The sequence below is a fragment of the Ochotona curzoniae genome, unplaced genomic scaffold (assembly GCF_017591425.1).
Source record: "Ochotona curzoniae isolate NIBS_2020 unplaced genomic scaffold, NIBS_Ocur_1.0 contig_1274, whole genome shotgun sequence".
Classification (NCBI taxonomy): Eukaryota; Metazoa; Chordata; class Mammalia; order Lagomorpha; family Ochotonidae; genus Ochotona; species Ochotona curzoniae.
In genome coordinates this window covers 11,208,612-11,496,969 of record NW_024465023.1, presented here as the reverse complement: position 1 = coordinate 11,496,969, position 288,358 = coordinate 11,208,612, and the positions used below count along the sequence as shown (strand labels likewise).

General features: G+C 40.8%; 1 protein-coding gene across 1 annotated transcript; it reads right to left on the bottom strand.

Annotated features, from left to right (window-relative positions):
* Positions 1 to 52,478: 52,478 nt before the first annotated feature.
* EFHC2 (EF-hand domain containing 2) lies at positions 52,479 to 208,003 on the bottom strand. Its single transcript, XM_041002940.1, has 18 exons — positions 207,934 to 208,003; positions 206,960 to 207,238; positions 206,052 to 206,120; positions 205,091 to 205,158; positions 191,146 to 191,334; positions 157,072 to 157,222; positions 144,921 to 145,144; positions 141,665 to 141,916; positions 140,197 to 140,328; positions 139,672 to 139,810; positions 133,337 to 133,502; positions 125,885 to 126,027; positions 122,333 to 122,529; positions 119,305 to 119,435; positions 84,335 to 84,532; positions 81,966 to 82,058; positions 69,363 to 69,468; positions 52,479 to 52,970 (listed from the first exon to the last, which is right to left on the bottom strand). The coding sequence occupies exons 1-18, from the start codon at positions 208,001 to 208,003 to the stop codon at positions 52,872 to 52,874; spliced, it is 2,706 nt and encodes a 901-aa protein (XP_040858874.1). The 3' UTR covers positions 52,479 to 52,871.
* Positions 208,004 to 288,358: the final 80,355 nt, after the last annotated feature.

Here is a 288,358-nt window from a genome sequence, read left to right as displayed (position 1 = left end):
GTTGAGAAGTCCATGACAAGGGTATTGGAGTATTTGGTTCAAGATGAGCGCTCTCTTTCCACTATGTACTTACATAACCCTTCCTTGATGCACTTGCAGAACAGTTCTTACAGAGGCTCAAATCCCATCATGAAAGTCCTACCCACATGACCTCATTTAAACCAGAGGCTCTATCTTCAGGTACCATCACATTTGAGGATAGGACTTCAATACAGGAATTTTGGGGATACAGTCTGTGACAGTACCCAAATGGATTGCAGTAACTACCACAGCTTGATGGCTTAAACAACAGAAGTTAACTCCCCCATAGCTTCAGAGGCTAGAAGTTCAAGGTCACAGTATTGCCAGAATAGGTTTCTTTGAAATCTCTCTCTCTGGCTTGTAAATCACCTGCTTCTCACTGCGTCTTTGAATAGTTGTCCCTCGATTTGTGTATGTCCTGTCTTGTATTAGTCTTATAAGGATAGCACTGAGACTGGAATAGGGCCTACCCTAATGACCTCATTTTTAACTTAATTATCTCTTGAAAGTCTCTGCCTCCAAATACAGAGGTGCTGTGAATTGGGAATTCAACATGAATTTTGGAGGATATGTAGTTCAGCCTATAACTCAACCACCCTGGTTCTCCAGTGTTGAAGAGATTCTTCGGATGTGAAACTTAAGGTGCTAAACCAGGAAAAAACTTAGGTACACCGGACAAAGTGATCACCCTAAGAGCAGCATTTATCTCGTTCACACATCTCAGCATGGACAAGGCTCAGAGGAAACAACTTGTATCTGCTCTACCTAACATCAGCTCAAAGACCAGGTGCTGAATTCACCCCAGGATCACTTACTCAAATACTTGGAGTTTGGAGCTGGAAAGACTGCAATGGCCAGAAGCTGAGACAACTGGATCTCCTTGGGTCTCTTTCATTATGTGGCCTCTCCATGTGTTGTCTTTGGCATACTGGCTTCTGGTATTCAAACTTATTATAGGATGGCTCTAAGATCCCAAGACAGGTGTCCCAAGAACAAGGTCTTAACAGAGGTTATACTGCCTTTCATGATTCCATGGTAGACAGGCACATAGCATCCCTTCTTTCACATTCCATGCATCCAGACTTGCCTATGTTCCAAATAGACCGCATCACTTGATGGGAAAAGGACAGAAACACGGGCCCAGAACTATTGTTACAGTTATTTCTAAAGAAGTTCTGTTCTTGGTAAGATACACATACATAAAATTTACCATCTTTGCCATTTTTAAGTATATAGTTCAGTAGGACTAAATACATTTGCCTTGTTATACAACTGATGTCCAAAATGGTTCATCTTACAAAACTGAAATTCTAACCTCGTTAAATATTAATTACCCATTTCCCCTCACCCATTTCGCCCAGCTGCCCAGCCTCTGGAAACTAGCATTCCACTTTCCATCTTTATTAGTCTGGCCACTTTAGCCACCCTTGTAGGTGGAGTCATTCCATATTTGTCCTTCTGTGACCGGTTAATTTGACTGAGCCTAATGTCATCAAAGTTCACCTACGTGGCAGCCTGTCTGTCACAATCTCCTTCTTTCTGAAATTTGAGTAAGATTTCATCATATGAAATAGTAATTTTCAACATAATCAACCACACTAAAGAAGAACAGAGACCAATCAATATATCACAATCGGAGGTTACCATGGCCAGAATGCAACAGGATGCTGTATAGGGGCACAAAGAACAGCGAAAAGCTTCCTAGAAGAGCTGATCAGCTTTATTTTTATGCTTATTTATCTTTTTTCCTACTTGAAAGGATATGAGAGAGAGAACGAGGTCTTCCATTTACTAAGTTCATTTACCTACAGCCAGGAGAGTTGGTCAGGCCAAAGCTAAGGGCAAATAACTCAATTCAGGTTTCCTATGTGGGTGGCAAGGACGCAAGAACTTGAGCCATCTTCTGCTGCCTCCCAGGGCTTACATTATGAGGAAATTGGATTAGAAGCAGAATAGCTGGGACTAGAACAGACACTCTGACATGGCATGTGGGCAACCCAAGTAGTGGCATACTATGCTGCATCCAACACCTGCCCCAAGTTGATAAGTTTTAGATAGACAGGCTTTATGAACAACAATTTCCAGACAGAGTAAACAGAAGGCACCGGGCCCTGTGGGACAAGAATGAGCAAGGTGTTAGAACTGCTGTTCCAGTTGTACGTTGTTAAGCTCAAAGAAGTAAGTGTTACCAAAATGTCAGTGGTGCCCTAAAGCAGCTCAAATACCACAATCTCTGCCATACACACAGGAAACCCTGATGAGGCTCCTAAATTTGATCTGGCCTAGCACTGTCTGTTCAGACTATTCGAGAAGTGAACCAGCAACTATGAGATTCCCACCCCTTGCCTTTCAAATAAATACACAAATTCTTAAAAAGTTCATGAAAAGACAGAATTAGGGCATAAGTTGGGGGCAGATGTTTGGCACAGTGTGCAAGATATCGCTTGGGGTCACTGCATCCCAAACTGAGGTGCCTAGGTTCAAGTTCTAACTCTACTCCCTGATCCCAGCTTCCTGTTCATGCACACCGTGGGAGACAGAATGTAACAGACCAAGTCTTTGGCTCCCCATCACCTGCGTTGAACACCTGGATTGAGTTTCAAGCTCTTGGCTCCAGCCTGGTCCAGCCCTGGCTGTTGTGAGCATTTAGGGAGTCAGTCCATTAGTGGGCAATCTCTTTCCTTTGTCTCTACATTTCAAGTTAAAAAAAGGAGGTGGGGGCTTTAAAGAGCTAATTTTATTTGCATCCAGCTTTTGAAATCCATACATTGTTTTTCCATAATATACATTGTCCATGGACTTTTTGAGAACCCCCAGTGACATGATTTCAAAATGTTTTTGCACCAAAATAAATGTATGTTCCAATTCTATTTTCTATGAACTTCTTGAAGTGTTCCTCAGACAATACTGAAGGCTGCAAAATTTATCCTGAAAACAGGGGTAACTGCAAAAAGGATAGCAAATTGGGAGAAAGGAAACAAACAAACAAAAAACAGAGGTCACTGTTACGCATGGAAAGAAATGTGCCAATGTGGCTTGTGGGAGGCAAAGGGGTGTTGAATGGCTTTTGGTTCTTTTGTTTTAACTTCAGAGGGTCTCTTTGATTCAATAATTATCATCTGGAAGTCTCGAAATCTCAAGAGGCCTGGTCCTAAAGTGAGATAAGAACAGCCTCACCTTCCTCCTGAATCTTCCAGTCTTCAGAATCTCCTACCTGCCAGCTCTAAACCTACCTGGCACTTGCAGTCTGATCACAGGAGGGAGATGATGAACGTGTAAGCAAAGGGATGGATGGGGTAATTAAAGATGGAGATGATGCTCGGGGGAGGTGGTGTGAGGAATAAACCAGATGACTGGGGCCAATGTTGTGGCATAGCACTTTAAGCTCTGCCTCCTAGGCTGACATCTCATATTGGCACTGATTCAAGACCTGACTGCCCAACTTCCAATCTAGTTCCCTAGTAACATGCTTGGGAAAGCAGTGGAAGATGACCCAAGTGCTTGGGCATCTGTAGCCACTGGGAGACCTGGGTGGAATTCCAAGGCCCTGTCTTTGGCCTAGGCCAGCCCTGACCATCACAACCATTAGGGTAATGAATTAAGATATCTCTCTCTCTCTCCCATCTGTCTATCTCCCTCTGTCTCTGTAACTCTGTCTCTCAAATCAATCATGAATTATTAGAAAAAATCCAGGTGACATGGTAGAGAGAGCCTAGGGTGGGAAGTTGAGGGTGATGGGGACAGGCTCTCTAAGCAGGGCACTTTTGGAGTGAGGTGTCCATGACAAGTAGGTAGCAGCTAGGTGAATCTGAGAGCAGGCTGTGGCAGGAGGCGTGCACTAAATGTGAAGCCCTTATGGTGGCAACAAGGTTGTACCATCCAGTGTTAGCAAGTGTGGCTGAGGTGAATGTGAGAAGGGGGAAGAGGAGATGAGTTGGGGAGCAGCCAGGAGTCTTGCAGTCCAGCAACTGAGATGAAATGGAGAGGAAGTCATAGGAGGGCTTTAGGAGGAGCAGTGATACCCTCTACATACACCATTGCTTAAAGTCTTCCCCAGACTGACTTGTTGCCTGGATTCCTGGGCTAGTGACTCTGCCCTAGCTGCCAGGGTGGCCGGTGCCTGAGGAGCTCTGTGATATACTTCACAGAAACACACAGCAGCCTCATCTGCCCTTATGCTTCAGCCAGCTGCTGCTTGCCTGTCCTCAGGACTTTCCCAATTAACAATGAGGCAGGGGCTGCTGAGCTCACATGTGTGTAACTCCTAAGTGCGAAGAGTCAGTGTCTCGGGCTTCTCTGGCACCAGCCCATGAACTAGAACAGTGACTTCCACTTGACACTGACTAGTGGCTTTCTCAATAACAAGCCTCTTATTGGCTCATCGGTCCTCCATGTCTCTCTTCCTCCATCCTCATTCTATGCACCCTCCCCCAATATGACCATGAGATTTACTTCAGATTATATTTTCTGGGGGACTACGAGGGAAAGGCAAGCATGTTCAGATTTACTTGTAAGGACAATGATTCCGAGATCTGAGTGAGAGGATGATTATGTACAGACAGCTGGGGAAGTTGGGAGAGACACATTCAGAGGCTTCTGCACATGCCCAACTAGGAGACACCTGAAATGAAGGGATGGCAGAGGTGGAGAAGCAAATAGACACAGCTAACCAGAATGGCTAATGGACTGGATGGAGGCCAAGAGGGAAATCAAGGCTGAATCCTGGGTTTAGGTTTTGGGCAGATAACCACTGACAGTGCTTTTCTTCAAGAGGAAGAATACTGAAAATAGAAAAGATTTGGAATATTTGTCTTTTAAATTTTTTTACAGTGCTATTTTAATTCTTTGAAAAGGGGAGAAAGACAGAGATTCCCCCATTTGCTGATTCATCCCCCCCAAAATGCCTGTAATACCCAAGAATATCTGTTCACCAAATTTTTTTGGAACATCTATGATATGCTAGTGGAAGGGTCTGAAATACTCTACAAGGGAATGCAGATTATTTTGAACTCAAGACATCTGAAAATCAGCAGCTGCAGGAAGAGATTTTTTTCTGCACTTCCCTTATCTTTCTGAAAGCAGAACCTCCCAGAAGAATCTAATTGTCATAGATCCTCCTCCCCCAGAGTTTCACAACCCAGGAAGATGGACTCCCATCACCAAAGAGCAGAAATCAGCACAGGTCAGAAGAAGAAATGACCTTGTTGCAAAACGATCACATCTCCCATCTATCCTAGTAAGAGTCCATTTATTTTTTTCCAAATTGCTTGTTCTCCCAAAAGCGTTCCCTCTGTGCCTCCTCACTCCTTATTAAGAGGGTTAAGATGGTATGTAAGTGCAAACTCTAACACTTCTTTGAGTCATATTTCAGAACTCATGTGTGTGTATGTGTGTATATAATTAAATCTTGTTTTCTTTCTTGCTCATCTGTTGTCAGTTTAATTTGCAAGCCCCCACAAACCAAAGTAAGAAAGCACAGAAAAAGGTTTTCCTCCTCCGGCCTTACTTGCTACATGCTTTGGATTCAGAGCTGAGAGGCCTAGCTCCTTTCAAAAGGTGTGCAGCAATGACAATACTGTGTATCTGAGTGCAAAGGACCATGCACACAATCACAAGGGAAATGTGACATCTAGGGAGGGGATGAGGAGCCAGGGAGACAATCCAGAAGGATGAGATAAAGTTACTCAATAAAAGGAAAAGGGAAAAGATGACTCTGCTAGCAGATGCACATCTGTAAGAATACAAGAAGCCTGGATGCAACTCCACCTTAGTCCCAGGTTGTCAATCACTGCCTCACCATGGTTACTCAGCAATAAGTGCCATCAGCTAGGTATGGTCTGGCCCTTCCTTTCCTCTACCCTGTCTCCTCCCCTCCCCTCATCTCATTCACCTGCAAGTTTCTTAAGACCTAGATTTCCTCTTTCAGATTAGTGACCAAGCCAAAGCCTGGAGGATGTAGAATATGCTCAGTAATTAGCTGAATTAAATGCCTTTGCAATGTGAGAGAGGATTGAAATCTCAGAGAACAGACACAGATGGAAGAAACTTAATTTTTGCAGTCAGATGGGAGGAGGTAGCGAAGACTCAAATTTGTTTCATTGATTGGGTGCAAGCCGGAGCTTGATAGGTCAGGAAGGGGAAGCGGGAAGCCTTGATTAGAGAGGTTTAAAAATCTCCCTCATCTGCGCATGCTCAGGCCTAGATCCGGGTTTATCTGCACACACACACCACCATATTAAAGCCCACAATGTGGAGACATTCAGGAAAAGAAAGGGGAGCAGAATTAGAGGTGTTTGGACAGGTCAAGGTCATCATCAGAGGCTATGCTTCCTGTGAACCTGAGTCAGGGACATGGACCATGGTCTCTGAGTTCAATCACTCCTGTAGCATTTGAGCCCAGGAGTGCAGCATGCACAGCTGAGCTAGGGCTAGTGAAGCAGGCAGTTGAGCACACAGAGCCACTGGACCAAGACCACGGCCTTCTTTCCACAGCATAAGAAATGGCACTCATTGAAAGGCTGGTATGGTTTGCCAATGCAGACTTGGGCTGGCCCCCACCAAAGACCGCAGGGGGAAGGTGAAAGTTTCCGTGTCTTCTTTTCCACTATTGTTCCCTCTTACAGGTATGGGATTTATTCTTTACAGGTTTAAATGCTACATTGAAAAGAAACTAAAATGACCAAAATGTTTCATCGAACAATTCATAACAAAGATAAAAGCCACCTGCACTGGGGAGGCAGCCACAGCCAACTCTAAATTGCTCTAGTGTTTGCAACTTCCTGAATGGAATTCTCAAGCGCTTTCCCAACAATTTGAAGAGCTCATCTGTCCAGGATTGATTAGAACTGTCCAAAACTGGGGTCACTATTTTTCAATCAAACAAAATAGTGGAGGGAAACAAAATTTCCTGGGAAGCCAGAAATAAAACTAAAACAAAACGAAATCACAGTTGTACTCAAATGGATTCAAAGAACATGAAGTTCCCTTATGCTTGTACAGAAACCAGTATATATACAAGGTTACTTCAAATAGTTAATGGGATAATGCAACTAAATGTAAATTCATCCTGGTGCAAAAATTTTGAAATTCATGTGCATATTTTTACAATACACATCTCCACATGCGTGTATATATATATGCATGTGTGTTTCTATGTATAGCACACACACATATATATTTCCATTTATTCCACTATAGAATCTCAATCTATGATCATGATTCCTCAAAAAAAAAAAAAGTAGCAGCAATGTAATGGAGGGACTTTTATGGTCATCTCTGCAGCTAGATTGACCTCATAAAATAATGCAAGTTATATACGTGCATGTACACATAGGTCAGATTCTCAACTTACATAATTCTATGGGAATTCACACAGAGTTCTATTGGTTATGAATTTGGCTTAAGTTTCTCCTATTATAGAAATCCCATCAAGTAGCAAGAGATGAGCTCCCCACACATCGCCACAAAGCTTCCCAGGCTGAGCATCTGGCCCATACAAAGCAGAATAATGTCCATCCAAACATCAGCTTGCATTTTATCTGGCCTTGCTTTTCAGAACATGATGGAAAGAGCAAATGTCTTTGGCTGTTGAAGCTCTCTGATTCAGTGCGACACAGTCTGGGGAGCCCCGGACCCTCTGTCCAGCCTGAGGGCTACTGTCCCGTCCTGTCTTAGTCTCTTTACTCATGAGTCAGGTGGGAGAATCACCTGCTTCTTCCCTGTCACACTGAGCATTCCCTGCTGTTTGTTTATAAAAGTACAGTTTGTGACTAAGATGCCCAGGAAATAGGCATTAAACGCTGGAGCCAGGCTTGTGTTGCCAGGGAACATGCATTTATTTGCTAGGTTATCAAGTGCCAATACAGCTCATTGAATTTGTGCCAAAACATGCATTTTAAAACATGCTGTTCCCTTATTCATTATTTATAGAACATCACCTAGGGGCAGTACATGCTACAAGCTAAAAATCTCATCTTGTATTTTACAGTTTATCAGAAACCCATTTCAGGGCAGAGGAGAAGGCAGAGGAAGGGAGGCAATAAAATGAGATTTCTGGAAAAAGCTAAAGGAACTTGTCTGGCGTGTTTTGTCTGGCCCAGCCATGCCCACAGGGTGACTAGGTGATATTAATCTCCAAACACAAGGAGATTGGAGAGCAGCTGCTCTCTCTGGACACTCAGGACCCAAGAAGCAAAACCCGGCACTGCAGCAGGCAAGATTTAAGCTAATTTGAGGGGAGAACTCCATTCACAAGGAATGGAATCAAGTGAAATGGAGAGCAGAGGAAAATATTTAGATGAGAAAAGGGTCTCGTGAGTCCCAAATCCAAGAGTAAAACGTCCATTCGCCATTTCTTCAACCTTGAAGCCATAGGTTATCCCCGAAGGCAGGAACATGCCAGGATACTGTCCTGGCTCGATAAAGGTGTGTTGTCCAGGAAGAATGACATGTTACATCTGCAGCAGCATGAAATTTAATGGTAGACAACTTGCTTCGAACATCACACTTGGGCAAATTCTTATGCTCTCCATATCTGCTTAGGCACCCATGAAATGGGGCTTATCTCATATTCAGCATGCATTAAGCAGTGTCGTAGGGATGAGGATACATCCATGCATACCAGACACACACAAACACACACATACACAAGTCCTTCTCACTATAATGGAAGAAGCATTCTTATTGTAATAAAGAATAAATAAATATACAATATGTCAGATGTTATAAATGCTGTGGGGATACATTAAGCAGGGAGGAAAGATAGGGTAAGAAAGTTTCCATTTTATTATTAATATTTTTATAATTCAAGACTCGGGCCCGGCGCAGTGGCGCAGTGGTTAAGGTCTTTGCCTTGCACGCCCGGGGTCCCATATGGGTGCCGGTTCTATTCCGGCAGCCCTGCTTCCCTTCCAGCTCCCTGCCTGTGGCCCGGGAAAGCAGTTGAGGACGCCCAAGGCTTTGGGACCCTGCACCCGCGTGGGAGACCCGGAAGAGGCTCCTGGCTTCGGATCGGCATAGTATCGGCCCATTGCGCTCACTTGGGGAGTGAATCATCGGACGGAAGATCTTCCTCTCTGTCTCTCCTCTCTGTACATCCGCCTTTCCAATAAAAAATAATAAAAATAAATCTTTAAAAAAAATAAATAATTCAAGACTCAGAGAAAAAGACAGACTGACAGAGAACTCTCGCTAACTAGTTCATTACCCAGACACCCATAATGGTTAGGACTGAGCCAGAGATGGAGCCAGCAGCTAGAAACTCAGTCTGGGTCTCCCATGTGGCTGGCAAAAACCCAGTTACTTGGGCCATTATTTTGACTCCCCAGGACCTGCACTGGCAGGAAGCTAGGTCAACAGTCAGTGCCAGGAACTGAATGCAGCCACTCCAATGTGGAACATGGACCTCTTAATCACTAGGCTGTTCACATGCTCAGAAGCTTGCCCCTGAAGGCGGAAGGGTAGTGAGTCATACAGTCAGATGACATCACTACAGAGAGATTTGTAGGGAATGAAAACATCAGCTAAGAGTTTGTCATGGGTTGAGTAGTGCCTCCAAAAGGAAGTGTCCACATCCTAATCCCCTGGATGCAGCAAATGAGAATTCAGTTGATTAGATTAAGGCTCTCTACATGATCGTCCTCAATTATCTAGGAGGGCCCTAAATCCAACGGCAAGATGGTCTTGTAACACACAGAAGAGAAGGGCCTGGCACGATGGCTCAACTGGCTAATGTTCCACTTCCAAGCGTGCCATCCCTTATGGGTACTCGTTCATATATATCTCAGCCACTCTGCTTCCCTTTCAGTTCCCTACCTGTGGCCTGGGAAAGCAGTAGAGGACAGCCCAAAGCCTCGGGACCCTGCACCCACATGGGAGACCCGGAAGAGGCTCTCAGCTCCTGGCTCTTGGTTTCAGATCGACTCAGCTCTGGCCAACCCGACCATTTGAGGAGTGAACCAGCAGACGGAAGATCTTTCTCTGTGTATGTCCTCTCTGTAAATCTGCCATTCCAATGTAATTAAATAAACTCTTTTTAAAAAGAGAGAGAGAGAAGAGAGACAGTTTCAGAAGAGAAGACCACATGACAGTAGAGATATGGGAGTGATGTGGTCACAAGCCAAGGCATACCAGGAATCACCTGAAGCTGCAAGAGGCGAAGAGAGTGCCTCCTAGAGCCATCAGAGGAAGCCCCTGGCCCTGAAATACTTTGATTTCAGATTTTTAACCTTCAGGAACCCAAGAAGGACAATTTATCTTGCTTTAAGTTACCAACCTCATGATAATTTGCTGTGGCAGTCCTTTGAGACTATTTCAGAGGGTATCTAAGGGAAGAGTTACATGGAGAGAACATAGATTGCAAAGGCTCTGAGGCACACCCCTTCCCTGCCTGCGTGGGAAGGAGCAAGGAGGCCTGTGCATGTGAGATGCAGGGAGTGATGGGCTTTCTGGGACAGGCAGCTGGAGTGGCAGCCTCACACCTCATGTAAGCCATGTGCCTAAATGAATATGCTATTGCAAAATGGTGATGGCTTCAGTCAGGCTGATATAAATAGAAGTAGCAAGATTCTGAATACACTTCTGTATCATAGAGGCAACTGGATTTACAATGGAAAGGACATGGAATTTAAAATAAACGGGGCAGAGGTCAAGGAGAACTCCAAACATTACGGCCTAGATAACCAGAAAAATGGAGCTGCTGTGAACTGAGATGGGAAAGATCATTGATTGATGGGACAGGTTTGGGGAGAAAGATGCAGAGCCCAGTTTCCTACAGGTTAAATTAAAGATGCTTATTAAGCATTCAGGTACAGATATCAGATGGTCAGAAATCCAACCAAAAGGGAGATGTCTAATTTGAAAATACAAATCTGGAAGAATTTTTAAGTTTAGTTTTAAGGTTACAACCATTAACTCTTTTCATTTTATAGTATGAGTTTTGAAAAATGCACAGAATCATGTAACAATCACCACAATCACGATACAGATTTGTTGCATTATCTGAAAAAATTTCCTCTTGTAATCCATCCCTCCCCACTTCCCAAGCCTTCGGTAATTACTGATCTGTTCTCTGTCCATATAGTTTTGCCTTTTCCAAGATGTCAAAAAAATGAAATCATACAGCAAGTAGCATTTTGAATCTGGCTTCTCTCACTCAGCATAAAATATTTGACATGAATTGTCTTTTTGCTCTTATCAATAGTTGAATAGTTTTTGGCTGAGTTATATTCCACAATAGGGCTGTACCAGACTCTGCTCAGCCATCTACTCAATGAAAGACATCTGGGTTGTCTCCATTGGTTAGCAATCATGATAAAGCTGGTATAAAACATCCATGTGCGGGTTCCTATGTGAACAAAAGTCTTCCATTTTCTTGGGTATCTATCTAGGAATGGGAAGGTTGGATCAGATGGTAAGTGTGTGCCCTGCTCTTCCAAAGTTACTATGCTGCTTTGTGTTTCCAACAGCAATATCAAGTATTTACATATTTCTTTTCTACTCTAATATGGAGGGCCTTCAAAAAGTTCATGGAAATGCTTATGATGAGAAACTAAACATGAGGTTAAAAATTACTTGAAAACAAGCTTTGTTTTTCATTTAATTTGAATGCACACACTTACTGAATTCTCTGTAGGATTGTAGGAGTATCTGATTGTAGTTTTCATTTGTCTTTTCCTAATGAGTAATAATGTTGAGCATCTTTTCAGATGCTTATTTTCCATCCAAATAGCTTCTTTGGTGAAGTACCCATTCAAATCTTTATCCATTTTAAATTGGGTTATTTGCTTTTATTGTGTTGTTGATGATAGAAAGTTCTTTATAGAGTCTGCCTAAATGTCTTTTGTCAGACATGTGATTTGTAAATACACATTCTCCAGGCCTGTAGCTTTTTATTCTTTTAAAAGTCTTAGGCAGAGTTGGTGTTTTAAATTTTGATGAATCCCAGTTTATCTGTTTTTTTGTTGTTTTGTTTTCCTGTTACAGATCATGTTTTGGCAATGTAGCCAAAAACTCATTGCTTAATTCAAGCAAAATATGTTCTCCTTTATCTTCCTGTAAAAGTATTATAGATTTAGATTTTTACAATTAATCACCTTCAGTTTATCTTTGTGGGAGATGAGATACCATCTAGGCACTTTTTTTTGGCACATGGGTATTGTCTTTGTTCAGGTCACTATGACAAAATATCATAAGCTGAGTGACTTAAACACCAGTGAAATTTATTTCTCACAGTCCAGGAGGCTGGAAAGTCCAAGACCAAGGTGCTAGCATATTGAGTGTCTGCTGACATTTTGTTCCTCAAAGGCAGCACTTTCTCATTATGTTTCTATCGAACGGATGCCAAGTAGCATTACGAGAACTCTCTCTTTTTAAAAGCTTTTTATTTGAAATGGAAAGAGAAGGCCTGGTGATGACTCAATGGCTAAATCCTCGCCTTGCATGTGACAGAATCCCATAAGGGCACTGGTTCCTGTCCTAGCTGCTCCACTTCCCATTGAGCTCCATGCTTGTGGCCTTGGTAAGCAGTAGAGGACAGCCTATACCCACGTGGGAGACCCAGAAGAAGCTCTTGGCTCCCGGCTTTAGATTGGCTCAGCTCTGGCCACTTTAGACACCTGGGGTGTGAACCAGTGGATGGAAATGTTTCTTTGTGTCTGTCTTTCTTTCTGTAAATAGAATGAAATTAAATGAAACCAAATGAAATGAAATGAAATAAATAAAATGGGGGAGAGAGAAAGAGAGTTCTCAAGTAGGTGACAGAGGTCCAGGTTCATAAGCCACGTTCATAAGCCATCTTCCACTGCCTTTCCAGTAGGGAAATGGGTCAGAAGGATTCTGACTAGCATGCCAATATGGGATGCTGGCGTCTTTTACAAGGACACTAAACCTGTTCATGAGGTCTTATGACCTAGCCCCCACCTCCCCTTCTGATATTGTCACCTTCAGGTTTCTATTTCAGCACAGGAATTTCGGGGCACCACAAGCATTCAGATCATAGCCAGTAGCCAATTATTCCAGGACCACTTGTTAAAGCTCACATATCTTTTTCAATTTCTGCCTTCTCTTTTTAAAAAGTTCTCTTTTCTCTTAGCTCTGCAAATTGGAAAATGTATATTTATCTATTTTTCTTTGTTTTTTTTGAAGATTTATTTTTATTGCAAAGTCAAATATATATAGAGGAGGAGAGACAAAGAGGAAGATTTTCCTTCCACTGATTCAATCCCCAAGTGACCACAATGGCCGGAGCTAAGCCGATCTGAAGCCAGAAGCCAGGAAGTCCTCTTGGTCTCCCACACGGGTGCAAGGTCCCAAGTCTTCGGGCTATTCTCGACTGCTTTCCCAGGCCACAAGCATGGAGCTGGATGTGAAGTAGGGCTGCCGGGATTAGAACCGGTGACCATATTGGATCCCAGCACGTTCAAGGCGAGGACTTTAGCTGCTAGGCTACGCCGCCGGGCCCTATCTATTTTTTCAAGTGCTTTTGCTTCTGCCATCTCAATTCTGTTGCTGAACCCATTTAGTATTACTTTTACTTTTTAATTTCTGTTTTTTAGTCCTGAATATTTCATTTGGCTCTTTTCTCATAGGTTCTGTTACTATCATGACAGCTTTTATTTTTTCTATATGAACACTCATTTTTTATAACTTTTAGCTATATTGATATTACCCACTCAAAATGTGGAGAGTTAGTTATCTTCTCGTTCCTACTTTGAACTGTTTTTTTTTTTTTGTTTTGATTTTTTTTTTTCATTTTGTGACACAGTTTCATAGGCTCTGGGATTCCCCCAACCCGCAATCCCAACCCATCCCCCATGTTGGATGCTGAGTTTTTATCTTTTGATTCATTTCAAAAATGTTTACCCTGGCACCATCATTGAAGCACAGTAGTTTGAGGCGGGGTGTGGATACTGGCATCCCATATCAGGAAGCTGGTTCAAGTCCTGGCTACTGTGATTCCAAAATCCAGCTACCTGCAAATGTGCTTGGAAAGCAGCAGGTGACAGCCCAGGCACTTGAGTCCCTACAACCCATATGGGAGACCCAGATAGAGTTCTTGTTCCTGGCTTTTGGCTACAGCCCTGGATGGTGTAGGTTTTTGGGGTGGTGAGTTAGAGGATGAACGATATTTCTCTCTGTGTCATTCTGTATTTCAAGTAAATTATATATGTAATTATATATATAAAACCTCAAGAATTCATTGAGGCAGACATTGTAGTATAGTAGGTTAAGTTAGTGCCCGAGATGTCAGCAGCTCATATAGGTGCCAGTTCAAGACTCAGCTGCTCCACTTCTGGTCCACCCCCCCTGCTAATGCACCTGGGAAAGCATCAGACAGTAGCTTAACACCATGGGTTCCTTTGCTCACGTGGGAGACCTGAAAATAGTTCCTGGCTCCTGACTTCTGGCAAAGCCTTGGCCACACCATCCATTTAAGGTATGAACCAGTAGATGGAGGATTTCTTTCTGTGTGTCTCTCCCTTCCTCTCTGCATCTCTTTCAAATAAATAAATATGTCTTTAAAAATCTTCAACAGACACATAAAAATTACACATACTTATAGGATACTATGTGATGTTTTTTTATTTTTATTTTTTTTTATTTGAAGGCAAGAGTTATAGAAAGAAACAAAGACAGAAAAACAAAGTCTTCCATCCACTGGCTCACTCCCCAAATGGCTACAACAGCTGGAGCTGAGCCGATCTGAAGCCAGGAGCCAGGAGCCAGGAGCTTCTTTTGTGTCTCCTACATGGGTGCAGGGTCCCAAGGCTTTGGGCTATCCATCCTCTACTGCTTTCCCAGGTCATAAACAGGAAGTTGGAATGGTGGTGGAGCAGCTGAGACATGAATCAGTGCCCATATGGGATGTCATTGTCATAAGTGGAAGCTTAGCCTACTATATCACAGCACCGGCCCCATGATGATTATTTACTTAAGGATTTGTTTATTCATTTGAAAGGCAGTTACAGAGAGTGTGTGAGAGAGGCGGAGAATGTTTCCATCCAGTAGTTCATTCCCCAAATGGCTTCAATAGCCTGCACTGGAGAAAACCAAAGCCAGAAGCCAGGAACTCCATCTGGATAGCTCACTTGAGCAGCAATGGCCCAAGTATATAGGCCATCTTCTGCTGCTTTCCCAGGTGCATCAACAGGGAGCTGGATTGGGAGTGCAGCAACAAGGAGTCAAACTCCTATGTGGTGGTGTCATTGTGGCAGTGCAATGCTGGCTCCAGGTAATGTTTCAGTACATGGAATCATTGTGTAACGCCCAATCAGGGCTACAATAATCTATCTACTGATACTTAGATATAACCATCTCCACATTTAACATTTCTGCATGGTGAAAACATTCAAAATGTAGTCTTCTTGCTCGTTTTTTTTTTTTGTAGGTAAACATGCAGTGCATTTCCATGATAGTCACGTTACTGTGCAACAGAACCTCAGAATTTCTTACTCCTATTTAAGTGCAACTTAGCATCCACTAATTACTCTTCCCCCTCTTTCTCTCCCTCCTTCACTTTCCAACATCTGACAGCCACCACTATATTTTTAATTTCTTTGAGTTCACCTTTTTGTCAGACTGCACATATGAGTGGGATCATGTAGTACTGGGCTTTCTCTGCTTGGATTCTTTCACATAACATAATGTTCTTCAGGCCCATCTAAGTTGTTATGAATGTCAAACTTTCACCCATTTTTATGCTTGAATTGTATTCCATTGTATATATGTAACACACTGCATTCACCAATGGATCATTTGGTTATTTCCACTCCCTGCCTAATATGAGTAAAGCCATGATAAATATAGGAATGTAGATGTTTCTTTGACAGACTGATTTCATTTTCCTTAAATATCCAATAGTGGGATTTCTGAATCACTAACTGGGTAAATATAGTTTTTTTTTTCCTAACATCCTTACCAAAATTTATTCTTTTGTCTTTTCCATAACAGCCAATCTAACTGAGGTGAGGTGATATCTCAGTATAATTTTGATTTCTGATTCTATGATTAGTGATATTGAGCATTTTGTATGCACCTGTATGTATTCTTTTAAGAAATGTTTCTTTAGGTCTATTGCCCATTTTAATTGGATTGTATGTGTGTGTCTGCTGTTAAGCTGTCTGAGTCATTCTTATATTCTTCATATTCACCTACTTGCCAGATATATGACTTGCAATATTTTCTCCCTCTCTGTAGGTTGTCTCTTCACACTGATGATTGTTTTCTTTGCCATGCCACTCACTCATTTTAGATTGCATTCTGGAGGTATTGACTATTATGTGGTGAGACTGGGGCCTGCAGAATCCTCTTGGGAATGTCAGAAGATTTATCTGTGTTAGCAGGAAGTCAGTATGGTTACGTTAAGACCACAAATTGTATCTCAGTTTCTGCGGGCAGCGGTTCACATGTCATTTCAGGATTGAATGCCATTTTTTGTATTGTCCAAGTCTGTATGGCACTTAGAAGTTTGTTTGGAACTTGGGGTAAACCACTCCTGTTATAACTCAGTACTCTAAGACTTTACTGTGCATCTCCTGGTCCACACGGCTGGCTTGTGGGGAGCTTGTGTCAGTGCATATACAGAATCAAGATAATTCCTTTTCCAATTCCTTCTTTTCAGAATTTTCTCCTTACTCTCTGGCTCCCAAGGTCTCCCTTTTCCCAATTTCTTTCAGTTCTAATCCAGGAAACTGGATTTTACTGGCAGGTTTAATTCCCCCTTTGACTGCCCTATCAGGCAGTTATGCATCACAGGAACTGTCCTTGGGATGAAGCAGGGATAGAAAAGCTAGGAAAAAGTGACGGGGCTTTCCTCTAAACTTAAAATACACAGACTAGTCATGGAGACAAATATTTTGTCCTTGAACAGCCAGCGACACAGCACAGCAGTGTAGGTCTCCAACTGAGAATGATAGGATAGGACCAAAAAAAAAAAAAAAAAAGTGTGTCAGGGTATTCCTGAACCATGTCCTTTCTGTCTCCTGCCCAAACAAACAAGTGGAGATTTCTATTGGAGTTTTGAATGTCCATTTCTGTGTCAAAATTCTGCAATTCAAGCCACCAGGCCATATTCACATGAAGTCAGGAAATACAAGAGGAATAAAAGAAACAGTAATCCCACTGGTACTGGTCCTGAAAATGCTGGGAAGTGTGTGTGTGTGTGTGTGTGTGTGTGTATTTGAATAAGATCTCCACCAAAGAAATGGGTCTAGATAGAAAAGAGAAGAGAAGGGTCGGCATTCTGGGTTAAGCCACCACCTATAATCCCAACATAGAGCACCAGTTGGAATTCTGGCTGCTCTGCTTCTGATCCAGTTCCTTACCAATGCATTGGGAAGGTGGCAGAAGACAGCTCAAATACTTGAGCCTCTGCCACCCACATGGGAGACCCAGAGGTACTTTCAGTCTTCTGTCCTTGTTGTGGCCACTTGGCAAATAATTCAGTCAATGAAATGTCTCTCCCTCTTTCTCTGTGCCTTAAAAATATATTTTTGAAAAAGAAAAGAAGAGGTCCTAGAACTGAGGCCTGGAGTACTCCAACAATTGGAAGTCATGGAACTGATAAGGAGGAAACAGAAGGAAAGATGGGATGAAAAAGCACATTTATTTTGATGCAGAAATATTTTGAAGTACATGCATGTGAGGGGTCCTTAGAAAACTTCTAGAAAATAAGCTTTATGAACAAACTGCAAGTGGAAGTCAAAGTTGTTTCCTTTTTTTTTTAAATTAAAATAAAGTTGGGTTTTTATTCTATTTTTCCCCACACTTTGTGAAGTTCCCTCTGATTTGTGAAAACATTGGGTTCAGCTGACTGCTTCTTTCTTCTTTCTTGCTGACCAACTTAGCATTGTTGCATAGCTGCTACTCTGGTCTTAACTAATAAACCTCCTGAGGTTAGGGCTTGGGCCTGAGGGTTCCTTTTTGTTCCCAGTTACACTGATTTCATTGGTTTCATAAACAATTGCTTGGCTTCAGAAGTGTCTTCTAGCGCAATGCATGACTTATTATGTTCTAAGGAAACACACAGCTTGGCTCCTTGCTTTACAGGTAGCAAGTCATCGGCAAAGCTTTGCATGTTTGCTTCACAGTATGTCCGAAAAGATAATCTGTTCTAGGTTACGTCCAAGGAATATTCCTATTTTGGTTCGATGACAAGAGTGAGCTGTTGAATTTCAGACAGCAAGGGAATGGAAAATATAAAATGCACAAAATAACAGAAAATTAACTAATTCGGTTGCTAGAACTTGGTGGCTGAGGCATTATGAGGTGGTGGAAAGGGTACTGAGTAGCACTGCCTGGGGCTTCATTCCTGGCCCTCAGCATTTGGGTAGTTTGGATTGAGGTGATAAGTCACTTCCTTTCCCCCACCCCTTTAGTTTCTTCCCCCAAATTAGAAAGTAGAAGCTGACATAGATGGTCTCTGAGCCCCTTTCCAACTCAGGGACTCATTCATTCAAAGATGCTGTGAATATAGAAAAGAAAGCTATCAAACTTGATGGTCATGGTTTTGGAGGTAGGCAATCAATTTACTAAATTTCATGCTTTACATCCTCTCAATCCACAATCAGTTGAAGCTGGTTCCTATTTAATCCATTTTTCCTGCAATGTCCAATTTCTAGCCTGACCAAAGACAGGCAGTGCAATGATGATTTTAAAGGAATGGGCTCCTTTCCACCTCTCTCCCGTCCCATCAAGACATAATCACACTCCATATAGAATCACCACCCTGAGAAATACCAGGTCTATGGCCCGAAAGATGACTTGTCAGCTTCTTCATATATCCTGATCCCACTTTCTGAAAGCTGTGGCAGAATGGTCCTGGTAAAAGGGAGATTCCTTCTGGGAGATGTTGTTCTTTTCAGAGGGAAAAACAAATGAAATTTATGGTAAATCCATTTTTTGCTTTCTTTCCAGTCTTTATCAGCCTCACCTCTGGAGTGAAATGAGCTTGGGCACACTGAGCCATTACTGCAACTTATGAGCCGATTATGTGGTTCACTGCTCCTTTACTGAAGTCAAGTGAGAAAAATCCAAATGACCCTGCATTCGGTCGAAGATACTCCGAATGGCAGTTCCTCAATACTCACAGGAACACCCTGGGCAACCCAGTGAGGCCCCTGCGTGATGCAGTGGCCACAGCTGCCTGCCCAGCACAATGCTGTCCTCCGAGGACCCATCACACTTCCAGTCATTTTTCGGTTCCTCTGCAGCCATTGGGGGTGCAATCATGTTTGGGAGCCCTGGGCTGCTGCGATCAATCACATTCCCCTAATGCCGGATGCATGTTCATCCTTCAGCATTAATTTACTTCAGGCACTGATTATTATCATTCACACACACGGAGAGACTGTGTTTATATTCCTAGGTGAGGAAAGGCAGAATCAAACATTTAAGTCTCCGGAACAAATGTCCTAAGGGCAGGGGGGCTTACAAGAAGAATGGGGAAGGCATGGAGGTGAGAGGAGGGCTTGGGAGCTGGCAGCTCACACACGTATGGATTGGCTAGAGACACAGGTAAGCAGCACACACCTTCAGTTCTCAGACATACTGCCTTGCTTTTCTGATTTCACAAACTCATTGCCAGTCTGAGACTTGGATTGTCAAAATGGCTGTGTTTCTAACCAGAAATCTATAGGGGCATATGGTTTGTCTTTTATCCAAGGCCTCCTCCAGTGAATTACTAAGCTCTAAACTCCCCGAAGCCTTACTTGGCAACCTCAGATGACTAGGATTGGTGGGTGTGGGTAGGGGCAGGCTTCTGTCTGATTTCATCAAATGCCTGCATTCCCTAAAATTCCCTAGATTTGTCTTTGTCACACTGAGACTTAGAAAGATTCTGAGACATTCATTTGTTTTTAAGATGTATTTTATATTTTATTGGAAAGTCAGATATACAGAGAGGAGGAGAGACAAAGAAGAAGATCTGTCCCACTGATTCACTCCTCAAGTGGTCACAACAGCTGGAGCTGCGCTGACCTGAAGCCAGGAGCCAGGAACCTGTTCCGGATCTCCCACATGGGTGTAGGGTCCCAAGGTTTTGGGCCGTCCTCGACTGATTTCCAAGGCCACAAGCAGGGAACTGAATGGGAAGCGGAGCTGCTGGGATTAGAACCGGCAACCATATGCGCTCCCAGCGCATTCAAGGTAAGGACGTTAGCCGCTAGGCTGCTGTGCCAGAACCCTCAGACATTCTTATACTGAAGGGGACACTCATACACATGCTAATAATGGCTTCCCAGTCTGAAAATATGTTTGTTTGTGTTCTCAATACAGAATCTTGACTGTGTACTTGAAGTATTTCTAAGAGGGAAGGACCAAGTGTCAGTATAGGGAATTGCCTTAAGAAGGGTCTATCGCAACTCCTTGACAGCCATTCCCAAACTCCTCTGGATAAAACATCCTGGGAAACATGCTTATTGAGAAAAGAAATGGCCTGGTTAATATATTAGAAATGAATATACCTCTTAGGGGACCAATTTTGTGATGAGTATGTTGTTTGTAGAACTGGTTGGGGGTTGGTACACTATGGTGGCCATTCCCTTTCTCAGGTGCTAGTATATTCCCCATGAGAAAGTCTTCATCCACCATTAGCCTCATCCCTAATGGCCTGTATTAATTTATAACTGAGGGGAATTGCAAAAATGCACTATGTTTCACAGAAGCAAAGCAAGTTTCAGCGACCCTTTTTAAAGTCCTAATAAATTAAGCTACAAAGAATGCCCATATTTATCTTGCATAATTTTATAGTTATTGCTGCTATCTTTCTTATGTTAGCTTAATTAAGAAATGTCTTCGGGGAATTAACTTCTGTTGAAAAAAAATCCAGGATATTTTTTTTTTAAATAGCTTTGTTTAATTTCTGTGAATTAAAAGAGTTGAGGATATTAGCTAATTAGATGGTAGAGAGAAGGGACAAACTCCAGCCTGGGAGGCTCATCTGAGTTCCAGTACGTTCCAGCCATGTGACCTGTGCATCACCTTGCTTCTTCTGGGCCTCAGACTGGGAGCAGGGAGTAGGATAGGCACATCTCTAAGACCTTTTCCCTGATTCTTTGATCACCCTCGGGTTGATAACTAAGCAGCCAAGCTAATTGCTGCCAGATTTGTTCACGTCAATCAGGAAACTCATCACAATCACGAAAACCTGTTAGCTTTTAATGCCTGAACTGGCTAGGCTGTTCGCGATCCACATCTATCAGTCCGCAGTTGGTTGCCATGACAACCAGAAACCTAGCTTGGCAAAAACCAAGGACTCAGTAGAGACGAATGGACATGACCAGAGGCTTCTCCGCTATGAGAGCATTAAAGGTACTGAGCAAGCCCCATGGATTTATTCTCTCCAGGCCAGAGCCAACAGCCCTCCCATCAGTCTTTCTATCTGAAATGAGATTTTGCAATTATTTTATGACAGCTCTGTACATAATCTACAAAGCAGCCCTGGTTGACTTGAGAAGTTGCTCGGTGTAGCCAACCATAGCCTGCTTTTCCAAGTAATTATTTTCGTGTGGATGGAAAAAAAAAATTCATATGCTTAGTAAATTCTTGTGCCTGTACATTTTTAAAAACATTTTATTTATTTTTATTGGAAAGTCAGATATACAGAGAAGAGGAAAGACAGAGAAAGATCTTCTGCCCGATGATTCACTCCCCAAGCAATGGCCGGTGCTATGCCAATCCGGAGCCAGGAGCCAGGAATTTTTTACAGGTCTCCCACATGGGTGCAGAGTCCCAAGGCTTTGGGCCATCCTCGACTGCTTTCCCAGGCCACAAGCAGGGAGCTGGATGGGAAGTGGAGCAGCTGGGATTAGAACCGGCACCCATATGGGATCCTGGCACATTGAAAGTGAGGACCCTAACCGCTAGGCCACACAGCCGGGCCCGTACCTGTATTTTTCTGTTAGCCTTAAATGACACGGCAATAACTCAGTCTGACTAGTTCAGAAGGACATTAAGATTTTGCTATCATAAAAGATTTGCTGGGCCCTGCACAATAGCCTAATGGCTAAAGTCCTCGCCTTTCACGCACCCATATGGATGCCAGTTCATATCCCAGCTGTTCTACTTCCCTTCTAGCTTGCTGCTTGTGGCCTGAGAAGGCAGTGAAGGATGGCCTAAAGCCTTGGTACCCTGCACCCATGTGGGAGACCCAGAAGAGGTTCCTGACTCCTGGCTTCAGATTGGCTCAGCTCTGCCCATTGTGGCCACTTGGGGAGTGATCAGTGGACGGAAGATCTTTCTGTCTCTCCTTCTCTTTGTATATCTGCCTTTCCACTTAAAAAAAAAAAAAGAAAAGATTTGCTTTCTTGAGTTCCTCTTGAAAAGGCACACTTTATACTTTTGTTTCCTAGATAAATCATAGTCTTCATTCCAGCCACGCCTCTCCTTCAACAGGCCACATTGCACCAAGCAGGACACTGGCCACTGTCATTTATGGTAAATCACCAGACGATGGAGCCATCTTTGCCAGTCAGAAATATTTCCTCACCACTCTAGCTCTCTGTGATTGTCGTGGGTTTTTTGCAGTTCCTGGCACAGGGAGAGCTTTTTCCACCTCTGCCAGGTTTCTTTCAGACTTGCTACAGCCTAGTTTCAACAAGTCTGGCACAGAAAGCAACCCACAAAACTACCTTTCCAATTGTGCCTTTTGGCCCAGACAAAGTGCTCCAGTTTCCTGTGAAGGCCTCAGTGAAAAGCCTTGTTGTTCCTGGAGTTGATGCCCCAGTGGGATAGACGGCTGCCAACCACGTCTCCCTCAGCCACCCCAGCCCTGGGGACTGTTGGAGGACTTGGAGTTCTCACAGTCCCACAAGCAGGCACTGAGAATCTAGGATGCTATTGGACAAGGTTGAGGGGCATAATTATGGGATTCTGAAAGTCATGATTTAGAAAGACCCTGGTCAAGTGGACTCTAAAAATAAAAGGTTGTCGAACGAATAGCAAATACTAATGATATGGATTAGGTCTCACACTGATTTGGGACTTCAGGCTACTTAAGTGGAGATGTAAGTTTTACCTCTCTTCTCGTATTTTGTCCCATCTGCTGTACACACACACAATGTTCCCTTTCCCAGGAAATAATTTCTGCTAAAAAAAGATTGCCCATTTCATTTTCAGATTTACCGTGTTTCTCAGGCTCTACACATAAGGCATGAGATCCTGATCTTTAAAGAGGAAGTAAGCTATTGGTGGTTCAAAAAAAGACATCAGATTGGGCCAGTGCTCCAATTCTTAGGAGGAGGCTTTGTCTCTATCATACAGAAACACACGATGCACTAAATGTGATAAGTTCAGTGGGGTCTGAACCTCCCACGAAGGATGCCATGTCAGCATGAAGGTTCCTCCTCACTTCACCACTCCCCGGCCATGCTGTTCTAGCTACTGCTTCCAACAGGCTTGATAATGGCATGGGACACCTCAAGCCAAAAATATTTATGAAGCACACTTGGCATGCAGACCATTTATGGTTCAGGGCTAAGAGAAAGAAGAAAAGCTCAGGCTTTTACAGTTTCTCATCACAGCTCTATTATAAGAGGACTTCAGAAAGTTCATGGAAAATGGAATGCAAATGTTAACTTCAGTCAGCTATAAGAAAAAATAGTTTTGAAATACATACAAACTTTTTTATAACACACATTTTTCAATGAACTCTGAAAGTGTGCTTTTAATTATTATTATTAAATGAAAGGGAGAGAAAAAGAAACGGAGAGCAATCTTTCATCTGCTGATTCACTCTCCAAATGGCCACCATGGCCAAAGTTGGACCAGGCTAAAACTAAGACCCCAGAACTAAATTCAGGTCTCTTCAGGGTGGCAGGTCTCTTCAGCGTGACTCAAGAACTTGAACCATCACCCACTGCCTCCCAGAGTGCATATTACCATGAGCTTTTGAAAGACCCCATAGATAACCTGATCTCCAAGCTTTCAGTTCTCCACTCTTGAATCGAGTGGGTCTCAAATTCTACTGGGAGAAGTAACATAATCACCTGGAATGCCTACAGGCCTCCAGATTGTCTGATACAATGGTCTAGAATAAAGATTGAGAATTATCATTACTAAAACATTCTCAGGTCATTCTTATAGTCATGGCCTGAAGGCAACACTTTGAGACCCATTGCGCTAATACAATCTTTTCTCTCTCTCTCTCTCTATACCCCTTCTTTCTCCCCCACCCCTCTCTTTCCAGGATATTCCTCTAGTACAGGATTATTCTCCAATGCTCACCATGCAGTCACCAGGAAATAAAGCCCCACCTCAACATGACATTTTGGGCCTCCAGAACATGGTCTCAGCTGATATGCGTAGCTACAACATTGTTATCTCATGTTCTAGCTTAGATTCGGGTCCCTCAACAACAACGGCTGAGATAAAGATTTGAAGAGAAATGCCAGGAAAGAGTAGTACGGAAGGTAACACGTGATACAGGGAAGATGAGATGATGGCTGTTGATACGACAGGTTTAATCTTGGAAGTCTCTGAAGGCTGTTCAGAGCCTATTTGAGAGGTATCCTGCCTGATACAATAGGAAAGAGATCACAAGGTTTCTCCACTGGTTTCTGCCAGGCATTAGTTTAGGTCTATTTCTAGATCCATTAATTGCCCATCACATCTAGTGTTCCTTAAAGGACAAATCTAGCTTGCTTCCCAAGCCAGAGAAAGCTCGCAGAGTCCCATGCACTCGAAGTAGGGAGCCTTCAGGATAAGATCCATGGAAATGTTAAGAACTGAAGGTATTTTGATAGTACATGCATGGTTCCCACTCCACCCTGCCCAATCTCTTCTCTTCATACTGAGTTCTTTCTCACACCTGTTCTTCCACACAGCTGAAGTTCAAGCTATTTTCTCCTATGCTGGCTCAGTTGGGTTGATTCTTTGGAACTTGGCTGGGGAACAGTTTGGGCTACCCACATGTTCAGGTGACCAGATGAAGTCAAAGAGTCCAGGGGCAGTTGATGAATTGAAACTCCAGCCTCAAAAGGGCCCTTGGCTTTAGGGAAAGAATTCAGGGCAAGATATGAGCCCCTTTGCCTTCTTTGTAACAGTGGTGGTGACTTGCTCTGCCCTGCAGAGAAATGAACAGAATAAGAGCATCCAGGAATGTTGACTGGCAAAGAAGAGCCTGCACATCCTTACAAAGCTGGCTCCTACTCCTAGACGTCTTCCCAGGCTCCTGAAGATGGTCACTGCCACTGTACTCAGGTACTTATGTGCAGTGTGGTCATTTAAAATGCTGGTAGAATGCCCTTCCTTTTGCCTTTCCCTCTGGCCTTGAGTCTAAGGAATTTGTAATTCCCTGAGAAGCCATGACATGGAGCACTAAAACTGGCAAGTTGAGCACATCTCTGCCTTGATTTTCAGAGAGACTTCTTGCTATGCTTTTATGTTTACACAAGTCCAGGTTTAGGACTCTTCAAGTGATTCAGCACAGTGAATGTGTGTGCCGTTGATTGCTTGGGTGGGCAGCAAAGGTAGGAATGACAAGCAACTTCCATTGACTGTTACATGGTAACTTAACATTTCACCATATAAAAATAAAATGTCTTCTCTTAAAAAAAATCCAAAACATTTTCCCAAGGAAGATTCTGATCCAAGCAGTCTTATGCTCATAAAATGTTACTGAGTGGTTGGTTTATATTCTTATTTTTTTTAATCATCTTATCCCTTTTAATCATGGGTGAAGTGATATATGCATGAACTTTGCAAGGCATAAGAAAACATAATTTACTTGACATGATTTGGGGAGAGAAAAACTGAAATATATTAAACAACCCTCAACCACATTATTTAGAAAGAAGAAAATCAGAGACACTAATTGCCCATGATGGCTATTTATACAACGTACCACTGGAGTGAAGGGATGCTGGCTGCTCTTGAAATAGGCAGTTTAAATTCGATCCAGAAGGCAACCATTGGAGCCAGTAAAGACACATAATCTGGGAGGTGAGATGTTTTCTCGGTTAAAGTTCAGCTATTGAGGGTAAAGAAACAACATGGACAGAACCTAAGTCTACTTTAAAAACCTCAAGTCAAATTGTGGAGTAGGAGAAATTTGTCTCCTTTTCTAGCTCATTCTGCTTGATGCCCCTACTTCAGATGCCCACCATCCAGCAGATGGTTGTTAAATATCCATGGCTCAGCTGGCAGTGACTGTTTTTCCAAGATGGTACTTTCTTTTGTCTGCATCAACCACACATACTCACTCTGCGCCTTTAACCTTCAGGAGTTTTCCGTGTGATCAATTACCTACTAGCTGTTATCTAATAAACACATTCCCATGACGGAGTCAGGCCTAATGGTGGCATAAGGAGAATTGATCAATTCTCTTTCTTAATCTGATATTACAAAGGAAGTTGTGATGTACTGTGTTTATGGTATTCAAATTAGAGAATCCCTATTTACACAGAGAAACAGAGAAAGTCTACATTTGTGTTCTTTCAAAATATAAGAAGGGGTGTTCAATGGACTGGGGGCAAAATATGGATTAGAAAGAACAGTATGCATAGATTTTAAAACTTTTTGGACTAAAATATACTTGCCTTTTAAATGTTTTTTCCCACAAATTATTGGAAATATTCTCATTCAGGCTAGCATGAATTTCTTCAAACTAAAAAGCCTGAAGGAGTTGACTCTGGATTTCCAGTTGTAATAAATTAGAAATATATTTTTATCTTTCCTTGGTGGAATGTCAGGTCTAGTTTACATTTCTCAAGTCATTCCTTTAGGCAACATAGCTGGAATGGCATCGATGTCTCTAAGCCTTCAGGTATCTTTGTTTTGACTCATTGCCGGGCAACACGAATTGTCATCAGAGTAAAAGATGGGAAAACACCATCACACAAAAGACAGTATGTGGTGCGTGCCAACAGTATGGAGGACTCACCCCAGGCTCTCCAAAATGGCCCTGTGCCCACTTCAGAGTGATCCTCACACCAAAACATTGCACCCAAATATGTCACAATTAGTGTTGTCAAGTAGAATTACTTTAGAGGAGAGAATGGAAGCTAAGTTAAGCTGTGTAGCACCAGCAATCGTTGCACTAGGCAAGGCCCTAAGGGATTTGCCTAGGTCTTAGTTTCGTTAATTGTCTCAAAAATATTTATGATATCTACTAGGAGAGTACCTCAATGACAAAGCTCATAAAAATGGAATTTCAAAACAAGTTTATTTTGCTGACAAAAATTTCTGAAATCAATGCATAACTTTTTCCCAGTAGGCATTTTCCACGTGTTTTTTGAAGACCTCTCACATGCATGGAGTTCAAAACTGTTTTATATCCAAATAAGCTTATGTTTTCATTCCATTTCCACAACTTTTTAAAGGGACCTCATAAAATAGTTCAGTTCTCAAAGAGAAACCTCAGGAAGAAAAACTTCCTTGCTACCTAAGTGGTGCAAGCAAAATTGGCTCCAAGACCCAGTCCACCTTTCTAAAATCAATGCTTTGTCAAAATGTGGACTAGCAGCATAACCAGGTACTTGTTAGAAACACATTCTCAGGTGCACATCAAACCTTCTGAATGAGAAACTTAGAAAACCTCGGAAACTCAGTGGTTGGCATTTTAACAAAGCATCTCAGAGATGCCGATGCCCCTTGATCTGGCAGAACCAGGTAGGGACTTCAACGGCGCAGGACAGTTGGGCTGGAATATCTGCCAGCTCTGCATTGCTATTCTATCTTCTTGCCTGTCAATCTAGTACACTCACTTTCCCATGATGCACCTGTGTTTAATCTGGAACTGGGAAGGAGGAGATACCCCAATAATGGTGAGGAAGTTAAACTATCTACGTGGAGGTGCCATGGAAATCCCAGAAAGCCTCACTCACACTAAACTCAACCCAGCCTCCACCTTTTAGCTTATAAAAGAGATTGACAATATGAGAGATACCCTTCTTTTGTTCCTGATCATGCTTGGGAATTCTTCTTGTCCCCCACCCTCCTAGGTAGCTGTCTGACCCACTCATGACTGGGGTGGGGCTGCCCACACTCAAGTGTGAATGTGTGCACACTCTCACTTTTAAATAAATATTACTCTCACCTCTGTACTGTCTGCTTTGAGATCTTAGCTCTGTGGGTGCAAGAAGCGAGAGAAAAGTCTAGATGCTTGGGACCATAACACCCCTTACAGTTGAGAACCCTTGTCCCAGACCCTTTTGCCTCTCAGATCTCCCATGACCATACACAGAGATGAACCGGTCACAGTCTAGCTCCTACCTTGAGTATTTCATCCTTACCAACTCAGACACAAGCCCACTCCTCTGAAGCCACCTATTCTCAGATGATCGCTTTTTCCTCTAAGCCTCAATACATGTCATTGTCTATATAATCCGTTTGCCAATTTATCATGAATGTCTTATGACAACTCTTCCACTGAGGCCTGAAACTGCTAGACCTTTGCAGTGATTCAATTTTCATATTTGTCTTCCACTTAACAGTAACTGACAAGAAGATTTCAGAAAGCAACAAACTCCAGAAATATTAGCTTCCACGGTGAATGCATATATTAAAAGCTTAAAGCAATCATTTTGTGTATCACAAGGATATTGGGATATTCTTTAATCTGGAGAGTGCTTATTAAATGCCAACAAATGAAAGCGGATCCTCTTGGAAACCACTAACATGCACATAGACCATCTGAGGACCTTGCTGAAATACAGCTCCACTCTGGATGTCTGAGGCAGAGCTCAAGATTCTAAATTGCTACCAGTTCCTAGGTGACATCCATATTGCCAGTCCACAGATCACACTCTGAGTAGCCTGGCAAGGATGACCATGACCTTAAAGGATCTGAGAACTGGGCCACAGAAAGAATGGCTGCAGAGAGAAGGCATAGGGAGGAGGGAGAAAGCTATGTGGCTATTTTTGTATATTTGTAGGTAAGGAACACAGTCACCCGTAGTTGACCTGACAGCAGTGAGGGAAAGTGCTATTACATTTATCGGACTTCAATTTCAGCTCAATAGGGAAGATGTTCAAATAATTACAATTATCTCTATGGTGCACAGGTTACTTTACAGGATCTCATACACATCCTCCACCTTTACGTCCCCAGCCCTAGAAATATTACCTCAGGGGAGGGACTGTTGAACAGAGATACTGCAGGAGGGAATCCTACCTAAATGGGACAAATTAAATGAGATGAACTTAGGGCCAATTCAGAATCAAGACTTAAGTACAGGTCTTCCCTTCCCAACCGAGGCCACACTCATTCTTTTAAAAACAGTATTGCTGCCTCAACTGCAAGAGATATATTGCAAGACTACAAGTGAAAGCCAGCAGCCGTCACCATACGCGAACCCCACATATACTGTTTTCTTCCTATACACACATATCTATGATACAATTTAACCTACCAATTGGGCAGATTAAGAGATTAACAGCAGACAACAATGTTATAGAAGAATTACAACAGTGGAGCATAGTAACCTATTTAAAATGTGGGTTGCTTATTTCTGGAATGTTCCAGGCAATATCTTCAGACCACACTTGGATACATGGGATTAAAATCACAGCAAGCGAAACTGCAGAGGATGGGGACCTACTACAATGCTTCTGTCAGTATTCCAGCTTACAAGAAATGTTACAGAGCAAAATAGGTTTGATGCCTGGTGCATACTAAGAGCAATCTGTAACATCAATATTTGGGGGGAGAGGGGGAGAAATAGATTTGATTTGAAAGGCTTACCAGCAAAGCACAAAGAAGGTGGAGTTCAAGTGTGTCTCCCTAACTAGGGAGTCTGGGACAGGTTTTTATGAATTAAGTGGGAGCAACTTCTGTGTAAATGCCACCATTAAGGCAAATTGTGATTGGAGGGACTCAGAACCAGGTCATTTATGGTTAAAGTTAGTAAGATGGGTTCGGTCAATGGAGCCCTTCTTCCACAGGGCTTCAAATAGTTCTTCTCTTTCCTCTGCAGGTTAAAGTCTGTTTTTCCTTCCGAGCATGCCCAGCTTGCATGATTTGCAGTTTTCCACTCTGTGTTCTCTCCATGCCTGCACACTAGTCTCAAATAGCTCTCCTAAGAAAACAGGAACTTGGAGAATCGACGATAGACCTCATTATTAATGCATAAGGCGGGGAAATTTCAGTCTGGGAATGGGGAACTCCAACAAGAGGCTTTTGAAATTTAGAGAATCAAAAGGAAAACAGGGAAAAGAAGCAGTTTGATATCAAGTCAGACACTGATTCAGAAGAAAATATCAATTTATGAAGAAGTAAAGGGCAAGTGAATTTAAAATCTTAAAAAAAAAAAAAAACCTCTGTGAGCTTGTCAAACCATTTCCTTTAAGCCCTTTCTAAAAAATGATTCACTTACATATTCATCTGAAAAGTAGAGTGATAGTGGAGCCAGCACCATGGAGCAGTGAGTTAAGCCTCCATCTGTGGTGGTGGCATCCCACCCATACAGGCTCCTGTTAGAGCGGCAGATGCTCTAGTTCTGATCAAGCTCTCTGCTAATACTCCTAGGAAAGTAGTGAAAGATGGCTAAGTCCTTGGGCCCCGGCATCCACGTGGGAGACCTGGAGGAAGCAATATTCTCCTGGTTTGGACAGGTCTTGTTCCACCATTGCTATCATTTGGGGAGTGAGAATTCTCTCTCTTTCTTTTTCTACAACTCTGTCTTCCAAATTAAAAACAAAAATAATCTTTTTAAAAAGAAAGCAAGAAAAAGTAGAGTAAAATAGAAAGAGAAATCTTCCATTTGCTGGCTCATTTCCCAAATGGCTGCAACAGCCAGGCTTGGGCCAGATGAAAAGCAGGAGCCTGAAACTCCATCCAGCTCTCTCACTAGATGGCAAGAACCCAAGTGCTGGGTGATTATCCACCGCTTCTCAGGTGCATTAGCGGGAAGCTGGCCAGACTTGATTGACATGCTGATATGGGTTACAAGCCGCCCAAGCAGTGGATCCATGCCCTTTTTTAAACACATAATTTTAAATAGTTGAAACTTTTTCTGGGTATAGAATTTGAACTCCAATCTTTTTCCTTTACTACTTATATCCTCAGTCTTTAAGAAACGAATTATAATGTATCTTTTAATAGCTGTATTATATTACTTCCTTGTATGTATTGAAATGTATTTAACCAGTCCCTTATTTGAGCACATTTTTGCTATTTCCATATATTCACCCTTTTACATAGTATCATGAAGATTTACTCAGTGCATAAATCTTGGTCAGCCTCTCTAATTATCCCTTAGGTTGCCATACTAGAATATGAATATTTTAACATTCAAAATAGATCTTCCTTAATTGCTACTCATTAAGACTATACTAATTTGCATTCTCACCAGAATAGAAGGTGCAGATTCCTCATTTTTCTCAGCAATCATGGAATTATCCACTTTTTAAAGTTGATGACAATGATTTCATGGCAATAGAATCTTACAACACAGAGGCAATGGTTTCTTCCCCTTGTAGACTTCCCTCCCAACCCGCAGCCTTCCCCACTGTCCCTCTCCTCCCTCTTATCCATAGCCAACATAACATCCATGTAAATAAGTCAGGCATTCTTTCCTGATTTTTTGGCTTTTTAGATCTAGCACATATTTTCCATGTGCTGCTAATAGTTGTAGGAGCCGAACTTGAAAGTCCTTCCCTTTCAACCCCCTGGTTAGCATCTGTAAGAGCTTAATAAACCCTTATTTTCCAGATTCTTTGTTTCATGAGTTTGGGTGTGTGTGCTGTAGTGCTTAAGATGCCACTTTGGATGCCAACATTCACAGCAGAGTGCCTGTGTTCAATTCCCATCTCTGGCTCCTGACTGCAGCTTCCTGCTGATGCAGACCCTGGGAAGCAGGAGGTATTTGAGTTTCTGCCAACCACATGGGAGGAAGGCCTAGACAGAGAGCCACACACCTGGCTTTGGATCCACACACCTGGCTGTTGCAGGCACTTGAGACATAAACCAGCAGATGGAAAATCTAATCGTCTCTTTCTGTGTCTCACTTTTGTGGGCTAAGGAGTTGATTAGTGCTCATTGAGCTGGGCAGGAACAGGAACTGGGCTGGTGGCTAAAAAACACCTAGACTAATTGGACTCATCTATATCCAATATCCTGCTAAATGAAGATGTGGGGGAAGAATATATAAGGAGAGGTGAGGGAGCAATAAAGCTAGACTTTGCAGAGACTTCTACCATCACTGGTCTCCTGTCAGTGCTTCATCTCCAGAGTCTCTCCCTGTCCATAATACTGGCTCTGCTGTTATCTAATAATCAATCTCTGTATAATCAACTTTCCCTATTTTGCTTTCTACAGCTTTGTTTTTCTGAGCTACAATGTAATCAAGGCTTGCACATTGTATTTAGTTATTGTGGCCCTTTAGTCACTTTATCTTTTTTCTTTAATGATACTGACATTTGTTTTTTCATATTTTAGATCAGTTTGGTAGTCCGAGAATTTATTTTAGAATGTTTTGATATACATCTAAAATTTCATCTATTTCACAGGCAGAGAGAACTCCCATCTACTGGTTGACCCCCTAAATGCTCACAATGAAAGGGGCTTGGGAAAGCTGAGAACTGGGAACCTGCTCTATGCCTTCTCTATGGGTTGCAGAGGCTCAACTGCCTGAGACATTTCTACTATTCCCCAGTGTCTATTTTAACAGGAAACTGCAATTGGGAGTAGAACTCTGACTCAGACCTAGGCCCTGATCTGGGATGCAGGTGTGCCAATCAACATATGAATTATTAGTTGCATATATTAATTGGTGGGTACAGTAAATTAATCCTAGGTGCATATATTGCTAAATGCCTGTCACTCATTTTTTCAAGAATCAGCTTAATAGAGGCATAATTTACAGGGTATAATTAAACAAATATGGACAAACATATTGTCATGTAACCACTTTGCCAAATACCTCTCCTGCCTTTCAGTTTTCTTAATCATTTTTGAAGGATAAAAGTATAAAATTTGATTGAGTACAATTTATTCACTTTTTGTGTTTCATGCTCACTAAATTTTTCTTCTGTATTATTTAATGTATTAATTCCATCCAGTGTGGATTTTTGGCCTATGAAATATGTTCTTCATCAAGTTCATGGTTTCTTCTTCCTTCTTAAATATATGGATATGTTGATAGTATTGATATTAATGCTTTTAACATTACTGCTGGTTAATTTCATCATCATTGGTCATTTCTGGTTTCATCTCTAATGGGTGAATTTTGTCCTGATTATGTGACATTTTCTTGTTTTCATGTGTGCTTGAGAAGTGTTGACTGAATGCTGGACAGTTTGCATTTTGCTTTGTTGAGTGATGGATTTTCTTTTTGCTCAGCATTCCTCTAAATAGTATTGGATTTTATTCTGACATATCATTAGGTTCCTTAGAGTCATCTGCAGTTTTTTGAAGCTGTTTTTTTTTTAAAATTTGTTAGGGTCACGTTAGCCTTATCACTAAAATGATAGCCAACTAAGGTCTCTACTGAATGCCCTGTACCTGTCACAAGGTCTGTCCATTCCGGCTGGAGGAATTACAAGCTATTTCCAGTCCTTGAGGATCTCTGGAAACTCTTTGGCCTACTTATTTCTAACGGTTGTTTCACCAGATGTTAATTTTTTTTCATTAATTTTTTTCTCACCCATCAGAACAGCAGTATTCAAGCAAACGCTAGATCAGATTCCTCTGCAGACAACCTATGCTCCCTCTCTGGGCAGCCGCCTTCTCCTCCAGATGCAGTTCCACAATTTCCTGTCTCTTTTTGTTTAATTTTAGTTTATTTGGGATCCTCCCCCACAAACTCCCATCCCCCCCCCCCCCCGACAGCTTTTCCCCACTTGGCTACAATGGTATAGTCCTTCATAAGGAGTCGAGACTGATGGAATTATTATTTCTTATGAATTTCCTGCCTCTTTAGCCTTCCTGAACTTCAAACTTTGTCTTCTTAATTGGGTGAGATCACAAGGCTGTCTGTCTTGGAGATTCCCTCTCCCTCAGGCATGGAAACTGCTGCTAGGCAGTCAGCTGGGACAACTATGAGCATCAGGTCACTTGTCCTTTTTCTCAGGAATCATAATCCTGCTCTGGTTATTGAGATCAGCATCTCAGCATCCGAATGCCATTGCGTCAGGAGTTTGCTCTTTGGTTTTTCAACCATTTAAGGTAAGACGGTAATTCTAGATCTATAATCATCAAAAAAGTTGTAATCCTCCCACTAACTTTTATTGCTGCCATTATAGACACACACACACACACACCCAAATACACATTCAAGTCTGTTTTTTTCTTTCATGGATATGCATTTTCTCTTTCTGTTATTGCCACACTGCTACAATTATTATCACTTTAAAATATGTGGAGGATGAAGCTGCTCATCAACTTTCACCTTATTTTAAAACTAGTTTTATATTTTACTTTTCCAGATGCTTCAAAAATCATTTCTAAGTTCTCACTTCAAATTATATTGGGATTTTTAATTTATATTATGTTAAGCTTACAATTTAATTTAGAAAAAAATGATATCTTAGCCATCTTCAAATCTCCTACTCCCAAACATAGTATTTTTCTCCATATACTCCCATTTTTCTTTCTTACTAATTTTTAAACATTTAAAACAATTATTTCTTTGAAAGGCAGAACAACAGGGAAGGGGTGGAGAGGAAGGGAAAGAGAGAGAGATATCACATCCCCTTGCTCATTCCTAAAATAGTTACAACAGCCAGGGCAGGGGCGGACAGAAGGCATTAGAGAAGCCTGGAACCTTCCACATGAGTAGCAGCAGCCTAAGCATGGGGCATCTTCTGCTGCCTCGCCAGCTGCATTAGCAGGGAGATAGATCAGAGTGGGAAGAGCTCCAGTCAGTGCTCCCAGATGATGTGATAGCATCATAAGCAATAGCTTAACCATTACACCCCAACGCGAGTTCCCTGTGCTATTCTTTTGAGTAGATGCTTCATGTTTCATAATTATGGTCTTCCTACACCTTTCAAAGAGATTTTATTTTATTACTAAAGTGATTTTTTCATTATATTTTCCAAACAGTAATTGCTGATTTACCAGGAAGCTATTACTTTCTATATACTTAAGCTACATATGTAAATTTTTTTGAATTGCAGCATCAATTTGCTTGGATTTTCTAGCTAAAGAAGACTATCTTGGGATTTAAAAAGGAAGAATTGGGCCCAGTGCGGTAGCCTAACAGCTAAAAGTTCTTGCCTTGCATGCGCCAGGATCCCATATGGGTGCCAGTTTATGTCCCGGCTGTCCCACTTCCCATCCAGTTCCCTGCTTGTGGCCTGGGAAACCAGTTGAGGACGGCCCAAAGCCTTGGGACCCTGCACTTGCCTGGATGACCCAGAAAAAGCACCTGGCTTTGTATTGGCGCAGCTCTGGCCATTGTCCCCACTTGGGGAGTGAACCAGCAGATGGAAGATCTTTCTCTTTGTGTCTCCTTCTCTCTGGAAGTCTGACTTTTCAGTAAAAATAAATCTATATATATTTTTAAAAAATTATCTTTATCAAGCAATCTTATCAAATCTGATGGCACTAATTCTTTTTTTTTAAAGATTTAGTTTTATTATTATTATTATTATTTTTTTATTGGAAAGGTGGATATACAGAGAGGAGAGACAGAGAGGAAGATCTTCCGTCTGATGATTCACTCCCCAAGCGGCTGCAACAGCTGGAGCTGAGCCAATCCGAAGCCAGGAGCCTCTTCCGGGTCTCCCACGCGGGTGCAGGTTCCCAAAGCTTTGGGCCGTCCTCGACTGCTTTCCCGGGCCACAGGCAGGGAGCTGGAAGGGAAGCGGGGCTGCCGGGATTAGAACCGGCGCCCATATGGGATCCCGGGGGTGCAAGGCGAGGACCTTAACCACTTGCGCCACTGCGCCGGGCCCGGCACTAATTCTTTTTTTTTTTTCTTTTTTAAAAGATTTATTTATTTGAAAGACATAGTGACAGAAAGGGAGAGAAAGAGTAAGAGAAATCTTTTGTCTGCTAGTTCATTCTCTAAAAGGACACAACAACCACAACCGGGCCAGGCTAAATCCAGGAGCCAGGCACTCCACTGACATCTCGCTTGTGGGTGTCACACTTGAGCCATCATTTGCTGCCTCCTAGATGCATGAACAGGGAACTGAATCAGAAGAAGAGTGGCTAAGAATTGAACTAGTATAACAATACGAAATGGGGGGCATTCTATAGCAGCAGCCTAACCCACTTTGCCGTACTGCAGACACTCTTAGTACTAATTCTTATTTCTGTCACATGTTTCATGATCTCTTCCATTATGGGGTTTGTGATGTCATTTAAGAATCATCGTTTCTTTAAGGGTATAACATGAATACTTGTCATTGCTTCACTGTTAAGAATGACAACTATTAATCAAAATAAATCTTAATGTTACTAAGAAACCATTCAGATATTGCTACCTTTTACATACTTTCATGAGAAACAAGGGGAGTTTATGTAAAAGAGTACTGGTTTTCAAGGTGAAACTCACGTACCTAATATGAGGGTACTTCAAGAAGTTCATGGAAACTGAATTTAAGAGGTCTGTTCATTTTGTCATAACATGTTTAAAATCTATGCATATAAAGGGTTCTTAAAAGTACATAAAGATGCATATCATTAAAAAACTGTACTTCAACTTCAAAGTTTATGTACCGAAATAAACTGATCTTTTAATTCTGTTTCCACAAGCTTGTAAAATTACTTTGGTATCTTAATTGATTCTAAATATTAACTATTTTTATGGCTGTGATGGAATCCATTTGGTTACAGCAAGTTCTCTTTTAATACACTGTGGATTTAAGTTAATTATATTTTAAGATATTGACATGCATATTTATAAGTGATATTGAATATCACTCTACTTTTCACATATTTTTATCAAATCTAAAATGAATGCTATGCAATTTTTAAAAAAACTAAAATAGCTTTCCATTTTTGCTGTGGGGGTTAGAGGGATAGACTGGAACCGGATCGCCTAGTTTTAAACCAATATTCACCACTTCATTCGCTGGATGGTTAAGTAAGATACTTAACCTCCCCAGGCCTTACTTTGCTGAACTGTAACACAGTTCACACCTGAAAAGAATTTAAGAGATTAAATGAATGAATATGTGTCCAAAGTTTAGAATAATGCTTATTTAATGCAAAGTACCTAACAGATGAAATTTTTTCTTAGTATTATTCTAAATCTAACACATTCTGAAACTTTAAAAATGATGGGGGGGGGCGGGCAATGTGGTAGCTCAACAGGCTAATTCTCCACCTTGCAGCACCAGCATCCCATATAGGTGCCAGTTCTTGTCCTGGCTGCTCCACTTCCAACCTAGCTTCTTGCTTATGGCATGGGAAATCAGCAGAGGATGCCTCTCAAGTCCTTGGGACCTTGCACCCACGTGACAGACCCAGAAGAAGCTTCTGGCTCTAGGCTTTGGATTGGAGCTCAGCCTTCTGGGGAGAGAGCCAGCAGATGAAAAATTTCTCTCTGTCTCTCCTTCTCTTTATAAATCTGCCTTTCAAATTAAAAAAAAAAACTATTATCTTGAAAGTTTGATCTGGTTTTATGAATTAGTGGATTGAACTAACCATTTACAATGCTCACACTCCACATTGAAATGCCAGTTTGAGCCCCAGCTGCTCTACTACTGATCCAGCTCCCTGCTAATACACCTGGGGAGGCAGGAGAAGATGGCCCTAGTGCTTATGCCCTGAGTCCTTCGGGTGAGAGGCTACCATGCCAGGCCCATGTATGTTTTTTGGGTGTGAAATTAACATCAAACAAAATCAGTTGTTTCAGGGTCTGACTTTGTGATGTAGCAGGTAAAGCTGCTCTCTATAACACCAGCATCCCAAAGGGACTCCAGTTCATGTCTGGTTATTCCACCTCAAATTCAATGTGCTGTTAATGACTTAGGAAAGGAGCAGCAGATGCTTCAAGTGTTTGGGCCCCTGCACTCATATGGGAGACCTGAATGAAGCTCTAGGCTCCTGGCCTCTGGATAGGCTAGGCTCTGGTCGTTGCGGCCATTCGGGAAGTAAACCAGGAGATGGATGATCCTTTTCTCCTTTTCTCTCTCTCTCATTTCAAGTAAACAAATATATCGTAAAACATAATTTTAAAGAATAAAATTCAGTGGCATTTAGTACACTCATGTTGGATTGTGAACTACTGTTGTTATTTAGTTCCAAAACATTTTCATTACTCTCTGTCCTATTAACTAATCACACTCCATTCTTCCCTCCTTTTGCTTCCGTTCTTGATGAATTACTTATTCTACATATTTCATATACATGTATAATCATACAGTAAGCTATCTTATGCATCTGGCTTATTTCAGTTAATATGTTTTTGGGATTCATACACATTGGTAACATCCACCTTGATGTTTGAATAATATTCCACTGACTATGTATACTATAATTTGTTTATAAATCTGCCTGTTGATGGAAATTTAGATTATTTCTGTTTAACTGCTCTAAGTAATTCTGCTATAAGGATTTGTTTCTAAATATTTCAGTACCTGTTTTCCATTATTCTAGAAAAATATTTGCACTGAATTCTACATTTCAGTTTTTCTTTTTCAATACTTTAAAGATGTTGGTCCATTTGCTCCATTTTTTCTGAGTAAAAATCTGCTGAAATCTTTATTTTTGTTCTTCAGTGCATAAAATATCATTTCTTTCTGTATCTTCTCTGTAGATGTTCACTCAGTATCTAATTTTTAAAATACTTGTTTATTTGTCTTTCCTTGCAATGTGTGTGTGAGGGAGGGAAAGAGAGAGAGAAAGAGCAAGAGCGAGAGCTCCCATCATCCACTGGTTCATTCCTAAAATGCCCACAACAGCCAGGGCTTTGCAAGGCAGAAGCCAGAAAGTCAAAAGCCAGGGACTCCATCCAGGATTTTCATGTGTGTAGCGAGGCCAGAAGCAGCTGGGCCACCATCTGCCACCTCCCAGGATGCATCAGAATGAAGCTGGATTATAAGCAAATACACTATGATATGGGATAATAGCATGCCAAGTGGCAGCTTAACCTATTGTGCAACAATGCCCATGCCTAATCTGAACCATTTCAGATGCTTCTTGGTCTGTTGGAGGTCTGAGTCTTAGTTTGCTGTTTTTCATTTTTATTTTCTCAGACTCATATATTACTATTTTGAATAAAAATTGGACAATTTTAGGGTATCTTTCCTCTGTGTTTCTTTTCCCTCTGTTCCTATAATTCCCCTATTAGAATGCTTTAAGTTATCGTACAGCTCACTGGGCACTCTCCATTTTATTCTCAATATTTCAACTCTCTGTGCTTCACTTTGATTACTTTTGATTTCTATGTCTTCAAGTTTACTGACCTCTCCTTCTTCAAAGCCTAATCTTTCATTAATCTCTTTTGTTGTATTTTTCATCTAACCTCAAACATTGCAGTTTTTAACAATAGATGATTGAAGTGGGTCTTTTCAAATCTTTCATGTCTCTTAATTTTTTGATCATTTGAAGCACTGTTACAATTCCTGTCATAACGGCTAACAACTTGTTGGATTGTCCTTATGTACTAATTATAACACCTGTGTCAGTTCTGGATAAGTTTCTCTTTTTTTCCAATTGTGAGTTGAAGTTTTCTTTCCTTTCTGTGAACCTTATACATTTTTTGCTGGATGCCAACTATTGTGAATTTTTTATTTTAGAGTGATTGATGCATATGTATTTCTATAAGTATCTGGAACACTTAGAAACAGTTTGACCCCTTCACATCTCATTTTCAAAACTTGTTACGTGAGTATAATAATAGCAGTAGTAGCAGTAGTAGTAATAGTAGTAATGTTTCATATAGAGTTAATTATTGCTCAAGCCTGGGACAAAAACCTGTGCACAGGCGTTCTTCTGACCTTTGTGTGGCTATCATGGACAGTTCCTTGTACTACTCAGGTGGTTCTTACCCCAGTCTTGGATAGTGTCCACACATACATGCCTTGCTGAATACTCAGCTATATACTTAAAGGGGTCCTCTCAGATCTTAGGAATTCTACTCTATTCAGTTCTCTCCTCTCAACGGATCTGACCTGGGAACTCCATTTCCCTTCTTAATCTTGCACACTTGACTTCCTATCCTTTAGTTAGGGTATTCTTCATCATTGACCATCACCCCATAAAAGACCAATACGCCTGAGTGACAGACAATGAATGAGGTGTTCCCTGTGATTTCCCCAGTGTACAACCTAGCCAGACTTTCAAAAGTACAGGGAAAAGGATCTTGGGCACAGCCTGCCTGGCAGCCTTTATGAGTTAAATGGATAGAGTGGAAAGTCCAGGTGAGCCAAGAAGGGTGTTGGAGCAGAGATACACAGAGAGAATATCCAAAATCCATACAGATAACTACTTGAGAAATGACCAACATCTGAATGTGAGGGAAACATATGAGACAGAGGAAAGAGACAGAAGGATACTGGAAAACCAGTTTCAGAGTTCATACAAGGCCAAGAAGAGGTCCTTTCATTAGAATCAATGAATTGCTCTGGACTAGATGATCATAGATTAGTGGCTGAAAATAAGACTCATTTATTAGATCATCATTTTTTATATCAGGAGTCTGAATGTGGTGGGCTGTGTCCTCTGCTCAGAGGGACTCACAGTTTGATGTCAGGGTATGTAATAAGCAGGGCTCTTTTCTGTAAACTTAGGGGAAAAATCCACAACCAAGTTCATTCAAGTTGTCAGCAAGTCTTAGAGCCTTACCGTTGTAGGAGTGAGATACCATGTCTACTTGCTGTCAATAGATGTTGCTCTCATCCTACAAGCTGGCCTCAGGTTCTTGCCATATAACCCCCTCTATCTTTAAACACAAAGTCTATTGTCAGAAAGACCCTACTTCTTTTTTTTTTTAAAGATTTATTTTTATTATTTTTCATTAGAAAGGCGGGTATACAGAGAGGAGAGACAGAGAGGAAGATCTTCCGTCCGATGATTCACTCCCCAAGTGAGCACAACGGGTCGATACTATGCCGATCCGAAGCCAGGAGCCTCTTCCGGGTCTCCCACGCGGGTGCAGGTTCCCAAACCTTTGGGCTGTCCTCGACTGCTTTCCCGGGCCACAGGCAGGGAGCTGGAAGGGAAGCGGGGCTGCCGGGATTAGAACCGGCACCCATATGGGATCCCGGGCGTGCAAGGCGAGGACCTTTAACCACTTACGCCACCGCGCCGGGCCCAAGAGCCTACTTCTTTTGAGGGACTCATTTGATTTGGTCAGACCATTCCAGTGTAATCGACCTTCCTCAACTTCAGTTGCACCATATAACTTAATCATTGTTCTTAACCACACTCAACAGAAAAGAAATTAGATAAAGGTAATTGGGGAATATTTCAGAATTCTGCCTTGTTCTCCTTGGTCAGAGTTATACTTCATTAATAGTGAAAAACCGGATAGAGTTAAATATAAGATTTGCTTCAGCACTGGGGAGAAATAAGCCCCAAACTAAAGGCTGCTCTGGTCTTGACTGACAAAGCTCAAAAACATGATCTGAAAGATGGAAACCATTTCCCAGAAACTTAACTACACTGCAGGCAAAAACTTAACACTCTTTGTAAGGAGAGAAATATATTCAATGTCTTATAATGTAGCAGTCCAAATGTGTAGCATGTAATAACAAATTAACAAGCATGCAAAGAAGCAGGAAGATATTCCTCCTTACTGGGAGAAAAAGAAATCAATAACAACAGACTCAGAAATTGCATACTTACTAGGCCAGGACATTAAAATCATTTATTGTAACTTTACTACACAAATAAAAGTTGGGGGGGGGGATGAGCATGCTAAATAGAAGCAGGAAAGAAATAAGAAGATCGAAATCTAACATCGATGACAACAAAAGAGATGAAAAATGCGATAGATGGGATTGATGTTCAAGCAGATACTGCAGCAGAAAAAAAAAAAACTGAATAGTTGACTTCTAGACCTACCAAAAAGCAGGACCCAAAACAGTCACGCAGAATGAAAAACAAAGAGTGCAAACAGGATGAAAAAAAGTGTAAGCAAGTTTTGGGACAACTTTAAGCAGTCAAATACACTTGTGTGTATAATGAGGGTCTCTAGGAGGGAAGATACAAGTGTGGGAAGAAAAAATCATTTGAAGAAAACATGGCCAAATTTCCCCTCAGTTTTGTGAAAACTTTAAAACTAAAGACCCAAGGTCAATGAATCTCAAGCAAAAGAAAACTAGCCCAGGACTCATCATGTTTAAAAAACAGTGGCAAACAGAAAATGGTGAATTTAATGAAACAAAAAGCACACATTACAAATAGATGGGCAGGGCCCGGCAGCGTGGCCTAGTGGCTAAAATCCTCGCCTTGAATGTGCCAGGATCCCATATGGGTTCTAATTCCGGCAGCCCCACTTCCCATCCAGCTCCCTGCTTGTGGCCTGGGAAAGCAGTGGCCTGGGACAGCACAAAGCCTTGGGACCCTGTACCTGAGTGGGAGACCTGGAAGAAGTTCCTGGCTCCTGGCTTTGGATTGGCATAGCACCGGCCGTTGTGCTCACTTGGGGAGTTAATCATCAGATGGCAGATATTTCCCTCTGTCTCTCTTCCTCTCTGTATATCTGACTTTTCAATAAAAATAAAATCAATCTTAAAAAAAAAAAAGTAGATGAGCAAAATAAGGCTGACAGATTTCTTGTGGAAAATAATGAAGCCAGAAGTGAGAAATACAAAACTCTTAAAATACAGAAAGAGAAAAGTCTCAATGTAGGCAAAACTTGAAAATTGTGAAAGTATCTTTCAAAAATGAAAGTGAAATAAAGACATTTCTAGAGACTTAAAAGGAAAGCAAAAGAATTAATCACCAGTGTGATTTCTTAGAGTGTGGGTCAGGGACCAAGATGAAATGTACACATTCCCTCCAAGTTCATTGCAGAAGCATTGTATAACGTGAATAGCCCTTTATCTACAAATAATTTGAGGTTATAACTTAAAAAAAATTTCCTACAAAGCAAACTGCAGGAGCAGATGGCTTCACTGTTAATACCACCAAACAATGAAGGAAGGAATGTTAGCAATCTTACATCAGCATTCCCTAAAATTGAAAAGAAAGATTTCCCAACTTATCCTATGAAGCCAGCATTACTAAGGAGCTATACTAGAGAAAGATAGAACAAGAAAAGAACAAATCAGTATATTTCACAAATACAGGAGAAACAGTTTAAACACAACTTTAGCACACTGAATTTACATAAGGATTATGCCTTATGACCCACTGGGGTTTAGGCCAGTAATGTACACACAGTTGGCTTAACATTGAAGAATCAGTGTTGATACAGTTAAGCCCAGAAATTAATATGCTGGTCAAACAGCGAGGAATTTGACATTTAGAACACTTAGGTTCTAGTCCCTTCCCTGTTCCCAATTTCGTCAGGTTCTGGGAGGTAGTGGTAATGGCTCAAGTACTTGGATGCTTGCCACTCAGCGGGAAACCTGGATTGAGTTCCTGGTCCCTGTCCTTCGTTTGGCACAACCCTGCCATTGTGGGCATCTGCTACGTGGAACAGCAGATAGGATTTGTGCCTGTCTTTCTTCGTCCTTATTCTCACATCATTGTCTTTTGAATAAATAGAAAATAAACAGATGAATTTTTACACTTGATCTTATCCAAAAGGTTAAGAACTGACCAGGTATGATTGGGCTGCAAGACCCAACAGTAAGAACCTGAATGGGTGTAGGCCAGTTGAGTAAGGCCACTGTTACTGCCAGGACAAGATGTGGGCAAAGCCAACCTGGGTCAAGGACCTACTGGTGTGCATGAGATCTGCCACTGGGAGGGGACCTGACAAATGAAATTCCTTCATAGGGACACAGTCCCTGCAGGTAAGCACAAGAACTAAGGCAAGGAGCAGCCCAGACCAGGCCAGGTTACAGTATCCGCCAGTATACGTGTCGGTCAGGTCTGTAGGCAGACCAAATCGGGCCAATTCAAAACATCTAATGGCAGATGTGAGAACCAGGACAAGGTGCAGAAGGTGCCAGATCAGCATGCAACACCAGCTAGTTCACACTGGGTCTAGGACAAGGATCAGGCTGGGCTAGTATGTGCTGTAACACCCATCAGCAGGAGCTGGAAATGGGAGCAGGCTGCACAATTTGATAGCGGATTCTGAGGTGAGGTGAGCCATGCCAGCTTGGACTCAGTGGATACCGGGTTCATGAGCCTCAAGGGTGTAGGATCCAGTGGGGCTCAGGTCACCTGACCCTGATCCTTGGACCTGCCTGTGAGTGAAAAATGTGAAGCAGTGGATGCAGACCCTGACACACATGGAGAATATGGTAGCTCATCTGGTACCATAACAGAGGAAGGATAACAGAGCAAATTGGACAACTGCCCCAGCAAATGATGACAAAAATTTGGGTGAATGGAGACTATGGTTGACTATGTCAGCCAATGAACATTGGGAGGGTTGCCTCATCCTTGAATTAGCAAAATGGATAACATTTCAGAACTATCCAAACCACTTGATTAGAACCCTAGGTTATGTATCAGATCGGGACCCTGGGTTGATATTGGGTAGCAGTTTGCCATCCTGGGTACTGGGACATTTGGAAGGCTGGGTGTGGCATCCCCCTTTATTTTTCCCCTTTCCCCAGAGACAAGAAGAAATAGAGAATTTGGAAACAATGATTTCACCCACTTTCCCCTAACCCTCAATCCTTCCCCATCCTGATCTACCTTGTAATCATCCTCAAAAATAAAAATGAAAAATGAAGGCTGAGAAGTGATAATAACTTTAAGTATTAGCAAAGCATTTGAGTAGATATTTCTCCAGAATGGTCAATAGAAAAAGACACACAACATCAACAACTATTAGGGAAATGCAAACAAAAAATTACAATGAGTTACCAGTTCACACCTAACCAGGTTAGTCATAACCACCAAATGGAAGCTACAGTATTAACTACCCTGTACATCAGAACCGTCACACATCGTTAGAGAAAAGGTGAGATGAAGTGGCTTAGCAATTACGTACAATGGTTTGGCAGGTTCTTTAAAAAGTGATATGTATCATAACCCAGAGGTAGGAAGAGAAAAGGAGATATCCCTTTCCTGCCCATCAGATACATGAAAAGACAGGTTAATAATGGAAATGCATGACCAATTCATTTGATCAGTTTATGTATTCAATGAAATATGGACAGACTGTAGAAATGTGATGTTAAAAGGTGGGCAAGCTAATGGTAAAGGATTGAGCGGGTTAATCTGGCAAAGCCTATCTGTTCAGATTCTTTTCTGTACAGTGTTCCTTTCTTGCCAGCACAGAGCAGGAATCTTTCTGGCATGAGGGTCTTACGTACAAGCAAATAGGGTGAGGTGACTGTCACCTCTACCCATGTGCTGCCATCCTATTTGGGTACCAGTTTTGAGTCTTCCAATCCACTTCAATGCACTTCTAATCCAGCACACTACCTAGGGCCTGAGAAAACAACAAAGGATGGTTCCAGTCCTTGGGCTCCTGCACACATGTGGGAGACCTAGAAGAAGCTCCTGGCTCTTGGATTCAGATCAGCTCAGCTCCAGCCATTGTAGACATTTGGGGAATGAACCAGCAGATGGAAGATTTTTCTCTCTGTCCCTCCTTTTATCTCTATAAATCTGCCTTTACAATAAAAACATCTTTTTTGTCAGAAAAAAAGTAAATCTTTAAAAAACAAGGTAGGTCAGAGAATTTCTTTATGCCAGCTTATACAGAAAGGCTGAAGAAAAGAATTTTTTTAAAAAAAGCTTTATGGCTTGTTTTGGGGGAAAAGGGGGGTTCTAGTTTCTACAACAGAAAGCAGTTCATGGTTGCTTAGTTAGTATGTGGAGTAGAGGATGAGGAAATGTAGAAGGGACGAACTGCAAAGGAGCAGGAGGAATTTGGGGACTGGGCAGGGGAAATGATAAATGTGTTCATTATCTTGGCTGAGGTGATATATTAAGGGTCACACACGCACACACACATCTATATAAACTTCTCAAGTTGCACACTCTCAATGTTTTCAGTCAATATATAAATGTCAATAAAAATATCACTGTTAGTCATTGTCAGTCTTTATGAGCAACATCAATTCAACCCTGCAGTATTAACCCAGCCTGACAATCTCCAACCATACTCTGAAGTATCTCAAGTATGCAGTGCCAGCTCAGACCACTCTGCTGATTCAGAACTGTCAGTCTAGCTCTCTTACCAACACTGCCACACATCTGGGCCACAGGCACCCTAATCCAGCATGCCCAAGGCCGACTCTTGCTTACCCTGATTATTCTCTGATGTATCAGAGTATGACAGATGGTAACACCATCTACTTAGCTATCAAAATGATCTAATCATGATTATTTTTTTCTCCACCCTAACATTCTTGATGTCATGAATGTCTCTATTTCTTCCCAGCCTCACCAACATTCCCTTATTCCAAATCACCCATCATTTCTCTAGCAGCAGTCACTTCATCAGTCTTCTTGTCACCAAAGTCACGCCTATCTCACACACACACACACACACACACACACACACTCTCTCTCTCTCTCTCTCTCTCACACACACACACACACACTGGCCAAAGGTTTTTAAATATAAACGTGATTTTTTTCATTACCCAGGTTCAAAGCTTTTCATAACTTTTCCTTTCCTTAGCATGAAGTTCAAACTCTTTAATGTGAATTATACACCCATGGTGGCCCCAATTCTTACCCTGGTTCCCCTGTGCAATTTGTCACCTCTTGCTACTTCCCTTCCTCCTCTCCCTGCTTTGGTCATGGTTAAAATTGGGGGATATTCACAGTCGTCTTAAATAGCTTTTCAATGTCTGCTCTGCATTCAATGGATGGCGTCATGGCAACAATGGCGAGCAGTGGTAGTGCAGGAGGAAAAAGCAGGCAGAAATAATTTTATTAACGTTCCTATTTCAGTCAGATGGTCTTATATAGGCAGAGTAGGAAGAAGGAAACACAAAGATGACTTTGGAAAGAACTATTTCTAAAGCAGAATGCATTTTTGTGTTTTTGCCAAGCCATCGGCCCCTGTAAATTTGAATATCATAGTGGGGTCACAACAAGCATTTCCTCTATTGTTGGCTTTACACAGATGCAAAACGGTGCTCAGGAAGCTGAGAGATGGATGAATAGCTGGTTTGATGTATTTGAACCATTCACCACTTTGAGTTAAATGTGCATATTCTGTTCAAAATAGACAATGGGGAGGGGTGGTCCCCCTTCCCTCCCTAACTTGCTTAACATCAGGCCTCACTGCTTTAACTAATGAGTATTTAGAAGTAAAGGCTCCCACTGATTCCAGGGAGGCATTCATTCTCTGCTTGCAAAGCCACCGTGGAGATTTTCACTGGCCACATTTTTTAGCTATTACCAGTTGCTTCCGAGCAGCAGTGCTGTCCATTGGATTCCTGTGTATACCACACACCAGCCATACAATGGGTTTGAAAGTCCCCATGCAAAGAATTCAGGAACAGATGCCAAAAAAAAATGCACTAACAAAGTAACAAAGGTATCTCAGAACTCTTTGTCTTAGGGAACTTAATTCACCTTGAATGAAAATGTAGATTGAAACCCAACATATAAGCTGCTAAAAGATGAACAGTGCAGGTGTTATGAAAGTCTCTTAAACTAATTGCACAGCCAGCATTATCTTTCATAGTGATGTTTGTTCCATCATCACACTAAGTTTCTTATTTGCTAAATAGCATCACTGATCTTGCCATAGTGGGCATTCCATTTTCATACATTATAACCTCTGGGGAGCTGAAAGGCACTGTGTTTTTTGAAGATGCTCAGTCAGCTTGAAAAGATTCATTTTTGAAAAGGTCTTAAACCTGCCTACAACTTGAAGCAATTCAGAGTTTGTCCAAGCAAACATCAGAGGTGCTTCGCTAGAATATATATTTTTGACATCCTTTGGAAGCCATTTGTCTGAAAGATCACTGACGTGCCATTTTTGAATAGTGTTCAAAACTCACATATATTCATACGAAGAGAATATTTATACACTTAGAAACAAGATGCTTCATTATTTACTATCATAGTTTGTGGAAAACCTTGTTATTTTTCAAAGATTATTTGGATGGCAAAATGATAGGGGCGGGGGGCGGGTGGGGCAGGGCGGGGATTTCTTTCACTCCCTAAAGGCTCTCATTGACTGGTCAGGACTGTGCCAGGCCAAAGACAAAAACCAGGAACTTCATTCAGGCCTCCAATGTGGGTGACAGGAATTCAAATGTTTGGGTCACCATCTGTTTCCCAGTGTGTGCACAGGAAGCTGGATTGGAAGTGTGGAGTAGACAGAACTTGAATCAGGAACTCCAATACAGGATACGAATATCCCATGCAAGGCTTATCCTGCCAACCATATTGTCTGCCCAATAGCCCTCCTATTGTATCATTAAGACTGAACTACTGGGCCTGTCACAATGGCTAAAAGGCTAAATCCTAATCTTGTAAGTGCTGAGATCTTATATGGGCACCAATTCATGTCCCAGCTGCTCCACTTCCCATTCAGCTCCCTGCTTGTGGTCTGGGAAAGCAGTGGAGGACGGCCCAAAGCCTTGGGACCCTGCACTCACATGGGAGATCAGAAAGAAGCTCCTGGCTTCAGATTAGTTCAGCTCTGGCCATTGAGGCCATTCAAGGAGTGAGCAAGTTGATTAACATCTTTCTCATCTCTCCTCTGTCTTTTCAATACAATAAATAAATCTTTTTAAAAACTATTGCAACTACTACAGTTACATAAAAATCATAGTGTGTGGAGGAAGGAGATGTAGAAAACAGAAAAAAGCTTATGATAAACCTCTACTTAAACATGAATACAAGTCAGTAAGGCAAGAAATTTTTAATTTTATCAGTGCTTCCCAATTTGAAAGGGGAGCTATTCTCTTAATTTTTTTTAAGAGGCAGAAAGAAAGAGATTCTTCTATCTGCTTGTTCAAACTTCAATTGTTCATACCCATGATTGCTATGGCTGGACTGAACCAGGAACTCAATTCAGATTGTCCATGTGAGCAGCAATAACCCAATTACTGCTGCCTGTCAGGTCTGCACCAGCAGGAAGTTGGAGTTGGGAGTTAACATTAATGTGGGCACTGTAACAACCAGACAGCTGCCAAATTAATTGCCTACCCTAGAAGGGCAATTTTAATAAAACTCATCAGTAAGTTATCTGTAAAGACTGGAAACTCTACAACTCAAGTAATCAAACTTGAAATTGGCATAGCAAATTTCACAGATCAATACGAAGAACTGTATATTTGATGTTAAATGAAACAAAAGCTATAACATTTCAACTTTGATGGCCAATGTTGTCCTCAAGTGATTTGTGTAGGGGAATTCCAGTTTTGGGATGAATGTAACTGCCACCTTCTCATAACTCCCAGACAACTGGAGTCCAGCTGGCCATTATAAACTCCCTTAAAGAACACTGCATCACTGACCAATCAATGTAAGGTCACAAGTTCCACGGATCAACGAGGAACTTGGAGATGAATTGACCATGCACCTCTCAGTTCCAGTTTCAATCTTTAAGAACTTTTGCCTTTAACTCCTTGGGGAACTTAGAAATTAAGGTTCCTAGCAGTATAGCCCATTGCTCTTCACTTTATAATAAACACCTCCTTTCTTCCACCACTCCGATGTCAGTGGTCAGCTTTCTGCATGTTGAGCAAGTGGATGCAATTTTAGGAGTTTTACAAGTTTTTCCAACTATTTCGAGGTGGTGTCAACAGAATGGAGACAGAAAGGTCTTCCATCCACTGTTTGACCAACCACATGGGCACAACAGCCAGAGCAGGGCCGCACTGAAGGGACCCAGGCACTCCACCCAGGTCTTCCATGTGGGTGGCAGCAGCCCAAGCATTTGAGCAATCTTCAGCCCAGCTGAAGAGTTTCCACAGGTTTCGCAGGCACATTAGCAGGCAGCTGTATTGGAAGTGATGAAGCAAATTTGAATCAGCTCTCTAATATCAATGTGCACACCTGCTAGATCCGTCAACCCCAAATTTTCTGAAGTGTCTTGATGGCATAAAGTAGTCAAACTGTTAACTAGTGCAACACTTTAAAAAGTTAGTGTTGTGCATTTCCCTTCTGTTGTCTCAGATTTTAACCATTTTTAGTAAGCTCTGAAGTCAACCACCAGACAGATCCACATGGCTCTTCAGTTATACAAAACAAACAAACAAAAAACAAAAAACCAAAAAAAAAAAAACCAGAAAAACAAACCATCACCACCACCAACAAAAAGAACGAAGGGGAAATAAACAGTGGAAATGAGTTTTCTGGTGACAATATCCATAGTTCAAATTGGTGACTCAGCAAACCATTTACTGTGAATTACAACAGCTTCTAATCAGTTTTGTATGACAAGACAAGCTCTGATCTCTTTAATGATTATTTCGATCATTCTCCCACTTATGAGAATTTTGAAAAACAGTTAGCTTAGAGGACAAAAAGTTTGCCTATGTTAACCTTCAGCTTACCCAGACTGCCAAAGGCAAGCACTTGTTTCTCCATCAAAATGAGAAAATTTTAGCAGCTAAAAATATGAGTATGTGCAAAGGTTGTGAAACTTTTCAAAATTATTACCCTGGAACAATGACAATAGTTGGGGATATATATATATATTTTTTTTTTCAGAGGAAAAAGGAGAGGCAGAAATTCTAGCCCTCCTCCCAACCTCCCTCACACATCTGAATCGCAGGGTTTATTTGAGCTGCAAACCAGAGTTATCTACCACTTGAAACCTAAGCAGAATGCATCAACATTTTGGGACCACCTGGGACCAACGGGGGCTGGGAGACTTCCAGATGAATTTGAAGACAACTCATTGATATTTACATAACACGAATAAATGTTTTTCCTAAGATAGCATTTCCCTCCAGTGTCTCGAGACCACCAGCAAAAGAGGGAGGTACAGAAATTCTATTACGGTAATAGTCTTTGTTTTTATGACTTTGGCATTTATTAACTAGTGGGAGCTGTTTACTGGGTCATAAACTTTACTAATGGGGATATTATCTCTATATTATAAATCTCCTGCAGCATATGACTTCATTGCAAAAAGAATAATTATTTAAAGGATCTGTATGGCTGCAATGTAGCACGTTTACCGGCATGATTCCTATAATGGCCATTTCATTGCTAATTGTAGGCTTGAGACAGGAACAGCCAGGGTAGTCATACACATCTACGCAAGAGAATGAGCAGCTGTCACCCCACAAACTTAGGAGTACTTTCATTGGTTTGCTGCTTGTCCTTTCCTCCTCCTACTTCTCAAATGAACTACATTACAAGCCTGTACAAGGGCTAAATTAGCCACATGTTTAAGCTCTTGAGGGAAAGCCGACTGAAGAGCTGAATGGGTAAATGATAAATGTGTCAGCTTGAAAAGTTCCAGGAAAGTGTCATCCTTCTAAAAGCTTGCTCTCAGGAGAATGGAAAATCCAGAAGTGACAAAATGGCTTGGCATTGTCAGTTGTCTTAAAAAAGAAGAAGAAAGGAAAGAAAAGGAAAAAGAAAAAAACTGGGATAGAAAAATCAAGTAGTCAAAACTAGGTTTCATGAGTAGAAGGCTCAAGTATATAGATTAAGCATACTGGTTGGCTGGAAAGCCCTATGGGGTTCATTTTAACAGTGGTATATACATATTAAATTGTCCTAGTTCTATATGTAGAAATAGTTTATTGATTAACTTCAATATATAAAAAAGAACTATTGTGGACCAAATCACTATGCTCGAGTGCCAAGAAGCCAGATCATTTCTAGACAAGACGCTGTTGCCAAGTGTGGAGTGAAAGGATAATAAGACCAAAGGGGCTGTTGAGATGTCAGCAGCTCCATTTTCTTTCCTTAGAGCAGTCCCTGAAAGATAATGGGCTAAGTCCCTAACTGACAGGTTTCCATCGTCTCTGAGAATGCCTGGTGAATGGACTTGGAATATACAGGCCTCCGCATTAAAGAATGGGGAGTTGGGATAGACTTTTTGCAGTGAATGCCCAGAGGTCGGTGGCTATGCACCTTAATCAAATGTATGTGAAACTATGTGAAAAGAGTGCTACTGAGGAAAAATAAAAACAGAATTGGAGATGCAAGGGAGAAAACGCTCCAGCTCTAAGTTTCTCCCTTTAGTGTAATGAGTGTGATATGTACAAAATGGACCAGAAAAAAAAGAAAGAACTCTCAAATTCACCAGCATTCATATATCCCTGAATATCTTAGACATATATATTTTTGGTCATGTTATAATTATATTCATATGAATACATTCCTAAACTAAAAAGCTTACTTTAGACATCAAAAGAGCATTAAAGTCATAAACATCATCTCCGCAGTTTGTGTGCTTATCTGTGTGTGTTTTGGTGGGGGGGGGAGGTTCCTTTTCTTCCTATAAATTTATTAATTTCATAAAGTAAATACATTTACTCTAGAAATGATTTAAGATTACTTTGATGAGGCAAGCTGCTATAAAATTATATAAATAATAAACATACAAAAAAGATTTTAAAGAATATTTAATAGAATCACAATTTACTGCTCTGATGTAATTTGGTTTTATATTGTTGGGTATGGCCATTAAGAGTCAATTTCTTTTTGTATTGTAGTGAATCAAATTATGCTGGATGGAAAATTATCATAACATTTTTTGGTATGAATAAATCATATATAATAAAATATTCAACACTGAATGGCATTGTTAATAGTGCTGGCACATCAGCAATATAATAGGATGTTCTGAAAGACTAAAGTGACAAAAGAAGATTAATTGTGGTTTATGGATTTCCATTCAGCATGAATATGGCTTCTTTGTTTTTAGAATGAAATTATATCCATGAAAATTTACTTGGCAAAATTAGAGCAGTAAATGAAAGAGATGTGGCTAAAATGGCCATGATTATTCATCTAAGCCAAACACGTCCTTCAAAAAGGTTAAGTACTGAATGTATTTTGCAGGAATAGGTGATGGCATCCCGAACCAAATATCTTCACATACCTAAGGGACAAAAGATGGGCACAAATTAGAACCATATTTCAAAGCACAGTTTTAAAAGTTAACATGTTGGTTCTTGTGTTCATATGAGATTCTAGCAAACACTATTTTCTAAGCAGAAATTTCTAATGTACATTTCAGAATCACAATGACTTTGTGGTAGTGTAGAATCTTGCTCGAGTTTTTGCTCATTTCCTGTATTAGAATTATATGCCCATACTCTCGCCATCGACCTTGTAGAATCTCTCAAGGAACAGGACAAATGTAGTTTCCTGTCCTTTTAATCTGGGATAAAGTCACATGATTTGCTTTGGCTTATGCACCCATAGCGCATATATCATAGATGGGAGCCGTGATGTGCTGGTGCAATTTGGCTTCTGTGCCTCTAATGCTATCCCACAGGATGAACGTGCTTCTGAAATGATGGAGATGGAGCAGACCAGGCCCAACTTACAGCCTGGAACCAAACCTAGTTGCATCCAGCCAAACTCAGCAATTTACAGGCCTATGAACAACAAAAGTAAGTGTGTCTTGTTGCAGAACCACTGAACTCTTTAGAGTTGTTGGTTAGGGAGCATTGCTGTAGTGCTAGCACCTCACCGACTTTAACAAAAGTATATTATGGTTTCCTTATTTATTTTTATTTCTGAAGCAGAGGGAGCAGTAAAGAAGAGAATGCTCAAATTGGGTGGCTTGAATCCCAGATGCCATCAATAGCTGGGGTTGAGCCAGGTGGAAGACAGCATCTAGAAACGCAATCTGAGTCTCTCACATGAGGGTGGCACGGCCCCAACTTCTTGAGTTATCACCTGCTGCCTTCCAAGTTACATATTAGCTGGAGGCTGGGATGAGAAGTGGAGCCAGGAGTTGTACCTGGGCACTCTAATAAGGGATGAGGAGACCCCAACTGGCAGCTTAAACACCAGTCCAAAGGACAGCTCCAATAACTCATTTTTTAAAATTCAAACTGGTTGCTATACTGGCTGCTTGGTTACTCTCTTCAATTAACCATTAACATAACAACATCAGGAGACTCACAGCATACTCTTGGAGATAAGCTACTTTACACACACACACACACGCAAACACACAATACTTTAATAAGTTTGTGGATAAACGGAATTAAAACACAATGAGTATTTCATATCTAAGTATCTTCGTGAGTGTATAGGGCATCTTCAAAAAGACTACGGAAAATGTAGATTATGAATATGTATACATGGGTTTCAAAGGTTTTGCCTGCAAATAAACTTCTTTTTATCCTGTTTCTTCACAAACTTCTGAAGTACCCTCATATGTGTGTGCGCACACACACTTTATGTAGTATACTCATATGTATATATTCAGATGGATGCACAAACTTTTGCACATATGATACTAATAGTCAATTACTAAAAAGTCCATTACTGTGGTTTCTTATAGTCCTATTGCCAGGGTTAATTATTTTATGCAAGTGGTTCTGCATTTTTATTTATGCTACATTAGCATCCAGAGTAACACGATCAGAGAAATCCAGGGAAAGGCTCAAGCTGATTACACTATGTTTTAGTTGGAATGAGAGAAGCAGGGTTTTCAGTGGTGAACAGCGTCTCAGGCATAGGGAACAACAGAAGCAAAGGCCTCAATGGGTGTTTGGTCTAGTGTTTTAGATACCTGTCTCATTTTCTGAAGTATCTGGTTTTAATTCCTAGTTCTGGTTCTTGATTCCAGCTCCCTGCTGCTACAGGCCCTAAGAGGCAGTGCTGGTGGCTCAAGCAGGGTTCCTGTCACCCACACAGGAGATATGTACTGTGTTCTGGCTTTGCCCTGACATGACCCACCCCTGGCCATTATGGGCATTTGGGTATTAAATCAGTAGATGGGTGCTATCTCTTACTGTCTCTCAAGCAAATTTTTTAAAATTACATTTTATTAAAGATTTATTTATTTTACTTGAAAGTCAGAGTTACAGAGAGAGAGAGAGAGTGATGTTCCATCCACTAAATGCTTGCAACTGCCAGAGCTGGGCTGATTCAAAGCTTGGAGCCAGGAGCTTCTTCTGGATCTCTTATGAGAGGGCAGGGGCCCAAGGACTTGGGCCAACCTCAGCTTCTTTCCCAGGCCACAAGTAGGGAGCTGGATGGAACACTGGAGCAGTCAGGACTAAAACTGGCTCCCATGTGGGATGCTGGCACTTCAGGTAGAGGATTAGTATGAAATGCCCCTATGTCAGGCCACAAAGTGTATTTTTAAAAAACCTGTCAAAAGAAAAAAAACTATCAAAAGGAAAGAAACCTAGGGTAGTTTAGAGCATATTACACAAGTGGCAGGACAGGTGCTTGGAGGACAAGTTGGTGCTACAATATAGGCCCTTCTGTGCCAGTTCATATTTCAGGCTATGGTTGTGGCAAATCACTTGTCCAGAAAGAAGACAAAAATCTGATTAGAAATCGAGTAGGTTTTATGCTGGCTGTAGGGAGAAGGAAAAAGTCCAAGGAAATCAATTTGGAAGTGAGTGAGTGTAATAATCCTGGGAGGCTGCTGGAAGCAGGCTGGAGAATGAGAACTACATCTAGAAAGCTTCTGCTGCAGAACAGCACAGGATACCTAGAAGGTGACTGAGCTGAAATGATGATAAAAGATGAGGGGCAGAAAGCAACAGGTTGAACTGTGTTTCTGAGGGCTGGTACAATGGCTCAACTAGCTAATCTTACACTTCCAAGCACCAGCATCCCATATGGGTGCCGATTTATGTCCCAGCTGCTCCACTTCCCATCCAGCTCCCTGCTTGTGACCTGTGAAAGCAGTTGAGGAAGGACCAAGTCCTTGGGACCCTGTACCCATGTGAGAGACCTGGAAGAAGCTCCTGTCTCCTGGCTTCAGATTGGCTTAGCTTCAGCCACTGTAGCCATGTGGGGAATGAACCATCAGATGAAAGGTCTTTCTGTTTCTCCTTCTCTCTGTAGGTCCACCTTTCAAATGAAAATAAATAAATATTTAAAACAAGTCTGATCCCCTAGTACTTCAGGATGTAACTGATCTGGAAGTCAGACGGTTGCAGATTTAATTAGGAAAGAAGAGGGATATGGGTGTATGCTGTAGCAGAAGGCTCCCTGATCTGATGTGGCTGGAAACCTTCTAAGGAGACAGCTGCATGAAGACAGACACAGCAAGAATGCTGGCTGACAACAGAGGCAGAGATGGGATGGGTGCAGCTACAAATCAAGGAATAGCAGAAATGACTGGTAAGCCAGCAGAAGCTGGAGGACCAAGGAGGGTTTCCCATACAGGCTTCATGTGGAGTGCAGTTTCAGTTGACACCTCAAGTTCAGAACAGCCTCTGGGAGTATGACTTCATCAACTTCTGCTGTCTATGTCCCCACAGTTTGTGTCACCTCAATAGGACAGCCCTAGAGAACCCCTACAGCAAAAACTCTTCTAATAATTCTAAATGTAGCAATAGTTGAAAGTGTCTGTATTAAGTTTCTTAGGGTTATGACAATTACCACACTCTGGAGATGCTTAAAGCAACAGATATCATTTTTCCCCCCAGCTTAGGAAGCCAAAAGTCCAAAATCAAAGCATAGGTAAAGTTGGTTTCTTCTGGAGGCCCTAGGATAATCAGTTTGACACCTTGCTCCTACCTTCTGGTGCTTGTTGGTAACCTTTCGAGTCCTTGGGTGCCACTCTGCCTCTGTCTTTATATGGTATTCTCTGTCTTTACATGGTCTTCTTCTAAGGAGATCAACTATTGGATTTTAGCAAATTTACTTAGCCAAGTCCTTATCTCTAAATAAGCTTCCATTGTGAGGCATTGGGGTTTTGGAGATACAGGTCTAACCCCGTGTGGTATCATAAGCAAAATACAGAAAACAGGAAAAAGATGAGTATTAACATTGTACATTTGAAATGGAGACATAGGATCAAAAGGAGATGTTAATTTCGAATTCAGACATACAGATTTTATTTCAGCTGCCACTGAAACAGCAAACTGAAGACTCTGGCAAACATCTAGAAATGTTTCTGAATAGTACAGAACTACTGTTCAGAACTCAAGAAAGATGTGGAAATTACTGGAATCTGGGTGATACATGCAGCTATGGCAATTGCTAACCCTGCCATAGAATCAGAAGAGCACCAAGTACCAGCATTTCTAAAGCATAAAAATCCTAATTTAAGAGATAACTCAGGATGATGATGAACTATTTTTAGATTTTTCCAGTATTATGAGGCTCAATGACCTAGTAGTAGCAGCAGTAGTAGTAGTTACAGCAACAAAATTACTGGATGTTTACTATGTGAGAGCTATTATTTCAAACATTTTACATGTATTATTTAAGAGGTATAGCATTATACCTATTACAGAGAATAAAATTAAGGCATAGGAAGGCTACAGTTAAGCACCTTGTCTGAAGTCAGTCCACCACTCAGTGTAGGGGCCTGGATGGCAACTCCGGCAACAGAGCTGTGTCTCTGCCAACCCCTTCCCAACTCGCCCCCATCAAGTAGTTAGGTTGACCCATCATATTTAGCTATATTTAGTCCTTTTGGTTTCAACAAGAAAAAGTAAATAGAAAACAATGTGGCTGTTGAAGTGACACTCCTCTCTCAACAATGCTGCCTGGGGTTGGTTTTGTGGTGCAGAGCATTTAGCTGCCACGAGTAATGCCCAGCATCCCATCTCAGAGTACAGATTCAAGTGCCAATTGCTCTGCTTCTGATCCAACTTCTTGTTAATAAGCCTAGGAAAGCAGCAGATCATCCAAGGGCTTGGGCCCCTGCCACTTACTTGGGAGACCAGGCTGCTTTTCCTGGCCCCTGGCTCTGACCTGGCCCAAATTGGTTGCTGCAGCTACGTGAGGGGTCAAACGGTGGATAGAATTTCTCTTTCCCTGTCTCTCCCTGTCATTATTTTAATCAATAAATCAATTAATTATTTAAATACTTAAAAAAAGAACTCTGTACGTGAAAAGTTAAATCCAACTACCAACTACGAATGTGGATAAGAAAATGACTGTTCAGATGAATGACAGCTAAACTGATTTAAAAATGATGTTTTTGTGCAGCGCATATCATATGAAACTTAGTGAAATATTCTTCTGAACACAAAAATGCAGCAAATCACTATTCATACATTAAATAATACATTTTCATCAGTGAAGGTTAAAATAAAAAGTCATTCAACTCTACTATCCCACACACCCTCAAAAATCCATTATAAAGGGGCAGGTGTTGTGGTACAGTAGGCTAAGTCATAATTTGAGATGCCTGCATCCCATAATGGGGTGCTTGTTCAAATCCTAGCAACTCTAGTTCTCATCCAGGTTACTGCTGTTCTCATTCTAGTTCTCATCCAGGTTATTTATGAAAGCACATTGGAAGGTATCAGGTGATGGTCTAAGTGTTTGATCCAAGTGTTTGGGCCCCTGTCACCTATGTGGGAGACCCAAATGGAGTTCTGGGCTCCTGGCTGCAGCCTAGTCAAGTCCGAGCTGTTACAGACATTTGGAAAGTAAACTACAGATGGAAGAACTCTCCCTGTCTCTCTGTCTCTGTCTCTCTTTTATTATGCCTTTCAAGCAGGTAAGAATAAATTAAAAGAAAATTTTAAAAATCTCATTATAAGACCTAAAGCAATTTTTGCAAGAGGAATAGTACAAATGTATGCATTCAAAATCACTGTTTCCTGATAGGTTGTTTTAAATACAAATTTTCAATACAGAAAGAATAAAACATTGTGCAACTCATACAATTTAGATGGAATTATTTGGGCAGTATGTTCTCTTATGAAATAAGTCAATACTAGAAAATTCTATTTCCTAGCTTATTAGACAGTAAAAGTGGCTTTAGGGTGTGTGTGAGTGAGAGAGAGAGAGAGAGAGAGAGAGAGAGAGAGAGAGAGAGAGACACGGCAGGGAGAGGGAGAGAACACAAGTGAACAAGGAATTGTGATTTGAATGTTAACAAAAGACAAAAAAAGCAGAAGAACTTATACTGGAATAATGACAACTTGAGAATTTGGAGATGAGAATAAAATCCATCAGTAAAAACTTGAGCAAAATGAAACTGAAGCATATACATATATGTGTGTATAGATACACACATAAATCATACATACATACATATATATATATATATATGATTTGAAAAGAAGATTAATTCAAGATGAAAAAGCAACAATGGTCCATTTCTTTAAGTCCTGCCCACTCTACAGCCCAAGGCTCTATATAGCTTTCCTGACTACAATGGCCTCATTTGTGCTCTTTGTTCAGAATCAGTGCCACCTCCCTTGTCACTGTTCTGGAAACTCCAGGTGGAAGTGACTTTTCTGCCCAACCTCTTCATACCACGGATACATTTACAGTGCTGGAGGAATCCAGGATCCATCCATTGCCAGCTCTCAGTCCGAGGGAGATTTCTGCAGGGATGAGTTTAAAACACACTAAGGAACCAAATTAAAGACCCAAAGGAGAGTAGCAAGCACCTTCAGAGGTGCAGGTGACAGGGGTGTAGGAGGTGGCTATCAATAAAGTAGAGGGGAAAGCACCTTCTTCATAATTTTGCCTATAATTGGATCTACCTAAAGGAATTGTATAGCTAGTCTCTTCATAAAATGAAGAAGGTTTTGGTAATTTAAGAAATCTGTGGCACCACTGACTGCTATTATTACTATTACTATTATTATTATTACTATTACTACTACTACTAACTCTGTAAGTGTTCCGTACATTATTGAATTGGTAATGAAAATCTGGAAAGAGTAAAACACTCTGACTTCACTGACCTTTTATTTGTTTTACACTATCAAAGGCAAAAAAAAAAAAACACAACATCAAGATGATGCAGCTTTCTAGTAGTGCATGAGAGTTTGGAGAGTGACTAACTGCACAGCAATTCTGCAGAAGTGCTCAGCCACAGAAGTCAATCTCTCCTATTTCAGAGGAAGACAAGCCTAACTGATATCTTAGTAAAACAGCACCCCCTTGCCATAAATGAAAGTTTAGAGTATTAGCTATTTATGTATCGTGGGCTCTGCCAGCAAACCCCTTTTTTCCTCTCACCCCTTTCACTTTGGCATGCATCAGCCTGACTTCTAGCCACCAGTCCCTGCATTCCTTTGCCCACTAGCTTCTTTTTCGTCACCCTCTGAAACCACTTTGGTTGCCCCTGTGGCAAGCCACAAGCAACAGGGAATTATTTCCTTTCCTGCATGGTAAGAGCAGTCCTCACCTAATGATTGATGGGGGTTGATGGGTGCATACCGAATACTGCAGCTGCCCTGCACCTTGGGTGGGCTAACTCTGGTGGATACCGTGAGCAATGGGTAACAGAGCTTCCCAGCTGCATTTATAACTGGTTTCCACATTTATAACTGGTTTCATACTAATGCCATTCAGTAGCTCCCTTTCCTTTCTCTTCTTCTTTCCTTCTTCACCTCTCTTCCTGCTTAGACTCAAAACTTGTCCCCAACTTTGCTTCTAGAGGAAGTCACCGAAAGTATGAAATTTTGCATTTATAAAAACTAAAAACATTTCTAAGTAAGTCACAGGATAACTTGGAATGAAGCAAACTCCTGGCAAACCATGAATGGATCTAGAATCTCTAATGTGACTTGCAGGTAACTCAAGAGACGTCACCCAAATCTCAGAACAAAATGCAACATAATTGGGAGTACAAACCATCTGTGCCATAGCACTTTCTGTAGGAAGGAAGGATTATAAACTGCAGAGTGAAATTCAATACTACAAAATCATATAAATATAAAAAATGGCTGGAAATCATTGTCTCCAAGAGGGTCTGGCCCCAAGACATCTCCGAGCTGGCTGACACTAGAGGCACTTAAGATGTCAAAGAGGTTGGCAATAATTTATTAGTTCATCAATGGGGGGAAAGAAATGTAGCTGCCGATCTGTAAAATCACACACCCTTGAAATGGGAAGCAAAGATGGCATTGGATAAAACCTCAGTAAACAGCAGCTGCCCAGTGAGAATAGCAAAGCTGCGTGTGAGCTAATGTACCCTGGATTTATTTGCTTTGACATTTTAAAAAGGAAATTTAATTGGATTATGTCTCCTTCTAGTTTAAAAATTTCTACTGTAGTACTGGCCACCAGATGCATAAGGGGGAATGACTGGGAGCCAATTAAACTCCATGCTTCACTGAAACAAGGTTATTTTTATTCCTCCCAAGTGCAAGGCTGATAGAATCATGTTAGTAGTGATTTCACCATGTTACTCTCCTTCGCTTATCCTGAAAAGGATGTTTCTCCGGGAAATCTACTTTTTGTAGAAAAGTTCAGTAGTGCGTACAGAATAGAAATTGTGGTTTTCTTGGATTATCTCCCTTTTAATAAGGGTGACATGACCTTAGAAATAATCAAATTAGGCTGACAAAATCATAAAAGCAATTAAACTTCAGCAAATCAAATTGAATTTATTTTGGAGAAGAGGCTTTTACAAATGCTTTCTGAGATAATAAGGAGCATTCTGATAACATATGGAAACACTCACACATAAAACTGGAGATATGTATATATTCTTATTCTTTCTGCCTTTATGGAAATGTCAATATTACACAACTGCTTTTCTTCGCGCTAGATGATTTTTCAGTACAGTTGTTATCTGTGTGCGAATGTAGCTAAAAGACAGGCACAGCTTAAAAACTTTTGCTTGGAACTGCAGACAGGGCAAGTAAGTTTTCAAGAAGGCATATATGTTTTGATCTTTGATGATAGGTTTATGTGCACAATTCATGCAGATGGCATGCAATGTTTTAGGTCAGAATGGTTTCTGGAAATATCATTTCCTACTAGGCAATTGCTCTGTGTTAGGCAATTGCTATGCTTTGACCAGTTACAGTTTAAATGTAATGAGAACAGTTAATCATATTTTATTTCAACTGTTAAGTTCAATCACAAATATTAAAAGTAACTTTGCTTATCCAAAAATTTGTCATTAGCCTTTGAGTATACAATCCTCATATTTAGCAATGCCTCTCTATCTCAACTGCCTATCTACAAATTGACAATGATGTTCATTCTTGCAAGACTGTTGGGACAATATAATTTCACAAGATGATCCAAACATTAAATACCCAAAGAGAGCCTCAACAAGGGGAGTGTACCAAGATGCATCCCAAGGTGTACCCAACTGCCTGCTCCTTCCCACCATCAAAGCTATATATCATCCTGCTGTGCAGGAGAGTTTCAGTGCCAATTGCTAATGCTTTTGTAGTTATAGCACTCATAAAACAAAGCCACATCCAATTTTTCTCAGAAATGTCAAAAGATAAGACGCCAGTCGCACAGTACAAGTTATAAAGTTTATATGAGAACCCGATTTAGTGTTATTTTTAAAAATGTGACTCATGAGATTAACCAGACAAGCTCTACACAGCGGGCCCCACTCTGCCAGTTTTACAGTTGCCATCTGTGAGCAAACACAACAGCATGGAAATGGGGCCTCTAGGCCATGGCAGTGCCAGGGCAACATGCTGAGATCATAGATAATCATATAATGGAGTGAGAGTTAAGTTACAACCTCAGCGGCATATCAGGGGCTGTCAAAGGGCCAGTGAAGGAGATGACCAAGGGAGCCCAGGAGAATCCAAGCATGATAGGTGACAGTTTACACTCATCCATGTTGAAAAAATATCTCTCACCAAAAAGAAGCAGGATTAATTCAAGCTACATTAGGTATCCCATATTCTCTTTCAACTGTGCTTATTTGTTGTTGAACCTAGCTGCAACCACCTTAAATATCACTAATGGGGAGCCACATCTGAGTCTGGCGGGGATGGATCCTGACATCCAGCAAAAGGTGTCCCAGCAGATCTAGTTTGAATCTACCGTTTTCTAAGATTTAATTATTATTGTTAAACACAGATCCACACAAGCGCACATAGATACAGGGAGGGGGAGAGAAAAAAAGGGAGAGAAACAGATGGAAAGAGGGATTTTTGATTCACTAATTCACACTCCAAATAGTTACAGGAGTTGGAACTGAGCTGCGTCAAAGGCTAGGAGTCTGGAACTCCATCTGAGTAGGGTCACAAACACATGGGCCATTTTCTACTGCTCTCACAGGTGCATTAGCAGGGAGCTGCACTGGAAGTAGAAAGGGTGGGATTCAAACTAGTGCTCAGATGAGATGCAGGTGTCACAGGCGATGGCTCAGTATGCTCTAGTTAAGGGGCTTTTCTTCCTGAACTCACATCTTCATTCTAGTTGTAGGTTAGGCTGGGTCAGTCTCCATTTGCGCCGCAAGATCTATTCTCTCCCCCTTTCACTCTACTCTCTCTACTCTAAAAGGCTGACCTTTTTGGTTGTCATCACTCCCCAAACGTCCTTGCTCTATGACTTTTGGGAAGATTCAACCAATGAAAATAGTGTCAGGAGATGGGAAAATAAGAATAAGAGATGAGAGTGGTTCTTTCACTCCCTGAGCCGGACCATGGTTTGGCAGTGGGGCAAACAAAGCACCCAATAAAGTGCCTCCCTGTTTGTCCAGTCTCTGCACGTCTCCCAACCTTGCTATTCTCTGAGTGCTCCACTCTCCAGTTTGGTTCTTGTGATCCTACTTAGTCCCCTTTCAACAGGCCCTTTTGCAAATCTATCTTTGTGACCCTTTTGAGCATGCTGTGTCCAAGTATACTTCAAAAAGTGTACTTCCAGATTCCACATTACTGTGTCTTAGAGAGGTGACTTTTTAAGAAACTTCCTGATGCGAACCTATGTCCTGTGCTCCAAAAACCCCTCCCACTCACCCTGACTGAAGCCTGCAGTAATGTTCTTGATTTTTGGCCCCTCTCTGACCATCCCATTTACTACAATTAGTCAGGGTACACTGGGAAAGTGGCCCAAATTGCCATTCAAAACATTTATACTATCTATTAACAATGATGTAGATCAAGTTGTAATTGAATCCGGTAATGAGGCCTTCTGATGTTCATCAGCCAAGAGGCGCTTTAGCAAAGAGATCCTGCTGACTCTAACATTCAGCCCAGAAGTAAAGACATGTGGATCCTGAGCAGTGACCAGTGCCAGTAACTAGCAGAGAGCTGTCCATGGCATCTCTGTAACTTTAGCCAGAGCCTGTCTGGCTCACATCCTGGGGAATTGTGTAGCCTCTTAATCCCATGTCTACTTGGTCCTTGCTTCTATATGGGAACTCCATCTGTCATTCTGTTTACAAAGGACTGCAATCTTGCCACTTTACCCTCAGAACCAAGGTGTTTTCACAATCTAGTGGATCTTGCACTGAAGCTCAGCACATGACTTTTGGTTATGGCAGACCCCCCAAATGTTGGATAGCCTCCAAATTGTGAGAGGTCTTCTCTGACCAACTGGGCTCTAAGATCCTACATATCCCATTGGAATCCACCACAGCCTTTGCTGGCATAACCACCCTGATCACTTCCTATTATTATAAGTAGAAGTTCAAACAACAATGGAGGAGCAGGGCTGGGGAGGAAGCTGTGTTACATTGCCAGGCTCCTAGTTGACATCAAGACCACCAACAGAGGATTCCAGAGTTCCTGCTTGCTCAGCTATGAGGTACCATCCACAATTCCCTTGAGGAATTTAGTAATCCATTCATGGATTGCCACAGCTACAGAGATGTCTTCCCTGAAAAGATGTACAATGTCCAAGCCACAAGGATAAAGGCCATGCTAGCTCCAGAGATCCCTAGGGATCAGCTAAGGCTGCCTTTGGGACTGCACTGCACCTCAGCCTCTCGTTTTCCCCACTCTGGTTTCCTCCCCTGACCTTCCATCAGAGCTGATCCCAAGGATATGGAAGAATAAGTGATCGTGCAGGTTGGACCCCAACAGCCTGCTGAAGAACCAAATACATGACAAGTTCGGACGCCAAAGTGGCCCAGGGCATTAGTTAGTAACATTTAAACATGTTTACCTGGTTTGGTAGAGTATAGACTTTTTGCTAGTGATCCTATTATGGGCGGTATGCAACACTATGCTCAACTCATTGACACTCAGTACTTTTCCATGAGCTCACAGGCCTACTAGTAACATTCCCCAGCTAGACTATATCCTCTTTATGCCACAGTGACAAGTTAAGCTTCCCCAGAGTCCTGTAGGCTCTGGAATCTGGTTATATTTTCACTATTGGCTAAATCGATCAGGTACCATATTGCACCAAGTATTTGCAACTGGTTAAAAAAGAGTGACCTCTGACAAATGCTCTCCTGCAGATTGAGACATTTTTACACTTGGCCAGAAGAACTGATAAGATCCTATGACTGAAGTTCTTCTTATCAGAAATCAGTAATAATTGGAAGAGTCTATAATTATTGAAGTACAGGTTCTTTCTGAAGTGATCTTCCTGGCCTAGAGCTGTTCTAGCACTTCCCAATAATGAGAGAATCACCCATCTTTGCCTTAGAAGGGACTACACAGGGTCCAGCCTCCTACGTGAGGGAGGAGAGGCTTCTCCACTTTAGGCAGAACAAGAGTTTAGCTAACATTTAAGCCCTTACAATTGACAGGTAGTGTAATATACATATACAGACCCACTGAATACTTACTCAACCCAAAAGGGATGGGGTACTACTCTTATCTCCATTATCTGAAGTGCAGAAGCTTGAAAGGTTGAGTAGCTCATACAATTAGTCGGACAACAGAGCTGCTGTTAGTTACATAATAAAGCCAGGGATTTAACTTCAGGGCCTACTGCTCTATGCTGCCTCTCTAACACACCACTGCTAAGTAACTGTGCCAGGTGACAAAGCTAGGAAGTGAGGAAATGGGGAGGGGTGGCTACAGGGAAAGTGGATCTCTGCCTTTCCCATGTAATGACTCCCTTTCTATTGTAGGTAATGGTTGCTTTGCAGGTAGTGAAATCAACTCCATAGTTTACAAGCAACATTTTAAAAAGAGAAGGAGGTGGGGCAGGGGAGGGAGAAAACAAAAGGAAGAGAAAGGGAAAGAATCGCTCCTACTGTATCACACGTTTCAAGTGTTATTTTATGAAACTTTATTTTATGAAACATTATATGAGGCAGTTTCAAAACATTCATAAAAATGGAATTAAAAGATAATGTGCTTTTCCACAGATTTTTCCAAACTCTCTCATATGTGCATGCTGGGTTGTCAAGAGCAAAATGTTTTTAACTATACATTATAGAAAAAAGATTTTCACTCAAACTCCACAGTCATCAGGAAAGTAAAAAAGTAGCAAGACAATACAAATTTTCAGAACTAAAAATGTTGCAACAACTTGAGAAATGGCTAAATTACTGCAAACCCACTTTACAGCTATTAAAGAATAGTTTAGGTCAACACATATTAAACTAGAAGAACTTCCCATAATATTGCAGATGAATCTGTTAAGATATTTTTGCACAAAAATATGAAATAGCTGATGTGAAGGTAAATATTTGAGTGGTATATTTGATGGAACAGAATAGGAGAGAGATAAATAGAAAGGAAAATAACATCAGAGTCAGCTGCTAAATAGTCAAAGCAAGTATGAGTATCATTGAAAGTCCCAAAGGAAACAGAACATATGGAAACTATGAGAACATTAAATGAAAGGGTAGACCACCACATCTATCATTTTTATACCTAAAAACCCACAAGGATAAGACTTAGAAGGCTACTGGTTGGGAATCTGATAGTAGTTAAGATGCTACTTGAGGCATTGGATGGGTTTAGACCACAGTTCCTCTCTCAATTCAGTTTTTTGCTAATGTGCACCCTGGGAGGCAGCGGTGACAGCTCAAGTTGCTCGGTCCCTGGCACTCAGGTTTGAGACTCAAATTGAGTTTTGTGATCCTAAATTTGACCTGGTCCCAATTATTATATTATATCTGGAGAGTGAACCAGCAGATGAAAGAAATCTGAATTAAATTGTAGCACAAAAATTGAATCAAAAAGTTACTTAAATTAAAATACAGGATCAAGTGGTTCTTATGATCGCATCCTAGATTTTAGTTAATTGAATTCAATAGCTTCGATAATAATTATCCTAAAAGAAGATGCTTTTCTTTTTATTCTTTTCAATAAAACAGACATGAGTTAAAATGTACTCTCCCATCTCTAAAATAGGAGCAATACAAGTACTGATCTGTGAGGATTAAGTGAGAATATTAAGATTCTGAGATCTCAAAAAGGCAACTGGCACACAGTAAACACGTGGCTTGCTGTTACCAGGGTGGTGATGGGCCACAAAGAGCCTGCCAGTAGGTCACCTGTCTTGAGTCCCTCTCTCCATGCCACTTGCCGTTCAATCAGACAAGCTCCCTGTAGACATCGCTCTCATCCTCCTCCTTTGTCAATGGCCTTCATATTTGAAGCCAGTATTAATATCTTACCCTTAAAGGTATCTCCAGCCTCATCCCTCACCACACTTTCATTTAAACCATATCCATCCATCCTGGTTCTATGTGAGTACCAGGCCTGTCCCATGTCCCAGAGAACTCTGTTGGCAATGCCTATGCCATAGCATGTCACATTTTTTGTCTTGCCAATTTATACTAATCATCATTGCAATGTCAAGGATCACTTCCCCTGACAATATTTCCTGTTCCCCTGGTCTTATTTACAAGCAGCTCCCTCTTTGTCCCATAGTAAGCCATGTAAGCTGTATCATGAGTATACTCCAAATTATCTGTGTATTGATGCCTCCATTAGTATGAAGCTTCTCAAAAGTAACCAGCGTGATTTTCATCTTGGAACCTCATGACAGAGCAGAGAAGTTGATAGTTAATCCTGATTTGTCTGAGGATTAGTTTTTATAAATGAATGAGGTAACTTAATGGACCCAAAGTCACCCAGCTAAATAAGGTGTAGAGTCAGCTCTGTCTGACTGTAAAGGCTACCACTGTTCTCTACTCATCTGGAAATTCTAAGGCTGCCCTTTATACTCCTGAGTAGCTGCAGGCCTGGGGGAACTCTCAGAGTTACTAGATCAGTTTAGGCCAGAATGAACTGGCAAGCAGAGGCTGGGAGGAATAAGTGCTTCTTTTCTGGAACTATCCACCATATGACATTTGCTTTATCAAGGGACTTTCCCAAGAAAATCAATTTCTGGAGCATGTTAAAATACAAACAAACCACCACCCACCCACTCGCTCCTTAAAGACAATTGGTCCAAAGAGATCTTGGAGAATTTAGACAATTCCATAACGTTGAGAGCATCATCTGATCACATGAACTTTGTTTTCCATAATTGAGCATTTTTCTACTGACTTTTTACTTTAATTTAGCTCCACTGTGAAATGCATGTCCCCATATGCTATTGTTTCACCCATGGCAAACCTGTGCGCGAAGCCACAGCTACACTGGGGATTCTAGACGCAGGACCACTTGAGATTTGTTATTGCGGCTTATGATGATATTACCAGAATCCCTTGTTAACAGTGTTTATGTCTATGTATAGCTATAACCTATTATCCTATTTTCCATATAATTGGATGGGACTGAGATTAAAAAAAAATTCAGCTGTATAAGAAAGGTTGTGCTCTTACAGAGCAGATGTCCCCTCAGCATGGAAAGTTGATTAGCCTTTAACACAAACACCACCCCCCCAAAAGTTAGACTTTTTTTTTATTGTAGACTTCTTTCAAAAAGCATTGGTGTGAGTATTTTGCATCAAAGAATACTTTTTGAAAAAGATTTATTTATTTTTATTGGAAAGGCAGGTTTTCAAAGAGAAGGAGAGACAGAGAAAGACTTTCCACCCAGATTCACTTCCCAAATGGTGCAATGGCTGGGACTGAGACAATCTGAAACCAGGAGATTCCTCTGGGTCTCTCATGTAGGTTCAGGGAACCAAAAACTCGGGCCAACCTCTGTTGCTTTCCCTTTCCCAGGGAATAAGCAAAAAGTTGGATGGCAAGTAGAGCAGCCAGGATATGAAACGGTCACCACATGGGATGGCACTTGTAGCTAGAAGACTGGCTTGTTGAGCCACCAGAATTGCACATATTGAAGAACAATTAAAAAAAAAAAGCAGGGGGAAGATGTTCAAAATGCAAGGGAGGAGCTCAGATCATGGCACAACTGGTTAGGTCTCTACCTGTGACACAGAAATTCCATAAGGATGCCAGTTCAAGTCCTAGCTGTTCTACTTCCAATTCAGCTCCAACTAATTGTCTGAGAAAAGTTGCATAAGACACCTGAAGTGCTTGGGCCCTGCCACCCACATGAGAGACTTAGATGAAGCTCCTGGCTTCCATCTGGCCCAGCCCTAGCCATTGAGGCCATCTGGGGAGTGAACCAGCAGATGGAAGTTCTCTCTCTCCCTCTCTCTCCCTCCTCCCCCGTTTCCTCTGTGCATATGTCTGTCTGTCTGTCTCCCCTCTCCCTTCAGCTCTTTCAATAAATAAATCTTTTTAAAGAAATGTTCAAGGAAGATAGCCATAGTTAGTTTGTAAGACTGGCAAAAACTTTACCTCTTTAAGGAATGATTCTGCTGTCAAATTAGGCATTGGAGTCAATCTCCAGTTTAGGATTGTGAAAAATGTCTTGTAATTTACTTGTTTGTCACTATCTTCAAACCTGAAAATAAAATTAAAATATGTGAATTGACTCAATCTATAGAAATCAGGACCAAAATGTCATTTAAATTTGACTGTGAAAATATGTGATTATGGCTGGTTCAATAATGACAGTTTTTGAATTTCTTAATAGTTTATTACTTACTTCTGATTTTCCAGAAGGCAATTTTTTTGAGAGTGGCGATTCTGCTTGTATAATTCACTAAAATATCCCCCAGTAGGTAGATCAATACTGGCACTCAGCAGGTGTTCAATAAATTAGTCGTCCAATTGCCAGAAAAACTATTTGCATACACCTCTCAGTATTTTTGGTTAAGAATGTTTGAAGTTCTTTTAGTCTAATAGGTGATTTGACTTCTTAAATTGTACTTTTTAATCTGCAGGTCTTTCAAATATATAAGGCAAGCCTAAATTCAGTTTGTCTACTAGTGTATTTTAGAAAGAATAAAGACCATCTTTATCATTTACAACTTAGCCATTAAAAATTTAGGGTTGGTGAGATACACATTTGCTGTCATGGCAATATGTTCTTGACATATTATTGAGTGGAAAGAAGGTTATGAAATAGTGTGGAGGGTTAGGATCCCACTTAAGGTTTGTATTTATATAAAAAAGGCACAGAACAAAATCCAGTAACAACACACTTATATATTAAGAACAATTATTTCTGGGGAAAGAGGCTATGACTGTTTCTTTTTATTCAGAATTTTATCTACTGAATTATTGAAACTTATAACCAGAAACAATAATGCTTCATGTTGAAAACAAAAACCAAACGATTATCCTGCACCATAAAGTTATAGGTCAGATATAATGAATCTTTGATCATGACTTCTTAATTATGGACACTGGCTCAAATTCACTCTCAACCATAACAGAGTTTTGGACAATAAGATTCAATACTTTCAACGTGATTGTTATAATCATTAAATACAAAGTATTTCTTTGTGGAATGCCTTAATATCATTCTGCCAATTTTAGTTACTGATCATCAAGGAAATTACAAAGCTAGCTACTAACACATTATTCCCAGCATCATACTCCAGGGGTCTGCCTTTAAAACAATAAAATCATAATGTATCAAAATGTTTCCCCTTTTTTCTTAAAGTATTAAGAAAATAATGGCTCATATTTGTAAACTAATAAAAAAATAGCAATAAATCACATGTTACAAATTGAAGTCACAAAGAGTTATCAGTCTAAACAAAGTAGAATAAACAGAGTGACCAGAAAAGGGGAAGAGGAATTCTATAATTCTTTTGTGTACATTTTCTTTGGCCAAGGACTCCAGGATTCAACTCTGATATGTTGCCCCCTACCACTGTTTACTGCTGGAATTTTGGCTCACTTGTCACTTCAGTTCCTTTAAAGGAATATGCTGTTTATGGAAATACTTGCAGCCAAAATGCAGGGCCATTATTTCTTTTATTTGTGTATGCTTTGGGATGGGGAGGGGGAAGAGTTAAAGCTCAATCAATTAAAGAGGTCTGGTAAGAAACTTTCCTTTAACATGGAGCCTTGAAGAAAGTTATTTTCTTATACTTGAGTAAGACCTGAGGTCAAAAGACTGAGACCATGAGGAACCTTTGACTTTTACTCTCAGGAAAAACAAGGCCCACTGAAATATATTGTACAGAAAAGTTACAGGACTTGCAATGGTTTGAATGGTCATGTGGTCATGCATCTCCAAAATTCTACTCATAGGTTGAAAACTAATTACTGAGCTGATGAGATTTAGGGGACAGGGTGCAACAAGCTATGGGTGATTAGATCCTGAAGGAAGAGATCCCATAGAGCTCCCCTGCTCCTTCTGCTAAGTAAGGATACAGCCAGAAGGTGCCATCTATGAACTAGGAAGCAGAGAGGCCTCATGAGACACTGAATATGTAGGCACCTTGATCTTGTGCTTAGCATTATCTAGAGCTGTGAGAAATTTCAGTTGCTTTTAGAGCTACCACAGTATGGTGTGCCATTGCAGTAGAATGGACTTTACATACTTATCATTCAGACACAGACATGCAGAAGTGGTAAGGGCAATTAGCAGTCCCCTGCAGTAATCCAAATCATGGATAGAGGTGGCTTAGATGAGTGGGGTGGCAGCAGAAAGCAGTGAAAGAGAGGCCAATTTTGAATATACCTGCTTTTAAAGTTTTTATTATTTTTTCTTGAAAGGCAGACAGATCAAGAGAAGACAGTGGGGGAGAGGGAGGAGAGAGATCTCCCACCTATCTGCTGGTTCACTCTTCCAATGCTTACATCAGCTAGGGCTGGCTAGGATGAAGTCAGGAACCCAGAATTCAACCCAGACCTCCATGTGGTGGCAGGAACCCAAGAACCTAAACCACTACTCAGGATGTACGCCAGCAGGAAGCCAAAATAACAAAGGGAGCTGGGAGCTGAATGCAGACACTCTGACATGGCATATGGACGTGCCAAGTTCCATCCCAATCGCTGTGCAAAGTATCTGCCTCAAGTTTGAATATATCTTGAATATAAGATCCTTAAAAGATTGTACATAATGTATTTTGGAAAAAGAGAAGAGAGCAGAGGGCAGGAGAGAATTTACAATTTACAATGACTCCAAGGCTTTGCTTGATTCATCGGTAAGAAGAAGCTCTCCAAAGATGAGAAAGGTTCCAAGAGCCATAAGCAGAAGGTATAATTCCAAATTCAAGTTTGTATGCGCTGCATTTTGATTGGAGATAAGCAATTGAGGCTATGAGTCTGAGATTCCAGCAAGAGGTCCATTTGAGGATATAAATGTGGGAATCATTATCGGTACAGACTATGTTTAAAGACTGGGAGTCTTGATGAGATTACGAATGAAATAAATTACTATGTCTATTTTTACAGTGCAGAAATTTGTTGGAAAATATACACCCTATCAGTTGCAGGAGGTAATTAATCCTAGAGGTTTCAGAAATGGCATATCCTAGTAATGTGAGAGCCAGTCAAAAGCCTACCACATAGATCTAGAGTCACATCAGACTTTGCATCTCAAATACGATCCACTAAGCAGTCTCATGGGTTTAATCATCACACAGATCCATCCACTTCTCTCCATCTCTTTCACTATCCACTAATTCCAAGCCACTATCACCTATCATCTCAATTAGCAATAGCTTCATATCTTGGCCTATGTAATCTTTTTTTAAAGTTTATTTTATGCATTTGAAAGAAAGCCAGATTTTGAGAGGCAGAGAGAGAAAAGCTTTCATCTGCTGGTTCATTTCCCAAATGCTTTCAATGACCAGGGCTGGTCCAGCCTAGAACTTCATCTGGGTCTCCCACATGGGTGGCAGGGCAGTATCTGGGCCATCTTCTGCTGCTTCCCTGGCACATTAGCATAGAGCTGGATCAGAAATGCAATGGGCCCACCACAGTAGCCTAGTGGCTAAAGTCCTTGCCTTGCATGCACCAGGATTCCATATAGGTGCCGCTTCTAAATCTAGTGGCCCCACTTCCCATCCAGCTCCCTGCTTGTGGCCTACGAAAGCAGTTAAGGATGGCCCAAAGCCTTGGGACCCTGCATCCACATGGGAGACAGGAAGAAGCTCCTGGCTTTGGATTGGCTCAGCTCTAGCTGCTGTGGCCATTTGGAGTGTGAACCAGTGGATGGAAAATCTTCCTTGCTGTCTCTCTCTCTCCATAAATCTGACCTGCCTTTCCAATAAAAAGAAATAAATATTTAAAAAAAGTAGTTCAGTGCCCTGGGACTAGAAATAGAGCTAATTGGGAATGCTGGTGTCCCCAGCAGTAGCTTCACCTACTGTAGCACAATGCTGGCCTCTGTCAATTTTTTCTTGCCTTGCTGTAGACCAGTCTTTGCTTAAGTGATCTAAAACATAGGCCAGATTAATGACTTCCTTGTTTGCATTATTTTGGTGGTTTCCTAACCTGCTTAGAACAGAACCTAAATTGTTTATCAGGGTGTACAAAACTCAGCCTGCTAACCTCTTCTGAAAACTAACATCTTGCTTACAATGTTTCAGTTACACTCATATTTTTTTTTTTTGGATTTTTTTTTGACTCCCTGATCACACCAAAAAAATTCCCCCCAAAACAAAGCACTCACATTTTCTGGTCTGCTATGGTTTGGATGTGGCTTGTTCCCCAAGAGTCAAATGGTTGGGAATTTGGTCCTCAGTGTGGTGATGAGGGGACTTTGAAGAGGTAATGGTACAGTGGGAGGTTTCTTAGATCTCTGGGGTGTTACCCTAAGAAGGGATTACAAGAGCTGTCATTGGACCCTCCTTTGGTTCTTACAAGAGTGACTTGTTACCAGAGTAAGCCCAGGAACCAGGGTGTGTTGTTGTGAATGATGCTGCTACATATGATGTTGTCATTTCATACGGGCGCTGGTTTGTGTTCTGGCTACTCCACTTCCAATCCTGCTCCTTGCTAATGCACCTGAGAAAGCAGTGGAAGACAGTCCCTGGATGAACCACGTGGCTCTGCTGGCTCAGTCCTGGATGTTATAGCCAACTGACAGATGAAGGATCTCTCTCTTTCTTTCTTTCTTTCTCTGTAACTCTATCAAATGAATCTATCAATCTCAATTATAATTTAAAAAGAGTGATTTTAGCCTCTGAATCATTTTCTTGGGGTGTGATCTCTTCCTCCCATGTGTGCTCCTGACACACTGTGTGCTCCTGACACACTGTTGTGCCACCTGCCAAAAGGGCCTCTCCAGAGTTGAGTGATGCCAGCCCATGCCCTTGAAGCTCCATAACTACATGCTAAATGAACTTCTTTTCCTTACAACATTACCTGACCTCACATATTTTGTTATGGTAAAGAAAAGAGACTAATGTATACATAGTCCCTTTGTCTGGAAAGTCTCAACTTAAATGTTGTCTCCTTATAAAGATCTTCCTGAAGTTCCTCTTAGCCAAAGCCCTATGCTGAGTTTCAATTTGTCCCAGATGATGACTTTGGAACTTATAGGAAAATCTCTGAATGTCATCACAGGCAAGTTGTATTACTGAGCTTTTTGTTACCACCTGCTCTGATGTCTACTCATGCTTACCTGGTACCTCCTAACTCCAACCTTATTCTCTGGCCATCTCATGACATGACAGCCTTGATACATCTAACCATTTACCTGTGTAAAAGGGTATTTGTGAATGATATTTCTGAATCAATTGATGTCTGGAAGGATCAAAAACTATAAATGAAACTGTACAGGGTTCAGAAGTGATAATTTTCTTTTAAGGAAAAAAAATGGAAGATTCATTTTCCCCAAATTCTAGAGCCAAGTTTAAGACCTGAGGTAATATGGCTTAGTTTTTCTTTTCTGTCTTATCTCAGAGGACGTAAGTATATGTAGGAATTTCTGCCTCCGCACCAACTGGTGTACAAGGAGGAAAAGAACTAAGAATCTTTCAATTAAAAGCTATAAAATTAATTGTTGTTTCTATGAAAAATAATCATGATGGATCAATCATAAATATTTCTCCCCCTTTCTCCTGAAATCCTACCAAAATGATTGCAAAGAAATAAAAAATAGGCTTTAACCTACAATGACAGAGATAGCTAGAAAAAAAGACAATAGCAGAAAAGAGATCTCAAAATTTTCAGTAAGATGAAAAGATGAGGTAGAGCTGTAGAATGGAAGCTGTGCTCTTCCCACATGCTGGGGTTGGGGGGAACACTTAGAGACAACACAATGTGACCCACAAAACTTCAGAGCCTCAACAACTTCAGGGCTTCAATAAAAGCAGTTGCCAACAAAAGCAGAAACAACTTGTGGCACTGAAAACATTGCCTCAAAATGGGAATAAAGAGCAACTGGAGCCCCAAGCATTCCGTCCACACTGTGTTCCTCTCTTGTTCTCCAGAGAAATTCAACTAATGAAGCTCAATCTCAGGCAGATGAAATCCAGTGGAGTGCAGAGAAGTTTCTACACGAATTTTGAATATTCTCAGCCCCTTTCCTTTCCCCTTCCTGTTTATGCTAAAACTCTGCCCCCTTCTCCTATTCCACCTTCCTCCTCCTACCCTAGCAGAATTCAGGATTCTTCTCTGAATGGTTCTAGAGAAATCTCCAGATTTCTAATGAAAAGTAAGGCCTCAGGGGCTGAAAATCATTCTAATCAGTAAGATGTGATCTTCACTCCATCCTAAAGGGTCAAACATTAAAGACAGAAGCAAAAACAATGAAACAAAAAAGAACGAGAGAAACAAAGACCATTCAAGGAACAGAGGGAAAGACATGAAAGGATATATATATATATATTGCCTTGAAAAGAGAACAAGAGAACAGAAGAGAACAAAAAGGACCATCTGGACTAAAACAATCCTCTTAGACAATTTTTTTAAAGATAGTAATAAAAAGATACAGTAAACTCATTGCAATATAAAACTGAAGAAATCTATTTGCAAATATATCAAAGAAAATGAGAAATTTGGAGAGAGAAAATTATGCGCATTTTAGAGATCTATAATCTTGATAGGAATTCTCATAAATCAAAAGTGGAATGGAGGAAATTATTAAGTAATTAATAGAAAGCTCAGAAACAAAGGACAGAGTCTTCAAACTAAAACAGTCCATAAAATGTTTAGGCACAACCCCCCCCCCACCCCTGCAACACACATATAGCCCTATCATGAACTTTTAGAATATCAAGGATAATCACCAGATCTTAACAATATCCAGAATGAACAACTAATAGTGGGAAATAGTACTATGAAAATATTCTCAATCAGCATAATGAAAAGTAAAGAGTATCTTTAAAAAAATCAAGAAAGAGCAGCATGTATGCTATTTAAATGTCTATAGAGGCTACTAGAAGGTTTCAAGTAGCAGCTTCTTGCAAGTGGATCTGAGAAGTCTGGAGGAGGTGGTCCAATGGAATAAGATTTTTTAGAAGGATTTGATCATACTTAATTATCAGTGTGTACAGGTCTAATAATGTGTAAAAAGAAGATGGTCCCTGAAATATGCTTTCCCAGGCTGTAGCAAAGGAGTGCCATTCACAAGCAGCCCATCCATGAGGAGTTAGTCTCCTAGGGTTCTTCCCTGCTCCTACACACATAGACTCTTCCTCTGGGCCTGCTGGGAGTGAGGTTTTTCAATACATTATTTGCTAGTAGATACATTTGGTCTAGTTTTCCCTATGCTCGCTAGTTGAGGTTAAAAAAGAGAACCAGAATACAAAGAAGTGCTCTGGCCCTAACATTAGTACAGGTTGGAGGAGAAGGAGGCAGAGGATGCACTTGAGAGCTGGAGAAAGATTGGGAAATCTAGAGAATGAGAACAAGAAACCAAATCAGCACCTCAATTACCCTGATGGCCATCTCTTCTGTCCTCCAACACCAAGGCCTCCTTCTTGTCTCATGACTAGAGGTATCATTTCCCAAATCCTAGCCATGCTTTCCAAAAATGTTTTTTTCATGGCTCTGGATCACATGGAAAACAGAGCTCCTTATTTCATGGTCATGCTATGCTCTCCATCAAAAATATGATCTTGATTTGCCACCTGAGTCCCCTACTTCACTTCTCTACAAATGACATTTGGCTCTCACTAGAGCTCTGATTCATGGTCAAAGGATGAAAATTTGCCACTCTGGAGGAAATTTATTTAAAAAAAGGGCTTTGAAGGCAATTCCAAAGAAGAACTTTCTATGGCAACATTGTTGGATTCTGTGCACAGCCTTCCAGGGTGACTGCCCTAAAGGGCAACACTAATTCTGGCTTTTAAGCATTTTTATGCTTGTTAAAAAGTCAGTCTCCTTGCTTTCAAGTCCCAGCTCACAGTGTTAAAGTGTTTTCCTAAAGCCTCCATAAATTCTTCTTTCCCTTTGATACTTGGGCAATCCACCATTTCCTTCACTACACAAACTTAAGAGATGTGTTTATGGAAGAAGGGGGAGGGAAAGGTGATTTCTCGGATTCCTCTTGAGATAATAATGACCCCCAAGCAGGCTTTCCAATGCCTTGCTAGGTGGGAGTTCTTAGAAGTGAGTCTGATCTGACATTTGACTGATGTTCGGGCTCCCCCTCCCAAATATGATGAATGGCTTGCAAACTGCAGCAGCCATCCATCTCCTTGCCATGGGGAATAATGGCAAGCTGCTTTATTTCCACCCTCTAAAGAGGGAAAAGGCTCAGTGACAGCTGTATTTTGCTCAAGAGGAACCTGCTTGTCCTCTTGTTGCATAGGCCACCACATCACTCTGGAGAACAGGCTGGAAGGGAGGGAGGATAGCAAAGAGTCACTTTCGACTCATTTAATTGTATGTGGTGTCACTTCATTACCCAGCCAACCTCGGGGTGTACCCCAAAAGACCTAACCAAAGTCTTCAAGGCCAGACACTTGGTAGAAGCAGTAGAGTTCCAGGTTACTATGTAAGTTTGGTCACAAAAACTGGTGCGAATGGTTAGTGAAACAGCACTGTACAAGCTGCCCATGGATAACTGGTTATCTCAAAAGAGCCAGACGTGGTCATGATTTCAGCTCTGATGTCCTTGATGAGGTAGGTCATGGCTGCTGGGCATGGGTCGTACAGGTGATCAATGCTATATCGGGCCACGTGGTTTGGGATTTGCTTAAAAATTAATTCAGCTACAAATTACCTTATACTTAAAAAGGTAGAAAGTATACAGATGGGTGGCTATGTGTACACCACACAGGGAGGAAGAGGCGAGAAGGGAGAGAGAAACCAAGACAGAGAGGCACAGAGAAAAAGAGCATATCTCTGAAAACTTTGCCAATGAGCCTAATTCCCATGGCTCAACAAGTGCCATGAGCTAGGTATTGTTGGGTGAAATCACATGAGTCTAAATCCTAGCCTCAAGGAGAGGGCCAAGGGGCACTGCTGGGTAAAGCATAATGAGATGATTTTAAAACCCTGTTAATGTTTTCCATTTTAACCGATCTTTCTGGATGAGGCACCAGCTCTCTTGGGAGGCCAGTTCTAAGGCATTCCATGGAACCCAAAGCCAGCTATAAAAGACTGGCTTGAGGCAGGGCTGCTGGGGGGAAAGAGTTGTGCTTGAATTTACAGCTATTCTAAGTCTAGATTCAGAAGGCCACACAGTTAAGGAAGAAGGCCACCTCTTTATTCCTCAGATGCCCAAGGGACAATTTAGAATAGAATGATCCTAGAATTCACTCCATCTCTCATGGTTTGAGAATTTTTTTTTTTTTTTTGCTTCTTGTTACTGAGGAACATTTATGTCCAAAGAAAGGCTCAGAGGGGTTGAGTAAATGTGCAAGGTCACATAGCCAGGAAACTGCAGTGAGGTGCCAGAGCTGGGGCACACCAAGCCTATGCTTTTGACCCCAGGCACAAGCCGAGTCTCTGAAGCTGCAGAAGTAAGTAACACACAGCCCTCACCCCTAGGACCTCAAATGGAAGCCAAGGCTTAGCATATCTTAGAGAGTTGTTGCTATAATTCCATCAGAGACTCCCATTGGCCTGGAGCACACTCTTTAAGTGGGACTCTTCATACCATGACGTTTGAGCTTATGAGATGGAGAATAATGTCTACCATCAATTAAAATGTACCTTTTAATATGCTCAAGAATTTACCAAAGGCCCTTAGTGCTATGTCAATACAAAGTGTCACTCCTATTATTAATGGGTAATAGTTATGACACAGAACATGCAAGTTTGGTGCCCTGTGCATTAGTGAAATGAATTTGTTTGGTAAGTAAAATGACCTCATACCGGCTCCCAGCACAGACTGACAGAAGCTAGAGTAACAGGGTTGCAAAAAGATTTTGAAGTCCTGATCCTAGCTTTGCTCATTCTGCTAAGAAAAGGACCTAGCTGAACTTCAAGAACAATGAGAATGGAGGAAGGAAATCACAGGAATAAAAGCATAGTCAGGAGGTGACAATCACTGGGTGAAAACAAAGTATCCAACCCTTTTAGTCATCTTCTTTGTAATCTCCTAAACTGGACTCACACAGCTCCACAGCTGCCCAGATCTATCCCAAGACAGGTAGAACTATCCCTGTGCACAGTGTGTGGTGAACAAAATCAACAAACTCCACGCCTGCCTCCCATGGGAGACTGCTAGACGTCAGAGGGGGCTCTGGCTTGGCATGCCATGCAGAGGGCTGTGCAGAGCACGACTCTGGTCAAGGCGCTGTAAAGCCCTGTGGAGTCTGTAGGGAACAATAAGAATGCAGCATTTAAATGTAAGTTGCAGGCTGATGGGTCCATTAGGAATTAGGGCAGTCTTTGAAAGGAATCTGCAGAGATGATGCAAAACACCAAGCATGTGACCCAAATCGTGGCAGGGCATATTGGAGGGAGAGGGGAATGGGAATGAGACATTTCTAATCTGATTAGTCTGAAGTTTCCCCTGAGTGTGGAGAAGGGTCATTGCACAATTAGAAGCAGAGTTAGACTGAACATAGTCGGCAGAGCAGTGGAGAGGGCTGACCTCCTCCAAGCCGAGCTGGGATTGGAGGCGGATGTGTCCAGAGATTGAGGCAACTTTGAAGCAAGTTGTGGAATGGTCTGTTCACATTTAATATCAAATCGTAAAGGCCAAGACAAAAGAGTCTGCTGAGAGAATGAGAGGCTGGTGACTTGGTGGCCTCAGTGCTGGATGAGAAACATCTAGGTCCTCCAGAGGCCAGGCTCCCACATTACTGGACTTTCCAGGACAACTTGTCCTCAAGCCCATCCAGAGATAATCTAATAAACATCTGCAGCTTCCGGACTCGAAGACAGCTTAATGTGTGAAAGACATGCAGCTCCAACTGTTGAAAAACAAGGCTTCTACTAATCTAGGCAGACACAGTTTTTCTCCAGTTCTTTTCTAAGTCAGAGTATGTGGAGTATGGTCCCTTACTTAACCTGTTCTCCTATACTTAGCAGCCTAAATGTCCACAAAAGATACAATAAAACAAACAAAAAGAGCTACTTGAAAATTAGAAAAATAAACCAAAAGGTTAATGTTGGAATAAAAAAGCAGAGATTTCACTGAGCCAGACTTTACATATGCTCTCTTTGGACCACCAGTAGGTATTCACCATTATCTTATTCCAGAGGTAAGGAGTTCTGGCAAGTCAGACTAATTCACGAGATGACACAGCTAGTATGTGAATCAGAGAATAAAAGAAACCAAGTGAGTATGGTGTGCGCGTGTGTTAAACTGTCAAGAAGTGACAATCCTTTGTTACAGGTGGAAAATCAAGCAGCAGCATCTGTCTTCATCTGAACAGACCACAGGTCAAGGCACAACCTTACAAGCCAAAGCACAAAAGGAGAAACATAAACAATGAATGCTATGAGAGGCCTTAGCAGGAGAGGATCACTCCAACCACCCAGCAGGCAAATGAAAAAGGGCTCCAGCAGATGTGGTACCACTTGAAAATGGGTCTTGAAAGAAGAGCAAGCTAATTGCAGGGAAAGAAAATTGGAAGCCATTACCTGCTGAAGAAATAATGACAATGCAAGAATGTGGGAAGATAGGAGATACTTGTGGGAAATGCGAAAAAAAAAAAAAAACACGAGAAACAGGAAGGGCAGTTTTAGGGATGTGCTAACTCTTTGGAGAGCTCCTACCCCTAGACATGCCTAGTTCACTACAGGTTCTCAATACCAGGATGACCTACTTATCTCTCACACAGCTGCTAGGAAACAAAAGCAAACATAGTTAAAACACCTTTTCCTTTCTTCTTCCCTAAGCCCTATGATAGAGAAGCACTTTCAAAGTCAAAGAGTTCTGTCTTCTCTTAGGGAATAAACTGACACCACTGAAAGAATGACCTGGTGATATTTTTACTTAGAAGGTACTTAGTGGCAGTGTGGAAAAAATATAGACTTAAAATGCAGAGACCAGTGGCAGTAATACCAACACAGAGGCCCTGTAAGGGTCAAGAAGAAATGTGGATCAGAAGAAGATAGTGGGACTGGACTGGGGAGATTCGATGCAAGCATGTGCAAGGAGGGAAAACTGTCAGGGAATTCTGATCCACGGACTATTTGTAGACATAATTCAAAATTGTTAGCAAGAGAGGAATACATGAATGTACCCAATGCCATGGTCACAATGCCTAGCACATGTCTGACACATGTTAGCACGACCAAGATATGTAAGCCATGCAAGTAGCTGGAGTAAAGTCACAGAGAGCAAATAAGGTGATTAAAGTCTCGGTGGCTAGGCGGGTGGTACCAGGAAGCCAAAAGATTAGGTCCAAAACAAGTGATGTTTTACAAGGAACTTCATTGTGTTTACCTTTTATGACACCATAGTCTCTAATAACAACTATTATGTAATAATATTATGTAATTAATATTATATGAAGTATATAGTATTACATTAATAATATTTTATTAATTATTATTAGTAATTATTATTAATAAGCTCAAAAGCATGACTAATTTTTCCTTTGTAAGTTATAAACGGAGGTCAGTCATGATATAATGAAAAGATTAAGTCAAAGACAATGACAGGTCAATGTAAAACCAGTGAGAATTCTCATAACAACAACACGCAAGGCAATTCCCATCAAGGGTGGAGTGCTCACTTACTTGGCCAGTAAGGATTCCAGAAGATCTCCCTTCAACGGTAGCCTGGAGGCTTTGCACAGCCTCCTGATGTCTTTGGTAGGCAATACATGTTTTCTGCATTAAAACAAAATATAAAATTAATGAGCTTTTATATACCTGCACTCTTTAATAACACTTTCATGCCATTGGAAAGAAAATAAACATGGGGCAGGCCCTAAAACTGTGCACATAAAAATAAGGGCTAAAATTGCTATTGGAATTCACAGTAAAGAAAAACAGTCCTATTGCATTTCACCAACTTTTTCCATTTCCGAGATCACCAGATTCTATCCTTACAAAGAGGTCTTTCCATCAAGATTGAAATTCTTGGTTGGTGATAATACAGCCTATTAAGGCTGCAGCCACGAGTGTTGCTCTAAGTAATCGATCCGCATTCTTGACCACTGGTCAAAAACAGTTCTGATATCTGAAAACATCTCTTAATTTGACAGGCTTCTAGAGGCTCCAACACAAGTATGATATGGCTTAAGGGTGTTTTTTCTGGTCTTTTCTTTGGACCCAAACATTGTAACTTCGAAGTCTTAGCTATGGCCTTGAGATTCACTTTAGTTCTGTGAGAAGCAAGTGGCTTTCTCTTAAGCAATCCAGCAATCAATTTTCTCAAGTATGCTGGGCGTGCGGAAGTGAATGTCCTTCCAGGCACCCCGCATATTAGTACTAATTAGAAGGGAAGTGGGCTCTTTTCTTTGCAATGAGAACATCTGTGTTTAGAATCAAAGCTTGTTGGATAGGGAAGAACCCTAGGGTGTCTGATCAAGCTGTTCCATTGCTTCCAGGAAGTATCCCTTTAGTGAAGGAATGTCACTCCCTAAGGAAGAGGCACTACCAGGGTGAAAGGCAGGACCAGGAGTAAAGTTCAGGTCATCTATTTTTTTTAGGAGACTCAAGTAAGCTTAAGGATGGAAGCTGGGGCAGGCACTTAGTAGGTACAATAATTAAGGTATCATGTGGGATGCTTGTAGCCCCTATTAGAGTGCCTGGGTTCCAGTCCTGGCTACTCTGCTTCTGATTTTGGCTTCTTAGCAATGCATTATCCAGGGAGGCAGCAAGTGACTGGTCCCTTCCACCCATATGAGCCTGGATTGAAGTCCAGGTTCCTGCCTTTAGTCTGTCCTAGCCCCAGCTTTTGCAAGTCTTTGAGGAATAAATCATTCTGTGTCTTGGAAAAAAATAAATCTATAAAGAAAAAAAAATACTACATTAATAAAAACTCAATGAGGATGTATAATGAATTAGAAAAAAATCATGTTCATTTTAACATAAACTAAGTGATCCTTCAAGGTATTTAAGGATGCAAGCTTCAAGTATGGGAATGAAAAAAGATTACCAAGAAGAGAGAGCAGTGGTGTTCAGTAACAGGGATAGAAGCAAGACGAGAACTAAGATTTCCTAACTCGCCAGACGAAATCAGTAAATGTATACATCCCTCACCCCATTGTCTCCCATTCCATTGTGTCAGGTCTGTAAGATGAATTCCAAAAGACATTAAAATGGTTGTTATCTGCTGTATGTAACAACGGCTGGATGCAGTTCAACATGCACAGGATCGATGTGTTAGAAACAGATTATGCTAAGCTTCATTATTTCCAAGAATAATCTCAAGGAAATTCTATAGAGAATTTACTTTTTAAAATTCCCTGTTCTGTTAATTATAAAGGCCACATTAATAAATGCCCCAGATAACACTAAAATAACATGAGAAGACATCTCAGCGTTAAACCTTCTATCAACATGATTTACTATGTTTCAAATGCTTCTAGAAACAGGTGGGAAAAAATGCAATGGGGAAGCCTGTTCTTTTAAAGACATTGGGCCTCCTCTAGTCCATCAAGGAAGCTTATCATCATTACAAAATATCTTTACTCAGATACTCTCCAGAATGTTTCAAGGTCACTTCACTAAACAATGGAGTACAATGGAGAGGTGAATTTTTTTTTTTTAAGATTCACTTATTTTTGCTGGAAAGGTAGATTTATAGAAAGAGAAACAGAGAGAAAGGTCTTCCATTTGCTGGTTCACTCCTCAAGTGGCTGCAATGGCCAGAGCTTAACTGATCTGAAGCCAGGATTCAGGAGCTCTTCCGGGTCTCTACACAGGTGCAGGGTCCCATCCTCCACTGCTTTCCCAGGCCATAAGCAGGGACCTGGATGGGAAGTAGAGCAACTAGAATATGAACTGGCACCCATATGGGATGCCCGTGCTATGCCACTGTGCCAGCCACAAGAAGGTCAATTATATTTCTGCCCTTTTTGATAACATTTAAGTTCCTTCATTATTCAAGATCCTAGATACTTAATTTATAAATTAGAATCAATAAAACAAAAGCTTACCGTTCTCGATCTTCACACATACAACGTAAAATGAGTGCGTCGAAATTTTCATAGAGGCTTTTCTTGAGCTGATCATGAGCCTTTGCTATTAAGATACTCAGTTGTGGACATGGTTCATCAGGCGCACGGTAGTGACGTGCAATGGTTATAATATCCTGCTCTGTGAGATTTTTGACATTCATATGTAACAGCAAGTCTCTGTAAAGGAAATGGGAAAACACAATAATATCTAAGACTGTTATACTTCTCTTTAAAAAGGTCCAGATCACATTTTTCAAAACATTTTCTAACTCAGTGGCGGACAAGGGATCACTGTTCTTTAATTTCTCTACTTAATTTAGGAGCAGCAGGACGGTACCAATGCTAGAATGGAAAATCATCAGCATTACAGCTTTGAAATAAAGTGGTATTTCGCCTGGAGTCAAACTTCGACCAGATAACAGCCTGGAATCGCAACATAAAATTTTAAAGTCGCTATATGGTCAAAATAACTACCATTAAGTACATAACTTTACTGAATACCTGTTAATCTTGCTTACATGAAAAAAGTAACAGACTCAGGTGTCTGATTTCCCAAGGTACAAAATTTACAAATCCATACATTAGAAAGGCATTCTGGGGTTGCGAAAAACAATCATATATACTTCCACAGGAAAAAGTAAAACCTGGCATACCCTGGCAATGGGAGAAAAATAAGGAGGTGGGGTAGAACTAAGTTAAAAGAGCTATGTAAAGGAACAGTTGCCTGAGTCCTCAGAAGGCAAATTATGAGATTCTTTGGCAGAGCTAAAACCAAAACAACAACAATGTATTACCAACTGGGTCCCAAAGCCTAACAAATTAGCTGTATTGTTTTCAATATAGCCTCCATATGAAAGCAATAAACTATGCAGCATTCATTAGAAATAATTACATCAAAATGGTTGAACTACAAAATGTTTCAGTGGTTACATGGGTAAGCTTCTATTATCTGGAAAATCTACTTACTGGAAATTATTCGGTTCCCAAGAATCTTGAATAAATAAGGGAACACAAGGTTTTATTTGTCCTTTTATTATAAATTGGTCTATCAGAAAAAAATAGTTTTCAGTTATTTTAGATAATTCTGCTCATTATTATCATTTTAGAATTCTAGGTTGTTCTGTTCCAGCATTTCCTTACATTTTAGATGCTGATCTACCTGAAATAACTGTATTCCCCCTATCTTCATTTCTCAGGTTTCCTGGGTTCTTTGAAGAAAAGGGGATTTGAGCATTTTGTATTTCCCATGGAAAAAAAAATGAAGGGCAAATTCAATTAAAAATAAATAAATAAATAAATAAACAAACAAAAAATCACCAGTTGAACAAGTGAGATTTTCCCAATCAATCAGTAATACTGGCAGAGAGCTGACGGAATTGGAAACACTGTAAAGGCACTATGGCATCTGCATTTTTCAGAGTCCATAATCTATTGGGGCTTCCCACATGCAGAGAAAAACTCTCAAAGCCAGGTGCAGGACTCCCCAAATAGACTGATTAGCAGTCGCTGCCATTTGCTGGGGACTAGTCATGAGTCAAGTCAGGTGCTGCCAGGTACTTCTGGCATGCATCATCTTATCTGAGCTTGGAGTTAGCTGTTGTTATTACCCCTCTCTGCAGATCACAACACTGACATACAGAAATGTTAAATGACCCACCCAGTATTGCAAAAGCCAGAATGCAAACCCATACCATTTGGCTCCAAAGTCCATGCTCCTGCATACTTCTCTCTCAGTCTCTCTCTCTCCCTCCTTCCTTCCTTCCATTCTTTCTCTTGGAATGGAAGGTGGAATGTTCAGATGGAGTGGGGCTCAGTCAGGAGAGCTTCCTAAAGACAGTGGTTTTGGGCACCAGCTATTTGGCACAATGGGCTAAGGCATCACTTATGATGCTGGTTTGAGTCTTGGCTGCTCTGTTTCTGATCCAGCTCTCTGCTAATGTGCCTGGGAAAGTACTGAAAGACATCCAAGTACTTGAACCCTTAACACCCATGTGGGAGATCCTGATGCAGTTCCAGACTCCTGGCTCAGACCTAGCCCAAACCTAGTCATTGCAGCTATTTGGGGAATGAACCAGAAGATAAAAGATCTCTTTCACACTCCTCCTTCTTCTCTGTCATTCTGCTTTTCAAATAAATAGACAAACTTTTTTTAAAATGTAAATAATAATGAAGATGGTGAGTTTTGAGCTGAATTTTTATTTTTACTTATTTTGGAAGAGTCACATAGAGAGAAAAATCTTCCACCCCATGGTTCAACAGCAAGGCTGGGCCTGAATTAAAGCCAGGAGCTTCATTAGGGTCTCTTAGATGTCAGGTGCCCAAACACTTCAGCCATCTTTTGCTGTTTTTCCAGGCTACTAGCAGGAATTTGGATCAGAAGTCAGAACAACTGGGACACAAACAGGCCCCAATATGGAATGCTGGCGATGCAGGCAGCAGCTTGATGTGCTAGGCCACAACACCAATTCCCTTTACTGCCAATGTTATGGTTTGAATGTATTACCCCCAAAAGTTGATGTGCTAGAAATTGAAAGACCACTAGTGATCAAATCTGGAGATGGGTTCTTTGGGAGGTCGTTAGGATTAGATGAGGTTATGAGAGTGAGGGCCTCATTACAACATTAGCGACTTTGTAGGAAGAGGAAGATAGATCTGAAATGATACTCTTTCACTCTCACCATGCAGTAGTCTTTGCCATGTTATGATGCAGCAGAAAAAACCACCAACACGGGTGCCACACACTTGGATTCCCCAGTCCCTAGAACAATGAACCAAATAAATCATTGAGTCACCAGGTATGTCTGTCAGAGGCCTAAGTGACCACGGAGGAGCCACTGTAAGGGATGCCTCCGATTCCTAACAACACTGATCATGGAGCAGTCATAACCACGCATACAACAGAACACTAGTCCACCACAACAAATATGAAGGCAAGGAGTATTTACTGGCATGCAAGATTTCTAGGCTGTGTAGAAACACTGCACAATCCTGGTAAAACTCAAGGCTGGAACAAATAGTACCAAAGCAGCAATTGCATTAATCCTGATTGTTGACATTTCAGCCTTTCATTTTTAACATAGTTTTACTTTTCTGAACTATTGTAATAATCAAATGTTATCTTCATTGTCAGGGAAAAAAAAACATTTAAAAATTTTTTTCCATCAGAGAGTAGACCATGATCTGAAGAGGAGGAACAAGCGGCACACTCCCAAGGACACAGAAAAAGAATTTGTGCAGCTGTAACAAGAATCTTTGCACATACTTCTAAGCTACTATAGCACTACCGGATCATAAAAGTTTATGTTCCTTTTCACTGGATAAACTGCAATTATCTTGGCGTCACTGCAGGGAAAAATCTCTCTCTGCTGGGTAGCTGTATGCTCAAATTTTTAATAGCCCAGGATGCCACAGTTTTTCCTAGTTTGATGTGAAAGCGCCAAACAAGCTGTACCACACCTAAAACTACCACGCATGCTATCGGGTACCAGGGATTCCCAGAGCATGTGTACATCTGTCTGATGTGCCTATATGAGGACAGCTCTCTCCATCAGGGAACTCAGCTGGAGAGTCTAAACATCACTTGGCAGACATCTAACAGCTACCGCCATTTTGTCTTGCCTTTGCTGCATGCACTTCTGCTGGGACTTGCTCTTTCTGTCAAATACTTAATCAAAAATCAAGAATATTTTGAAAAGCAGCACACTGCTTTTTCTTTTTAAAAATGTGGTAAAGTACACACATAGCACAAAAATCACTTCTTGTGACTTTGACTATTCAACAGGATCATGCAGCCACCATCTCTGGTTTCAAAAATTTTCATCACTCCACAGAAACTCCATACTATCATGTAGCTACTTCATTTTCATGCCCCTCTTTCCAGCCCTCTCCTCTGCAATCACTCAATGGCTTCTCGTTTCTATAAATTTGTAAATTTGTCTACTCAAGATATTGCATATAAATAGAATAATTCATGATCTGGTATTTTGTGACTGGTCCATCTCAGAAACATGTTTTTAAGATTAGCCCATGCTATAGCATGCTGTTATATTTCATCCCTTTTTGTGACAGAATAATACTCTGCTATGTGAACACTGCACATTTTGTTATACATCTGTGCACTAACAGACGTCTGGGTTGTTTCCACCTTTTGCCTATTGTGATTAGCACTACTGTGACCATCCATATGCAAGCTTTTGTCTGAGTAAGTTTTTCCATTCTTTTGAATTATATATAAAGAGTCTACAAAAACTTCATAGAAAAATGAGTAGTGGTACTATAGAAACAAAACCATTCATGGAGCTCAATTTTTTTTTTGCATCATAATAAACTTCCAATTCCACTCTGGCATGAACTTTTGAAGGCCTATGTCTGTCTAGAAGTGGAATCACTGGGGTGTACGTTGATTCTGTTTGCTCTACTGGGAAACCACTTCATTGTTTTCTGCACATTGCACAGCAGCCACAAAAGCAGAGGTTCAATCTCCACCATGCACAACCCTTTCTTACCTACATTTGAAATAGGATCTGATACCCAAATTCTGGTGCAATCGTTTCAATGGGAATAAAACCCTAGGATATGGTTGTAAACATGCTGATGTTGTGTTTGGCAATTACCATCACTAACCTTGAGGACTCAAATGACAGGTGAGTTTTCCCTTTACCCATTCTTGCATCACATTCCCAGCACTAATATTTTATATAATAAAATATATTATCATGGTATTAGTTAATCTTATCAGACATGCTGTCATGATTTTCACTGTTTTGTAACTAAACTCGTAAGACTGAAAAAGATGCCAAATTGCTCTAGGGTACTGGGACAACTATACAGAATTCTCAAACATGAAATGCCATAGAGCTTTATTGATAGAACTCCATTAAAGTCATCCAGTCAAATAATGGTCAAAATTTCCCTTCAAAACTCTGACTTTCACAGCATTTTTTTACATGTTGAGTTGTGAAAGTCTAAGCAATGTCTTTCAAACAAACCCCCAAAATCAGTTTCAGCATAAATAAGCGCTCACAGGACTAAAGCTTAGGTTGTAAAGCACACAAGAAAATCGCGTTGAGCTTAAATCAAACTAAGCCGCAATTTTGATGACAATTAGGTGGCATCATTTGTCGTATCTTCAATCTGATATTCATGAAATACAGTGTGTTTTCCTTCCTCTCATTAGAAGACATGCACACCTATTTACATCCCACAGCCGCTCAGGCTCAGGCTTGCTCTTACAATTGTGCGCCCAAGTTACCCATAAAGATGTCACATGCCAGCATACTATATTGCTGGACTAGAGTGTTGCTAGATCGTAGAGAGTGGTAAGAGATGGCTGGCAAAAGACATGTCAGAGGAAGGAAAGATAGGCAGATACATCAAAGTGGGGCCAGCACAAATTCTGACCAACCATGTATTGCTGAAGGCTTAACCAGAGTTCGAAGTCAATTCAATCTCCCTGCAGAACAGTGCAATCACATGTGGCTATTTGAGCTGCCAACTTTGCACTCTCAGAGAAATGAATTTACATATTTATAATATAATCAGTTGCTTCTGGGGTTGTGAAAAACAGTGGCCTTGCCAGGGATGCCAAGGAACACCAGAGAAAAGGGAAAAAAGATGGGTCATTCAAAGTCATCTAACTTCAGCCAAGGTCACAAACTTATCAATTGTGAGGTGGCGTGTTACAGTGGGAAAAGTGTGAGCTTCTGGATTACACAGCATGGATTAAAATTCTAGTCCAACTAGTTGTCTAGTAAATGGGAATGTGGTAAATTACTTAGCTTGTCTGAGCCTTAATTCCTTAGTTTCTCTGAGCCTTAATTCCTTTATCTGTGAAACTAGACAAGACCACTTGCGTCATAGCATTTTATTTTGCTGCAGGGGCCAGGATGATCCTGTTACACCATTAGTCAAACCATGTCATTTCCTTGTCCAAATCCTCTGAGGCCTTGCTATCTTTCTCCAAGTAGAGCTCTGCTATCTCTCAGAACTCATCCTTTAAGATGCTCCCCATCTTTACCTCTGTCCTTGCCTTCAACTGGCTCCACTTTCAAGGTTTTTGCTTTTGCTCTCTGTCCTAATTGGGATGGTCAGCTGTGGGGGTTCAGCCACTCTGTAAAGGTTTCCATGACTATTCTTTGTTAAAAGTATGACTCTTCCCTCTCCAGCTCTGGCTTTCCCCAACTCCTACTTCTTTTCCTCAGTGTTACTCATCACATTCCAACCTAGTCTCTGATTTAGTTACTTATTTTGTATTACCATCTTTCTCTCCCTCCCACCTGCACTAGCATATATGTTACCCAGAGGGTAGGACTATAGGCCTATTTCTTCCCTGATGAATCTGCAGCACCTTAAATGGGTCCAAGCACATAGTCATCCCTCTACAGTGAACAGTTCACTAAATGCACGAGAAGTCAGCATCAAGTTAGCATGATACAAAAAGTGTACATCATAGTGTTAGGAGCTCTGAATGCTCAGTAAGTGGCAGCCATTCAAATTGTTGCCGTCATTTCACAAAGCAGATAATTTCAACTTATAATAAAATGGAAGAGTGATTTCTCTCAAGCATGTTTACCTTGGAGAAATGTGAAATGTTTTTGATGACTCAGAAATCTTTGAAATTATCTGAAGAATGTAAAAGGAAAACTGTATGTTTGTTACAAATAATCATATTCAGGAATATGCTAGAAGTGATAAAGTAATAAACTCCAGGTGTGCCTCCATTTATATATCAGATAAAACTGAAAAGCTCCACAAACATTTTCTAGAAATCAAATTAGATGACCTCTTCCATTATTACCCATAAAAATATGTTCCCTTCATTTTGGTCATTTTTAATTGCCAATGGCATTTAACATCTAAGCTTTAAATTCTTCTCATTTCTGTCAAGTTCATAATGACAAACAAACACACTAAACCCTGAACTAGATCCTTCTGAAACTGCAGACTCTTTTTCAATATAAATAATTACTGTCAAATTGATTTGCTTTGTAAACTGAATTTTTGAAATATTTTTCCCAAGGAGAAGTACATCTGCATTGAGACTCACTGACCCTGGTTTCTTAGTTTCTTATTCCAAACAAATGTAAGCAGCTTCTTGTTTTCTCTTTATTATTGCTCTAATCTTCATTTCACATCAAATACTATGGCTCTTCCTGTTTTTACATGTAGTGGAATGTACATGGTAATTTTAACTTATTTAGTTTGAAATTCAGTATGTCTTGGTGCACTCCACTTTGGGGTTGTTTAAGTAGAGCCAAACAAAATGAGATATTCCCACGCAATTAAGAGTAATTACTGTACATTATATTAACAGTCTATTTTTCACGGAGTTTTAACTTTAGAAATCCTTTTAAAAGTTCATCTATTAATTCTTTCACAATTTGGTACATTATATATTTAAATGAAATAAAACAGTGATTTTAAAAAAAACAGATTTATTTATCTGAAAGACAGAGTTAGAGAAAGATCTTTCATCTGTTGGTTCACTCCCCAAATGGTCACCATGGCCAGGGAAGCCACGAGTCTGAAACCTTATCCAGCTGTCTCATGTGGGTGCTGGGGTCCAAGACTTGGGCACATCTTTTACTGTTTTCCCAGGTATACTAGCAGAGAACTGGATTAGAAGTTGAACAGCTGGATATAAACTGGGGCCCATAGGATGCCAGTATTGTGGGTAGTAGCTTAACCAGCTGTGCCACAATGCTGGCCCTGTGATTTGTGTTTTTTAAACCAGGTGCACATGGAGGATATGGCACCTCATCAGAACTTGCAGAGGACACCTGGTAACACAACAGAGGATGGAAGACAGAACAAATCGATCATCTACCCCCACCATGTGTTGGCAGTGAAAATCTGGGCAAATGGAGTCTCTAAAGTGGACTGTGTCAGCCAGTGGATTCTAGAAAGATTTCACTGTGCTTAGAATGGTGTGACTTGCAGTAACTTAGAACTGTTGAATTATCAAAACCACTTGAGCAGTGTCCTCAGATCATGCCCCATGTCAGAGACCCTGGGATGAGTGGGAGGCTGGATGGAGCTTCTCCCTTTATCTCCCCCCTTATCCCAGATACAAAAAAAAAAAAAAAAAGGATAGAGAGAATGTGAAAACAATGGTCTTACCCACTTTCCTATAGCACTTGACCCTTTGTGCCCTAATCAACTATGTAAAGATTGTCAAAATAATAAAAAATATCAATATTTTTAATAGGAAACAAAAGTCTTAATAATGATGGCTAACTTGTAATATAAACAGAAAAGGACAAATATTCATTTTATTTGCAAGCAAAATTCTTCAAGTTACTTTCCTTCGCATTAGCTCCCACTCTGTTTTCAGGTATCTTCTGCCTCCAAACAACCCTCCCTCCCACTTGTTTCGCTTTTTGTTTTCAATGGGTTCCAAATGGGTTGCCATACACATTAGCAGGAAGTTAGCTCAGAAGCACTTGAACTAGGCACTCCAATATGGGATGTGGGTGTCCAAAGTGGGGACTGGGCCTGCTCTGTGTGCCATAAGTGCCCCAGAAAAGGGCATCTTAAAGGATATTTGCACACGGCGTGGAGCTGCTTTTACCCTCCTGTCAGCAATGAGAGAGAGCTTACACTGGATTTTATTCTTTTTCAAAGCAACCTGGGCAGGTATATAGCTTAGCAGTCAAAATGCCCATAGTCCCCTATCAAATTACCTGGGTTTCGTACTGGGCAACAAGTCCTGATTCTAGCTCCCTGTTAGTGAAGACCGGGGGAGACAGCAATGATGGCTCAAGTAATTGGGTTCCTGTTACCCATGTGAGAAATCTTGACTGAGTACCCAACTCCCAGCATCAGCCAGGTTGTTGTAGGTATTTGGGGAGTGAACCAGTCATTGGGAGTGCTCTCTTTCTCTCTCCTTCTCAGATAATTTTTTTTTTAAAAAGGTGTTTCCCAATTCAACAGTAAAAATGATATCTCATTTTAATCAATAATGATTTGATGGGCAGGCATTGTGGCACACCAGGTTAAACTGCCACTTGCAATGCCCACATTTCATATCAGAGTTTTAGTTTAAGTCTTGGTTATTCTGCTTCCCACCCAGCTTCCTGTTAATGAGAAGGTGAGGGCTTAAGGACTTGAGTTGCTGCCACCCATGTGGGAGATGCAGATGGAGTTCCAGGCTCCTGGCTTTGGTCTGGCCCAGACTGGGCTGTTGCCAACATACCATCCACTGGTTAATTCCCTAAATGATGGCAGTGGCCAGGACTGGACAGGGCTGAATGAAGCCATGAGCTAGGAACTTGATTCAGGTCTCACACATCGGTGTGAGGCCCAAGTACTTGGGCCATATTTTTCTGCTTTCCTAGGTGCGTTAGCGGGGAGCTGTCTCTCCCCTTTATCTGTTAAGAAATTATATTTCTTCTGTTATGTTCTGTCTGTGCATGCCCACTACCCACAAGTTCATTCACTCATTCATTCAATAAATACAGATCACTAATTCCAAGCCAGCTGTTAGAGAATAAGAGAACCAACCGTATTTGACCCCTAGTGTTTGATACAAGCATCATAGAGTTAATTACAGACCAGGAGGAAAGCAAAGTTAACAAAAACAGGAAAAAAATGGCTGCAATAAAGATATATCTAGAGACACATTCAGAGAAAATACTCCTCATCTACTCTGGTGCTGTAGACACATGTGTATGAGGAAGTCTAGGAAGGCTTCACAGTGATGGTGGTAGCTGAGCAAAGATGGAAAACGATTTGGCACCCAGAGAAGGGGGATAAGGGGCTAAGCTGGGAGGAAAGGGAGAAAGAACTACATGCTTTAAAGACTGAAAGTGCAAGAAAACGGTGTATGTGGGGAATTACACAAATATGAATAACAAAATGCAACAGCACATGCTCAGTGTATGCCAGACATTGAACTCAGTGCTCTGTGTTCATGGGCTCATTTAATTCCCACAACAATTCTTTCAGCAGGAACTTCAATTCTCATTCTGATAAAGAATTAAAGTGCAGAGAGATTCAGAAAATTGCTCAATTTGAATTAAGATATTTAGGGTTTTTAGGATGACTTCAACATAATAGAAAGAAAGCAAGAGATAAAGGAGAGCTGGCAGGTGGGGCCCAATCAAGAATGGTACACATATGGGTCATTCTAGGATACCCAGGTTTTCTTCTACTGGTGAAGGAATCCTTGCAAAGAGTGATGGGCCAGAAATCAATGTGAGCAGATAGCAGGTAGCATCATAGCAGATAGCATCATAGCAGGTGGGCTGGCCAGTGAGGGTTTCTGGGATCAAGGGAAGCAAGGCAAGAAATTGGAGTGGAGGAGCATCAATGAGGGTTGAACACTCTTGGTTTAGAATGGACTCTCGGTCTTTTGTTGAGTGTGTAAGACACAGGAGGGCTTTGGTCAGCAGGAGAGATTACTTTTTCCACTGAGACAGACAGGAGGAATGCGAACTAGTGGAAGTGGGGGAACATGAGGGAAGTTTGGGCCTCAGAATTTTTGCATTATCTGTTAACCTAGAGATGCAATATTCTGCTATGAGTGAGGGGAAAATGGTAAGGTTAGAAGCTTAATAATGACAAAAGCCAAAACATCCATTGTGGAGAATGGGAAAGAACATAACTAGGTCTAAATTCTATCCTCAACTGCTTCTTCATACTTCACTATTCACTGACATATCAATGGTCCAGCCTATCATTTATGCCTTAGACCTCCTGGTCCTTTCCTTTCAACATATAGATGTCCACACCTCTCCGAACTTAAAAGCCTAGTGAAACCTAACCCCCCGAACACCTGCCCATCACAGTCATCCCAGCACTTTCCAGCAGCCTGACAGAACCTATCTTTCACAGCAGCCTTGTGGCAACAAGGAGTCCCTGCAATGGTGATTAACAGCTGTCTGACCCTCCCTAGTCAGACAAGTATCTCTGGGATTCCTGGATATCTAAAAAGGAAGGGGAAGAGAAATCAAGAAGAATATATGAAAGATTCCCCCAGAAGAATGCTCAAAGAATTAAATGGGAGAAGTAGAGGAGGAGTGATCATATCCCAAAAGTGAGCCCATGAAATATGTTAGCACAGTTCCAAAAATAGAAAGTTTGCAGTTACAGCCACATCTCCCCTGTGACTTTTTTCCTTCCCTGTCATCTTATTAAGCCTGTTCAGTTGTTCACATATTACTGCTGTTGCACTCATTTGATATTTATCTTTTGCATTAAACACTATACCTGGTTTGATTTTAGATTATGTATTTTAAACCTGTACTTGTCTAAGTATCAAAGATAAATGTAAAACATGTTTTTCCTCTCAGATAGAACATGAGAAATTCAGCCCTTACTTTCCTTATTCTCTCTTGAGAATTCCTAATTTTATCTGTGGTATAATACCATTGGCCTCTAAAATAATGTTTGATTTTTAAATTCATATATATATATATATATATAGTATGCCTGAGACAAAGAAATTTAATGCTTAATGCTGATCTAATTTCTTAAAAAAGATTTTTTTGAATGACACACAGAGAGAGAGAAAGAGAAAGACTAATCAATTTTCCATCTTCTAGTTCACTGCCAAACGGGGTTGTGCCAGGCCAAAGCCAGGAACCAAGAACTCCATAGGGGTCTCCCATGTGGGTAGCAGAGACTAAAAGCACTTGAGCCATCCATCATCTGCTGCTTCCCAGGCACATTAGTGGGGACTTGGATTGGAATCAGAGTAGCTGGGACTTAAACAGGAACTCAAGGAGGAAGGCAGTCCAAGTGATGGCTTAGCCTAAAGTGCTACAATGCCCACTCCAAGTGCTTCAACTTTTTAAGATAAAATGCCCTCTTTATTCTTTTAATTTTAGTCTTTATTTTCCTTCATGTTATGGATTAAGTTTTAAAGAAATATTTCACTTTGAATAATTTACTAAATTATATTAGTAGTTTTCTTAAAATATTTAAAAACATGTCTATTGTCCAATATGTAAAAAGTTTTTCCTCAGTTTGTTTATCATCAAAGCACTGAAGTTATATTTCCTCCCTGTGAAACTTAACACAGTTTTTAAGTCAGTGGTTCTACTGTTTGTTGTTGTTTTTAATGTCATTATTTTGCATGATACGGTTTTATAAGTATAGAGATTCCCCCTCCCACCTTCCCTTTCTTTTTCTTCTCCTACCTCTACTATTTCCCCCAATGTTATTACAATTTTACAGTGCTTCAGCAATTGTCACAAGTCCAACCTTCTGCTACTTAAATATATAGTACATTGTAGGTATAGGTAAAGCTGGAAAGTCTAGTATCATATTCTCAAGGTACATTTAAGTTTCATTGGTAGTGCTTCTTTTACTTGGGAGTAGAGACGCATATTGGTGGTGGTGGTATCCTCAAGCTTTGTTTTGTGTTAAGTTATGCTCTAATACGACTATTTTATATGACAAGTTAAATGTTTACCAAGTTATTATTTAAAGTTCTCTTTTTGCATATTTTGTTCCAACACAGTGAATTATTTCGATTTTTGCATTTTTTACACACTAAAATTGTTTTCTACTAACACATTTTTTAAAAAATATACTTTCAATGGGGAGGTCAGGCAATGCTGTAAGGGGCTAATCTTCCACCTGTGAGGCCAGCACCCCATATGGACACCAGTTCATGTCCCAGCTGCTCCAGTTCAGATCCAGCTCCCAGATAATGGCCTGGGAAAGCAGCAGAGAATGGTTCACATTCTTGGGCCCCAGTACCCACAAAGGAGACCCAGAAGAAGCTCCTGGCTCCTGGCTTTGGGTGTGCACATTCTGACCGTCATGGCCATTTGTGGAGTGAACCAGTGAATGAAAAGATTCCTATCTCTCTCTCTCTCTCCATCTCTCTGTAAATCTGCCTTTCAAACAAAAATAACTCATATTTTAAAATTACCTTTGAGAGCCTGACACGATGGCTCAATAGCTAAAGCCTCACCTTGTAAGTGCTGGGATTCCATATGGACACTGGTTTGTGTCCCGGCTACTCCACTTCCCATCCAGCTCCCTGCTTACAGCCCGTGAAAGCAGTGAAGGGCTCCTGGCTTCAGATTGGCTTAGCTCAGCCATTGCAACCATTTGGGGAGTGAACCAGAGGATGACAGACTTTTCTTTCTAAAAATCTGATTTGTCTTTTCAATAAAAATAAGTAAATCTTTTTAAAAGTTACCTTTACTTAGTCCCACTTATTAGTGCTTTTTCTACCCATTTCCATTCTCCTTTCTCTTTATTTTGTTTAAAATGTGTGTGTGTGTGTGTGTGTACATTTATTTATTTGAAAGGGAAAATACAGGAGAGAAGTGCAGAGCCAGAGGAAGAGAGAGGGATTTCCTAACTACTGGTTCACTTCCAAAATGCCCACAGGTGCTGGGGCTGGGCCAGGCTGAAGCCTGGGGCCAGGAACTCCATCCAGGTCTCCCACACAGGTGGCAAAAATCTAAGCACTTGGCTATCATCTGTTGTTTTTACAGGTGCATTGGCAAGGAGCTGGATCAGAAGCAAAGCAGTGGCATTCAAAGTGGCATTCCAATGTGGCTGTCAGCATCACAAGCGGCAGCTTAGCTTGCTACACCACAACACCTTTTTATTTTGCTTTATTTGGAGATGTTTTTAAGGATAGTCCTATGGTTTACTACTACGTATTCTGCTGTATCCAGTCTGGTTGATGCCTCTGTTTAATTCTTAATTCAGAGAATATGTCTTCTAAGTTTGAACATAAAGCTCTTCCTGTTCTGGTACGTGTACTTCTAAAAATAGCCTGCCACTGCTGAGACTATGGCGTCATTTTTGACCATAACATAATTAGTATCTAATAAAAAGAAACTAATTTTTCATCCAATAAATGCTTTTCAGAGTCTGCACAGGTTCTCCTGTTCTGCATAATTTTGCTACTTCCATGCAAGTTTACAAGGAGGTCTTGAGCTCAGCTTTCCCTTGGTGTGTGCCTATGACTCACAACTTCTACAGGCTCTGTCACTGATGGGGTGTGTTTGTGTGTGTGCACGTGTGCACAGGTAACCACATGTGTATGTGTGTATGGGGAGAGTGTTTAAGGAGAGGAGGGCTACAACCATATCTGCCACAAGTGTTTCAAGGCAATATGAAAAGAAGTCACATTAATTTGGGGTGGAGCACAGAAGACAAGATGTTATTTGGGGTGCAAGAAGCCACATTTGTAGTGAAATTTTGGTAGGGAAAGAAGAGAAGCAGCACAACAAACCCTGGGAGAAGTATCATAATGCACTGACAAGAGGCATGCACAAAGAGACTCCCCATGCATGGTGTTCCAGAGTTGGCTAGGTCATAATCAGACCCCTGTGGCAGCAGCCCTTTTTCAGGGACCACTTTATCACAGAGAAGCATCAGGGAAGACTCTTGGTCTCATGCGCAGATTTATCAACTGTCATTACGGTAACTGGCTCTCCTACATCAAGAAATACATTTTTTTTTTTAAAGGAGGAACAAGAACTTCCTTACTGGAACGTGAAGTAGGAAAACTTCTTACAATTTCCCTGTGGCCTACTTTTGGATTGGTTTGAGGTCTTCTGTGAAGAATTCTGAGCTTGGGAGAAGGCAGCTCTGGGCTGAGGATTAAATTACTGCCCTGAGTCAGAACCTGGGCAGAATACCCAAGTGTATCTGGACAGTAGCTGAAAAAATTTTAAACTTCGCAAAATCAGTAAGAAATCATTTTCAGGCCACATAATATAATGAGAACTCGGTGCTGGTTCCTTGTTTTAAACAGCGTTTTAAAATCCTGCGTGATGAATCCTAGCACGCAACCACAGACCGTCAGTCCAAAAACAGAGGCTTTAAATGTAACAGAAAAAATTCATATGTTGATGGCCTCATCTGTATTCTAGATGGCTCTAAAGTGAAAAGTAAATATGCTCATCTATTAAGCATTCCACCATATTTCTCCTGGTAAAATTTAAAAGAAAAATGAATGTGAATCCAGTAAGATGAAGCAGAATGGGAAAGCTGTCTGTCAGTCACAGCCCTGACTTCCTCCACATTCTAGGGGCCAGCCACATTCCTTACTCAGGCGAGAGTGAGTGACTCAGGGAGACGATGGCCCGAAGTTTCTACTGGATCATAGAGTAAACACTCATGGACTCAATCTTCCCAGAGCTGAGTTGTTACAATGATGACTAGCGTCTACGGCCATACCACCCTGTATGCATCCGATCTCATCTGATCTCAGAAGCTAAGCAGGGTCGGGCCTGGTTAGTGCTTGGATGGGAGAATGATGACTAGCCATGACCACAGTCACAGTCACCTCATGTCTAAGCCTCCATGGTGGTAGCAGACACCTACCAATGTAGTCATCCCTGTGCTCTGGGGACTGTGAGCTTTGGCCAGGATCCTTTCTCCTCCTTCCATAGGCTATCACATTACTGTCCTCAGCACCTCACCCTCCCTGTACCCATGCCCTTTCCTATATGAATCTGTTGTTCAGTGCTCTAGAAGAGCTCAATTTTTTTCATTATTGATTTTTATTTTTTGATGATTTTTACATAGTTGATTAGGGTAACAAGGGTCAAGGGCTACAGGAAAGTGGGTGAGATCACCATTTCCACAGTCTCTTCCTTCCTGTACCTTGGGGAAGATGGGAATAAGGAGAGAAGCCACACCCATACTCCCAAATGCCTCTGCACCCTGGGATGGAGGGCAGCCTCCCAACACCGCCCCAGGGTCCCCGATGTGGGGCATGAAAAGAGCACCATCTTTTTCTTGCTTCTTGACAATGGGGCGAGTCACAGGATCTGACTGGTCAGAGAACAGTATGAAAGTCAGGGCCAGTTATGAGCCTAGACATGAAGAGGTCTTCTACGGGCCTAATATGGTACAGTAAGATGAGCTACTGCTTGTGACTCCACCATCTCACATCAGAGTGCCGGTTCAAATCCAAGCCACTTTGCTTCTGGGTGGAGCTCCCTGTTAATGCATCCACCACCCATGTAAGAGTCCAAACTAGAGTTCCCATTTTCCCCAGCTTCAGTCTGGCCCAACCCTACCTGTTGTGGCCATTTGGGAAGTGAAACAGCCGATGGAAGAACTCTCTCTCATCCCCTCTTTCTATTCCTTTGGCTTTCAAATAAAAGGGGTCTTCTGTGTTCCTCATTCCTGCCTAATCATCCGCTATTTCCATGAGACTGCCATGCCCAGGATAGCCCACAGTTCCCTGGGGAATGACAGACATGTGCAACAGAGCTTCTCCAGGTAGGTCCAGGCCAGATTAGAGTAAACCCTGGCCAACTCACACAACTGTGTGAGTGAAATAAGTGCTTATTTTGTATGATACTCAGATAGTTGAGGTCATCTGTCACACATCAAAGTTGTGACAATGGGGCACATGTGTTAGCCCAGTGGCTACAAGTCCTCACCTTGCATGTGCCAGGATTCCATATGGGCACTGCCTCATGTCTCGGTTGCTCCACTTTCCATCTAGTTCCCTGCTTGTGGCCTAGGAGAGCATTAGAGTGTGGCCAAAAGCCTGGGACCTTGCAACCACATGGGAGACCCAGAAGGGGCTCCTGGCTCCTGGCTTCAGATTGGCTCAGTTCTCACTGTTGCAGCCACTTGGGAGTGAATCACTTGGGGAAAGAACCAGCAGATAGAAGATCTTTCTCTCTGTCTTTCCTCTCTATAAATCTGACCTTCCAATAAAATTAAATAAATCTTTAAAAACAAAACAAATCAAAGTTGTTACAATGAATAACTGATCCACTTTCATAGGCCAGACCCTCTTACTTTCCCCAATAACAAGGAGGTCAGCAAGAGGTACCTTTGTATCCCAGGTGAAGCCAGACCTCGGAAAGTTGGATACTTGGTTCATGGGATAGCCCCTAAGAAAAATGTTTTGATTGAACTGTAAAACAAGTAGAATGCTATTATTTTCTTCTAAAGAATATTAACAAAATAGCTAACCTGGGTAGCTTTAGGGGCATGCTACTGAGACCACCACCTAGCTACCAGAACGTTCTCTAAGTGGTCAGTGGAGAGCGCCTTTCTTGGGTTCTACCTTTGGATTCCTTTTTCTAAGCAACCGGCTTCTTACTGCCCTTTAAACGCTATGAATCTCCCCATTGGCCAAGGTGTCCTAGGCTGTGCTGACCTGTAAGAAACTCACACCAAGCTCTGTGGCTGACTGTTCTTAAATGCCCAGGACTTTACAGCCTATAAATATACTCTGTCAGCCAGACTGCAGGACCCACTGTTTTTTCCTATATTTTTTCTTATCTTTATTTGTATATACACTTAATGTTGTAGAAGTCTGCATCTTTGTAACTCTAAATTCATTTCTGAAACAAGGCAAAATAGAAACAAATACAAAAATAGAGACAACGGTAAAAATGAGGAGGGGTATATACACAGGAACTATATATTTTTGTGTGTCCTCCCAGTATTTCAGCCACCATTCTAGAAAAAGCAGAATCAAGAAGAGCAAATATCTCAAGGTTGGTGGAGATGGCCAGGGGGCCACTCAGGAATGCACATGGGCCTTCTAGACCCAGAGGTTTAAATTCAATGTGGCCAATGGTGAAGGTAAGTGAATGGCTAATGGCATTTGTGTTTGGTGGCTTAGCGTACAGCATCTGTTAATACACTTACTTCTCCCAGTAATCTCATCAGTCTTATTTCAGAGACAAAAAGCATGAGAAGACACTAGAAACAATGAATTGTCAACCACAGTTAGTTTAAATCTAAATCTTCACTTATGGCAAAACTGTTAGATTTTCTGGTGCTTATCCTCTGAAACTTAACATGTGATCCTGAGTAGGTTCTTTGGCCTTTCTGTTCCTTAATATTTTCAGATGCAAGATGAAAGTAACACTACTTTGTAGGACAATTATTGGGGGCAATTAGCTAATATGTAGAAAGTATATTGTGTGTCACATCTCACAAAGTACACAGCATGTGTCAGCCACTGGTGAATTAATCACTGATAAAATAAATTGGCCTTTATGGAAGAACAAAGCATTCACAAGTCTAAGAATGCCCTATCAATAGAAATCTAACTATTGAGTGAAAACTGAACCTGAACCAAGGGTATCACCTTTGTTTATTCATTCATTAATTTATTATTCAACATGCTTGCATGTGAAAATAAAAAAGATACACTGGGTATTCTTATATGCAATGAGTTCAAGGACACTGGGTTTACTGTGAACTGCGGTGGTCTAGGAACATGCTAAGAGAAGAAACATAACCTGCATCACATCTTAGAGCCAAGCCAGAGAAAACTAAATAGCAAAGAGAGATTCCCTCCTATATTTTATGAGAAGAGAGTGACGCAGACAGGACAGCCCAGAAGCAGCAGTGTAAGGACACAGATGAGGTTAGCACTCCTGGAGGATGGTTCACTGCTCTTTGAACCTCTACCTCTGACAAAGAGTAGGTGATACGATTATGCTTACCAGACAATCAATCAATAATAAATTTACATGATTCAATACTGTTCTGAGAAGCAAGCCTTCCACACTCAATACTTTCAGGTGCAAATATGTGTTTGAATGCAAAGCAGCCAGACAGGACCTGCATGAGTGTCATCACCCTCCTGCCTTCCAGTATTCTCTATTTTTTCCCAATCTTTACATCATAATTCTCCTTGTGAGGAACTGCAAATTAGCATTTACTTATTTTTCCTGTTTTAAACAACAAAATATGGAATCTAATTAAAGAAGAAAGCATGGGTGGTATGCAGCAGGTCATTTATTAGCAACTCCATGGCCACAGAGCTGCCTTGCTTTTATTCATAGAAACTTCATTTAGAAAACAGACCATTAAAGCACTGTATTTTAGATGAAATAGTTTCACCGTTAATAATTACCCACTCTCACAAGATCATAATCATGGAAAAAGAAATAAAATAAACACAATATAAATATAAACGTATATTTTAAAAAGCCTTAAAAAAAGACTTGGTCCTTTTTCCATTCTTTAGAAACATAAGAAATACTCTATCTGTTTTGGCACAACATACTATGGTTTATTTATTCTACAATGCCAAGAATTTTTTCTAACATCCCATAAAACAAGGTTATAAGAATGGATATGTTTCAAAAATAGAAAGAGAAAAGCCTGAGAGTGATTAAAATTTTAAATAGTAGAGCTGACTTTAACTAGACCTGTATATGATCACAGCCAAATCCATTTTCAGTATATGTTAATAATAATGTGATATTCACTAATAATAATCTGTCTAGTCAGTATTTCCCTCGATGTAATTTTAGAGATTCTTATGGTATGGTAGTAGGATTGTGTGTGGCAAAATGGCAGACTAGGCTCCAATTAAGACTTAAAACTCCTGGCTGAGCTTCCAAAAAAAAAAAATCAGAAATTTCCCCAAATACCAAGGCAAAGAAGTTGCTGACTGCTACAGAGGAAGCTGCCCACACTAATATGGAACAGCTGGGAAACATGGGGATCAAAGAGGTAAGAGTCTGGATTTCAATGTTCACCTAGGCATAGCAATTTAGGAAAACCTATATATGAATTTTGTACATAAATCTAGAACCGTAAAAGGGAAAGGAGAATTGATAAATGCTACTATTGGCCAAGAGAAATGAAAATGAAACCTTTCTGTTTTACAAAAAAAAAAAAAAAAAAAAAAAAGCAACAGCAGCTGCTAGCCAATAGAACTCAGTTAATATTTTGCTCAATAACAACTGATACTGTGAATTTACTTTGCCCATCTGTTATATAAAGACCCAAGACAGTAAATTAAAACTAGGCCTGGTGCAATGGCTCAGTGGCTAAATCCTCACCTTGTACATGTGAGATCCCTTATAGGTACCAGTTCATGTCCCAACTGCTCCACTTCTCATCCAGCTTCCTGCTTGCTGCCTGGGAAAGCAATGGAGGATGGCCCAAACCTTTGGGATCCTACACCACTGTGGGAGACCCAAAGGAAGTTCCTGGTTCCTGATTGGCTCAGCTCTGGTTGTTGTAGCTTCTTGGGGAGTGAATCAGTAGATGGAAGATCTTTCTTTCTATATCTCTTTCTCTTTGTAAATCTGCCTTTCCAATAAAAATTTTTTAAAAAAAAATCTTAAAAATAAAATTAAGATAAAACGCAGCCAGTTGATACAGCAAATTTTAATGCTAGATGTAAGTTAGTTGGTCAAAGTTTGAGGAAAAGTGTGATTTGCATAGTTTTAAAGTATGACCCTCAAGATATTAACTACAAAAGGATGAAAGGTAGCTTTACAATGCAGAAACCTGGTAGACACCACCTTCAGTGAACAAGGTTAACATCCCCATAGTTAAGACATTGGAACATCATGATCCCTTTGATTTGATACATTAAAGGAGGACAAAACATTATTTCGGTGGTACTATTGCCAAAAATTATAATTAGACATCAACCATGAGAGCATCATACAATCTCAAGTTCAGGGACAGTCTGTAAAATAACTGATCACCACCCCCCCCCAAAAAGTATTAAGGTCAGAAAGGGAAGACAAGGCTTGAGGAACTGTCACAGACTTTGGAAGACTAAGGAGAAACAAAAACTAAAGGCAATGTAGGATCCTGGATACGATTCTAGAGCAGAAAATGACATCAGAGAACTTGGTGAAAGTTCAAAGTTTTAGTTTACAATTTGATTTTCTCTTTTTGCCAATTATTCTAAGATAAAATGTTAACATTAGGAAAAGCTGAGTGAAGGGTATGTGGGAACTCTCTTGTACTATTTTGGAAATTTTTCTGTAAGTCTACAATTAGTTCAAAATTAAAAGATTAAAAAAAAACACTTCTTGGTTGGCATTGTAATAAAGCGAATTAAGTTATCATTTGTAATGCCAGAATCCCATATGAATACTGGTTGGCCTCCTGGGCACACCACTTCCAATGCAGCTCCCTGCTAATGCACCTAGGAAAACAGCAGAAGATGTCCTTGCTACTTACAAGGGAGACCTGGATGGAGTTCCAGGCTGCTGGTTTCAACCTGGGCAAGCCACAGCTCTTGCAGCTACTTGTGGAATGAACAGTGGAGGAATCTCTCTCTCTTTTTCTCTTGCTCTTGGTCTGTGTGTTCCTATGTAACTCTGCCTCTTAAATAAATAATCTTAGAAAAAATTCAGAAAGGCCAATCCTAGCAATAAAGAAATTAGTGAAGTGGCAAAGTCCAATTAAGATGTGCTCACAAAATATAAAAGGAAACAATTCACTATGAGTAGATTGATATGAAAAACAAATTTACATCCCATGAATGTGGGACAACAGACCATAATCAGTAACAAACCATGAAATTATTATGTTCACAAATATTAAAGAGCTAAAATATGAAGAAGCCAGTACAGACTATACAGAAATGTAAAAGGCTGCAACAACTAAATAAAAGTTAGGAAATTAGAAGGTGCTATCATTGAATCAATGACTGAGATGAGAGTTTCAAAGAAAATTTCAAGAAAACATCACAGAGTACAAAAAAATGGAAAAGAATGAATGAGAAATTAAAAGATACGGAGAAGAAATAACTTTGGAAGGACATTAAGAAGGATCAAGAACAGACTAAGAGTTTCATAAGGAAAACAACAACAAAAACACAGGGATAAGAAAAGTTATTTGAAGAGAAATGGTCTCAGAATCATTTTGAAGTTGAACAATTACAATTATTCCCAAGACACATTGCAAACAAAATGACAGAGAACCAAAAGCAAAGATAGGCAACCAGAGAGAAATAGGAACATGAGTACAAAGAAACAATTTCATTAACAGGAGATTCATCAACAATCACAATTGATGGTAAAGTCAACAATCTCTTCAAAAGGTCAAAGGAAAACAACTGCATATCTAAAATGATTTACCTATGTGAACTTCAAATGTAAGTGGAAAATAAATGCATTTCAGAAAATAAGTTTTATTTCCCTAAGTTACAAAGTAAATATAAATACCAAAGAATCAGGGACTTGCACAAACCATGTTTCCTAACTAAATATAAGAAAAAAAGAAAGTAAACATCATTCACATGTGGAAAGCTTAAAACAAACTTCTTTTTAATTATTTTCTTTATCTGAGAAGCAGACAGAGAATAAGAGAAACAGAGGAGACAAACTCCTATCTACTCACTCACTCCAACAAAAGAGGCTAGACAAGGTCAAAGCCAGGAGTCAGGAACTCACCCGGGTCTCCCATGCAGGTATCAGGGAACTAACTACTTGAGTAGTTACCTGCTGCCTCTCACAGTGCATTTTAGCAGGAAGCTGAAATCAAGGGCTGTGGGTATCCAAAGGGGCGGATTAAACATTGAGACAAATAGCTATCTCTTTTAATGAATTAGTATAAACCAATTTTTAAATAACTAGTAAAAAAAGTGTCAGAAAATATTTATATACTAAATATAGTAAACACTTCTTAATTCATTAAAGCTAAAGTAGTACTCTCGGGGCAAATTAAAACATAAAGCACAGTTCTTGGAAAAGAAACATTTCTTAGCAAGACCAAAAAGCATTGAAGCAAATGTCCAACTCAAGAAGCTGAAAACAGAAACAGTATAAAGAAGCACACAATAAAAATAAGAGTAGAAATCAATAGAATGGAAAGTTTAAAAAGAGTTAACAAATTCAAATCTGGTTCTTTTAAAAAATAAAATAAATCGATTTTATAAAAGGCCAAATCAATCGTAATAGGGCTTAAAAAGATGAAAATCATAAAATAAGGCAAAATGGAAACATTTCTAGAAACTATATAATCTTTAAAACTAATCAAGGAGCAACAGAAAGCTGAAATAATATTTAATGCCCTTAGACCAAACGAGTGATTAGGTTAAAATCTATGCACTGAAGAAGGGTCATATGGTTTTATAAACAACTTACACAAAATCATCAAAGAACTGATAATATCTACCTTTTATAAACTAAGAAACAGAGTGAACTTTCTAAAACTCATTTTATGAGGCTATTTTAAAACACTGATAATCAAAGTGGGCAAAGAAAGAAAAAGTGTGTGCTTAACTTCCTTATGAACAAAGAGGGGAAAGTTGGACTCCCAATGAAACTGTTACATATATATTGAAAATAGGATGCTGGACTCTACCATTGGCCATGTCCACAATGACTGGTTTATGACTTTATGAAGAATTATACTACTGTAATAGCATAGGGGAAACCAGTGTGCGGGGGGAGGTGATTTGGGGAGAGGGATAAGGGAAATCCCAGAGCCTATGGAACTCTATCACAAAATAATAATAATAATGGAGAAAAATTAAAATAAGAGGTAAAAACCCTAAGTAAAATGCCTGCATCTATCAGAAACCTACAACATGCAAAATATTAAAAGTGAAATATCAGAAATATTATCTTGAAAGTCATAAAGATTGAGACACCTATTTTTTACTATTTATCTTACACATTGCACTATAGGCCCTAAACAATTTTAATAATTAAAAGAGAAAAAATCACAAGCATTACAAAGGAAAAGGCAAATCTGCTATTATATGTAGTTTATATGCTTTGCTCCAAAATGAGAATCCAGACATTTTGAAAATTTACGAGATGATGAGATACACATAGAAAAATATTTTTAAATACCATTCATATATACCAGCAAAACCCAACTACACAAATACAATTTTGAAGTAAAAAGACATTTGTATAATAGCAGTAAGACAATAAAGTAGCATAGAAATAACATAAATTATATGTATGGATGAGAAGTTTTTATTTTATTATGACAGAAATAGTGCCTACAAAATAACTTATAAATTCAACACAACTCCAATGAAAACACAATTAGCCTTTTTCTAACAGCTTCACACCAGCTCAACTCAGGTGAAAGGAAGAGCATTCTGACTATTCTTCCAAGTGGAAGGTACAGGCTCGCTCTTCTCCCTCCTTTTCCCTCCTTCTCCCTCCCCCTCTTCCTCTCCCTCCATCCCCCTCCAGCACGCCTTCTTAGCCTGCATTCTCACTAGATGCATGACAAAGGGAGATATTTTCACAAAAGCAATTTCCAAGATACAGCACAGGATTTGCCCAGCCCTGTAAATAAAGAACTGGGAAGCCTTGAATTTTGAGGCACTAAAGGGCATCAAATTCCTTTCCCCAACCCAACAACCAAAAGTTAAAAACTTAGTTTCAGAACGGCTTATTTGCAGTATTTTACTGCCCCGGAATAGACTGGTGCATGCTGCTGTAGTTAATACTGCTGTTAAACAGTTTAAAACTTCGATTTTTCGGTGCTCATAGATTCTGTGAGTCAGGAATTCAGAGTACAGAAGGATGTCTGGGGATTCCATTTGGAAGATTATGTAACGGGAGGGCTTGAATTATGCATGGCAAGGGCATATTTTTCTTCTCAAATCTTCAGGTATTAGTATTTTATAATAGCCTTATAAAATGAGCTGCAATCTCAGCTGGGGCTGTCAATTGAATTACCACCTACACATGGTTTCCCCGTGTAATAGCCTGCTTCACAGCATGGTAGCTTCAAGGCAGTAGGACATCTTACAGGGTGGGTCAGGGCTCTGAGGCAGCAGATGTCATAGCAGACACTGCAGAATCTGCATCTTTTCTGAACTAGCCTTGGAAATCACACAGCATTGCTCCTGTCATATTCTGTGAGTCAGAACCTGAGTCACAAGCTCACTTAAGATCCAAGTGGAGATGACATGGCCCCCATCTCTCAGTGAAAGGAACATCAACTTCACATTAAAGATCAGCATTGAATGGGAGATACTTTTGCAGCCATTTTTTGAAAATATAATCCACCATATGTGTATGACATAATAATAGTTTCCTTCAACTAACAAGATCACTGGCCTCTAGCTGTTGATTCCTCAGTTGACTGGGATATACATTTAATGATGCTTCAATTCTCAAGAATGGGAGTATATTATATAAAAAAAAATTGATACAAACTAAGAAATTGTTGCAAACTATAAGATATGAGAAAATAGAAAAGATCATCATTTCAATTTCCCTTGAAGGGAGAATTTGCAATTTTAATAGTCAAGATTGAACCACAGAATCAAAAGGGGCAGATATTCTAATTTAATATAATTTTGAAATCCTCTATATTTTCAGGTTTTATAAAACTCCTTAACAAAAATTATTTCAAAATCAAACTTAAAAGCTGTGGAGCTTCTTTAACATATGTATCCTGGCCTATAAGAAATTCAAGGAAGTATTTTAAGATTGTAAGATAAACTTTGATCCTTTCCTTACACTAAACACAAAACTTAATTTGAGATAAGTTATAGGCTTTAAAAGCTAAAATCATAAAGCTATTAGGGAAAGGCATACAGCAAAGTATCTTGGTGACTTTGAGGTAGCCAAAGGCTTCTTAAACAGATCACAGAAGGCAATAACCATAAAAGAAAAGTTTGACAGTTTGAACTTGGGAATATAAACTAGTACAACCACTTTAGTAAAAGGTCAGGCAGTTTATTAAAAAACTAAACACACCTACTCTATGACCCAGCAATTCTATGCCTAGGTATGTAACTAGGAGAAAGGAAAATATTTGTATAAGAATGTTCAAAGCAGGTTTATTCATTATTACCTAAAAACTGGAAACAACCCCAAGTATCTATCCACAGAGAAATGAATTAACAAACGATGGTATATTTATACAATAGAATTCTACTCAGTAATATAAAGGAATGAATTACTGACATAGCCAATTGATATGAGTGAAATGTCAAAATCATGCTGAATGAAAGAAGCCATGAAAGAATAAATACTGTATTGTTCCACTCATGAAATTCTAAAACAGGAAAAAAAAAACATCTACAGTGAAAAAAAAAATCAGAATAGTTGTTTTCTCTGGTTGGTGGATGTAGGAACTGAGAGGGATGATGGTAACATTCTATGGCTTCACAAGGTGCCCAGGTGTCTGCATTTGTCAAAATTCAGCAAATGTACACTGAAGGTTTCTGTATTTTATTGAACACAAATTTTAAACCAAAACAAAAATCTTAGTAAATAGGAAACATGATGAAGCACTCAAAGGGAATTATAAATATTCAGGGGATGTATAAATGGAGAGACATATGATAAGGCAAAGAAATGTCTTCATGATGGAATGGTACATATATGGATATTCATTTAGTTCCCAAGCTTTCTGGATATTTTTAAATTTTCATAAAGTATTGGGAGAAAATTAGTGGGAAAGATTTCATTATTAATTTGATAAAATTTTGAAAATTATAAAAAGTACTCCATCTCAAAATTTTATTTAAAGGCAGCCTATAATAACAGCATTTTCAATAGACATATTAAAATTACTTGACTCAAAAAAATTATTTGAATCTAATCAACAGACTAAAGCACCAAGTACAGGAACTCATGTTCTGCTTTATGATTCTAAGCCTTTTGATTTTGTTCAGAACATTCTGTCAGTATGTGCCATCAGCCCTTTCTGGAAACCAAACTAAAAAACAAGAAACACTGTTTATGAAAAAATGTTCAAGAAGCTCTTCTCTCAGGCTTTCTAGTTTTATTATCTGGGTCTCATTTTATGTTAGCTTTACTTATTTATTTTTTACAATTGCTCATTTAAAAAGGAATTAAAGAGTCAGGCATACTCTATTATCAGCTTGCTAGGATTTCTCCAAAGGTTTTACATTTCTTGAAATATTTATATAAATATACATGTACACACAATATTTCGACTTTTCAAAGAAACAAAATCATGTTATCCATAATTCTGATCTTTGCTTTATCCTGAAAACAGCATGACATATGGTATGGGAGCCATCAACAGTGCTCGCCAAAATTCCCTCTTTGGAGCGTAGGCATATGTGTTGTCACTAGTATTAGCCTGGAGCGTAAATGATATATATATTTCTTTCATGGTGAGAATGTGTTGTGTTTGACATCCCATCTTCCACATTCTCTTTCTCTCTGACAAAGTGACTAACAACATTCAACATCATAGCTATTCTGTCGGCCCCAATCCCTGTTACTATGAACAAAACCCCTGACAACGACAATGGATACAGAGTGAGCAACACATAAACAAAATTGCCTTTATTTAATTATCTGAGAATTTTGGGATCGTTCTTATTGCACAGCATTTGTTTCTTAAGGTATGTATATTTGGTCTACTTTATACTTTCTAATGGCTAAAGACTACTGCCTTAAATTAATGCAACAGATTGTATCCAATTATCCCCCTATTCTTGGACATTTTATGTTCCCAAATACCTGCTTTTACAAAGTTTGTTGCAGTACTGAGCATGCACATGTATGTGTACATACACACATGCACATGTTTGCCCATTTGTCAGAATTTTCCCTAATAAAAAATTTATAGAGGTGCAATTATCAGGTAAAAGGAAAAACATTCAAATACTGCCAATTGCCCTCCAAGGTACTAAACAAATTTAGACTTCTATCAACAGAAAATGGGAGAAACTGTTGATTCCACAGGCTCATCTGGAGTTAGTTATTCTTTTTAAATATTGTCAATATAATGGGTGGAAGTAATATTTTACTGTCATTCAGCGTGCATCTTATTCATCATCCTATCATGGATTTATTATGCTTATGGACCCGGCAAATAGCCTAGTGGCTAAATCTTCACCTTGTACATGCCAGGATCCAAGGGTGTCGGTTCCTGTCCCAGTTGTTCCACTTCCTACCCACCTCCCTGTTTATGGTCTGGGAAAGCAGCAGAGGATGACCCAAAGCTTTGGGACCCTGCATCCATGTGAGAGATCTGAAGGAAGTTCCTGGCTCCTGGCTTCGGATCAGCCCCACTTGGGCTGTTGCAGCCACCTGGGGAGTGAACCAGTCGACAGAAGATCTTTTTATCTTCTCTCTGTAAATCTGCCTTCAATTAACAACAACAACAACAACAAATCTTAAAAAAAAATAAATAATACTACTTGTATTTCTTCTGTGTTCTTGCCATTAACTCATGTTTGCTAGTTAGTTTTAGAAGTTCCTTTCAAAACTTAACACTAATCTTCTAGTTCTTACACTGGTTGTAAATATTCTCTCTCAGTTCTTCCCTGACTTTGGTTGATGATATATATTGCTATGGAGAACTATAAAATTGTGTTGCACTCAATGCAATCTTCCTTTTAGGGTTTGGAAGCTATGTCCACCGCAATATGTATAAAAACATATCTAATAAATTCACTTATTAATAACCATTATCTCATCACTGGTTGAAACATCTATACCATACACTAAACTCTTCACAAATGAATCTTTTATAGATGCTCTATTCCATTTCACTCATATTTTGGTTTAACTCCTCTACTAGAAAATGTTTTCAAGCATTTGCAAATTAATTAAATTTCTAATATCTAGACTTTACTATTGTCATTTTCTACATTTTCATGGATATTTTCAATCTCTTATTCATTTTGAAAAACCTTAATAATCAAAAAATAAAACAAACAAATGAAAACAACCTTAGGAAGATCTCAAAGGAGGTCTGTCAAAATGCACCCTTAGATATTCATTTTCACCTTAAAATATGTATTTCCCCACTAATTTAATACCAGGCTTACGAGCATCTTCATTAGCTATCATTGAGATTATAACAATGGATTTGGTTCAAAATAGAAAAAAATGAGATAATGCTAAAAAAAAAACCACAATGGGCCAATTTATCATCTCTAGCCTTGGAAAACAAAGCCAAATCTGACAACAATAAAAACCTGATTTGTAACTACAAGTAGAATTATTTTAAGTGTAAAGATAAGTCTGGACAGATGAGAAATTTACCATATTGTCTTCCCATTCTGAGATATCATAGCTTTAAAATTATGTTCATTTTAGTCTTACACATTTCCTTTCCAATTTATTCCTAAGTATTTAATAAATTTCTTGCTACAGTAAATAATATCACCCTTTACAGAATATTTCCTAGTTGGCAGTCACTGATATAAAGTAAAATTATTGCTTTGTATGTATTTTCTTTTATTTAGCTACTTTCCTGAATACTCCTATTGGTTCTAACCATTTAAAAATGGATTCTTTTGGATTTTCTAGGTACACAATCATAATTGGGTTCTAATTTAAAAATCAGTCTTCAGTTCTATATGGTGTGATTTATTAGCATGATTCCTAAATGCTTACTTCTATACTAAGTAACAAATTAAAAGAATTTTATGACTGGAAAGAAATCTTAATGATCTAACACAAGGTTTACCTACTGAACAACTTATTAGAGCAGCCAGGTGAGATAAATGGTATAAGACAGTAAAGAACAGTGGAGATTGGGAATATAGAGAACATGGAGGATCTAAAGAAAATAGCTCCCACTCACCCCAATCCAGAGTTGCCATCGGGAAATAATACTTGGTTTCTACTTTCCAAGAGGTACCAAATAAACAGATTTTTGTTTTTAAACTCCTAATTTGCAAAACATTAAACAAAACTCAAAAACACTTCAATTGCCAGCTTTCAATCTGTGAGCTTGCATCCAATCCAATATTTCCTTTAAGGCAATTAAAACTCAGAAAGGTTTGTCAGAGATTGTAAATATAACCAAGTATAGAGGAGGACTTTGCTTGGTGGGTCAAAACAATGCTTTTCAAAGTACTAAAACCAGGTAGATGTTTTGCTTGCGTTGGTTACAAATGAAGAATTTAGTTCCTAATGTCAACATACATGTGGTTTTGCTGGCTCATGTTGGTTTGGGTTTGCTAGCCCTGCAATATTCAAGACAAATGAAAAAGGTTTCTTATACTTAGTTTCTTTTCTCCCAGTTTTACTGAAGTAAAACTGACAAAAAATTACACGTATTTTATCATACACAATATGATCTTTTGATATATGTATGATTAAATCAAACTAATTAGCATATTCACCATTGCATGCTTATCATTTTTAGAGTCAGATCATTTAACATCTGTCATAGCAATTTTCAACTATATAATACATTATCACACTACACAAAATTAATTAAGTTACCATGCCGCAAAAAAAGCTCTCCAGAAGTTATCCATCCATTTGAAACTTCATCAAAAGGATACCTTTTAAATCATCCTTTTGTATTTGGGGAAATTCCTACATTATGTTCTCTACAATGACAATGCAGAATTCAGAACTCATTTTCCCAGCCTTCCTTGCAGATGACTCAGGCTACACCAATCAGGACAGTACACATACGACTAGGACACAGAAGGAAATGGGCAAGAGAAACCAGATTGTTGTGGGCCACATAAGGTTTTCAAAAGGGTTCAGCTTTTAGGTGAAGGGCATAAAATTGCTCAAAGTTGTGGTAGTAATGGTTGGCATAAAACTGAGTTCTTGGCAGCAATGCCATGTGTAGCAATGGATTGTGGGGGGTGGCAGAGGTAACAGAGCTTATTTTTTCATCAGTCAAGTGCTACAGCCTACTTCTGGGCACTGATCCTAAAGCTCAGCCTCAAGCTTGTTTCTCCAGCCCTTCCGAAGATATTGTGAACCACTCAAGACCCTTATAATGAACTCCTTTTCTGCTTAATTAGCCAGAAAGGGTTTTACTTTTTAAGGCTAAGCTTACCCAGCAATACAAACAACACCACTAAGCAGTGAAAGGATTGAATCAAAGATATCTACCTTTTTATTCCCAGACCAGTTTTCTTTCTACAACATCACATTATTTATATGTAATGCTTTTAGGGTGGCTCAAGTGCTATTTTCAAAACCACATGGTGAGGTTTCCATATCACAGATATGCAATGAACGCTGTCAAAATATCTAACTAATTCATTAGAAGGGTCTGTATTTGAGTACTTTTGGCATTTATATGCTTGTTTGTCTTTCTATTTGCTTGTACTCAGAGTCAGAGACTGGTGGCTTCCGTAAAAGATGTTAGATGGCTATAATAAAAACATCAATAGCACTGTTCAAAGAGTAAAACAATATGAAGTGAAAGATAAGTGTCCTAAATAAATCAGGATTATATCATTACATGTTGTAAGCATGAAGCTCACAATCTGCTTTGTCGAGTAAGAGGACAGTAACTGGGTAGATGACGTAGTTTCTTAACTTAGATCCACCAAGGAAAATATTTATTATTTTCCATTTTCATGATCTCCAGGTTCTTAAAGAGTTTCTCTTCCAATCTCATTTATTAAAGAATATTTTGAATGGCTGCATCACAGATAGACAAATACCTTATTGAAATATCACAAACAAGATACAGATTGCAACTGCTACGGTCAATGACTTCAGGGTGCAATTATCAGAAAAAAGGTTTCATTTTTTGAGTATCCACCGTGCTCCAGTCAGGGTACTAACAGCAGCCCTTTAAATACAGTAGAAATGTATTCCTCATAACATCTTGTATAGTAAATATTACATGATCACTGTTAAACAGAGGGAAAAAAATTTAGCAACTTACTCAAGGCCACCAAAGTTGGTAAATGAGAGACTTGAGATTTGGATTTGGGTCCGCCAACTCCAAAACAAATGATTTGATATATTCATATTATACTATCTCCCTCCGGGGGAATTAGAGTTTTACAAGTGAGAAGAGTTTTTCAAGGTTCTAAATCTTACAAGGAATATATCACACGCATGTTTGCAAGAGAGTTACTGTTCTCTCAGCTGGTGACGGGATGGGAGGTCTATGAAAGAACTATGCAGTAGTGATTCACTGTGTTCACTGAAGGCTGATCCATTGAGTTCTAGAGAGATCTGGGAAAGATGCAAAGATGAGCCAGGCATGGGCCTTCTAAGAGTTTCACTCAGGTAAGGAGAAAAGATGAGTCACAAATTATCAAAGCATATGCAAGTTACCTAAGGCCAGATGTCATTTCCGACGCACAGAACAAGATTCTGGGAGATAGCTGGAGTCAGGTTGACCATATCTTCTCAGATTTTGGGCTTCCCTGCTGCTGCAGCTGATGATACCAATGCTGTTGCTGCCACTGCTACCAACGATTCAGAATCCAAGGCCTACCCTAGAGAAGCCCCAACCTTGCCTGTGTTCCCAAGCCGGGGAACGACTTAACCCTGCCAAGCCAGTCCCTACTGAAATCTGCCCTTTCTTGAAGAATGGCCTTCCACACTCCCTTAGACAAGAAACCAGCAGCTCTCAAGAGTGAATCTGACAGAACCCAGAAAATGTGGCCCAGGAAACAGGGGAAGCCTAGAGGCAGAACTGGTGACCTCCAGAAGGCCAAAGACAAATGTTTCTTACACAAATGAAGAAAGAAAAACATTTCCAACTTTCTGTTTCCAGATGACCATCTGTCCTGCATCCCACCAGGTCTGTTTTGAGGCAAACAGCTCAGGGAGGCCAGTTTAGTAATCCATTATTAACCCTGTTACCAACTGTAGAAACAGCTAATTAGCTCCATCCCTCAAGGTTTTCCTGAGAGGAGGGTACTCTGAAAGGACCAAGGAGAATGCCAGGGGCTTGGACCAATGTCTGATGCAGAAGGTCTAGATTTGAAAGCCTCAGGTATATGTGAAGAGGCCCAGTTATCTAAACCAGACAGTGTCAAGGCCACACAGATGACACCCACAGGCCCATGCTGCAATCTCACCTGTTTTCCAATACCAACTCAATCCAGATTTGAAAATGGAACATTTTTCAAGCATATTATAAATATACAGTGTAAGCATTTCAGATGTCAGAGCCTCTAAAGAACCTTAGAAACCAACATAAGGACAAAAGAGTGAGGTGCAGGTAGGCAGAGGGGTCCACATTACTTGGCTAGTAAAGGTAAGGCTTAGCTTTTCCTGACTCTCTCAAGACTCAGAGAGATGACTCTTTCCTGCTGCAGAGTAATCAATTATTTACTTGTTTGCTATATACTTTAAATGGAATGCTATTTGAGAAACAGGACCATTCATTAAATTATTCAACAAACATCTATTGTTCTTGGCAGGAGCTAAGAACCTGAAGGCAAGAAAGCAAAGTAGCAACTCTACAGGGACTATCAGTGGATAGTAGATATAAACCATTGCACATACCTCTTGTCCCATAGTAAGTGCTGAATAAATGGCAGTCTCTATAAGAGTATTCCTCTAGTGAGGTAGAAATAAGATGAAATGTGCCATGTGTTGTGAAAAATATCAACAAGGGACTAAGAATAAGTGAGTGATCCACTTGAGACAAGAGTAGTCAGAGAAAGGGAACCCTTCGGAAGAGAGGACATCTGTAATGAGTCCTAGAGCTTACCCTGAAAAGAAATAGCAGTGAGGGCACTCCAGGCACAGAGGACTTTGTGCACGTAGGCTTGGTGTTGGGAAAGAGCTTGATGTGTTGGAGAAGGATAGGGTTGACACTATTCTAGCAGAAATGCATACTGAGCTGTATCGCTCAAGGCCCTGCTGGTTATAGCCAAATGTTTGGATCTTGTTTTTAAGCACCATGAAAAGCACTGGAAGGGTTTCTCAGGATGGATGTAACCTGATTCTATTATCATCTGAAGGCATTTCTGGGATAGGAAGTTTACTCTTTCGGCACCCAGCACACAGCTAAGGCCACTCCTCCAACCATCTAGGGTGGGAGCGAGGGGAAACCCTTTATTCCACCCTAACATTATCTCCTTGGATCTCCGGCCTGGCCTAAATGCCTTCCTCCCCAAAAAAAAGCCCCATAAACTCACTGAAGTGTTGCCAACAGACTTTGCCAGAGAGTTGGGAGAATGGATGCTATTTTTTTTATAAGAGGACACAAAATAACAAAACAAAGCCACTCCCTTGTCTCTGATTGAAATTTCTTGCTTTCTCTTCCACTACTTTCTGTTGGTCCACAGTGTGAGTTAGTTATCTTTGCTCTTTACTCTGTCACCATTTCTTTCCCAAAACATCATGAACATGTGTATATGACTGTGCACAATAACGAAGACTGTAAATTGTTATTGATCCCAGAAGGTTGAGAATTATAAATAAGGAAAATTTGTCCTCTGCCTACATTTTTAAAAGAACCTTTTATGAGACACAAGAGGGTTTTGTTCAAACACAAAAGGAGCTCTCCGGACACTCCAGACCTCATGTTGGGCCCAGGCCACCAGGTAGTGATGCAACAAAACTGCAGAACCAAAGCCAAAAAGACCTCCCTGCTACCCCTGCCTGGGCTCCCTTCCTCATTTCTCAGCCCACATCTTGTCTGCATCAAGCTCAGCTTGCTCTATAGTTTTCAGCCACTATTGTTTTCAGCAGCCAGAATTCTCAGCCTACAGAGAAAGTCCCCTTTGTCCTCCATACATGATTTAATTTACTTTCTCCTGAACGCTCCATTCACTCATTTTTGGGGCCAAGAGGTCTCACAATGGTACAAGACTCTGAATTTGAATTTCCCTGTGTTTCCACTTTTTGGAAATTTGCCTAGCTCAGCCACTGGATAGTCCAAGCATTTGGTTTTACCTTAGAGAAGATCTTTATTATTCACAATTTCTTCCAACATTTCTAACTACTGTGACAGACTATAGATTATCTCCTGGATTCCCATATTTTCATCTCTTTGATAATATAGCCATGTGTCTACAAGTATGTTCATGAGAAAGGTATATTATGAAAAGATTATCCATACATTTCAAACTTTCTGTACCAGATGAAACATCTTTTAATTCCATTTTCCATGAACATTTTTGAAGTCCACCTGTACACATGTACACACCCTTTTCACTGAAAATCAGTAAAATTTGTTATTTTTCAAATTTGATAGCATTCCTAGGGATATGTCTCTGCTATACTCCCCAGCTTTTAGAAGGATGCATTTAACTGTAACCACTGCTGTCTTTCTCTCTTAAATGCGCCACTGCTGGCAATCCCTGATCCTCCAATACCAAGATCCACAAGACAGTGTGACCAACTGACTTTCTGTGCTTTTGTCCTTCTGTTCCCACATATAAATGTTCATGTATGGAAATGCATCAAACTTACTAGAATATTAACAGCCCACACTTGACCACCAAGTAATATGAATACAAAGAAATGCCAATTACTAATAGAAAACATGTAAGCAATTAATTAAAAAGCACTAGGAAAGAAACTATGCCATGTGCTCTTTGGACAGTTGCAAGAGCAAGACAATATTGCTAGCAGACTACTGCTTACCTAAATGTATTAAACTCCACCACCTTTGTGTGATCAGAGTCAGCAGCTGCAAATACCTGCTTGATCTCTTTGGACCTCGGTTCTAGTTCTTTCATCTTTTTAAGAGCCAATTCAAGGTTGCTATAAGGAAACTAGAAGAGAGAAAGAAAAGACAAATTTAAATATGTCTGAGATTTGAAGGACCCAAATCCGTTTCACTGCAGTGAGAAGCCATGGCTAGCTTTGGATCATCTCAGTCAAAGCTTCAGGGCAATGAATGACACTGACATAGGTCTGAGCAGGCTTAAGGGACAGCAGGTGATAGATATCAGAGACCTATCCTTGGGCTTCCGCATCAGCCTCCTGCTTGTAACCCTTGGCCATTGGCTTGGTATGTTGAGGGACCATAATAGAAATAATGAGGATTCCAAATTGCATCCATGAACCTCTGTTTTCTCTAGAGCTTCACAATGGCACTCTTTGGAATTACTGGCCATTAGGTGATGCAATGATCAGAACAAGGATACCTTTCAAAGATCCACACAGGCGCTGTAATCCCTGTACAGTCCACTGTTCCTGTCTCCCACCCTGTGCTTACTTTTTAGATTTAGTAAGAATACTCCTTATTCAACCTGGGAAAGCATAAGATTGTAAATAATTATAGCTAAGAGATCAAAAATGAGAAGATGAAATTTTTGACTAAAATGTTGATGGTAATTTGCTATAAAGCTCCCTCTCTTTTACCCGCAAATGATTCGGGTGGTTTGGCACCAACCACAGCCCCCATTCCCTCTGGCTTTTTTCTATTTCTTTTCATCTATTTCTATGATAGGTTCTATTAGCTCTTTTGAAAAGTCTCTTCAAGCTGATATTAAAGGGTATATTAATCTTTCTCTGCATAGAATGGTATTGTTAAGAGTAGTCTCTTTAACAAAACACATTTTTCACTTGGGATGCTGATACCAGATAATGTCCTACTCTGCTTTTATCAGTCTCAAAGGAGAAAAGCCCTTTATATGTTAAAACATGTATGTATTATATACAGATGCTCCTCAACTTCTGATGGGATTATGTACTCTAAACCCCACTTTAAGTTGAAAATGCACTTAATACAGCCAATCTAGCAAACATCCTGGTTTGGTAACCATGAGGCGACTGAGAGCTGTGTTCGTTGTCTGCCCAGCCTAACAAGGAAGATTTGATCACACAGCACTAGCCCAGGAACCAATCCAAATTCGATATTCAAAGCCTCACTAGCTACTGAATGAGTACTGCTTTAGCACTGTCATAGCCAAAACAGTGTAAGCACAGCCACCCTGAGGCCCATTGGTATATCTTGTATTAAGGTAAAGGTCCACCCTCAGAAAACAGAACCCAAATTGGTAATCATGTCCCACTGACCAAGCTTGCTATTGGACACATAAGCATAGCTGGTATTCACAGTAGCTCCAGGAAACAGGCACTGCTGTAACTCCCATTTCAACATGAGGAACTGAATATCCAAGAAGATACTGTGAACCCAGGTTTCCAAACCAGGCCCGTTGATTTCCAGAATCTAACATTCAGATTACTAAGCTTCTTGTCTAGATTCAGTGTTTTCCAACAAGTCGTTGCTTCATGGTTTTATGATAACATGAATGCCTAACACTATGACTGGAGAGGGGCTGGCAGCGACGGAGGCACTGTTCAGGCCCCCTTGTCAAGAGAGACCCTGCAGAGCAGAGCATTGTTAGCTAACAGCCTCCACTGCCAGACCTTCCGGATGCACACAGAGTTCATGCACAGTGCCCTGCCAAGGCCGTATTCACTCCAGGCTATTCCTAGTCAATGACTGAACACAAAGGCCGTGTGTGTGTGTGAGAGAGAGAGAGAGAGAAAGACAGAGACAGAGAGAGAAACACTAGAGCTGGACCACTCCTGCTTGACCTGGGACCTCTTTGATGGGCAAGCTGTGCTCTGGGGTTCCCTAACAATCTGAACCCCAGAGTCAGGGACTCTCAGAACTGGGCTGTCAACCGAAGCTCTTCCCAGTTCTCCTCTCTTCCCCTCCTCCTTCCACAGGGATCAGATTTGCATCCCATTCTGAAGACTCCTCAACCCTGAGCTCCATGGGCCTCCTCAATTCTTTAGAAGCATTTTGCGCAATACATCTCTTGTACATCCAGTTCTGTCTTAGCATCTGCCTCTGAAAGAATCCAAATGGATAGAGAAGATGTGCTATATACCAAGAGATTGATCTTAGAAGCTTAGTAACCTGAGTATTTTATAGATAAGTGAGACTAAATTGGTGTTGTATGTATATAAATGTACCTAAGCAACATCACTTCCAGGTAGACTTCTAAAATAAGTGCTTTCCAGATAGATTTTTCAATATTAGACAGTGACTGCCAAATATACATATCTGCACACTGAATGAGTCTACATTTAACATCAAGATTTTTATCAGTATGTTCTTTTTCCTGATCAGCATTGCTATAATAGCACTTTTAGTAATAGTGCCCATCTGCCATCCTGTTTTAGATTTTAAAAATATCTGAGCTCACTGTTGCTAGTCTCTCCTTAAGCTCTTACTTAGGCCTTCAGATGGGCATTCAGAGGAAGCTGCAGCCCCAGCAACTATCAGATTCCCTTGGGGTTTCTGTTTGTTCAGGTCTCAGCCTTCTCTGTTGGCCTTTGCCAATTAACTGGGATGGCACAGTGTGTGACACCAGATTTTCTTCCCTTCTTGTAGTGGTTAAACTTCTTTCTGAACACATTGTTAGTGTCAGCAGAAAACCCAGGAAACTTGATTCAGCTCTGAGCCTGCCTCCTGCCTGTGTCTGGAATCCGTGATGCTGAGCAGTGGAGAGTCCAGCATATAAACAGAATAGACAAGGACCTGGCCTCTGTGATGAGACCTGTGGCCAAGCTGCACGAATCCATTATTCATGCCCACGTGTGAATGCACAATGTAAAACCAGTGGCAAGATGAACAAAAAAAAGGCCCCAAAGAAAAACACACATTGCAGAAGGTTGGCAGGCAAGTCAAGATTATGCAAAGTAAATTTACCCTATCTGAATTCTTCTCCATGTACTTTAAGGTGAACTCATCAGCATTGAGCAACTTAAATAGGTAGCCATTCACATTCACTGTGACGCCAACATACAGCTCCTCAGACTTGATGTAAACCGATGGTTCACTTTTAAAGACTTCCTGTCCAGGCTTCTTAACACGACTTCTTTTCAAGAACATCCCACCAGTAAACCCTACAGAAAATGAGAAAAGTTCGTGGGTAAGTTTATGCTTTAAATAAACAAACAGCATGTGACTTGCCTTTGAAGTTATTTTATCCTCATATACAGGTTATGCAACTTACCTGTGAAGTTAGCACACTTAAGGGAAGAATGAGAACAGTAGGTGAAACTATAAAATTTTTCAGGAAAGTGTGTTTAAGCAAACAATTATATGGTATTCCTTCCTTTTCTTTTCTTTTCTCTCTATTCCCCTTGCAATCCACTTAGCGAAAACCTGCTACACACGCCCTGCTATACAAGGGCACACTGGGCATGTGGGATATCAGAAAGACACTCATTTTGTGAGCATGCATTGAACAGGGCCAGTTAGAAAAATCCTCATTTGTGTCTATTGTGACATACAAATTCAATGCAAGATGCTCCTCTTTAACAAAGGGAATTACTTAAATTTTTGGAGGTAACTATAGGAGGTCCCTTGATAAAATGTCTTCACTTAATTAATTAATGCCTTGTTTTTCTTACTCCCAGAATTCTCAGTATTTGAGTTGTTCTCCTGCAGACATTGGTTTTTTTTGTTTGTTTTTTGGTTTTCTTTTTTTGTTTTTTTTTTTGTTTTTGTGGTTTTTGACCTCTTGGAAAACAATGAGCAAAGGCAGATGTGGTATACCAGAACGTTCTGATTAGGACTGAAATCTACAAACCTGTCAACACAGAAGGATACCACAATGGGCTTCTGCAGTCAGGTTCAGCATACTCTTACCATCACATGCAGAAACCATAGGTGGTGCAGACTTAGGCTTTGAAACCAAATACAGCTGCATTGCTACCATTGCTCTGTCACTTACATGCTGCAAAATCTTAAGGAGTTATCTGATTTCTGAATGTTTTATGAATTCTCATCAGTGAAATGGGAATAAACTGGGGAGTCGTGCATGTGTTTAGTCAGGTAGTTAAGGTGCTGTTTCAGATACCCACATGCCTGGTTCAACTCCTGGGTCTGCTCTGGATCAAATTTCCTGCTAACATTCACCCAGAAGGGCAGCACGTTATGGCTTAAGTAGTTATGGCTTAAGTAGTTGGCTCCCTTGCCACCCATGTAGGCCACTCAAATTGAGTTTGGAGCTTCTAACTTTGTCCTGCCACAGCCCCACCTATTGTAGGCATTTAGGGAGTGAACCAGTGGATGGAAACTTTCCATCTGTCTGTCTCTGTGTCTTTCTCTGTCTCCTAAACAAAATGTGTGGGTGACATGAAAATATACTCAAATTGCTTGCTGTGAGGAATATAATTGAAAGAAGGCTCCAGCTGCTGTGCTGTGAGATCCACACTTGGGCATGTGGAAAGGCCATGTTTCCCACAGGCTGCAGTCACCAAATGACTGAGCAAGGCAGAGATACTAAGGCCCATTCCTATAAGACAATGGCTCCTCCAACTAACAGTTTTGGCTTAAGGACTCCCCATCAGCCTTGTCAAAATGGCTGGACCCACATGGCAGTCTGATGGCTTTCCTGGCCTCCTCCACTCCTTCCACATTGTCTCTCCAGCATTTATCCTAATGAATCTGTTGCACATTTGATTCTCTCTGGGATTTGCTTCTTTGAAAGACTTGTACTAACAAAAAATATTATCACATTTTTATGAGGATAATGGTCAGTCATGGCTGCTACTATCACTTATAAGCTTGTAGTTGACTACTGTCATATCTTTTGTTTTATGCATGTTTCAATTTGGTTAGCCATGTGTTCCTCATTCCAGACATACAGAGTTGATTTTTTGGCCATTACAGGCATGGTTTATATTCATTCCTGTTTAATTTCATATTTTAAGATTTCATCTATTATTCCAATCACTGTGGAACTTTAGTTGTACAATTATTCATTACCGACTGGCATGCTGAGTGGCTCATACCAGCTCACAGGAGCTGACTGTTACATTTTCAGAGATTCTGCAAGCCAGTTCTTAAACTGTTGGCTTCTGATTATTGGCCATCATTGGTGTGTTCACACCATGGAAATTGGCAAAAAGTACAAATTAGAACCTTCATTATTTTTTTCAAAGAGCCAGGTAACCAGAACATCACAGATAATTCTTCACAGATACTTTTTTCTTCAAAACAAATAAAAGTTCTAAATATGTTGAGGCAAAGAATGGAAACTGACAGTTCCATAATCTGGTAGGTCAACTGCTTTCCTCAGTAGTGGTCATGGTATCAGTACACAGCAGAGGGTATTTCAACCTTAACAGAGAGAAGGGACAGAGAAAGATGGATCCTAAAGAATAAAATTTTGAAAGATTTATTATTATTATTATTATTATTTTGAAAATCAATGACACACAGAGGGAAAGATAGAAATCTTCCATCCATTATTTCATCCCCAAAATGGCCCCAAAGGCCAGAGCCAAACCAGTCCAAAGTTAGGAGCCAGGAACTACTTCTGGGTCTCCCACTTGGGTGCAGGGGCCAAAGGCCTTGAGCCATCTGCTGTTGCTTTCTCAGGCCATTAAGCAGGGAGCTGGTTTGTAAGTGGAGCAGGTGGGACTAGAAGTCATGCCCATATGGGATGATGGTGCCACGGGAAGAGGATTAGCCTGCTGCATCACTGTGCAGACCCCTGAAGATTAAATTTGTATAACTGAGATTCTTAGAGTCAAATGAAAATTTTGTAAGCAAGACTATCAAGAGTAGAGGCTTCCTCTGCACTTCCTGGGTATGAGAGTGAGTGGTAGTTGCCAAGCCATGATCTTGATACCCACAGAGATGTCTCAGAGGCCACAGAACAGAGGGGAATAGTGGCAAAAATGAGGGAGCAACAGGTAAACTGCCACTTGGGACACTTGCATCCCCTATTAATTTCAGTGCTGGTTTGAGTATTCAAACTGGTATTGAGTGCTGGTCTGAGTATCAGTACCTCTGTTTTCAATCCAGCTTCCTGCTACTGCATCCTGGGAGACAGCAGATGAGGGTCTTAGTGCTCACGTTCTCATTACCCTCTTGGAAGAGCTGGATACTATAAGCTTCTGCACTGAGCTTGGCCCAGCCCTGGGCTGTTAGGGGCATTTGGGCAGTGAACCAGTGGATGAAATATCAATCAGTTCCAACCCCCTCTGATACCACCTTGCAAGTTGATGAAAATAAGTAAATAAACAACAACACAGAGATTTCCTCGGTCTCTCATCCCTAATTTGATCGTAACTGCTCCTTTTTCTTTTATCATTTCCCATTTAGGAAACCTTTGTAAAAAGATCTCCACTGGTTTAAAACAAGAAGAAAGTCATTACTAGACATCATCAATATTGTAAAATCAGATCATATTCCCATTTTAAACAGGAAGAGACAATCCAATACTCTGAGAGTTGTAACTCTTACCTGAATTCCTCTCTAAAGGTTCAAACACTGAAATGGTGTCATCACCGAGATAATATGCAAGAACAAATATCCTATCATCTTCAGGAACTCTGTCTGTCTCTAGCTTTGCAAAAAACCGGAGTGTATTGCTTATGTTGCCATAGCTAAATGGAAGGGAAATGAGGGTTACATAATTAGACAAGCAGATTTTCACATCATATGTAATTTTTAAAAACCTGGAAAAGGTATGTTACTATTTAATATAGTGACATAAACTCTCCAAAGTAAAGAGTTTTACCATCTTTTCATGGTTCTAAATCTAAATGCAGGCGGGTTTTTTTTTCTCAATATATTAAAATACCTCTTCTTCTTTACATGTTCTGGATAACACATTGGGGAAATTCACCCAAAACAAATGTCATTAACACACTGCTCAGGCCAGCAACATTAGTTGGTTGGTCTCTAGTCACATGGCTAGTCAACAAGTACAGTAATTATGTCAGAGACAAGCACAAGTACCTACCTGTGTGGCCTAAACAATCCAGAGGACATGCACTGTCTACACTTGGGGCCACCTTTCTGCTTCATTATCTTCTGTCTCCAGCCCATCCAATGCCTTACTTGAAATTCCCAGGGTCCCCTTGTGAGCAAAAATTCACTTTTCCCTTTTGGATGCTACAATAAGTATTACAACTTTCTCTCTCTCTCTCGATTTTTTTTATAGCAGTTATCACTGATATTCTGTAAGTAGTCATTGTGAGTCTATTTTTCTATTATCTGATATCAAATACAAAAATTTGTATGCTGTAAACATACAACAAATGTTTATAGAAAGTTGTTATAAGACCATGTAGACTTGAATTTTCACTTAGAATTCTATGTACGAGTAGCCTAGTAGGTTGAGATGGAGCAAATTTTAGAATGAGATGCTTTCAAAGTTGACTGCTTGGCTCCTGAGAAATTAACTCACGATTTGTCAGCAGGAGCATGTCTGCAGACATCAGCTAGTGAACAATGGACAACTAACAGTAAACCTTTGGATATGTCTTTGACGATCAAAACCATTACCCCAGGGACCAACAATGTGGCACAGAGAATTAAGCCACTGTTTTTGTAACTCCAACATCCTGTATGAGCTTCAACTAGAATCCCAGCTACTCTACTTCCAATCTAGCTCCCTGCTACTGAATCTGGGAAAGCATCAGAAGATGGATCAAGTACTTGGGTCCCTGCCACCCACACAGGAGTATTGGATTAAGATCCTAGTTCATGGCTTCAGCCTTTCCTGGTGCTGGCCAAAGTAGAAATCTGGGGAGTAAACAGCTGATGGAAGATCCCTCTCTTTCTCTGTGAATCTGAATTTCAAAATAAATAAGCCTTTAAAAAATTTTTAGACAAGCAGCTCACAAAATTTATTGTGTATAAAATCACTTGGGCAGCTTGTTGTGTATAGAATCCAGAATTCTACTCCTAGACCTCTACATTCAGTAGTTAGCTTGCATTTCCAGAAACCTGAATTATTAATAAGCAACCCAGGAAATTCTGATTTGGTTATCCCCAGGGTAACCTTCAAGAATACTTTCTTCATCTATTTCCCTCTTGGCTAAGTTGCTCACCAAACTTTTCTAGCACTCTTTGTTTCTCAACACTCAATCCTGCTAGCTGAGCTCCCACTGATATTCCATGGTCCATCCATGATGCTGCACTTAATTTAGCATTAAATAGACTTATCCTTGTGGCTATTTAAAAAACGTGGGAGTCAATGTGGTAGCAGGCTAATCCTGTCCTGCAGCATTGGCATTCCACATGGGTGCTGGTTCATGTCCAAGGTCTTCTACTTCCAATCTAGCTCCCTGATTATGACCTGGAAAAACAGTGGAGGACTGTCCAAGGCTTTGGGACCCTGCATCCACATGGGAGACCATGAAGCTGCTCCTGGCTCTCAGCTCCAGATGAACTTTGATCACCATAGCCAACTGGGGAGTCAAAGACTAGATGAAAGATCTGTATCTCTCTTTGTGTGTGTGTGTGCGCACACGCATGTGCATGCGCACAACTATGACTTTCTATTTACCCAAAACAAATTATAAAATTCTAGATCCAGGAACCATGTAATTTTTTTTTCAGCACACAGATTTGAGTTATCTATAATCACTACTTTCAGTTCTTCTATTTAGAGGGTTCCTCTACCTAAACTGCTCTTGTGGAGGTCAACAGTGATCTACAAAAAACCAATTCCAATGCTTAAGATTTGGTTCACGCATCATTCACCAATCAAAAACTTGCAGAATGATCACTCCTGTCTTGATAACTTCTACTCCACTTGGTGTTCAGGAGGCTGCATTATCTTGGTTTTGCTCTTCCTTCCTTATCCATGCCCTATTAGTCTCTTTTGCTTCTTCCTCTAATTTCTTCCAACCTTGTTGATTTAGGGTATCCCACAGTTTATTGCTTGGTCATGAACTTAATAATCTATATTCACTCCCTTAATAATTTTATCCAGTCTGAAGGCATGACACAGTTGGGCCTCACATGGCTTGAAATGCCATCTTTATGCTGATGATTTCAAAATTTCTATCTCCTGCACAGATCTCTTTCCTGCTGCCCATACTAACATGTATGCCCAACTGATGAGTCAGAATTTCCATTTGATATCTTAGCATCTTAAATTTAACTTTTTCTAAAATGGATCTTCTGCTTTTATCCCCAAAATTACTACCTTATCTGCATTTCAATAGACAGCTATGCTGTTCCTGAAACTGTTCAGGCCAAAATTTGAGACAACCTTAATTTTTGCTTCTCTCACACCTCATATCCAATCTGTCATGAATTCTATTAGCTTTACACTCAAAATATTCCCAGAATCCACTTTTAGTTTTGCCATTGCCACTACAATTGCCCAGATCTGAGCTTTAATATTATTTCTCTTGAAGTATCAGAGTAGCCTCTTACCTGAGCTTTACTTTCACCATTACCCTTCTACAGCTTATTTCCAACACTGCACTGGAGTTACTCTTTTTGTTTGTTTGTTTATTTGTTATACTTTTTATTATTATCATTTTATGATACAGTTCCACAGGCCCTGGGATCCCTTATCCCCTTCCCAATTCCCTCCCCCCTCACAGAGTTCCCCTATATTATTACTATAGTATAGCTCTTCATACACAGTCATATGTCCATCATTGTGGGCATGGACAATGGCAGAGTCCAGCATCCTATTGCCAAGATTTAGTTAGCAGTTTTATTGGGAGTGTGTCTTTGATGCGGAAGTAGAGATGCATGCTGCATTATATCCTCACATCTGGATGGGATAATCTCCATTACACAGTCACTATATATCCCCTTAAATGAAAAGCCACAATATAAAATTAACAACAGGAGGAAAAACAGAAATTTACAATGCTATGATGTTAACTAACATGCTGCTGGATATGATAGTCCCCATGGAGTGATTCTTTTAACATATAAATGACGTCAAGTCATTTCTCTGCCTAAATCCCCCAGTAGATCAACTTATCAAAGCCGTAAGAATTCTCATGATAATCTATCAGGTTCTCTGTGTTTGCCCTCATTACCACCTGCTACAGTTTGGATGTGGTGTGTACCCAAAAGGCTTATGCATTAGAAATTTAGGTCTCAGTGTGAAGAGGCAGTAGGACCTTAAAGATGGTAGATCTAATAGGAGGCTATTAGATCACTGCAGATACATTCCAGAATTAACATAATTCTCCAGCCAGTTTTTAAGGGAGTGTTGCAAAGGTGAGCATGACCTCTCCCCACTCCCTTGGCTTTCCCTTACACACACGATGCCTCCATGATGTCCTCCACTGTGATGTAAGGAAGTCAAGGAAAATTCTCACAAGAGGCCAAAATAATGAGCCCACCCAATTTTGGACTTGCAGCTTCAAAACTGTGGACTAGAGAAACCACTTTTCTTTATGCATTAGTGCAGCCTCAGATATTTTGTTACGATCACAGAAAATGGACCAATACACACCTCTCACCCCACCTCTGTGTACTCTGCCTTATACTCACTTGCTCTATTTAGTGTTGCCCTCTTGGATGGTTCTAGCACAATGCCAACTATGGTTCTTGCTCAGGGCCACTACATGGACTATGCCTTCTACCAATAACGTATTTCCTGTCCTCAGTAGGATACACCCGAACCACACTATTTAAATCACAACTATGAATGGTTCATAGCCCCATATTCCCTTCTTCTTACAGCATCTTAAAATACCTTTTTTATTTTCCCCATGGTGCTTAACATTTTCTATATACTATAAAATATACTTGCATATTACCTTTATCATTTATTGTCTCCCCCATGCAACTAGAACTTGAGTTATATTAGGAAAGACTTTGGTCTGTCTTATTCATGGTTGTATCCCAGGCACACAGCAGGTGGACAGCAAATATTGTTGACTAAGAAACAAATGGTTTACTCCAGGCTATGCATCTACTAAGAAACCTCAAAAACATCTAGAGATAGAGTCTTGCAGTTGGACAACACATGAATGCCTACTTTTACTGATGGGAAGATATTTTAATATGGAATAAATGACTGAAAGAGACAGCAGATGGACATTACCTGAAGCCAATGATATATTAAGACCAAATTATGAATATATGGATTTTATACAGCTATGAATAGAACATCTGCAGGATAATAACTTTCTTTGCAGGCAATCATCCATCTCCTCTATCCATCAGTAACAACTGGATTAGTGAATGCGTATTCTATTTACTGTCCTCATTTATTTATCCATTCTTTCTCTTATTACACAAAATATTTATTGGGTCCCAAGTATAGTGGCCAGTATTGCTCAAACATCAAGGGAAGCAATAAATTCCTCACAGAGCTTTTGGTCTCAGGGAGCCTGCGAATTACATAACTGAAGAACAACTGTGAAGTGTAATAAAGTACCAAATTTGTGGCAAGAAGGATGGCTACCAGCAGTCAGATTTCACTGGATTCAAACCCTAATTTCATAAAAGTCAGTTGTGTGGGCCTGCGTAATTTGCATAGCCTCTCTGAGAAATGTTCCCTAGTTTCTTGATGTGAAGACTAGATGTAACATAATTTACTTTCCAAGATTGCTTTGAGAATTAGATGACATCAAGTGTTATCAAGTAGTTAACATACAGTAACCATCTAATAAGCTTATTACTAACAGTAATACTATTGTTAGAGGAATGGGCAGCAGAGTATTACAACCACACGGAGAATGAAATAACTAATTCAGTCTGATTAAATAAGGTTCTTGAAAGTCAGACTAGACAATCTGCCTGCCAGATCATCACAGTAATGCTTTCCCAGACAACACAGATCTTTACACCTGTCAGAAAACCTCATGGTCAATCAGCATTAACTTCATCACAACTTTAGTACCCTGTGAATTTTTTGGATAGCAATATACACAATCACCTGTTGTGGACAACTTTGTGTCTCAACTCACCATTTTCTTACTTGTATTAGCAAACTATTCTTTGAGTGCTTTTTGAGATTATCTTCCTTAGATTCTCACAGTTTTAAAACCTTGGGTTAGTCAAACTCAAGTATATATCTCCTGCTGAATGCACCGGTTACCATGGAAACAAGGACACCGTGTAGTAGGAGTTTGAGGGAAGCATATTCCTGACATAGAACCACCAGTTGGACAGAAAGAAATGATTTGTGCCTCTACCACCATCCTTCAACCCCAACCAGCACAGCAAGAATATAGAGTATTATCTGCAGGCAGTTTTCTAGGGGTAGGTTTACATAATTTAGACGGAGTAAGTCAAGTGCCCACAAAGAGCTGCTCTCCCCTGGGTTTCAGAAACAACACCCTGGATAATATTTCATCTTGTTTACTTATAAGAGAACTTCCCTTCCCTTTCACAATAGGGGTATTCTTCCGGTATTCAGCCTCCTTCCGGAGGCTGCCCTGAAAAACAGCATATAAGTATAAAAGAGTGTCTATCAAAAGTCCTACCCTTGGAACCTCACTGTGAACAGTTATCAAAAAGACAGGATGAAGCAGAAGTTGATGTCATTCTGACACAATTAAAATCAGTGGTTCTCAAAACGTGATATGCCTCAAAATTCCCCAGCAGGGTGGGAGATAGAGGGGTTGGGAGAAGTTGCTAGAAAACAGAATGCTGGGTCCCATTCACAGAGCTTCTGTCTCACTGGGTCTGGGAGGTGAAGCATAAGAATTAGTATTTATAACAAGTATGGGGTCTGCATTTAGAATGCATCAATCCCAAAACTTACAAAAATTCCAAGAGTCTTCAGATTACTTCTCAAAGGAGAGAGGTCTCATACCATGCCAAGGCAGACTCTAAGACATCCTGTACAATTCTTAGTAAGAGATTTTCACTATTTTTTCCAGATATCATACAACTATTTTTCTCTTTCTTTCAAATGTTTGACAACAGTTTCTGACATCATTCAACTGGGTCAAATGCATAATGCTGTCTTTCCCTTCTCCTTCCCTTAGTTTTAGTACACATTCCCTTTATCATGTTTCTCTGGAAGATCTCCTTACCTGTTATTTCCCTCACATAGGACTGCAATTTTTAGTCCACACCCTATTCAAGCATCTCTAACATTTCTCTGCCACTTTTTTTCTCCAATTTCTTTATGCAGAATAAGTTCTCCTTGCAAATTAAAAAATATTGATGGACAGTACCCATATTCTCTATGCATGGGGAAGATTCATTTTCTTCGAGTATTCATTAGCACACTTTTGAAAGTCCATCCTCTGAAATCATACTCACCCACGAGGGCAATTTATAGATAATGAACTCAACTGAACCACTCAAATGAAAACATTAACTGCCAAATAACATTCTGAAAAACTTACAAATCTCTGAAAGCTCTATAGCAGAGGTGGTAAGCCACAGTTCAGGAGGCCAAATCCAGCTAGCTACCTGTGCTTGTAAGTAAGAATGGTTTTTACATTTTCAAGTAGCTGGGGAAAAAAGCAAATAACATCTTTGGATATGGCAAAAATTATATGAAATTCAAAGATCAGTATCCCTAAGACAGGTTTTATTAGAACACAGTTACATATGTGTTTACATTCAGTCTGTGGCTGGTTTCACGCCACAGCAGCAGATCTGAGTGGTTATGACAGGGTCCATATGGCCCACAAAGCCAGCAGTATTTACAATCTGACCCTTTAAGGGAAAGACTGCTGACCCTTTCCTCATTATCAGCTCCAAGGACCATCTTAAGGAGATGGACAAATAAAGAGAGACAGCATGGACTGACGATGGTATGGGTCCTTTAGATAATACATGAAAATAAGCTCTCAATAAGGACCTGTTAAGACTAGCATGTTAATCAACTTCAATAAAAACTGTAACATGTTCCAGGACTAGGGATCAGATGAGCTGTGTGACATCTGTTTCATCACAAGGACTATGTTATAAACCCCATCACATTTGTGAAAGATCAGACTGAATACTGGTTCCCTCAAGCACCTGTCTCCTTCCATTGACTTCAAGAAGTTTTTCCGAGGAGGTGTTGGTATGAGGCCTATGCAAGAACGGAGAGAATCCTCTTCAGAACCAAAGCCGGTGTAAGGTGGATATTTCCTCTCTATTTTTGGAGCAGGGGGAGGCTTGCATGAAACCGAAGCAAACTCTTCTATAACAAAACAAAGGCAAACAAAACATCAATATTTTTTTTGACCTGATTAGGGCTGCTTTGAAAGGCTTGTTATGATTTCAAGATGAACATGGAGACCTTTGTAGACTATTTTAAACTCTTTCAAACAAAACATGGTGAAATCCTGTGAGAATAGGTTTCAACCATGTTTACAAAAACCACAAAACTCACTTAACAATCACCATTGGTTCAAAAGAAAAAAGAATCTATGTCAAATAAGTAAACATTTACCTTTTGTCATAATATTCCCATTTCTGAATATTTTTTGTTCTCTGATTTTTCCAAAGGTCTGAAAATTCAAGGTTAGAACTTTATGCCACCCATTCCTATTTTAACCTGTAACTTGGCCCTCACGTATCTTCAGTCAACACTCACTAATACAATTCTTTTCCAAACAAGACTGACTCCCGTTTATTCTACCTTTCACCTTCTCCATATGCCATCTTGTCTTCTTTATGTATTTTTAACCCCCTTCTTTACCTCCCACTTATTTCTGGACCATGAATCTTAACCATCCAGTTCAAACACAAACACAAAAACAAAACTTCTTTCTTTTTATGAACCACTGTTAGAGTCCGTTCTTGCTACTACCACTCAAGACAGGACTGCAACTATATACAAATATGACAGAGCAGAGTAAAACAAAACAAAAACGAGAAAATAAACAAGAAAAAAAACTTTGAAAATTGCCAACTGCCAAGTTGCTCAAGGGGAGTGAGTGGCAAGCAGTCAGTACTAATGATTTTATTTATTCACTTGTTATCAGTGAGGAAGAAGACATGGAAGAGAGCTGGGGATATATTTACAATGCCCGAGGAGCATTTGTGTACTTATTTGTGAGGCTGTACAATCTCTGAGAAGCAGCTATGCTTTCAGGAGCAAATAATACAATGACCAAATCTGTTTACCCCACCACAAATGACAAAGAAGATACATCTTTCCTAAAACCAAATTAATCCCAAAGAATTCACTTTCTGCTTCTTCCCCAAGCTTGGGTATCTCTTGGGCACTTGCATTTGAGAATGAAAGAAGTCTCATATAAGCAAACATTTCCTTTTCCATTGTCAATGTTATAACAAAAGGAAAAGTACAAATTGTACAGTGTATCTCTGTAAGAAAAAATATGCACCAATTTGTCGTTCCAGATAACTTCTTAAAATAGAGGGGTTTGTTTGCTCTTTTTCTGATCATCAAAAGTCCAAGGGTCTGAGGACACTTTTACCTTTGGTCTGAAAGGACTTTCAAATTTTTTTCCCCAAGTGTGAATTTTTCCCAAGTATAATTCCTGAGAGTATTATTCCTTCCTCACTACCACTGCTTATGGAAGACATTTTAACAAACAAAATATTATCAAGTGTTTCCAGTGAGAGTGAATATTTAACCTAGCAATTAGAATTTTGGTTAGGGTCCACATGTTCTACATCAAAATATCTGAGTTTGATACCTGGCTCTGGCTCCAAACTCCAGCTTTTTGTTCATGGAGATTCTGGAAAGCAGAAATGATGGCTCAAGTAATCAGGATCCTGCTATCCAAATGGTTGACTTCAAATGAGTTCCTGACTCCTGGTCTTAGACTTAGCTACTGCAGGGATTTGGGGAGTGAACCTGTAGATAAGAAGTGTGTGTGTGTGTGTGTGTGTGTGTGTGTGTGTGTGTGTGTGTGCGCACGCGCACACGCACACCTACTTCTCAAGTAAATTTTTAAAATGTTTTTAAAAAGCATTTCACAATGGCTCAATGAAAAGGAGCAGTTTGCTGGTTCAGAAGTAACTTCAGAGCCTCTCTTACTGCTATCTTGTATTGATTAAAGAAAAATCTTGGTAATACAAAAGAAAGTTTAAATTTTGGAATTAGGTAGAATCGAGTGGGCTCCATCACTGCTCACTATGACATCAAATACATCACTATTTTGTACTTTTTTTTTCAGATGGAATACCATAGAGATGGCAGGAGAGCTATTTGATTATTAGAAAATTGGGGCATGAACAGTTTCCTACACCAGGGAACATATGCATACAACTCAGCACACTAATCTAAGCAGTCTAACCAACAGAGGACTCATATTGAATCCCAAAGTAATTAAGAATGTATTCTATACCTCCTCCCCAAATTACAGGTTTTATAACAGAGTGTTCGTAACAGATTTAAGTAACAAAAGAACTAATTTAGAGCTTTCCTCTGCACCCACAGTGCCATCTAGTGTATAAAAGCTGAGAACTATTCCATTTCATCATGCCTGTCTTTCATAACACCACAAACATCTTTTTGAAACCCTGACTCAAGATCCAACTTTAAATTGCATTTTTTTTTCTGAGTAACTCCTATATAATCACAGACCGTTGGAGTCACACTTGAAAGACAAGTTTCCCGTAATACTGCATGTTTCAGGTGTTAGGAATATTTGTTGAATAAATGAAAAATTAGAAATTTTTGCACAAAGCATTTTCCAAATAGCTTCTTAAACTTGTGCTCCACTAGATCTTGAGACATTTCTTTCAAAATAGCCTGACTGTTCTAATTCCAAGCGATTTGTAAAAATATATATACTGAATGCCTACGCATGACTGACTAGATTTAAAAAAAAAATGTAGAGATGATTAATCTCAAAAATCAGGCTTAATGCTCCCTCATGGTGATTTTCTATTCACCATCGCAGTTGGAAGCATTACTGAGAAAAGCCTTCAGTTACTTCAAAGTTAATCTCTTATGTGCTAGTAATCCAGATATGAATTCAGATAGCTATAAGCCCAAAGCTTACATAATTTTGGAGAAGCTCTTTGAGACAAATAATGCCAAATTAAGACTAAATTAGGCCAGGACCTTGGATTGGAACTACCCCAAAGGTTAGCTTCAAGGTCCAAATCCACCTCTATCTATACTCAATGCTCAAGTCACAAGGTTTTAATAAAATATTTCTTTCAATATCAAGTAATTAGTGAATGATGTATTAGAACCACAAAATCCTTAGGAATCCTTTTGTAGCAAATAAAGAGGAAGCCAAATGCTATGAGCCAGTAGACAAGCTGAGACAGGGATATGGTCAAGCTACCTTCACTGAAGGGTCACACTGCGCTATGTTAAAAACAAAATCTATGTGATCACCTTCTCCTTAAAATTTCTAAACACACAGAAGAATCTTATCTTTTTAGAAGTCAGACTGAGTTTTGCACAGGAGTAAAAATGACTCAAAAAATATCAAAACTTCTTTTTTTAAAGATTGATTTTATTATAATAATTACTGCTCTTATTGGAAAGTCAGATATACAGAGAAGAGAGACAGAGACGAAGATCTTCCATCTACTGATTCACTCCCCAAGTGGCCACAACGGCCAGAGCTGTGCTGATCCGAAGCCAGGAGCCAGGAACCTCTTCTGCGTATCCCACACGGGTGCAGGGTCCCAAAGCTTTGGGCCGTCCTTGACTGCTTTCCCAGGCCACAAGCAGGGAACTGGATGGGAAGTGGAGCTGCCAGGATTAGAACCGACATCCATATGGAATCCTGGCACATGCAAGGCAAGGACTTTAACTGCTAGGCTACCTGCGCCAGGCCCTATCAAACCTTCTTCATCTACATAGCTAAAAAGGTTACTCATGCATCTTCCTTGGTACAGTGGATAATTCCTTCTGCCTGCCATTTTTCTCCCCAAATAATGTGGAGGTATCATTTAAGAGGAGAAAGTATTAAAGCACCAAATCTTCAATCTGCATTTTAAATTCTACTGCTAGGGAGGACTCTAGCTGTGTTGTTGGTATTTTCTCTGCTCCTTAATTTATGCTGCACAGTAGACACACCCAGGTTTTCTACAGACCACAACTATTGACAAAGGAGGAAACACAACCACGGCTAACAAAACCACAGTAGCTGATGACACTTTAGTCCTGGTTTGGGCTGTAAGGATATGAAACCATAGTATATATAAAATTTGGTCAGTCTTTAATTTTCTAAGACCAAATGAATTATAAGCCAAAGTGCCCAAGATCACTGCATTCAACAAATATTAGGAACAGTAATTTAATCCTATCAAGAAACAGGAAAAGTTAAGGTAAAGATTATCAGAGAATGCGGATTCATTCCCCTCACCCTATCATAAGGTCTACTAATTAATTACATTAAGAATACTGTTGTAATTCAAGAAATGTTGTGTATCTGTTAGATGGAGTATTTTAACACGTTATGGGAAATAAAATGTGTGACTATGAAATGCATTAGAATGCACTTGCCTAATTTTCTCTTCAAATGCATAATCTCATGTTACATCAAATTTAAAGGCAAAAAAATACTTTCCTTAATAATACATCTGTAGCACGAACAAAAGAACATAGAACGAAACAGCATCAGGACTCAGTTGAAATGGAGCATAGAGGATGCCTGGGTCAAGGTTCTGGAGTGGGCTAGGAGATTAACAGTGCATCAGAAAATTCTCTGTAAAATCCCCTAACATACTAATAAAATCTGTTTCCTCAAATGCAAAATTTCAGTTTTAAAAATTAAGCTGACAAACAACAACCAAATTTTGAACTTATATTCAAGAAATTTTGTGTTGCGGAACCTCCACCACATGGTTCCTATTTAGATGATCTGTCAATCTTCCATCACATTCTTTATTATTAAGGTAATCTTCAGATCCGAGTTGTGGTTTTCAATTTATTCTGAAGCCTGCTGATTCTGAATTAACATCTGCATTTATTAAAAACAAATTTTTCTGCCCAACAACCGAAGGGCAACTAGCAGCTTCTCCACAGTAGCTGCCACCTGTACATTCCTGGCTATCTCTTGTGCTGTTCCAAAGCAAATATGCCCAACTGCATCCACTAAAGGGGACCAGTTAAGCCCCTGTAGGGCCCATACATGTAGACTAATCTGACATGCAAATACAGGGAAACAAGTTTCCTTAAGGAAGTCAAGAGTGAAATCCAACTTTTTCTTTCCAATCCTTTTGTGAGCTTTGTGTTCCTCAAATGCTTGGTTTCCTGCCACCCACATGGAATACATTGGATAGATGGAGTTCCTGGTTCCTGGCCTCAACCTGGCCCAGCCCTCACTGCTATGGGCATTTGAGGAGTGAACAAGTTGATGAAAGAGCTCTCTGTCTCTTCCTTTGTCACTTTGCCTTTCTAGAAGATAAAATCAAGTGGTTTTTTTTTTTTTTTGAAGATCAGGATTTGTATATTAGGTTTCACTTACTCCCAGAATCCTGGTACAGTAGATCTCAGTTCACCTTCCACCCTAGAAATTCTCACACAACACAGTCTCCTAAATCTACTTACAATGCCTTATTTATTATACTGAGTGCTTAATAAACAGCTGATTTTCAGGTTGACATAAAGTAACCTGACTGGAATGGAACTAATACCAAGAAAAGAGAAGCTGGAAACCTGGTTGAACCTCATGAGGAAAAGTTGAAAAGAAATTGGCCCAAAGCAATTCTCAAGATAAACCAAGTAAGTACATTAATCATGGTAAGCAAGAATTAAAGAACATTTGCATTTCCATTTCAATTCTCTAACCAAAGTATTTATCCCATATCACAGGTGAGGCAAAGGGCACAAAGGGAAAGTGGAAGGCCCTGGAACCAGGCAGACAAATTCAACTATTAATTCATCCTTTGCTCACTGTATGACCTGGGACAAATAAGCCCCTTTAGAAAAGCCTGTTTTTGGGCCCAGCATGGTGGCCTAGTGGCTAAAGTCCTCACCTTGAATGCGCCAGGATCCCATACGGATGCCGGTTCTAATCCTGGCAGCTCCACTTCCCAACCAGCTCCCTGCTTGTGGCCTGGGAAAGCAGTCGAGGACGGCCCAAAGCCTTGGGCTCCTGAACCCGCATGGGGGAGTGAATCATCATACGGAAGATCTTCCTTTCTGTCTCTCCTCCTCTCTGTATATCTGACTTTCCAATAAAAATTTAAAAATCTTAAAAAGAAAAGAAAAGCCTGTTTTTTTAGCTCTAAAATGGGGATAATGGACCTGCCCTTAAAGAATTATTGTTAGGAATACATAAGACAAACAGTGCCTGGAAGAAAGCATGTACACAATCAATGGTGCCCATTATGAGCTTAGCATTTGAAACTCAAGAGTAAAATCTTGACTGGAGAATACAGAACTGAAGTTTTACAATATTTTCCAAATTGCTATATGTATCACTTACCAATTCCATATTTAGTTTTATAATAAAACTTCGTAAATTCATCACAATCACAAATAAGCACATTCCTTCCCCACACATTGATGGTAGATCCTACAATCAGGTCAGAATCTTTGTAAAACTCTTGGTCTACTTTTGCTGGCTAAAAAAACAAATAGAAAAAACAAATATAGCATTGGCACCATTTGTATTCTAAACAAATACAGAATTAAGGTGCAAAGAATAAAATCATAAAAGTTCAATGATGTCATTTAAAATTTGATTTATACATTCAATCAAAAGATAATCAGTTTATATTAATATTTTAAAGCATTGTTTTCGCACCGTGGCACTTGAAAAACCAATGCAATGCATGCATTACACATTCACTAAAGTGCGGCTATTATTGATAAATAGCAGTGCAATGAATCTATTTATGCATTCATTCATTTCATTTACAATCACACAAGGGAAGAATATGTAACTTGCCCAACAGTTCAGGTTCCAGGGATGTCCCACGGGAAACAGTAATCAAACCACGCTCCTCACCTGGCACTTATCCATTATGTAACCAGGACCTCGGTTGTTCAACAAGTTACTTATCTCTGACAAGTTACCATACATGTTGAGAACTATCCGATCTGTCATCTGGCCTGGTTGACAGACTCCAGGTGGGCCAAACTGGAAGACACAATCAAAAATAAGGTATAGCCAGATGTCTCTAAACACAAAGCTGATGTCATCCTGGGGTACACGTGGGAGACACACACTGCACAGAGGAAGACACGCAGTTACCTTTTCCTACAGCTCCATACCACTGGTGCACTAGCCTACATTCCAGGCATCCTTCAAGGCCTTAATGAGGCACCACTTTCCCCCCTCAAACCCTCCTGTTCGCCAGCTAGCCATCCACTCATATCTCTGCCAACTCAGCATCCACATACTGAAGACTGTTCCATATGTCCCCAGTCTGAACCCCTCGGTAGTTACTTCTGTGGTCCTCAAAAATCATCTTTTCTCATCATTATTTGATCAACTTCCATAAGAAAGAAATCATAACCTTTTGATATCCACTTTCTGTTTAGCATCCTACCTGATCATGAGCTCAGTAAATAATTTGTTGGCTGACAGAGACAATACAGCAAGGTACAAAGGGCAACAGACTAGGGTCAGTGGCTAACAGAAACTGTGGCTGGGAGCAAGTCAGGGCCCTATTCATATATATATAAACTGACAGTGATCTATTTGTCATACACTGATGAGAAATGAATCATCCATGATATGAGTGACATACAGAGGAAGTTCAAATATGTGAAGTTATGATTTGAAAGCCATGTAACAGAATAGTACCTTCAGACTCAAATTCTTTCTTTATCACTTATCAGCTACAGGACTTGGGACCAACTATCTTCTCAGAACTTCAATTTCTTTGTTTAGTTGCTGTATTGATTACTCATCACTTCTTACAAGGACTGTGTAAAGGAATGCCTAGCCTCATTATATCTCTAGTCCATTTTCTTCCTCACTGCAACTCCAGAGCTGGTACACAGTTGGCATTCAACAAATATTTGTTGAATAAATGAACACAATGAAGCAACTGATGTCCAGCTACACAGCAAGTATCAGGTGTGTCATAATTATTTTATAGTCTATTTTTCCAAAACCCTTCTAAAAACAGGTGTCCCTGCCCTCTGCTCCTGGCTTTCCTGCTATGCATAATCCAGAAGTCTTCCAAGGACACAGTCTGACTGCCCTGCCTCCAAGAGCTACAGCAGGGCTTCCAGTAGTTTCCTCAGAAAACCCGAGGCAGCTTCCATGAGAACCCAATGGTCAGCTGCCGTTTACAACAGAAGTGAACCTTTCCATCATCTTGTCAGAAGTGTTAAGAATTCAATTTAAAAATACCTTATCTAAATAAGAAATAAAACCGAGCAAGAACCAGACAACACCCCAGAAGCGTGACTTGAGTTTTAGCCCACAAGCCAATTCAGAAAGTGGCTCTGTGTCCACTGCTTACCTTGGGTAGCTTATTCCTTCGGAGGAACAAGTTCGAACAATCCCGGTTTGGGTTACGGGGTGACACCTCTCTGATTTCAATGGTATCATCAGTCAGGAAGTAATGCAGGACAAGTTCTTTACGGTCCCCAAACATTGATTCTGTGTCATCCCACAGGCAGAAGAAATGCAAAACTCTTTTATCATTCAGGAGGAACTGTCTCAGAGTGTCAGAGGGCTCATAGGGACGTAAGGGCTGCATGCATTCTACCGTCTACAAATGAAGAAAATGTTCAAAGTTGCAGGTTTTGCATCCTCACTTGTGAGATGCTAGCAATCAACTGACAAAGATATATGCTTTATAAACTATTTTGTGATTTTTAAAGCTTTTCAACTATAGATATATACGTATTTGTATATACACATGCACATTTATACTTAATTTTAATCTTAAAATACAATCAAGTATTAGGAAAGTTTTCACATTACACAGTATGCTAATATACTTTACTTATGCAATATTTTGAAAAATGATTTTTCTCAAAGGCTCAAAAATCTTGTTTAAGAACAGACAAAATTAATCTATAGTGATAGAAAGTAGGGCAGTAATTGCTTCTGTGTAGAAGTACTAAACAGAAACAGTGACAGTGGCACTTTCTAGAGTGACAGAATGACAGAAACATTTTATATTATGACTATACAAATTTGCCAAAACCTGATGATCTTTACATTTAAGATTTACACACTTGGGCCCATCATGATAGCTCAATTCCTGGCACAAAAGAATCACACTCACAGCTGACCTCTCAGAGGAAACTCTACAGGCCAGATTCTAAAAGGAAAAAAACTGTTACCCCAGAATAACATACCCAGCAAAGTTTTCCTTTGTGTTTGAAAATGAAATAAATTTTCCCACAGTTAAAAAAAAAAGCTCAAAGAATACACCTCTTCCAGACCTGCCCTACAAATGATAAAGATGTTCTCTTGATAGAGGAAAGAAATAGCACCCATCAAAACCAAATGCAAATGTGAAGAGCATCCCAGTAAGATGACAACAGAAGACTAAATGAAATAATCAACAATTACAGAACCAAATTATCACCTATTTATACTACCCCTGAATGTAAATGGCTTAAATTCAATCAAATATCATAGATTAGTACACTGGATCAAAAAACAAAACCCATCTATCTGTTGCCTACAGGAGACATATCTCACCAACAAAGATCAGCAAAAACTATATCTCAAGGATTTTGATGTTTTGTTTTTAGTTTCATTTCTTCAAAACAGTTATTCTTCTAAATCTTTCACTGATGCACAGGTCATACCTTTTCTCCAATAAGGTTCTTGATTTTCTTTTTCATTTCTTCAGCAAATGACATTAGTCATTCAGTAGCACGTTATTTAATTTCATAGTGTTGTAAATTTCTATTTTTCTTCCTGTTGTTGATTATGTTTTGTGGCTTTTCATTTAAGGGGAATGTAATGTATAGTAGCTGTGTAATGGAGACTGTCATATGTAGCAGCATGTTATTTAACTTCATGGCACTGTAAATTTCTATTTTACTTCCTGTTGTTGATTTTATATTGTGGTTTTTTGTTTAAGGGGATGTATAGTAACAGTACAATGGAGACTATCCTATCCAGATGTGAGGCTACAATGCAGTATGCATCTCTACTTCCAGACAAAGATGGACTCCCAATGAAACTATTAACTATATCTTGATAATAGGACGCTGGACTCTTTGCCATTGTCCATGCCCACAATGATGGACTTACGACTTATTATGATGGACTATACTATTATAATAACATAGGGAAAATCAGTTTGTGGGGGGAGAGAACTTGGGGAAGGGAATAAAGGAAATTCCCAGAGCCTATAGAACTATATCATATAATAATAATAATAATAATAATAATAAATAGAGGAGCAAAAATCTTTGGTATTTATTCTCAATTCCTATTTATTCCTATTCAAGACCTATTTATTTTTATTGGAAAGGCAGAGATACACATACAGAAAGATCTTCCGTCCACTGATTCACTCTCCAAGTGGCTTTAACAGTCAGGAACTGAGCAGATATGAAGCCAGGAGCCACAAGCTTCTTCTGGGTCTCTCAAGGGCCATCCTCAACTGCTTTCCCAGGCCACAAACAGAGAGCTTGATGGGATGTAAGGCAGCTGGAAGACCAAGTAGCATCCGTATTGGATGCTGGCGCTTACAGGCAGATGATTATCCAGTTGAGTCATCATGCCAGTCCCTATACCATTTTTCTATAGGAAAAATGTCATGAATCTGACAAAATTAATCTGTGTGGGTAAAAACAAGAATAGTGATCGTTTCTCAATGAGGAAAGGGGTTAGGAAAATGCTTGAGAAGATTTCTGGGAGGATGGAAATGAACTACATCTTGATTTGGACAGAGGTTAGATAGGTGCCTGCATTTGTTAAGACTCATCCAACTGCATACTTAATTTTACATACTTAAATACTGAGGTTTAAAGAAATGAACAGCAACAGTGAAAACCAGGCTAAGAATCAGGAGAGCTACATTCCAGGTCCAGGAAAGAGATTGGATAGGTTTGTGATCTTCATCTTACACTTCCCACTTGGTGCATTCAGATTCTTCCAGAAAACATAAATTTTTGTTCAAGGGATAGTTTTTTTAAAAAAGCTTTAGCGATATAGTAATAATAATAATAATAATAATAATAATAATAATAATAATAATGCCTATTTCCTACACTAAGTAGGGTCAGACTTTGAAGGTAAGTATCCTTAAATTCATAGCCCTCTTCAATCTTCCAGAACATCTCAGCATCCAATGGTACCAAGAGAGGAGCTGAGAATCCTGAGAAGGAATAAAGAAGAAATACCCAAGACTTGGTTCATAAAATCGCTAGTACAGAAGCAAAGACCTTCCCAAAGTGAGGCAACCAAACCATGAAATGACAAGTCAAGAAGAATTATAATTCCAGTGGCCATAACGTCAACTGTGGTCTTATCAAAATTGTCCCACCTGAGCTGCTCACAGAAGACTCCTATCACCTGGAATGAAGACTTATGGAAAAAACTGGAAAGCAGAGGACAGCAACAAAGTTACTCCTGCTATTAGGGCAAGACCAGGCCTTCTCTCCAGTTCAAATGAGAACAGGACAATTTCTCAGGCACTATAGTTTCACCAGCTCTTTGATATTTGCATCAGGAATACCAAAACCCTTGACTCTTCATAGAGATTCTCTTTCAGAAGATGCAAACCCATTGACTTCTTATCTTACCTCTTTCCGTGTCCTTATATAAGGATCTTCTGGACATTGCCCTGGAGGATTTAATTTGATTCCCACTTTCTTCAAAAAGTTTCCAGTGAATGAATCACAGTTATAAATCTTGAATTTCCAGCCATAGAAGACAATTTCTATGTTGATATTAAAATGGTATACAGTATAAAACTGATCATCATTAGGAGGTGGGAGTGGGATCCGATGACGCCGAAAAAAGACCCCTGTGACATGAAATAAAATACAAATTGTTTCAGGAAAGAAACACTGAGCCTAGGGAAATAAAGTTCTCTGTAATGAATAACTAGCATTCTTGTCTTTCTTCTCAGAGGGAGGTATTATCTTGGACTGGACCCTAAGCATTTCTTCCCTTGTTCTGGAAGATACAAAACCAGCATTTTCCAAGGTCAAAAGCAAATCCACACATTGCTCCAGAATGAGTCTATCTTCACCTTCCAAGGTTGTTTGCTATATAAACATCTTTGAAGAGACAGTCTAAAACAAAAAGCAGTCAGTGCTTCTGCTTACAAGATGTACAGATGTGCAAAATACCCATGGAGAACTCTCTCTCTCTCTCTCTCAACATCTGTAACTGATTTAGGCCTGAGAATCTACTCCAAGAACAAAGAGAACAGGGTGGCAGGGCAAACTGAGGTTCTAACAATTCAATAAAAAGTGGCTTATGTGAACTGTCTGGAGATATTTTAATATGAAGATGTCAACTTATCTTCTTTGTATTTTATAAAGCACTAAGAAAGTCTTTCCCAAAGTCTAGAAATGCTTACAAATTAGTAATTTCTTATTCATTAAAGAACATTTAATGAATATCTGTAAGTGCCAGGAATTGTGCTGGGCTCTGTTCCATTATTATTCTACTTATCTTTTCACTTTGCTGAGAAGAAATTAATTAAAATCACTGTCATCTTCTTTTCTTCGTAGCAATTTTTAATTACTTGGTACATTAAACTAAAATAATAAAACTATAAAATTAGAACTGATATAGAATATTTTTAAATGTACTGCATAAAAAGATGATAAATTTTTACTGCAAAATTATACTTCAATTGGCCTTTAATTCTTCCCACTGAAAACAGTATGCAAATTATTTAATCACTCAAGATCAAACATTTAGGACAAATTGCATACCTGAACATCTACAAAAGGATGGGCATCTCAGGTATTTTCAAGAACCATTACATATCTCTTTTAAAATACTTATATTGCCACAGTTTTTGAAATACATAAGATTTCTTCAACAGTCAGGAGCTTCTTCAAAAACCCCAGCTATTTCATGTTTGTAATTCATTATGAAAATTCAAATAAGCAAATTAGCACTGATTTTTGTTCAGTCAGATTTTGAATAGGCTTCCTATATTTTTCTAGGTGTGAGAATTGGCCCACCCACTGGGTTTTTAAATAATAATAATCATAATCATCACCATAGCCCTAGGACAGATTTTCATTTACATTTTTTCATTTAATCCTCAACAATCCCATGAGATAGATAATACATGAAATATGAATATTCTATTTGCAGATGACGAAAATAAAGCTCAGAGTGATTAAGCATCATGCTCAAGGTCATGCTCTAACCAATGACAGAAAAAGATCATGAACTTGGGTTTTCAGTCTCTGAGTAAATACTACCACTTTATTTTTTGTTTGTTTCCAGATTTTCTATTTCTTCCTGTTTCTGGGGAAAGGGGGGGGGGAAGATAAGAGAGAAGTCATACCCAGCCTTCTCTGACCACCCCAGTACCCAGGGATGGGGAACAGCACCCGATATTAACCCAGGGTCCCTATGTGGTACATGCTCCAAGGGTTCTGCCCAAGTGGTTTGGATAGTTTTGAAATGCTCTCAATCTCTCTGATCCAAAGATGAGAAAACCCTTCCTCATTGGCTGACAAAATAACCTTAGGAGTCTCCAATTGCTCAGATATTTGCTGTCATTTAGCTGGGATAGTTTCAATTTGTTCTGTTCTCTTTCTTCTGTTATGGTACCAGATGTCCTCTGCAGGCCCCAGTGGACTGCCATATCCTCCATGTGCATCTGGGCATACCATCTTTTCCACTGAGGAAGATCTGTGCTTACAGGCAGGCTCAAGGACCCAGGACAGGTGACCTGGGCTGCACCGGAACCCCTGTCCTTGGGGTTCATGGAAATGATGTCCACCATGCAGGTGGGCCCAAAGACCTGATCTGGACCCCACTGGACCCCCCCCATCTCTGGGGCTCACATACCTGGCACCCACTATGCAAGGGGGCCCAAGGACTTGGGCCACACAACCCAGGCCCTGCTGGGCCCCCTGCTCCTTGGGATCACAAACTTGGCACCCACTGCACAGGTGGGCCCAGAGACTGCTCAGGTGACCCACGCTCTGCTGGATACCCCACCCCCAGGGCTCACAGACCCAGCACCCATTTCCCCAGACTGGCATGGCCATTCTCACATGGGCATCCACTAACACACTGTGCACCCTGGCTCGGTCCAGCGGGCCCCCCGTTCCAGCTGCTACTGGTGGGTACTACAGCCTAGCCTGGATCAATGAGTCCCCTGTCCTGGCCCCTGAACTGGCTACCACCACTTTCCATAGTTTGCACTGATTACATCACATGAATTAAGTGAAAGAAAAGAAGAGCCACATGCCAAACATGACAAAAATGGGTAGTGAAGCCACCCATCACTGAAAAGGAAAGGGGGGAGAGTGTAGCAGGGAGGGAGGAAGGAGGGAAGGAGGCAGAGAGACAGAGAGAGAGAGAGAGAAATAGAGCTACTTTCCCAAAAGAACAGTTTCTGGGCTCTAAAGGCAAATTTGCAGGGAAGGCCCACTTGCTGGCTGCAGCAAGCCACCCTGCTTGCTTAACGATTTCTCCCAGGAACCTGTGTTTTTCAGACCCTTACACTGCTCCTTATTTGAGTCCCTACACTTCTTCCACTAGATGCTTCTCGGAAAGGGTCCTATGAACTTTGTGATAACATGAATCTTGACCATCTAAGAGATTAGAAAGGGAGGTCTATCCTCTCTTTAGTGAGAAAACATTGCTAAATATTCTCCAATGTCACAACTGCCATGTTAGCCAGAAAGCCAATATAAGCCATCTGAAATGTGCAGCTACATGTGACAACTTTCAATTGCATCTTTGTGGAATCTTTCAACTATGTCCTTTGGGGATTGAAACTTATACTGATTGGAATTTGTGTGTTATAGTCTTCCTTGATGAGTGGCACCAATTCTACCAGCAGGAGCATATTTTGAAATATCAAAGAAATGGGCAAGATGCCATGTCTTTGGCACACACTGAAGAGTGGCCAAGGTCATCAAGGTAGACAAATAAACCTAATGTGACAAAATGGAAAAACAACAAAGGCATCGCAACTGCCCTCTTAAAGTTCCAGATGTTATCTTTTTCACTGTTCCACATAAACAGCTAGGATACATGTCTATATATTGGGTACCCGTTTGCAAGCTTTTCCTCCATTTTCATATTTCACATTTCTCTTCCTTTTTAAAAGCCCTTCCAGCTGATGTACAAGCTTTAACTTTCTAAAAGTTCCCTGCAGTTTGGATCTAAGAGGCCACATATCCATTTATGTTTAATGTGTTTTCATGTCATTCAGTTAGATTTGCCTAAGATCTTTACTTATATTACTAAGTTTAGTTTTATGGGGAATTAGCCTTCCAGAATTTTGACTCTAATGTCTTACTTCATTTAATTGTAAGTATGCTTGTTTGGAAACAAGGCTGCACATGTAGGGTACAAGTCAAGTCCAAATGCATGTTATTTCTGACGTAACTTAATAATATACAACTAGAATTGCCCCTTGCTATTATATCTGCTAAATCTGTATCATAAAAATAGTAAGAGCTTTTATCATGATTAGATATGATAGAACCATCCTTTCCTTCTCTTCTGCTCATTCTATTTCTCCACAAAAATGACTATTCCAGTTTCATTTTTCTAAAATGTCACCTATGGCATGCTGTTTTCAAAAGATTTTTATATGAATATATAGATACAAATATAGATAACTCTCCCTTGTAGGATAAGAATAAAGATCTGAAACTCTGACCAAACTAAGAAACAATAACCTTAGGCATCTCCCTCTTGGTAATTAAACAAAGACTGAAATGAGAGCTGGTAGGCGCCTTCATCTTTTCTTGCAGTGCCAGCTTCCTAACTGGTTTTCCTCACACAGTTTATGACATGCTCCAAAATATTTGCTATGCTTTGGATATGGTTTGAGAATCCCACAAATCTTCACATGTTGACATTAAACCCTGCAATGTAAGGCACTGAGAGGGTAGAAACAGAACCCAACCCTGCTGTTTAGAGGTGAAACCGATGGAAAAATGGTTAGGATTAGATAAGATCCCAAATGGCTCTATAAGAGGGAGAGGTCAGACAACACGTAAGGTCACTTCTCTTGTCATCTGATTTCAATGCCTACAATTTCTGCCAGCAAGAAGACAGTCACCAGATGAGGCCTCCAGACCTGTAATTCCAGAATGAGTCAGAATAAATTTCTTTCATTAGAATTTTTTATTTGCAATACAGAAGAGAGCGCTCATCTGCTGACTTAGTCCTTAAATGCCCAAGAGCTAGAATATCAACCCGTATGGGGGGGCCACTACAATCTGCTTCATCCCAGGCTGCATATTAGCAAGAACCTGGAATCAGCAACAAAGTCAGGAGTTGGACTCACACTCCAATCAACATGGGATGCAGACATCCCAAATGATGTTTTAACCACCACAAACACCTACTATTTATCCTACTATGTACCTTTTAACTCCTGCTTTTTTCTTCCATCACTACTTTTGTAAACCCGGAGGTACAACTCAAATTCCATCTTATCTAATGAATACCAACTTTCCTTTCTCTGAACCCTCAAGTACCTGGCATCACCTAGGATGCATGAACAGTATTACAGACACTGCCTAGCATTTTCACTTTGCTTTTTAAAGATTTATTTATTTGAAAAGCAGAGTTAAAGAAACAGGGAGAGCTCTTCTATCTACTGGTTCACTTCCCAAAGGACTGTAACCAAGCCGAAGTCAGGAACCTGGAAACTCTATTGAGGTCTCCCATGTAGGTGTCAGAACCCAAAATAGTTGGGCCATCCTCTGCCACTTGCTTTACATGTTAGGCAGGGATCTTATGAAAGCACAGTAGCCATGATTCAAACTGGCACTCTGATGTGGGATGCCCAGCAGCTTAAGTTGTTCCACTACAATGCAGATCCCTTTTTGTTTTTCACTCATCCCATCTTTCCCTCCTTCTTTTAATCCTCCCTTTCTCTGTCCCACAAATATTTATTGAGTAGCAACCATACACCAAGTAACTATCCTCACAGACTAGTGATTCACCTCAACACTTCAATTTTACACTGTTCCATTCAGTGACAGTTCTTTCCCAAATGTTCAACCTCTAGGGTTACCAGATTTAGCAAACAGAAATACTGAATGCCCAGTTAAATCTGAGTTCCAGATAAACAATAAAATTTTAATATGAGTATTTCTTATGTAATATTTGGGACATAATTATACAAACAACTTCTTTGTTGGTTATCTGAAATTCAAATCCAAGTGGACATCTTCTATATTTTCTGGAAATCATATTCCACCTCTATTTCATGGGATATAGTACTCACTTTGAGTATATAACCAATATAAATGAATAGGACATGAATGAGTGACTTCTATATTGTGATTACATTTGTTTGACTCAGGCAGAATTATCTTAGAGTATAGAAAAAAATAAGAAATACTATCCTACCGAGAGGCCAAAACAAATCATTAGAATAAATCAGTGTTTTTGATCAGGGATGTGCTAAGAACCACATGGAAGCCAGTTCTTGAACCCAGGCCTACTGAGTCAAAAAAATAAAAAATAAAAATTTTAAGACAGGCAAGGAGATTCCAGCGAGCAATGCTGAGAAGAGATGATACTAGAACATCAAAGTACATTTCTAACCAGTATCTCTGTTTTTTTTTTAAAAATGGATTCGTTTGGACTTAGTAGTTGGACTTGATCAATAATTCTTCTGTTAGACAATCAGTAGTAAATGTAATGGGTTAACTTTTGACATTCCTGTCTTGATGTAACATTACTTTAACTTCATTCTACCAAAAAAGCAACAGATTCTATAAATATGACATCTACAACCCAAAAGACAATGATTTCCTGGCAAAAAATGAAAGCAAGCCTTGAACCGCGACAGAGACTTGCTTTACTCACAACAAAACTTATTTGCCATCAAGAATTCATAGATATTATAAATAAGTTGTTCTTATAGAAGCTGCATATAACTGAGTGCTTGTTTTGGTATCATGCTAAAGGATGCCTGTTCTGTTTCATTAATTTTACTCTCCTCCATATTAAAAAAAAATTACATCATGGTGGAGGCAACTAAAAGGGGGAGAGACTATTTCATTCAGTTGCACTAATTTCTTAATGTCCAATTCCATAAAAATGCAAAAGCAAACAACCTCCCAGTTTATTGGAAAAATATCAAAAGTATATAGAAGAGGCATCAACACCATTAGTACACAGCATCTACATTTGACTCCTAGTCTCTTACCAAGACCCTGAAAATCATTCAAGACACAGCTGAAAAGAAAACGATCTGCCCTGTCCCACTGAGGGTGCAACCACTGGCTCAATCGACTTGCTTTTTTCCTCCTCATCACTTAATTGGGGAAAGCTTGAAGCTAGCATTTAAATGATTTTTTCTAACTATCTCTGATGCAAACATTCCTTAATCATCATCATCATATTAAATATTTCAAGAGAGATAGCAGCTTCTCTCTAAACAAAACCTCATGACGGAGCGGTTATTGGTGTTGGCTTTCTGCGGGATTTGCTACAGCTGTCCAGGTTTCTCCACGCAAACAACTCAATTTTGCACGATTACTAGGGATTCTGTAGACAAGCCTGGAACTGTGTCTGGAAATATCCTGATCAGGATGAGCCAATGGGAAATTTGGCAATTTTCCTAAGACTTTACAACTGCCTTTCACTAGTTCTTTTTCTCCTGAGTTTTTATGAATAGTATTACTTCTTCCTTTACTAGAAATGGTTTTCAGATATGTCACTTATGATTATATCTTCCACGTGCTTTTGTCAAACTTGAAATCAAAACACAGAGAATTACAGCTTTATTAAGAACCTTTACCAGATATAGATAGAGCTTGCAATTTATATTTCTTCTTAGATGGTTTATAAAACTAAGATGCCCAGAGAGCTACAGGAATATGAGCTTTCACTTTAAGAAGTAGTAATAACAAAAACATAATCCCAGCCACTTATATATGTTCTGGATGTTTTGTTACCTGCAGTCCATCATTTGGACAAGTGCAGTATCATGGTGGGGAAAGTCATCAGAAAGTAAGTAAAGCCTGGGCATATGTTTGCCACAGCAGATAAGACATTGCATGGAATGCCTATATCCCATATTGTAGTGTGCCTTGGTTCAAGTCTCAGCGTCACTTCCCATTCCATCTTCCTGCCAATGTGCACCTTGGGAGATAGCAGGTGGCGCCCCAAGTAGATATGTCCTTGCCACCAATGTTAGAGACCTAGACTGAGTTTCAGGCTCCTGGCTTTGGACTGCCTCAGTCATGGCTGCTACAGGCATTTGGGGTGCAAACCAATACATACATTCATTCTCCCTGTCTGTCTCTCTGTCTCTCTGTCTCTCTCTCTCTCTCCCTCTTTCCCTGTCTCTCTCTCTCTCTCGCGCACGCTCTCACTCTGTGTGTTTCTGCTTGCTGCATGCCTTTTCAAGTGAAATGAAAGCTGAAGGATAAAAAAAAGTAAAGCAGCTAAGTGAAAACCTATAGAAAAATTATTTTTGCTGAACAAATGTTGTCACTTTCCTAATCAAACACTTAAGTAAATAAAACAGAAGTTTGTAAAAATCAAAACTTAAAAATTTCCTCTTCATGCTCACAAATAACTTTTGAGTTCCTAACTCTTTCTTGCTTTGGACACTGCCTTACCTATGAGGCTGAGGAATGTTTTCTTTTCACAGAACAAAATATTAGGAAGTTTGTAAAAACCTTTTTTTCAAATGTGCACCCTGGAAAGCAGCAGATGATGACTCAAGGTATTTCCCCCAAAGATTTCCCATTAGTCCCTAAATCTCCAAACAAAATGAATAAAATCTCCAAATAAAATGCAGTGGAGAGTCAGAAGATAAAGAATAATGGATCAGTTCATGTCATTTTCTCAAACCAACCCACTCTCTCCCTCCACTAGGAAAATCAAACAGAAACACTGAGTCAAGCCCTCTTGTTTCCACCAATACAGCCTGACTCTGGTCACAAGCTAGATCATTGTGATTCTTATTTCACACTCCTAGTCTGACCTTTGTCATTAAAATATATTCCTAGATGCCACCTGCCTGGTAAATATTCCCATACAGATGTTCCAAAACCCCTGAAAAGGCTTCATATTTGTAAATCCACATCCTGCTTCTTTTGCATTGCTCCTGGGCACTATAAGACAGCATCCTCTCAACCACAGATTTCTGAAGCAATTGACTAGAGTATGAAAATGAAGCAAATTACCTTCCCAATCCTATATCCTTTCCTGTAAAACCTAACAATGACAGAACCTATTTTACATTATTGTTGGAGAATTAAATGAGATAATGTTAACATTTTATCATTAGACACTCCTCTGTTTCAGTATGTTTAATTTCTTGCAGAAGCCTATTAATTCTACCAACCAAGTAGCTATCAAACATTTCCTCTATTTTCTTTTACCACCATGATTGTTCTGGTTTGGACACTCAACATTTCTAGCCTGAACAACTACAAAACTTGTGGACTAGGCACTTTGTCCTTTTTTACCTAATCTGTTGGCATTAAAGCTCCATGAGACAGGAGTATAGTGGATCTTACACCTTTGCCCATTTCTCCCAAATGCAGCAAAGTGCCTGGCACAAAGCATGCATTCAGCAAATACATTTTGGCAATGCTGACTGGCTGCCAATTCATGATTTCAAGTACCAGACACAATAAAGCCACACTGTAAAGAAAAATCTCAATTTCATGAGCACTACAGGAAGTCCTTTGCACACTGAATAAGGTTGCATGACAACCTCATTCTCAAATGTCACTGGTCCTCAAATTCCTGTTTCTTCCCCCTTGAATTCATTGTGGTATATCCACATGGAGGCATTTGGCCTAGATAAGCAGTTAGTAAGAAAAAGTTTATTCAACATATATAGAATTAATAAGATGTGTTAATTGTAAGAAGGTAGTAGGCAGGGTATATGTATGTTTAACAGAAAGAAATGGATGGGAAAACCAACAGATAACTAATTTTCAGTATGTATTAAATATACATGAAGCACCTGGGACCTAAATATTCATGATACACTAAATATACAAGAGGCACTAAATATTCATGAATAGTCGATATTCATGAAGCCTTCATTTGGCCACTCATTCATTGGTGACACCCATTCTGGTCCCATGTGTCCTCTGTGCAAGAAACACAAAGCCCATGACTATTCAGCAGGCTTGTTGGCAAGCTACAAGTGTGGCCAGGGGTACTTGTCCCGGCATTTGTGATACACCAATTGCATGCCTTTATCTGGAGGCCCCTTCTGTCTGTGGTTCTCCTTGCTTGAATTTCCATTCTGGTCTCCAAATCACAATATTAGTAGGTAAGGCTGGTAAAGCAAAAAGAGACAGCATCATTGCCTACCTCAGGATTGAGGCAGTTTGGTCTTTCCACCCCCTCTGAAATAGGTCCAAAGAGTATAAACCTACCACAACTATTTTGCTTTGTATCTCTCCTTGTATTTCACATTATTTTAATGTATGATATGACTTCATGCATTTTAATTTAGTCCATGAGCCTTCTGTTCTGTGGCCTCTGGGAAAGTCTGCATATATGCTTCTTAGAGACCACGATCACATCAAAATAACATCCTATGTAACATTGGCCATTGCACAGAGAACAAATTATAGGAGGAGCAGGAACCTAAGCAGGATACAACATTAAGTAGCTATTTCATTCCTCTACTCAAGAGATGAGGGTGGCTTGGGTCGAGATGGTAATAAAAAACGACATGGACAGATCCAGGTTATATTTTGCTAGAAGAATCAAGAACAGTTATGGTAGGTATGAGTAAATGAAGACAGTAAAGTGAATGAAGGATATAGTCAGAGAAAGAATTTAGCCTGAGATACTAGAAGTTCAGTACTCTAAAAGACATCAACAGTACACCCAAGAATTATGGATGCTCCCACCTGAACAGAATTTTTGAAGCATGTACCACTGTGACCCTGGGTTGATACTGGGTGGCCCTTCCCCATCCTCGGGTACTGGGATGGTGGGAAGGCCAGATATGGCCTATCCCCCTATCTCCTCCCTCCTCCAGAAATGGGAAGAAGAAACAGAAAGCTTAGAAACAATGATCACACCCATTTCTCCCTAACCCTAGATCTTTCCCTCTCTGATTATGTAAACACCATCTAATTTTTTTTTAAATTATGGATGCTCATAGAATAAAGGACTTTGAAGGGTCATTTACAACAATTGCTCCATTCCCCTACTATATCTGTACCAAACTGTCAGTGAAAAACAATGCTTTACATTCTCCCAGGGTCATCCATCTAAAAAATCTGTTTCTCTTCTACTCACATACAAGATCAATTCCTTTCTGCAATCCTATCCAAAGCCACCTACTACAATTCCTGCTAGCTCTCTGTGAGAAAATTTCATCTTCCAACTGATCTGCATTCTGATTCTTAAGTCCCATCTTATGGATACAGAAAACAAAGGCACCCTCTGGCTCTAACTAGTCCCCTTAAGCCCCTGCCAATATTTATCAGGCATACTTGAGTCTTTATGGTACAAATATCCCTTTTCATTATCCTGTCTTGAACATGACAAAATTTCAGTCTTTTCTCCACCATTGTTGCTGTCTCCTGAAGGCATCCAGAATTCAGCATTGCCCAGAAGGAAGGACCCACAACACAAGCAGAAGAAACAGGGCCAGCTCCCTTGATCTCTGCCATACTCTATTAAGTAACAGCTTTGCATTCACTTTTCTGTAGTACATCACAGTTAACTTTTATCTGGGGCTAAAGTGGAAGATGGGGGAAGGTGACTGGGATCTACAGTGTGAAAGAACAAGGAGCCTCTACTGAGGCTTACCCGCGTCTGTTGCCAGCATGTGTGAGGACGTGGTAGTGGAAACCAGTCTTAGTAAATGAAAAAAAGAGGAGCAGACACCAACTAGATGCAGCAGTGGAAAATAGTTTTCTCTCCTAACAGTGTTGCAAAAGAACTAATGTGGAAACAGCAAAGAGACCAAAGATTTCAAGCAAACACGTGTTTCTTTGAAATGTATACACACCTAAGAGTTTACTTACACAAGCATACTTCAAAAACTTCACGGAAAAGGAAGTTAAAACATATTCAACTTGGTACCAAAAATTCTGAAATAGATGCATAACAAGGGGTCTTCAAAAAGCCCATGAAAATGTATATTATGGAAAGACTATGAAATTCTTCAAAAAAAACTTTGGGTACCAAAATAAACTTATTTTTTAATTCTATTGTTCAACAAATTTTTAAATTGTGACAGGCAGAGAAACAGACAGATGGATAGACAGAAACAAAAATCTCCTATCTGCTAGTTCACTCACCAAATGTCCACAATGGGTGGTCCTGGGCTGGAGCCAGGAACTGAAAAATCAGTTTATGTCTCCAGTTGTGGGCAAACAGAAACCCAACTTTTGGGACCCTTATCACTGCCTTACAGGGTCTAGATCAGCAACCAGCTAGAATCAGGAGTCAGAGTCAGGAATCAAACCCAGGCACTCTGATATGGATGTCATAACCATAAAACTAAATGCCCATACCCACCACAAACTTTTTCGGTATCCCCATACGACAGCAGTACCCGAAAAGACATAGTATGCCACACAGGAGTGAGAGCAATTGCCAAGGCTGAGAGGAGGAGGGATAACAAGAAGATAAGTCACCACCAGTAACTGCATGCTAACAGCACTGACAATAAATCGGATACCTGAGCAGTAGCACTGGTCTTTTATGAAGCTAGAAAGGATATATAAAAGCAAGAGTTCAATGCGAAATAACCATAATTCTGATTTAAATAAATACCTTGAAGCATTCCACTATTTTTCACTTTTGGTTCATTGACTTGGATTGTGTCATCTTCAGGGTAGAAGTAGATTTTAAAGTATCTTATTATGTACTTTTCATGGCTTCTATCAACCACTTCATTTTCCCAGTAGGCATCAAAACATAATACCTGTTAAAAATCATAATTAGGAACTAAGAAATGAAACAGGAATTCAGCAAACTTAAAATCAATACAGCTCTTCTGTGTATATTTTTTGTTAAAGCAAGGAGTTGCGGGAAAGCACTAAGAGAATGAATATACAATTAAGGTTACAGTACATAAAGATTATCTTATACTTTCATCACCATCTGGTTAGAACAAGGAAATGATATTCAGGCAATAAATCCATCATTCAGCTGTACCATAAACAGAATCAGAGTCTGTCTCAGGATTTTCATAGTGGGATTGTAAATGCATGTGTTATAGAGAAAATATTCTTTCTCATATAAAGAATGTAAATTTTTTCATTTTTTCCATTAAAAATAACACAAACTACTTTGGTTTGGGGATAAAATTATCCTGACTCTTGGTCCTCCTAATAGCTTAAATTGATGCAATTAAAACAGGCAGAGCTGAAATTCTTTCAGTGCATGGAGACCCTGCCCACACATCTTCAAGGACCATGAAGAGCAAAGCTCAATGTAAGACTCTGGCTCAGGCTACACTTCATGTATGTGGAGGGGGACTATAAAATTGGGTAAGACAGGTGAGTTCTAAAAAAGTTCTGGTTAAAAAAAAAAATCACAAGAGAGTAAAAAAAAAAAGTCATTGAAAATTCCTTCATCATTTTGGGAAATTCTTCCTCTCAGAGTAAGACACAGCACATTTTTTCTCCCACGTTGAAGCAGATGACAACCTGCCTCCTCAAATGAAGAATAGTTATAATTACTTTATACTTATGTACCATGTTATAGAAGTTTATCTTCAATCAATGCAGTCAATCACTCCGCTGACAAAATGAAGAGACATTGTAACTGAAGGCAACTGTGGGAAGAGTAGATTTGGGCTACCATTTCAAATTTGACCTGGGGACACAGGCTCACTGAGACACCCATTAAAATATTCCCCTTCCCTCTCAATTCTGCTAAGGTTTTACTTTCTTGCATTGTATTTAAAAGTTTACTTATTTGTTCGAAGGGAAGAGATGAGAGAGACAGGGAGAATTTTTCATTTGCTGGTTCATGTTCCAAATTGCCACAACAGCCAACCCTGGGCCAGGCTGAACCCAGGATTCAGGAATTTCACTTCGGTCTTCCACACAGGAGGGAGGTTCTCAAGCACTTCAACCAGTAGAAAGAAGATATCACTGTCACTTCTCTCTCTCTCTCTCTTTCTTTCTTTCTCCCTCCCTAGCTCCCTCCCTTCCTACTCTGTCTTTCAGATAAAAATTTGATTTAAGAAAATTTAAGGGCCTGGCATGGTAGGATAGCAACTAAAGTCTTCACCTTGAATGCGCCAGGATCCCATATGGGGGCCAATTCTAATCCCAGCAGCTCACCTTTCCATCCAGCTCCCTGCTTGTAGCCTGGGAAAGCAGTCCAAGATGGCCCAAAGCCTTGGGACCCTGCACCCACGTGGAAGACCTATAAGAGCTCCTGGCTCCTGGCTTCAGATTGACACAACTCTGGTCATTGTGGTCACTTGAGGAGTGAATCATTGGATGGAAGATGTTCCTCTCTGTCTCTCCTCCTCTCTGTATATCTGACTTTGTAATAAAAACAAACAAATCTTTAAAAAAAAATTAAAAGATTTTGAATTACATTAGATTCCTTAAAATGGTGGGTTTTATGTTAATTACATATCTTTTTTTTTTTAAGTAGAGATAAAGATGTTGGCATGCTTAAAAGGACAGAGAGCTGGAACTTCACTGAGCTTTTACTCTAAGAAGTATACAATCTGAGATCTTCCATTTTCTCTTTATAATCAGAAGAAAATATGGAGAGAATATTTATAGCTGTCATCTACTCTTACTGTGTTGAATGCTACTGGTAGAAATTCATAGATGGTTCAAATGGCATAGGTTAGTTGATAACAACTGTCACATACAAAGGAACTTTGAAAATTTCTTGGAAGGATCAGCATTTAGCCCATGGATTTAAGACACCAGTTAAGATACCCACATGTCATATCAGAATATCTGGGTTTCATACCCAGATCTGGGTCCTGACTCCAGCTTCCTGCTAATGCAAACCCTGGAAGGCCGCCATACATACAGGAGAGCTGAACTGAAATCCTGGCTCTTGGCTTTGGCCTGTGCCAGACCAGGCTATTGGCAACACTGGAGAGGAAACCAGTGGAATGGAAGTTCCCAACCTCTCCCCACCATCTGCCTTCCAAACAAACATATTTTTAAGTTTCTGAATCAGTTTATTAGGATAAAACTCAAAATACTTTACACCAAAATAAATTTATTTTACCTCCATTTGCCACAAACTTATTGAGGCAGCCTTATATGAAATCATTAAGTACTTATCAATTAAATGAACCATTAAAAAAGAAAACATACTAAGTAGAAAAAGAAAAACAAAAAAAGGATTTCAGAATGGGCTTTTATATGTCTACAAGAATGATAAACTATTTCATGTTCTGGTCCCATGAGATCACAGGGCTCAATTCCAGCATGAAAGATATAAGGCATGTTAGATAGAAAGACAGAGAAGGAAAAAAGAGAAAGTCATATAGCAAAATAGAATGTGAGAGAAGAGACATCAAATAGAATAGAAGTGATCTTACAAAGATAAATCTCTGCAATGAAACTTGATGTATCAGAAAATCTAGAAAAAAAATGAATCTAAAGTAAGAACTGTTACAAATGAAAATTTATAGAAATGCAATTATGGTACAAGATTTTGTGATCGTTATAAGACAAGCAGAGACTAGATAAATAAGGTCCTAGAGAATGTAACAGGCTGCATTTTTTTTTTTTGAAAACAATATAAATGTACTTGGTAGGGTTGTGATCTTCAGTTCCCCACAGGTCTCCCCAGTTCCTACAGCATTTACTACACAAGCTTACCTGCCTGATAGTAAAGGCATTGAGAGTCTTGATCCTAGACTAAAGGATATAAAATCTGAAACCAATTAGCTTTAAATAATGGGTACAGGAATTTTTTCGCTATAAAGAAAAAAATGTTAAAGGTTAATATTTCTGAATTTAGGATCTTACACTTAAAGCCAAAAGAAACTCAAAGCAGTCAGGAGTAAATTTTGATTGGCAAGCAATTATAACATGACATATGGTGCAGATTCAGCTTTGCAGGGAAGGAGTTAACTCTATTTTCATGCCAATTCAGTTATTTCCTTTGAGTTGCACCGCTCCAAACAGCTGGATTTTAACATTAATTTGGATTCCTAATTTTCTCCTAAAACGTTTTTTAAAATGATTGCCTGTACACCACTGACACAAAAATTTAATTATGTACAAATCATAAGGCAAAAGCCTAATTTCTCAGAACAAATCATACAATTTTTGAAGATGGGAGGCTGGTGAGACCAATGTATGACTCATAAAGACTATTACTCAGAAATCAAACATCTAAGTGTCAAAAATTCACAGCTGAATTTCTAGAGAAGCTGTTAAGAAAGGTACAAAGCCAGTAATGTTCAATGTGGCTTGACCTCTTATCACAATCTAAGTTTAAAATGTTTAGGCTGTATTTTGTGAAAAAGTCCACACTTAGATTGTGGATAGGAATATATTGATAAGGATAAATGCAAGCCCTTACAGATTAGTTAATAAACAACAAAAATATTAATATGCAAAATGATGTTGTTCATTTTTCCTGAAAAGAACTGTTATTAAATCATGGGTGTCTCTCTTCATTATGAAGTTTTACAATCAAAGAAACAGTGTTATACTAAATGCGTTACAGATTAATCATAGCTTGTATATACACCATGCTGATATATTTAAAGACTTACCATGTTAATTCACAAAACTCATACTAAACAGATATCATACAAGTTGTAGTCACTAACCACAAAAACTAAAGATGTATAATGTATAATGTATTTATAAACAAATACTGTCACTCCTAATATATAGCCAAAATAAAATTTAACACTACAAAACATACTATATAATAAAAATTTAAAGCCAAGAGTATCACTCCCAATATACAGCCAAACGTTCCCTTGGACCTCCTCTCTTTCCCGGAGACCTTCATGAGACACCTGCCCTGTCCTATACCCAGACAGAAAGAATGTTACACAGAGACATGGAATTAGGACAAACAGGTCTTGCTAAATTCCCTCTAACTTATTATCATTATGCCATACCCCCTCCCTTTTTTCCCAATCATATTTCTGTTGGAGTCTTCATTTCTAGAAACTTTCATTTGTATACTTTCCTCTTGGTATGGTATCTGCCTTTTGTTATGAGTTCTTGGCCACGAGCCATGAGATGGGTAAGGAAAAGATGGTACTTCCCCCTCCCCACATTTTTCCCAGGTAATTCTGAAATTAGCCAACATTTAGCATCAGTGAACAAAAAAAGCAAATTTGAGGGGCCAACAAGCAGCTAAAGCTGCCACCTGCCATGCCAGCATCCCATACAGGTGCTGTTTCATGTCCTGGCTATTCTAGTTCTGATTCAGCTTCCCGTTAATGGCTGGGGCAGGCAATAGAGGATGGTCCAAATATGTGGGCCTCTGCCACCCAGACTCAGATGGAGCTCCTGGCTCTTGGTTTCAACCTGGCCCAGCCCCAACCATTGCCACCATCGAGGGAATAAACCAGAAGGAAGATTTCTCTTTTTTAGTCTCTCTCTGTGATTGATTTTCAATAAAATATAAATCTTTTTTAAAATATAGAATTGTATTTATTTATTTATTTTTAAAAGTCAGACATACAGAGAGGAGGAGAGACAGAGGGATATCTTCCATCTGCTGATTCAGTCCCCAAGCGGCTGTAATGGTCGAAGCTGAGCTGATACACAGCCAGAAGCTTCTGCGGGGTCTCCCACATGAATGCAAGGTCCCAAGGCTTTGGGCCGTCCTCTACTTCTTTTCTAGGCCACAAGCACAGAGTTGGATGGGAAGCGGGGCCGCCAGGATTAGAACCAGTGCCCATATAGGATCCTGGTGCATTCAAGGCAAGGACTTAAGTTGCTAGGCTACCATGTCAGGCTCAAAAACAAATTTAAAAAATTAAAATGATTCAAGGAAAGAGCCAAGATGGCTGAATAGGGGAAAGATGCACTGATTCTGACCATAGGAAGATATTAGAAGGACAAGAAAAAACCTCATTGCCACGGGATAGTTGAAAAAGACTTTCGTAGTGGAAGATCTACAGACACAGTGATTCTATGAAGCAACAGGGACTGTACAACCATAAAGCAACTAGCAGAACAGCACTCGCAACATCTGTACTCAGTGGCTGATGGAGATGCTCAGAGTGAGGGGAGAGGAACCTGCTGCAGGCCATACTTCAATGGCTATATTGTCTGGAGAAACCCACAGTCCTCACTGACTTTGACTCTGGTAGGAAGGTCTGGCAGCAGGCAGGCTATACCCCTAACCCCGTGAAGCGTAGGCACACTGCTTTCTTCCTCTCCACTCACCAAGGAGTTTGGCAACCAGCAGGGAGGAAGCACCATCTTAATAAATCAAGTGGAGGCTGCAGTGCCCTGCACGCCACTGACACTTTATGCCAGAGGGATAAATCCATGGCTCTCACTGACTTTGAGTCTGGCTTAGACAGGTGGCAGAGGTAGGGTTCTCACAGGTCTATAAAGTAAGGGTACATTGTTCCTCCCCTCCCACCACATCCCTCTCTCTAATTTAAAAATAATAATTAAAAAGAAATCCAAAGATAATTTCTTAACAAGATTACAAAGCATCTGCTTTAAAACCAACAGCCAGTGGGGGACCAGTGCAGTAACCTAGTGGCTAAAGTTTTTGCCGACATGTGCCGGGATCCCATATGGGTGCCAGTTCATATCCCAGCTGAAGCTCCTGGCTCCTGGCTTCGGACTGGTTCAGTTTCAGCCACTGTGGCCACTTGGGGAAAGAACCAGCAGATGGCAGATCTTTCACTCTGTCTCCCCTTCTCTCTGACTTTCCAAGAAAAACAATTAAATCTTAAAAAAAAAAAAAAGCAGCCTAACTATCCAGCATTATGTTTGATTAATTATGTATCTAACATGATCAGAAACAGAACAATAACTGCTGCTGCCAGTAACACTATTTAGGATCATTTTTAGAAGTTCTAAACCATATAAAAATATGAAAATATGATCAAGAAACAAATCAAGGCTGTCATTATGGGAATATAACAACACAGGCCTTGGTCGAAAAATAAATTAAAAATAGATTTCGATATACCCACAACTAAATCAAAAATATTGTTTTGTATTAGAAAGAGGTAGCTAGAAAATATAGTGTGGTGATGCTGAGGTGACAATGCAGCATGCTGAACCACTGCTTGTGACACCAGCATCCCATATCAGGGATTGTTATTATTTCCATATTGTTATTATTACCATATAAACTCCAATTTGCAACCCAGCTGCTCCACTTCCAGTGCAACTCCCAGCTAATCCATTTGGGAAAGCAGTGGAAAGCAGCCCAAGTGCTTGAGCCCATGCACTCACAGGGAAGACCCTCATGGAGTTCCAGGCTGCTGGTTGAGACATGGACCAGCCAAAGCTACTGAGTTCATCAGGAAAGAGAACCAGTGAATGGAATTCATGCATCTCTCTTCCTCTCTCTCTCTTCTCCTTCATCTCTATCTCTCTAACTCTGCCTTTCAAATAAGCAAATAAATCTTTTTTTATAAATGATAATATAGTGCAGATAAAAGTCTGTTCACAATTGAATAAAAAATTACAATATACTTAAAATCTTAAATCTTTATGACTCAGATAAAAATCTGAAAATAATTCTTAGAGGATACAGGAGTAGATTAACAGCACAGGTGAAATATATTCTAAATAAGCAGACCAAAATTACATTTCATATGGATTTTTTTTAAAAATCTACATTTGGAAGGCAGAGCTACAGAGAGAGCAAGAGAGAGACAAATCTTGCATCCCCTGACTCACCCTTCCAAATGGACCACAACAGCTAGGTCTGCCACATGAAAGGCAGAGGTTCAAGTACTTGGGCCATCCTCAGCCACATTTCCAGGTTTATCAATACTTCTGGACAGAAGTGGAGTAGCCAGGACTCCAATCAGCACACTGCTACAAGATGCCAGCATGGTGGGCAATAGGAGTGACTTAATCAACTGTGACACAACATTGGCTCCACATGTGAGTATTTCATCAGTGTTTTGTAATTGCCTAAAAAAAACTCTAAATCCACCTGATAAAATAAACAAGTCTACCAATTAAAAGTAATTACACAGCTTAAGGGTAATGAAGGGGAAAACACGTTAGGGAGGGAGGATGGGTGGAGTGGGACAGATCATTAAGCTCCTAAATGTGTATTGCAGCACATGTGAAATTTGTCCATTTCATATAAATAAGCTTTTTAAAAAATTACATAACAAAAGCAAAAAGTACAGCACTGGAAAAATAGCTGTGTATATGCCCACCAAAAATAAACTATAACCCAAAATAAATACCAGATGGATTATCAGTTTATAATAAATCAACCCTTTTCAGTCTCAAAAAAAAGTAAGTGTATGAAAAGCTGAAGAGAATAACATTATCGTTTAACGAAAAAAGAAAAATTATGAAAGAACAATGTTTTGACTACAAACAACAAATTCAATATACTAAAATATAAACAATATACTAACAATTTAATAAATATGACACGCATTTGCTACTATCTCTAATTTTTAACATATCTTAAAAAGAGAAATGAGAAAAATGCAGAAACAAAATTCATGAGCTATAAAAATAAAAGGAAAATGCTTAAATTTAGAAATGATCAGATAAAGAAAACTGCAGTGAGGCATCAGGTTTGTTTACATGTTTCTCCCGTTAAATGGACCATTCATCACGGGTGAGATTGTAAATCCGCGTAATTGTTTTGGGGCAATGTTGTAGTACACTCTGAGGAACCATTTAAACTAAATACTAGCAAAGAAAAACCCTAGACGGAACAGTAGAATTGAAGAGAACGAAAGGCTTTGGCGAAGGCACTAGAACAATGTCTTTGAAAAACTTCGCGGCAATAAGAAAGCTACTTATCATACACAGCAATGCTTGCAGCAGTAAGGAAAATGCAGAAGACATGTGATAGCGTTAAGCAAAAGTAGCACGGGAATGAAAAGGGTTATATACCGCAGTTGTAACTGTTCTTTGAAGGCTATAAACTGCATTTTAAAAGAGAACTATGCTCTCTGAAAGAAAAAAAATAGGTAATGACTGCGGTAGAGGAGGAACAAATAACAATGAACACGGCAGCACAAACAGCAGCAGTTCGAATCGGGGCGACTAGAGGAAGAAAGGCAGTAGCAGCTGAGAATAAAGGACGGAAGTGGATGCGATTGGCTAGCTTGGAGGTGTTGGCATGATGGTGGGGAAGGTATAAGGGTGGAGACATGCTCTTCGGGGAGCAGAGGTTTCCGGCTTGGTAGGTGGGGAAACCCGGCAATGAAGTCTGGATGGGCTGCCTCAATCCAACAGTGTTGGGCCCTTCTGTGGCTTTTAGATCGACTTTGAGGATCAGGGCCCTAGCCTAGTAGTTCACCCCACAGGTAACAGACATGTTATCCCCAAAGCATCTCGTAGTCACCTCAAGGGTTTGAAAATGAACAAACGAGCTGTGTCAAACCGGAAGCATTTTGATATCGGGAAGTGCCTTAACAGAGAGTAGCCCCCCTCCCAAGTACGTAGTGCGGGCGTCACGTGTGCGAGGTGTGCGTGGCGTGCGAGGTGTGCGTGGCGTGCGCGGTGTGTGGAGTATAAAAGGCGTGACTGGCGGCAGCATAGCTGTGGCGATCCCGGAAGCACACGGAGGGCTCGGACACCGTACCGAGCTTTCCAGTGATTCCGAGATTGTTGTGGCTTTCTCAAAGCATTTTGTAATTGTAGACTTTTGATTCTATGAAAAATTAATAGCTAGAAAAAAAAACATCAGATAGAAAACTAATAGCTGAAAGAAGAAAAAGAGTACGCGTGGGCCCTCCGCGGCGCGAGCCGCAGAGCGGCTCCGGGCCTGGGCCCGCGTCGCGGTCTGTGGAGCCCGGTGAGGCCTCAGCCCGTGTCGCGGTCTGTGGGGCCCAGTGAGGCCTCGGCCCGCGTCGCGGTCTGTGGAGCCCGGTGAGGCCTCAGCCCGTGTCGCGGTCTGTGGGGCCCAGTGAGGCCTCGGCCCGCGTCGCGGTCTGTGGAGCCCGGTGAGGCCTCAGCCCGTGTCGCGGTCTGTGGAGCCCAGTGAGGCCTCGGCCGGCGTCGCGGTCTGTGGAGCCCGGTGCGGCCTCGGCCCGCGTCGCGGTCTGTGGAGCCCGGTGAGGCCTCGGCCCGTGTCGCGGTCTGTGGAGCCCGGTGCGGCCTCGGCCCGCGTTGTGCTCGGTAACACGGTGTGAGGCGCTGCGCACTTCTGAGAGAGCATCAGGTACCACAAGCGCGGCAGTCAGGTAAGAGCCCTTCCGGTGCACAGCTGCCCCAGAGCTAGCTTGGTGGTGGGCTTCGTAAGGGACCAGGCACCGCAAAGTGCTCATTTGGGGTGGCACACTGAGGTTCTCCCTGGGTTGATTTCTCCACGGAATCTCCTTCCTTCCTCCCATTCCTCAGTCTGAGGTGAGCGTAGGGCCACCTCCCATGGCTGCCCGCTTGGGGGCATTTCGGGTTCTTTTCCTTCCCGTGATTCCCTGTGCGCTCTGCCAGCTTGTTTTTTTTTTTTTTTCAGCCTATTCAGCCTATTTGTAAAAGAAATGGCTTCCCCAAATGACTTCAACAACCTAAAAGATAACTTAGCACATAGTTCAGATAACTCCATGAACTCTGAATTTGCAGCTGAGGAACAAAATAATACTGGTGCCCCAACCATTTTTCTGAAAAGCAGGGACAAACATAAAAAGTCAAGTTCTTCCGTGCATTATAAAAAGGCTCTCCATGGCATCCCGGAAAATCCAGAGCCACAAGAAATGGGTGCGATTGCCCCTAGTGTAAAACCAACCAGAAAATATGAATGTCCAGGCGGCAAAGAAAGATCAGCCAAGCAGGTCGCCTCTGTTCCTCAGAGAGGCAAAAGACCAGCCCTACCGACTAGTGGCTTCAGTGAGAAAAACTCAGTGATTACAGAAAGGCATGAAAAACCCAGGGAGCTGGCTACACGAAAGGACGCTGTTTCTGGGAAATGCTCTAAACCCCTGCGATTTGGGGATGACAGTGATTCGGATTCAGTAAAGCAAAAAGCTGTAAAAGAGGTGGTGTCTGGGTACCCCTCTCCATCAGGTACATATTCTGATGAGGAAGAGCTCTCCTCCTTTAAGAAATTCTCCAGGATGTCACTCTCACAGCCTGCCTTAAACAATCGCCAGGATAGGTGCAGTAGTACTTGGAACGACTCCCCCAGCCGTGGCACTGGCAATAGCAGGTTCTCTCGCTCTCCCATCACCAGCAGCTGCAGCAGCAACAACACCTACCGGGCTGGGTGGAGCAAGGGGAAGTTCGCAGGTATTTACACCTTTGACTACAATAGCAGATATCCAAATGTGGCACAGGAAAACAGAAATCAGAATTTACATTCATTTGATGTGTTCGGAAATATGAAAGCAAAGGAGAATAGAGTAGATCCAGAGGAGACCTTTTCACATCCTGGTGAAAGGCAGGCATTCAGCTTCCAACCAGAGAAGCCCCTGCAGCCATCCCTAGAGAATGAGTTGGGTTTCATTGACACCCATTGTCATTTGGACATGCTCTACTCCAAGTTGTCTTTCAAAGGGACCTTTAGTAAGTTCAGACAAATGTATAGCCGCACCTTCCCTAATGAATTTCAAGGCTGCGTCACTGATTTCTGTGATCCTCACACCCTAAGAGATGGCCTTTGGAAAGAGCTATTGGAAGACGATCTGGTTTGGGGGGCCTTTGGCTGTCACCCTCATTTTGCCCGCTACTACAATACAAATCAAGAAAGAGATATTTTGCAAGCCTTACGACACCCCAAGGCCAAAGCATTTGGAGAGATGGGCTTGGATTACTCCCACAAGTGTACCTCGTCTGTCTCAGAGCAGCACACAGTATTTCAGAGACAGCTTCAGCTAGCTGTGTCTCTAAATATGCCATTGGTGATTCACTGCCGAAGTGCTGATGATGATCTGCTGGCTATCATGAAAAAATATGTGCCCCGCGATTACAAGATCCATAGGCATTGCTTCACTGGCCACTACTCAGTCATTGAGCCCCACCTGAAGCACTTCACCAACATGTATGTGGGCTTCACAGCTGTCATCACCTACGACTCTGCATGGGTGATCCGAGAAGCTGTGAGAAAAATCCCACTGAACAGAATTGTTGTGGAAACTGATGCTCCCTATTTTCTCCCGCACAAGATTCCCAAAAGCATTTGTAAGTTTTCCCACCCAGGCCTGGCACTGAATACAGTGAAAGAGATTGCCAAAATCAAACAAAAGCCACTCTCCAGCGTCTTGGCCGCCTTGCGGGAGAACACCAGTCACCTTTACAATCTTTAAACTGGAGAACAAATAGCCTGCAGTCTAATACAAGAGACATATCCTTGACCTAGGTCACAAGCAAAGTTTAAATCTAGTTTTTCTTAAGACACCTTCATAAAACATCCACATATGACTTCTACTACTGTGTCTGGTAGGATGGCACGTGTTGGGATGGAAGAAAGGCTAAGGGGAACTGCTCTTGATATTATTGAAAAAATTTTCCCTCCCAGCCACAATGTGACAGGCTGTTCAGTACAGAATGTTCAATATACTGAGCTTGAAGTACAAATCTCTGTTTTCTGTAGCCTATTTTTAAGCAGTTGGTGAAGTTACCCTGCTACTTGTCTAAGGAAAAAAAAAAATTTTTAAGTGATGTTGAATTTTAAAAATGACCTAGATAATTGGTTCTGTTTATTCACAAAATGTATTTGTTGTCATAGAAATCCTATAACTCATATGGTTTGTTAAATTCATAAATTCAGTTACTGTTAGACCTTCAATTTCTTATTTCTAAAGATTAACCAGCACTTCATTGAAAAGGAAAGCACCTTAAATAAATAGAAATTAGATAATACTCATGTCATGCAAAGGGGGCTTTGGAGTTTAAAAGTACTGAGAGAAACCCGTTGCCTTAAGTCTAAACTAAATTTGTCTTAATCCTAAAGCTCTTCGGATAACAAGTATACAGTATTAGCAATGGGTCACTTAAATTGTTCTGGTTCTTAACAAAACCCAAATATATGCCATTTAGAATTATTGTTCAAAACTTAACTCTGTGAGCTGAAATACACACCTAACTCAAGGAGTCCCAATACTTGATGAGGCATGTCCTTTTAGAAAATAAACTCTCTTTCACCCATGAAAACTGAACCAATGAAAATAGGCCTAGAATACTCCAGACTTCTCTAAGTTCCCTTTGTGTCATTTATCTGGATTAGAATAGCACCCGGAATAGCCCAGGCTGTAACCTTTCAAGACTTCTTGAAATAAACTATCATATTCACAGCACTTCTGTCTAGTTTAGAATCCAGGGAAAAGATTAAAGGTTCTTACATTCTATTATTAGATATCTTTAATAAGAAATAAGCCTTACTATTGTAATAACATAGGGGATATCAGTGGGGAGTAGGGGAACTGGCGGGGGTGAGGTGAATCCCTGAGCCTATGGAACTGCATTATAAAATAAATGGAAAAAAAAAATTAGATGAAAAAAAAAAAACAAGCCTTAGTAGGAATTTCAAAGCTATTGCTTTTTTCTTTTTCTTTTTTCGGGGCTGCCAGGATTAGAATTGGCCCCCATATGGGATCCCTGTGTGTGCAAGGTGAAGACTTTAGCCGCTATGCTACCATGCCGGGCCCAAAAGTTCTTACTTTCTATAAAACTGGGTATATCAGATTTCTCCTTAACTAAGAGTCCAGTTTTTAGAGAAGAAAGTGTCAGAAAGCTATAGTGTTTACTTAACAAAGTAAGTTAATACAATGTGAAATACGTGATTTGCTTTCTCACGTATTCTCTTCACTTACATTTTCCAAAGGCAGCTATTTCTGTCTTTTAAGCTTAAAAGGAACAAATGCAGCCTACTTAGTCTTGGGAGATAGGAGGAATTTTGATTTTTTTCTAGTTGGTCTGTTCATATTTAACTTCAAAATTCTTAGCTATTATAGAATTTTTTAAATGAATAAAGAGCACAAAGAAGAAACAAATGGTCATAGCAGTTCTTTTTCTCTATTATTTCTATAGGTTTTGTGCAATTTCAGTACTATGTTCCTTGAGTTAGTTTCAACAGTTTTTACTACAGTGGTCATGTCATTTCTCGACAGCATTAAATGCACACTTTTAGTCCCCTTTATGATACTTATAAATGACATTGTATTTTTGCTTTCCTAAGCAAAGAAGCTAGAGGCTTAGTAATTCCGTTGTTTGTTTCAAGTAATCAACTATTAACTGCTTGTCCATGTTCAAAAGTGTTGCTTACTGGAATAAAATGCCATACTTTTAAGTTATTCCTTTTTTTCTTTTTCTAAGGAAATTATCTCACTGTAATTCTATGGGGAAATACTTGACCATTTAACATATCTATACCATAAACAATTGTGATAAAAGAATTATAAAAAAATTTCCTCTCATTCTTCAATTATTTTTATTTTTGAAATTTTCAGTTGGTTTTTAACTGCTTCAGTAAATTTGGTAAAATTCTAGGAATAATGATATTCATTTATTCCTAATGCTATCTTATTGTGCTTTTTATGATTCTTAATTTAAATGCTTATTTTTAATTTAGGGGGAAAGAACAAAACATCCCATGCCATAAATTTGTACATATATATATATATATTCATCAATCTGATATTTATTTTTCAGATTTCAAAAAATACAGACGTATGACAAAAATATGCAAGTAGAAACAAAGTGTGTAGCATTTCTGTTACTTACAATTTACTGTAATTGCATAATTGTGATCTCAGAGATATGTTTAACTTATATATTCTTTTAAATAATTCATGTTTATCTTATTATAAAAGAAATTCACATCTGTACTTACTGAAGATTTATATACCACAAAATTCCACCACCAACTGTTAATGTTATGGTGTATTACTACTTACACTTTTTTTCTAAAAAATTAGCTAAAATCACAAAGTATGTACATTTATTAAGCGGAGTAAATAGAAGAACTTTTACAGGTCCTGATGAAAGGTGATATATACACACAAGCTTGATTATTTCACTCTTAAGAAGGATCTGAAATGTATTTATTTAAATTTCTTTTAAAAATGTCAATTCATGTATTAATTTTAAATATCAATATCAACTGAAACTCAAGGAAAGTTACCTCTTTTTCTATTCCCATCTTGTTTATCTTTCAATAAAATATTTTAAATGTTTACATTGTTTTTTGCCTTATTTATTATTTGCCTATTCTATGATTCTTTACACTTCTCATAAGCATTTATTCTATTTCATGATTTCTCCTATTGACGGAACTGTTTAATTTGCTTTTAGTTCTTATTTGGTTGGAGTATATGCCTTTAATCAACCTTCTCAGGAAAAGTTTATGGATGGCATAGGTGCAATGAACTGAGTTCATCTTTTTGTTGCTTTCATTAATTAACAATACCTTTGCTAAATCTAGAATTTCTGGATAAATAATGCCCCCGCAAAAGGTATTATTGCATCATCTTCTGGCATTTAATATTATGAAGTGTGAGGTAAACTTCTTTAGGAGTTTATTTTCTCTGTCCCAATTACTGACAATTTCTTTGCTCTATCCTCGAAATTATTATAAAATTTCCCTGGATGTGTGTCATTGACCCTTTTTTGTTATTTTTTGTGGCACAGAGAAAGTATTTAATCTGCACATTTTGTCTTTCTTTAGCCCGGAAAATTGGTTTGACTTTTATCATTATCTTACAGAATATGTGGTAAATTTACTTACTTTTATTCTAGCTTTTAATTCTTTTTTTTTTTAAAGATTTACTTATTTATTTAGAAAGTAGAGTGATAGGGAGGAAGAGGGAGAAGGAGACAGAACTTTTGTCTGCTGTTTTTACTACCCAAGTGGGTCTAACAGCTAGGGCTGAGCCAAGCAGAAAAGCCAGGAGCTGAGAACTCCATCCAAGCCTGACACATGGGTGATAGGAACCCCAAAAATTTGCACCATCCGTCACTGCTTTTCCAGTGGCATTACCAGGGATTTGGAAACGAAGTAAAGCAACCAGGACTTGAACTAGCATTCATTTGGGTGCTGGCGATGGAGGTGATAATATAACTCACTACAGCACAACGCTGTCACTAAGCTTCTAATTCTTTAGTGACATTACCACCATATTAGAGCTTCATATTCTCTTCAACTTTTCATGATCTCATTGCTCGTATATCTCACTTTTTACCCTTTTTTTAGAAGATTTTTTTTCAAGTTTGTCTTTCCCATTTCAAATCCCATATGACCAAATTTTAATTATTTTTCTTTACATATTAGTTTCCTCAATTTTTAAAATACTTTTATTTTGGCAATCTTTACATAGTTGAATTGCTGCCAGTGTTGCCATTCCAATTGCAATGAAATCTATTCAGAATCCACTGGCTGACAGAGTCTCTTCATGTTTGGGATTCTGAGATCAGCAGTTCAGTTGGAGGGATCTCCAAAGAAATTTGGTCTGAGGTGATCCCAGACCTGATTCTTGTATGTGCTTGCCAGTACAGGATCCAACACAGTCCGTCACCCCAATCAGCTTATGCATATGCTGGTGGTTGCAATTGCTGGGTCAGTTCTGTTTCCAGTCCTGTCTTCCACGCTAACTGATGGGTGTTACAGTCCAGCCCGATCCTGCCCACTTCATACTCGGCCTTCACGCAAACCAGTGGGAGCTGCAGCCTAGTTGGGTTGTATCCCAATAAGCCCCGCTAGGCCTGCCCCCTACCCTGGTTCCCATGCTTGCCAGTATACACCACAGACTTGTTCAGTCTGTCCCACATCCCATATAGCTCTCGTACATGTCAATGGGCATTGGACCCAACCTACCCTATTACCAGCCCACACACACGCTGGCAGATGCTGTTCTGTCTAGCCATCCCTGCCCCAATCCTGGTTTTCATTCTCTCCAGTGGGAATGGTAACCCAAGAGGGAGGTGCCCACTATTTCCTCCTAAGCCACTCCCACTCCCGGATTATGCACTCTCCAGGTGGTTCTGTGGTTTAGCTTGACAGAATTAGCGCCCAATGCCAGCCTCTGCCAGCTGATGCTGTGGCAAAGCCAAACCAACCTTCACCCACTCTAATTTATGCTTGCACCAATAGGAACAATCAGCCCAGCTTGCTTTTCCCTGATCTAGCTCACACGAAGCCACAGGTGTTGTAGCCCTACCTGGTCTGGTCTGCCCCCATACCAGCTCATGCTCTCCAGTGGGAGTGGCTGTCCAGCAGGGGAGCCTTCCACATTCACCCTGGCTTTGCCCACTCTCTCTATGGTTCTCAAGTGTGCTGGTTGAGCTCTGCAGCCCAGTCTAATACAGCCTACCTCACCCCAATGGGAATTGTAGCCTGACCCGGCCCAGCCCACCCCCAATTCCAGCTGACACTGGTGAGAGTTATAGTCTACCCCAGCCCAGCAGGCATCCCAATCCCAGCCTTAATGTGTACTGGTATATGTTGTGACCATACCTGGACCGACCCACATTCTGTTCTGGTGCTTGGATTTGCCAGCGGGTGATGTGAACTGGTTCAGCCTGGTATGCCCCCGACCTATGCCAAATGTATGCCGGTGGGTACCTTTCCCTGGCCTGGTCTGGGCTGTTTCCTGTCATGCTTCTTGCACTCACCTGCAGGGGCTGTGTCCTGCCAGAGGAGCTGCCCAAGCTCCTCCATCATAACTTCTCCCATTGCCAGATCTCACACATACCAGTGGGTACATGAGCCAGCCCTACTTAGTCGACCTCCTGTCCTAACAGGAACAGTGGCTTTTCCTGACTGGCTTTCAACCCAAGCTGGTTCTTACTGTTGGATGTTTCAGCACAGCCAAGGCTTGTCCATAACCAGACACGGCTCACATATGTCTCAAGGGGGCAGAGACCTAGCCTTTTTCATCCTACATCTACCCAGGTTCTCCAGAGCACCAAATGGTGCTGGAGTCTAGCCCGGCCTGGTGCATCCAGTCCCAGTCCACACTTGTGCCAAGGGAGACTGCAGCCATGCGCAGACCAGAACGCAGCCCCCACACTCACCAGTGGGAATCCCAACCCAGTTAGGGTGTCTTCTTAGCTCCCCAACCAAGCCTATTCCCAGCCCTAAATTACATGTGTGCCAGTGGTTGCTCTGACCCAGCTTGGCATAGCCCCTCACCTGTCTTGGCCTTTGCCTTCGACGGTGTGCCCTCGTACACCTGGCTCATGCAGATCAGTCGATGTAAGAGCCTAGTTCGACATGACCTGTGCTCCATCCTGATTTCTTTTCTTCCTTGTGGGTTAAGGTTTGTTTGGCCCTGCCCAGTCCACCCTCTTCCAGTTGCAGCTTGGCCTACCCCACATCCTCTTTTAGGATGCATTTTCAGGTGCTGCTGCCTTGACCTGCCCAGATTGTTGTTGGTTCCTTTATCCACAAGTGATGGCAGGTTCTATGGTCACACCAAGCTCAGCCCATCACCACCTCAACTTGTGAGCTAACCAGCAGGACCTGTATTTCCACAGGGTTGGGCCCACACTTCCCCCACAGAATCTACCCCCAGACCTGGTTCTCTCACATGTTGGTTAGTGTGTGGCCAAGTGTAACCCTTCCCCTGTTCTGCCACTCAGTCAGGTATTGGTACCTAGCCCTGCCAGATAGGCCCCCAGCCATAGCTTGCATGTGGACTGGTATGTGGCAGTCAGTGATGCTCAATGCTAACCGCCCATCTCAGTATTCCCATGTGGATTGGTGAATCAGTCTGGCCCAAATAGAACTTACGGACTCTCCTATCTAAACCCTCAGATCTCAGTCCCCAGGCTTGCAAGCAAGTTCCGTGACCCCATCGCTAGGAATTATACATAATTTATCCCTCACCTACACTCACACTTGCCTTATCCCTGGATGTCCCTAGGCAGCAATTAAATACCCTAAAGACCCTAGAGCTCACCGCCAGGCAGTGAGCAGGCAGAGCCTGGCGCAAAACAGGCACTTTGGCTGCCCAAAGCCTAGGACTCGGTTACTGTGTGGCGATGGTGCCCATGGGCCGAGTCCCAGGCTTTGAGTCTGACCTGACTTGGGTACTTTCCACAAGCAGACCACTATCACTGCAGAGGGCTGCTGTCAGCTGAGTCGCCAAGGTCAAACTCCCACTCCCTAGTTTCCTGCTGCCACAAGGTGGTGGTTGCAGGGCGGGGTTAGAGGCTTAAATCCCATCCCAGGATTTCCTCATGGTGTACTCACCATGGGGGGAGAAATCTCTCTCCAGCCTCCCAGCTGCCAGGACTCGGTCACCGTATGGCGACTGTGCCCATGGGCCAAGTCCTGGGCATTGGGTCTGACCTGGCTCAGGCGGGTCGCCACCACTGCAGAGGGCTACTGTCACCCAAGCCACCAAGGTCAAACCAGTTTCCTCAAATTTCTTCAACTAGTTTTCTTTGCCTTCTTGCCTTCAGTCTCATTCAACAGTCTTCTAAGTTTTTTTTTTTTTGTACCATATTGTCCCTCCTAGTTCTTCAGTTCGCTTTCACTGCTTTGATTTATATACTACTTGCACTCAACAGAAAGCACAAAGCATACCGTTATTTAAAAAAAAAACTCATTTTCTTATAGAAAATACTTTTGAAAGCGCTATTTTTCTTCCTCTGCTCCTTGAATATTATATACCTCATTTATATTGCAGAATATGTTCAGAAACCTTATGTCAAACTTCTTCGTTAATTCTTGAACAAACAGCAATCTGTCTAGGCTGGTGTTTTCCCTGCAAAGTAAGGTGTATGGGTTCTCTTTCACTGCTTCACCATCTACCTAAGCTCTTCGATTCCTCCTATCAGTGAGAGATTGGTTGATAAAAACTCATACACAGCATACTAAGAAAAGCAGGGAAGAAGCTGGGGCCACAGTTCCCAACAGGGAAAACTTAATATTTTTATCACATAAACTTAAAAAGAAAACTCTCTATTTTTAAAGATTTATTTATTTGGGGTTGGTGTGGTAGGCAAGCTATTCCTCTACCTGTGATACTAGTACCCCATATGGATGTTGATTCATGTCCTGGCTGCTCCACTTCTGATCCAGCTCCCTGCTAATGGCCTGAGAAAGCAATGGAGAATGGTAAAAGCCATTGGCTTTTACACTGCTGTAAGAAAACTGGGAGAAGCTCCTGACTCCCAAGTTCAGACAAGCCAAGGTCTGACCAAAGCAACCATGTGGGGAGTACACCAGCAGATGCAAGATACCAGTCTCTCTCTCTCTCTGTAATTCTGACTTACAAGTCAAAGAAATAAATCTTACATAAGTTGATTAAAAGTTCATTTATTTGAAAGGCCAAGTAACAAAAAGAGAGAGAGTAAAATATTTTCCATCTGCTATTCACCCTCCAAATGGCTGCACTGGCCAGGGCTCTCCCAGGCTGAAGTCAGGAGCCAGGTCTCCAACGTAAGTACAGGGGCCAAGCATTTGGGTCAATTTCTTATGCTTTCCCAGGTACATTCGCACATTAGCAGAGCAACAGGACTTAAATGGGTACTCTGATATGGGATACTGGTATCACAAGCAGATGCTCCATCGCCAGCATCCCATATGAATGCTGGTTCAAGCCCTGGCTGCTTCACAATTCCAGCCCTTCCACATAAATATTTTATTGGTTGACTTGACTTCCATACCAGCAACAGAGTGGCCAGTCCTGTGGCCAGTCCTTTGTGTGACTACCTGCTGCATCAAAGAAAGGTCCAAATACAGGGTCTGCTTTGATGTCAGTGTGACTATTCCTGGACCTTCTTTAACTTTTTAAAAAATATATTTATATTTTGAATTTTGAATTGTGAGGCACAATTTTGTGTAGGCTGGGATTCCCCCGCCTCCCCGCCAAACTTCCACCCACTGTCAGATTTTTCCCATTTTGTTACAATAGTGTAGTCCTTCATAAGGAATCATAATTCTATCAGTCTCTTATTTAAGTGTACCCCGACATTGTTGGTGCAGACAATTTATTTCTATTACAAAGTCAGATTTACAGAGAGGAAGAAAGACAGAGAGGAAAATCTTCTGTCTGATGATTCACTCCCCAAGTGACTGCAACAGCTGGAGCTGATTCAATCCGAAGCCAGGAGCCAGGAGCTTCCTCCAGGTCTCCCAGGTCTCCCATGTGGGTGCAGGGTCCCAAGGTTCTGGGCCTGTCCTCTCTTTCCCAGGCCACAAGCAGGGAGCTGGATGGGAAGCAGGGCTGCCAGGATTAGAACTGGTGCCCATATGGGATCCTGACGCATTCAAGGTGAGGACTTTGGCTGCCGGGCTCCTATTCCTGGGCCTTCTAATGACACTTATTTTTCTAATATGCAGAGATGAAGACAGATTTTGTATCTACTGGTTTACTCTCCAAATGTCCACAACAGCCAGGGATGGGCTAGGTGGAAGCCTGGAGTTCAGAACTCAATTCAGGTCTCCAACATAGGTGGCAGAGAGCCAGCTGCTTGAGCCATTATCTGCTATTTCCCAGGATGCACACTAGGAGGAAGCAGGGATTAGAGGCAGAGCCAGGGCTTGAACCCAGGTACCTTGATACGGGATGCAACCATCCTTTGTGACATCTTAACTGTTGTGCCAAATGCCGGCCTCTCCAAAAGTAACTATTAGTCCCTCAATTGTTGTAGAAGTAAACCAAATAGAAGCCCCTGTAGGTTGTTCTAAACCACACTCAATTATTGCTATCTTCTCAGAAAGTGAAATTACAAGTTCATTTTGGTATATTCCTTTCATACACTCCCATCTGTGCTATATCACGTAGAAATCATCCAAAAGTTTGTACAAGATGGAACCCCTCCCTAGCCTCCAACACATGAAGTTTTTTCATATTTTTAAATTTTGCAGTCATTTCAATTGGGATTGTGGAGGTGGGAACCCATTTAAAAAGCAATGCTTACGTTATAATCTCATTCCAAATTCTCATTTCTTCTTCTTCTTTTTTTTAATAAATTTGTGTTCCTATGGATACTATGTTTAAATAAGCATATCTTATTTTAAGAAAACTCAAACTATACAAACCTGCATCTTAGCTTGTTGAAGTAAGAAATTAACACAGGTAAGTTTGGTAAGTGAATAGCAAAAAAAAAGGGGGGGTTATAGAACAATGATTTCCAGAAGTTTTTCATATTACAAAAATACTATAAGTCTCTACAACTTAGGTTCAAGTTTTAATGATTAATTTGATAGTTTCAAATGAAATGACCTGTATGGGCAGCAAACATAAGCATTAATGAAATAGGTTTTTGTTTGCTGCTTCTAAAGAGCTGATTTTATGATACATAAAAAAAGAAAAAAGAGAAATGACTAGAATGCTAAAATATCCTTCTTGCAACTTTATCACTACTGAACTATATAACTGGTACATACTGCTTAAACACGTTGTTCTCTGGTCAACCTTTTGGCAAACATTAGAAAATCAGCACTTGCTAACTAGAATATACTGCCACACTATTTAAAACATTAAGAAAATGATGTATATATAACAACTTTGGGGGGGGGGAAATGAATATATAAAAATACTGAATCATATATAAAACAGTGTAGGATGCAAAGTTGGAAGCTTAAAAGTACTGTCAAAATTATATCTAAAATAGTCTTTTCACATCCCTATGGAGTCTATTGAACAAGGCAATTAAAAAACACTTGATATTACTAAGAGTTGAGATTCAGATCTACTGTTTCAAATCAGAATTTCTGGGAAAGTAACACTAGAACTAGAAGAAGGGGGTCCCACTATCCAATAGAAAGCAAATCGTTCTATTATAGAGTTTCATAAACTGAGTAAAGAAACCTGACATATTCAATATAGAAGGTAAAATCTATCTACGTGTGTGTATATGTATATACACACATACATATATGTACATACATACACACACATATATAATTATCTATACGAGTACTTAAAAAAATCACGGAGGAGCAGGTGTTGTGGTACATGGGATTACACTACCTTCTAAACACCAGTACCCAATTTCAGAGTGCCTAGGGTCAAGTCCTGCCTCTGCTTCGAATCCAGTTCCCTACTAATGCACCTGGGGGGTAATACATGACAGACCAAGCACTTGGGTTCCTGCCCACAGTAGTGTTGGAGGTCCAGATGGAATTTCCAGCCCAGTCCTGGATGTTGCAGGCATCTGAGGACTTTTTTTAAGATTTATTTATTATAAAGGCAGGTTTAAGGAGAGAAGGAGGGACAAAGATCTTCAATCTGCCAGTTCATCCAGCAATGCTACAATGGCCAGAGCTGAGCCAATCTGAAGCCAGGAACCAGGAGCCTCTTCAGGGTATCCCACACGCATACAGGGTCCTAAGGCTTTGAGCCATCCTGCTCTGCTTTCCCAAACCACAAGAAGGAAGTGGGAAGGAAGTAGAACAGTTGGGACACAAACCAGCACACTCCCATGGGATGTCAGTTCTGCAAGGCAATTGAACCATCACACCGCACCCCCCCATTTGAGGATTTGAGGAGTAAATCAGTGGATAAAAGATGTCTCTATCTCTCCTTCTCTATCATTCTGCCTTTCAAATAAGTAAAAACATTAAATAAGCTCATAGAAAATTCCTGTTATAAATAACATGATTTCAGGGAGTTTCTGCACTAAAATCATCTTTTAATACAATATTTCCACTGAGTTGAAATATTTTATGTATTTAAGTTTTACACACACACACAGAGGAAATCTGAGAATCAGAGAAAAAACTACTCCATGCCTTCATTTTGAGTTATTGGTAATACATTAAAATATTTATTTTTAAAAGGCTGGATTCCACCCAAAAGTAGAATCAAAAGAAAGATACTTGAAACAAATGCCTTTTACATTCTGTAATATTAACTTCCAACAAGTATATCAACAGCTTAGATTACAAAATGGATGCTTCATAATGAAAGGTTCTTTTACTAAAGCAAAACGCTATAAAATATAATGTATAATACAAACTAATCCAATTACAGGATACGTGCTAAATGCAAAGCTCTATATTCTCTCAGTTTAGTGCTCAATACGACACTCTCCAGGTACAAGGATTATTTAGCCAAGTAGGAGAGGAAAGCTATGAAAATAACTACAGGGTGTGCTATATCCAAATAATTATAATGCATTAAAGATGAAGCTAAAATCCATTAGCAAAGACTCATTTTTTATAAAAACATCCACTTGGGCATGTACATATATATTACAGACTTCCTATCACAGATCAGGCCCTGTGCTAGGCTCCAAGAATTCAATGCTAATTAAAAAAACAGCCAGGACCAGTTAAGTGCTTGATATGCAAAGCAATATTAAGCACTTTCACATACTATCTCATTATTCCTCACAACACAGCTGTAAAGCAGGTGATACTTTGATCCTCCTTTTTTAAACATCAAGGTTTGGGAAGTTAAGCAATTTACCCAAGGTTCCAAGGTTAGAGACTTGGATGCTAGGATCAGAACTCATCCTGCCTAAAGATGGGAGACCTGGAAGGAGTTTCAGGCTCTTGATTTGCTCCTGGTTTCTGCCTGGTCCCCCAATTTTAGCCATTGCAGCCATTTGGAGTATGAACCAGTGGGTGGAAGATCTTTGTCTTTCTCCGTAATTCTGCCTTTCAAATAAATAAATTAACAACAAAAATTTTGCCTAGCCTCAGAGATCAGAGGCTTAACCACTATCACTTGAAACACCATAAACCATCACCTGATTCTTACTTAGTGGATGACATAGAAAAGTAGTAGTAGTTATGAAAATGTTCCAAAAGGAGGAAATAATGCTGAACTGTACTAAAGCATCAAGAGTGGAGGTAACATCTGAAATGGGTCTTCCAATGTGCCAAAAGACAGAAGAAATAGACAAGTAGAGAAAGGGCTTTCTCTACAGATGGATCAGCAGGTCCAAAGTCACAGGAACGTGGGAGTGTTTGAAATAGAGTGTACCTTGAGTAGTTATGTATGGCTAAAAGACAAATGTGGAGGAGAGAGCAGAGACAAGCGTAGAAACTAAAAGCCAAAAACCAGATAATCCCTAGGCTATGCAAGGGAAGTCGAGAGATTTCAAGCATTTTAAAAAGTGAACTCTATAAAGAAATGGGCAGTTGAGAAAGGGAATCAGACAGAAGGCAAGGATGCCAGTGAAGAGCCGACTCTCAGGTAAAAGGTCCCGAAACAAGCTGGCAACAGTGGCCTCTGAGAGGAGACGGACTAAAGGGAGATTTCAAAGGGAAATGAGAGAAGACTTAGGTCAATTGATTGGTGATAAACAGAAGGTAATGGTAATTCCCTTATGTGCTACAATATAAAAAATATAATTTAGTGAGTTAAAATGTAAATGTAACTCAAATAATGAATCAGAGTGCCCCAGTCTCTGTATATTCGATGAAAAGGACCAACAACTGTTGAAAACCCTATCTCATGCTTACTCAGACCTCTGGAGAAAATCTTAATGTCACCTAATTTATGTTCTGCACTACGTATCTCCCCTCTTGTTTACAGCCCCCTCCCTTGCTTATAGCCCCCAAAGCCCAAGAATCCATATAAAAAAGCAGAAGAATCCCCTAAACTGGTAGAAGGCAGGGGGAGTGAACTTATTTTGGTTCAGTAAACTAGTATGGCAAAAATGAGAAAGCTGTGAACACACGTTAATAACAATTCCTATACACATCAGTAGGAACTAAATTTTTAGTTTTTGCTGATGTAACAGCCAACTAGACTAGAATCGAAAATACAGTTCGGGTTTATTTCTTGGTACTCAAACATAAATGCTTTGGAACACTAGATGAAAAGATCAACATGTTAGACTCATATGGTTGGAATGATTTGTCCTCTCATTTGTAAGTTTAATCCTGAGTCATGTCAATGGCACTTAGAAGTAGGGCTCTGGGGGAAAGAATAAGATTAGACAAGGTCATTAATGCGGTGACCCCATGATTGAACCCTGATGGAGGACAAATAAAGACCAGACAGACACATGTGTTCTCTGTCTTTTCATATAATGGAAAGACCACTCTGGGAAGTTCTCTGTCTCCATGTAATGCCAAGAAGGCCATCACCAGATGTGGATCCCTCTACCTGCTATCTCCAAAGTCATAACCCAGAATAAACCTCCTTTCTTTATTAAGTAACCTGGGTCAGGTATTTCGTTACAGCAAATATAATTTAAGTGTTAGTATAATCCTGAAAACATATATTTCAAATATATTTATTCTATTTATTTGAAAGGCAGAGGGGCAAATAGAGGCCTCCTGCACACTGGTTCATTTCCTATATGCAATTTCCTGGTTTGCCAGGCCAAACCAGGAGCCAAGAATTCAATCCAGGACTCCCATGTGGCTGACAAAGACTCAGCTTCTTGATAAATCATCTGCTACCTCACAGGGTGTGTATTAGCAGGAAGCTGGAGTGGAGAATAGAGCAGGGGGTTGAACCTGGGCACATTAATACAGGATGCAGGTATCCCAAGCAGTAGCTTAACTACTAGGCCAAATGCCTATTCCAGATTTCTTACTTTAAGTCAAATGGGGAGGAAAGAATATGGTGGACCGCAAAGGAAGTAAAATTTCAATTAAATGTGCATGTATCTATTGAAAATTTTAAAACCTAAGTGACCATGTGGTAAAATCTGTGAGTACTTGCACAAGGTCTAAATAATTTTAACATAAATACAATTACAGTAGTCTGTATAGCTCAGAATAATGAAAAAAAAAAAAAGAAGTTTTAAAAAATCGATCCTAAAGGACCACTAAGTGAATTTACTAAGATTGAAGAGACACCACAAAATTTCTTGTTTCACTAATATAACATTTTTAAAACTATGTTAATATCCCTAGCAAAAATGATATATAGGGGAACAACTGGAAGGAGCAATGTATTGACACCTTACCGGTTGCATTTTAGAACTCACTGGTCTCAGTGGCAGCATCTCCAATTTTATTCTGGAATATGGCAGAATTATGCCAAAGAAAACTGCAAGAATTCTGCAACACATTGTCCCAGCTTACGACTTCACTTTCCCCAGTAACACTATCCTACCTTCTCCCTGGAAGGAAATAAGCCAAACCTTAAACAAAGGATGAGAGTTGATTTTTCATGACTGCTCCAAGCTGGGCATTGTTATCTTTATGCTGCTCAGTTTCCTTATCTGTCAAGTGAGAATAATGTGCCCAGTGAGACCAGGAGAGGCTGAAAATATAGCCAAGATGGAACCAACATGTGGCCTGATATTTTGTACACTGGTTGGGGTACCCATGTCCCATTCCAGTCAGAGTGCCTGGTTTGGGCACGCACTCCCCAGTTCTTCATTCCAGCTTCATATTAAAGGGGGCCCTGAGAGATAGTGGTGATAACTCAAATACTTGAGTTCTTGCTACCCACATGGGAAACCTAGGATGCATTCCTGGCTCCTGGTTTCATCCATAGCCCAGCACCTGAGCATTGTGGGAGGTTAGTCAGTGGAGGCTGGAGATCTCTCTCTCTCAGACACACACACACACATACACACACACACACACATTTTTCAAGTTTTTTTTTTTGAGGATTTATTTATTTGAAAATCAAAGTTATGGCCAAAGAGAAACAGACACAGATTTCCATCTGCTAGTTCACTCCATGTATGTTCATAATGGCTGGTATTGAGTCAGGCCAAAGCCAGGAAGCTTCTTCGGGTTTCCCATGTGGATGCAGGACCCACCTAGAACCTGGGCCATCTGCTGCGGCTTTCCCCAGGCCACCAGCAGAGAGCTGAATCAGAAATGAAGCAGCTGGAACAAGAACCGGTGCACACATGGGTGGCTTTACCTACTATATCACAACACTGGCCCCCAATTTTTTTTTAATTAACACTTTGTGGCATGTAAATTATAACTCAATACAGCTGATTTTAAAAATTGATGACTACCTAAATAAAGTTGATACAAATGAAGATTCAAATAATGATTTCCTAAAGGAACACAGTTTTCCTCCTGACTGCTGATTGTAGAGACCATTATATAAATCTACACATTAATAAGATTACACAAAACAATAAACTAAGTGGGCGGGAATGAATGCAGTACAAACTGGTAAATGCAAGCAAAGTTTGCACTTTACTTGGCAGTATTATATCAATGTTAATTTCCTATTTTCCATAATGTACTATGTTTATATATAATGATATTGGAGCAAGTTGGGGAGGAAGGTATACAGTAGGTTTGTATTGTTTTTGTAACATCTTGTAAGTCCAAAGCTACCTCAGCAGTATTTTTAAAAAAAAAAAAAAAAAGAACACAAATTAGGGCCTGGCGTGCTGGAGCAGTGGTAAAGGCCCTTGCCTTGCACACCCAGGATCCCATATGGACACCGGTTCTAATCCCGGCGGCCACGCTTCCCATCCAGCTCCCTGCCTGTGGCCTGGGAAAGCAGTCGAGGACGGCCCAAAGCTTTGGGACCCTGCACCCGTGTGGGAGACCCGGAAGAGGCTCCTGGCTTTGGACCAGCATAGCATCGGCCATTGCGGTCACTTGGGGAGTGAATCATCGGACGGAAGATCTTCCTCTCTGTCTCTCCTCTCTGTATATCCGCCTTTCCAATAAAAATTTTAAAAATAAATCTTTAAAAAAAAAGAACACAAATTAAATGGTCAGAATCCATGCTAACCCCCACCATCAGTATTACAAACTAATGAGCTGGTCATAGGGCAGAATCCTGCAAATATAAAATCAAGGAAGTTAAATATTTTTTATGTTTCAAATAAACCTGCAGCTGCTATAAATTCAGAGAGCAAAGTACACTAAGTAATCATGATTCCCATAGATTACAATTTCAAAACAAGCTATGGATCAGCCTAAATTTTAAGTCAACAAATTGAATAGTAACTGTTACTAATTCATAAACTAAAATGTCTGTTACAAATGACAAAGATTTTTTTGGTTAAAAAATCAGTGTGCCCGGAAGGAAGCCATCTGTAAGCCAAGGAAAGAGGCCTTAAGAGAAAGCAACTCTGCCAGGCACCTGAATCTTGAACTTGGGCCTCCAGAACAATGAGAAAAAAAAATTCCATTGTTTAAGAGACCCACTCTATATTTTGCAACACTACATACTAACGTGTTAAGCTATACTTGATATGCCATAAAATCTACCTTTTGCAAACATATAGTCCAATGACTTTTGTTAATTTTTTCAAGATTTATTTATTTAAATGTCTGATGGGAACAGTGACCAGGAGAGAGAGAGAAATGAGACAGACAGACAGGGAGGGAGAATCTTCCATTCTCTGCTTCACTCCCCCAAATGCATACAACAGCTGGGGCTGGGACACGTGGAAGCCAGGGCCTGGAACTCCAACCTGGCTCAGAAACAGAGTGGCCAGGACTCAAACGTAGGTTTTAGCATGCCAGTGTCACAAACAGTGGTTTCCTCTGCTGCACTGCAACACCAGCATACAATTTAGAACATTCTATCACTACCCTTGAAGTCTCCTCTCCTACCATCAGCCCAAGTAACTAATGATCTACTTTCTCTTATATATTTGTCTTTTCTAGAATTTCATATAGACAGTCATACAATATGGAATCTCATGTGTCTGACTTTTTAGTAGGTTTTTGAAGTCCATCCATGGTATGACACACATTAATAGCTCTTTTCATTACTGAAGACTTTCCGTTGTGTAAATGTACTCTGTTCGGCTTATTAGTTATCAGTGAATGAACATGTTGGTGTTCCCTAATTCTATTATGAACAATGACACTAGAAACATTCACACATAAGTTTGCTTGTTTTTAAAAAAATATTTATTTCTATTAACTTGAAAGCTAGAGTGACAGAGAGACAGGGAGATATAGAGAGATAGATCTTCTTTCATTCCCTGGTTTACCTCCTAGATGGAGCCAATAGTCACGGCTGTGCCAGGAGCTTGTTCTGGGTCTCCCAAATGGGTATAGGGGCCAAAGCACTTATATGTACACTGCTTTCCCAAGCCATAAGCAGGGAGCATGATCAGAAGTGGTACAGTCAGGACTCAAACCAGTGTCCATATTGGATGTCACCAGCACCTCAACCAGAAGCTTAACTTGCTAAGCCACAACACCAACCCTATACACACCAAGTTTTTGTGTGAGCATGTGGATGGGTACAGGCTTCCAGGCTATAGGACCACCCTCTACCGCTTTCCCAGGCCACAAGCCAGGAGCTGGATGAGAGGTGGAGCACCCGGGACATGAACCAGCACTTATATGGGACACCAGCACTTGCAGGCAGAGGATTAACCAATTGAGCCACTGTGCCAGGCCCTGCAAATGCTTTCTAAATTACACATATTGGTGTCTTATGAAATGGTGCTATGAAGAGTCAAATCATCTGAAAAGTATATAAGTCTATGAAAAGTTCCCATTTCAAATTTTGGAGATGATTTAAAGGTATAATATCTAACACATTTTCTAAGTATTTTCATCCACTCTGATTATATGTTATAACACTTCTAATTGACTTTAGGCAAAGTTTCAAGAATCTGTTTTGTATGTTTTTCTTTACTAATTGTATAAAACCCTAATGCAGTTGATTGCTCCTTAATCCCCTGCAGGAAGTTTTTAAATTTTGGCAGGTTCTGCGTGAGAAAGAGAAAAGCTGTCCCTGGCATCCAGAAGTCAGCCTTCCTGCTATTAGCAGCTGCGTTTCGTACTGCTACAACCTGGCCTGGTGTTTTCCTGCTAAACAACAATAATTTTTAAAATGTCCAACCTAGAGACAAATCCACTCAGTGATCATGGTGGCCCGCCAAGACCACTCCATAACTGCCTGTGAACACACATCTCAAATAACTATAGCCCAAGCCACACAATGCCAAACACCTCCCTCTCCTGGTTCATAGGAGTGATGGCAAGTCCTCTCTCAACCATAGCTGTAGTCTGCTCTCTCTGTAAATGCAGTTTAAGGTAGCCAGTCATAAAAGGTAACCCCTGCTTCCTGATAACACTCAATGCAGAGTAAAGCCTCCTTAAGCCCTCTCCCAAACTACCTAACACAAGCTCCAACCCTTTAATAAGTCTTTCAAACACCTGCTTCCTTAGCCATCCCATTCGGGGCATGCTTACCCTCAATGCCAGGGTAATAACCCTACTTGTTCAATTAGAAACAAAATGTAACCCAAGAGATCAAATTATCTTTATACTGCTCAAAGCATAAGGGTTTACACAGTATTACACAATCAGCTCACTACAACCTCAGTGTCAATTAATGCAAAGTTACTAAAACTCTAATTCTCTGGCCAGTAGCTCTGATTGTAATTATTATGTTTACAATAGTTGGGAAAACTGAAATACTATTTTTAAAATGGATGCATTCTCCCAAAACATCAACCTTTGTCAGGGCACTTGTAATAACAGAGTCATTTATGAAACAGCAAGCAAATTAGGGTAACTAGCAGCCATTGACAAATGAAAAGAAATGAGAGCATAATTGCAGAGTCTATATAAATGTGCTTAACATTCAGATAAAAGTCACATAAAAATATTGAATCATCAGAATATTTCTGACTATTGCAACAGTTGATAAAAGCTGCTCATGACAGACCATATATGACAACAATTACAATAAATCACAAACTGCTAAATGACAATTTTCAGTTAATAATAAAGCAGTAGGTAATTGGTATAATTAGAAATTGCTCTAGGACAGGAGATCCAGGGTCTGGGCTCATTCCTAGTATGAACAAGTTGAATGTGACTTTCTCAGGCCGCAAGCCTGGAGCTGGATGAGAGGTGGAGCACCCAGGACACAAACCAGCACCTATATGGGACACCAGCACTTGCAGGCAGAAGATTAACCAATTGAACCATTGTGCCAGGTCCTGCAAATACATTCTAAATTATACATATTAGTATGTTATGAAACAATGCCATTAAGAGTCAGAGCAAGTGAAAACTACACAACTTTATGAAATGGTCTCATTTCAAATTTTGGAAATGATTTAAAGATATAATATCTAACACATTTTCTAAGTATTTTTAAAACTTTGTGTTTTATTTTTATCTGTTCTGATTGTTTCATCTACTCTGATGTGCTCTGGTTATTGTGGCCATTTGGGGAGTGAACCAGTGGATGACACACATACAAAAGGGCCTCAGAAATCACCTCCCCCAGGCCCATTATACATGCACAGGGAAACTGACTCAAAGAAGTAAAATAATGAGACTGCAATTATACAGATAGTTCTTATGACACCATGACAAGAACCAGTGTCTCCAACCTGGCCCCTGTTGCACTTCCCTCTGCCAGTGAATGATTCCTCCTTTGAAGGCAATGCCCTATAGGTTTAGTTCTTACTCCTGGAGGCACTGGGATGACAACTAGAAATAAACAGGTGTGAGTGGCTTGGGCGGTGTTAGTGTCCTGTGTTCATACACAATTACAGAGTGGCCTTGTTTTTGTCTTGAGCTTTCACAGCCTACTTTTATTTACATGGTACAGGGAAATCACTCATCTTTGGGGGATAGATGATCAAGCAAAATAATACTAATAATAATTTCTTCGCTGCTTGCGTATCTTTCCCAGATGCCAGGGATTTTAAGCAAGTAGTACTGTGTCCTTCAATGGGAACATCACTGGCATTTGAAACAGGACAGTCCTTTCCAGTGTGGGGTTACCTTCCCCATGTTGTAGGTTGTATAATATAGATTTGACCTCCAGGAGCTCAGTGGCAGCAGCACCTCTCAGTCAGGGCTGACCTTAAGGGAAGCACCAAAGTTAAGGCCAAAATTCCATGCTGGAAACAAAATACCAAAACACAAAAATGTACAATAAAGATGGGATCGGTGGGCCCATCACAATGGGTCAATTGACTAATCCTCTCCCTGCAAGCACAGGGATCCCATATGGGTGCTGGTTCATGTTGTGGCTGCTCCACTTCTCATTCAACTCCCTGATTATGGCCAGGGAAAGCAGCACAGGATGGTCCAAAGCTTTGGACCCTGCACCTGTGTGGGGGACCTGAAGGAAGCTCCTGGCTCCTGGCTCCTGGCTTCAGATTGGCTCAGCTCTGGCTATTGTGGCCATTTGAGGGGTGAACCAGCAAATGGGACATCATTCTCTCCCCTTCTCTGTAAACCTGCCTTCCCACCAAAAATAAATAAATCTTAAAGAAAAAATGGATTTGGTATCAGCAAGTTTTCCTTTGGCTTCAGACTCCAATATGGCTCATGCAACATCATTACTGTCCCTGTTTTTATGTAAAACGCTTAGATTTTGCTCATTGTGATTTTTTGCATCACTGTTGATTTTTAAGACACTCTACTAAAACACTGTTTAACTTGATGCATGAATTTGTGGGAGCGCCTTAATTTCTGTAGCAATACAAGTGCCTCAGTCTGACTCTCTTCCTACTTCTTGAGACAATCCAAAACAGCTACCATACATTTCCAAATTCCTCCCGCAAGTTCAAAACCATCGAAATTGGGGTTGATTTTTCTCACCTAATAAATCTAGAGACAGCCCTACTCCAACGGTGCCTTCATAGGGTCAAGAGGCACCTACCTTCCCATTAGCTTTACTTCTGTGCCCAAGAAATTATCTACTAGTTCCAGACAGGAAAACAGAGTGCAAAGGGCAGGCAAATTCTGTCAGTGGAACCTAATTATTTTCATTAGAGAAAAGCAGTAACTTTCCTAAAAGCTCCTCCCAACTCACCCTTCACATAGCTATTACTGGCCAAAAGTATCACTTGGCCCACCTAGCTACAAGGAACCTGGCGAAGGGAATACTTTTAAGCAAACACATTTCCAGCCTGAATAAAACTAGTGTCCTGTCTGTAACAATGAAAGAGGGAATGAAGAAATGATTAGCAATGAAAAGTGTTCACTCTGGGGGCTGTGCAAGACAACAAATGCTGGATCTTTCTGGCACAAATAGCATTTTCTCTGCTTATTATGTAATGTCTTTTGCAGCAGAGTTGTTTTTTGTTTTTTGTTTTTTTTTTTTTTTTTTTGATGATCACTTTCGGAATCAGGAATAAAAACTGGAACATTCTTCTTAGTTTGGTTCCACAGAGGCAGAGTCTGAGACAGGGATTTTGGCACACGTGATTTCTTATAGACACAATTTTGGGACAAATCTATGAGGCAGTGAGGGGAACAGCAAAGGAAAAGTCAAGTTTAGCCTGGGCTTCATGCAGGAGGTGCTTGCAAGTCTGAATTACAGGACACAGTCTAGCCTTAAAAGCAATGAAATCAACCTTTTACCCTTTAGAAATCAGTCACTGGCTTCCTCAGGAAGAAGGGCCAGTGTAACCCCCCAGGTGTCTCCGGAAAAGGCACCTACCGTGAGCCAACAGCAAGTCTTCAGAAAGAACCACAAGTGTGAAGTGTTTGTCAGAGCGCTTGCCATAGCTGGAAGGTGGCAACACCACTCCTGGTGCAGAACTGGGAGGGCCCTCAGAACATCTACTGATTTTTAAGACACTGTCCAAGTATTACCTTTAGTGTAACCTTAGATGTATCACTAGGATTAGAAACACTAGGTTACTTATAATATCTAATTCAATCTAAATCTATGTAAATAGTTGGTAAACTGCATTGTTTAAGGAATAATGACAAGAAAAAAATGTCTTCATGTATTCATGACAAATGCAACTTTTCTTCCCAAGTATTTTCAGGCAAAAGTTGACTGAATCCATGGTTATAGAACCCATGCACACAGCCATTAATTTTTGTCAATTACAAGGAGAAAAAGAGGGAGAAACACTAAAAACTACAGGCAATAAGTATAAAAAAAAAAAGGCACAAGGAAGGAACTGTTATCATCTCAAATCTACTTAGTATATTGGAAACATTTAAGACTGCATTTCTTCCAATCTCACGACTTACCTGTTTATCAAAAGCTGCCCAGGACGGTTCATCGCTTCCGTCTCCTTTAGGATAAGCAGTGTATTTAGGCTTCAGCTTTTGACCAAGACGTGTGTCTCCACCTAATCCAGGTGTTGCTTCACTGAGCAGCAGAGGAACATTATTGCAAAAGTCCCAGTGGTGGGTTTTGTGGAATTTCTCCTTTCCCACCTAGGTACAACATAAAATGGTCAGAGTTACTCTTTATGACTTTTATTTGTTTTAAATTTTAAACACATTTTCCCATGATTTATCTTTCCCATCCCCAAATGCCATGTACAGTGGCAAATAATTAGGATCAATCTTCATCCATAAAGCTGTTACTGCATTTCAACATCAATTTATGCTAACAAACTCAAAACTTTGAAAAGCAGGAAGAATAAACTTCATGCTCCATGCTATTTAAAACATTTAAAAATAGCCATTACTGCAAGTGAACATTTAGAACATTAGCTTGCTAATTAGTCTTTCCCACTTATTTGCCAAGAATGTAAACTGAAATACAAAAAAAAAAAACAGAAAAAGAAAACTTTTACTTAAGAGTAAAAATGTAATTCTATTCAACTGAAATCTTAACATTTCACCAAAACAGAGAATAAAATCTTCTCCTCATTAAAATAAATATAATAGGGAATTCTTCACAATTGACATTCCGCTCTAAACTATGAAACTTTGCCTCCCACCTTTCCTGGGGGCTCTTGACAGGAAGAGAAAGCACAGCTGCTTGTCCCCCTGGGAGGAAAGAGATGGCAACACCTAGCAAGGTGAAAAAGCACAGAAGAGCCGAGTTCAAAAAATGGAATGCAAAGATCAGTTTATTCTGGTGAAAAAAAATAAATAAATAGAAGCCCATCCCTAATTTTCTTCCTAAGCCATATATTCATGATCTTTTTAAGTCTAACAACCTAGGGCACAAGGAGCCAGAGCAGTGTTTGTTACAGTAGTGTTTCTAAGAATGAGAAACTAGAAACAATGCAGATGTCTACTAACACTGAAAAAGGTACATCAACTGTGCTGTCTCTATAGATGGACTGTTAGTACGTAAGTATAAAATTATATGTATTGATACAGGTAAATCTCAAAAAAAAAAAGGTCAAGCAAAAGAAAATAGGCAGTAGCAAGGCAAATAAAATTAGATAACTTCAAATACTAAAAAACAAACAAAAAAAACTAAAAAAAACAGGAATATTAATGCATGGCTATTTTTCTGATAAGCAGCAATTTCAAGATTATATAACAGGCATATCACCTGATTTACAATAGAATAATATAATCTATAGTGAATATCTGTTCTCCCTACTGCCCTGCATAACAAATATTTCAGATACAACTGATCTCACTCCACCCCCTCAGAGTTCATAGCTTACTCTTCCCCAATAGCTAAATTCTGAGTTTACTGCTTTAAAGTTAACATTTGGTAAAGACTAAACAGAGCCAGGGCAACTGCCTCTGCCAAACATCATGACTTGGCAGGGCAGTCTGATGGAAGGGTCCAAAAGACCTCATTTTCTTTTGTGGGGAACCTGAAGAATGGGGAAAGGTCTGAATAGCCCTGGCTGGGGAAGCACAGCCATAACAATTGTCCTGGGCAGAAAGCAGCCCAGCTATAAAGGTAAGAAGGCAGGGGTGGCGTTCAAAAGACACTGAATCTTGTTTTAAACAGGTAGTATAAGGGATCACTGTGGCCACAATATAAAGAACTGAGCAGATTGGCATAGTCCAAGCAAGACAATAATGGCCTAGACCAGGTAAATAGATGTGCAAATAGTAGTGATGATAAAAGTATGCATGTATTTTGAAGAAAGAAAAAGAAACAATTTATTGATAGATTAGATGTATAGTGTGGGGCAGGAAGTGAGTTGTTAATGATTTCCAAAGTTTTGACCTAAGCAAGTGAAAGAATGGAGTTTTTGGTCCTAGGATGTGCAACAGTGGGAGAGAATCCTGATGAGAATTTTGGTACTAGGAGGCAGACTTGGAAGCTCAGAATTCCATCTGGAACATGTAATGTTTGAGATACCAGTCAAACAAACAAGTACAAATTTTGACAGCAGACATGGATATGTCAGTCTGAATTCAGGAAAGGTAAGGATGGATATAAAATTTTCAAAAACATCAATGAAGCTAAATATTTAAGTCTATAATACTGATCTAATAGTGCAGATAAGAAGTACAAGAATGAGACTTAAAATATTCCAATGTTAAGAAATCATGGGGCCCGGCGCGGTGGAGCAGTGGTTAAGGTCCTCGCCTTGCACGCCCAGGATCCCATATGGACACCGGTTCTAATCCCGGCGGCCCCGCTTCCCATCCAGCTCCCTGCCTGTGGCCCGGGAAAGCAGTCGAGGACGGCCCAAAGCTTGCAGACCCGGAAGAGGCTCCTGGCTTCGGATTGGCATAGTATCGGCCGTTGCGGTCACTTGGGGACTGAATCATGGGACGGAAGATCTTCCTCTCTGTCTCTCCTCTCTGTATATCCGCCTTTCCAATAAAAAAAAAAGAAAGAAAGAAAAAAAAGAAATCTGGCTATTGGACAGAATTAACAAAGGAGACTGCAAAGAAATAGCTGGTGAGATAGGAAGAAAACAAAGAGGGGTTAGTGTCACAGAAAATAAGAAAACATTTGAAGACCTAGGGTCTAATTACCTATAACAAAGACTACTGAGGCTTCAGACTTGATCCCTGAGCAACACAGAGGTTAGTGACCCTGACAAGCATGGGTTTGACAGTCACAGGGACAGAAATATCTTCTGAACCATATGGCTCTTTGAATAGCTCTGGGTAGGTATGGCAAGTCAAACTCTTAAGTTTGTCATATTTATAATTCTCTTAAAATAACCCAAGCTCAGAAAACTGTAAGAAATAAATATAAGAAGGTCTAAACATTATCTTCTCTTGAAGTCTTTTCTGACGGCTAGAGGCAGAACATTCTGTTCCCGCACAGATCTTCAAATAAACTCTTGACAGTGACTTAGCCTTTAACAATTCTTTCACTCGCTGGTTGTCCCCTGACTGCTGCCCCAGCTATATCACCAAGACCAGACACAGTGCTCAGAACACCATACACATACACAAATACCTATCTGTTAAATAACAGATGAGGCCCTGAAAAATGCACTAGTGGTGCTGACAGAAACAGGGGAACTCAAAATATTCATTCTGGTCATTTATTCAACAAAGGAGCTCTGTCTGTGTGCCCATAATTCCTACAGCCATCACTCTACCTGGCATACTATATTATAGTGATCTGTTGATAACCTTGTATTTGATGCTAGACTTACACTTCCTGAGAATGTGGACTATAGGACCTGGCACACAGTACATGTTCAGCAAGGATCTGGTGAATCACTAGAACACACACTGGATTAGCTCCAAGCAATCAGATATAATCACCTGGTCTATAATCTATATTGCCTGGCTTAGACCCTTTTAATAAAATATATGCACTTGGAATTCTGGGAAACTGAGAATGCAAGCAGGGAGTTATGGCATAAACTTGGAACCAGGAAGGGTAGAGGAAGAGATGTGGTATAGGAAGCCTGACATCCCCCTTCTGGCTTTGCCATTTATGGCCCATGTGATTCTACAGCAGTTATTTTATTTCTCTAGAAGCCTCTGGCTTTGCCCTCTCTATACTAAAAATAATGATAGATGTTTCATATAGCAATCATTAGCACAGAAGGGAACAGGTGAGTGTACCTGACGGTATTCATTATTTTCTTTAAGGATAACGTAATGCAATTGGCTTTTACAGAGAACTGAACTGAAGCTCCAATACGAAAGAACCAAGTACTATTTATCCCCTTAGTAGCCAATATGAGAGCTAATATTTCCTCTCATAAGCAGATTTTATAGAACATTTCTATAATTAATTTAGTGAACATTTTATATGATTTAATTTTCTATATTTGATTAAGTCACTCTGTAAAACTGTCTCCCCTTCATGATGTTATAGATCATAATAATATTTGTTCAATGAATATGCATGATCTCACTTATGTTCCTCAGGCAAAAATCACTTTTAACACTGTTTTTTCTTAGTTCCATGAAAGCAGGACCAGTCTGTCTAATTTTTCATTCAATACCTAGCACACAATCTGACAGCTACATAGTCAATAATTCTTGAACTTGACCACACCATCAGCCATTCTGAACATTAATTTTTTTGGCAACCCACTATAGCAACTAGCAGATCTTATGCATATGGATTTGGGCTACAAAAATGCAAAGACTTCTCCTATGGAGTAGCAGAAGTCATAGACAAATTCACACAGCACTGTGGTCTTACAGTGAGCCTTGAAGAATGCACTGAGTTTGTCTGAGCCAAGTCAAACAAAAGATACCAGAACATGTTGAAGGACTGGAACTAGACCCAGCTAGGGCCACCAGCATTTTAGAAACTAAAGTTGGAAAAGTTGATGAGGAAATCAACCCATAGCAAGCCTTAAACAGCAAAATCAAATACTTGAATAACATCTTACGAGGTGCCTCATTTCAGCTATTTCTTATTTTGAAGAACATTTCCTTCTTTCTTTCTTCCTTTCCTCAACAGGTAAAGAGACAGACAGCTAAAGAGTACTCCCATCTGCTGATACACTCCCCTAAATGCCCACAAAGGTCCTTTAGGCGGTGAACCTGCAGGTGGGAGGTGAATCACTCTCTTTTCCTCTCTGCCTTTCAAAAATTAAACAAACATGTAAAATAAAGTATGTATTAAATGGTCTATGTGTCTTAAAACAAGGAGTCTTCAAACTGTTTCAGAAAACGTGCCTTATCTTTTCACTCCATTTTTTCCATGAGCTTTGTGAAATAAACTCATATTCCCTAATTCCTTGCTAAATAAGCCAGATTTAATCTTTTTAAAGAATATTCTGAACATGAAAGAAATGATTACTAAAACCTCCCTAAAATTCTTGGCTTCTAAGTCATCAATTCACACATTTAAAGTAACAAAAAGAAAAAAACTCTTTAAAAGGCCAGTAATGCCAATTTGCATTGTTATTCTAATCAGCAGAGCATACAAAATTCCATGTTTGCTCTATTGAAGCATTCACTTAAAACGTTGAATTCAAAACATCATATATTATAAATGAATTGCTCATGGCTTTAACTGATATAACAGTTTATATGGCACCTATTAAAAATATCTTTGTCCCCAATACACACACACACACACCACAGAGTATACAAACTTGAGATCTCCCTTTATATCTTCTAGGATCACACAGACAACTGCCCATTGCACTAATGACTGTGACGTGGGGCTCAGGGTCTGTCCAAGGAAATTAAACAGAAATGTTAGCAAATGATAAACATAGGCATAAACTACCCCCAAACCAGTACTCCCTGGCATCTCAATTTCCAGGTTCCCATTGTTCTTATGATATTGTGGTTGTAAAAGGCATCAGGCTCTTATTGGTTCACGTTACATTAACAGCTGTATCACCACCCTTCCTTTACTACTTAGTTTCATCACATATTTGAATTGATTAATGAATAATCAGCAAGTTGTCAGAGCCACTAGAAAAACCATACACTAATTCCAACTCAGAAATGGGCTACAGGCAACAGCAGCCAGCTTTGTTGATTCACTGGTCATCCCCCTGTCAGAGCTCTAGCACCCGAATCTCTTGTTACTCTAGGCTGCCTTGCAAAATTTGACAACCAAAGGCCAAGGCAAGTAGAAGAAGACAAGGAGGTGGGGAAGGACCCAACAGCTCACTGGGGTCACCATGGCTAGAAACCCACCTGTGCAGATGCAAAATGTAATTCCTGTCACCATAACAGCTAACAATTTAGCTCTATTCTAAACATTTTAGAAGCATTAATCTCTTAATCCTCAAGGAAAATCTCTGAGTATGTGCTGTCATTATCCTCATTTTGATTCTGAGACACACAGAGTTGAAGTCATTTTCCTAAGGTCACTCAGTCTAACTGGTGAATCCAAGTGTGCAACATCAGGCTCTAATGGTTGTGCCTCACATTCTTCCTACTCTTAGAGAAAAGTAACAGATTTCCCCTGTTGAAGCCATCAGGGTTGAGCTTCCACTTTTGTTTTGGACAAATCTAATAGCAAAACTGACTTCTTGGGACTTGAAACGGAACAAAAAAATCAGAGCATTTGGATCTAGACTCAATGCCTTAAGAAGCAGAGCAAGGATTAGACGACACATCTGCAGAAACCACTCTATAGCTACCAGTTGTTACTGGAAAGTTGGAGACCAAAGACAGTTATCATTTGGTATTTCGATAAATATTAACACCATTTATTTTTCCAATTAGTTTTTGAGGTTAATGTGAAATTTAAGATCAAGTTATCTAAAGCTATCTCCTTAGATAGCTATTCCTGCTGAGGCCAGAGACTTTTCTACTTCTATTTCATAAAGAATAAGATGAGTTTTTATTCTTCCCTATCATATTTATTTCATGAATTTGCTTTCTCTTCTCTGTCCTTTGAGGGAAAAGAAGTCATTCAAGAGACACTGTGAACCTCCCAGAGAAAATAACAACACAATTGACAGCAGCTAGTGGGATTTTAGGGCTCCAGGCCCTAAGAGTCAGAAAGCTATCATTTCTTGCTAATAAAGTTAAATCATCCAAAAAATAACTCCAAAAGTGAAAAAAAAAAGTCACACCACAGAAAACCTCAAACAATTTTCAAGCCAATTTTCCTCTTTCCAAACTTAACTTTGGAAAAATATCATAATTGTGATTCAGAGTCTTCAATGTAATATAAGATTGATTTTATACATTTAAAAATGTATTCACATCAGTAGAGTAGGGAATAAAAAAAAAATCAATAAATCCAGAGAGACGTGCTGAACCTCCCCCACAACACTTATTTTTTTCTCTAAATAATTCAACTCAAGTTGCCAATCAATAAAGAGAATTCTAAAACCTTCCTCTAAAGCCAGCTAAAATCACTGGCTCATAGTAAATCCATTCCCAAATTCCTTCTCCTTTGCTGCTCTCCACTTAAAAATTCCAGAAAGAGCTCACTGCTGCATTCATCTCCTCAGCCTCTTTTTCAGAAGCTTTCAGGATTACAGTAAAGTTCTTTGTCCTTTTGAGACCAGAGATAGACAGAGATGATGCTACCTCTACTTAAACTCTTCTTGCCTTCAGATGTAAACATGATGGCTGGAGCTACAGCAGCCACATCAGGATGGTGGGCAGGACAGTGGGGAGGATTGCAGAGATGTCACCTGGGATACACTCAGCTTCCAAATATCTGCTAGCAGTCACCTACCTCCACACTGCCTGCTTTGTGGGGGGAAAATGAATCCTTACTTAATCCTCTGTTTCAGGTATTCCATTATTTAGAGCAGAAAACCCAGCTAGTGCATGCCATCGTTAAGAGCTGTTCATTACAGTTGGTTTTTTTTAAGATTTATTTATTTTGATTGGAAAGTCAGATATACAGAGAGGAGGAGAGACAGAGAGGAAGATCTTCCGTCCGATGATTCACTCCCCAAGTGCTATGCCAATCTGAAGCCAGGATCCAGGAACTTCTTTCAGGTCTCCCACACAGGTGCAGGGTCCCAAAGCTTTGGGTCATCCTCGACTGCTTTCCCAGGCCACAGGCAGGGAGCTGGATGGGAAGTGGAGCTGCCAGGATTAGAACCGACGCCCATATGGGATCCCGGGTGCGTTCAAGGCAAGGACTTTTAGCCGCTAGGCCATGCCGCCAGGCCCTGTTTTCTTTTTTTAACAACATAAGAATTAAGTGATGTAAAGGGTAATTTTATTTACATTTGGGAAAAATAAAGACAAAGAACCATCTGGACAAAGAAAAATCTAGTGGAAGGAGTCCCTGCCCTGATAATTAAATTTACTATAAAGCTACAGAAATTCAATTGATCAACGAGATCCAGGGAACAAAACAGTAAACGTAGAAGAGACACACCTAAATGTATACTCGGTGGACTTTTTACAGAGATACAAAGACAATTTAATGGAAGGATAGCCTTTCCAAGGGATAATGCCGGAGCAGTTGGGCATCTAGAGATCTGAAACAGTAGTCATGACCTAAACACACACGTTATACAAAAATTAACCTGAAATGGATCACAGATTTTAAAATAAAATAAAGCATGAGGCTATAAAACGTTTATTAAAAAAATAAGAATCATAGGAAAAATCTTTAGGATCTAGATCTAGGCATAAAGTTTTCAGTCTTGCCAAATACATCATTAGGAAAGCCAAGAATTTGTTTAGCCTTCAACTGGTCAAGCGGGTCACTGTCACAGTTGATACTGTCAGGTGGAATTTAAGTCCTGGGGCCTGAGTATAAAGGATTTAAAATACTCAGCTCTTGAGCCAGGCATGTGAACCAGAACCTCCACTCCATAGGACGCTTTTGGCTAAAGGGTGGGGAGCGCAGCCTGGCCCAACTGCTTTAAAAGCAGCCAGCATTGGGCCCGGTGGTATGGCCTAGCTAAAGTCCTTGCCTTGAACGTGCTGGGATCCCATATGGGCACCAGTTCTAATCCCGGCAGCTCCATTTCCCAACCAGCTCCCTGCTTGTGGCCTGGGAAAGCAGTCCAGGACGGCCCAAAGCTTTGGGACCCTGCACCTGTGTGGGATACCTGAAAGAAGTTCCTGGATCCTGGCTTCAGATTGGCATAACATCAGCCGTTGCGCTCACTTGGGGAGTGAATCATCGGACGGAAGATCTTCCTGTCTCTCCTCCTCTCTGTATATCTGACTTTGTAATAAAAATAAAATAAATCTTAAAAAAAAAAAAAAGCAGCCAGCATCATCTTAGCTTGGGTGGCCAGTGCATCTATCAGCGCTGGGCTCCACCCACTGGCCACCTGCCCACAAACTCTAGGGACTTGTGATTGAGATATTACTGCCTAGGGGCATCCATGGATAAGGCCACCATATGCGTAGGTGAGGAATGAATCCTGAGAGACACCCAACAACAGGACTACTGTACTTGCAGGTAAGCAAGGGGACTGAGACCTGGTGATTTGGAGGGAAGAGACTAGAAGATCTGTATGGGTCAGACTGATTATCAACCCACATGGGAGTCCTGAAATGGACTTGTTAGTGCAGAACATTGCTAACTGCTACATGCCAGACCATATGAAAGCTAGGGCTAGGGGCCTGTCTAGCAGTGCTAGATCCCAGTACCTGACTAAGTAACTAAGTGTCAGAAGAGGGGACGGGTCACATTAGGCAGGGCCATGACACTAACCAACACACCAGAGAACCAGGTACAGGGGTAGCTTCTGCAGGGGACAAGTGCCCCCACCCCCTGTGGTAATACAAGTCCTGCTGGTTAGCTCAAGAGGTGGGCTGAACTAGGTGTGATCATGGAACCTGCCAACACTCAGCAGGTACTAGAGCCGAGAATAGGCTGGACAGGCCCAGGACACAGCACCTGCATGTGCATCCTAAAACAGGATGTGAGGCAGGCCAGGCCGCAACATTCACCAGCTCATACAAAGGCCAAGATGGAGGGGCAGGCTATGCCAGGAAAGGGCCTAGCACCTGCTGGAGCATGTGAGATCTGGGTCTGGGAGTGGACTAAGTGGGGGAACCTGGGAAACTCCCCTAGTGGGTCATAACTACCTTTGGTGGGTCATAACTACCCTAGTGGGTCACAACTCTCTCTGATCCAGGCCTGGGGGTAGGGTAAGCTGGGCACGGTAACTCCAACTGTTGGAGTTCCTGCCCCACTGGAATAAACCTCCTAAGATACCTCGTTGCATCTGGTGTTTTCGGCTTACAGGAAAGAACCAGGCTGCGGGAATTAGTTGTGTGTAATAATGTAACAACTAACAACTAGAACTTTGCCTGTTTTAAATAACTAACACTTGGGATGTGCTCAGCTACTTTCCCATACACATTAGCAGGGAGCTGGATCAGAAGTAGAGCAGCCAGTGCTGCGAGCAGTGGAATAACCCACCACAACATAGTGCCAGCCCACCCTCTAGCCTTGTTTTAAGCAAAGTCAAGACACATACTGGGAGAAAGTATGGTACGCTCACAAATCCAACCATGGACTTGCATTCAAAAATTTTTAAAATACCTCTCAAGACTCAGCAGGAAACAACTCCATAAAAAAACAGAACCTGACAATTCCCCAAAGGAGTTATAGTATGGCAAATAAGCAGATGAAAAGATGTTCAGCATCATAGCCAATAGGGAAATAATCAAAGTCAAATCAAGATGCAACACTATTGTACACCTACCAAAATGGCTAATCCAAGATACTGCTCAAACCAGTGGCTCACAAGGATTCAGAATCGCAATTCTCATTCACTGCTGGTGAGAATGCAAAGCGGCACACCACCTTGGAAAGACAGTTGGGCAACTTCTTATGAGGTTAAGCATATGATTTACTGCACAGCCAGTTCCAAACATCCTATCAGAGTCAATTATCCCACCTGTCATAGGAAACCAATAAATATTACTCACTGTTTGTAACTTTCTACTCTGAGAGCAAAACTTTTATTTAACACAGTTGAAAATTAAATCAATGGATGCTTATCTCAAGTTTTTCCCAGAATTCAGCATGTATGTGACAAAATGCAAGCAGCAGTTTCACTTGAGTGAGGTAAACTTTAAACTTTGTTCTTCATTTGTAGTGAGAAAAATAAGTAACAGTAGAGCAGGCATTGCGGGACAGCTGTCAGAGTGCTAGCATCCCATGACAGAGTGCTGGTTTGATTCCTGGTTGCTTTGCTTCCAATCCAGCTCCCTGCTCATGTACCTGAGAAGGCCACAGAAGATGGTGCAAATGCTTGGGTCCCTGCCACCCATGTAGAAAATCAGGATGAAACTCTTGACTCCTGCTTTGGCCTGTCCCAGCTTCAACCATTAAAGCCATTTGAGAAGTAAGCCAGCACATGGAAAATAATTCCCTCTCTCTCTCAACCTTTCCAATAAAAAATTATTTTTTTAATCCAAGAAAGGTATACACAACCTGATATTTCCTTTCAAAAAAATTATTTTATTAGAAAGTCAGATATACAGAGAGGAGGAGAGAGCCAGATATACAGAGAAGATAGAATCATCTGTCTGAATGTTCATTCCCCAAGTGTCAGCAATGACTGGAGCTGAGCTAATCAGAAGCCAGGAACCAGGAGCTTCTTCTGGGTCTCCCACGTGGGTGCAGGGTCCCAAGGCTTTGGGCAGTCCTCCACTGCTTTCCTAGATCACAAGCAGGGAGCTGGATGGGACTCAGAGCCACGAGGATTAGAACCTGTGCCCATATGGGATCCCGGTGGCTGCAAGGTGAGGACTTTAGCCGAAAGGCTACCACAACCGGACCCCTGAAGTTTCCTTTATGATACTCACAGTTGTTTTAGAGTTCTGGCCTTTCATGGCAAGGGCAAAGAGTAAGTGAATCAGTTGGCTAAAATCAACAAATCTGGGGCCTGGCACAATGACTCAACAAGTTAAACCTCCACCTGCAGGCTCTGATCCCATATGGGCACCAGTTTGTGCCCTGGTTGCCCTACTTCCCTACTTAAACCCTGGGAAAGCAGTGGAGGAAGGCTCAAATTCTTGGGACGCTGCACCCACTTAGGAGACCCAGAGGAGGCTCCTGGCTCTTGATTACTGGCTGATGTCTCCTGGCTTTGGATCAGCTCAGCTCCAGCCATTGTGGCCACTTGAAGAGTGAACCAGGGGATGGAAAATCTTTCTGTCTCGCCCCCTCTGTGTAAATCTGATTTCTCAATAAAAACTTTAAGAAATCTTTTCTAAAATTTTAACAAATCCACAGAAAACAAAATCTTTACTCAAAAAAGACTATTAGGGTGGGACATTCGGCACTGTGGCTGAGACAGTGCTTGGGATGCCCAGATTCGAGTTTCAGCTTTTCTCTAGATGTCAGCTTTCCACTAATATAGACCCTGGGAAGCAGCAGATAATAGTTCAATCGCTTGAGTCCTTGCCAACCATCAAGGAGACACAGACGAAGTTCAACAGGTGATCTCTCTTTCAAGTAAATAAATAAGCAAAACTTTTTTAAAAATCACTTTAAGAGAGTACAGTGGTGTAGTGGACTAAGCTGCTGCCTGCAACACCAACGTCAAATATCTGAGTCTACTTCTAATTCTGCTAACGTGCCTAGAAGGCAGCAGAGGATGGCCCAAGTATTGGGGTCTGCTGCCACCTACTTCAGAGGCACTGATAGAGTCCCTGGCTCCTGCTTCAGCCTGGCCCAGACCTGGCACCTGAGGCCAGTTGGAGAGTGAAACAGCAGATGGAAGTGCTTTCTTTCTCTCTTTCTCTTTCTATCACTCAATCCTTCAAATAAATATTATCTTTTTAAAGAAATTTTAATAAGAAGATTCCCGATTCCCCCAAGATAAAAAGACTGAGATTTGGAGCAATAAAAATCTCTTGAAATTAGTTAAAGGTTATAGCCGCACAACAACATGAATGCCACTGAAACTGGTATACTTATTATTGGCTAACGGCTAATTTTACATTATGCCATGTTTAGCTTCTTTTTTAATATATTTATTTTTATTGGAAAGGCAGATCAGACTTACAGAGAGGAGACAGAGTGAAATATCTTCCATCTACTGATTCACCCCTCCCCCCCCCAAATGACTATAACAGCCAGAGCTGAACTGATCTGAAGCCAGGAGCCCGGAGCTTCTTCCAGCTCTCCCACACAGGTGCAGGATCCCAAGGCTTTGAGCCATCCTCTTCTGCTTTTCCAGGCCACAAGCAGGAAGCTTGATGTGAAGTGAAACACCCAGGACATGAACCGGTGTCCATACGGGATCCTGGTGGTTGCAAGGTGATCACTTTAGCCACTAGGCTACTTGCACTGGGCCCAAATTTGTCTTTTAAACTCATTTTTCCACAAACTTTTCAATGTATCTTTCTGTTTTAGAAATAACTACTTCCACTAAGGTCAGAAAGATAACTTCCCATGTTATCTTCTAGAAAATTTGTTCTTACGTTTCATGATTAGATCTAATTAGACGAGATCGGGCGTGTTGCGACTGTAAGCCTGTGTGTGTGTTTGGAAAGAGGTAGGGATTAGATGTTTTTTTCCTGTATGGATATTCAGTAGGCTCGGGATCATTTTTGGCAAATGGGACTGTCCACTTCTCTGAAGCGTCACCTTTGTCATAAATCAAGCATGTAATTATAGATACCTCTGCTGATAGTCTCATGAATGCAGTTAAAGCAAAATTATTTATTTATTTATTTATTCATTTATTTATTTAGCACTTTGTCCTGGGGGAGGAAAGAACCAGAGAGTGATAATATACTTATCAGATACCGTGGACTACTGATTAACAAATCAATATGTATTTATTGAGTTTCAGTGTATACCCAAACCAGGTAACTATGTTTAAAAATTGTTGCACTAGCTTTGTTGGAAAATATGTTAAGTGTTATAATACACATAGCTATTACTCTTACTGTTATTCTTAAGCTAAGATGTTCTCTGGCCTGGAACGACCAGAAAGCAGTTATGTGACCCTATCCATTGCTTTGACTGACCCTTGCTGAATTAAATTATTAAGTGAAAAAGTATGGCCTCCTGTAGACACCATACTTACTCTTTGGGTTTAAAATTGTAACAGGAGCTGACTTTCACTACTTTGTCATGGAAGCTAAAGAACTTGATTCTGACTTTACTATCAGTCATGAGCCATAGACTGACTGCAGCACACAGCCGGTGATGTGCAACCTGAAGTTTTGGGTTTGAACTACAAGTATGTGCCTTCTAAAATGGGGACATTTGTATCACTGATGATGTTAAAACTCGTTTGCCATGCATCCATTGAAAACCTTAGGGAAAGGTCATAGTTGTATTCCAGACACATGGTGTCTTGACCCAGCAACTTGCATGCTGGATTGGCACTGAGCTAAGAGTCTCGGGCATCCCTTCTGCAGCCTTCTGGACAGACGGTTGCATTGCTGAGCTGAATCTCATTCTTACCAATAGCGAGGAGCTTGGCTGTCTCTGCTTTGGATGAAGTTGCCTTGCTACCACCTTAGGTGGCTGTGCTGTGAATGGCCAAATAATTTCTTATGAAGCAAAAGCTGCTTCAGAAACACACATTCTAATTTGCAGAAGTACAATAAGGTAGGAAATAAATGAATCATGGCTATAATATTTAAAAAGAAGGGGAAAAAAGATAAATGGAGCTCCTGGCTCCTGGTTTTAGCTTGGCCCAGACCTTGACTGTTGATGCAGATGGAAAACATTATTCTTGTCTTTGTGTGTCTCTGTCACTTTGCTATCCAAATAAATACATTTTTAAAAAAGAAAAAAAGGTACAAAAATATTCAAACAGAATGAAATTAAAAGTGAGAGTGTGCTGTGCTCAGGAGGAGTGTATGTTGTCTCATGAACTTTTCCTTGAACTGTTGCCGGCATGCACATGTGCGGCCCTGTGGAAATGCTGCTTTGCTCTGCTTGCAGTCAGCATTTCAAAACCACTCAGAGCCACCTCTACGCCTCAGTGGTTGTTCTTTTTCTCTAACATCAAATCAACTTCTTCCAAGGCCTAGTTTCAGGTGGAGCTCAGTAGAACAGGGGATAAAACCAGGAACTGGGGCCTAGCATGACAGCCTAGTCGCTAAATGCTCAACTTTCACGTGCCAGGATCCCATATGAGCACTGGTTTGTATCCCAGCTGCTCCACTTCCCATCCAGCTGCCTGTTTGTAGTCAGGGAAAGCAGCAGAGGATGCTCAAAGCCTCGGGATCCTGCACCCACGTGGGAGACCCAGAAGAAGCTCCTGGTTCCTGGCTTCGGATCAGTTCAACTCTGGCCATTGCAGCCACCTGGGTAGTGAATCATCAGATGGAAGATCTTCCTCTCTGTCTCTCCTCCTCTCTGTATATCTGACTTTCCAATAAAAATAAATAAATCTTTAAAAGAGAGAGAGAAATACCCAAATGGCCGCCAAACACAGCAAACAAGCTCAATTTCATTAGCAACTGGAGAAGTACAAATGGGAAACCTAAAAAGTGGAAAAGGCATATAGTGCAACAGCAAAGATACCACTTGTTCCACCTGCATCCCACATCAGACTATGAGAGTGAAGTCCCAGCTGTGGCTCCTGATTCCAGCTTCCTGATAATGCATGCCCTGAGAAGCAGACGGTGATGGCGCAAGTGGCTGGGCCATTGGCCCTCACCTGGGAAAGCAGACTGAGTTCTGTTCCTGGCTTGGGCCAGGCCCTGTCACTGTGGACACTTTCCCTCTGCCGTTCACGGGGTTAGGTGACACTGTAGCCTAATTAGCTCCACTTCCTACTCAGCTCCCTGCTAATGCACCTGGGAAAGCAGTGGAAGACAGCACTTGGGCCCCAGCCACCCAGGTGGGAAACCTGGCCCACCTGGCTTCACCGCGGCCTACTGCCGGCCACTGGCGCTGTTCGAAGTAGCTCGGCAGCTGGAAAAGCTCTCTCCTTGTCTCGGTCTCCCCACCACTCCCTTCTTTCAAATAAGTAAATTTTTTAAGTGCTCAACTCAAGATAAGTATGTAAAGCGACCAAAGGCCAGCACTGGCGACTCCCTCGAACGTCAGCCTCAACCATTATTACCATTATCACATCATTAGCTACCCTTCGAGCCTCCTGCCTTCTCTAAGCCTTCTCCTTATGAAACTGTCCAAAAAGTTCCCAGATGCGATTAGGGAGGAAGGAGGAAACCTGTGTAAAGTTTGGTCCACGTGGAACACGACCCGCAAAACCACAAGCAGCTGGGAGAAGGGCCTGAGGAGGCCGCCTGGCTCCACCGTTGCCTGGAACCCCAAACTCGGACCAGACCTTCGACCCCGAATTTCGAGGCTACTCACATCGCGGTTGAAGTTGTTCCCCGGCAGCGCCGGCAAGGCCATCGCCGTTCCTCAGCTTGGGAGGGTCAGAGGGTCGGAGAGGCGAGGGCACCGCCGTGAACGGCTCTCGCGCCGCCGCGGTGTTTAGCCCCCCTCCCGTCTCGTTACCTGGAGACGGGTGGGAGGCGGGGCCAGAGCGGAAGGCGGGGCTGGAGTGGGCAGGGGGCTCCGACGCAGGGGCGGGGCCAGGCCGGAACCTTCTCGAGTGTACCTCCGCCCCCCACAGCCCCCGTGTCCGCTCTAGCCACGGCCCCCACACATAGCAAATGTGTGCTCCACACTACGCGGGGTGCACGTTCAGGGACGTGCAAACGACTCCCGCCCCCTCCGCTTTCTGCTTAACCGTGGACTTGCACTCCAGTTCTTGGCACAAAGGTTGTTTTAATTGGCCGTTTGAGCACCAGCTTACAGAGGAAGTCGAGAAGATAATAAATACGACATCCTCCTGCGCTGCGATGTAACACAAGTTGATGTTATGTGTAGTGACATTTTTGTTGTGCAACAAAAGGAACTGAAGCTAAAGGCGCCTACAGCCTCCACAAAAAACCCTTCCAGGGATCACCACGACTTTCTTCTGTCCTTCCTGTCTACCTGTTTATATTGGAATCAAGCGTTTGTAAGGTCCGATCAGGAATGACCAGGGACAGGGTCGGGTGGCCCAATGTGACCACTGACTCCCCATAATTCACCCAAAGGCCAGCCCAGGAGCCCCCAGAGCACTTCCCCCAAACACTTAGAGCTAATCCCTCCCTCAGCCCACGGACAGCTGGCTTTCAGTGTCCACTTCCAGCTCCGTTTTGGGCCCACTATTTCTTAGCCAATTTTCTTCTTTAAATGCACACATACACACACACACACAATCTAATTGATCTTGCCTCAGAGCCAGGCTTTTGGTAATTCCCAATGCAACTATTATGTTCGTGCTGCAGCATTACTCTTCCACAGACTTCTGAGATCCAATTTCTTAGCCTGGTCTAAAGAGCCTTTGTCGGGCGCACCGGTCATCCTCCCCCCGCCTTTTTTTTTTTTTTAAGATTTATTTATTTTTCCTGCAAAGGCAGATTTACAGAAGGAGAAACAGAGAGAGGAATGGATATTCTATCCACTGCTTCACTCCCAGGATGGCCTCAACAACCAGAGCTGAGCTGATCCAAAGCCAGGAACCTCTTCCAGGTCTCCCACACGGGTGCAGGGTCCAAAGGCTTTGGGCCCACTTCGAATGCTTTCCCAGGGCAGAAGCAGAGAGCCGGATACGAAATAGAGCAGCTATCACACGAACCAGTGCCTGTACGGGATCCTGGCGCTTACCCCACTACACCATGGTGCTGGACTCTATTATTCCTTTCTTTGCCCCCAGCTCTGAGAAAGCACTGGCAGTTTTCAAATCAGGCTTTGTTGTTCTTCCGCTTTGGGCTTTTGTTAATGACACCGTGTGCTAGAAACATCTCTCCTTGTCATCTTTTGAAAGGCAAGCATTAGAGATTTTTCATCAGCTGGTTCGTTCTCCATATTACCCTATTAGTGGCGGCTTGGCTAGGCTGAAGTCAGGAGCCAGGAACTCCATCTGGGTCTCCCACGTGGATGGCAGGGGCCCAGGCGCTTGGGTCATCTTCCAGTGGTTTTCCACGCACATCAGTGGGGAGCTGGACCAGAAGCAGACTAGTAGGGACAGAAAACAGCATCCCAGAGGCTCACTCCCATGCAGCCACAAAACCAGATTTCTTCTTTTCATTTATCTTTGCTGTTTTTCAAGGACAGATTCAGTGTGAGGAGAGGGACCTAAAAGGTTTGGACATTTCTGGGAAATGTTTCTTCACCGTCTTCCTGCCCACTCCTCCATCTATATCAGGTGTCCCGGTCTAATTGAGGCTTGCACTGTGCTACAATTGTAACCTTGTGTTTACTTGCTGCTTCTCTTTAAAAACCCCACAAATTCCTCTCCTGGCAGGGACTGAAGCTCCCTTTTTGAATTCATCAACAATATCCCTTGTTGTTTTCTCCATTTACAGATTTCACACTATAATTTCTGCCGCCTATTTTTTAAGGAAGTTTTTGTTTGTTTGTTTGTTTTCTCCACACCTTGATACACAGAAATAGAAGTCATTTATTTTTAATGCATTTTACGATTATGCCACCAATTATTTACGCACTTGCTGTCATAGTGATGGCAATGGCAATGTTTCCAATTTTGCAATAATTATAACAGTACTACAACGGAAGACCTTCAGTCTTGACTTGTTCCTTTGGAAATTTTCTAGGTCACATCCTTATGGATTAATCACCCACATTGAGGAATGCATGCCTCCCCAGATAGATGAATCAGAAAGTCCCCCTCTTCAAATTGTATAATATTGGGCAATCATCTGAGGAAGTGTGGAATGATATGCTGGTGTTATTTTGTTTCTAATTCCTAGCACAGCTGATTATCTTGTTCCATTTGTTTGCTATCTTTTTATGTGACTTGTCTATTTATAGCATTTGATAATTTTTATTAATGAGGCAATCTGTGTCCTAAATCTATTTGGAACTTGCATTGTGATGTAGAAGATAAAGCCTTCAACATCTTGTTTCGCCACTTGGTAAGTATTCTATACTGTTGCTTTGTTTTTTCCCTTTCATTCAAGAGTTGTTCAACAAAATGTTTTCATGCTTTTAGTCAGAGGGGACTTTGGAATATTTTTACACTTGTTTTTTTAATTCTGATTTTGCCTTATGATAGGAAAGAATTGTAACCTTTCTATTGTACACATCTAACCAATACTTTCTGATGTAATCTATGATCAGTTTTTTTTAAAGATTTGTTATTCAGAAAGCAGAATCACAAAGAGAAAAAGAGAGGTTACATTCACAATTCAGTCTCTAAACAGCTGCATGGGCCTGGGTCATAGGGCCAGGCTGGTGCTTAAAACTCCATGTAGATCTCCCACACAGGTACAGGGGCCAGAGCCCTTGTACCATCTTCCACTGTCTTCCTAGGTGCTGTAGCAGGAAGCTGGATCCAAAGTGGAGCAGCTGGGATCTGAACAAGCACTACAATGTGGGATGCTGCAGTCTCAGGTTCTGAAGGTCAGTACGGATCAATGAGGTCTGTTTGATGGATTATGTCATTTATTGTTCTTATGTCCTTCCTTAAATTTCTGCTACCTGATCTGTTTTGCACTGGAAATGGTCTGTACATCTCCTACTAAGTATTAGTACAAAGGCTCAAGCTCTGCCTGCAAGTGCCAGCCTCCCATACAGGCGTTGGTTTGTGCCACGGCTGCTCCAATTCTGATCCAGCTCCCTGCTGTGGCCTAGGTAGGAAAGCAATGAAAGATGGTCTGAAACCTTTCTGAGCATTAAAGATATCTTCCTTTTCATAATTGAGTTAAACACATTCATACTTATTGTTAAGACTTATTTGTTAAAACTTATTTTTATCTCAAATCCAACATATAATCGTATGATTATACATTGTACATCATTACCATGTGCATTGCATATATTTACTGTTTCTTTTTTCTTAATATGTGTTTTCTTTGCTTTAATCTTCCCTAGGTTAGGTATTTAGGAAGGCTTGTATTTTTGTTCTAGTTTTTATCTTTGTACTTTAAATGTTTTTAAAATATATGATATGAACAAAACAGTTGCCTTCTATATCAGTGGGATCCATATCTGTGGATTCAGCCAACTATAATAGAAAATATTGGGGAGAAAACTGCATGTGTACTGAACATGCACAGAAACTTTTTCCTTGTCATTATTCCCTAAGCAAGATGTATAGTAGAACAACTATTAGCATAGTATTTACATTAGTTCACAAATAATCAAGAATTCGAGTATATAGGAAGATGCATGAAAGTTCTATACTACTACCACCTCATTAGTATAAGAGCCACGAGCTCCTGTAGATTTTCAGGAGATCCTGAAAGCAACAACTAGGATACTAAATTTAACATAATTATAGCTAATAAATTTAAATTTTTAATTTCAATAAACACAATTCTAATTTCTAGAAATATCATTTCTCCAATTTTTTGTCTTTCTTAAAATAAAATCATACTCTTAAAATTTCTCCTGCTATTTTTAAAAGATTTTCATTTATTTTACTTAAAAGGCAGAGAGACCAGAGAGGGAGCAGAAAGACAGAGGGTTTTCACCCATTGGTTTACTTTCCAAATGGCTTCAAGAGCCAGGTCTGAAGCTGGCTGAATCCAAAAGCCAGGAGTTCCTCCCAGGCCTCTTGAGCCATCATTTGCTGCCTCCCAGGAACATTGGCAGGAAGCTGCATCAGAAGCGGAAGTGGGAAGAAATCTCAGGCACTCCAGTACGGGTGTGGAAGTCCCAAGGGGCAACTGTACCCACTGTGCCACAACACTCATGCCTCCCTTATCATTTCAAACATTTTGATGACATACTTAACCTGGAGTTCATAACCAATAATGTTAATTACATGTTTTTGGGCCCTCACTTTCTGATGTTGACTGATGCTCCTTCATGGCAGGTAGTCTCCTTACGGGTTTATAAATGTTTATGGTAACCTTGTCTAAGTGACAACTCTTAGAGCAAGGACTGGCACCTTCTCATTCTACAGAAGGTATTCTAATATTTCATCACTTACATGCACTAAATACCACATTCCCAGCTATACTCCTCACAGAGGCCTCTGCCTTCCACAGTAAAAGTATTTTCCCAGAGAAATACTTCTGATCACAATGATTTTCTTATGAAAGTAATGGAAGAAAATATCTTAAGTTCAGATCATCTGGAATATCTAGGACTTGAGGCTGCCACACAGCCATACCTGGCTCCCCCTTGGGACACATGGATGTGTTCACCTCTGCACTTCGCTGTGTGCTTTCTGCATTCTGTTAGCTTCTCCCATTCATAGAGTCCTAAATTTACAGATTCAATTATTTTTCATTGTACAAGTATTATCGAGCATCTACTCTGAAGGGTTATGAACTCTTACACTCACTGGAATAAAATCATGGTTGTGAACACAGTGAACACTTTTAACCACCCCAGATCAGTCTTTTATAAGTTGAAAATTCATGAGTTCTTCCTTCAATTTCCTTGCATGACACATGTCTTCCCATTTTACATCCCCTGAACATCTGAAATGGCATATAGCTCCTTTAGAAATAAATTTCAAGTAAACTGGCTTCAAGAATTGCAAGACAGCACTGAAATAACCGAAGACACCTTGAGGCATGTCAAGACCAGCTCTGGAAAGTTACTGATTTCAAAGAGTCTGTGTTACACATCCATGCATGAAGGAAACATTGGGGAGGCTCACACGGTCACCACTTCTGAGCAAGCTCACACTGGCCTAGAAGCAAGGAAATATTTGCCCAGTTGGAGAATTTCTTTTGAGAAATGAGGTCATCTCGCTACAAGAGCCTTGCTACCAGATGCAGCAGGAGGGGAATGCCTTTGACCATGTTCCAAACAGACTTCCTTTTCTCCTCCCAGGAAGCCTTACCTGTCAATTCTCCCTTACTCTGATGCCCTCTTAAACATCCTGCTCCATTCCTCCCAGCTCCTGCAAGATGACCCTTTTCATTATTTTGAGCTTACTTCGGTTATATGCACCTTTCAAGTTCCCATGCTGAGCATTTAAAGAACTAGCATCAGTCTTTCACACAATAACAGTAGAAAAGAAAGAAGCACTTCAAGGAGGATTTTTTTCTTTTTTTAAGAGAAAAGAAGGAGGAAGAATGAGAATTTTTTTATTTCTTTTAAATAATAACTTTATTTATTTGAAAGGGGGAGTTACAGAGAGAGAAGGGAGGAGAGAAATCTTCCATCTGTTGGTTCATTCTCCAAATACAACGCCAAGGGCTGCCAGCAGCTTCTTCTGGGTCTTCCACATGGATACATGGGCCCATCCTCTGCTGCCTTCCCAAGCACATTAGCAAGGAGCTGAATCAGAAGTGGAGTAGCAAGGATTTGAAATGGTGTTCATAAGGGGTGCCGGTATCATAGGTGTTAGCTTAACCCACTATGCCACAGTGCTGGCCCTAGGAAAATGCTTCTTGACCGATTCCATGAGTCCAGTATTACCTTGACATTGAAACTAAGAAAATTACAGAAAAAGAAAACTACAGACCAGTATCTCTTATTGATGGAGACAGAGACCTTCACAAAATACTAACAAATTAAATCAACTAATAAAGGATTATATACCGTGATGTAGTGGAATTTTCTCCAAGAATGCAAAATTTGTTCAGCATCTGAAAAACAATGTATCACACCACTAATATAATAAAGAACAAAAACCATCTAACCATTTGAAGTGGCAGGCATTTGGCATGATTGGTAAGTCACCATGTCACTTGCATTTCACATTGTTGTTGTATCTGGGTTCACATCTTGACTCCTCCACTTCTGATTCAACTTTCTACTAATACTAATACAGTGAATGCAGGCTCAAGTGCTTCAAATCCCTGATACCCATGGAGAGATCTGGATTGACTTCCAAGCTCCTGGCTCCCAGGTGGATTGAGAGGGCCCAGAAACCTACATGTAACAACTAAAACTACCACACACATAAAAGAAAACACAGGAATCAATCTCCTTGATCTTAGTGCAGGCAGTAGTTTGTCAAATAAAATGCCAAAATCACCAGTAAAAAAGAAAAACACAGCAGTTAGAATTCATCAAAACTAAAGACTTCTGTACTTCAAAAGGAATTTTTGGTTATCATCACTAAGTTAAAACATATCTTCAAATCATGGGAGAATTATTTACCAACCATATACCTAACAAATAATAAAATGATACCTAGAATCTGTATGTAAAAGCTCATAATTCAGAACAGCATCTGTAAAAAATAAATAACCCAATTTTTAAATGAACAAAGGATTTGTATATTTTCCCAAAGAAGATAAAGAAATAACCACTAGGCAAAACTTCTCAACATTGTGAGTGACTAGAGAAGCATAAATCAAAGCCACTTTATAATGGCTAGGATAGTTTTATATACATATAATACATATGATATACATTTGGAAAAAAAGAGAAAAATCACAAATGTTGTCAAGGATACAGGGAAACTGGCAATCTCATTCATTTTGCTGGTAGAAACGTAAAATAGTTCACCTGCTTTGGTAAACCATCTGGGAGTTCCTCAAAAATGTAAGCACTTGGTTAGCCAGTGACCCAGCAATTACAACTTTCAGTATATACTAAAAAGAAGTGAAAACTGAAGACAGGCATTGGCCTAGCAGTTAAGATACCCATGTCTGCTATCGGTGGTTAGGTATGACGCTTACCTTTGGCTTCTGATTCCAGCTTCCTGTAGATCCTGGGAGGCAGCACTGATGACTCAAGTAACCGAATTGCTGCCACCCACATGGGAGACCTAGATTGCAGACTCCCAGCATCTGCCTGGCCTAAGCCCAGCTATTGAGCAAATGTAGGTAGTAAAGAGTCTGGCATAATAGCCTGGTGGCTAAATCCTTACCTTGTACACCCAGGATCGCAGATGGGCACCAATTTGTGTCCCGGCTGCTCCACTTCCCATCCAGTTCCCTGCTTGTAGCCTGGGAAAGTAGTAGAGCATGGCCCAAAGCCTTGGTACCCTATACCTGTGTGGGAGACCCAGAAGAAGCTCCTGTCTCCTGGCTTCAGATCAGCTCACTCTCAGCTGTTGCAGCTACTTGGGCAGTGAATCAGTGGAAAGAAGATCTTTTTTTCTGTCTCTCCTTATTTCTGTATATCTCTCTGTTTATAGCCTTTCTAATAAAATTTTTTAAGGTAGGTAGTAAAAAATTAAACATGTATTGTACAAAAGCTTGTTCAGAAAAGTCCCTAGCAGCATTATTCATAGTCAAGAGGTGAAAATATCCCAAATGTCTGTCAGTTGATGAATGGATGAGAAAACTGGAATATGTACACAGTAAAACGTTATTCAGCCATGAAATGGAATGAATTGCTGCATGCTACAGAACCTAGAAAACATTAGCAAAAGAAGTGAGACATAAAAGGCCGCATATTGTATGATTCTGTTCATATGGATTGTCCAGAATCAGCAAATCTATAGAAAGCAAGTTTATTAGCAAGTGAATGACAAGGACAGGTGACAGGAGACATGGAAAGTAGCTGCTAATGAGCTTCTTTAAGGGGTAATGAAAATGTTCTGGAATAGATGGCAGTTACCATATAACTTTGAGAATACACGAAAACCCACAGAACTGTACACTTTAAAAGGTGAGCATCGAGGCTTGTCATGGTGCAGTAGGATAAACTTCTGCCAGCATCCCCTATGGATACCAGCTTCATGTCGCAGCTGCTCCACTTCTGATCCAGCTCCCTAGAAATGAGCCTGGGAAAGCAGCAGAGGGTGGCCCATGTCCTTATGCCCCTGCCACTTAGTGGGAGTCCCAGATGGAATTCCTGACTTGTGGATTCTCACCTAACCAGCCCTGCTCATTGCTGCCATTTGGGGAGTAAATCAGTGAGTGGAAGATTCTCTCTCCCACTTTCTCTCTTTCTGTCCCTGCCTCTCCCTCTCTCTGCATCACTCTGCCTTTGCAAATAAATATCTTTCTTAAAAAGGGAGAATTTTATGGCATATGAGTTTTATCTCAGTAAAGCTGGTAATACACTTTTTGGCTAATTCTAAGTTACAGTAAATTTTAAAAACCATTCCTTCAGTTGCACATATGGCCTGCCACTACTTGGCTATCAAAGAAAATATTAGCGAAAATTTCTGACCTAGCTCTAACTATCAGATATGAAAGAAATCACCACCCATTTAAGAATTCACCAGCTTTAAGAAATCACCAGCCATTGTTTATCAACAAGCAGGTGTTGTAGTGCTTTAGGTTAAGCTTCTGCTTGGGACCCCCACATCCCAATTGGTAGATTAGTATGAGATCCAGCCACTCTGCTTCTGATCCAGCTTCATGCTAATTCATCCTGTGTAACAGCAGGCGATGGCTCAAATTCTTGAATTCCTGCCAACCACATGAGAGACATGGATGGAATTCTGGCTCCCGGGTTTGGCCTGGATTAACCCCAGCCATTGCAGACACTTGAGAAGTGAACCAGCAGATGGAAACTCTCTTTCTCTGTCTCTTAGTGGTTTTGTTTTTCAAATAGTTGAAAATAAAATATTTCTTTTCTATATATAAAAAAAGGAGCTATAGCAAGCACCTACAATGTACAGGCCTATTGAATTCTTATTTGAAAAACTGCAAAACAAAGTTCAGAAATTAGAGAAAATGTAAATACTGACTGAATATTTTACTTTATTAAAAAATATATTTGGGCCCAACATGATGGCTGAATGGCTAAACCTTTACCTAGCAAGTGCTGGGATTTGATATGGGTACCAGTTTGTATCCCAGCTGCTGCACTTCCCATCTAGCTCCCCACTTATGGCCTGGAAAGCAGTCAAGGACAGCCCAAAGCCTTGAAACCCTGCACCCACCTGAAAGATCCAGAAGAAGCTCCTGAATCTGTAAGATGTGCCTTTCCAATGGAAACAAAAACTAAGTTTTTCAAAAGTGTTGTTAAACATTTTGTCTTTTCCATTTGAGACGTGCGGAGTTAGAGGGAGCAAAGCGCCTACAATCCACTCGTTCACCACTCACATGTCTGTAGCCAGATTGTTTTTAGCTCTTAATCTCATTGTATTTCATCTTGGGAAATTTCCTGAGATGAGGTCTATCTTCCAAATCACCAACTTTGCTTTCAAATAAATATAATTGTTTAAATTGTCCTTTGGAGTATTGATATTAATGTGACAATTGCCATTTCTAGAACTCATTTTTCAATTATATCTCATCTCTCTTTGTGACATAGTGTCCGTTCTCAAACTTTCATTTATTTCTTTAAAATACTGTTTTAGGTTGGAGGATTCAAGATGGTGGAGTAGGGTAAGGACATGCTTAAACAGATGGAGAATCATTAGCCAGGGTAAAGCAGAGAGGGCACATTCCAGAAAATAGAAGAGGACAGGAAGAAGGCAGAGGGGGCACCTGGAGACTGAAGGAAACGGGAAAGCAGTGGAGACAATGGTGTGGCATTACAGTGAACAGAAACTTCATTGGCAGTTAGTGAATGGCAATCTGAGCTCCACGGTGGCCAGAACTCCATCAACAGCCAGGTGGGAAGGGGAGTAGACCAGGAACTCAGCAGGTGAACTCAGGCAAAGAACTGCCCATCTTGCTGATTTGTTTGATTTGACCAGGAGAAGAGAGACAGCAAAAACCCCAAGCAGAAGGTACAGGAACAGGCTGGATTTCATAACCCAGATCCCCACCAGAGCTGTATCAGGTGCCAATTTGTGTACGGAGGCAAAGCGTATGGGACAAGACTGTGTATGCATTAAGCTGAGAGTGAACACATTTCTGGCTCAGTGCATTGCACACATATGGCATCCCACAGAATCCAGCCAAAATAGGTCCGGGTAGACCCCAGACTTAACAGCCAGCATATCCAGAGCTCCACCAGTGGTACATCAGAAGCCATTTTATACAGTGTGGTAAAGTTGGAAGGACAACAGCCAGTTGTGCATGCACTGAGCTGGGAGCAGTCAGCAGGTTCCAGCAAGATCAGCACTACCAACAACCTAGTTATTTAGGATACCTGGAATCTCCATAGACCTGGGAACTGCTCAAGCCAGAAGTGGAAGAAATGTTGTACAGACAACAGTGCAGCCACAGCACCAGATTACAGGAGATAGAGTGGTGAGCAAGGAGCTGAGGCTATGGAGACAGTAGTGGAAGTCCAACATAAGAACCCAGATCAGAAACTGCTGGAGGGAGTGGTACAAGTGACTGCAAACAAAGAATCGGGTAACAATCATAATAAGTAAAATTGAAATGTAGACCTGTGGGTGTCACAGTTTAGAAACCTGACCTAAGGAGAAGAATCTGCTAACCAGAAGTACAATGACCAACAGCAAAAGAAGAGACAGAGGCACAATGAATATTTCTGAAGATTTCCCTGCAAAGGAGCAAAGCCTTTGCCAACCTCAGAGTTAACTGGAATATACCAAGGAAATGGGGGCCACTGAATTCAGAAAACTCATTATAAAGCTTGTTATCAGTAACAAGAAGCACATATAGGAGTTGAAGGAATTTAAGGAGTGTGTCACACAAACAAAATCAGGTGGAATTATTGGAAATGGAGATGCAACAGAGCAAATTAAAAATTCACTGGAAACTCGATAACAGAGTGAATGAAGCAGAAGAAAGATTCTCAGAATTGGAAGATATTTCTTGTTGCAATGGGGAAACAAAAAGCTGGAAGAAGAGTGGGGTCAAGATTTTTAAAAGTATTCAAGAATTAAGAGATACTATTAAAAGGCCAAATGTAAGAGTTGTGACAGTTCCACAACGTGTAGAAAGAGCAGCTGGGTTTAAAATGTATTTAATGAAAAAAAGTATTTAATGAACTAATAAAAGAATATTTCCCTAACCTACAGAAAAAAAATTGGGAATCAAAATTCAGGAGGGACACAAAACTCTCAATAGGGTTGAGCAAAAGCAATCTCCACCAACACACACAATCGTCAAACTCTTTTCAATCGAGCATAAGAAAAAGATCCTTACATGTGCTCACGGAAAAAATCAACTGACATATAAAGGAATGCCAATTAAACTCACAGATCTCTCACAGGAAACTCTACAGGCCAGAAGAGAATGGAGTGACATATTCCAGATTCTAAAAGAAAAAAATTGTCAGCCAGGATAACATGCCCAGAAAACTTTGCTTTGTCTGAAAATGAATTAAAATTCTTCTACAGTAAAGTTAAAAGAATTTGCCTCATCCAAACTTGCCCTACAAATGATACTTAAAGATTTTCTCTTGACAGAGAAGAGGAATAGCGCCCACCAAAACCAAAGGCAAATGAGAAGAACATCCCAGTAAAGTAACAATGAAGACTAAATCAATGAACAACACATAGCTAAATGACAGGACCAAATTACCACCCATCTATTTTAACCCTGAATGTAAATGGCTTAAACTCTTCAATCAAACTTCATAGATTAGTAGACTGGATTAAAAAACAAAACCCATCTATTTGTTGCTTACAGGAGACATGTCTCACCAACAAAGATCAGTGGAAACTGTATCTCTTGGATTTTGATGTTTTTGGTTTTTATTTTTTACTTTGTCACAAGTGTTTCTCATTCAATTCTTCACTGACTCATAGGTGATACAGTAGTAGCATTTTCTCCAATAAGGTTCTTGATTTTCTTTTTCATTTCTTCAGCGACACATTAGTCATTTGGCAGCATGTTATTTAACTTCATGGCATTGTGAATTTCTATTTTTCTTCCTGTTTTTGATTTTGTTTTGTGGCTTTTAAATTAAGGGGAATGTACAGTAACTGTGTAATGGAGACAATCATATCCAGATGTGAGGATACAATGCAGTATGCATCTCTACTTCCAGATCAAAGATAGACTTTCAATGAAACTGTTAAATATGTCTAGCCAACACAATGCTGGACTGTCTGCCTTGTCCATGCCCGCAATGATGGACTTATGACTGCTTATGAAGGACTATACTATTGTAATAATGTAGAGGAAATCAGTGTGTGGGAAGAGATTTGGGGAGGGGGTAAGGGAAATCCCAGTGTACATAGAGCTGTATCATAAAATAATAATAATACTTTTAAAAATGAAAAAAAGAGAGATAGTTTTAAGACTAGTACCATGGCACAATAGGTTAAGCCTCTGAAGGCAGCGCCAGCATTCCATATGGGTGCCTGTTCTAGTCCTGGTTGCTCCATTTCCCATCCAGCTCCTTGCTTGTGGCTTGGGAAAACAGAAGTGGATGGCCCAAGTTTTTGGGATCCTGAACCTGCATGGAAAATTCAAAAGAATCTCCTAGCTCCTGGCTTTGGACTGAACAATCTGACCATTGCAACCATCTGGGGAGTGAATCAGCAGATGGAAGATCTCTCTGTCTCTCCTTTTCGTTTTGTAAATACTTTTCAAATAAAAACAAATAAATCTTTTTCTAAAAAAAGATAATTTTTGTCTATTAATTTTAGTCTCCATTTTTTATATAAAAAGGATTTATTTGTATTGGAAAGTCAGATTTACAGACAGAAGGAGAAACAGATCTTCTATCTGCTGGTTCACTCCCCAAGTGGCTGCAATGTCTGGAGCTGAACCAATCTGAAGCCAGGAGCCAGGAGCCTCTTCCAAATCTCCCAGGTGGGTGCAGGGTCCCAAGGCTTTGGGCCCTCCTCTTCTGCCTTCCCAGGCCAAAAGCAAGGAGCTGGAAGGGAAGTGGAGCATTGGGGACACAAACCGGCACCTGTATGGGATCCCAGCACATGCAACATAAGGATTTTTGTCACTGAGGCATCATGCTGGTCCCTACTCATCATTCTGATATAGTTCTCAGATCTCTATTTCTGCTGACAAGAAAAAAAAAATCAAAAGTAATGAGTTCCATGGTCTTTAATTTGGTGACCAAGAGGCAAGGTGGGTATCAGCCAGCCTGTTCCCTACTATTTTCTCTGATGGAGCCTGCCAGTAAATGCAGATGAAATAATTTTTTTAAATTGCACAATCCAAACCCTGTTATTTTTATTTTTTTCCTTTTCAACTTCTGCCAAAGTTTTTAGAGCACAAAAAATGAAAAACTTCTATAAAGTTATGTTCCATATAATTATGCTCTGGATAATTCTTCCTGGAGAACTTTTATAAAACTTATAGGAAAAAAGTTTTTTTTCATTGCAGCTTTGACACAAGAACTATTCAGAGAACTTCATGGAAATATGTGTTGTGTAAAACTGCCTGCCATGAATTTTAAAATTTGTATGTCAAGATAAACATATTTGTAAAACTTTATTTTTCATGAACTTTTTGAATGCTATACATAAGTAACATTCTCTCAGCCTCTGATCTTTCTGGACCTAATACAAAATTCTAACATAAAGTGGCATTTGTTGAAGTGTGTGTTATGTACCTGGTATAATGCCAAGAGCTTTTTAAAATATAATAAATTTATTTCATTTTTGATGAGGTGTACATAGTTGAGAATGATGCATGTCCATGTGGAAGACCAATTAGTGTGGGAAAGGGTCAAGGAATAGGGGAAAGTGGACGAGACAAGTGCCTCTAACCTCCTTTTTCCTTCCTGTATCTGGGGAAGTGGGGAGAGAAGGGGAGAGGACCACTCCCAGCAGTCCAACTGCATCAGTACCCAGGAATGGGGGAAGGCCCCCCGATGTCACCCCAGGGTCCCCGATGTGGAGCGTGTTCCAAGGGTACTGCTTAAGTGGTTTTGATCGTTCTGAGATGCTACTGATTTCACTGCTCCAAGGATGAGGAAATCCTTTCAAGGTCCACTGGCTGACTTAGTCCACCACAGACTCTCCACTTGCTCAGACACTCACTGTCAAAGCTTGGCCAGGAGTTCTGTCCAATTTGTTCTGTCTTCCATAATACTAGATGTCCTCTGCATGCCTCGATGAACTGGTTGTCATGTGCCCATTTGCATCTGGGCATGCTGTTTGCTAGACAGGTTTCAACAACTGAGGAGTCCCAGTTCTGACACATGCACTCCACGGTCAGACCACAGACCCTGTGATTTTCTCCATGGTTGGAGTCCTGAGTCCTGTGATTCAGTTGGGAAGGATTCCCAAAAACCTCACTAGAGGTGAGCCCAAACCTGACTCCTGTGTGTGCTAGCCAGTGCGGGGTCTGGTTTAGTCCATGACCCACCATTAGCCTACACACACACTGGTGGTGGGAGTCACCTGGTCAGTTCTGTCCCCAGCCCCCTCTCATACACAAACCAATGAATGCTGAGACCCAGCTCATCCTAGCCCACCACACACTTGTCCCTCATGCACACCAGTGGGAACTGTAGTCTAGTTGGGGCTACCCCAAGTAACCCTCACCAGGTCAGTCTCCAGCCCCGGTTCCTGTGCATGTCGGTGTGTGCAACAGACTGGTCCAGTCCATCCCATATCCCATTCAGTTCTCATACACATCAATAGGTGTTAGAGCTTAGCTCAGCCTGACCAACGCCACTATCCAGTCCACACTCATGCTGGCAGGTACTACTGTCTGTCCAGCAGGCCCAACCCCAGTCCTGGCTCACATGCTTGCTGGTGGGAGCTGCAGCCTATCAAAGGGGTGGCAATAATTTCCCTACTAGGCCCACTCTTCGCCCCAGGTCTTGTAGTTTCCAGGTGGTTCTATGGCCTAGCTTGATAGGACTTACCCCTCCTTCCCAAGTCCCAACACCTGCTAACTAATGCTGCAGTAAAGCCCAACCAGCCTGCACTTACTCTGGCTCATCCATGCTTGCTTGTATATGGTTGCTTAGCCCAGCCTGGTTCTCCCCCTAACCCAGCTCACATGCAGGCCAGTGGCTGCTGTACCCCTTCCCAGCCTTGTCTGCCCCATTCCCAGCTCTCACACACACCAACACGAGCAGTGACCCAGCAAGGGAGTTCCATGTAGCCCCCTACTGGGCTCTTCCCTCAATCCCCACTGCCTAATATTTACGTGTGTTGTGGGTGCTGCAGTCCAGTCAGGCATGTACTGCCTCACCTCAGTATTCACCAGCATGTGTTGTAGTCTGTCCTGGTCCTATCTGTTCCTAGTCCCAGCTCATGGTGGTGGGTGCTACAGTTTAGCCCTGACTGGACAGCTCCAAGACCTGGCCCATATGTGAACTGGCTGGTGCTGTGGCCCAACCTAGCCTGTCCTGCACCTCATCCGGATTCTCACATCTGCCAGTGGGTGCTATGAACTGGCTCAGCCTGACCCACGCCTAGACCTGACCTACATGTATGCCCGTGGGTACTGTAACCTGACCTGGTCTGGGCTTCTCCAAGACTTGGTTCTTGCACTCATCTGCAGGGACTGCATCCTTACAGAGGAGTTCCCCCAAGCTCCTCTATCAGGTCACCTCCTGGTAGAGATCTTGCGTACACAAGTGGGTTCTTGGCATAGCCTGACATAGCTGACTTCTTGTCCTGTCAGGTACAATAGCCTTGTCCTACCAGCCTATACCCATTCTGGCTCTTACTATTAAATGCTATATCCCAGCCATGCATGGCCCACCCCCAGACTCAGCTTTCACATGGTTCAGTGGGTACTGAAACCTAGCCCTGCCTATCCTACTCCCAGTCTGGCACCTGCAAGCACCAGTAGGGGCTGGAGCCTTTCCCGGTCTGGCACATCCCAGATACAGTCCACACCAATGCCGAGGAATGTTACAGCCATGGCTAGCCCAGTTCACCACCCCTATTCCAGCTCTCACACTCACTAATAGGAACTGCAACCCAACTGGGGTGTCCCCTTAGCTCCCCAGCCAGGCTCACTCCCAGCCACAGATCTTGCACATTCCTGTGGTTGCTCTTACCCAGCCTGGCATAACCCATCACCCAGCTTGGCCTTTGCCATCAGATGCTGCAGCCTGGACTGGCACACCCCCAATCCTTGGCTCTCATGAAAACCAATAGGTATGGCAGCCTAGCCTAGCCCATCATGGCCTGTACCCCATCCTGACTCCTATATATGCTAATGCCCTACAGTTTGGCCTAACCCTGCCCAGTCTGTCCCTGAGCCAACCCACACACCTGCTGACAAGTGAAGCAGCAGCCCTACCCAGCCTGACCAACACCCAGCCAATTCACATGCTCACCAGTAGGAGCTACAGCCCACCAGTGGAGTTACTCCTAAACCCAGATCTCACATGTGCCAGTGGAAGTTAGGCTCATACCCAGCATGTTCTGCTCCTCAGTGTCAGCTTTCATGTGTGCTGGTGGATGTTGTGACCTACCTGTCCCGCACTCAATTTTTGGGTATGCCTACGAATACCACAGCCTGGACCAGTCTTGTCTGCTCCTAACCCATGAGTGTTAGTGAGTTCCATAGTCATGCCTAGCTTGACCATTCACCCTTCCAGCCCTTGAGCAAACCAGCTGATATGGCTGTCTACAGGGGTGAGCCCACAAATTCCCCACAAGATTTGTTCCCAGGACCCAGCTTGCAGGGCACCACACAAAAATTTCTTGTCTTAAAACCTTTTATTTCTGGGGCCTGGCGGCGTGGCCTAGCGGCTAAAGTCCTCGCCCTGAACGCACTGGGATCCCATATGGACACCGGTTCAAATCCTGGAAGCTCCCCTTCCCATCCAGCTCCCTGCTTGTGCCCTAGGAAAGCAGTCCAGGACGGCCCAAAGCCTTGGGACCCTGCACCCGCGTGGGAGACCCGGAAGAAGTTCCTGGATCCTGGCTTTGGATCGGCATAGCATCAGCCATTACGCTCACTTGGGGAGTGAATCATCGGATGGAAGATCTTCCTCTCTGTCTCTCCTCCTCTCTGTATATCTGACTTTCTAATAAATAAATAAATCTTTAAAAAAAAAACCCCTTTTATTTCTGAAAAATAGAGACACAGAGATCTTAACTTTACCAGTTCATTCCCCAGATGCCTGTAACAGTCAGGACTGGGCCATGCCAGGAGCCAGGAGCCCTGATTTCATTCTGGGACTCATACATGATGGCAAGGACCCTTATACTAATTAAGCCATAATCTGAGGCCTCCCAGAGTTTGCCTTAGCAAGAATCTGAAATTAGAAGTGAAGCTGGACTTGGGCACAGACACTTCTATATGAGATGTGATTGTTCCTAGTGACATGTTAACTGGTGAGCCAAATGCCCATCCTGTCTCTAAGCCTTCGCTCTTACCATCCCCTCTCCCTTTGCCACCCAACCTCCCTCAGGTCATTTACTTTATTTATCTTCCTTGTCATGTGAATCCTTCCTCCACAAGGGGCTCCCCTCTGTTCTCATTGTTCTCCTGTGCATATTGCTGGCATATATATTTGTATTTTTCTCAATCCTACTGAGCTGAAAGCACCTTAAGGCTAGAAACTCCATCTTCCTTGCTTTTGCATATAGAGTAGAAGCTCAAACAGTGTTTATGATCTGAACCGAATTAAAAACAGAGTCAAATTTTTCAAAGCAAATGATAATATATTCATTCTATAAATATGAGAAATGTTCCTTATTTTTTGTTTGAAAAGCGAATACAACAAAATACAAAGAAAAGTGCAAATGTCCCTGGAGTCCCAGCATGCAAAACCAGCCAGCATTGACAGAGCCGCAGAACTCAATAGTCTAGCTGCCCTGAAACGACTTCATGAGAATGGAATTGGACTAGGCATACTATATCTAATACAACATATTAAATTTAATATGACTTTAATTTTACTTGAGAAAAAAGACCCTGAAATGAATCTTCAGGAATTTTCAGAACCATCTATGAATGTCTCTTCACCATAAGCAATATTAGTGAGCTTTTAAAAGTAATTCAAACTCCCAGGCAAATAAATGATGCACATTTGGCTGAATACTCAGTGACTTCAATTACGGAACAGCTTTGGGATTGGTTAGTGTTCCCAAGAGGATAGAAAAGTTTTTCACTCAGAAACAAAATGGATTGAGTTAAGCAATAGGGAGCTCAAAACAATTATTATTAAAGAGTCTCACTGTTTTTTGAACTTTGCAAAATTGGCTTTCATTACTTTCACTCTTGGCTCAATAAAAAAAGGCTTTTAAATGGGATCTTTTCAGAATTTCATAAGCTCCTTAAAAGTGATGCAAATATTTCTTAAATCCTGAAATAAGCTCTCCCTTGCTTTCCAATGTGCCCATCCATAAGAGGTTGATTCACATCAATGAAATTTAGCAGATGCACCTAATTGAAGGATTATTTAGTGGACACCTACATAATATGACTGGGAGCCACAGTTCCTGAGTTCAAGGAACTTAACAATGTGTTGACTCATTCCTTAAATGTCTTCAAAAAAGATAATAATGTGCCTGACATTGCATGGTCACTGATATCTACATCACATTATCCCTCCCTCAGATGTCCCTTTGCAAGAGATAGTTGGGGAACCGGTGTGATAGCTCAATTGGCTAATCCTCCTCTTTGCAAGCACCAGCATCCCAAACAGGCACCAGTTCCTATCCCAGCTGCTCCACTCCCATCCAACTCCCTGTTAGTGGCCTTGGAAAGCAGTGGAGGATAGTCCAAGGCCTTTGTACCCTGCACCCATGTGGGAGACCCAAAGAAGCTCCTGGCTCCTGACTTCAGATCAATGCAGCTTCATCTGTTGCAGCCATTTGGGAAGTGAACCAGCAGATGGAAGATCTTTCTCTCTGTCTTTCCTTGTCTCTGTATATTTGCCTTTCCAATAAAAAGAAATAAATCTTAAAAAAAAATAGATAATTGTTCTGCACTCCTTCTTCCCTTAGCACCACGCACATGGGCAGGATTGCACCATTCTCTGTTTGACCTTTCTCTCCCCACTGTGGCCCCCATAGGAATTGATAGGGCACGGCAAAACCTTGGGCATCTTTGTATTGATAACACAGAGCAGTGTTTGGCCTTAAATATTTGATGAATGAAAAAGTGAGTGAATGGAGAGACAGATGAATGAATGGATGAACATTGAAAAATGACCTTAAAGGATGAATGTACTTATACATAGGTGAAGATGGTAGAAGAAGCATTCCAGGGAAAAGTAAAAGCCAGAAACTCATTCAGGAAATACAAGAAGAGTGAGGGATCAGCACAGAATAAGCCTGAGGGAAATCACTAGAACAGAGAACAAACAAGGGCTATTTGAGATGAATGTGAAACATGCACACACAAAATGAAAAATACTGTCAGGGCTAAGAAATGGACTTGATTTTGAAAATAAAAGAGGGACTAGCACAGTAGCCTAGCGGCTAAAGTCCTTGCCTTGTACACACCAGGATCCCATATGGGCACCGGTTCTAATCCCGGCAGCTCTACTTCCCATCCAGCTCCCTGCTTGTGGCCTGGGAAAACAGTCCAGGATGGCCCAAAGCCTTGGGACCCTGCACCTGCGTGGGAGACCCGGAAGAGCTCCTGAATCCTGGCTTCAGATCGGTGCAGCACTGGCCATCGCAATCACTTGGGGAGTGAATCATCGGACAGAAGATCTTCCTCTCTGTCTCTCCTCCTCTCTGTATATCTGACTTTGTAATAAAAATAAATAAATCTTAGGAAAAAAAAAACCAAAAGACAGCTTAGAGTTGGTGTCTAATGCTATCATCAGACCATGGTAGAGAGCTAAAATAAGAATCAGGCAAGTCACAAGAGGTCTACATCTAGGACCCATGTTATCAAGGCTTTGCAGTGGCCTGACCTCACAATTTCAAAGTGGATGCAGCGTTTTCAGTAAATGGATTTTGAGATTTTTAAGGAATTCACAAGAAACTGTTCAGTTCTCGGTTCTTCTAGGCCTTAAACAAAAGTGTTCTTCTTTGTACATGCTTTCTAGAAAGTTATTGGAGCAGCAACAGTTAGGGGACTGGATTTGGGAGCCAGGCTGTCTGAATTTCTGTCCTAGTCTTTGCCTTCATGAACTATGTGGTCCTCAACTGTTTGTTTAATCTTTTGTTTCTTTTTTCAAAAAAAAAGGGAATTTTAAATTTTTGTTTGAAAGGCAGATTTTCAGAAAGGAGAAACATAGATGTCTGCCATCCTCTGGGTCAATCCCCAAATGGCCATAATGGCTGGAGTTGAGCTGATCCAAAGCCAGGAGCCAAGAATCTCCTCTGGGTCTCCCATGTGGGTGCATGGTCCCAAGGACTTGAGTCATCCTCTGCTTCTTTCCCAGGCCATAAGTAGGGAGCTGAATTGGAAGTGGAGCAGCTGGGACTAGAACTGGCACCCATATGGGATGCTGGTACTGCAAGTGGAGGATTAGGCTACTAAGCCACCATGCCAGGCTCTGTTTCAGCTGTTATACCTCAATTTCCTCAACTTTGAAATGGGAATAATCATACCGATATACTAATCTGAATATTAAATAGTAAATACTTGATGTCAAGATTGGCATGTACCCCCAAAGTTCATGTTTTGGAAACTTGATCTCCAAGGTCAAAAGGTAAGTCTTTTAAATTAAGAAGGCTATGCTCTCATAAATAGATTAATGCTGATAGAGCCAGAGTGGTTTTATCATTGTGAGTGTTGGTGTGTGTTACAAAAGCAAGCTTGGCCCTGTCCTGATTGCTCTCTCTCTTTCTCATGTTCTCTTACCATATGATGCTTTTTGCCATGGGATAACACAACAAAAGGCCTTCACCAGATGCCAGCCCCTTAGCTGTGGACTTTAAGCCCCAGCACTATAAGTAATAAACCTCCTTTCTTTCAAAATTTCCCACCCTGTGATATTCTATCATAGCAACACAAAGCATACTAAAACCCTTGGTGCTTGTTACCAGTCTTGTTTTCCAAGCAAGGGACTAGTGAGAAAAGATTCCTATGGAAAGAAGAATTAATTTTAAGGGGTGGGAGGTGGGGGAAAAGCCATGGAAGAAAAGAGAGAAAGAGCAGAAGAATCAGACGGTGGTTAACAGAATACAATGCCCCAGGAAGCAAGGAAAGAAAAAGTCTCAAGAACCAGGAAGTCAACAGCTACAGGCCCTTCAGAGAATGGAACGAAAAAAGGCCACTGTGTTTAGGGAGAGGCAAGTCCTTGCTTATCTGTAGGCAATCAGCATCAGTGGCCAATAATGCTTTCCTGTGATCTGCTTTGCTTTGGAGGAGTATACTGTTAGTCCTTTGTCTGCTCCTCTGTGATATATTTGGTCAGATTCTGGAAAGATGAACTATTGTGTCATGAGATAATGTCTGGCTCCTTAGCCAGACCTCAAAGAGTGATTCTCAACTTTCAGTGTTCAAAATGCCAGCACTTTCATTTTTAGACAGCAATAATAACATAAGCCCACAATGATGATAATGGTAATGATGAATCATTAATTAATCATAGCCAAGAGCAATACAGTGCTTTACACTTTTTGGAAAAATTCCAAAATCCTTCCATTATACCTACAATTCATAAAAGCTCCCCCCAACACAGATCTAACCTATGAATTGAGCTGATGACTAGTGATTCCTTTACTATTATGCGATGATGCAGTTCAGAACCAACTATCCCAAAATAAGGCAGCTTGACAGAATGTATATTATGAATCAAAGAAATTTGAGAAGTGGCAGGTGTAGGAAGGGCTCCCTGCTCTCCTCTTTCTCCTGTGAAGCAGGTCTAAGACCTTCAGGTGAGTAGAACGCTTCCTGAACCCAGAGGAAAGGAGCAGCCTGAGCTCCAAAGACAGGAGGATGCTGGGAGGATCCAGTAGAACAGGCCCTGCTGTTGGCCCCGGTTTACTACCCTCAGCCCACATGTCTTTGTCCTATCACATCCCTAATAGCTTGCTATCCTTTATCATGCCTAGTATAGAAGCACCTAGGCTTAAGCATTTCTTCTGGTCTTCAGTTGCTTATGAAGGCTTTTGTGTCACATAAAAATTATGCAAAATGGATCTGCATGACTTTTGTCATTTTAATTTTTAAATTGATCCAAAATTGATTCTTTTTGAATTTTTTATTTATTTTTCCATTTACTTGAAAGACAGACTCACACAGAGAGAGAGACAGAGATCTTCCATCCACTGGTTCACAACTCATATGCCCTACAATAGACATAGCTTGGCTGAGTTGTAGCTGGGAACCAAGAACTCAATCAGGGTCTCTCATGTGGGTGTCAGGGACCCAGGTACTTCAGTCATCACCTGTTGCCTCCTTCGGGCTGCATGAACAGGAAGCTGGATCAGAAGCAAAACAGGGCCTCAAACCAGGCACTCTGATGCAAGATGCAGGTGGTCCAAACACCATGCTAACAACTGCAAACTCCCATTTCGCCCTTTATTCCCCCAAACCTAAGGATATAAGAGGGTCAAAAACAAGTTTTACCTCCCCTGCAATGAACATATTTCTGGGCACTGCTTTGAGTCCCGTGCTAGGGTATGATCTGGGAATTGGAAAGTGGTTATACTCAGTCTTAAACTTCAAACTTCAGGAGAGAGATAGCTTTAATGTACCATGATCATTCTACAGAAGATGTGACACAAAATACAGTGAGCAAATGGGGAAAAGGAAGGACCCTCTTAGCCTGGGGTTATTTTAAAGGCTGCACTGAGATGGTAGTATTTGAATAAAATCTTAAAGGCTGAGTATAGATTCACCAGGTGGTAAAAAGACAAAAAGAGGGAATCTCAGCCGTTCCTCTTTTAGAAAGTGAGTCAGGTGTCAACATTGAAATAGAATCTTCCTAAAGGGCTGCACATGCCTGCAAACTTTTCTGTTAAATTAGTTCCAATATTCAGATGTTTAAAGCTTCCATAGGACTGGTTGCTTTATTTGTGGTCAGGCAGAGGGGACTTCAATTGGCTTGATTTGTAAAACCAAATATGTAATGAGGATATGTTTAAATTTTGATTTATTTGTTATGATGAGCAAGCTCTGAGTTGACTGGATATTTTGTAGCACATCAAAAGAGAAAGATATACTGGAAGAGGATGTAAAAGTATCAGGTAAAAATCATTTTGGGGTAACATCATGAAAATATACAAATCTGGCCTCTGAGGATTTTGGAGGGTCCCAAAGACTACACCCCAATTCCAAAAGTTGGCTAGGAAAGACTCACAGGTTGCAGAATATGGTTGCACTAACGGGTGAGAAGTATTACAGTATGAGGATGCAAAACACATTCAAAGGAAAAGCCATATGTGGTGAGTGCAGGACCAGCAGCAAGTTTCTAAGTCTTCAGCATCGGAGACACGTCAGATGTGCTGAATTCTCCTAGCTGAGCCACACATGTGCAGTGTTTTCTACCAGGGAACCTCACTGGACACAGCAGCTGGAGATTTTACTGGATGCTGGTCACACAGGCACCTCCCTGCCAACGTGCCCACATTCCAGACCCCAGAAGAGAAGCAGGAAGTCAATAGAAGCCATGTGCATCAACAATTTAAGCACGCTGAGTCCCTCTTCACAGTTCCAGAACTGGTAGGAAGCCACCTGAAAGTCAAGTTCACAGATACTAGCAAAGAACCAACCTGGTAAGCAGGCCTTTCTAAAAGCAGGCACTTAGGCATCCTACATTAGTTCTTTTCTACGCATGAGTACCTTTGTTCTCACCTCACAAATTGTGCCATGACTTGTGGATCGGTGGGTTAAGCTGCCACTGAATGGCCACACTCCATCAGAACGCTGGTTCAAGGCCTGGTTATTTCTTTCAATCCAGCTTCCTGCTAATGCATCCTGAGAGTCAGCATGTGATGACTCAAGGGCTTGAGCCCCTGCCACCTGCAGGAGGGATTCAGATGGAGTTTTGAGCTCCTGGTTTCAATTTGGAGCAGCCCTGGCTGTGGAGGGGTGTGGGGAGGGTAATAGAAGATGGAATATTTCTCTCTGACTCAGTTCTCTTTCTGTTATTCTTTCAAGTGGATGTAAAAGTGAAGTAAAAGCCTGTTAGTGAGATAAATCAACCTATATTTGGGCTTTGAGGGTTTGTATGTGCATGTGTAAAGCGTGTTTGTGCTTGTGCTTAAAATAGTCATCATAAGTGAAACAGCCTAAACATGTTGAGTTACAGGTGCCTGTCTGGAGCCTTTCCTTTAAGGCTAATGTATTTTGAAGCTTTTACCCAGATGAGTAGTTACAAGAAAGTGTTATGGCCTACTGTCAGTGTTCTATTTTAAAACCATTTCCCAGCCATTAGAATCTGCTTCCGTTGCTCTTAACATCAGTTCCCTGTATGTAGGTGCTCAGTGGAAGAAAAAAAAAATATCTATATATATATATAAAGATCACTCTAAACAACATTTCTCCCTCACTTTAGTCACTTTTTTTTTTTCTGTAAAGTCCACACCTCATCTCTTGTGTATGGAACAGCAATGACATTTTTAGGTCTGAGTGTACTTGTGGGTCTGATTCTTGCATCTTTTTCTTTGTTTGCTGTGTAGAAGATTGGTCTGTAACACATAATTCTGTATAAAGCAAGTTCAAAGCTTCCAGGACAGGAAATAGTTGGAATCTGTGGTAATCTCATCTTATCCTGATAAGATTTTTGCTTCTTGAGAAATCTTCATTGCCATCTGGAACTCAACTCTGATAGACCAATTACTCTCAACTTTTAGTACTAGGAGATTATTTCAAACACTGACCTTCAGGTACATGCTCTTCTTCAAATTCTTATCCTCCTCAAATTTGTTTTAAAGCATTTGTTTTTAACTTTTTCATGGGCCAAATGTTTAACATCTATCATATGCCTTCTAAGTATTAGGGTTTCAAATTATAAAGAAAACAAGATCATCACCTTAGAATTTTAAGAGGAAAAATCAAACAGGTTAAAAACAATACAAGCATCTATGAAAAAACCAGGTACATGGGACATGGAATCAGTAGAGATGACATAATTTAGGTGGATCAGAGGAGATTTTAGATATGTGAATTAGTTTTAGAATACATACTGTTTTGCGACTTGCATTTTCCGCCCAACTATGTAGCACTGAGTTTATTTCATGTTGTTTTGTAAAGATTGACCTCATTATGTCTAACCGAAGACACTGAATTCTATAGTTGGGCTACACTACACAATTAACCAATTCCCTGATGGATTGTTACGTTATTATCATCAGTGTTATTAGAAAGTGCTGCGAGTCCCATCCTTTGTGTGTTTATTTTTGACTGAATGCACAATATTTCTGCATAATAGAACCCTTCTGAAAATTTCGTAAGTCATACTGGGCATTTCTCCTATATAGCATTTTCCATTTAGGTGAGGGAGAGCTGCTACTCTGCGTTGCCTGGAAAATTTGGGGAAACCAATTGTGCCTGCTCTCACCCGTTCTGACACACAACCACTGCCACCAGACCCTGGGGCGTAGGGAGAATGGGAGAAGCGATACCGCATGTTCCCTGGGCGATTCATGTTCTGGGCTTTCCTCTCTGGAGGCTGATTGCTTTGGCTCTTCTAATTAGGAGGTTGGTGCTCTGAGCTAATTCACTTTCCACTAGAGAGAGTCAGGTTGGCCATGATCCTTGAGAGAGAAAGGGTTCCTTTAGTATTTATAGGTCCTGTATTCTTTAAGAAACTACTCTTGTTTCCCCAGAGTCAACATTGTTTATTAAACACCTTCTGGCTCAAAGGAGTAGCAGGGCTGTGGGTCACCCCTAGGCCACAGAGAGGAAGTGCCTAGGGGAATTTGCTAATTCTTGCTCAGGTCCCCAGACAAAACTCTATTTAAACTTTCACAGCAAGGTCAGGTGGACTTCCTCTGCCTCACTTTCTTCCTGGTTCCAGAATCCAAACAATCTTCCTGAAAACTCATCAATAAGAATGTCAATTTAAAAAAAAAAGCAAACAGAAATGGCAATAAACACAATAGTGCAATTGTTCTCAATAGCCCAGAAACCTGGGATTGGGTCCAAAAAGCAAAAAGACTGTTGATCCCTTTACCAACTTTCAAATGAACAATTTAATCCTTCTCTAACTTTCCTAAAAGAGAAAGTTTAACCTCAAGGGCTTACACACTTTACTAGAATTCAAAGGCTTAAGATTTAAAAGAAAGGACTAAACTTTAGAAACTGAGATTAATTGTCTCAAATAGGGGGAAATGAAATGTGGGGGATATATCTTTAAATAACTTCCAAGCCTAGAAACCACAATGCTATAGGAGAGGATGAACGGCTACGCTGCTCTCCCCACTAAGTCCCAGAAACAGAGATTTGACCCACACAGAAAGGCAGGCTTACCAGTTTTTTAAAAGCATGATTCAACTATAGTTAGAACATTTAGTGCATTTTTTAAAAGGAGGGAACAATTTCGTTTTGCTTTTAGAATGGGAATTCATATTAAAATTTTACTGAATTATGTCTAATCCCAATTGGCCAGCCCCCCTCCCACGCACCCCTTACTTTCAAGGATCAAATTAACCTGATAGATGTTAAGGAAGGGTTGGGTTTTAAGTGATGCCTCTCCCCTCTGGAAGATTGGCTGCAAAGTGACTCCAAACCTTGCCCAGCAAGTGGGCACCCTTAGGCCAGTATAAAAGGGTATTCCACAATGTCATCACATTCTCCCAATTATCTAACAGGGAGCTGCTAGACTCATCTCTCTCTCTGATCTAAGCTAATCTCTCCACTTTTAAGATACTGCATGCTCCATATTTACAAGGAATCTTTCTCCTTTTTTAAAAAGAGATTTCTCTTAAAGGTAAATTATACAGAGAGAGAAGGAGAGACACAGAGAGAAAGATCTTCCATTTGCTGTTTCACTCCCCAAATGACTGCAATGGCCAGAGCTGAATTAATATGAATACGGGAGTGAGAGCTTCTTCTTCGTCTCCCATGTGGGTGCAGGATCCCAAAGCTTTCAGTAATCCTCTGCTACTTTCCTAGGCCATAAGTAGAGAGCTGGATGGGAAGCAGAGCAGCCAAGACACAAACTGGCACCCACATGGGGTGCTGGTACCACAGTGTGGAAGATTAGCCTGGAGTGCCATAGTGCTCACCAGTTTCCTTACTCCTAATTGCACTGATGGGCAAGCCTATTGCTGCCACAACAGATTTAGTGCTTTCTCCTATTATACAAAATGATAGCAACTTACTTTCCAAGTCACATATTACTCTTTGCACAGTGAGGAGAGAAGAGAGCCAAAGACATGGGTGTCCCCCTACCTTACTACTGAGTCCTCCCTGGCTCACCTTCCTGGCTACTCTCTTGATTACACAACAGCTTTGGCAAAGCTTCTATAAGCAGTTGGACATTCATTACCTTCTTAGCTTGTGACCTCTATCAGGCCAGTGTGGGAAAGGGGGAGTCATTTTATCCTTTCCATTGCATTTGTAAATTATGCAAGGCTTACTTTTTGTACACACTAGAAGGTTCATTCTAGAAAAAAAAATGTATTGAGTTTTCATCAGAAAGCAGGTGCCAATCTAGGCACCAAGGAAATAACAGTGAAAAAAATATCATCCTTACCTTCATGGTGCTAAATTCTGGAAGGACAAGGACAATTCAGTAGCTGAATAGGATGAACTATGGGTGTTTGCAATTTTATATTTCAGTTTTCAAATAGGGTAGTTTTATCATGTAGACTCTAGAGAGGAGATAGGAAAAAACCTCACTAGTCAACTGATAGAATTGAGCATGGGTGTGTGTCTAAAACTCAGATTGTTTCATAACCTGCCAATTGTAGTTTTAATTTTTGGAGGAGCTGTCATATTGTTTTCCATAGTCACCACCTCATTTCTCCATTCTGAATAAGTGTACATGGGTCATTATTTCTCCACAGCCTTATCAACTCCTATTGATTTCTGCTGTGGTATTTGCCCCTTTTATAAGGTTTTACTCTCTCTTTTTTTCTCCAACATTTTTGTTTTATTTATTTGAAACACAGTGACATAGAGAGAGGGAGAGAAAGATCTTCCATCTGCTGGTTCACAATCCCAAATGGCTGCAGCAGCTAGAGCAGGGCCAGGCTGAAGCCGGGAGCCTAGAACTCCGTCTGGATTTCCCATGAGGGCAGAAGGGGCCCAAGCACTTGGGCCATCTTTGGTTACTTTCGCAGGTATAGCAGTCAGTAGAAAGCCAGACAAGAAGTGAAGGACCAAGGACTGGAACCAGTACTCAGATATGAGATATCCGTGGCTTAACCAACTATGCCACAACACAGGTACCTCTTATTTTAAAAGTTTTATTTTAGGGCCTGGCAGCGTGGCCTAGCAGCTAAAGTCCTCTCCTTGAAGGCGCTGGGATCCCATATGGGCACCGGTTCTAATCTCGGCAGCTCTACCTCCCATCCAGCTCCCTGCTTGTGGCCTGGGAAAGCAGTCGAGGATGGCCCAAAGCCTTGGGACCCTGCACCCGTGTGGGAGACCTGGAAGAAGCTCCTGGCTCCCAACTTTGGACCAGTCCAGCTCTGGCCATTGTGGCCATCTGGAGAGTGAATCAGCAGAAAGGAGCTCTCTGTTACCTTCTGTCTGTATAATTTGGTCTTTCAAATAAAAATAATTTTTTTAAATTATTAAATAAAAAATGCAAAAACAAAAGGAAGGCTGGTAAAGGCAAAATTTGCCTTTTCTAATCTAGTAGTAGAAGTGAACGATGGCAAAACAGTCGGGAATAAGCATTGTTTGTCCAGCTTTCCCCGGAACAATATTGGGAAGTTACTTAACTCCTTCATCTCAATTTTCTTACTAATAATGGGATAATAATAACTTTTTAAGATTTATTTATTTTTATTGGAAAGGCGGATATACAGAGAGGAGGAGAGACAGAGAGGAAGATCTTTCATCTGACGGTTCACTCCCCAAGTGGCCGCAATGGCTGGAGCTGAGCCAATCAGAAGCCAGGAGCCAAGTGCTTCTTCCAGGTCTCCACGTGGGTGCAGGATCCCAAGGCCTTGAGCCGTCCTCGACTGCTTTCCCAGGCCACAAGCAGGGAGCTGGAGGGGAAGCAGGGCTGCCAGGAATAGAACCAGCGCCCATATGGGATCCCGCATGCAAGGTGAGGACTTTAACCACTAGGCTATTACACCAGGCCCCAATAATAATAACATTTACTTCATAAGTCTTATTGTGAAGATTGAATCAGTTGTATATGAAGTGTTCCACTTTGGAACACAGTCCTCAATTATGGTAGATGTTCTTTACTATAGGTAAAATTGAATATCACCAAAAGGTTTATTAAAAATAGAATTTCTTATATAAATACACTTAACTGGAATACTACGCAGTCATTAAAATTTCATTTGATGGTGACTGATATGGAAAGATCTACCTCATTGTGTTCAGTAAATATTACATGTTAGAGGTTGACATAGAATGTATGATACCTGTTACATGAGATGATACATATGGACATGAACTTGGTATAAAGCACTGTTTACCACCTCGTCGAGTCTCAACCACTTCTGGCTCATGTGACCCTCATGCAGTTTTCAGGACATAGGTTGACTTTGTTCCCTGAGGAAACGACATACTGGATATTTTTTCTAAGTGTAACAAAATATTTTAAATACCATCATGTTGAGACCCAGCACGGTAGTCTAGTGACTGAAGTCCTTGCCTTGGATGCTCTGGTTTGTGTCCTGGCAGCCCCACTTCCCATCCAGCTCCCTGCTTGTGGCCTGGGAAAGCAGCCGAGGATGGCCCAAGGCCTTGGGACCCTGCACCCACGTGGGAGACCTCGAAGAAGCTCCTGGCTTTGGATCAGTCAAGCTCTGGCCATTGCAGCCACTTGCAAAGTGAATCAGCAGATGGAAGATCTTTCTCTGTGTCTCTCCTTCTCTTTGTAAATCTGTCTTTTCAATAAAAATAAATAAATACGAAAAATAAAAGTCATCATGTTGTCCACTTTATAATTGAATAATTTAGTTGGAGATTAAGAATTTGAATTTTTGTTAGGAAGAAAAATCGCTCTTGTGTGATGGGAGGGGGCCAGGGAGGGACTGTGGGGAGGGGCACAGGTAACCCTAGAGTCTATGGAACTGTATCATAAAACAAAATTAAATATCTTTAAATGAAAAAACAAAAAGAAAATTAGCTCTTTAAGTGGCCTACCTTAATTCCTCAGTTTTAGGAAGTCACATAATCACCTGTGGTGTTTACAAGGGTACAAAGGCACAAGTGTAATTTTAAAAGCTCACAGAAAACACAATTAGAATTATGAGCTTCTTTGGATACAAAAATTATTGACAAAGTAATGTGGATAATGGAAAAAACTATGCATGGATTTTAATTTTGTTTTGCATCAGAATAAGCTCATTCTATGCTTTCTGGGTGCTTTTGGAAATACTCCCAAAATTTGGATTTGCATATTCAAATACTAGCACCCTTAGACTGTTTTTCCAAGCAAATCATAGATTAGAAGACCAGTTTGCTTTTCTGGAAGTGTCCTAATGTCTAGGTCTTAAAAGTAGCTGCGATGGGGTCAAGTGGACCCTCCTATCTTGTCACTGAGCCCTATTCCTCCTTGCCATCTTTCAGAACAATTTTCTCTTACTAAAATAAGAGTGTTGACCAAACTAACAGTAACAGCTTATCAACTTTTAACTTTGAGGCTCAGTGCAAAGAAATGCTACCTTTCAATAATTCATTTTAGAATTTCACCCTTTTGGTAAAATATTCAGTGTGATTTAGGATGCAAATCCCCTCTGGGATTTGCCAATTTTGCAGGCCTCTGATTTACTTATGTGCTCAGGAATGGAAAGACCTGGAAAAACTTGAAACTAGAATTTATATTGGAGAATACAATCGTAGATAAGGTTTTAATGACACCTGCTAATTGCTAAGAGACCTGGAAAAACCTTGTTAGAATGTTCCTATGTATGGACTTTGAATGTTCTTTTGCATCAGAATAAGCTTGGCATTTAAGTCCATTTCCTATGAATTTTTGAAGTCCCCTTGCTTTTTGTTTATTTCTTTTTTTTGAAATGAAAGTTCGGGAAAGATTATCTATCTATCATCTATCAATCTATCTATCTATCTATCTATAAGGATTTATTTATTTGGAAAGGCAGATATACAGAAAGAAGGAGAAACAGAGAGGGAGAGGAAGATCTTTCATCCAATGGTTCACTCCCCAAGTGACCACAACGGCTGGAATTGCACTGATCCAAAGTTGGGAGCCAGGAGCTTCTTCCAGGTCTCCCACACGGGTGCAGGGTCCCAATGCTTTGGGTCATCCTCTACTGCTTTCCCAGGCTACAAGCAGGGAGCTGGATGGGAAATAAGCTGGATGGAAAACAAGCAGGGAGTTGGATGGGCCACTGGGATTAGAACCATGCCTGTATAAAATCCCAGCATGTTCAAGGTGATGACTTTAGCCCCTATGCTATCACACTGGGCCCTGTTTTTTTTTTTTTATCTTCCTACAGATGGTATACTTCTGATAAGAAACTTTGATAAGAAAAGTAACACCACTGTTTCCTCTGAACAACACATGGGCCTCCTCCCTAGGTGAGGGGATGTCTGAATCCCTTGCCCCTCCCATAAGGGGTTGGTCCTATATTACCATTAATATAGGTTAATTAAGAAGGTGGAAACTTAATCTGAACAAGGTGATCAGTACCACGTAAGGTTCTATGCTGAATGCCAAATGAGCCGGCGCTGTGGCCAGGGTCATGGGAAGGGTTCCTAGTCCTTAAGGCATGCTTAGCTCATCTGACCTCAGCCTGACCTCTGCTTCTGGCACCCTCATTTCTCAGGCTCAGGGTGGTCCATGGCCACCAGAGTTAGCTATGTTAGACCAGGAAGTTCAGGTTCCTCTACCCCCAGGAGTCTTCAGTCCAGTGACAGATAGGGTAAAGCATCTAGCTTCCTTATGTCTTGCTTTGGTTTGGAAGATGATTTCTCCCCCATGTACTTTGTGAATAAAATAGATTCCCACAGAGACTCCTCTCACACTCACCTGCCCCATTGCAGCTTCTCCCAAATATTTAAAGCACTTCCTACTCTGCCCCAATTCCTACAGGGAATGCCCTGTAACAGTTTGCAGATAAAATCTGGCCATGTGTCTTGAAGGGTTGATGACTGCCCCAACTCATCACCCAGAGCCAGCTTGATGGTCCCTCCTGACATACTTCATTTGACATATTTCTGCAGAAGCAGCCATTTATGTCAAGGAGGCAGCAAAGCTTTTCATATGGAAGTGAAAGCCTTCAGGGAACGGGGGGGGGGGGGGGGGGGCGGAGGGGGGGAAACAGGCAGGATATTTCACTTCCCCAGGGGGCCTCCCCAGCTGTGATGATCTCATTTGATCCCTAGAGTACCCAGGACCTGCATTTTATCTGCGGTCACTGTAGAGTTAGTTATCTACATTACTGCTCCAGTATTATTGCTTTTGCTCTCTTAAAATAGTTTCTTTCTTTAAAATTTGTATTTATTTATTTGAAGGCAAAAGGAGAGAGAAAGAGATCTTCTGAGTCCTGGTTCATTCCCCCAAATACCTACAACAAATGAGGGTTGACCCAGGGTGAAGCCAGGAGCCAGGAATTCCAACCAGGTCTCCCAAGTGGGTGTCAGTGGTCTGAGTACTTGAGCCATCCTCTGCTGCCTCCAAGGTGCATTAACAGGATGCTGGACCAGAAGTGAAGGAGTCAGAGCAAGTCTGTGGTTCAACAGGTTAATCCTCCCCTTGTAAGGCCAGCATCCCAAATGGGTGCCCGTTCATGCCATGTCTGCCCCATTTCCCACACAGCTCTCTGCCTGTGGCCTGGCAAAGCAGTGGAAGATGGCCCAAAGACTGGGGAACCTTCATCCACATGGGAGACCAGGAGAAAGCTCTTGGCTCTGGGATTCAGATCAGCTCAGCTCCAGTCTTTGCAGCCATTTGGGGAATGAACCAGTGGATGCAGGATCTTTTCCTATTTCTCCTTCTCTCTGTAAATCTGCCTTTCAAATAAAAATAAATATATCTTTAAAAAACAAACAAGAAGTGATGGAGACAAGCACTGAATGCTCAGGTGCTGTGATGTGGAGTGCTGGCATACTAAATGTTGGCTTACCCAGCTGTGCCCAAGGCCTGTCCCTCCCTTGTGTTTTCATGGTTGTGTTACCATCCACCTCCCTTAAGGAATAAACAATAAAGATGTTTTGAATTGGCATAGTGCTTTTTCTCCAAATGTGTCAATGCACATTATTTTATTTTTACTTTCAATCGTTTTCATATAAAGATATGGACCCTTTTCCAATCAGAATTTTTATATAAATTGCATCCACTTTCTTCTGGTTATGTTGCCTAGGATTTATAGATCAAATAAATCCTCCTCCACGTTAGCACCTTTCAGTAGCAACAGACTGAAGCCGTTGCCGCTGCTTCTCCCTCATTTCACACTTTAAACCACCAAATCCCCTTCAAACCCACTGTGTGGGAGGACAGAATGCCATTAAGCCCCTAAAACTCCATCAGTGACATCTCCACATACACCTTGCACAGCTCCTCATTCTTTCCTCCCTTTTTTTTTTTCTTAACAATTATCTCCATGCCTCTCCTCTGGTTTTCAGAGAAAATGAATATTCTAGGTGAGCAGCAGCACCAGATGAAAAGAAGTCTTCAAGTCTTAGGCTTGCAGAGTCCCTTTAAAACACAAGCAAGCTCAGGTACCTTGAGCCCTCTTATGTTTCTTGGCTTCCTTCCATCTGTGATTGGAGGTATTTCAATCCTTCGGCAAAATGTCCACAAAATTAAAGATTGCCTTTAATGTGGAGGCAGTTCTTTCTTTCCCTTGTAATCCCAAGCCTGACAGTTGGGAAGTCTCATGCAGACACACACACACACACACACACACACACACACACACACACACGTACACACGTGGAAGCCCGGTTGCATGAGACTCACACAGGCAGTCTCCCACCAAGCTGCATCCCAGATTCGGTTTCTTGCCTCAATTAAGGAAACACAGGAGACAAAATAGCACTTCTTTTTAAATGAAGCTTCCTGGCTTCCCTTACCCATTACCTTGATCAAAGCTGCTTGAACATTCTCCTGCGCTGCCAGGGGTGGGGAGAAAACATTGCCTGCTGTAAACCTCCAAGGGAAACAGCAGCCGTGTGCATGGGAAGGGCTGAAGTTCCTGCTGAAAAGAAAGACTCCAACGTCTGTCAGCTTTCTAACAGGACGTCAAGAGCATGATTCAAAACAGAAGTTTCATGGTTGTAACCCTTTTTACTCATTCTGATTTTTATAAGTGCTTCCTCTGTGATTTCTCTATTTCTGTTTAATCATTCATTTATCACTTCTTCCACTTCTTCAAAAGATGAGAGTTGGAGTTTTACACACGTGAGATAAATCTTTAGATTCACTCGCCAGATGGCTGCAATGGTTGTGGCTGGGCCAGGTTAAAGCCAGGAGCCAGGAGTTTCATCTGGTCTCCCACGTGGATGCAGAGACTCAAGACCTGGCTCATCTTGTGTTGCTTTTCCCAGGCTATTAGCTGGGAGCTGGATAGGAAGCAAAGCAGCCGGGACTTGAACTTGTGCCCACATAGGACGCTGGTCTTCTGTCTAGATAGAGACTCTACCTGCTACACCGCAACACCAGCCCTTCCTTAGTTATGTTTTAAAACATTTGTAAATGTATTCATTTGAAAGGCAAAGAAATAGACAAACACACACAGTGGTCTCATTCACAGTTTCATTTCCAAAACCCTCATCACTGACTGAAAGAGGGAGCCAGCATCTCAATCTGACTGTCCCACATGGATGATGAGCACACAACTTTTTGAGCCACCACCTGCTGCCTCTCATGGTACACATTATCAGGAAACTGAGATCTAGAGCAGGGCTGAGATGTGAACCCACGGATCCACATATGGGATGTGGGTGTCCCAAATGATGTCTTAAACACTGGGCCAAGGTCTGTCCTTATTGCTTATTCTTATTCTTGCTGTTTTTAATTCTTCTTTTTCTCTTTTTTGTATTTTTAAAGATTTTGTTTTGTTTTAATTCCAGAGAGAGAGAGAATCTCCATCCACTAATTTACTCCCCCAGATGACCACAGCAGCTTAGGCTAGGCCACACTGAACCCAGGAGCTTCGCCTGAGTCTTCCCATATGTGTGCATATCCCAGACACTTGGATCGTTATCAGCTTCTTTTCCAGGTGTATTAGCAAGGTAGCTGAATCGGGCCTGGCGGCATGGTCTAGCGGCTAAAAGTCCTCACCTTGAATGTGCCGGGATCCCATATGGGCACTGGTTCTAATCCCGGCAGCTCTGCTTCCCATCCAGCTCCCTGCTTGTGGCTTGGGAAAGCAGTCGAGGATAGCCCAAAGCCTTGGGACCCTGCACCTGCGTGGAAGACCTGCAAGAGGTTCCTGGTTCCCGGCTTCAGATCAGCTCAGCACCAGCCATTGCGGTCACTTGGGGAGTGAACCATAGGACAGAAGATCTTCCTCTCTGTCTCTTCTCCTCTCTGTATATCTGACTTTGTAATAAAAATAAAGATAAATCTTTAAAAAAAAAAAAAAGGTAGCTGAATCAAAAGTGTGGAGTAGCTGAGATTTGAACCACACTCTAATATGAGATGCTGGGGTTTCAAACAGTATGTTTACTTGCTGTGCCACAATACCTAATATCCTTATCTCCATTTTAAAAGAAATATTTTAGGGTCCTTGTGCAATGACTCTGTGGCTAAATCTTCACTTTCCAAGCACCAGGATTCCATCTGGGCACCGGTTTGTGTCCTGGCTGCTCCACTTCCCATCCAGCTCCCTGCTTGTTGTTTGGGAAAGCAGTAGGGGATGCCCCAGGACCTTGGGACCCTGTATCCAGGTGGGAGACCTGGAGAAATTGCCTGGCTCCAGACTTTAAATAGGCTCAGTTTCACCGTTGTGGCCACCTAGGAAGTGAACCAGCATATGGAAGATGTTTGTCTCTCCTCTCTGTACATTTGTTTTTCCATAAAAATAAATAAATCTTTAGAAAAAAAAGAAATGTTTTAAAGAAGGGAAAAAATGGGGGCTGCATTGTGCCAGGGTGGGTCAAGTTGCCAGCTGGAATGCCAACATCCTACATTAGAGAGCCCCCTTGAATATAGGCTGCTCTGCTTCTGAACCAACTTCCTGCTAATGCGCAATGGGAAGCAGCAATCTCTCTCTCTCTTCCTGTCACTCTTCCAAATAAATATAATACATCTTTTAAAAAGAAAATAAATTAATCCTAGTACTTACCTATGACCTGTGTAAATGTGTCATCTGACTACTTAAAGGTATTTTTTTTAAGAAGACTGAAACTTAATCATAACCCCTCCTCAAAGGGTCAGGTAACTAAATCACTATTTCTGAAGTTGTTTTTTTCCAGACTTTTGGTTTAAATCTGTTTCAGCTTGGCTGAAGCTTATCAGCCCAGCTGTGCATACACAAAAAAGATTGTTATCGACTGATGACACCAGAGCCAGAGCTGTCTGCTTTTCTGTGCTGCCTCCACCTCCAGAGCCACAACTTGAGGAATAAATGGAAACAAAAAAGCAAACAGCTGTAGGAAGCAAGGGGTTAGAAAAAATCCAGCATACATTGCTATGACTCTTCTTCACATCAACCATACTTTTTTTCCTAAAGACTATTTATTTGAAAGCCAGAGTGGTAAAGAGAGGAGAGAAACTGACTGAGAAAGAGAGAGACAATGAAACTTCTGTCTACGAGTTTACTTTGTAAATGGCTGCAGCAGCTGAGGAAGGGAAGGCCAGGATTGCAGACCTAAGTAGTTAGCAAGGAAGTAGATCCAAGCGGAGCAGCCAGGACTAGAACAGGCACTCCTTTATTTAAAAAAAAAAATTTTTTGTTGAACTTTATGCTAGGCATGTGTTTGCAAGCAATGAATCTCAACTGAACTTGAACTATGGTTATGCAACAAGGTGGAGGAATCCACCATGGGGGGAGGGGTATGGGAGGGGTGGGGGGAATCCCCAGCGCCTATAAAACTGTACTACATAATACAATGTAAGCAACAATAAAAAAAAATATTATTTGCATAATTGAGAGGGATGCACACTCATGTGGATCTCTGATTAGGGTGGGGATAGTCAGGTATGGAGGAAAGTGGGTGGGTGGGACAAATGTTTCAATTCCCTTTTTTTTTTCTCCTGTGTCTGCAGATGGGGAGAGGGAGGAGGCTGCTCCCATGCTGTCAGATTACTAATGGGGATGGCATTTGAGGACGCCCTAAAGACACCGATGTGGGGAAGAATGTTCCAAGGATATTACTTGAGTGGTTTTGATAGTTCTGCTAAGTTGTTGCTTTTATTGCTCCAGGGTTGAAAAAAATCTTTCCAAGGTCTATTGGTTGACAGAGTCCACCTTAGTGCATCCACAGCCCCAGGCAGAGCTTCGCCAAGAGAATTTTTTCTACTTATTCTGCTCTTCCTCCTCTGACGAGGCACTTGACGCACCCTGCCGGCCTAGAAGAACCAGCTGTCATGTTCCCTGTGTGCAACATGACATGCTGTCCACTGCACAGGCATCAGCAACTGAGGATTCTCAGTTCTGATATGTGCATTCCAAGGTCAAAGTACACATCCTGTGAATTTTCCTTGTGGACAGGGTGTAAGTCCAGTGGTCCAGTTGGGAAATCCTCCCAAGAAAGCTGTCCTGGGGTGATCTCAGACTTGACTTGTGTGTGCTAACTAGTGCACGGTCAAGTTTATTCCATCACCTGCACCACCAAGTGCACATACTGGTGGATATCACTGCCTTATTAGTTCTGCCACAGCCCCATACTGCACAGAACTAACAGCTGCAATGGCCAGTCCAGCCAGCCCTCCACAAACACAGTCCTCATGTGTAACAGGTGCCATGGCACAGTTGAGGTGACCTTCAGTAATGCCCAGCATGCCCACCCCATCACAGTTTTTGCTCATGCCTCTGCTGTGGCCTAGCCCAGTCTATCCGATATCCCATCTAGCTCTCATGTACCCCCATGGGTGCTGTGACACAGCCTGCCCACACACTGTCCCTCTTCCCCCAACCCAGTACTCACGTATGTTGAAGGGTACCACTGCCTTGTCTAGCCTGGCCCTCCTCCAGCCCTATTTCTCATGCTCATAAGTGATAGGTAGCCTAGCAGGCATGCTCCCAGCCCTGGATCTTGTGCCTGCCATGGGGTATTAAAATCAAGTCTTACATGATTTGCACCCAGTCCTGGCACTTGCCAGCTAGTACTGCAGTCTAGTTTGGCTGGTCCACACCCATTCTGGCTCTCATGCATGCCAGAAGTTGTGGCAGCCTAGCTCAGCTTCAAACAACCCAGCCCCAGCTCTCATGCTTACCATGGAAGCAGTGGCCCAGTAGAGGAGTGCTGGACGTTCCTTTACTAGGCTGCCTCCAATCCTAGCTCTTGCATGTGCCAGTGCATACTGTGGCCCAGTCTGAGCTAGTCTGCTCCCAGACTCGGCATTCGACAGCAGGTGCTGCAGCCTGGTTCAGCCCAGCCATCCCCAGTCCAGCTCTTGCCAGCAAGTACAGTAGCCTAGTGCAGCCTAACCCACTCCCAGCCCCAGCCCTCATGCAAACTGGTGGATGTTGTGGTCTGTCAGGGTCCTACCTGTACCCTGTCTTAGCTCTCACTCTCATGCCAGGGTATGCTGTGGACTGCCTTAGAAACAGACACTCATTATATAAGATGCAGGCATTGCAAGCAGTTGACCTGTTGTGCCGTAATGTCAGCAAGAAAGTGAATTTTATAAGAAGAAAACAATTTATTGAATTGAATCTAAGAAAGTAGTTCAAAGAGTTCTTGGAGAATGAAATTAAAAGATGTTTATTTTTGGTGCAAAAAAAATTCAGATCAATGGATCCATCTATGGCTTTTCATTTAAGGGAATGTATGGTAACTGTGTAATAGATGCTATTATATCCAAATGTAAAGACACAATACAGTAAGCATCTCTACTTCCAAAGCAAAGATGGACTCCAAATGAAACTGCTAAATATATCTTGAAAATAGGATGCTCTGCCATTGTCTGTATGCGCAACATCAGAATACACTTAAATAGCAGAATGATGGACTTAGGACTATTTATGAAGGATTGTACTATTGTACAGTGGGGGGTGGGAAAGGGAATTTGGAAAGGGAGTAAGGGAAATCCCAGAGCCTATGAGAAAAAAGTTTAAATAAATAAATAGATAAGCATATAAAAAAGAGCAAAATCTACAACACCATGAAGTGCAATAATGTTCTACTTAATGACCAATGTGTCATTGAAGAAATAAAAAAGAAAAAACATTATTGGAGAAGATGATGCTACTGTATGACCTATGAGTCAGTGAAGAATTTAATAAAAGAAACCATTTTGAAGAAATAAAAATAAAAGTAAACTTAAAATAAATTTTATTTTAATTTCTTCAAAATAAGCTTATCTTTTAACCCCAGTTTCCACAAACTCTTTGAAGTGCCCCCAAATTCTCTCTCCTCATTTTCCCTAATTCATAATAAATGTATCTTTGGGAGACAATCTTAATTTTTCCAAAATACAGGAATACTTGGTTGCCTAGTTCAATTCTTTTGAAGAAGGGTGGGGTTGTAGTTGATGCTTATGTGTATACACAGTGTCTAGAGCTCACATTATTGTTGGGTTTATTAACAGATTTCTTTATTTTTTAGCCAGTTTGAGCCTTCTTTGTGCTATTTGCCATTAGAAATACTCTGCTGATAAAACATGTTATCTACTATGCATATAAATTGTTTTATATCATCTTTTACTCACATATATCCACAATCATTTTTGCAATCATTTTGGCAACCAGGTGTTTTCAAAATATATCACATACCATTGATTATGTTAGCAACATAATAATAGTATTTCAATCAAGGCTAACCACAGCCTAAATTCACAGGATTTGATAAAATTCGCCATACTAGTCATTTATTCATTCAGTCAGTAAGCAGTTGTGGAGAGCCTACTATACATCAAGCATTAAATAATGTTAAGTCCATTGCACCCTCATTCTGCCCCTTTAAATTACATTTGAATACAAAGGAAATAGGGCAATCTGTAATTATGCCTATATTCATTACAAACTACTGCACAAATATTTGGCTCATAACTATGAGTTAAATGGTATGACATTTCTGTGAGAAAATTAATTACTTGAACATGTGTTGTATAAAATATGTCAGATCATTTATTTGGATGTTGTAGATTGCACATTAGTTTTTTAACCAGAGAAAACACATGCAAAATAAGCATGAAATGCACACTCTATACATTGTAAATGTCATGTAATGCCCAAGGGCTTTTTGCAAGTGCACAATTTTTTCTGGATGAGAAGAGTGATATCTGAAAGATCACAAGAGTACAGAGCTGAAGAAGGGAGTCATTTTGCAATGAGCTCTTGCATTTGGAGGTTGCACCCCTTGATAACATGTCTATATTTAAAGATTGTTTCTTACAAATAACTGTGTATAAAGAAAGAGTAGATTGATCATTTCAGATACAAACTGTCACCTAGAATAGTTTGGAATTCATTGGACCACAAAATAGATTGATGGTGAGATGCAAGTACTTACCATTCCAATGCTTTTTATGTTTCAACAATTTTGAAGGAGAAAAATCTATATATAAAATCTAAAAGTTCAAGATTGTAATAAATGCCACTTGAGATACACATATAACTATAATAAATGGTGGGGCAATATGACTAAATTTAAAAAAAAAGAAACAGAATGAATAAGGTCAGATACATACAGAACCAAAATGAAGCCTGTACTGTTAACCAAGATCCAAGAAATAACTCAATAGAAGTAGAGGAAACCTCCCTGGAGGAGCAGATGGGCTTCATGTTGGGTGCTCCCAAAGGAATACGCCTAGTCAGGCAGGCATATGGCAGAACCTTCTCCATATTAACAAAGATGCAAGGCACCAGTGGCACCCACCACAACGGTTACCCACTTTGGAGTAGATTCTCCTTATATAATCTTTGGTTTAGAGCTAAATATTGATCCTATAATACACCTACGATCATTTAGTTATAATGTCTAATGGCAAATTTCTATTCACAAGATGATGTTTGTCCTTCAAGCCACAGAGTTTACAAATGGCCTAATTTCTTTTCGCTTTTCTTAGATGTAGTACAAGCATTCTCTTGACTGAAAGTATCTAATTTAATATCTTTGCATTGAAATTGAACTTTCTCACAGGGCACAGATTGTACTTGTTTGGTTGGATTAAGTCTTTTCTGGGTGTGAATGGGCCTTGTCACAGTGGCAGGGCACAGGGTTTGTCCACCCCCAGTAACATTCTGAAAGCAAAAACAAGAATCTTCTATGTAGATTTGGGCACAGCCCGTGGTGTGAATGACTTTACATGAGTGGAGGTCACAGTATTGATATTAACACTTTCTAAAAAGCATATGGATGAAATGGAAAGGAGGAATGTGTAAGGAAATGTCCTACTTACTGAATCTGACGCCTAGAGTGGAGAATTTTTTAGCACATGTATCTCTGTGTGAGAAAAAACATAATAATTGCTATTTTTTGTGTGTGCATTCCACTCATCAGAGATAAAGAGAGAGACAGACAGAGACCGAGATTAAGAGACAGAGAGCGAGAGCTCCCATCCACTCTCCAAATGCCTGCAATGGCTGGACTGGCCCCTGCGGAAGCTGAAAACCAGGAACTCTTGTCTAGGTCTCCAGTCTGAGTGGCAGGACCCCAAGTAGGTGGGCCATCATCTGCTGAATTAGTAGGAAGCTGGATTAAAAACACAGTAGCTAAGACTCAAACTAACACTCCCTCTCCTTTCTTTAGTTTTAAAATAAACACATCAATGATATAAGAAAATACATTTCAGCTTTGATAATTGCTAAGATCTAAATGTGCTATTTTTAAAGATCTATTTACACATATTTATAAAAGTAGAATCACAGAGATATTTCCCAACCATTGATTCACCCCCTTGACTGAGCCTGACTTGGATCTTTCAGGTGATCTTCCCAGTTGCCTTCCCAGACCACAAGCAAGGAGCTGGATTGGAAGTGGAGCAACCAGGACATGAACCAGTGCTCATAAGGGATACCAGTGTTGCAGGTGGTAGCTTTGCCTGCCATGCCCCAAAATGCCTGCCCCTGAATGTTTGTTTCACTTCAAAAAAATTCCTGATCCCCAGTGTGAAGGGATCAAGACGTGGAAGCTTTGAGGGTGACTGGATCATGAGGAATGTATATCATTACAAAGAGAAGCCTAGCTCCTTCCACCATGTGAGGACATAAACAGAAGGTGCTACTTGTCAGTGTCTCATCACACACGGAATGTGCCAGCACCTTGATCTTGGACTTTCCAGCCTCCAGATTCAAACACAATGCATTTCTGGTTTTTTGGGTTTTTTTAAGCTACCCAGCCTATGCTATTTTATTACAAAAGTCCAAGCAGACTAAGACCACATACCACTGAAGTGCACTAAATTACACAAAACTCTTCACCATTGCAGTTTGTACTTTTTGTCCCTGCTTTAGATTTCCTTTTTAAAGAAAGTGATTTTTATTAGTTTCTTTTTTTAAGGAAACAAAATAAAACAGAATTCAGTGGCTGCTGCTTCCTTTTTTTTTTTTTTTTTAGCAGCTAACATCAACAAATTTTAAACATTCTTGATTCCTCTCATGATAACAGAAAAATTAGGGGGATAGAGAATATTGGGGGAACATTTTCACTGTGGGAAAAAATGCTATTATGTTTATTAAATTAATTAATTAATTAATTTTATGGTACAGTTCCAAAGGCTCTGGGATTTCCTCTCCCTCTCTCCCAAGAACCCCTTCTCCCACTGATTTTTTTCTATTTAATACAATAGTATAATCCTTCGAAAACAGTCACAAGTTCATCATTCTGCTATTTAAGTGTATCCTGACATTGTAGGTGTGGAGAATGGCAGAGCCCAGCATCATATTGTCAAGAGTTTCATTGGGTATCCATCTTTGATTTCGAAGTAGAAATGCATACACATTCTAAACAGTAGCAGAATGACAGAAGGAGCCAGCTCATGTTCTGCTGTTTCTGCTTTACAATTACTGTATTGGTATTATTTCTACTCCACTGTCGAACTTACACCATCACAGTAATCAGTGACAGCTGCCATGCCCACACTAGCTCTAATGATTTTCAACCATCACGAACTTGATCTCTAGACACACATGTACCTGAGTCCACATGTTGTGGGGGCTGAGTAGTTCTCCAAACTGACATGGACTACAATACTTGTAAGAAAATAAATAGTAACACTGAGCCCAATTGAAGCTCTTAACATGCTGTTACAAGGCAATTATAAACAGAGGATTTTTTTTTTTTTTAGATTTTAAGCATGTGCTGTGCAATGTAGCCATGAGCCACTTGTGACTATAAGGACAACGACATGCCAGATTCCAAACACTTTTTATGGGAAAATGTATAAAATACCTCAATAATAATCTATATTGTGTACATGCTCAAATGATACTAATTTTGATACTGTAAGCTAGATGAAGTAGATTGCTAAGATTAATATAGTATTTTTTTACTTTTTAAAATATGCTCCTAGGCAATTTAAAATAACATATGTGGCTTGAATTATAAAAGTATTTCACAAAGTTCATGGGAAATGGAGTTACAAAATAAGCTTATTTTGATAGAAAATTTTAATAGATTGCAGTTCTTCATAAAATATGTTTTTCGTGAATTTTTGAAGACCTCAGTATACATGATTCCAGAATTTTTCACAAAAAAGTATCTTTAAAAATTATTTTATTTAAAATAAATAAATAGAGTGAAAAAGAGAGAGAAAGAGAGAGAGAGAGATCTTCTATCCCCTAGCTCACTCCTCAAATAGCCAGGTCAGGTAGAAGGGTTGGGTCAGGCAGAAGCCAGGAACCTGGAATTCCATCTAAGTTTCATACATGACAGAAGGGGCCAAACACTTGGGTTATCTTTCATTGCTTTCCTAGGTGCATTAGCAGGGAGTTGAAGTGGAGCGGAACAGCTGGGACTTGAACCAGCACCCATTTTGGATGCTTGTGTTCCATGTGGCACCTTAACCCTAGAGAGTTACAATGCTGCCTCCAAGGCACAGCTCTTAAATCCATTTTTCATGAAAACTTTTGAATACTGTTGTGTTTGCACTGGACAGTGGTGCTATAAATCAACAAGAGACTTGAAGAGAAGGGAGGTGTGTGGGTATTTTATCACTCACAAGGCTTAAATTGGGAGTGTGAAGTGCAAATTGAAAGTCAATGGAATTTTAATAGAACCTTTAATATTAAAAAATTTAAATAAACATTTAATAAATAATAATAAATAAATTATAAATAAATATAAATAATAAATAAATTAATTAATAAAACATTTGAATAAACCTTTAATAAAGGTTTAATGGAACCTTTAATATTTTAAAATTTCCAACACATATTAGGTCTGCTTGTTATTTGCCCTTGAGGCCCAATGCCCAATTCCTCACTTGATACACCACTTCTTAGTCTATTTGGTGTTAGTGTAGCAAAATATCAAGGACTGAGTACATTGCCCAGAACAGATGACTTTGACTCATGGTCTTTGAAACTGAGAAGTCCAAGCTTTCTTTGATGGCCCTCTGATGGGGACCTCATGATGCATCATAGCCTGGAGGAGGGCATCATATGATAGCAATGCAAAGGAGAACAGTAAGTGGTATGTGGGCAAGAGGCTAACACTTGGCATGCAGTTACTTTCCCTCAATTCACTTTCATATTGACTGATAAAGTCCTGTGAGACCAAATCCATTGCTGTGTGATGGGTGTTAAATTCTTCTGGGATTGGTGCTCCCCTGGCTTAATTACTTCCCCCAAGCACCTTCTTAAAGATTGCATCATGTCAACACCACTATATTGAAGACCAAGTTCTCAGCTCATAAGCTGACATAGGTCAATCTACGTGTGCACAAATCAACAGAGCTGTGAAGCAAAGATTAACACAACTGAAAGGAGGAGTAGGAAAATCTATAACAGTTACAGTTGGAGATTTCAGTACTCAATAAAGAACTGGTAAAATGTTTAGGTGAACAATTAACAGTGATATACAAGAGTTTAACATACCATCAAACCAATATGATCTAAACAATGATTATAGAAAGTTCTATTCAATAACAGCAGAATATACTTTCTTTTAAGTGCCCATGAGATGTAGAACAAAATAATCCATGTCCTGGGCCATAAAACAAATGTTAAAAATGTAAAGGAGTTTGGGTCTGGTGCAGTGTCCTAAAGGCTAAAGTCCTCGCCTTGAACGCACCGGGATCCCATATGGGCGCTGGTTCTGATCCCAGCAGCTCCACTTCCCATCCAGCTCCCTGCTTGTGGCCTGAGAAAGCAGTCAAGGACGGCCCAAAGCCTTGGGACCCTGCACCTGTGTGGGAGACCTGGAGGAAGCTCCGGGCTCCTGGCTTCAGATCGATGCAGCACCAGCTGCTGCAGTCACAGGGGAAGTGAATCATCGGATGGAAGATCTTCCTCTCTGACTCCTCCTCTCGTATATCTGACTTTGCAATAAAAAAAAAAAATAAATCTTTAAAAAAATTTAAAGGAGTTGAAGTCACAGAGTATATATACTCTGACCACCAAAAAATAATCAAACTGGAAACCAATAAAAGATAAAAGGAATATATAGAAACATAAAAAAAGAGCATACATATTTTGAAATTCTTTATGGGTCAAAGAAAAAGTCTTAAAGAAAGCATAAAAGTGAATTGAATGAAAACATACATATCATCACCAAACTTTATGAAATGCCACTAAATCTGTTACAGAGAAGGACATTTTTACATTGGAATGAAATCTTTGCTTTGGAAAAGTGGAAAGGTCTCAAATGAGTCACCTAATCTCTACAAGAACCTTCATGAAGAACAGCAAAACAAATCTAAAAATGAGGCAGAGAGCAATAAAAATAAGAGCAGGAAGAGGTAAAATTGAAAACAGTAAAGCAATAGAGAAAAATCAATGAGCAGAGAGTTGTCTTCAAAAAGAGCAATAAAATTAATACATCTCTAGCAAGACTGACAAGGAACAAGCAAGAAGGAATAAATAACTAATAGCATAAATGAAACACAATATCACTTAGATTCTGCAGACATTAAAGGGATAATAAGAGAATACTATGAATAGCCTTACACACAAAAATGGGATGAAATGGGTTAAAACCTTAAAAATCACAAATTAGCATACCCTGCCCAATATGAGGTAGATTGAGTAGCCCGATAAGTATTGTAAATCTGTACCTTCATATCTCTGAGGAAAGCAATCCCCAGGCTCATGTGATTTGTACCAAAAGCAAATTCCAGGTGAATTCTAACATTTCTAAGAGAATCAAGAGGGGCAGGTCTTTGGTGAGCAGTGAAGATATCCACCCCCCATGTCCTACATAGAGCCTGGGTTGGATGCTCCCTTCTGGCTCCTGACTCTAGTTTCCTGTTGAAGCACATCCCGGGAGGCAGCAGGTAATGACTCAGGTTGTTAAGTTCCTGCTGTTTAGTCCCGGTGGTGTGGCCTAGTGGCTAAGGTCCTCGCTTTGAACCTGCTGGGATCCCATATGGTCACCGGTTGTAATCCTGGCAGCTCCACTTCCTCTCTATCTCTCCTTTGTAATCTCTCTGACTTTGTAATAAAAATAAAATAAATCTTTAAAAAAATAAAAAGTTTCTGCTGTTTACATGGAAGACCTAGATTGAGTTCCCAGCTCCTGGCTTCAATTGTTGCAGTCATCTGGGGAGTGAATCAGAAGATGGGAGATCGCTTTGTGTCTGTCTGTCTCTCTGTCCATCTCTGTCTTTCAATAAAAAAAAATCAATTACATGTTAAAATGTTTGTTTCAGAATGGTTTTAGGTTTACAAAACACAAATGGTGAAATAGTACACAGAATATTCACATATTGCACATTCCCCTGTTATTAGCATCTTACACTGATGTATGTCAGCAGCAACAACCCACACCCAGGTTCCCCTGTTATAAATTTCTCATATGCCATAGTTGCCAGTGAATGTACCCTGGTTTGCCCTGTGATTTTTTTTTCAATCCAAACTTCCTCTAGTCCTCCTCCACCCTCCCAGCCTCTAGTAACCAACATTCAGTATTCAGACTGGGGATTTTTTCCTCCACTCTTACAGCTGAGAGAGAACATACAGTATTTGTCTTCCTATGTCTGTGTCTGGCTTATTTCAATCCACATGATGCCCTCCAGTTACACCAATTTTGCTGCAAATGACAGGATTTCATTCTTTTTATGACTAAATAATATTCCATTGAGTATATATACAACATCTTTTCCAAAAAAAATATAACAAGAAATATTCCCGCAACTGATTTTGTGATATCAGTGTTACCCCAAGAGCAAAACTATAAAGAATGCAAACCTGTAGATTAATAACCCTCATGACTACAAGTACGGAAGTACTTAACAAAATATTAGCAAACGTAACTGAGCAACATATAAAAAGAATTACTCATTATGGGTTTATTCTACAGATAACAAAGTTGGTCCTATAAACACAAGGGAAATAAAATCAGTAGGTAGAAAATATCAGACCCAAGTGGTTTTGCAGTCACATTTTACCAGAGATTCAAGGAAGAAATGTTTCCTATACTGTAAAAATTCTTCCAGGGAATAAAAAAAAAAAAAAACCTCTTAAACTCTCTCCAACTTTCATGAGGCTAGTACTACCCTGACAGTAAACACAAACAAGAAAGGTACAACAGACAGTACAATCTCTCTCACCATCACAGATAGGAAAAACCCTATCCAAAATGTATGCAGACTGAATTCAGCAATGCACGGAACAGATAAACATCACAATAAAGCTATGCTTTATTCTAGGAAGGCAAAGTAAAATTAATTTTAGAAAGTCCATTATTTTTGTTCACCAATGCAGACAGAAAAAAAAAATCTTAACAGTTATGGTCAAAGCATTCAGTGTAATCAATGCCTGTTTGGAATAAAGTTGCCTAAAAATCTGGAACTAGAAGATAACCTTTTAAAAGTTCCAAATTCTCACTCATGTATAGATGTTAAAGAAGTTGATCCCATAGAATTAAAGAGTAGGATGGTGGTTAGTAGAGGATAGGCAGATTAGAGGAGGACAGAAAAAGGCTGGTAACAAGTACAGAAATACAAATGGATGGGAGGGAAAAGCTCTAGTATAGCACAGTAAAGTGATTGTGGTTGACAATAATTTACTGTATTTCAACCTAGCTAGAAAAAAAAAAAAGATTCTGAATATTCCCAGAACAAAGAAATGTTAGATATTTGAGGTGATAAATATCCTAATTACCTGATTTGATCATTACATATTATACGAATGGATCAAAAAATTCATACTGTATCCCATAAATATACACAATTATTATGTTTCAATTAAGAGACTTTGTGGGTTGGTATGGTGTTGTAATGGGTTAAGCTGCTGCCTGCAATGCCAACATCCCTAATTTGAGCCACTATGGGCCCTGGCTATTCTGTTTCCAATCCAGTTCCCTGCCAATGCACCTGAGAAATCAGCAGAACATGCCTCAAGTACCTGGGTCCCCTAACACCCATATGGGCATCCCAGGTGCAGTGTCTAGCTCCTGGTTCCAGCCTGGTTGAACTCCAACCATTGAAGCCACCCAGAGAATGAAATCACTGGATGGGAAATTTATGTGTCTATCTTATCTTCTTTCTGTGTCACTCTACCTTTTAAATAAACAGATAAAGAAATCTTCAAAAATGTTAAGTACCTTGGAAAAATAGGATCAATGTATTATTTGGTATTTCCTGAGTGCATTTTATAAGAGTTTAAGATACCTGCGCGTAGCTTTTGCAGAGTATACAATTCCTATGAACTTTTCAAAGACCCTTCATAAGTGTGGACTTCAAAATATATCACACCAAAATAATTATTTTAGTTCCATTTCCCACGAGCTTTTTGAAGCACCATGATAGAATGAGCAGTCAAGGGAATGATCCCTTAAGAAGGAGCTGTGGTGTGGACATGGTTTCAGTGCTCCACAGAAGTCCACATGTTAGAATCTTGGTCCCCAGTGTGGCTTTGTTAAGAGGTAGAGGTAATGGCACCTAGTGGGAGGTATTTAGATCATTGGGGGTGTGGCCCTCAAAAAGGATTGATACTGTCTTGGAGTGACTTCATTCTCAAAAGAAGCAGTAATATACAAGGAGCAAACCTGGCCACTCCCCTTGCTCTCCTGTCTTACCCCGTGATTGTTCCTTCTCACACCTGCTCCTACAGTGATGCTCTCAGACATAGTATGACGCTAGCCACAGGAACCATCACCAGAGACTAAAAGGATTGGGTTGCTTGATCTTGCCTCCAAAACTGTAAACGAAATCAACCTCTTCTTATAAAGTATTCACCTTCAGGTATTTCATTATCATAACAGACAATAAACTGACACACAAGAATTACCACCAACAGAAAAACAATTATTCCATCTAGGTGCACCTCATAATACTCAATTTGCAATAGACTCAAAATCTAAGCATCTCATTTCCAGAAATGCCACAGGGAAGCTTGCAAAGAAAGAAGAAGCAGTAAACTTTTCTCCTTGCACTGTTAACACTCCATCTTGACCAACGAAATTGAATATATAAAAGCTGAGGTGGGAGGAGGCTTTGTGATGGTGAAAGAGACGTATTTCAGAGCTGGATGTGGTTTGAAATGGTTGCAGATGTCATTACAACATGCTTTTGTGACACACAAGAAAAGAAAGAGAGTGCATTGTTCAAGGATATACTCATTGAGTTTGTATCCTATTAAATTGAAAAGACGACCCAGGTGAATTAAAAAAGAACACTTCAATTCACCATCTTTCACTGACATTGTAACAGCAGTGCAGGAGGAGACTACCTTACTCTTCAGTTCAGCATGTGCAACAGTCACTCAGAAGCTAATATTGTCTTTTCAAGAAATCAGGATGGCATTCTAAAGAGGTGTTTTCTGAGAAGACTGCTGCACATGGATGGAGCCATTGAAGCAATTTGCTGTGACAGTAAATGAGAAATCAAGTAATCTGTATTTCAATAAAGAAAATTTCTCTATGAGGGAAGGAAGACAAACACGCTAATAGGCATTGCACTGGGTTGAAATCCACTCTTGGCTCCATTCTTCACGAAAACCAGCTCATCGCTTCTCGGCCTTTTGGCTAAGATCAAGTGTTGAAAACTTTAGCTCACTTTTCAGCACTCTAGTTTGGATGGAATGGAAAATGTTGTGTCCGTTATGGGCAGAGATTTTTCCCCAGATCTATTCATACATATAGTCAAAAGCAAAAGAATGTTCACAAACTTTGAACTTGGTCTTGTATAAACAATGGCTGAAGTTAATAGCTATTATGCTCTGCCTCTAGTTATTTCTTTTTTCTAGAATCAAGCGTGCACATTTAGGATAAACTGCTTCCTCCCACAGTTCATACAAAGGTATGCTGCAGTGAAACCAGTCATACTTTGTGACCCTGTGACTCATGTAACCTCACAGCTTCCAATTCCCTTTGAAAAGGAACTGGACAGGAGCTATCTCCCTCAGCCGGCAAACAGGTGGCTCAACCTGAATGAAGCCTCCATCCTGTCTCACATGGATTAATTCAATAGGTGCCAACTGGCCTCCTTACTTCTATACTTAACTCTATACAGTTTGTTGTCAACACAGAAGTCAGACGGGCATATTATTTCTCCATGCAGAATACTCCAGTAGTTGTCCATCCCATATCTAAGTCAAAGTTTTTACTGTGACTCACAAAGCCCTATGTAATGTTTCACATCCCATTAGCTCCATGGCTTCATCTTCTATTATCCTCCTGTTCCATCTCAGACCTGTTAATGTTCTTGATACATGCCAAACACATGCCTTATCTCATGCCCTCTTGCACTTGCTGTTCTTTCCAATTTCAGTGCTCCTCCGAGATTACCTGCATAGCTCATCCCTTCTTTCCCTCTGCATTTCATTCAAATGTCATCTTCCTAGAGAGGCCTTGCCCAACTATTCTATTTCAATTGCAACATACATCCCAGCACTCCCTATAGCCCTACCATGCTTGCTTATTTTTGATAGTAGTTATCTAATGTAGCACCTTTTAGCATGATGTGAAATATTTCTCTTGACTTCAGTTCACTGTTTGAGTTTCCTAGAATGGAAACAGAGCTTATATCCTTGTTTTTCTTCCCCTGCTATTGTCAGCACCTGGAACCATGTCTGGCATGATTCTTCAGAGATACCTGTTTCATGAATCAGATGAATAAAACCTATGAAGGTGAGAGCTTGTAGCTGATGGGATCTTAGTCCAGTCTTGTGCACAAATTTGTGTGAAAGAGAGAGACAGAAACAGCAAAATCAGCATGCTTCACACTGATAGGGTCTACTTTTCTTGCTGTCCTCCCAGAAACCAGCTACATCCCTGCCCTCCTAGGATATGCTGCAGGAATCGATAAATCTGAAAATCTGCTCGACTCTGTGTTTTTTGTTGTTGTTGTTTTGGTTTGGTTTTTGGTTTCTTGGGGGGTTTTTTTTTGTTGTTGTTGTTGGTTTTTTTTTTTTTTTTTTTTTTTTTTTTGCTTTAGGTAGTTGGCTCAAGGCAAGCTTCTGGTGTTCACAGTCACAAGAGCTCTAACACATGCATGATCTTTATCTTTGCATAGACATATACAAGACAAATTCTCTTTCTTGGCCAAGCAAAAGGCCCTGAGCCATAGGCTCAGCTGCAGTTCTGCTTCGTTTTCCATGCTCAGCTTGTTCTGGTTTGGCAGTTGTAGTTGATTCTAGACTGCTGTTACCTCATTCGAAGTTATTGGAGATCTCTGTGCTCATCAACCTCGGGCAGAGCACAATGTGAAAGCCAGAGAGGGTGTGCTGCCTCCTGCCTTCTGATCTGTCCCATCCAGCCCTCTAACCACCCACACCCCCAAACACCTGATCTGTAAGCACTCACCTATTTGCTGGTGTTTTATCAGCTCCCCTATCTACCACAATTACCAGTAGCTTTATCCTGAATACTTGCAGTGGCATAGCATCTCATAAGGGTACTGGTTCGAGTCCTGGCTGCCCCACTTTCAATCTAGCTCCCTGATAATGCCCTGGGAAGGCAATAGGAGATGACCCAATGCTTTCATCCCCTGAAACCACATGGGAGGATCTGGAAAAGGCTCCTGGATCCCAGCTCAGACAGGCCCAGCTCTGGCTACTGTGGCCATTTGCAGAGTGAATCAACAGATGGAAGATCTCTCTGTCTCTCTCTGTAACTCCAGTTTTCAAGTAAAATAAAATAAAACTTTTCTAAAAAAAGGAAAGGGACAAAAAGAATAAAGAAACTAAGCATCTTATGACACATCAAGAATATTGTCATGACTCACCAGAGTGTCCCAATCTACCAGTTGGCAAATGGTAATTCAGAAATGTACTATATATGCTCTTCATTTTCCAAAATAGTCAGCCAGTCAAATGGAAAAAGAATTAAGAGACTTTAATAAACCTATTTATTCTCCTTAAAAGTAGAGTAAATATACATGCTCTTTTCATAGGCCTACTTAAATTTATTTGTTCATTAATTTACTTAATTTGAAAGAGAGATTGAAAGAGACAGAGATCTTTCATTCACTGGTTCACTCTCCAATTGCTCACAATAGCAGACTGGGAGACCCAATCCAGATCTCCTATCTGTTAGCAAGGACTCAACTGTTTAAGCCTTTCCATGATACTTCCTAGGGTAAACACCAGCAGGAAACAAGGACTGGAAGCAGAGCTAGTGTTCAAAACCAGATATGGGATGAAAGTATTCCAAGAGGGCCTCCCAAGTAGCATCTTAACTGCGGCATTCAACATCTGCCCAAACAGGCCTGTTTTGTAACTTGTAAAGCAGTAGGATGGCATACTCATTTGCCAGCATTTGCAGGAAAAGATCAATATTGTTATCCCATTACTCCTTTGCAATTGTAAACTGCATCTTGCAAGGTTTGAACCAAACATTGTGAGGTGTCAGGCCCTGAAGAAGCTCCCTGTCTGGAAAGAGAGACAGACACAAGTAAATACATACATAATAAGAGTGCCAAAGACACAGTAGGCACAGAATGTTTTGCAGATACTATAGAGAAAAACCTTGTTTTGAGAAGTACCAATAAAGCATCTTGGAAGACATCATGACTAGAGCTTTATCTTAAGGGGTGAATCACAGTTAACTCAACAAAGTATGGGAATGACATTGTGATAAAAGAGGCAGCATGTGCAAAGTTATGGGGACTATACACTCTTTAGTGCTTCTGGGTATAAAGGGAAGGCAAGAAGGACAGAAGGCCAGGAGAGTGGAGTACAGAGATAGGGCATAAGAAGATGTTTCAACTTTGGAGATATACCTTCTAGATCCTTCTGTAACACAGAACCTGGTTTCCCGCCCACAGGAGTGCTCTGACCCAACAATCCTCAACTGTCATCCCCTTCTGGGTCCATCCTAGCTACAGAAAGCCACCTGTCTTAAATCATATCACCCTGGAAAAAGTTCCACATCCAGTGACTGACTAGGATATGAAGGGCTGATCACCTTGGCCTAACTGAGGACAATCTTGAAGGGTGACCTAGCTTCAGAGCTACCTGTAGTGTAGGCCAAAGCTGCCTTTAGACTTGCATCATAGCTGTCACTTCTACTTCCACTCTCTGGCCACTTCTACTTCTTTCTCCTGCCTCCCACGGGTATTCATCCCCAGGTCTCTCCTCAAAAAACAGCCTGAATCCATTTCCCAGGAAAATCAACCTATGATATGGGCCATCAATATATGTCTAAAACCTTGAACTTTGAGCATTGCCGGGGTTTTAAATAATTTCTTTTTCAATACCACAGCATTATCACAATGTGTTCTCCTTGTAGAGTATGCTGCCAGGCCCCAGGGTCACCCTTTCACTTACCCTAGCAATCACAACTAAGAGATGCTTCATAACAAAGAAGTTCAACCCATTCTTCTTTTCTCCAGTAAAAGTGACTAGTATGTCTAAGGAGTTAAAAGTTTCCTTTTTTCAAAGATTTACTTATTTGAAAGTTGGAGTTATAGGGAGAGAGGGAGAGAGGGAGAGAGGGAGAGAGAGAGAGAGATTCTTTCCATCTGCTGGTTTACTCCCCAAGTGTTCACAACGGCCATGCTAAGCCAGGCCAAAGTCAGGAGCCAGAAACTTCATCCAGGTCTCCCACATGCCATCCTCTGCTATTTTCCCAAGATCATTGGCAGGGAACTAAATTGGAAGTGGAGCAACCAGGACATGACCCATTGCTCATACAGGATATCAGTATCACTGGCAGCAGTTTTATCTGCTGTCAACATTGACCCTGGAATTTTCCTTTCTATGGAACTTGACCCATGGCTCTGCCACACTCATCATCTTATCCATTCAAGAAAAGTGTCTTGATAGGAGCAGGCCTTTAGCCTAGTGTTGGAAATTCCTGCCTCCCATATCATAGTACTTAGATTTAATCCCTGGTTCCAGCTCCTATTTCAGTTTCTGTTCATACAGACTTTGGAAGGTAACAATGGTGGCTCAAAAAAATTGGGTTTCTGCCACCCACGTGGAAAACTTGAATTGACTTCCTGACTCCTAATTTTGGTCCTAGCTAGGTAGTCAGTGTGAACATTTGGGGAGGAAACCAGTGGATAGATTTTTGTCTGTTTCCCTCTATGATAAGGAAAGAAAATGAAAGAAAATAGAGGAAGGTAGGAAAGACAGACAGACTACAGCACTATGCTAACTTGGTTACATCTTGCCTCAGTGTCAACCTTTTAAGATTGTTTTAGAATTCTCTGTTATGTGCATAAAGAATTAGACTAAGATAAACTTGAGTCATAAGAACGGTGTACACCATTTGCCTTGGAATTGCTTAGCTGTTATCTGAATCCAAATACCCTAAGCGCACCTTTGTTTGCAGTTTGCTTTCCCATATGGTGCTTGCAGAGAGACAAGGCCAGCCGGAGGGCTGCCAGAACTCTGCAGTTACAGTTGCTACTGAGAATCTATAAATAGTCATTGCAAACTCCCTTATTTGTGGGATGCATTTATGAATCATGGGAAAAATGGAAATTCTCGATTCCAAAAACAAGCTGGGAAATTTTTGCCTCAAAATGGCATTCAGTTGAACACATTCAGTTTTTGTGCTGAACACTATGTGAGTACAAAGATAAGCATGCCATATTCCAACTTTTCCAAAGCCCAGAAGCAGATGAGACAAATAAAAGACTGATAGGATCAATAAAGATATAAGAAATGACAAAAGGAAAGAAGCAAGTGTAGGATGATCTTGAATTTGTGTAACCGCTGTGTTTCAAGCACTCTCTTTGTATTATCTCATTCTTTATAGCTCACAATAAACCTATTCCTGACATTTTTAAAGGTTTATTTATTTGTATGGCAGAGTTACAGAGAGATCTGGAGAAAGGGAGAGAGAGATCTTCCATCCACTGGGGCACTCCCAAATGGCCACAACAGAAAGGGGCAGGGTAAGACTGAAGCCAGGAGCTGGGAATGCCATCCAGGTCTCACACATGAGATCAGAGGCACAAGCACTTGTACCATCTTCTGCTGCTTTCCCAGTTGTATCAGCAGGGAGGTGGATGGGAAGTGAAGTGGCTGGGACTCAGAGCAGCACTCACATGGGATGCCTCTTTTGGTTGAGGAGAGAGGCTAAGGAGTTTTTGTCACATGGCTAAAATGTGGAAGAGGGGTCCCGGGCTACTGGATTCCCAAATGCCTGCTCTTTCCGGGTCAAGCTGCCAGCTCCCACAGCGCCATGCTGGAAGGATAAGACCACTGCTCACAAGTGCTTGAAGGGAGAGTGAGGCCTCTGAGAAGACGATTCAAGGCAAATCCCATGGCAGAAGGGACCTCTCAGTGAGGCCAGGGAGCAAAGATCAAGTTTAATCAGCAAAGGATCATAGGGAGGACGTTCTGGGTGGAGGACCTACGGAGTGTGTTTTATGTCAAGTGCCCTTCCTCCAAGCAGCTGAAGTTTGAGCTTCAAAAATTGTGCGATGGAATCTCCTTGGGAATCCACTCTGGTTAGGGCAGGGGTGGGGCGGGAGAGACTAGGATTTTGCAGAGAATGGTATTGGGTTTCAATACAGTCACACACTTACACTCACAGACACAGGTTCAGCCAATCCCATCAGTTAGTCTGAAGTTGGGACAACTTTACAGCATCAAGAGGGACGATATGGATCTTGGGTAAGGTAATTTTCAATAGCCAGAGAAATTGTCTGAGAGCAACTCATAGGAAAGCCATCATTCACCAGTACTCCCAGCAGTTGGGAGCATGACTATCTCAGTCCTGAAGAGGAAATTCTGGGTGACTTGCCACCAAGTCCATTGTAGTTCCCTGAGCTATGAGGCAGATGCGCTCAAATATGCAAGTGCAAGGGTAAGGAAAAGGATGAGGTTGTCATGTTGGGAGAGGTTGCTCATTGAAGAACAGGGTTTGTGTTCCGTTAGATAAGGAGAAAGGGTCATTAATTTGTGTAAATCAAGATCATAGCTAGAAGTTACACCGTCATAATGCATGGGGTATATGAGAATGAGAGCAATCTAGAAGAATAGCTAGTTGGTGTTGACGCCACGATCAAGGTGAAAACTGAATAGAGGAGGAGTCAACAGGTAGCAGCACTGGCAAGGGGAAGAAAGGAAAAAAAAGTATTGAGGACACACTAACACTACAGACATGGTATTTCCTACAAAAGACCTAGGAGATTGAAAGCCATTCCACAGAATACTACTTAGCTTTTCAATGTAAATTCTATCTTAATAGGGATTTTTGCTGTTTTTCCTACATCTAGAACAATGCCTAGCAAATAGCATGTGTTTGCACCAGTCAGCTTTTGCTGTGATCATGTTGAATCGCAAAAATCCCAAAATGCCGATGGCTTACAGCTACAAATATTTATTTTTTATGCATAGCTGCATAGCCAACTGTAACAACTCTGCTCCAGGCTGTGGGTCCAGGTCTGCTCCATGTGTCTTCCTGTGCCAGGAACCCTCCTGAAGAACATGGCAAACAGATTTTTCATTTAGTGGTAGGAAGGGGCCCAACAAGGCTAGCAGAATGTGTGATGTTTCTAAAAGCTTCTTCTAGGATCTGGCACACAAATGCTTCCACCAGCCCCATTCCATTGGCCTAACTAAGACCTACAAGCAAGCTGCAGATCAGTGGGCTGAGGAACACATTCCTCTGCTAGGAAGCTGGCGAAATTAGAGCTGATACTTGTTGAGCAACAATAAAACCCATAGTGGTGCTCAATAAATATTTGTTCAGTGGTTGTATAAATAAATACACATGTATATGATAGGGAAAGGCCCCAAGCAGAACCCATTAAGTGAAAAGGCAAGTTGCAAATCACTACATACACTATGATCCAAATTATAAACACGCACACCGAAAATAAAACATACACTGATATATGCACATATTTTTTCATAAATACATAGAGAAAGGGCTGGAAGTTTATACACCAAGCAGTTAGCCGTATAACTTCTGGAAAGAGAAGTTAAGATTGGGTGGGAATCAAAGGAAACATTTGTTTTTATATCATTTGAAATTTTCTATAAGAAGATATTTATGCTTGTATAATTGGTTTAAGCTGTTGTATAAAAGAAGAATAAAACAGTAAAATAAAATGAGGCAGTGGCCATTGTAAAGCTACTCTCATGGTCCAAACTGGAAAAATGTCAAAAGAGCAATTTGGAGGAAGGAAGTTAATGTCATGCTAAGAGTGACAAATTAATAACAAAATGTGCCCTAACTCTTATAATTGTTCAGTTACTGCTCTGACATTTAAAACAGATTACAACCTTTATGGTAAGTGCCTTTATCTAGCTTGTGAAATTATCATGAAATTACTTTGACAGTATCTTGCACTTACATTTTGTAAAAAAGGAACATTTACTTAACCTGTGTCATGCACCTAGTAGATACTCTGTATTTGTTGCACTTAACAAGCAAAAATTCCAGGGAGTTTATTAACAGTTTAACTCACTTCCAGTTCACATAGAACTATCAGGTCTTCTAAATGAAAAATAGTATCCTGTAAATTATATTCTTCAATAAGCTGTGGTATAAAATAAATTGTCCATCTACCTTTCCAGGCCTTCCTTTAGACCCCAGTGCTTTACCAGCACAGTCATGGATAGAACCTATCTGAAACTTTAACAAGTAAAATCTTAGAATTTCCTACTCAGGCAGTAATGGTCACTGTTCAGAATGAATATCTCAGCAACCACAAAAAGGATGAAAAGTTTGACGGCCAACAGGGATACGGCTTTTGGCGTAGCAGTTAAGACATCAACTGAGATTCCTGAGTGCCATAGTGAAGAGCCTGACTCTAAGTGCCCACTAATGCACACCTTAGAAGGCAATGGTGATGTCTGAAGTGGTTGGATTCCTGCCATTCATATAAGGTCATTCATTGAATTTCTGCGTTCCAGCTTCAGCCAATGGCTATTTTGGGTATTTGGGAGTGAATCAGCAGATACGAACACACACACACACACACACACACACACACACACACGAGTCCCTCTCTCTCAAGTAAATAAAACAGAATAAATAAATAAATGTTACTGATTTGTGGTACAAATGGAAGATCACTACTTGTGAAAATATCAGCTTAGCTGTTTTTAGAACATCAGAGTACATCAGAGTAAGCCCTCTCCTTAATGGTACTGAGGGACTCTGCAAAAACTCTCCTCATCAATAGATCAATATCTCATCAAAGATTTCATTCCAGTGCTGCCTTGTGGTTATTAGAGGCGTCCCCAATCACCAACCAATCTTGATTTCCCCTTGTATTAGTGAAGATACATTCTTTCAATTGGAAGATCTAGAAAATTAAAACTCAATGTGAGCACAAAAATGTCAGTGATTTTCTCATCCCTCAACCAAATACAATGGCCAGGGGAATGAAATGTGCTGATTGTCCAAGCTTGGGGTTTTTCATCTTCTTAGAGGATGAGGTCTACCTCCAAAACCCTAGGCTGAGAAAGGGCAGAGTTAATTAAGTAGAGAAATCTTTAAGATAAAAAGGCATAAAAACGAGAACCTTGGAGGATGTATATTATTAAATTCTTCACTCAGCCAGTATTGTCAATGGTAAGACATATGATTAAATTAATAATATGAAGGCATCTTCCAGAAACACATGGAAGTCTGCAATTTGAAAAAAAAAAAACCTCTATGCATTAATTTCAGAATTGTTTGCACCAAAATAAACTTACTTGTTTAGGTTTTTGGGGTTTTGTAGAGGAAGAGAGATAGGCAGGGAGAGAAAAAAAGAGAGAGAGAGAGAGAGATACTATCAGAGTACCCACAGGCTAGTAGTGCACTCTCTCCAAAGGCCTGGGGGATGAGACAAGAACTCCATCCACGTCTCTGACTCAGGTGGCCGAGATCCAAGCACTAGACTGCCTTTCAGAGTCCCATCAGCAGGAAGATGGAGTCATAGCCAGAGAGAGAGATCATACTAAGATAGTCCGGTTTATACCATGAGTGCCTTAACTAGCATCTGAAACACTAGATCAATATCCACCCTTAAACCTATCTGTCATTCTATGTTTGCATTAAATGTTTAAAGTACTCTCAAGTTTTACAGGGTCAAAACAAAACAACAACAACAACAACAACAAACTGTGCATAATTCTGAAACCATAAGAATCATCTGAATTTCAAACGTGAAAATATAAGGGTGCAAGAAAATTAAAAAGGAGTATCATCCCATTTCCCATATGAGAACATCAAGGCTCAGGAAGTTGATGTCACTTATTTCCAATGATACAGCTATATCTGGATATGGAGCCTGACATTGCATTCAGGTCTACTTGACTTCCACTCCCCAGACTGTGCCTCCAATGTAACAATTCCTGGGTTTCCTCATGCATAAACTGAAAAGGATAATGGGTACCTCCCAAGAATGTCTTAACAATTGAATGGCATTTAGGAAAGCTTGACTGTTGGGACCAGCATGCTGGTTTAACAGGTTTATTCTCTGCCTGCAATACTGCCATCCTATATGGGCACAGGTTCTAGTCCTGGCTGCTTCACTTCTGATCCATTTCCCTGCTAATGGCCTGGGGAGGCAGTAAAACATTTTTGCCTCAAGTCCTTGGGCCCCAGCACACATGTGGGAGACTTGAAGGAGACCTCTGTCTTTGGACTGGCTCAGCTCTAGCAGTTCTTTGTCTGTCTGCTTTTCTCTTTAAATCTGCCTTTCAAATATAAATTAATAAATCTTTAAAAAATCTGAGTATGTGGAGGTGGTTGGTGCTTATTTTTATAAAACAGTAAAACAACCATAGAAATGCACCTACTGTTTAGAAGAGAAGTTTGTGTGTGTGTGTGTGTGTGTGCGTGTGTGCGTGTGTGTGTGTGTGTGTGTGTGTGTGTGTGTGTGTGCGCTTTTGTGTGTGGGGGGGTGGTAGATGATAATGATGCGGGTGTGGGCAGGGCTTGATAAGATAGCAACCAAGCCTCCTTTAACTTAAGGTGACTTCTTCCTTGAGCAACAGCTTCTTAGAAAAACCCACTGGAGAGGTCAGCTCAAAGATGTGGAAAATCCATATTATACATTTGTCCATTGACTGAGCTTGAGGTGCCAGGCACCACAGTAAGGTTGTTCAAAGAGCCAAGAATTTCTACCCAGTCTTATCAAGATTAAACAACATTTCTCTCCAATTATTTTGATAAAAATCAATCTTTTTATTAAAATGTTTAAACACAACTAAATATCAAGGCCAAGAAAAAAAAAAAAGATAACCTCTCCAAGCTGAAGTTAGTGTACATTCTGAATCAGTTATGTGTTTTTTTTCTCCATCCCCTTAACCATCACTATCCCTAAACCCCTTCATTTATTCCCATGCTCCACTGGAAAAGGGTGAATGCTCATCTGCTCATTCCAGGTCAAAAGCCTTTCCATATTACAGTTATGGCCTCTCAACCGGCTTGATCTGTATTATTTGCTGAGATTATATTTCTTTACAGTCATCTCCTAACTTGTCTTTATTTTTTTTTTAAGATTTATCTATTAGAATGGCAGAGTGATAGAGAGGAAGTGACAGAGAAATCTCCCACCGACTAGTTTCATTGTGTAAATGCTTGGACCAGGCAGGACTGAGCCAAGCCAAAGCGAGAAGTCAGGGACTCCACCTAAGCCTCTTATACGAGTGGCAGGAACTTGGGCCATTATTTGCTACCTCCCAGGCACATTAGCAGGAAGCTGGGTCAGAAGCAGAAATAGGAATCCATCGTAAGCACTCTTACATGGGATCCCAGGCAACAGTTTAATCCTCGGTGTTTATAACTGTTTATTTGAGAGAGAGATCCCATCTGCTGATGCTGGTTCACTCTCCAAATGCCCACAACAGTTGGTGCTGGGCCAAAGCCAGGAGCCAGGAGCTTAATCCAGGTTTCCTTTGTGGATTTCAGGAACCTAATCATTTGATCCATCATTGCTGCCTCCCAGGATCTGCATTCGCAGGAAGCTGGAGTCAAGACGTTAGAGCTGAGTATGAAACCCAAGCACTCTCATATGGGATACAAATACTTTAAACAGCACCTAATTGCCTATCTCATTATAATCTTTAATACTGAATTTTTAAAACCCATTTGCATTATTATACTCAAAACAGAAAAATGAACTTTTTTTTTTTTTTAATTTGAAAGCCATATGGTGTTTGTGGCAAAGTGAGTGAAGGCACCAATTAAAACGCCAGCATCCCACGTGAGGATTGGTTCAAGTCCTGGTTGTTATGCTTCCAATACAAGCCCCTGCTAATATGCCTGTGAAAGCAGAGGAAGATGGTCAAAGTGGTTGATCCCTGCCACCCATGTGGGAGATCTAAAACGAGTTGCCCCTTGCTTCAGCCTGACCCAGTCCATCCCATTGTAGTCATTTGGGGGAGTGAACTAGCAAACGAAAGAACTCTCTGCTGTCTCTTTCTCTGTCTCTCCCTTTCTCTATCACTCCGTCTTTCAGGTAAATAATCTTAAAAAGAAAAAAGAGAGCAGGAGCCATGTGTGACAGATTGCTAAGCACAATATGTATCTCTGTTTTTCATTGGTCAGCTCACACTATGGTATATCAGGCTTTCTTTATGGCAGGTATCTATACTGCTTTCTAAGGGCTGTTGTACCAAATTGACCATAAATCTAGGGGCCAGCTGGACCATGATCCATGTCCAGGTTGTGGGGGTGAATTCATTCTTGCTTCTTTAAGCTTCCGTAAGCTCCAAACACGCCCTACTAATGGAATCAATCTCTACCTCTCCTTTCACGTGGCCGTCCACTACACTTTTGTTCTGTGTTGCCCCTCTTTTTCTAAGGGTACTTGTCACTGCATTTAGGCTCTATCAGGTCAATCCAAAATAATTCCATTCTGAAATCTTCAACTTTGATTAAAACTGCATAGATCCCCTTGCCAAACAAGGCATCAGGGCTAAGGACTTTTATGTATCGTTTCAGGGGGACTATATTCAGAGGTATCACCTTTAATCTAACAGCTGTTTATATCCCACAATTAATTGCTTCCCTCTACTTACTTTTTTGTACTTCTGTGTATTTTTTGCAAGCACATAATTACTATAAAATGAACTAAGAGTACACATTGTAATTTTTTTAAATCTTTGACAGAAACATCTAGATTTAAAGAGAAAGCTCCTACCTTCGGGCTCATTCCCCAAATTCCCACAGCATCTAGGACTGGACCAGATTAAGTCAGGATCTCAATCACCTTTGACTCCCAGGGTCTCCATCAGCAGGAAGCTGAAGTGAGGAGCCAGAGCTGGGAACCATGGGACTCCAAGGGCATGTCAACATGGGATCTGGACACTTTAAGTAGCATCCTAACTACTAAGCCAAATGCCTGCCCCCTGCCCCATGCAAACATACTTTAAATGCATAATTATTTAACGTTACCTACTTTCCAATGCTTGAACATTTATGTCTTCTCAGGTGCTCCCAGCCACACTGTGCAGTGGGTGTTAACAAACCTTATCACTTCAGAGACATATACAATCTGAGTTTTAGAGACTTGTCCAAAATCTTGTGTTGGCCTTTCCAAAATTACCATCTTTCTACATCAAATAACAAAGAGTGATTTTTCCCCCCATCATAAATATACAAAAGTCACAGTTACCTTAGTACTAATCTTGACAGAAGTGAGAAAAGCTGAACTCATATGCCACTATAGATTCCTATGTTTATTTTTTAAAGATTCATTTATTTTTATTGGAAAGTCAGATTTACAGAAAGAAGAAGAGACAGAGAGAAAGATCTTTCATCCACTGGTTCACTCCCCAAATGGCCTCAATGGCCAGAGCTGAGCCAATCCAAAGCCAGGATCCAGGAGCTTCTTCCAGGTCTGCCACACAGGTGTAGGGTCCCAAGACTTTGGGTCATCCCAGGCCACAAGCAGAGAGATGAATAGGAAGTGCGGAGAGTCAGGACATGAACCAGCACCCATATGGGATCCCAGTGCTTGCAAGGTAAGGATTTAGCCATTGACCCATCCTGCCGGGACCCCAGACTCCTGTGTTAAAATTTTGGCGCTACAGTGATGGCAGTAGAAGGCAGTGATTTGATCCTCATGATTTGGATTAGTACTTCTATCTAAAAGGCCTCAGAATGCTAGCTAGTCCCTTCTGTTGCCTGAGAACACACAAAGAAGATAACCATCTGAAAACCAGGAGGCTGGCTCCTAGCCGACAACTTATCTGCCAGCACCTTGCACTTACCAGCATCCGGAACTGTGAGAAATAAATTTCTCCGATTTCTAAGCCACTGATTTATGGTATTTGGCTATAGTTGCCTGAACAGACCAAGATAACCCGCTAGCATTGTGTCTTTAGGACTTCATTAGCTTACTCAATAGGAGGTACGTAACGCATATTTAAAAACCATTTAGATGTTGTCATCCGGTCAAAACATAACTCTGATCTCCTGCAGCTCATTCTGATATAGTTATCTGTCCAGGCCTGGGACAGGATAGTCTTTGTACTGTTCTCATGAGTATTTTCCTTTTCTTCTGAAATCAAGGAGGATTTATCCCCAGGAGCTGGGACTACCAGAAAAACTATGGAAGCCCGGAGCCCTCAACGTGGTAGACTCAGTTTAGAAAAATGACTTCCTGAAGGGTATCCAAAGAGAATCACTTTGCAAAATGCATGATAGATTTGTTTCTCTCTTTTAGAAGGACTTTGAGTGCAGGAAAGGTGGAATTAGAACAGAACGTAACAATGATTTCTTCCCATGAACCTTGGGGGAAAAATATACAATGGCTGTGAGCAGTGTAACCTTTGGACTGCTCTGGAATGCGCTATTCTTTCCAAGTGGGCAAACCCTTGATGGTGTTGATTCGGGTTTGTGTTTGTCTCTAATAACAAAAGGGAAGTGGGAGTTTTCTGGGGCAGGCTGCCAAAGCATTCATCTACAGATGTGGTAGGCTTGTGTGCTTATTTTGAGCTGTGTAAGTTATTCCTGTTTAACTGCTCATATTGACTTTACAGAAGCAAACAGTACCTATGTGAAAAGTTAAATGCATCATGGGGGATATTTGGAGATAATTGTACAAGTCTCTCATTTAGAAGAAAATAATAATTCTAATTTCAGTCATACCCAATGTCCACGGAACAAATCAAAAATCCAGAGATAAAATATAGCACCTGCTGGGGCCTTTGAGAGGATCATAAATTATGAGAAGGAAGTTCCTTCAGTCGATATGATGCAACGTACATCTTTTCGTGCTGTGTGTTCTTTGGCTATCTCTCCCTTCCCCTCCTTCTCCTTTCCCTCTCCCTCTTTCACCTAGAAGCCCAGAGGCTCTGCAATCTTGCTCAGCCTGCACTCGTCACATGCATGATGCCATACCCTAGGACACTTTCAAGAAGCAAATATGAACTCCTAAACACAAGAAACTGGTTATTATCAAAACCTGCAAATCCAAGAAATTTTCTATAAGAAACACAAGCAAGCTGAACAGAAATCCAGTTGCACCGACAACCTGGTTTGAAAGTGGTTCCTGTAGACTCCTAGGAACCATGACATCCTTGGGATGCCCTACCCATACCCTCTGTCCTGAGCCAGTACAGTCATTCTGGTGTGCCAGAAACGACGGCTGCTGAGAGCTCGCATTTGCCCTCTCATTGCTGTTGATCAAATGGAGGCATCTAGCAAGGGAAATGGCACTACTTCACTATCCCCAGGCATTCCAAAGCTAATGACTTTTCAACTGTGAAGTGCAAAAGCCACGCACCTGTCCTCAGAGTGGAACCATTTGTGGGGTGCAATTTAGCTCCAGAATTGCCTTTAGGGTCTGGCTGGAACAAGTCTCCAGGTGAGATCACCTCCTCTCTGAATTACTTTCCTCTGTTTCATCCTCTTTCCCTCGCTCCCACTCTCCTGACAACATTCCCTCAATAAATCACTTACCCAGGATCCTTGCCTCAGTGGCCATTTAGTCTAGCTAAGACGTGGGTTAAGATACCCATGTGCCCTATCAGAGTGCATAGGTTGAATACGTGGACCCACTCCTGACTTCAGGTTCGTGCTGACATGGACTTTGGGCAGCAGGGCAGCAAGGTAGGGAGAGAAGGAGTGCTGAGGGCAACAAGCGATGACTCAAAAACTTTGATTTCTACCACTCTTATGGGAAACTCAAACTGTGTTCCTGGCCCAGGCCAGCCCTGGTTGGGAAGTGAACCAACTGGTTAAGACTTCTCCATCTGTCTCTTTCTCTGACTCTGCTGCTGCTTCTCAAGTTTTAAAAAAAAAATCGAATCCCTGTCTCTGGTTCTGCTTCTAGAAGTTTGATGTTCTTTGCAATGCCCCATCTAAAGGACCTTCTCTCTGACCTCTGACTTCTACCTCAGCTCAGGTTCTCTGTCACCATATGCCTTATGACTAGTAATCCTCTGGTTAAAGTTTCTATCTCTTTAAAGTCTAATAATACTAAACTCTTCCCCTAGGTCCACGTTCTCATGATTTCCCAACCAGGCAAATGTTCTTTCTTCCTAACCAATCTTCCTAACTTTGGCTCTATTGGCTACCTGCTGGCATTTTTTTTCCTGAAAGGTGGATACAATCATCCTACTTCATCTTCAACACAAGTCTCCTCAGCTATCATATTATTATCACAGTAATAACATAATCACCCCTTATTCATATACCATGCCTTTGGATTTCATTATCTCCTCCTGTGGAGTGAAAATGCAACAATATTTTGATTTCTCCTTTTGCTGTTAGGAAGAATATGGAGTCTCTTGAAGGGTAATGTCACAGCGCCAGTCACCCAAGGTTACACAGCTGGTCATGGGTAGAGCTGGACAGAGTTCTAGCTGATACTGAAGTCAGGCTCTTAATCTCATCGCTAAAGTCACCTCTCAGTAAAATCCAGACTGTGCGTTCTGGCTTTCAAAACCCTCTGTGGACAGGACCCAAAGTTGTCTGAATCTGTCTCCCTCAATTCCCCAGCTATACCAGACATCTTGCCATTCCTTAGACACACTTTGACCATCCCTGTGTCCTAATCCTGCTATTTTATCTGAATCAAAGTCCCTTTGACCACCCTTCTACCTGACACATCATTGTGGCATAGCATCTTCCAGGAATGGCTATAACCACATCTCTTATTCCACTTTCTCTTCCACAATGTGACCTTTCTCCCACTTAGGGGTGGGGCCTATGATTCATTCGTTTGTATCTGGGCTGCTCATTGTGGCTCTTAACACCGGTAGAATATGGCAGAAATGTTATGTGAGTTCCAAGGTTAGGTCACAAAAGTTCATTACAAGTTTTGCATGAGACCACCATACCAGAAGAGATGCTCATAGACACTCCAATTGGCTGTCTAGTTGAGCTTCCAACAACAGTCAATGTTGTCAGCACCAACCCTGTGAACGTGCCTTCTTGAATGCTCAGCCACTGCCACATTCAGATAACCATAGCACCAGTTGTCCTTGGTTGTAACTGCTTAAGAGACCCCAAGCAACAACTGTTCAGCTGAAACCTTCTTGAATCCCTGAACACAAAATGGGGAGCAAACTAAAATAATTACTTAGAAGCACTACGCTTGGCAGCAGATTGCTGGACAACCACGGCAATTATGACTGTTCCACAATCTTCCAATGCTTAAATAACTGCTAGTTTCTATAGCAAGCCCTTCTACTAGGAATTACTGCCTATCTCGTCTAAACAATCTCAGCCACTAGCTTCTCCAACCTGTGACTTATGGTACTTGGCTTTATCATCATTCATTGCTGTTTCTCTCCAATCCACACATCTTGGGAGTAGGAACAGCATAATATTGATATCTGTTAATCCTTGCATTGCATAACCATGAACCCTGTGCCTGGTACCAGGTGGATCCCCAGTAAATTTTTGTTATCCTGAATCAAACCAAAGGAATAAATGTTGTCTTGGTCTCCATTAACCACCAGAGAGCCTGTGGGCCTCATATATCAACAGCCTTTTCGTGCAAGCAAGACCCAAGCAAGAGTAGAAGTTGCCAATGAAAGAATAAAAACTCACTCATGAAATAGTAGAGGTAGTGAGGAAATACAATGTCATGTTGGAGAGACTGGGTTCCACCAGCAGGATGTGAATGTTAGCTTTGCCATTTGTTAGCTACATGACCTTGGTGAGTTACTGCTCATCCCAGAACCTCAGTTACCCTCTCCATAAAATGAATGAACAGTGCCCACCTCCTAGAGCTGTCCTGAGGAGAAAATGAGGTAACTGTGTGGAGCACTTAATTTGAAGCTACCTCAATAAATGGTAGCTATTTATGTCACAGGTAGTACATGTGCATTAAAAACTCCAGGACACCATCAATTTCACAGTTGCATTCTTTTCCACACAATGATCTGGCACATAAATAACGACAAGCTATTTGTAAGGCTCCCTTTAAATACATTCACAGCCCATAAGTCATTCTTCCACAGACCATTTGTCCTTATGGGTTTGAAGAAAAAAGAAAATATGATCACCAAACTCATAGATCACAGGACCAAAAGCTACTGTGCCACAAGGTTCCCCTCTGTGCTAATTACCTGTGTGCAGGAGCAGGTCTCTTAACACTCTTTTGTCTCTGACATAGTAATCTGAAAAAGAAGGGAATCATAGAGCAGGTTTAATTGTCAGCTTCTGCTTTGACAATAGTGACCTCAAGTTATTGTCATGGTGTCTTAAACCACAGATAATGCTTCTTTGGAATGCTAGATGAGGTAAGATCCCAAAACTGCAATATAAAAGCACTATGTGGCCATCACTAAATAATGCACAATTCCCATGATACAACATCTACATTGCTGTATTCCAGGAGGTGTCATTCACATATGTAATGGCTGGCCTCCACGTGACAGCCTAGATCCTGCTGAACACTGCATGTGCTGCGTGTGCTGCTATACAGTCTGCCTTCTCCACTGCAGCTTGGGAGGAAATCACTAGCACACTTCATTCCCCATCTGTATTTGTAAATACTCTAAAGTGTAGGCACCAAAAGGTCTTTTATTTTGGGAAAGAAGATAAATAATTTGTGCAAAGACCACTCCACAAAATATAAAATATAGTCCAAAATGATTATGTCACATGAAAGGCTCAAAACTGACCTGGTTTTCTTATTTTTTCTTCCCAAGCAAACTTTTTTCAACATTAACTTTTCTTAAGCAAAGATGCCAATTTTCTTTTATATATATATAAAAAAAATCAGTCCTGGCACGGTGGCCTAGCAGGCCTAACAGCTAAAGTCCTCACCTTGAACACACCGGGATCCCATATGGGCGCCAGTTCTAATCCTGGCAGCTCCACTTCCCATCCAGCTCCCTGCTTGTGGCCTGGGAAAGCTGTGGAGGACGGGCCAAAGCCTTGGGACCCTGCACCCATGTGGGAGACCTGGAAGAAGTTCCTGGTTCCTGGCTTCAGATCGGCATAACATCAGCTGTTGTGCTCACTTGGAGAGTGAATCATCGGACAGAAGATCTTCCTCTCTGTTTCTCCTCCTCTCTGTATATCTGACTTTACATTAAAAATAAATAAATCTTTAAAAAAAATCTTCCTCCACAAAACAAATAAGCAAACAATCTTGCTCACAATCCTACCCATGATACATCAACATTTATGAGTAGGCAGCAATGGGGAATATGAAATATAAAAAGCGGAAAAAATCTGAAACTGGGAACAATTCTTGGCTTCATCCTTAATGTCTGCCCTTTGCACTCTGTGTAGATTCCTTTGGGTTGTTTAGCTAATACAGAGCCATTGGTGTGTTATTGAGCTGGACCACACTCAAACCCAACGCAATGTGAGCATATTATGGAACCTTGTAGCATTTAAGGAATGCTTATTTAGGTCCATCCTAATCCCTTTTGCTCAAGCATTTCTATTTTATTTTTTGAAATATTTATTCACTTACTTGGAAGGCAGAATTAGAGAGACACAGAGAGAGACGGGAGGGAGGAAGAAAGCGGGGGCAGATCTTTTACCTGTTGATACACATCCCAAATAGCTGCAAAAATCAGGGCTGGTCCAGTGCAAAGTTAGGAGCCCAGAGCTTCATTTGGGTCTGCTACATGTGTGGCAGGGACCCAAGTACTTGGGCCATGTTCTGCCGCCTTAACAGGTGTGTTTTTAAAGGAAGTTGGATTGCAAGCACTGTAGCCAGGACTCAAACAATGCTCCAGTAGGGGATGCTGGCATTGCATGCAACAGCTAAGCACCTAGCACCATTAGGTCAGCCCTTTTATGTCATCCTCCATATAAATAGGAAATAATCTCAGCACAAAAACTCTTTGCTGTTTGGGGAAACCAGTCATTTATCCAGGGCCCAGGCTGTAGGATTTCTAAGCCTTTGTCAGAAGCAAACATACTGCTGCCCATGTGGTCTGACTTTCTTTCATTCATCAAGCCCCAACATGAACTGGAGGTCTAGGCAGTGGGGGGAGGGGTAACATTCTAGGTCTGTTAGTGTGGAAGGATTTGGAGCAAGGCAATGTGAAGAAGCGGGGGCAAGTGGAGCTGCTGGTGCTTAAACTCCAGGACCCTTCTACCATGCCTCGTTCTTCTGTCCCAGACATACTTCTTCACTGTGGAAACATCTTATCACAATTTATGAGAACTCTCCAATGAGTCGTGATAAATACAATTCCTACTAGTTCCTTATAAATCTGTATAGAGCCCTTACCAGGGACCAAATGCATTGAATCTTCATAAAAACTTTGCAAAGAAATTGTTCTTATTGTGTTATTGAAAATGAAATGGAGACTTAGACACACACTCACTGGACTAGAAGGTAGATCTAGGAGTGGATCCCAAGTCTGTGTGATCCCAATGTCTTCAGCAGGTTGCCTCAGTTGGAAAAGAGGCACAGGACAGAGAAGAAACAGGGAGATAGGACAGGAATCCACAGATAAGTTGAATTTATAATTAAAGTAAAATAAATTTGTAGAAGGTGGCCAGCTACTGGCATGTAGATGGGGGAAACACGTGGCAGTGCCCCAGTCATTCAACAGGATGGGACCTTTATAGTCTAAGGATTCGGGGATGTTTGGAGGGGTGGGGGAATTCACAGAGATTGGGAAGTGGGCAAAACGGAGGTCTCTTTTGGTTTTTCCTTTCTGGGGCTTAGGTGGGTGGAAAGGAACACAAAGGGAAGAGTTGGGGAACAATGCAAGATACAGATTAGGCTGGTCTTTTGCAATGCTGGGGGGACTGTCTCTGTTTACTATGTGGGAGCTATATGGTTGAGACTTTTGCCCTTGCCCCATCAACTTCTAGCTCATGTAAAGCAGGCAGAATTGGATGGCAATGTCTCAACCCAGAAGCAGACTCTCCTTATGAGTCTCAAAGACTTTCCTTTCATGCTTCCTCAAGACTTAACAGAGAGAGAGAGAGGGAGGGGGGGCACACACTCTTTAGGTCTCATTATATCCTAAATAAGCCATTCTTAACTTTTCCCTTTACCCATGGCCCTTCTCTCTATCTGCTTTTCAGTACTCCTTGGCACCCACAGTAAGTGGAAGGGCCATGTGATCTGTGTTTAGTGACTGTTAAAATGGAAACATAACTAAATTTAAGTAAACATGTGCCCACATTTCAGGAAACAAACAAGGGGATGGGGGTGACATGGCAATACTGAACCAAAATGCATCACCACCAAAACAAGATACTGCCCATAGTCATTGCTTCAATACTACTTGATGAATTATTCTGAAAGATTTTTGCTAACACTTTCTCGTATTGCGAGGATGAGTCTAAATTGGCACCACCTTTATGGAGGAAGGGCAACTGAGCTTTATCAAGGACATTTGTACATGTCCCACATGTCTATGTCACTGATCTTGGAGCATCCTCCCTGGAGGCAGAAACTGAGATAGGGATTCTATCTGAGTGACTCCCTGAAGGAAAGTTCCCAGGTGAAGCCTACAGGGGAGCAAGAAGCAGAGCATGGCAGGAGGAGCTAGGGCAAGGTATGCTCTCACAAGTCTAGCTTCTGCAAAGAGCTCCTGTATGACACCTGTACCACATGAATTGTCCCTCCCACAGATGAGGAGGTTCAGCTGTTATACCCATGAATTCTTCTTGTGATAGGAAAGAGACACAGGGGCCAACATGTTGGCATAGCAGGCTAAGCCTCTGCCTCTAGTGCTGGTGTCCCATACACATGCCAGTGCATGTCTCAGCTGTTCCACTTCCCATCCAGCTCCCTGTTTATGACCTGAGAAAGCAGCAGATGCTAGCCCAAGTCCTTGGGACCCTGCATTCACTTGGGAGACCCAGAAGAAGCTCCAGGCTCCTGGCTTCATGGACATTTGGGGAGTGAACTAACAGGTGTAAAATCTCTTTGTCTTTTCTTCTCTCTATATAACTCTGACTTTCCAATAAAAATAAATAAATCTTTAGAAGGCAGGAAAGAAGAAATGAAGGAAGGGAGAGAAAGAAAAGAACAAAGGAAAAGAAAAAAGAAAGAAAGAAAGAGAAAAAGAAAGAGAAATTAGGAATTCACAGCCAAATCAAATCTGTTATACAAAAGAAATTCACAGAGGGTGACAAACAGCTGGCATGTAGATTGAAGGAACACATGGTAACAGCCCAGTCTTTCAGCAAATTGAGCCTTTTATAGCTTGTATGTCTCGGAGTGTTCAGAGCAGTTGGGCGCATTCAGAAACATGGAGGAGTAGGCAAAACTAAGGTAGCTTTTCTTAGACATTTTAACCTTGGTAAGTCTTGCTCAATTAGAGGACAAGTGGTTGGATAGGAATGCAGAAGGTAGGATTGGGAAGAATATAAGACAGGTCTTTTGAAATGCAGTGCAAGAATCTCTGAAGGGACCAGTTCTGTTCACTGTCTAGGAGTTCTAGTGGTTGTAGAACCAGAATGGCTGAGGCTTGAGTCCTTGCTCCATCATATGGGCCAGTGCTCTCCCCAGGAGGGTATGTAACTTTCAAGACATCTCCAGGCCATGGAGTAACTATCAGCTGATAGCAACTACCTAGAAAGGAAAGCGAGTATCAGCTTCTTGTCAGCAACAATTGCAGCAGCTGATGGGCACACCACATCTGGGCCGTATACCCACAGCACATACCACCACCATCCAGAAATTCCCCAGTTAGTCAACTATTCCTCAGATATGCTGGCACACATGCTAAGTGATGCATGTCCAAGTTTGTTCGCAGCTGTATTATTTATTATAGGAAAAGACCTATCAATGAGCAACTGGTTAATTACAATATGGTACATTCATACAACGGAAAACAGCTAGATAGGATAAGAAGAAAGGCACTTTCTGTGTATGGATATGGGATGACTTTGAATTTATACTCTTACATGAAAAAAGTCAGACACAAAATACAATATGTATACCATACTAATACATGTGTTTTTACAAATGTATCTTATGCATGCATATATTTATTTGCTTGTTTTTTGAGTTAACCCTCAAAGGACAGGCAAGAAACTAGAATCACTGTGGTTGGAAGACAGAGTGGAAGGGGCATTTTCCACGGATATCACTTTGTGGATTTTGTAGTATATATTATAATCCCTTCGTGCTGTGATAACAAAATACCTTAAAGCAGGCAATTGATTCATAATAGAAATTTATTTCTTATAGTTCAGAGGATGTGAAGTTCAAGTCAAAGCATTGGCAGAGTCAGTGCCTGCTGAATTAGCTTCAAAGATGGTATCACTTGCCGTGTGCCCACAAAGGGACAAACTTGCCCTATCAAGCCCCCGTTTTGAAAAAAAAAATCATTTTTGCTTCAAAGGCAGAGAGAAAAAGAGAGAGAGAGAGAGAATTTCATCTGCTGGTTCATTTCCCAAATGTCCACAATGGCCAGAGCTGAGCCCAGCTAAATCCAGGAGTCTGAAACTTAATCTGGTTCTTCTACATGGGCAGCAGTGACCCAAACACTTGAACCAGCATCTGCTGCTTTTTAGGGTGCACCTTAGCAGGCAGCAGGAATCACAAGTGCATCTGGGAGCTTTATAAGGACATTCATCTTATCCATGCTAGCCTAATCACCTCCCAAAGTCCCCGAACATTAATGCCACCATCTTTGGGGTTTAGCTCCAACTTATGGATTTTTGAGAAATATAAACATTCAAATCATACCACTTTGTGAACATCTTACATATTCAAATGAAATAGATTACGGATGGAGATAGATAGATAGATAGATAGATAGATAGATAGATAGATAGCAAAATAACTAATTAATTTGTCCTAAGATTCAGCCAGGAGTTTTTGCTACTCCTTTGACAAGAGAAGTAAAACCAAAAGGAAACTTTAAAATCCAACTGTCAGGGTGGGCCTTTGGCCTAGTGGCTAAGGCGCTTCTTGGGATGCCTTCATCCCATATTAGAATATGTGGGTTTGTGTCAGCTCTCATCCCAATTCCAACTTCCTGCTACTGTGCACCCTGGTAGGGAGTGGATGATGGCTCAGGTAATTTCAGTACCTGTCACTCTTGTGGGAGACCTGGATTGAGTGCTTGGTTTCTGGCTTCAGCCTCAGCTATTGCAAGCATTTTGGGGAGGGAGAGAATCACTGAACAGCAATGCTTTCTCTCCTCAACTTAAAAAAAAAAGTTTTCCTATTAAGACATTCATTGATTTACTTCCTAAATGGCCGCAACAGCCAGGTCTGAGACAGGCTGAAGCTACAAACTCTGTGCTGGTCTCCCACACAGGTGTCAGGGGCCCAGGTGTTTGCACCATTATCTGATGCTTCCCAGATATGTTAGCAGGGAGCTGGATAGTAAACAGAGTAGCCAAGGCTTGAACTGACACTCCACTTTGGGATGCTGATGTTGCAGGTAGAAGCTTAGCCACTGCACCATAGCATCAGCCCCTACAGTCAGTTCATTATTGGTATGATTGCACATATGGGACTCAGAATAGATTTGACCCAAACCAATGTACTGAACAGACAAAGTGGCAGCCCACACACTTCAGTCTCCAACACAGGACCACCATAAGTACTTAGAAGATGTCTGTAAACATCCATGGTGCATAATGAAAGGCAAAGCTAGTTTCAGCGGGAGCCCTCTCCGAACCATGAATCATACGTATTTGTCACAGAACCTCACCAAATACAGCCAGTTTCAGGGTTAATTATGATATATGGGAAAGAAAAAGCTGTCAGGTGTTCTGTGTCAAGCTATTTTATGATCTTGCCATTTGTGCCTACGAAGGAACTGCAGCATTTCTGAGTTTTTATGAGTATTGAACAGTACATACCTTTTGAAACTAACATTTGAGGGGATGAATTTTTGTCATTTTTGTCTTTTGACAAAAGAACCAAAACCCATTGACCTTTAGTACAGGGCGTGTGAGTCTAGATCATCAACATTATTATTGCAGTGATATTGTCCATAGACGTGAAGTTGAACATTTAGATAAAAGCAAATGCTGCCATCTTTTATCGTATGACTGAAAGAAGAAAATTCCAAAAGGACAGCAAATGAAAAAGAAAAAGCTCCACTGAAGCACGTTGCAGTATGAGATGCTCCATCAGCAAGCCTGAGGATTGTGTAACCACTGAGACAATCTTCTCCCCGGTCCAGTAAATGGCATTAGCAGGCAGAGCTTAGAGAATGCACATAATGCGTCTTTGATACATTTTGAAAAGCATAGAGTTAACACAAGCAAGTCTTTCCAGGTTTGTAATGTCCACAAAAGATTTTGCATATTCAGTGAAGAGGTTTGAAAAAAAGTGGGATGAGGCCAGTGCTGTGGCATAGTGAGTAAAGCAACAGCCTGTGATGTCAGCATCCCATGTATGTGTCAGTTCGTTTTGTGACAACTCCACTTCTCTACTTCTCACCCAGCTACCTGGATATGACCTGAGGAAGCAGCAACAGTTGGATTAAGTGCTTGGATCCATGCACTCAGGAGAGAGCAAGGAAGAAGCTTTAAGCTCCTGGCTTTGGCCTAACAGCCTTACCCATTGTGGCCATTTGAGGAAGGAAGTAGCAGATGGAAGGGGTGCGTGTGTGTGCATGTGTGTGTGTGTCCTTCTCTCTCTGTAATTATTTCAAATGAATGTTTTAAAAATAAAAAAATATTTTTAATAGGAAAGAAAGAAGATACGATAACTTTTTAAGTGGGAGGCATCAGCCCCTTTCTTCAGGTCCTTGTACAAATGGCGAATGACTTAGGAGACAGGAGAGGCAAAGTCTTTCTGCCTTCTGTGGCCTAGCTGGGAACACAGCTATCATCCCTGTCCCAGTGCTGAGCAGATAAGCTGGAGCAAACAAAGGCATTCTCCAATGGACCTGCGACTGTTGCTGAAGGATTGTTCTATTTTAATAATATAGGGGGAAACAGTGTGGGGATGAGGGCATGGGAGGGTGGAGGGGGAAATCTTTGAACCTATAGAACTGTATCATAAAAAAACAAAAATTTAAAAAAAAAAGAAGAAGACACTCTCAATGGTAAGACACAGCACAAAAGTCAAGGGATAGAATCAATGGGAGGTGGCTAAGGATTGGAGTGGGGTCAGTTTGTTCTGGAAAGCCAAAGTTAAGAGGGAAAACAGCCCATGCTAAGACATTGTAAGACACTGGAGATCACCTTCTCAGTCACAGGCCAGAATGCAAGGGGTTCTTGTCTTTTTGCTCAAGGAGTTCCAGCTCTGCCTTTGGCTAACAGAGACATGGGTCTGGATCATGGAGAGAAAACTTCGAGATCATTTGGTTCAGTCACTATGTCTTTGGGAGAAGTCATCTTGGCTCCAAATACACAGCTGTGTTCTCTTCAAAGGTCCCCAAGTTTAACTGTCAGTTGTTAATTTCCCTTGATCATTGTCAACTTCCACTGTATCCTCTGCTCGCTCTCACTTTCTGAGAGCTCCAAGAGTCTGGAATTATCTGTGATTTTACACTTAGTGGTCTCACGGCCAAGTGCCACAGCTTCCTAAACTTCTCAAGTTTCCACTTGGCTGTAAAGAATGAGACGATTGGATCCTTCCTGAGGCCTTGGTAATTGCAATTTCCTAATAGAGAACCTGTGCACCAGTCCAATGCTGAAAGCATGTCAGCATTTTGCCAGTCCTAGCCCCCAGCCTATACTCCCCCAGTTCAACATTCACGTGAACCTCATTTGGATTTTTTTTAACTTACACTAGCTCCAATGGGCTTTGGATACTTGCAATCAAAAGAGATATGGTCAATTATTGCGCCTCTTCAGGCACCCCTTAGCCCACCGTGCTGTGACTCTGGTGCCAGTAGTACCTGGCATAGTAGTACCTGGCACCTTTAGGGGTTGCCATTCCCAGAATCCCCATTTTAAAGTAGAAATCCTGGCTTCCATTGGCCAGCAGGTGAGTTTGAGTTTGTACAACTATCTCTACCAAAGGGTTTGGTGAGAAAACAAGACCACTACACAAGGGTACTTCCAAAAGTTTATTGAAAGTACTTCCCAGCCAGCTTCCTGCTTGTAGTCTGCTTGTGGTCTGGGAAACCTAGAAGAAGCTTTTGGCTCCTGGTTTCAGATTGGCTCACCTCTGGCTGTTGTGGCCACTAGGGGACTGAACCAATGGATGTAGAATCTTTCTCTCTGCATCTCCTTCTCTCTGCATATCTGCCTTTCAAAAAAAATTAAGTAAACACATTTTTAAAAGCTATTGTGGATTTCAAAGCTTTCACACCAAAATAAACATATTTCAATTCCACTTTCCATGAACTTTCCACATCCTCACATTTCTAGCAGAACACAAAGGAAATAGAAAAGGAACCAAATCCCCACAAATAGTGAGAGATGACTATATTTTTAAGTTTTTTATTGTTGTTCCATAATGTTGACTTCACCTGTCTTGAATAGATGGAAGCTTAACCTGCTATGCCACAACCCAGCAAATACCACCCCTCCCCATCCTGTATATGTGAAATCATCTCTAGATCACCTCTAACGTCTCAAAAATATAAATACACATTGTGATATATTTGGGGGTAAGGGGGTAAACACAAAGGAAGATGTCTGTACATATTCAGTTGATAGGATTTTTTCAGTCCATGGTTGGTTGAATCTTAGGATGTAAAAGGCTGATTGCAACTATGCTTGAGATGTTCTGGGAAATCAGTAAAGGCATAATATCCATCCAAAGACAGCAGTGCTCCTTCCTCTATCCTTGGGGTTCTGACCACCAGCAACCAGCCCCTCTGTGCTGGGCCACACTTGCAGACACCATACCTCACCTTCTTAAGGCCACCAATCCTACCCATGGTTACTCCCTAGCCTTTGGGGACTTCATTTGATCAAGATCCTAACAATCCAACTTCTCTCTTCTCTGGGCTTGATAACCACCTATCACTAGGCTCCCAATACCACCATTTTTTGTCAGACACAGTTTTTGCAGTTTGTTTTCCTGTTCCCTGGGGTACTCTTTTGAAAAAGTTAATAGCCTTGGGCCCGGCACAGTGGCGCAAATGGTTAAGGTCCTCGCCTTGCACGCCCGGGATCCCATATGGGCGCCGGTTCTAATCCCGGCAGCCCCTCTTCCCTTCCAGCTCCCTGCCTGTGGCCCGGGAAGGCAGTCGAGGACAGCCCAAAGCTTTGGGACCCTGCACCCACGTGGGAGACCCGGAAGAGGCTCCTGGCTTCGGATCGGCATAGTATCGGCCGTTGCGCTCACTTGGGGAGTGAATCATCGGATGGAAGATCTTCCTCTCTGTCTCTCCTCTCTGTATATCCACCTTTCCAATAAAAATAATAATAAAATATAAAATATAAAAAATAATAATAATAATAATAATAAATTTTTTAAAAAAAGTTAATAGCATTTATTTCTCAGAGTAATATTAGATGTGTAGAAAAAAGGTAGTAATTGTAAGGTACATAAACTTCCCAAATGGTCTCTCTCTTGCTATTACCATTCTGCACCACCAGAGTAATTCACTTGTTATGATCTATGAACTTGCCTTCAATGACCCACCATTACCACCCAAAGTCTGGAGGGTGCCTTCAGATTCACTCTTCATGTGTTATGTTCTATAGGTCTTGGGAAATGCATAATGGCCTGTATCCAGCATTGCACTGTCACACAGAGTGATTTCATTGCCCTAAAATCCCTCTGCGCTCTGCTTGCTCACCCCACCATCCTCTTACCCTGGCTATCACTGATTTTTGACTGTCACTATAATTATCCATTTTTCAGAATGTCATATAGTGTATAGGAGTTCAAATTTGTGGCTTTCACTTAGTAATATGTTTTGAAGAGTCCTTCATGTCTTTTTATGACTTGATAGAACATATTTTTTAGCACTGAACAGCATTCTATTGTGCCATGGTTTATTCATTTATGTAAGAAAAACACCTTGTGGTTTCAATATTTAAAGCAATGATGAATAAATATGCTAAAAATATTTGTGTGTTAGTTTTTTAGTGTGTGCAAATATTCAGTGCACTTAGGTAAATAACTAGGAGCATGATAAAAGTATGAATGGTCTTATAAAAACTGTGAAACTATCTTCTGAAGTGGCTATGCTAATTTTGCATTCCTATGAATAATGAATTAAAATTCTAGGGTCTCCAAATCCTTTCAAGCAGTTGGTGTTGCCACTATTTTGGATTTTTTTCTATTCTAATGGATATGTAGTGGTATCTCGTTGTTTTAATACGTAATCCCTTTCTGATATGTTATAAAGACCATTCTTCACATATGTGTATTTTCCATCTGTATGTCTTCTTGGATGACATGCCTGTTCAGGTCTTTTGCTCATCTTGTAATTGAGTTGTCTATATAAATAAATGTTTGTTTTTTAAACAAATGGTTTTTAAAAAGCCGGATCTCCAAACACTCCCAGGAAATTAACCCTTGGCCAGCATGCTGCCTCCACACAACTTGATTTGGAATTTCCCCTTTCTTGACTTTCACAAGATTTTTTGATGTGTAAACATGGACTAGAAAACTACAGAGGTCACAGTTGGTGGACTTATTTCAGAGCCAGTGAGGCGACATTTGCAACCCATGTGATGTTGTAGTATTTGTAGCAAAGAAGACATCTAGTAGCAACTGCTGAGGCCTGTCTGTAGTCCCGTCAGAGCTCCACAGGGTCCAGTTTGCCTTTTTCCTTTTGAATCCCACATTTTCACAGAAATACGGACAACAACAAGGTGACTGGATAAAACAGCACTGAGACTCTTGCGTTGTAGTAAATCAATCTCTTTGATTATACAGCAAATGCTGCCCAGAATTTTTCTGCCCAGAGCTAATGAAGAATGTGCAGGAATAAGTAGAAGATCTTCAGCTTGGAAACAAAGGTAGGAAGAATCATAGGAAAAAACAAACACAGGATTTGATATATATGGGTGTTGGGAATGCTGAGTTTGAGTCTTTCCTCGGCTAATTTGGTCTTGAAGTGTGTGATAGCCTGGCTCCTGTGCCTTTAACCACAAAGTAGAAGCTGTAGACACAACAAACATCAAAATCAGACGATGGTTCTAGTAGAAAAAAAAAGAAGGATCTCTGTAAAAGAATTTGAATGAAAGTGGTGAAAGAATAAAAAAAAAAAAGAGAGAGAGAAACACTTTGGACAAGAAGAAATGAGCAAGGGCTCATTTTCCATACCTCTTCTCACAGCTCTTAGTGCTGGAAAGAATTAAAAACGCCCTTGGAGCTCTGAGTAATAAAAAGATGTCTGAGATCCTTCAGAAAGATAAATAGGCCCAGTAAAAATGGGGACAAGGAGCACATACCTAAGGGAATCCGACAGCATCTCTCCCACCACTTGCTCTTGACCTTGCACTCTGCTTCTGAGAATAATGTTTCAAGCAGCCACAGCCTTGGTCTCTTGCACAGATCTGAACTTGAAGTAGCAGGTCAGTGGGTCTCCAGCAGGAAGCCCTTCTGTGATGTGGATGATGAAAGAGATTCCCATGGAGTGGGATTAGGAATTCTGAGCTATCTTCCATCCCCCAAAGGCTGCCAGTGCCCAAAGGAGAAGCTCATTCCAAAGCTGGTTCAGGTTGCCACAGGTGTGAAAGAGAGCAAGCATGGGAAGATTCTTTCTCTGACATCCTAACAGTGCCCTAGTGGACCTAGAAGGTGCACATTTGGAAGCTGAGCTGCCAGAGCTGTCCCAAGACCCATAGCCATCTTGCTTCATGCCTGCCCTGCAGCACGGATGACCTGGTCAGACTTGCTCAAAAGCTTCATTTTCGTGAGCCACAAGGTGGTGGTGGAGAGGAGGAGGGGTGTCTACAGAAATATAAAGAGCCATTGGCAAGGCAGTGCCAGAGCAGATGGTCACACACCAGGATGAGTGCCAGGCATGGAGATAAGCAGAGATGCTGGCAGCACAAGACAACAAGGAACAGAAAGGACAGGTTCGTTCTCATAAGGAAGACGACTAGGAGAGCAGACCTGGAAGAGATTTCAATGGAAGGAGGACATCAGGGAAATCCTATTTGGTGGCGAAGGGCTGAGGACTGGAGACAATAAGAAAACTACAGCCTGTCTGCATGGAAGTTTGCCTATTACCCAAATACCAATTCTCTAACACAAAACATACCCGAAATCCAGGTTTCT

Bases quoted from the DNA above. Each gene is read 5' to 3' on its own strand.
- EFHC2 (XM_041002940.1), bottom strand. From the start codon at position 208,003: ATGACCGGTGCGCCCGACAAAGGCTCTTTAGACCAGGCTAAGAAATTG. The intron at 157,223-191,145 runs GTAAGTCGTGAG...GATTTTTAACAG, and splicing joins GGGCAGCTTTTGATAAACAG to GTATTATGTTTTGATGCCTA. The intron at 82,059-84,334 runs GTAAGCTTTTGT...GTTTTAATGCAG, and splicing joins ATGTGTGAAGATCGAGAACG to AAAACATGTATTGCCTACCA.